At 44.0% G+C, this 288,358-nt stretch overlaps 1 protein-coding gene and 1 pseudogene across 1 annotated transcript; both read right to left on the minus strand.

Moving 5' to 3' along the window:
• Positions 1-110,025: 110,025 nt before the first annotated feature.
• On the minus strand, positions 110,026-223,436 carry HS3ST2 (heparan sulfate-glucosamine 3-sulfotransferase 2). Its single transcript, XM_055409664.2, has 2 exons — positions 222,938-223,436; positions 110,026-111,404 (listed from the first exon to the last, which is right to left on the minus strand). Exons 1-2 carry the CDS (start codon positions 223,420-223,422, stop codon positions 110,786-110,788), a joined length of 1,104 nt encoding a protein of 367 aa, XP_055265639.1. The 5' UTR covers positions 223,423-223,436; the 3' UTR covers positions 110,026-110,785.
• Positions 168,445-169,224, minus strand: LOC148773664 (small nuclear ribonucleoprotein G pseudogene; annotated as a pseudogene).
• Positions 223,437-288,358: the final 64,922 nt, after the last annotated feature.

The raw sequence follows: 288,358 nt of genomic DNA on the forward strand, positions 1-288,358 counted from the left end.
TAGGCAAGACTGAAAAATCCTGTCACCCAGCACTCCCATGTCCATTTCTACTTCTCCAGAAATAGATAAGAAGGGGCCCTGGACTGGGGATCAGGGGTCTGGGAGCCTCCCCTAAGGCTGGCTGCTGATTTGCTGTATGATGCCCTGAGCAAATCACCCAACTAGGTGACTGACTCACTCTGGTTTGCTTGGGACTTCCCCATTTTTAGCATTAGAAATCCTATATCCTGGCAACCTCCATCCCCAGCCCTGCAAAACGTTGCACAGTTAGTTGGTCACCCTACATTCAGCCCTAAAATGTCCATCTGGCTCCGTTATGGACTGTAAAGCACTTTGCAGAAAGGAAGGGGCCAGCATTTTTCTTTTCTTTCTTTAATTATATAAGTCATGCATGATGATTGCTGAAAATAGAGACAACCAAAAAAGTCCTATGCTAAAATGGCTAATAAACATAAGAAAAGATGCTCAATTTCACTCTTAAAGAAATGCAAATCAAAACAAGGTATCATTTTCACCTCTCAGATTGGAAAAGAAAATGAAAACAGTGAGAACACTTAGTTGAAGCTGGAAAGACTGTGGAGGACACGTGCCCTTTCATTTTTTGTGGTGGGAATGCAAATGGACGCATTGAGAAGTCCATTTGGCATATCTAACAGTGTTTGAATGTGTGTACATCCTTCATGCTAGTAAATCCATTTTTAAGAATGTGCCCTACAGAAATACTAGCATGAATCCATGAAGATGTATATATGAGAGGATGTCTGATACAGATTTTTGTTGTTGTCAGAAAAAATTGGAATTAATCCAGGAGTCTACCAACTGGGGCGAACAATAGAGCAATCGCACATCATTTGAATTTGAGGCAGCTTCTTCTTTTGACGCCTGTAGACAAGGGTTCTCAAATGCCAGTGTGCAGCAGAATCCTCTGGAGGGCTTGCTCAAGCAGATTGCTGGACCTTGTCCCCAGAGTGTTGGTGGTCTGGGGTGGAGCTGTAGGATTTGCATTTCAAATAGCTCCCAGGTGATGCTGCAGGTGCCAAAGTGTGGTCACACTTTAGAGAGAAATGAGAAAACCTTCAGGTATGACCTAATCCAGGTCAGGAAGCAGCCCAGAGACAGAGAGGCCTGGGCAGGGGTCCAGGAGCGGGGTGAGGGGTCCCCTCTGATTTCCCCTCCACTGGCCTGAAACCCCCATCTGATCACTCAGAGCATGGGCCAGGTAAAAGGCAGCTGGATTCCTTGGCACTTATGACTGCCAGGACTTCCTACAGAGTGGGTCTTAGCTGTGGGCAGAGGGAGGGAGCAGCATGTGGGTTGGCCTCACCAGCAAAGTTACAGGGCTGGAATGAGGAAGGAGGCCAGCAGGGTGACTTCTGCCAGCTGTGTTTGTTGGTGTCTCTGCTCCTCCCTGGGAAGCTGGCATTCTGATTTCAAGGACAACATCAGATGCTGGGGGAATAGAGGAGCAGGTGTTCTCAGGAACCAAACCTTGCAAATGAATTAACAGGTGTTGATTGCTGCCAGGCAGAGGTGTGTTATGTGTGGATATTGTTTTCTGCCTTCTTCTCCCTTCAATCTCAGGCTAACACCATGACCTCACCCTCCTCAGCTGGAGCTGCTCTTGAACTCTCCCCATGTACATACTCTGACAATTTGGGATTTCTCCCTTAGGTACACAGCTTTGCTCTGTCTTCTTTATCCAGGGCAATGGTTTGTGACATGATGATGAATATGAGAAAGGAGTGGGGAAACACCCCCTTCTTGCCTCCCTCTTGAAAACCCCTCATAATTCCTATCACCACCACCTTTGCTAGGAACCACCCCTAGAGAAGGCCCTGGGTCCTAGGAAAGGTCAATGGAGGGATAGAAAAGGCCAGTAAATCACTGCTACTGCATTGCTCCTCACCCCCCCAGTTGGGCAGTGCTCCATTTCTAGTTTTTGTTTCCCCAGTGGGTGCTCTGTGTTTTGTTGACCCAGCTCCTTTGAAATGGATATTCTCCTGCATATTCTATGCATCTCTTTGAAAGAGCATTCTGGTGCCCACTAGCTATTCATAGTCTTATTCTTGAACCACTTTGATCCATGCATTGCACCTTGCTTTGTTGTGAACATGAGTCTTCTGGGTATTGAATTTGCTGTATATTCTCCCATTTGTTTCTCTTCCTCTTCTTTCAGATTCATACCAACTTGGCTCTTCTAGAAAAATAAATTCTTACTTCTCCACCCAAGCTACACTGTCCTGGATTATCAAGGATAATTCCCATTCCTAGTTCTCCCAAGTAGCCTTTGTCTCAACTTTCCCATTCCAGAAACCCACACCTGCAGGCAGAGCAGTTCTTTTAAAAGACTGGGAATTTCTTTTAAAGGAATCCCTGACCTGAACTAGAGGAGAGAAATACGAACTGGGAAGCAAATGTTTCCCACTGTTGAGAGCCAGAACCACAAGACTCCAGGTCCACACCAAGTCAACAGTACAGCTCACAGTAAGTCTTTGAGCCCTGAGCCGACAGGAAGGGGCCAAAGTGCCAGCTAGCCAATGAACTCCGTGATAACCAGGCAAAAAGCACCTCTGCTGTCCGTGGTGCTGAACCCCTCATTTGCCTCTGGGAGAGAAACAGGTTCAAGAAACCCACATGAAGGAAATTAAAATTGTCCTGAAACCTAAGCCCCCATCAGGAAGGTGAATACCACTAAATTAAGATCTAAGGACTTACCTGGCGGTCCAGTGCTTAAGACACCTTGCTTCCACTGCTGGGGGCATGGGTTCGATCCCTGGTTGGGAAGCTAAGATCCCGCATGTTGCCTGGCCAAAAAATAGAAAGAAGAAAAAAAAAAAATCTAGTTAAACTGTTGTTGTTTAAGGTCATTTGGTTGGGCTTCAGGTCCACTGATCAAGAAGAAAGGAAATAACATTGAACACCTGGACAGGCAATGTGCTTGACACCTTGGGTACATTATTTATCTTAATCTTTAAAATATACAGTGGGGGTAGGCCTTGATATCTTCATTTTACTGATGAGGAACCAGGGGCACAGAGAAATTGCTCACACTTCGGCTAAGCTCATACAGCTATTATTAAGTGATGGAGCCAGGACCCAAGCACAGAGGTGCTTATTCCCAAAGCTGGAACTGATGGCGTTAGACCCTCGTGGACCTAAGGCTAGTGCTGATGGCTCTTTGTTAGGCAGCTGCTGACATTTGGGCAGGTCACCAGATTGCATGTTTTCTCCCCGGGACATTTCAAATTTCAAATCTTCAAGACTCCGAAACCATTTCAAAAACCTTCATTGTCCTCAAAAAAAAAAAATACATACCACATCCACACAAATGAGCAGGCTTCATTTACTTTCTCATTTATGGGAAGAGGATGTGAATATAAGCAAGGCGTTCAAATTAAAATTGACTGTTTCATTTTAATTGACCTTTGATTCCCAGCTCACTATCTCCCTGGCGTCCCCGCTCTGGCCCCTTCCATCCCTTGCTGTGCTCTGTGATTCATCAGGGCCTGAGGCTTAGCAGCTGTAATTGCTTTGTAACTTCCTGGAATGTCAAAGCCAAGATGGAAATTTTACGTATCACTCTACCAATTCCATCCTGGCTTTAATAATAAGTTGGCAGAGGGGAAGGCAGATTTACAGCAGGAGAGAAATGTAATCAAATTTGGAGGTGAAATGCAATAAGTACAAATGCTAGTTTTTATTTGGAAGCTTCTTAGATAAATGTGATCTCACCCAGCTCCCTAGCCAAATCTATTGTTTCTTCTGGAGAAGCCAGGGGCCCCACTGGAGTAGTAGTCCTCAGAGGGAGAGTTTGTATCCAGTATTGTCCATCCCAGTCCCAGGAGTGTGATCCTGGTGGATGGAAAACAATGAAGGGAGAATCATGAAGAGTCAGTTAGGGAGACAAGGCTTAATAGAGACCTCTGATAAACTGCATGTATGTGCTGTGCTAAGTGCCTTCTGTTATATCTGACTCTTTGCGACACTATGGACTGTAGGTCTCCATGCTCCTCTGTCCATGGAATTCTCCAGGCAAGAATACTGGAGTGGGTTGCTCTGCTCTCCTCCAGGGGATCTTCCCAACCCAGAGATCGAACACGCATCTCTTACATCTCCTGCATTGCCAGGCAGGTTCTTTATCACCTGTGCCACCTGATAAACTGCATTCTTGAGGGAAAAACAGAGTTAAGTACTTTCTAGGCACGGTAGTAAGTGCTTTACGTGTCTTCTCTGAGTTTCTTGGCGACTCGGTAGGGAAAGGAATGTTATTCTTCCCATTTTAAGGAGAAATACAGTGAGAACTAGGGAGGAGATTCTCAGCCACAGTAGGGCAAGTTTCTGTTTGACTTTGCAGCTTATTCTATTATTTATTTATTTATGGCTGTGTTAGGTCTTTGTGGCTGCATGAGGGGTTTCTCTAGTTGCAGCAAGTGACCAGGGAAATCCTAGCTTATAATGTTAACCCCTCTCTTGCAAGAACAGTAACAGCTAACATTTCTTGAATCCTTATGTGCCAATCACTCTTCAAGTGCTTCATGAAAATTTTCACAGCATCTCTGTGTGTTAAGTGCTATTGTCGTTATTATCTTCATTTACCAAGTGCAAAGAATTTCTGAAGATGGATCCTGTAAAAGTCAGTGAGGGTCATGCGAAAAGATGTTCACATGATTAGCTGTTAGGGCAATGCAAGTTAAAATCACAATGAGATATCACTATGTATCTATCAGGATGGTTAAAAGTTAAAAAAAATTAGTGATAAAACCACTCTGGTGAGAATGAGAGGACTGGGATCATTCATTCATTGCTGATGGGGATGTAAAATGACACCACCTCTCTCAAAAAAGAACATGGCATTTCTTATGACATTAAATATGTGTTCCCATATAACCCAGCAATTGCACTCTTGGGCATTTGTCCCAGAAAAATGAAGACTTAATGTTCACAGAAAAGCCTATACGTGAATGTTCATAGAAGCTTTATTCATAATAAGCAATAATTGGAAGTAATCCAAATGTCCTACAATGGATGGATGGTTAAACAAACTGTGGAGCATCCATGCTATGAATTACTGGTCAGTAATAAAAAAGAACAAGTTATTGATACATGTAACAACTTGGATGGATCTCAAGGGAATTAGGCTGAGTGGGAAAAAAAAGCCAGTCCCCAAAGAGTACATACTGTACGATTCCATTTAAGTAACATACTTGAAATGACAAAATTATAGAAATGGAGAATCCAGGTTGCCATGGATTTGACAGTAGGGGAGGAAGGCTTGTGATAATAGATCTTGACTGTGGTGGTGGTCACACAGATCTATGCACATGATAAAATTTAACAAAGCTACACACACACCCGGAGAAGGCAATAGCAACACATTCCAGTACTCTTGCCTGGAAAATCCCATGGGTGGAGGAGCCTGGTAGGCTGCAGTTCATGGGGTCGCACAGAGTCGGACACGACTGAAGCGACTTAGCAGCAGCAGCAGCAGCAACACACACACACACACACACACACACATTGTGTGTGATGTTGCACCTAGAATCCAGCCGACTCAGCAATGCCTGGGTCAAATCTCAAGCAACAAGGGTGGCTGTTCTCATCTCCTTTTGGCAGATGAGGAAATTTAGAGTGAGAGTTGCAAACCATGGCATGAGAGAATGACCCAAGAACAGTGGTTCCAGAATCTCAAACGAAGAGAACAGCTGTTACTCTGGCTGGCACTGTCCTCAGAACTTTGATTCTCTTTAACAGCTTAATGAGGTAGATACAAACATTATCTCCATTTTTTGGAGAAGTAAACTGAGGCACACAATGCTAAATAACTTTTCCAAGGTCAAACAGCCGTGAATGGAACAGCCGGAAATTGACTCTGGTGCCCATTCTTTTATCCACAAGAGTTATTTTGATTTCCAGACTTGACTAGGTATTTTTGATGTTTAAACATTTTCAGGTATCTAGTTACTTGCTGCAAGCTTATCTCCAAGGGAGAAGGAAATGGCAACCCACTCCATTTCCTTCTCCAATGTGTGAAAGTAAAAAGTGAAAGTGAAGTCGCCCAGTCGTGTCCGACCCTTAGCGACCCCACGGACTGCAGCCCACCAGGCTCCTCCATCCATGGGATTTTCCAGGCAAGAACACTGGAGTGGGTTGCCATTTCCTTCTCCTACAAAGGCAATATTGCCATCTTGCCAATCGTTTCTACTAGGAGATGCCCCCACCCCCACATTTCTTTTCTATTTTTAAAAACTGTTTATTTATATGAGTGTGCTTGGTCTTAATTGCATCATATGGAATCTTTGATCTTCACTGCAGCATGTGGGATCTAGTTCCTGGACCAAGAATTGAACCCTGGGCCCCCTGCATTGGGAGTGTGAAGTCCTAGCCACTGAACCACCAGGGAAACCCTCATATTTCTTATTAATTCCTTGAATGACTGTTTCTTGGTAGCCATTGTTAGTTTTGTTAAAATGAGGGTTGAACTCTTTAATGTCACTCTTAATGTATTAATATTTATATCACTATTTTCAGTAAAATCTGTAACTGATGATAAAATTATTACAATATAAATATGACTCATCACAGAATAAAAATTGTATACTGTGAAAAAAAAAACAAAAACTTACCTCCAAGGGGATGATGTTGCCCCAAGACTTATAGGCCACAGGAAGATCCTTCTCCCAGGGCAATAATAAATGGTCTTTCCCAGCATGTAGCTCTACCCTGCAGCACTGGACATAGCCATATTGTGTAACCAGGTAGGATACAAGGGCAGGGATGGTGTGCTGTCAGGAGACAAAGGGGAGGTCTGCTTGCTGCTCTGTCTTGGGCAGTTTCCCATCATCTCCTCCTGAACTCTTCATCCCTAGGATTTTTTTTATCTTGAAATATCTGGAGGTTATAGATTTTTTACTAACCAGTGTGGTACTTGAGTCTCCTTCTTTTGACTCCCTGTCTTGATGGGTATCAACACTAAATCCATCCTTCGCAGCAATGAGACATATTTCTCACAGCAGAGTCTGTGGCCAGACTCTACCCTAGAACCACTGCGCCCAGAAATCTGCATTTTACTAAACCATACCCCAGCCGGGTAAAACTTACTCAAAGGAAGGGTTGAGATTGCACTGATAGAGGCTCTAAATTTTAGAGGAAAGTTAAAAGTTAATGGGGGGCTTCCCGGGTGGCTCAGTGGTTAAAGAATCTGCCTGCAATGCAGGAGACATGGGTTTGATCCCTGAGTCAAGAAGATCCCATGGAGGAGGGCATGGCAACACACTCCAGTATTCTTGCCTGTAGCATCCCGTGGACAGAGGAGTCTGGTGGGCTACAGTCCATGGGGTCGCAAAGAGTCGGACATGACTGGAGTGACTGAACATGCACACATATACAAAAGTCAGTGGGAGTTGAGTTTTCCCTAGGCGGCTCCATTTGATAGACAAGGTTTGGCAGCATGGAGAGCTGCAGTGTTTAAGCCTGGGTTTGAAGGCTTTAAGCATGAGAAGTTTATGGTGTTCCCCAGATCACCACTATTACTTCAAAATAAAAATACCATTGAAGCATGAAACCCAAAATGTACCTGTTGAAACAGCTTTCTCCTAGATGTGCTAATTAGCAAATGTTGAGTAAGTTTATTGAAATGCAAACTGTCTTATTTCAGGGCTGCCACTTCTTAAATGGTGTCCTACAGTTGATGTTTGTTCTGCCTCAAGTCATCTGCCTCTGGTAACTTTCATTCATTTGTTGGTTTCTTTCATGCAACAGATATTTACTGAGCTTGGTATAGCAATTAACCAAAAAGCAAATATCTTTGCTTCTCTGAAGCTTGTGTTCTAGTGCTAGGGAGACAGGCAAGAAACAATATCAATATGTAAATCTATGGCATGTTCAGAGTGACAAGTTCTTTGGAGAGAGTAAGATGGGGAAAAGGGAGAAAAGTTCTGGAGGTTAGAGAAGAGGTTTTCAGAGAAGTTTTCTCCGAAGGTGAAGTTTCAAGAAAATCCTGAAACTTCCCTGGTGGTCCAGTGGTGAAGAATCCATCTGCCAATGCAGGGGGCACAGGTTCAATCCCTGATCTGGGAAGGTTCCACATGCTGTGACACAACTACTGAGCCCAAGCCCTAGAGCCTGTGCTTTGCAACAAGAGAAGTCACCTAAATGAGAACCCCATGCATCACAGCTAGAGAGCAGCCCTGCCTGCCTCAACTAGAGAAAGCCGTCGTACAGCAATGAAGACCCAGTGAAGCCAAAAAAAAAAAAAAAGCATCTTGAAAGAAGTGAGGGAGCCATCGCCCTGGAGGAAGAAGGCTCAGGCAGAGGGGACAGAGCTTTGCCTGATTCTGGAGCAGCCAAGAACACAGACCCCTGACCACCACCCCTCCCCGCAGCCGCCCCCCACCGCCCACATAGAGAGCTCTAAATAACCCTCAATTCAGAGAGAAGCCAAGCCAAGCCGTCCCTCCAGTCTCATTGCGGCATGAAGTCTGACCCGCTCCTCATAGCGGTGGCCTTACGGCTGCCATCCAAACCCTTCAAATAGGTACCACCTTCTCCCTTGGGGGGTCAGGTCAGATCTGTTCAGTGAAAACCGGTTAAACCCTGATTCTGTGTCCAGGCCTCTGCTAGGACCCATCAGAGGCTGGCTAGCAAACCTGACACAGAAATGTATTAACAGAATCCAAGGGTGAGGGGTCAGAGAAGAGGGGTGGAGCCAGCCTGTGGGGCGGGGCTTTTTGGATCGCTACCCCCATCACTCCTGGTCCCCAGACACACAGCTGCTTTCAGTTCTTAGACTTAGCGTGTCTGTTCTTGCATCAGGACATTTGCTGTCTCTTTCCCTTGAATTCTCTCTCCCCAGACCTTCCTGGAGTTGGCTGTCACTATTCAGGCTTCAGCCAAGTGCCTCCTCCCCAGAAAGGTCTCCAGGATGGCCCTGCAGCCTGCGTTGGTGTCACTCTGGGTTTCGTCCTTCTTTCCTTCCTCTCGCTGTCCCCACCACCAACTGAGAGGAGTGGTGTCGCGGTCTCCTCTCTCCCCTGCTTCCGAGAAACTGGGACCCAGTTTCTCCCATTTGCCCTTCCATTCCCAGGGCCCCAAAAATAGGAGGCGCTTAATAAATATCAACCAATGAACTTATTTACTGTGTAAGGGACTATCAACGGTTACCTGAATGACCCATGCCATCTGACCAGCTCTTCCCCTGCCCACACCCCTCTGCCTGCTGCCCAGGCCCCTGAAATACATTCTTGGATGCTCCTGCTGACCATGGAGAACTGTTTTCATCTATCCTACAAAACGGAGGGCAAAGTGATGTTAAGAATGTGGTTTGGAGATCCAGATGAGTTTGCTTTGTCCTCTGGCTCTGCCACTTTTAACCTGTGTATCCTAGTCAAGTTAATTAACCTCTCTGAGGCTCAGTTTCCCCACCTGAGCAGAGCTGATATCAGCAAAAAGTAGCCTTTGTTATTCTACCCAAATCACAATGGTTACTAACTCTTGCTGTCTAGAGGGGAGGTTTGTACCACCTTCTTCCTGAGATGAGCACCCTGGCCCTGGCTGGAGCCCCCAGGGACACTTGCAGAGAGAACAACCAAAGGAAAAGTCCAGACTCAGTGATTGTGCCCCTGGGGACCCAGAGTTAATGATCTGGGGACGGTTAATGAGCTTGCTTCTCTGCTCTCTCCCATCACAGGTGGCATGGCAGCCTTCCAGGCCCGGCGGCTGCTCCCTGCACCTGCCCCTCCACATCCAATTTCTTTGCAGTGTCCTAAAAAGCTAACCAAGCTGAAATCGCTGATGCCAAGGCTTTAAAACTTCTGCACCAGAATTTAGTGTTCTCCAAGGCCCCAACCTCGTCTCCGACTCCTAATCCTTTCCATCTGTTGGGAATGGTTGAAGGATTCAGTGATGATCACTGCTGAGATGGTCTCTTCCGCTTGGAGAATGGCTGTCCTGAAGGCTCACTTCTCATGAATTCTTGCAGTGTCCCTTCTTGTGCTTAAGCATCTTCTTGGGTGCCTCCTGAGGAAGCCCCAGGCATTAACATCACAATCGTATTATGATATAATAAATCTGTCGGTGATTACCCTGGAGAGGTGACAGGCCATAGTAACATAGAGCATAGACTGAGAATCAAGTTGTCTGGATTGAATCCAGGCTCCATTTAATAACTGTGTGATCCTGGTTCAGAATAATGCTATCTTTTATATTACAAGCAGCTTACCTGGTGGGAGCCACGCATTGTTCATGAGCCTTCAATTTAATAATAATAATTATAACAACAACTGATATTTATTGAGAACCAGAAATGCTTTGATGAATCCACTTAATCTCTAGAAGACAGCCATGTTAATGGACAACTTTTGTGGTGACTGGGGCTGTTCCTCAGTCAGGATTGGATCCAGAAGCTTGTGCACCTGAGACATTAATTGCATGGGTGGCTTGCCTGAGGGCAAGGAAATCGTGATGAGAAGCCTTTAAGGATTCATTTCTAGGCTCAGAGAAGACAGGATGTCGTGTCCCCAGCCCAGCCCACACCGTATCCCTTGGTGCACATCAGAGTTCAGCGGCAGCCTCTGTGGGCAGTCCTCATGCATTTGGACGGTGTCCTGCCTCAAGTGCCTACATTCTCTCTCTGCTTCTCTACCTTGGTGGACAACAATGCCCCAGGGATAGTCTCAACCAATGAGCTATGGATGGCAGTATATAAATGTCCCAGCCTCCTGTCCTTCAAAGGGACGGTTCTTCCGAGTGTCCACAGTGGGACTGGGTCATAATCAAGTAGTCAAGTCAACAGCTCACCATTTGTTGGTTTTTCCTCCTTCCCTGATTACTCTCCCTGTTTCTTTAGTTCTACTTCTTGGGATTCCCCTCTCAAATCAGCTCAGTTCAGTTCAGCCGCTCAGTTGTGTCCAGCTCATTGTGACCCCATGGACTGCAGCACTCCAGGCCTCCCTGTCCATCACCAACTCCCGGAGCTTGCTCGAATTCATGTCCATCGAGTTGGTGATGCCATCCAACTATCTCAGCCTCTGTCGTCCCCTTCTCCTCCTGCCTTCAATCTTTCCCAGCATCAGGGTCTTTTCCAATGAGTCAGTTCTTTGCATCAGGTGGCCAAGGTATTGGAGTTTCAGCTTCAGCATCAGTCCTTCCAATGAATATCAGGACTGATTTCCCTTAGAATGGACTGGTTGGATCTCCTTGCAGTCCAAGGGACTCTCAAGACTCTTCTCCAGTGCCACAGTTCAAAAGCATCAATTCTTCAGCGCTCAGCTTTCTTTATATACCAACTCTGACATCCATACGTGATTATTGGAAAAACCATAGCTTTGACTTAGATGGATCTTTGTTATCAAAGTAATGTCTCTGCTTTTTAATATGCTGTCTAGGTTGGTCATAACATTTCTTCCAAGGAGCAAGCGTCTTTTAATTTCATGGCTGCAGTCACCATCTGCAGTGATTTTGGAGCCCCCCCAAATAAAGTCTTCCACTGTTTCCATTGTTTCCCCATCTATTTCCCATGAAGTGATGAGATTGCCAAAAGATGGTGGAGTAGAAGGCTAGTAAAAGATGGAGGAGTAGAAGGATGTGCGCTCATCTCCTGCAAGAACTCCAAAATTACCACTCGCTGCTGAAAAACTGTCGACAGGAGAATGTTAGATCCCACCAAAAAAAAAAAGATACCCCACGTCCAAGGGCAAAGGAGAAGCTCCAGCAAGATGCTAGGAGGGGTGGAATCGCATTTAGAATCAAACCCCTTACCCGCCAGACATGCCCAGAGGGCTCACATGAACCTTGTTTGCACCAGTACCCAGAGATCCCACAGAGACTGAGCCGGAGCTGGGTGTGAGCATCCCCTGCAGAGGTGCGGGTCAGCAGTGGTCTGCCTCAGGGGCAGGGGCTCTGGGTGCAGCAGACCTGGGTATGGCAAAAGCCCTCTTCGAGGAGGTCGCCATTAACCCCACCATAGAGCTGCCAGAACTTACACAGGACTGGGGAAACAGACTCTTGGAGGGCACAAAATAAATCTTGTGCCAAGACCCAGGAGAAAGGAGCAGTGTCCCCACAAGAGACCGACCCAGACTTGCCTGTGAGTGTCCAGGAGTCTCTGGTGGAGGCATGGGTCAGTGGTGGCCCACTGCAGGGTCAGAGGCACAGAGTACAGCAGTGCATGCCTGGGATCTTTTGAAGGAGGTCCCCATTATCCTCACTACCTTCACCATAGTTTGGACTCAGGTCAAACAACAGGGAGGGAACACAGCCCTGCCCATCAACAGAAAACTGCAGTAAAGACTTACTGAGCATGGCCCCGCCCATCAGAACAAGATCCAGTTTCTCCCTCAATACCTGCACCCAAATGCTTGCCTCTGGCTCGGCTTGGAGGAATCCCCAACTAAGACAGTGCTGGAAGACGAAGAGGACATCATCTGGTCAGGGCAGTGCTCTTCATGCTGATTCCCAGAGCTCTGATGGAGCAGAGATGGATGACACACAAGGACTGTGATACTCAGGTGGTGTTCAAGTTCGTGTGAAACATATTCCAGGTTTCCCAGCAAGCTTGGAGTGGTGCTGTCCCATGAACTCCTTATGGCTTCCCAGAATGTAATCTTCCCATCTTTCAGCAAAAGGACTCCACAGCTACCTAACGAAGACCACATTTCCCAGCCTCCCTTGCAGGGAGGTACGGCCATGGTCTTGCCAATGGAGTGTGAAAGTAAGTGATGTGTCACTTCCTTAAAAAGACATTGCTTGGCCTCCACTTCTGTTGCTTGGCCTCTTCCCCCTCCTCCTCTTCTCTGGGGACTGGAATGTGGACTTGAGCTCTGACTTGGATGAGAACATCTCAGGTAGAAGGAACCAGGGATCTTAAGCAACAGTGTGGAGTAGAGTCACCCTCCTGCTTAGGACTATCTTTGGGATGTTACATGACAGAGAAATAAACTTCTATTTCGCTTAAGTGTGAAAGTTTCTCAGTTATGTCTGCCTCTTTGTGACCCATGGACTATACAGTCCGTGGAATTATCCAGGCCACAATACTGAAGTGGGTAGCTGTTCCCTTCTCAGATCATCCCAACCCAGGGATCAAACTCAGGTCTCCCTCATTACAAGTGGATTCTTTACCAGTGGAGCCACCAGGGAAGCCCAAGAATACTGGTGTGGGTAGCCTATCCCTTCTCCAGTGGATCTTCCCCACCCAGGAATGAAACCAGGGTCTCCTGCATTGCAGGTGGATTCTTTACCAGCTGAAATAAACTACTATGTATTTGCACCTCTCTGTTTCAGGAACTTATCTTGTGCCTTAACTAATACAGTCAACAGGAAGGGGTCTGAACAAGCAAATTATGAGTATGAATGCTGATGTGACCTCATTTGTGTCCCAAGGCCAGTAATGCCTGGGGCATTCAGGTTATGTGGCTCTCTTGCATGGTGTGCCAAGTGTTACAACTAGAGTAAGACCTCACTGGGAGTGAGGTGAGACCCAGTCTCCTCTCAACTTGTCACAGACCTCAGGGGCCCCCTCCTTGGCGTGTGTCCCCTTGCCTGGCATGCTGTGTACTTCCATGTTCTTTTTTCCAGTAACTCTCCTCCCAGGCTTGGTTGTGAATTGGGGCGCTGTTGCATGTGGCTTCAAAGGGTATATCCAGTCAACCTGGGGACCTGGGCTCCACAATAAGTGGACAGCTAGCTTGTGTCTGCTCATCTTTGTTCTTCAGGTGTGGGCAGCATTTCATCCTTTAATCCATATCTCCTAATCTATTCAACAGAGCCAGGTGGTGATAACTTGTGTCATTAGTTTTCTCTTTCTTTTTTCAATTTAATTTTATTTGATTGAAGTATATGTGTACAGTACAGTGATTCAATTATTCATATATATATTCTTTTTCACATTCTTTTCCCTTATAAGTTATTACAAAATATAGTTTCCTGTGCTGTATAGCAGATCCTTGTTGATTATCTGTTTTATATATGCTGCTGCTGCTGCTGCTAAGTCACTTCAGTCGTGTCCGACTCTGTGAGACCCCATAGACGGCAGTCCACCAGGCTCCCCCGTCCCTGGGATTCTCCAGGCAAGAACACTGGAGTGGGTTGCCATTTCCTTCTCCAATGCATGAAAGTGAAAGTGAAGCTGCTCAGTCGTGTCCGACTCCTAGCAATCCCATGGACTGTAGCCTACCAGGCTCCTCCTTCCATGGGATTTTCCAGGCAAAAGTACTGGAGTGGGTTGCCATTTCCTTCTCCAGTTTTATATATAGTAGTGTGTTAATCCCAACCTCCTAATTTATCCCTTCCCCACCATTTCCCCTTTAGTAATAACCATGAGTTTGTTTTCTATGTCTGTGGGTTTATTTCTTATTTCTGTTTTGTAGATAAATTCATTTGTATCTTTTTTTAGATTCCACATATAAGTGATATCATATGGTGTCTGTCTTTCCCCGTCTGGCTTACTTCACTTAGTATGATAATCGCTAGGTCCATCCACATTGCTACCAATGGCATTATTTCATTCTTTTCAAGGACTAACAGTTCATTATAGTGTATTTTAAACAGCTATTGTAAATAGTGCTGCAGTGAACATTGGGGGTGTATCTCTTCATGGTATTAGTTTTCTGTTGCTGTGTAATTACTACAAACTCAGTGGCTTAAAACAGCTTTTGTTTATTATCTCACAGTTCTGTGGAGTCAAAGAGAACTTAGCTGGATTCTCTGTTTGAGTTCTCCCAAGGCTTAAATCAAGGTGTTAGCCAGGCTAGACTCTCATCTGGAAGCCCTGGGGAAAAAACCACATCCAGGGTCATTTACAGTGTTGGTAGAATTCTGTTCTAGTGGATGTAGGACTGAGGTTCCAGTTTCCTGGCTGGCTCTTGGCCACTCTCAAGTCCTTATATTCGTCCCCTTTATAGTCAAAGTCAATAATGATATGTATCTTTCTCATCTTTTGAATTTCTTGTACTTATTATTCTGCTGTCAATTTGAGAAAAATTCTGAGCTTTTAAAGCTCATATGATTGTATTAGGCTCACTGGATAATCTCCCTTTTGATGAAACTCAAAGTCAACTGATGTTACCTTAATTAAATCTAAAAAGTGCTTTTTGTCACATAAGGCAACATGATCACAGACGTATTTTTGCATCATATTTATAGTCCTGGAGATTTGAGCAGGAAATCATGGGAACATCTTAGAATTCTGCCTACCTCATCTACAACCCCTTGAATTTTAGAATGTTTAGTCTTCACCTTTCCTTGGAGGGGGCAGGAAAGCTGACATCTTGATGCTTGATTTGGAGGAAATCTCTCACTAGGGCAAAGCATCCAAGAATGCTTGAAGGAGGTGAGATTAAGAGTCAGAAGGACGAATAACTAGTCTTGGATAAAAGGATGGACATTTTATTTGCTTATCAAGTCATGTTTATTGAGAATCCCTCAGTGCCCAGGATCCAACAGTGAACAGAAGAGAAATAGTCCTTACCCTTGTGGAGCGGATGGTCTGATGAGTGATGAAGTTTCCCCAAAGAGAAGTATGGGGTTCCGTGAGAGGAGGGAAATAAAGGCTAGCATGTCATCTAAGGGTGATGAGGGCAGGGGCTCAGGTAAATTTTTACAGTTTTTGTGAAGAATGGAAAAGACACCATCTCCTAGGTGAGGTAGATCTCAAACAATTGTAGGCTGGTCTTAAGAACATTAAGCTCTCTAAGGATCTTGAGTTTCCTCTCATGCCCCATGGGTCACCAAGAAACTATCTTGGTTAATTTGCTTAGCCTGGAAGTCACTAACTTGAGCATAGAAATGCCTACTACTGCAGGAACTTAACATAAATAAATGAAACAGCCTGAGTGTGAACAGGAGAATAGGGCATGTATAATGGCAAATGGTGACTGGCCAGTGGCCTCAAAGTCAGAGGGTTAGAGGGAGTGCTGGGGTCCCCACACACTGGAGTATAGACACCTGTCTATGGGGGTCGCACAGAGTTGGACACGACTGAAGTGACTTAGCAGCAGCAGCAGCAGCTATGGGGGCTGCCAAGATCCACTCCAGCTGCTTGTGCCATCAGGGACAAATCATCAGATCTTCAGACTGACAAAATTCAGATGATTTTGTGGAATACCTCAGATTTTAAAAATTTTAAGTAATTTTTTTAAAATATGAGGATCTGCAGATGTTTGTGGCACAGGGCCAGCCCTCAGGCATCTACTTGTGACATTCAATAGAGTTGTCCTCAATGAGTTATGTTTGGATGCTCCATCATCAGCTTTAACTGAGAAGCACAGTTGGCCTCTGTGGCCCAGGGTTCCCATTCTGAAGTTCTGCATCATAAACGCCTTTGTGTTTTCAATAGAGGAATCCTTGTGTCCTTGAGATTTCTCTGCTTTCTCCTCTTCCGTGTGACCATGGGAGCAATTGCATTGCCCTCTCTGCCATGCATGTTTTCACTTCCAATTATTGCTCTTCTGGTGTCCAGTGTCTGCCTTTCCCTCCTCATGGTCTCATTAACTGAGGCAGCTGTCCAAGCTTCTGTTCCATTTCCTAGTAAGCTGCTCTCTGACTCTGGGCTGAGAACCTAACTGTTTTATTTACCTTGGTATCTGCAGTGCCTGGTACATGTCGGGCATGAATCTCTCTGTGAGCATATTTTCCTGGGTAAGCATTCTTAAATTCTCAATAAATATTTGAATGTTGAATGAATGATGTGTTGGCCATTTTTTTGTTGTTGTTGATACAAGAAATGAATGTATGTGAAAATAATGCCATACATTAAGACAGTATCATTGAGAACTCAACCCTCAGTGTCTGTTAAAAAATTAGGATGAACAACCATCCTCATTTGCCCAAGAATGAGGGGGTTCTTGAGATGTAGAACCTTCCGTTTTTAAACTGGGATGGAGGAGTTTCTCAAGACATGAAACTTTCATTGCTGTAACTGTGACTGTCCTGGGAAAACGTTGTTGGTTACCCTCCTCTAAAACAAACAAACAAAAAACCCCAAAACACCACCAAAGGAGTACAAAATTCTCTTGAAGCTCAAAAAATGGGAAAAGACCGTTTCTCCTTCTAAACCAGGATATTTTCTTTTATCTGCTGATGAGAGGTTTGCAAGTCTCATGTTTCCCTCTTTGCCTTGGCCTCTAAGAAGGTCCAAAGGAAGGTCTCTGAATAAGGTCAGTAGCATCTGTCAGTCTAGGCTGTCTGAGATAATTGTTTCATTGCCTCTGCTTCGTTTTTTTTAAATCCTTTTTCTCTTCAAAAGTGTTAACGTGGTATAAATTGCACCCAGAATTACACTAAATAACTGTTGCCAAGCGAACGTGAGGGAAAACCTATGTCTTTTGCTTTTTTGCTTCTCTTCAATTGGCTATTATTTCATTCCATGTGTGTATTATTTCAGGGGTTGGCAAACTATGGCCTGTGGGTCAAATTTGGGACCACTGCATCTTTTTTGTAAATAAACTTTTATTGGGGATAACAGCCATACTTATTAATCTATGTATTGTCCATGGCCGTTTTCAAGTTACCAGGGCAGAGTTGAGTAGTTGTGATGGACACTGTGTGGCCCACAAAGACTAAAATATTTGCTCTCTGTCAAGTTTGTCCCTATCTCCATTATGTCACAAACTGTAAACCCTTTTGAAAATATTGCTATAGAATTTCAAATTATACATATATATGTATAATTTGTTTTCAAATATAGTTTCAAATTTATATATATGTATGTATAAATTTATATATATGTTCTGTTTGCAAAAGTAATACATGCTTATTATAAAAGTGTTAACATCACAAAAGTATGTAATGGCGACAGTAACCATCCTTTTTAAAATAGTTTTATTTGTTTCTCTGTTGGCTGTGCTGGGTCTTCGTTGCTGCACAGGCATTCTCTAGCTGCGGTGAGCGGAGGCTACTTTCTCATTGCAGTGCTCAGGCTTCTCAGTGTGGTGGCTTCTCTTGTAGCTGAGCACAGGCTCTAAGGGGTACGGGCTTCAGCAGTTGCGGTTCCCAGGTTCTAGAGCACAGGCTCAATAACTGTGACACCCAACTTTGTTGCTCCGTGGCATGTGGAATCTTCCTGGACCAGGGATCGAATCCGGGTCTCCTGCATTGGCAGGTGAATTCTTTACCGCTGAACCACCAAGGAAGCCCAGTAACCATCCTTTTAAAACTTCAGTTCCTATTGGTGGCCTCAGTTAGCTAGTTATATAGATTGCTCCTGATTCCTTCTGGTGCATAATCTATCTATATATATTATATATAATCTATATTAAAATAATACTGAAAAAGACATAAGTCTCTCTGTGAGCACATTTTCCCGGGTAAGCTTTCTTAAATTCTCTGTCAGCAGCATTTCCCACCCGTGTCTCCACTGACACATTCGCAGATACTCTCACTCATTGTTCCCAATATCTCCCCTCATTGATCTAGTTTAATCAAAAGCCCTTTCTAACTTGTCTTCAGAACAGCATCATTGCAAATTCTAATGATTCCTGGTACCTCTCATTATGATAATTATTCTTTTTTATCAGTACTAATTACTGTTCCTTTAAAACATCTCTCAGAACCATTGAGGATGTCAGTTGCCTGAAGACTGTCACTTAGCTTCTAAACTGTCAGGCTAAGTATTCGGGACACAGCTTCAGCTGATCATCCACTTGCTTCTGAGATGTTCTCAGGACCAGAGCCCTGACAGCAGGGGCCTGACTGCATCACTCACCCTCAGAACTCCAACTCTTCAAGGGCATCTGCCATCACCCAGCATCATAGACCCACACTGCTTTCTTCCTACTGATTACACCAGCTTCCCTCGTCACTTCCCTCCCCAAACATATCCTCTGAGCTCCCTAGAATCCCCAGTTTGTAACCAGGAGGCATCCCTACCTATATTTTCAAGTTCTCCTCCAAACATTTTCTTTTGTGTCTTGCCCTGCCTTAAGCCAGAGTTCCGCAAGCCTCCTGGGCAGACTTCCCAAGTTAGGTTGTTTTTCTCTCTTAAGTCATGAACCCCAGGGCTCCCCTTTGCCAATCCCCAAACATTTTCCTTTTCCAAAAATTCCCAGAATCTTTCCAGTGAAGCCCTCAGATTATAGTGCCCGCTGCTTCTCCTCAAAGTGGTCATTTGCTTTCTTCTCAATCATTAGAGACTCTAGAGCCTAAAGAGCCACTATCGCTATGCCCACCCTGTTATCATTCTTGGTGATTTCACCATTTACACAGATATCATCCAACCTTTTAATGTCCCCTTTCCTTGGCCTTCCCATCGCCTCGTTGTTGACGGTAACTGTACAGTCTCTTAAATGTGAATTTCAAGTCTCCCCTTTTTTGACCTATATGTCCTCTCCTATTCTAATACCTCCACTTGAAACATTTTTCTAACTCAATGAGACTTTTAGTTCAGCCCTGTCCAACAGAAAACTAATGAAAGCCACATATGTCACTTAAAATTTTCTAGTAGCCACATTAAAGAAATATAAATAGTTAAATTAATTTAAGTATTTTTATTTTACCAAATAGATGCAAAATATGATCATTATATTTTGAGGGACAATAGAAACAGTGACAGACTTTATTTTTTCTTGGGCTCCAAAATCACTGTGGATGGTGACTGCAGCCATGAAATTAAAAGACACCTGCTCCTTGGAAGAAAAACTATGACAAATCTAGATCACATGTTAAAAAGCAGAGACATTATTTTGCCAACAAAGGTCCATATAGTCAAAGATATGGTTTTTCCAGCAGTCATGTATGGATGTGAGAGCTGGACCATAAAGATGGTTAAGCGCTGAAGAATTGATGCTTTGGAACTGTGGTGTTGGGGAAGGCTCTTAAGAGTCCCTTGGACTGCATGGAGATCCAACCAGTCGATCCTAAAGGAAATCAGTGCTGAATATTTATTGGCAGGCCTGATGCTGAAGCTGAAGCTCTAGTACTTTGACCACCTGATGTGACTAGCTGACTCATTAGAAAAGGCCCTGATGCTGGGAAAGATTGAAGGCAGGAGGAGAAGCGGACAACAGAGGATGAGATGGTTGGATGGCATCACTGACTCAATAGACATGAGTTTGAGCAAGCTCCAGGAGATGGTGAAGGACAGTAAGCCTGGTGTGCTGCAGTCCATGGGATCACAAAGAGTCGGACATGACTGAGACAAAAACAACCACAGTTATCGTTATAATTGTAACCAACAGAAACATTATTATTGAGATATTTCACATTCTATTTTTTTCTTCCTTTTAAAAAACTATTTATTTATTTATTGAGTTGTGCTGAGTCTTTGTTGCAACATATGGGATTTTTAGTTTTGGTATTTGGGATCTTTAGTTGCAGTATGTGGGATCTAGTTCCCTGACCAGGCTTCAGACCTGGACCTCCTGCAATGGGAGTGCATAGTCTTAGCCACTGGACCACCAGGGAAGTCCCACATTCTATTTTTCATACTCTTTGAAATATGTGTGTTTATACTTACTGTATATATCAATTTCAACCAGATGCATTTCAAGCATTTGATAGCCACATGTGGCTAGCATATTGGACAAAGCATCTCTAGTCCATTGACCTAAATCCTGTCTCTTGAATGTCCTTCCATTCAAGAGACGCAGATTTCATTTCCCTTTACTATCAGCACACTTTTTCAAACATCCTCCACTGTCCCTTTATCTGTTCATTTAGAAAAAACTCATCATTGGTTGGACCAAACCATCAGTTTGCATATGTGGAGTTGAATACTGCAGGAGAAAAATCACACATCTGGGTTGCCTTCCTTCATGTTAATTTCAGAACCACAGATTTCAAGTGGTCATATAACCTTCCCCAGAAACCTCATCATATGTTCTTTGTGAAAGTGAAAGTCGTTCAGTCATGTCCGAATCTTTTTGACTGCATGGACCATACAGACCATGGCATTCTCCAGGCCAGAATACTGGAGTAGGTAGCCTTTCCCTTCTCCAGGGGATCTTCCCAACCCAGAGATCAAACCCAGATCTCTTGCATTGCAGGTGGATTCTTTACCAGCTGAGCCACAAGGGAAGCCCAAGAATACTGGTGTGGGTAGGCTATCCCTTCTCCAGCAGATCTTCCCAACCCAGGAATCAAACCGGGGTCTCCTACTTTGCAGGAGGATTCTTTACCAACTGAGCTATCAGGGAATCCCCATGTTCTTCGTGGCATTTGTTTAACTACTCTCTGAGACTATCATTTCAAATGTTTTGATCTCTTAACTCCCGTCTTCCTCACCACCTCTCCCTCTCAGCAGATGCCCAGCTTCCTTATCCACTAACAGGCATTCCAAGTGAAATAGGTCCAAAGTGGAACCCCACACGCACTTCAGGTGATGGTGCCATGCTCAAGCCCTGAATCTAGGAATCAGGGTGCTTTCTTCACTTATAATTCACCAACATGTCCTATTGGCCAAAAGTAATCTAAAACCTGTCCCTTTGTCCTTGAGTTTATAACGACCATCTCAATCTGGTCGGCAGCACTTCTTGCCTGGACTTCAGTGACAGCTAACTGGCTTCCTTCTTTTCATTCTTTCAGCTCACAATCCCTTTTCTACTCAGTAGTCAGAGCATCTTTAAGAACATAAACTGGAGAGTATTGCTCCCTTTCTTGCAACTCCTTGTTTCCATGGCTACAAAGGTCCTACACGATGGCCCTTGCTCACTTCTTCAATGAAATCTTTGATTGCTTTTCTCCCCACTCCCCGCTTTATACTCATGCTGGCTTTTGTCTTGATTCTGGAACACGACAAGCTTTTTCTTGCCTTCTGCCTTTGGCAGTGCTGTTCCCTCTGCCCGGAAATATCTTCCCCTAGTGTTTCTTATGATTGACTCCTTTTCTCTTTTGGTTTTTAGAGACATCGTCTCAAAGAAGATTTAAAGCCCCATGTAGAGCCCTCCGCTCTTCTCCCCCATTGGTTATTTTCTTGTCAGTTCTCCTGTTACTTCCCTCATGGAACTTCTGGTCTGAAATTACCTGATTTATCTCCTCATTTACTTCTTTATTAACTGTTTGCCCACTAGAAATAAGCACCATGCTGGTATGGATGTTTTCATGTTTAGTGCTGTGTTCCCTAAGCCTGGTACAGTAGCCAACACATAGCAAACTCAATAAATATTCATTGAATAAATGAATTAACAGTTAAGGAACTGGGTGTTTCAGTATATCCAGGCTCCTCTCATTACTGTGAAATGCACAGAATCACAAGATTGAACTTAACAGCCCCAGCAAGATCATTAACCTCCAATCTGGGTCACCAAGATTGACAAAGAGCCCTTTCCCCTGCCCTTGATAGGGATCATGTCTATAAATACTTCTGGGTGTTTAAGCTCTTTGAATGTGGTAAAATAGCAAGTCTAAATAGGCTGCTTTCCTGACAGTGTTGGGTCTACAGAATATATTATCCCAGAGAGGCAGATGGGGTTGAAGCCTCAGGGCTACATCAGTTCGAGAGCTCAAGTGATGTTCATCACGCAGGCGGTACAAATAGGCTGTGACCTAGTGGTAGTTCTGAGAACTTATCATATATTCACAAATCATGCTGGCTTTTGTGTGGAGGAAGGATTGAAATAAGCAAGAAGTATGGAGTATCCATTAAAAGTCTTTTACTTGCAAGTGACAGAAATTCAACCCAAATTGTTTCCAGCAATAAAAGAACATATTAATTCATGGAAACGAAAATGGCTGGGGGGGTCTTTGGCTTCAGTTGACGAGTTGACTCACTGGAAAAGAGTCTGATGCTGGGAGGGATTGGGGGTGGGAGGAGACGGGGACGACAGAGAATGAGATGGCTGGATGGTATCACTGATTCGATGGACATGAGTTTGAGTGAACTCCGGGGGTTGGTGATGGACAGGGAGGCCTGGCGTGCTGTGATTCATGGGGTCGCAAAGAGTCAGACACGACTGAGCGACTGAACTGAACTGATAGGTGGGTTCAGGGGCTCAAAACTACCACTAGTCAGGATTTGGAGCTTAATTACCTCTTCTCTGGAGCGTGGTCTGGACTTAATTTCATGCTTCTAAAGAACAGAGTATGGACAGGGGAAACTAAACAAGGCAACTTTAAGTGAAAAAGCCTGGGAAACATCATGTTGGCCAAGTGATCAAAGTCAACATGGCCAGTGATAAGTCACTTGGACAATATGTACATCCTGCTGTGCTGTGTTGGGAAGGGCACTTCACTTCTGGGATATTTTCCTTGAAGCCTATTACTCCAGTCTAATCATGAGAAAAACATCAGAGAAACCCAAATTAAGAGAAATTCCACAAAATACCTGACTAGTACTCTGTAAAACTCTCAATGCTGTGAAAAACAAACAAACCAAAAAGACTAAGAAACCATCGCAGACTGGAGGAACCTAGGGCAATGTGACAGCTGAATATACTGTGGTCTCCTGGATGGAATCCTGGAACAGAAAATGTCACCAACTGAAAAGCTGGTGAAATCTGAATGCTCTGGACTTCAGTTAATAGTGATGTACAAATGTTGTTTTCTTAGCTGTGATAAATATAGTTGGTGATGTAAGAAGTTAGCATTAAGGGAAACTGGCTGAAGGGTATATGGCAACTCTTTGTTCTGTCTTTGCAGTTTTTCTGTAAATCTAAAATTGTTCTAAAATAAAAAGTTTGTTAAATCCTTGGTGTTTAGGAAAATAAGTTAAAAACATGTCTTCCCAAAAACTAGCACATGGATGTTTATAGCAGCTTTATTCGTAATTGCCAAAACTTGGAAGCAACCAAGCTGTCCTTCCGTAGGCGAATGGATAAATAAGCAGTGGTCCATCCAGACAATGGGCTATCATTCAGTGCAAATGAAATAAATGACATTTATAAAAATAAATGACATATCAAACCACAAAAAGACACAGAGGAAACTCAATGTATATTGCCAAACGAAAGAGGCCAATCTGAAAAGTCTCCCTAAGGCATGATTCCAGCTGTACAGCATTTTGGATAAGGCAAAGCTTGTTGTGCAGTCCCTCAGCCGTGTGCGACTCTGCAAAGCTATGGCGATGTTAAAAAGGTGAGCGGTTATCAAGTGTTCAGAGGAAGAGAGGAATGGATAGACAGAACACAGAGGGTTTTTAGGGCAGTGAAATTACTCTGTGCAATACTATAATGATGGCTCTATGTCACCTCCACACCCACAGAATGTACAGTATCAAACATGAACCCTAAGTAAACACTATGGACTTTCAGTGATAAATGTGATGTTATAGCCTCATTGATTTTCACAAATGTATCTGGTGTGGGATGTGGATAGTCAGGGCGGCTGTATTTTAATGTGAAGCTGCTGCTGCTAAGTTGCTTCAGTCGTGTCTGACTCTGTGCGACCCTATAGATGGCAGCCCACCAGGTTCCCCCATCCCTGGGATTCTCCAGACAAGAACACTGGAGTGGGTTGCCATTTCCTTCTGTGAAGAGGCAAGGGTTATAAAGGAACTCTGTGTTCTTTTACTCAATTTTACTATGAACTGAAAACTGCTCAAAAAAATCTATTTAAAAAATTCAGTTCAGTTCATTGCTCAATTATCTCTGACTCTTTGTGACCCCATGGACTGCAGCACGCCAGGCTTCCCTGTTCACCACCAACTCCCGGAGCTTGCTCAAACTCATGTCCATCGAGTCGGTGATGCCACCCAACCATCTCATCCTCTGTCATCCCCTTCTCCTCCTGCCTTCAATCTTGCACAGTATCAGGGTCTTTTCCAATGAGTCAGTTCTCTGCATCAGGTGGCCAAAGTATTTTAATAATTCAAAAAAATTATTAAATAGCAAAACCAATCAGTAGGACCCAGTTTCTACTTCTGAGTTTCCTTTTCCTTGCTGTCAGCTCTTCTCATGAATAGAATCACTCCACTTTGACTGGGAAAATCTGAATATTTACCTGTTGTCCAGCATAATTGGGGCTTCCCTGGGGGCTCAGATGGTAAAGAATCCACCTGCAATGCAGGAGATGTGGGTTCGATCCCTTGGTAGGGAAGATCCTCTGGAGGAAGGCATGGCAACCCACTCCAATATTAGTGCCTGGAGCTTTCCTGGATAGAGGAGCCTGGTGGGCTATAGTCCATGGGGTTGCAAAGAGCTAGACACGACTGAAAGACTAAGCACCAGAATAATTATTAACAGCATCTCCTTTTACCTTCAAAAGCGTCCAGATTTGGGTGACAAATTATGTAGTCACCCAACTCTGCGTGGACCCCAGCAGCTCTGGGACTTCATTCTCTCAGCTTGAAGGTCAAGTGACAGGAGAGGTTTTTGTTTCTCAGGGTCCTGGCTGAGGTTCCAGCCCTGAGTCTGACTGGCCCTGCTCGTGTGAGGTGACCATCCCTGAAGCAACAGTCAGGTTTGGGGGGTCTCGTGTGCTCAGTGGCCAAGTCCTGGCCACATGCCCACTGCTGGCACCAGGTCTGGATGCCTCTACCCAGTCTGCCCAAGATAGAGGGAGAGCTCATTCCTCAGGCTGAGTTGGAAGTGCAATGGATAACAGGCAGGTAAAAACATAGATGTCAATCAGGTGGGGAGACAAGAGGTGATCAAACGATTTACTTTATGACTCCCAAAATTAGAGTGACTCTTCTTTTAAACATGTTTTATCTATTTATTTAATTTTTTGGCTGGACCCTGAGGCATGTGGGATCTTAGTTCTCTGACCAGAGATCAAACCTGCAACCATTAGAAGGTGGAGTTTTAACCAGTGTACCTTTGGGAAAGTCCCCCCAAATTCGAGTAGATTTAAGGCTGTACTCATGGCACATTGCTCCCAGCCCCTCTGTACCACAGTTAGTGTGTTAAGACACACATATAGGCAGACTCTCTCATCTTGGCCATAGTTCATTGTGATCGATTGTTGCTGCGATGTTGTTGTCTTAACGGTGATAGTTGGGAATTATTGGACTGCTTGTGAGTCATGATTTATATTTGCTTCCAGTTTCTTTGACACTTCACCAATGTGCAAGGTGGAAATTTTGCTGCATCTGCGGAGGCAGATTGTGAATTCCACTGGTGTGTGTGTCAATGTTGGGGCATGATGAGAACCATCGTGGCAGGGGACAGATGGCCAGTTTCATAACAACAGGTCTCAGGGCCACCCAGTGGGGCTGGCATAGGCCTCAGCACGCTGGGTTCCTGGCAAGTCCCGCCCACTTGGACATTTGATGTAAGACTGGGTAACACTCAGAGGGTCGAGACAGGGAAAAAACCTCAACACTGCTAAAGCTGTGTGGCCTTGGGCAAATTACTCAAACTCTCTGAGACTAATAATTGTACCTCCTCATAGCACTGTTTTAAGAATAAAATAAAACATAGGAAGCACTTAGCAGTGAGCAGCACATAATAAGGGCTCAATGAATATTCACTTTTATTTTTATTATCTTAGTACAACTCCAGAAGCCTGGCTACAAGAAGCCAGTATTTCAGTCCAGGACGCTTTAAGGCAAAGTGTGGTCCACAGCCCTGCAATAGCAACAGCAGCTGGGAGCTTGTTAGAAATACAGACCCGTGGGCCCCATCTCACACTTCTGAACCCAAACCTCTAGGCTTGGGTTTGCAGTTTAACAAGCTCTCCAGTGAGTTACATGCATGGGAAGTGTGAGAACCATCGCTGTGAAGTGCCTTCCCGTTAACAGAGAGGCGGTGCCTCCAAGCCACACCCTGGCCCTTATGGGAGACAAAGAGGATAAAGCAGAAGGGATGAAAAAGTTGGGGGAGGGAGGCTTTGGTCCCTGGGAAACCTCTCTGGCCATGGGGACTTAGGTTCCGCTTGGAGGTCCAGAAGGCTCTTCCCATAAAAGGGAGCAGGCCCCTTTTATCAAATCTGGAGGCCACACTTGTCAGGAAGACTTCTAAATGCAGAGGAGAGCAGGTGGCTAGTTTTTAATGAAGCTTGCACTTTGCAAAAGTCTTTCCTCTTTTGGCTCCCGTGACCCTGAGCTATCTGGAGCTGTTCTGACGTTCTTGACTTGACCCAAAGGCTCCTTTGCTGTCTGCTCCCCAGCCTGCCCACCAACACGGCTCTACAGGACTCCACTCAGCCCCGCCCACAGTGTGTCTGCCTGTGTGATCTCAGCCCCGCCCACAGTGTGTCTGCCTGTGTGATCTCAGCCCCGCCCACAGGAATCGCCGCTACAAGCGTCTGCCTTTACTTCTCGCGGGAACTCCAGCTAAGTACTTCGAGTTGTCATCAGCACTTTCCATCCAGAGGACCACGGACTTAAAATGCCCAGCGCACACTCAATGATCTTTTTTTCTCAAATCTGATTTTCTCTCTGGGTTCTTTATTCAGTTGAATGACTTCTTCCAACCTCTCCTGCCCACCTCCCCCCCAGCACTCTATGTGCCAACCACTTTAGACTCGTTAGATGAGCCACTGGTTCCGGAACGTGTGCTGTGTTGACCTATCTCAACGGCATCAATGTTACCTCCATCCGGAATCCTTTTCGTCTAACCTCTATCCTTAAATTGCCTACTCATCTTTCTTCTTCTTTTTAGTAAATGACGTCACTGTCCATCCAGTTACCAAAGGATCAAATCTGGAAGTCACCCTGACCCTGTAGCTCTTCCTCACATGCCTGGCAAAAGGTCAGCAAGTCCTGCTGTCCGTCCTAAGTGTGGGACCAGGATCTCTCTAATGCTTTCTGTCTCCTCCTTACCTCCTTACCTTACAGGGAAGCCCAAGTCACTGTCACCTCTAACCCACACTGCAGTAAAACTTCCCAGCAGGTCTCCCTGCCTTCTTTACCTAACAACCAGAGCCATCTTCCATCTTCCTAAACTGCAGAAACGACTCCCCACTTTGAAACTGCCAATGCCTTTTCATCTTCCTTAGAGTACAATCCGGCTGCCTGATCTTCAAGGCCTTACATGATCTGGGCCCCACTGTCTTTCTCCTGTGCCCGCTCTCATCTTGTCACATGGGTGGTTTTATTTAGTTAGTTTATTTTTGGGTACACTGAGTCTTTGTTGCTGCATGTGGGCTTTCTCTATCATGGCGGGCAGGGGCTACTCTTCATTGCAGTGCACAGGCTTCTCATTGCCCTTCCTTCCCTTGTTCTGGAGCACAGGCTGTAGGCACACAGGCTTCAGTAGATGCGACTCTTGGGCTCTAGAGCGCAGGCTCAGTAGTCGTGGCACATGGGCTTAGTTGCTCTGTAGCATGTGGGATCTTCCTAGACCAGGGATCGAACCTGTGTCTCCTGCATCAGCAGGCAGATTCTCATCCACTGAGCCACCAGGGAAGTCTATCACGTGGGTCTTCATTTTATTCCTTAGACACACCCAGCTTGTTCCTGTCTCAGGGCCTTTGCACTTGCCATGTCCTTCATCTAGACTTACTTTCCCTGTATCTGACCCTTTGACAGTTTGGGGGAAGGCCACCCTGTCCCAAGGAGCCCTTTCCTATGACTTCTTATTGTATGTTAGCCAACACCACTTTCTTTACTTCTTTGCACTTATCTCTTGCTTGTGAGTGCAGTAACTAGATCTGCCTTGTGAGCTATTGTACCCACAGTGCCTGAAATGGTGCCAGGTCAGAATAGGTACTTAATAACCACTGGATGAATAAATGTCCAAAATGCCTTTCCAGATTTTCTGGTTTGAGAAAATTCCTTTCCCCTTTGTACCCATCATGGCTTGGGTTCTAAGGAAATGGACTCTGAGGCAGAAATTTGCATGTAGGAGAGATAGGGAGCTGGTGAGGCAGGAGTGAGTGGAGGGAGTTAAAAGAGAGACCTTGGCTGATCTGCAGAGATGCCCCCACACCAGCCTGTCACTGCCTGGGGCTGCCCCTCAAAAGAAGGCATTACCACGAGCAAGCCAGATTCCCTCAGCCAAAGGCTGCTCCTGCGGATGGATCCAGCTGTGAGCTGATGGCCACTAAGGCCTGTGGCAGCGGGGGATGAAGTTATCTGGGAAGATCTGGGCAGCCCACGTGGTGTCTGCTACACGCCCCCAGCACAGCATTTAGCAGAGCCTGCTGTAGCTCAACTATTTGTGTATGTTTCTCAATCTATCAGCCCCAGGAGGCAGGAACTAAGATTCCTCCCCCCTTTTTTTCAGCGTTTCCCCATCATGTTCAATAGCATGTGTTTAGCAACTGGTATTTAAATTTAGGTTAGCAGCAAAAAAAAAACTTGTAGCTAAGAATTTCCTTTATGTTTGGGAGATTATTAACGTAGACTCCACAAAAAGAGTTAATGAAAATGCTGTTGGGGTTGGAGAGGGGAGGCTGTAGCCAGGCTCTTAGAAATGTAAGCAGAGAAACTGAGTAAATCCTCCACTTAATAAGCTTTAAAGACTATCAGCCCTTGGGTGTTTTCCTTTACTTGAAAAGCAAAGCACAAAGTGAGCACTAGGCATCATAGATCTGGACCCTGGCCATAAGACTCACATGAGGGAGTGATTTTATGATAGAAATTTGTTGGAAAATTCAGTGTATTTATAAAGCTGCACTCCTTTCAGGTGCAATATCTAGAATACAGAGGCTGGAGGAAGGAACCAGAAGGAAGAGGAATAATTGAGAAAAATAATGGGTTTCAGACTAGAGTTTAACCTTCTTTAGTAAAAAACTTGATGTGTCTTTCTAATGAATGAGTAATTGAGCAGAATGAGATAGGGGATGCCAAACAGAAGGCTCTTGACAAGGATTATCAGTTTAGGGTTGAATCATTTCAGATCTGTCCTCATGCCAGGCTCTCCACCCAGCTGGGATGGCTTATGTCTCTCTCACTCCTCGTTTCTTAGACTCGCAGCTGTTGGGGTTTTACCAGGCCTGTCGCAGCCGGATGAGACCGTGAGCGGTGCCAGGGCAGTGGCGTAAGGGTCCCATTGATTTAGGAATTGGGGGAGCAGCTAGAAAGGAAAGAGGGAACAATCCACTTGGGCTGTGGTGAGATGCTGTGACCGTATCCCTTTAGGCTCTAGGATTAAACACAAAAAAGTCAGAGTCCAGGATGGATTACAATACCTTTGAGGTTTTATTAATGTCATGATGCTTTCTCCACGTGACAGTAAGACTATGCTGTCCCCAGCAAGTTCAAAGGAACTATGTGTATTTGAAGTATTTCATTAGTCACCGACCAATTCAGCCATCCTTCCCATCATCTTAATAACCTGCCTTCTGTACCAAGTGGTAAGGAGGTGCCCTACTCATTAAAAGAGGTAGTTTAAGCGAATTTCACATACATGATGGCTTTGGATGGTTTCTTTCTTCCTTCTTTTTTCCATTTTTGAGATCTTAGTGAATATGACTGGAGAAGGCAATGGCACCCCACTCCAGTACTCTTGCCTGGAAAATCCCATGGATGGAGGAGCCTGGTAGGCTGCAGTCCATGGGGTTGTGGAGAGTCGGACACGACTGAGTGACTTCACTTTCACTTTTCACTTTCATGCATTAGAGAAGGAAATGGCAACCCACTCCAGTGTTCTTGCCTGGAGAATCCCAGAGATGGAGGAGCCTGGTGGGCTGCTGTCTATGGGGTTGCACAGAGTCGGACACGACTGAAGCGACTTAGCAGCAGCAGTGAATATAACACTCAGCATATGCTGACTATAGTGGATGGTTGACCAGAAGCCTCCAGGATCTATTCAGCAGCTTTGTCCCAAGAATCTCACCACTGTTGCTGTTGCCATTTGGTCACTAAGTTGTGTCCGACTCTTTGCAACCCCATGGACTGCAACACGCCAGGCTTTCCTGTCCTTCACTATCTCTTGGAGTTTGTTCAAATTTATGTCCGTTGTGTCAGTGACGCTATCTGAACATCTCATCCTCTGCTGCCCTCTTTTCCTTTTGCCTTCAATCCTTCCCAGCATCAGGCATCAGGTCTACCATGAATTAATCAGACAAATACTCAAACTGGAGTCTGGCAAGATAATGAAGATGGATAACTGAGGGACTTCCCTGGTAGCTCAGTGCGTAAAAAATCTGTCTGCAATGTAGGAAACCCAGGTTTGATATCTGGATGGGGAAGATCCCCTAAAGAAGAAAATGACAACCCACTCTAGTATTCTTGCCTAGAGAATCCCATGGACAGAGGAGCCTGGCAGGCTACAGTCTATGGGGTCGCCAAGAGTCAGACACGACTTAGCGACTAAACCACCACCATCTGGTGATCCAGTGACTAAGACTCTAGGCTCCCAATGCAGGGGACCTGGGTTTGATGCCTGGTTAGGGAACTAGATCCCACATGCCACAAATAAGAATTCACATTGCTGCAACTAAAGTATCTTGCATGCTGCAACTAAGACCTGGTGCAGCCAAAAAATAAATATAAAAAAAAAATTACTGACAATTAGGATGACTGGGCAGGCACTAAGTGCCCAGGTTGGCAGGCTCTGTGGGCCAGAATGTGTGCCCTGGGGTATGTCACATGGAGTCTTGGGTGCAGCCCATTGGGGATAGAGATCTGATGATACATTTGGAAGGCAGATGGGTCTTGCTGGGGAGACTCTCTTTTATGGGCTGAACTGTGTCCCCCTCTAAAAGATATGTTGAAGCTTTAACCCCTCATACTTCAGAATATGACCTTATTTGGAAACGGTCTTTACAGAGGTAATCAAGTTAAAATGAGGTCATCATTGGACCTTAATCCAAAATGACTGGTGTCTTTATAAAAAGGGGAAAATTTGGATGGAGAGACAGACATGCACAGAGGGAAGAAGATGATAAGACACACTGAAAGAGGATGGCCACGTAATTGGAGCGATGCGTCTACAAGTCAAGGAAAGCCATCAAAACAGAGAAGCTAGAAGAGGCCAGGAAGGATTCTCCCCTAGAAAGCATGGCCTAGCTAACACCTTGATCTTGAACTTCTAACCTTCAGAACCATGAGACAATACATTTTGGTTGTTGTAAGCCACCTGGTTGTTGGTACTTTGTTACAACAACCCCAGGAAACAGACACTCTGCAAGAGACATTGTGGCTGAGTTCAGTTCAGTTTGGTCGCTCAGTCATTTCCAATTCTTTGCGACCCCATGGACTGTAGCACACCAGGCTTCCCTCTCCATCACCAACTCCTGGAGCTTGCTCAAACTCATGTGCATTGAATCAGTGATGCCATCCAACCATCTCATCCTCAGTTGTCCCCTTCTCTTGCCTTCAATCTTTTCCAGCATCAAGCTCTTTTCCAATGAGTCAGTTCTTTGCACCAGGTGGCCAAAGTATTGGTGCTTCAGCTTCAGCAGCAGTCCTTCCAATGAATATTCAGGGCTGATTTTCTTTAGGATGGACTGGCTGTGGCTGAGTAAGTGAGAGCAAATACCACATGGTGTGGTGGGGATCAGTCCTTGGATCAGTCCGTGGGGATGAGTCCTTGGTAGTCCTCTGGCAAGCCAAGAGCCACCAGGATGAGACAAGCCCTGTCTATTCTCTCATCATCCTACAGAGTGGTCTGTGCCGAACATGGGGGTGTCCTCCTGGGAAGACCCACTTTTATAGCGCCTTTGCCCACATAACCTTGTGTGTGGGGGAACATAAGGCTCTGTCACATGTCATCTGTCTTTAGATACCAGCTGCATAGGAATCGAGAGGGACCTCCAGCTTCTGGTACTTGCAGGATCCTTGTGGAAGTTGGACATGAGTCGCAGCAGAGCCTCTGAGAGCAGTAGGAATCCTGATCCCTCTAGTCCACTGCCAGAAAGGCTGAGCTTCAAGGGTCACTCACTGGACAGTCCTTTGTCTCTCCAGAGGAAGCATTCCTTGACATGGGCTCTAGGCAGGATTCAGGGATGTGCTTCTATTCCTCAGCTGATGCCAGAACATCAGTCATGGAAGGGAGGAATACTGCAGATAAAAACTATGCAGAGTTACAGCTCAGAGCATCGGATGGTGCCAGAAATTATCCAGTTATCACTGGGTACCAGATTCAGATCAGAGTCACAGAAAAGGAGATGCAATGTAGGGAGACAGTGGGGAGTGAGCTCTGGGGCCTCCAGATCACAGATGTGGCTCTGTGACTAACGCTGCACTCCAAGAGGGGAAGGGGGAGGTGTGTGATGGGAACTGGGGGAAAGAAGCCATGGGTGCTGCTGGAGTTGAGTGCGGGAAAATCCACCCTGCCCTGCATTATAGGAGGGAAGGCTTTTTCAGCATTGCTTCAGGACCTGGGGGAGGTGAGGGAGAATGGGGGGGCAGTGTTGGGGAGAGAGGGAGACAATGACAGCCCACTCTGGGGAGCACGGAAGTGGAAAAGGGGAAGGTGGACAATCTAGAAACTCAATTTCAAATGGAATTCTACTAACAGTGGATGGTTTCACAAGAGAGGCATCCTTTTCCTATTTGCTTAGATTTCCATGAACTCCTCAAGGGCAGAGACCAAGCTTGGTTTATCTTTGTATTCTCCCTCCCTGATTGAGTGCGGCCACAGAATAAGTGCACAAAAAGAAAGTTCATTGTTGCCTGGATCATTATGATGGTTATTGCATGAATAAATTATTTCTGTATTCATGGCCTTGGAGAAGAGAGGGCTTAGTATGATTGCTTCCTTTTCCGTGGGGAGGATGAGCCCCCAGGGACTGCCTGTCTCAGCAGGGGAACTGATACAGTCTTGGAGTGGGGGTTTTGGAACTCAACGGAGGTCAACCTTTGAACAACGCTTCACTTCAGAAATCAACGCTGAACCGGAGGGAGAAAAGGGCAGGAGGGATTTGGATGAGCTGAGTGAGGCCAGTGTTTGCCAACCTATGTGAGCTGACAGAAATACCAGGACTGGGAATTCCCTGATGGTCCAGTGGTTAGGACGTGGTGCTTTCATCGCAGAGGGGAACTAAGATCCCGTAAGCCACACAGTTTGGCTACAGAAAAAAGAAGTACCAGAACTCTCCTCACCTGATTAGTTGATGAGGTTGCCCTAGAGTCATATGGAGAAGGTCAGAGTCCATTGTGGTTTAGAGAATTTCTGCAAATTGTATGGACCTCAGGGTGTCACCTGGCATCGTGGAAATAGGATGTCTAACAGTAAAGGATACAAAGCCCATAAAACTTGTATAAAGCAAACAGTTTTTTTTTCATATAGAAAAATGTACAGTTCTCTCAGTCCATTCTCCATCCTTCCCCACCATCTCCTTACAACCCACATCCCTTGAAAAGTGGTAAGGATGTGATTAGGGGGATAGGAGAAACAAGGCTGCTAGGGAAACCTTCTCAATTTGGAGATATTCCTCCTTCACATCTCATATGGGAAGCTATCACCCTGTGGGCCACAGGAACTCTCTGGAAAGTGGGATGCTGCTCAGTGGGTTAGGCTGATCCGGGCACCCAGGAGATGCCTGGGCTCATATAGTCCCTCCTCTCTGCCTGGCATTTGTGTAAATTGTTTTTGTCTTTTCCCTGCATTTCTTTTGGGATTTTCATGAGTTTCTCATCAAAATCAATGACTTACTTAGAAAATACAGACTTTCATTTGTTTCATGTCAAGGAATGTTTCCCCTCCTGTTCATTTTTCTTTTCGTTAGAGAAGGCCAAAGGAGAGGAAAAATGCTAACGTTTTGAATTTCCAGCCTCCCCCACCAAAAAAAAAAAAAAAAGACAAAAGTTACTAAGTGCTCAAAAAGGGATTTTTCACAGGTTAGAGGGAAAGGATGCTTAAACTCCCCTTCTGAACTTCCTGGTGGTTGGCAAATATTTACATCAAGCAGAACTCTTGATTTAAGGGACGGTGAAAAGAATTTATTGGCTTATGAACTGTAAAGGTCAAGGGTTCAGTTGGCTCCAGACATGGCTGGGTTTGAGGATGTCATCAAGGCTCGTCTCTTGGCCCTGCTGGATTGTCTAGGCTGGCTTCATTCTCAGGCAGACAATTTTCAGATGAGACAAGGATGGCTGCTCCATAGCATGGCTCACATCCATGTAGCTTGCTTATCTAGCGGAAAGCTAAGACCTTTGGCATGATGCTTGTTGGCTCCGACTGGTTCAGTCTGGGCTTCTGCTCACCTCTGAACTCATCACTGTGGCCAAGGATTTGTAGTATCCTCACCGGCTTACTTGCCCATCCCTGGAGCAAGGGAGTGGGATCAACCCCACCTAACTGTCAGAGACTTACAGGCTGATGAGGAAGGGAGGTGGGCAGCAAGCGGAAATGGTTCCACAAATGAAAACCACAGTGCTTTTTACAGAACAGGGGTGATAGTGTGCTGGGTAGAAAAACATGTCCATCACATTTCTACACAAAAGTTCCAACAGGACTAGAATATCCCCTCCCTCGGGCACCTCCCTACCCCCATTCTACCCCTCTAGGTCACCACAGAGCAACAAGCTGAGCTCCTATGCTATACAACAGGTTCCCTCTAGCTATATGCTTTACACATGGTAAATGTCAATCCCAGTCTCCCAATTCATCCCACCCTCTGTTCCCCCAAGGTGTCCACATGTCCCTTCACTCCTGTGAGGTTTGAATGGGGCTGATGACACCCAAAAGGAGTCCAACACGAGTGTCAAAATGAGATAACTGCCGCCTCGCAGCCTGCCCAGAGCAGCCCCTCTTCAGCAGGCGAAGAGACCCAGGTGCCTCCCAGGAATCAAGCCCATTTCCAAGCAGAGATTTTCCTCTGCACTGGCCAATTTTTAGAATGCTCTGTGTCTCTATAACTTCCCTTCAAATAGGTATATCGGTACCATTTTTCTAGATTCCACATGTATGCATTAATGTACAATATTTGTTTTACTCTTTCTGACTTACTTCTCTCTGCATGACAATCTGTAGGTCCATCCATGTCTCTCCAAATGATCAGATTTGGTTACTTTTAACGACTGAGTAATATTCTATTGTGTATATGTACTACATCTTCTTTATCCATTCATCTGTCGATGGGCACTTGGGCATATACCCTGAGAAAATGTGGAATTAAAAAAGACCCATGCACCCTAAGGTTCACTGCAGCACTGCTTACAATAATCAGGATGTGGAAGCAACCAGAAGATGTTTTTGATTATCCTCCTTCCATTTGTTTCTAACCTTCATTACTTTATAACACAAAATGGCCCTACCGCCTCACAGGGCTAAATTTGGAACATGGTTATTATTCTGCTTGGACTTGAAGACTCAGTCTGATCACTGCAACTTCTCCCCACTCCCTTCCCTGGTGGCTCAGACAGTAAAGAATCTGCCTACCAAGCAGGAGACCCAGGTTTGATCCTGGGTTGGAAAGATCTGGAGAAGGGAATGGCTACCCATTTCAGTATTGTTGCCTAGAGAATTCCATGGACTGACAGCAACTAACACTTTGCATCTCTGGGCTTCCCTGGTGGTTCAGACAGTAAAGAATTTGCCTGCAAAGCATGAAATCCTGGTTCGATCCCAGGGTTGGGAAGATCCCTTGGAGAAGGGAATGGCAACCCACTCTAGTATTGTTGCTTGGAGAATTCCATGGACAGAGGAGCTTCGCAGACTACAGTCCATGGGGTTGCAAAGAGTCAGACATGACTGAGCATCTAACACTAACTAACTAACCCTTGTTATTAACACACCCAAGTGGCTTTCCCCCTCATTTTAAAAGGACACATAAAAGGCAGCTTTTGTCCACACGTTGGAGTGTAATGCAGTTTGAGTCTTGGAGGGGCATCGGGAAGACTTTTGGCCCCAGAAGCTTCTGAGATGCTGCAGGATGGAAATAAGTGAGAATAGGAAGTGAGCTCCTGAGATGGTGGTGAGGCGGGAGACCAGAGGAATGGCATCCACCCAGTGGTCACAGAGGCTCTGAGAGCTGGATGGTGCTGTCGCCCAGAGTAGGGGGCAGCTTCTAGACTGAGCCCACAGGGGGATGGCCATTTTAAAAATTGGCCAATGCAGTGGAAAGTCTCTGCTGGAAAATGGGCATGATCCCTGGGAGGTACCTGGGTCTCTTTACCTGCTGAAGAGGGGGTGCCCTGGGCAGGCTGGGGGTCAGCAGAGCGATCTCATTTTGTCCCTACCATTCCGGTCAGACTCCTTTTGGGCTGTCATCAGCCCAGCTCAAACCACACAGAGGAGCGAGGCATGATTTTATCTGCGGAGAGGAGAGGGTCACGGGGGGAGCCTGAGATGTCTACTGGTGCCTGAGCGCACAGGGCTTCTCTGAGGACAGCTGGGTTGTGACCTGACACAGATGCAGAGATAGGATAGCCTTGTGATTGTCAGGGATGGTTCTGGGATGAAGTGTCCATGATTGCATCTGGGTGGAACTGTACCTTGGCTCAGTAAATGGGGTAAGTGAAAGTGAAAGTCCCTCAGTCGTGTCTGACTCTTTGCGACCCCCATGGACAATACAGTCCATGGAATTCTCCAGGCCAGAATACTGGAGTGGGTAGCCTTTCCCTTCTCCACGGGATCTTCCCAACCCAGGGATTGAAGCCAGGTCTCCCGCATTGTAGGCAGATTGTTTACCAGCTGAGCCACCAGGGAAGCCCAAGAATCCTGGAGTGGGTAGGAGGAGGGCATAAGTGGCGGCAGTGTGTAAGGCCATAGCGCCTGCTGGGCATTTGACTCAGCCTCCTGGCGTGCCATCACAACTGATTCTCTCTGCAGCCTTAGAGGGAGACGCTGTTGGCACTGAGAAGTTAACCTAACATGTCCATGTAAGTGGAGAGCTGAGATCTGAGCCCTCAGTTGGTTGTTTGAGAGGAAGGAATCCAGGCGGAAACTGACAACCCAGGGGCTGCACTCCAGGTGTGTGTGCGCATGTGTGTGTGTGTGCGCACGTGTGTGTGTGTGAGGGGTGATGTGTGGAGGCAGGGCCCTCATGCCTAGTGGAAGAAAAAGGGGAGGGGACCTGAGGGCTTCCAGGCATCCACCACTCACCTCAGACCAAGGAAGGAGCTCCTCAGAATGGCGGCAAGTCTCAGCCGGAACCAGGCCGTGACTCTCCAAAGACCCAAAGCAACCTCGCTGGGAGATCCTGGCTTTCAGTTCAGTTCAGTCGCTCAGTCGTGTCTGACTCTTTGCGACCCCATGGACTGTACCAGCCTCTGTGTCCATCACCAGCTGCTGGAGTTTGCTCAGATTCATGTTCATTGAGTCTGTAATGCCATCCAACCATCTCATCCTCTGTCGTCCCCTTCTCCTTCCACCTTCAATCTTTCCCAGCATCAGGGTCTTTTCCAGTGATTCAGTTCCTTGCATCAGGTGGCCAAAATACTGGAGTTTCAGCTTCAGCATCAGTCTTTCCAATGAATATCAGGACTTATTTCCTTTAGGATGGACTGGTTGGATCTCCTTGCTGTCCAAGGAACTCTCAAGAGTCTTCTCCAATATCACAGCTCAAAAGCACCAATTCTTCAGCACTCAGCCTTCTTTATAGTCCAACCCTCACATCCATACATCACTACTGAAAAAACCATAGCTTTATTCTGTCTTTAGGGGGCTTGATTTCTGCTAGGACAGATGAGTGAAGTTTTCTGCAAAGGGTCAGATAGCAAATATTTTCTGCTTTGGAGCTGCAAGGTCTTTGGCGCAGCTCCCCACCTCTGCTCCAGCTTAAAGGAATCAAGGAGGTGATGCGGCTGAATGGGCGTGGCTATATGCCAGCCTAAATAAAACTTCATTTATTGATACAATAACAGGCAGAACAAGTTGTAGTATGCTTTAGGGTCACTGGGAGGGACAGACGGACTGCCAGGACCCAGGCTAGATGGCAGAAAGTGGGGATCTCACCAGAGAATCGGGCTTTCTGGGGAGAACCTCTTCCTCATAAACTCTACCCACCCCAGATCTCTTTGTCCCATCTCAGCAGGAGAGCTGAGGGGCCTTTGAGCTGTCCTCTCTCTGACAAGTGAAAGATGATTGGTCTTCAGCATATGAGATCACGTGCAGGACCTCAGATGGTGACAGAGAAATAGTCCAGCAAGGCCCGACTTCTTTCCCCATGGACAGTTTATGCCAAAGAGACGTGTATCAAGGCACATAGCGAGTGTAGAAGCTATCTTCACTGACACTGCTTTATCAGATGGAAACACTCCTATGACTCCATCTCAGCCCAAGTGAAAGCCAGCGCCCTTTCTGAAGGTCTGCAGGGTCCTGCACAATCTGGGCCCTGGACTCCCCTTGAACAGCATCTTCTACCCCTCTCCCCAGGCTCCCTCCAGTCATAGTGACCTCCTTGTCTGTTTCATGAACATATTAGGCACACTCCCACCCCAAGACCTTTGCACTGGCTGTTCTTTCTATCTTGAACTCTTTCCCCCCTTTTATCTGCATAACTTGCTCACTCATCACCTCCTTCTAGCCTTTGTTCCTATGTCACCCCTTCATAGCCTTCTCTGGCATCTTATTTGAAATTGCCACCTGCTATTCCTCCACCTCCTCACACTCCTTTTTCCTTTTTTACCTACTGTATTGTTCTCCATCACACCTACAGCCACCTGACATTCTATGCATTTATGTGGCTTTTGTCTGTCATGCTCCATTAAAATATATGCTCTGAGAGGGCAGAGATTTTGCTTTATTCATTGCTATCTCTCTAACACCTAGAATAGAACCTGGCACAGAGCATGTATTTAATAAATATCTATTGAATCTTTCTGGTTGGTGTAAATTAATCACAGCTTTTATGAATTCCATTACGTGGATATATCCTCATTTATTTAACTGACTGTCTTTTGATGGACAGCTTCTCCTGGTTCCAATATTTTGTTATTAAAAACAGGGCTGCAAAATCTAGGTTGTGAAAGACTCTACAGACAAATGACCTGGTTTCTTCAGCAAAGAAATTGCAAAGAAAATGAGAGAGAAATGGATGGTGTTGGGGAGAAGGCCTCCAGATGAAAAGAAACTTGAGAGATATTGATATATATCAGGAAATAGCAACATGTGAATGAACCCATAAAAGAATGTTTTTGATATTTGTGATACAATTGGAAATCTGAACACTGGTTACTTAGTAATATTAGGAAAATATTGTTAATTTTGTGGGATGTGATAATGGTGTTGAGACTGAATCAAAATAAATACCTCCTTGCCTTTTGAGATAATCAGTGGAATATTTGCAGATGAAATGATTTGCAGATGAAATAAATGCAGATGAAATGTCTGAGGTGTCTTGCAAATAATGCAGGGGTGGGGACAGTGAGAGGGTGACAGATGAAATAAGGCTGGCCATGTGCTGATACTGCAAGGAGATCCAACCAGTCCATTCTAAAGGAGATCAATCCTGGATGTTCATTGGAAGGACTGATGCTGAAGCTGAAACTGCAATACTTTGGCCACCTCATGCGACGAGTTGACTCACTGGAAAAGACTCTGATGCTGGGAAAGGTTGGGGGCGGGAGGAGAAGGGGATGACGGAGAATGAGATGGCTGGATGGCATCACTGACTCTGTGGACATGAGTTTGAGTGTACTCCGGGAGTTGGTGATGGACAGGGAGGCCTGGCGTGCTGTGATTCATGGGGTTGCGGAGAGTTGGACACAACTGAGCGACTGAACTGAACTGAACTGAACTGATGTGCTGATAACTGTTGAAGCTGGGAAGCAGGATCATGGGGTTTATTGTACTGTTTTGTCTGTATTGGGATATGTTTGACAATTTCCATATTAAAAAATTAAAAAAATACAGAGCTGTATAATCCAGCATTTGGGGTGAGATGAAGTAGGTAGGGTTTTAGATAAAATAAAATGGTCTTCAAGTTGGATAACTGCTAAAACTGGATGCTTAGTACACGAAGGTTTGTTAGATCATTCTATCCACTACTATCTATGCTTGCCATCTTATATAGTGGAAAGTCAATTGTGTTGCAGTGAGTATCCTGTCGTAACCCCCTACTTCAGTTTTTCCTGACCTCAGTCTCCTTAATCCTTGGTGTGATTGCATCCAAAGCTGCTACAAGTGGTGTCTGACCAAATTTTGCTACGCTTTGATATACTCAAGTCATTTAAACAACAAGTTTGTTGAGGTATCATTTATATGTTGTTGTTCAGTGACTAAGTCGTGTCCAACTCTTTGCGACCTCACGGACTGCAGCACTCCAGGCTTCCCTGACATCATTATCTCCTGGACTTTGCTCAAACTCATGTCCATTGAGTCAGTGGTACTATTCAACCATCTCCTCCTCTATCACCCACTTCTCCTCCTGCCTTCAATTTTTCCCTGCATCAGGGTCTTTTCCAATGAGTCAGCTCTTCACATCAAGTGGCCAAAGTATTGGAGCTTCAGCTTCAGCATCAGTTCTTCCAATGAATATTCAGGGTTGATTTCCTTTAGGATTAAGCAGTTTGATCTCCTGGCTGTCTGAGGAGCTGTGAAGAGTCTTCTCCAGCACCGCAATTCGAAAGCATCAGTTCTTTGGTGCTCAGCCTTCTTAACCATATACATATCATGCACAAAACTAATCTATGCAATTTATTGATTTTTAGTAACTGGACAGAGTTGTGCATTCATCACTACAGTGTTAGAAAATTTCATCACCCACTTAAGACTTCTTGATCCCATTTATACTGAATCTCTCTGTCTACCCCCAGACCCAGGCAACTACTACTCTACTTTTTGTCTCCACCAATGTGACTTTTCTGGACCCCCAGACATTGAGGGTCCTCACCTGGAATTTCTGACGTTCTCTTTCTTACTATTTTGTTTCTTACTTAAGGATGCTCCTTGTTCTGTTATCACTGAATCACTTTTTGAGACATATTATCACACTTCTGTTCAGAAATTTAAATGATTCAGTTCCCTACACTTCGGGGATTGTATTGTGTCACAGTGATGGTCTGTGACTTCTATTTTACAAATAAACTAATGGTATGCTATTAATGGTATGGTTAACTTATATGCAGAGTATATCATGTGAAATGCCAGGCTGGATGAATCACAAGTTGGAATCAAGATTACCAGTAGGAACGGTAACAACCTCAGATATGCAGATGTTACCATTCTGTCATCTGAAAATGGCAGAAAATGAAGAGGAGCTAAACAGCCTCTGGATGAAAGAGGAAAATGAAAAAGCTGGCTTAAACTCTACATTCAAAAAATTAAGATCATTGCATCTGGTCCCATCATTTCATGGCAAAAAGATGGGGAAAAGGTGGAAACAGTGGAAGATTTCATTTTCTTGGGCTCTGAAATCATTGTGGACGGTGTCTTCAACCATGACATTAAAAGATACTTGCTCCTTGGAAGAAAAGCTATGAAAAACCTAGACAACATATTAAAAAGCAAAGACATCACTTTGCCAACAAAAATCCGTATAGTCAAAGCTATGGTTTTTCCAGTAGTCATATACAGATGTGAGAGTTGGACCATAAAGAAGGCTGAGCACCAAAGAACTGATGCTTTCAAACTGTGGTGCTGGAGAAGACTCTTGAGAATCCCTTGGACAGCAAGGAGATCAAACCAGTCAATTCTAAAGGAAAACAACCCTAACTATTAATTAGAAGGACTGATGCTGGAGCTGAAGCTCCATTACTTTGGCCAAGTGATGTGAAGAGCTGACTCATTGGAAAAGATACTGATACTGGGAAAGATTGAGGGCAGGAAGCGAAGGGGGCACAGAGGATGAGATGGTTGGATGGCACCCCTGACTCAATGGACATGAGTTTGAGCAAACTCCAGGAGATACTGAAGGACAGGGAAGCCTAGGGTGCTGCAGTCCATGAGGTCGCAGAGATTCAGCCATGACTGAAAGACTCAACAACAACAACAAATGGTATGCTAATAAGCTAGTCATGATCAAGGCTCAGAGAACTTCTTGCAGATTAATGAGTGGCTTGAAGAGCAGACAGACAAATACATATCTAGAAGTCACCAACCCCAGTGAGTAAATTTCTCAGTAAATATCCTCAGGATCATGGTGGTTGATAAGGTCCTAGAGCCCTCGGTATATCTTGCAGTTCCAGGGTTCAATTTTGCATTACTTCCTTATCACAGATTTTTGACCCCAGACTCAATGAAACATCAATATAATCACATTGCTGAGCTGGATCCCTGATTTTGTAGTGTACCACGTCTTTCCAATTCATTAGAAAACATTTACTAAGAGCTTCTTACATTTTGTGAACAAGACTACTCCCAGGATCCAAATTATTGATGGAGGACCTGATTATCTAGTGATTGAATGGACTATATCTATCAAATTTCATCTGTAAATCCAGACCCACGGGGGTCATTCATTCACCAGATGAATACATGTGAACAAGTACCTACCATATACCCAGCTCCTGCTGCTGCTGCTGCTGCTAAGTCACTTCAGTTGTGTCCGACTCTGTGCGACCCCACAGACGGAAGCCCACCAGGCTCCCCCGTCCCCGGGATTCTCCAGGCAAGAACACTGGAGTGGGTTGCCATTTCCTTCTCCAATGTGTAAAAGTGAAAAGTGACAGTGAAGTTGCTCAGTCGTGTCCGACCCCATGGACTGCAGCCTACCAGGCTCCTCCATCCATGGGATTTTCCAGGCAAGAGTACTGGAGTGGCTTGCCATTGCCTTCTCTGACCCAGCTCCTAGAGGTGCAAAAATTAAGTAGCTCTCGAAGAATTGATGCTTTTGAACTGTGGTGCTGGAGAAGACTCTTGAGAGTCCCTTGGACTGCAAGGAGATCCAACCAGTCCATTCTAAAGGAGATCAATCCTGGGTGTTCATTGGAAGGACTTATGCTAAAGCTGAAACTGCAATACTTTGGCCACCTCATGCGAAGAGTTCACTCAATGGAAAAGACTCTGATGCTGGGAGGGATTGGGGACAGGAGGAGAAGGGGACAACAGAGAATGAGATGGCATAGTGTTGCCTTTTCTAGGATGTCACTTAGTTGGAACCATATAGCATGTAGCCTTTTTAGATTGGCCTCTTTCACTTAGTAATATGCATGTAAATTTTCTCCATAGTCTTTGATAACAAAAATATGATACCAAAAGCATAAAAGAACTGACTCATTGGAAAAGACCCTGATGCTGGGAAAGATCGAAGGTGGGAGGAAAAGGGGATGACAGAGGATGAGATGGTTGGATGGCATCACTGACTGAATGGACATGAGTTTGAGTAAACTCTGGGAGTTGGTGATGGACAGGGAGGCCTGGTGTGCTGCCATCCATGAGCACTGCAAAGTGCTCAGACACATCGCAGACAGTCAGACACAACTGAGTGACTGAACTGAACTGAACTGAAAGCTATAAATTAACTTTTGCATGCTACATTGGATGTATCCATACTTTTTGATATAAAGTACTTTTAATGTTGTTTCCCAGATCAATATCCTTTGGGTCAAATCTAATTGTAGGACATAGTTCGAAATTGTCAGCATGGCATAATGCAGTCTTTGAGACCTGACCGTGACTAATTTTTTCAATGTTACATCCTACTCTTCACTGTCAATATTCATAGTTCTTAAATAAGCCATGTTGTTTCTCCACATCATGAATTTGTACATATGACTATTTTTGCTGGACTAGGAATACCTGTCATCCTTCCAAGGACATTTGATATTGACAATCCAGTCTCCCTTAAGTCTGCTAAGTCCAGTTAGCAGCAAAATTTACAGAGATATTCTAAAAAATTAACTTGGTAGATAATCATTTAATGCAGATGGTCCCTGACCTACAGTGTTTCATCTTACTTTTGTTTTTCACTTTGCAATAGTGTGAAGGTGATATGCCTTCAATAGAAGCCACACTTTGAATTTTTACCTTTTCTCCAGCTAGTGATGTGTGGTATGATACTTTCTTGTGATGCTGGGCAGTAGCAGCAAGTCACAGCTCGCTCAGCCACATGACTCATGAGGGTAAATAACCAATACATTTACAACCATTCTGTACCAATACAACTGCTTTTCAGTATGTGTGAAAGTCACTCAGTCGTGTCCAACTCTTTGTGACCTCATGGACTATACAGTCCATGGGATTCTCCAGGCCCAAATACTGGAGTGGGTAGCCTTTCCCTCCTCCAGGGGCTCTTTCCAACCCAGGGATTGAACCCAGGTCTCCCACACTGCAGGCAGATTCTTTACCAGTTTAGCCACAAGGGAAGTCCAAGAATACTGGAGTGGGAAGCCATTTCCTTCTCCACTGGATCTTTCTGACCCAGCAATTGAACTGGTGTCTCCTGCACTGCAGGTGGATTCTTTACCAACTGAGCTATCAGGGAAGCCCAGTTTTCAGTATATAATTCAATAAATCTCCTGAGATCCAACACTTTATTATAAAATAGATTTTGTGTTAGGCGATTTTCCCCAACTGCAAGCTAGTGTAAATGTTCTGAGCACGTTTAAGGTAAGCTAGGCTAAGTTGTGATGTTTGGTAGGTTAGGTGTATTAAATGCATTTTGACTTATGATATTTTCAATTTATGATGGGTTTATTGGCCATAATTCCCATTGTAAGTCAAAGAAGATCTGTATTGATCAAATAAATCTGAGGAATGTTTGCCAAAGACAATAATTTTTAGTTTTATAAGATTGATATTTTTATGATTGCAGTTAAGTACCAGAGTTACTTGTCTCATGAGTTCCATGGTGATAAATCTTGGTTCAGGATAATAAAACCTTGTCCTCAGCACAAGAACATGTACTTCTCTTCCTATTTTCTGTGGTATGATGGCATGGATTCAATTCATAGAGAAGCAATGTATCTGGTTACCAAGGTCTAACTTAGAGGACTTGACTATAATAGAAACTTATTTTTTTTTAAATGAAGATTTTATTTGTTTCCCAACTAGTCTTAAATTTTGGTCCTTGTAGTGAAATAAAGATATAGACCTTTTAGATAACGCCTAAAGATTTATTTCGAATTCCTAGGTCTTGAGAGATTCTAGGCACAGAATCAAGGACCAATGAGCCTTACCTTTTCCTTGACAGATGTATTCATAAGGAAAAGGAAATTTTGTGGTTAATATAAAATAAGTGGCTTAAATATGTTTACTACTTATATGAGGCATCAGGATGATATATTCAGAATTACAGTCAGTTGAGTAGAAAACTGGCATATGGAGAGCTCCAGAAAAACATCTATTTCTGCTTTATTGACTATGCCAAAGCCTTTGACTGTGTGAATCACAAGAAACTGTGGAAAATTCTGAAAGAGATGGGAATACCAGACCACCTGACCTGCATCTTGAGAAACCTGTATGCAGGTCAGGAAGCAACAGTTAGAACTGGATATGGAACAACAGACTGGTTCCAAATAGGAAAAGGAGTATGTCAAGGCTGTATATTGTCACCCTGCTTATTTAACTTATATGCAGAGTACATTATGAGAAATGCTGGACTGGAGGAAGCACAAGCTGGAATCAAGATTGCTGGGAGAAATATCAATAACCTCAGATATACAGATGACACCACCCTTATGGCAGAAAGTGAGGAAGAACTAAACAGCCTCTTGATGAAAGTGAAAGAGGAGAGTGAAAAAGTTGGCTTAAAGCTCAACATTCAGATAACTAAGATCATGACATCTGGTCCCATCACTGCACAGCAAATAGATGGGGAAACAGTGGCTGACTTTATTTTTCTGGGCTCCAAAATCACTGCAGATGGTGATTGCAGCAATGAAATTTAAATACGCTTACTCCTTGGAAGGAAAGTTATGACCAACCTAGACAGAATATTGAAAAGCAGAGACATTACTTTGTCAACAAAGGTCTGTCTAGTCAAGGCCATGGTTTTTCCAATGGTCATGTATGGATGTGAAAGTTAGACTATAAAGAAAGCTGAGCACCGAAGAATTGATGCTTTTGAACTGTGTCACTGGAGAAGACTCTTGAGAGTCCCTTGGACTGCAAGGAGGCACAACCAGTCCATCCTAAAGGAGATCAGTCCTGGGTGTTCATTGGGAGGACTGATGTTGAAGCTGAAACTCCAATACTTTGGCCACCTGATGTGAAGAGCTGACTCATTAGAAAATACCCTGATGCTGGGAAAGATTGAGGGCAGGAGGAGAAGGGGACGACAGAGGATGAGATGGTTGGATGGCATCACCGATTCGATGGACATGGGTTTGGGTGGACTCTGGGAGTTGGTGATGGACAGGGAGGCCTGGCGTGCTGCGGTTCATGGTGTCACAAAGAGTCGGACACGACTGAGTGACTGAACTGAACTGAATTGAACTAGAAGATTAACAGATGTAGTTTTGATGGCAGATAAAGTTGTAGGTTGAGTTCATCCAGAAGGGAGAGTGCCCTGTAGTGTATCCATTAGAAAGGACTTTCTGATGTTTTGGTGGCAAAAGCTTTTTCTGCATCAGTATGTTTCAGAGCTAGAGCTTCTGCACATTATAGCATCTTTAAAAGAAACACCTGGCCATCCTTACTTTCAAACACCATTGAGATACTTTATGCTGTTATGATTCTGGCCAAATTTATATAGGATCTTCAAATCTGCAGATATAATTCTATCCACATTTCTTTGTATATTTTAGACCTATCCTCTGGGATCAACTGTTTTTCTTCCTGAAATACATTCCTTCATTAATTAATTTAATGAAGACACTGTTTTATTTTGTTTGTCTTAAACGGCATTATTTAGTTCTTGTTAGAGACTGATAGTTCAGCTAGGTATACAATTCTGAATTGACAATTTTTCCCCCCACATTTATGTATCATTCTATTGTCTACAGGTTTCCATTGCTGCTATTGAGACATCTTCTACTACCCAAATTTCCATTTTTTATCTTTTATTCCTGACTGCTTTTAAGACTGTTCCTCTTGGTGGTGGGAATGAGTGGAAAAGGGTTTGAATATTCTTCACATTCACTGTGATGTGTGCAGGTGTGGATTTTTAAAAAATAGGATCAGTACACTTTCTGAGTCAGAGGATTAACGTCTTTATCAATTTTGGAAAATTCTCAGTCACTATTTCTTCAAAGATTGCTTTTCTTCATTCTTTTTATTCCTTTCTTTTGTCCCCTCTTTGGAGAGGAAGTCTTAGGATTGCTTCTTGTGTGCCTTCTTTAATCTCACAAAGTCAGGCCAGGTGCTGAGAGCCTATCATTTATTTCCTTAGGGCAGGGCTTTGAAGTGTTCAAGGTCTGTGCCTTGAACCCAGCAGAGTGGAGGCCAATGCTGATGTTTTTGTGCTGTCTGTGGGGGTTTGTTTGCTCCCTCTCTGGGAGTACATGCACATCATTTGTGAAGGCCCACATGCACTATTGTGTATATGTGGAATGCTGGGGACTGCACTGGCCAGCTGGGGATGTGGCAAGTGAGCAGTTTCATAGGATTCATGGGCAAAGCTCTTGGTGGAATCTGAGAGCCAGTTAGTAGGACCCTGTGGCTGGATTTTGAGATCCATGGGGTGGTTGCTATGAGCCTCTGTGACTTTTCCCTGATTGTAGCTCCCCCAGGATTAGCTGTGCTAATGCCCTCAGTGATCTGGATGGAGCAAGATAGGTGAACTTCTTGGGAAACATCTCTCCAGGCTGGAGAAACCAGGCACCCATTCTGTTCTCATTTCCCCCATGGAAGAAATAGCAGGTAAGGGTCTCTCTTGGCACTGAGCAATGCTGCTCTGTGGGGCAGGGAGGACACAGGTAAAGTGAAACTTTTTCTCACTCTCTTCAACGTATTTGTCCTTCGATTTCAAATGGGGTGCATGCTAAGTCGCTTCAGCTGTGTCTGACTCTTTGCAACCCCATAGACTGTAGCCCACCAGGCTCCTCTGTCCGTGGGATTCTCCAGGCAAGAATACTGGAGTGGGTTGCCATTTCCTCCTCTAGGGGTTTTTCCTGACCTAGGGATCAAACCTGCGTTTCCTGTGGCTCCTGCATTACACGTGGATTCTTTCCTGCTTGGGCCACCAAGTAAGCCCTCAAAAAGAAACTCATCCCCTTGCAACTGTAGCAGGACTCAAACCTGCAATCTTCTGATCTGAAGTCAGACATCTTATCCATTAGGTGACACGACCACCTTTGAATGGGGTACTGGCATCTTTTCACTGGATTCCTGGGTTCTCACAGATGTATTTCCATCCATGGGTGGTTGTCAAATTGGTGTTTCTGTCAAGGTAAGGGCTGGAATCTTCATCTTGCTTATATCACCTTGCAGCTGTCTATTTCTTTCCTTGGAACTATGATTGGATATATGTTCTAGAATCACTCTTAATTTTATTTCTCTAAACCACTTACAGTTTTATATCTTTTTATCTCTCCATCCAGTCAGTATTCTGGGTAGCTTTTCTCAGGTCTGTTTGCTCTATCAGTTTCTAATAAGCTGATTATCCATTCACTGACTTTTTCATTTAAATTATTATTTTTTTAAATTTTGAAAATGATATTTGGCTATTTTCACTCTTGCCTCTGCTATTTTGAGTTAGTACTTTTTCTTTCTCCTTTAAAAATACATATTTTAATTCTCTGAATCCGAAATTTCTGTTATGAAGTTCTTGAAACTTCAGCTGTTTCTGTTTATTTTCATCCCTAGTGGCTTACTTGTCTATGTGTGTTTTCGTTTGGGTTAGTGAGCTAATATTTAGTGAGACATTTTTTGTGGGTTTCTGGAAGGCTTGGGTTCAAGGCGAGTAACTTTAGAGGAATTCTTCTGGGCACACTGAAGCACTACTAGCCTGGAATCACTCTATTAATTTTTCACCTTGAGGTTTTCCAAACCATGTAGGGAGTGCAATTTAAATCCCAAATGCACAAGAAGAATTCAATGGTTATGAATTCTCAGGGAATTGTTTCTTTCCATTCTGATTCAAGATCAAATTCAACAGGCTTCCTTACTCTAATCTCTTTGCTGGTGGGTAAATTACTTTTACCAGGGGCATTGACCTTTGAGGGTCCTGGCCTTATATTTCCACCATGGGTAGGTCTAGGATTTTGGTCCTTTGTCCTCACATAACTGTTAAAATCTGTAAAACTGTAAAAGCATCTTGATCACTGAGGTTGGCAAATGTTGCCAAGCTTTTAACAGTCTAAGTGTCAACTTGCCACTCTGATTTTCAGTCCTCACTTTGTATTTTGGCATCTGGGATTTCTGCTATTTGCATCCTAGCTCATCTATTCACTAACCAAAAAGACTTTTACATGTTTTGTGTCAGGGATTTTTTCAGGATGTCAGTCTATTAGATTACTAGAAATGCAAATCCTATGTTGTTTTATTTCATTTTTTCCCCCTTAACGATATAAAATGAACATATTTGGTGCCAGTAAATATTCATTTAAAACATATTTTCTATGAATGAAAGAATTTACCTATTTGTGTATTTCTTTGTACATTTCCATAAGAGATCTTTATTTCATTAAAATAATTTTTACATAGACAAATTTAAACATATGTATTGATTTCTCCATTTTGAAAGCTAGCTTTTTTTTTTTTTTGGTATGGCAAACAGGCAATTACATTCTTATTGTTGCTGCATCTTAATGATAACTTAAAATACTCCCTTGAACTTTAGTCTCAGATTTAAGTTTTTTGTGTATTACTTGTGAAGACATTTAATTCCTCTCCTTGGCTAACTGTCTCAGACGTCATTATCATTATACATGCTTGCCAGTTCTATTTATAAAGGCAAAAAGAATCCAGAATGTTTTGTGGGGGGGGGGGAGGGAGGGGGTTAGAGAGAGGGGATAGATACACAGAGAGACTGAAGATACTCACAGACATATGTACTTACCTGGTATGCAGATGTCTTTATAAGAAAATGAGAAAATACACAGTCATGAGACTGCAGTTTTCTCCCTAGCAAGCTCCCCAAACACCACAATTGCTTAACTGTGCTGCAACTATGATTGTTCTTGCATTTCTTGGGGCTGGCATGGGCTGTGTATTGATTTCAGGGTCACTAATGACCGTGTGGAATAGAAGAAGCTTTTGTGGCCAGACTGAATCCAGGCTGGGAATTGCATGACTAACCATTCTTGAGACATTGTTTGCTGAGATCGTCAAAGTGGGTTTTATTTTTTGATAAAGTTTCTGTCTCCAGTCTTCCTGTGGCTACAGGTGGGGTACACTTGGTAGAGCAGTCTGAACAGAGCTGGGGATCCCCCAAGAGCCTGAATATTTAACAAAATGGTTTATTCCTGGTATAGCAGGTCCTTGGATAAGTATTTGGACCCAACACTCATATGAGTGCAAACTTTCCTCAATGTCACCCAGACAGTGGTCCCTTCAGGACCATTTCATACATACTATATGTGGCATGCATGGTCTCTAGAGCCCTCTGCTGCTGCTGCTGCTAAGTCGCTTCAGTCGTGTCCAACTCTGTGCGACCACATAGACAGCAGCCCACCAGGCTCCCCGTCCCTGGGATTCTCCAGGCAAGAACACTGGAGTGGGTTGCCATTTTCTGTCTCCCAGTCGTGTCCGACTCTTAGCGACCCCATAGACGGCAGCCTACTAGGCTCCTCTGCCCATGGGATTTTCCAGGCAAGAATACTGGAGTGGGTTGCCATTGCCTGCTCTGCTAGAGCCCTCTCAGTTCAGTTGACTCACTGGAAAAGAGCCCTCTAGGGTTATGTAAAAAGTGTTTCAGAAAACCATCTCACTCCACACCCTAGGTCAGCAGATGTCCCACACTCTGAAGATTCTGTGCAGTGTCCAAAGCCCAGTTTTTAGAATGTCTCTCGGTTCAGTTGGGATGACTACAGAGTCTCTAGTTCTGGCTTCCCCTAGGCATCTGATGAGGCTCCTTGGGGCTTCAGGTGTGTCCATATCTTTTTTTAGTTGGGGTGTCTCTGGAATATCCTTTGTTGGGTATTCAGCTCCATGAGTTTTTTTCTAAAATTGACCAATCAGAGCACCATTGTTTGAACAAGGGGAAGTTGGGGAAATCCACTTCCCACCCTTGTCATTTATCCGTCTGTCTACCCATCCATCCATCTATCCATCTCTCCACCCATCCAAGCACCCACACAGTGTCAGGCACTATGCTGGGTACTGAGGCACAGACTGAAACAGCTAGGCCTGGTTCCTAACAGCAGAGTGCTCATGCTCTGTCAGGTCAGATGGACAGCTAGAACACGCGCAGCTGTGGAACAAATTGCACCCAGGTGCTGCACATGGGATGCGTTGATTCCCCTGTGAGCCTCAGTCACCAGACAGAGTTGTTTTTAGACTCCCACTGTTTCTAAATTTCTCTGCTGCAAACCCTGGTCCAAGCCATCATCTCCTGCTTCTAAATGGATGTCTTTTTACTTCTGCACTTTTCCTACTCAGTCCATTCTCCACACTGCAGCCAGAGTGACCCCATAAAGCATAATTTAGAATTGTCACTCGTCTGCTTGAAACTCCCCAATGGCTCCCAAGACCCTCTCCTTCTGGCCCACTCTGTACCTCCTGAACCTCATCCCCAGCCCTTTCCCCTCAGTCACTTGCCGAGCCACACTGGCCTCATTGTAACTCCTGCTACCATGTAAGTAACTCCTGTAAGTCCCCTTTCAGGACTCTGCATTTGACCTTTCCTCCACCTGGGATGTTCCTCTCCGAGATATCCACATGGTTCAATCCCTCCCCACTTTTGAGTCTTCAGCCAAATGCCACCTTCTCATCCCCTGATCTATTATTTCCATAGCACTTATCACTAACACACTGTGATTTACTTATTTTTTGTCCATCTCTCTGCTTTGGAATTCAGGTCCAGGAGATCATGCAAGTTTGTCTTGTTCTCAGCTGTATCTTCAGCACCTAAAACAGTGCCTGGCACATATTTAATGGCACATAAGCAAGAGAGTTCCAGAAAAACATCTGTTTCTGCTTTATTGACTACGCCAAAGCCTTTGACTGTGTGGATCACAACAAACTCTGAAAATTCTGAAAGAGATGGGCATACCAGACCACCTGATCTGCCTCTTGAGAAACCTGTATGCAGGTCAGGAAGCAACAGTTAGAACTGGACATGGAACAATAGACTGGTTCCAAATAGGAAAAGGAGTACATCAAGGATGTATATTGTCACCCTGCTTATTTAACTTATATGCAGAGTACATCATGAGGAACTCTGGGCTGGAAGAAGCACAAGCTGGAATCAAGATTGCTGGGAGAAATATCAATAACCTCAGATATGCAGATGACACCACCCTTATGGCAGAAAGTGAGGAAGAACTAAAGAGCCTCTTGATGAAAGTGAAAGAGAGAGTGAAAAGGTTGGCTTGAAGCTCAACATTCAGAAAACGAAGATCATGGCATCTGGTTCCATCACTTCATGGGAAATAGATGGAGAAACAGTGGAAACAGTATCAAACTTTATTTTTTGGGGCTCCAAAATCACTGCAGACGCTGATTGCAGCCATGAAATTAAAAGACACTTACTCCTTGGAAGGAAAGGTATGACCAACCTAGATAGCATATTAAAAAGCAGAGACATTACTTTGTCAACAAAGGTCCATCTAGTCAAGGCTATGGTTTATCCAGTGGTCATGTATGGATGTGAGAGTTGGACTATGAAGAAAGCTGAGCGCCGAAGAATTGATGCTTTTGAACTGTGGTGTTGGAGAAGACTCTTGAGAGTTCTTTGGACTGCAAGGAGATCCAACCAGTCCATCCTAAAGGAGATCAGTCCTGGGTGTTCATTGGAAGGACTGATGTTGAAGCTAAAACTCCAATACTTCAGCGACCTGATGTGAAGAGCTGACTCATTGGAAAAGACCCTGAAGCTGGGAAAGATTGAGGGCAGGAGGAGAAGGGGATGACAGAGGATGAGATGGTTGGATGGCATCACCGACTCGATGGACATGGATTTGGGTGGACTCTGGAAGTTGGTGGTGGACAGGGAGGCCTGGTGTGCTGCGGTTCATGGGGTCACAAAGAGTCGGACATGACTGAGTGACTGAACTGAACTGAAGTGCTCATTCAATATTTGTTTCAAAGAAAAAGGAAGAATGAATCTTCAGTCTCCATCTCCTTGGGTGATTCTCCCACATCAGGCCATAGTCTTGTCTATCTGTCCTACCTAGGAAACCGAGAAAAAGAGAGTGTGGAGACAGGCCCCATTCACCTGGCCTTGGCCTTTCCCTGCCCACTGCTGGGATGGTGGAAACCAGAAGACATTCTTAAACTCAACTAAACCTCATAGTACTCTTTCTCTCTGAGAGAGGAGTATTTTGCTCTTGCTTGGGTTCTGCTTGGGGTGGAGTGAGAAGCTAGGTGAGGACCATGTCAGAGAAAAGGACCTCAAGGTACATTTCTCGAGGCCCATACAGGGCACTCTTGTAGACCGATTAAAGGCCCTGTTTGATAGTGGTAAGTAGATGCTGCTGCCCTGCTGCGCTCTGGATTTCTTCTGGGCAGGGCAGGGTCAGTTTCTAGGTCTTTTGTTGGAGGGAAAGGGGCCTCTCTAGCTGGTAACATTTCCAAAGAGCTCTTATCCACAGCTGGGGAAGTGCAGCTGGCTTGAGTCATGATGCTGGCTCAGAGCGAAATTAGGGTCCAAACATGCACACAGCATCCAATGTCTAAATAGTTGAGACCAGAACACATTAATCAAACCAGTGCTCAAGCAGCCAGTTGAATAACCATGCACCTGATCAGGGACCTGACTCCAGCTGGCCAGCATCAAAGGAGACTCACCAAACAAGCTGAAAAGTCAAGGTTGTTATGGAGAGTGGACAATGCCTAAGCTACACTGGGTGGCCAGCCACTTCTTTCTGAATTCACTTCCCACTGTCCAACCAGACCTTTCGTCGATCCACCCGTGGGGGCCTTTATTTTTGCCATTCCATCCTCCTATGTCCCGTAGAGACTGCAGTTGCTGTCTTAAACCACCAGGTGGTGACCGTGCTTCGAAAAGTCAAAACCTGTGGTATTATTGGGAGCTAGGCTTGGTGACAGATAAGCACATTACATGCTATCTCATTTAAACTTCAGACAACTCTGAGGAGTAAGTGCTATTATTCTCTCTGTTTTAAAGGATGAAAAACACTGATGGTTAGCAAGTTTTAAGACAGTGTTCTCAGATGAGTGTATACACTGGGAAAAGTCGGTAGTATTTTAGTGCCCATGATGGAGCCCTTCCTATGTCTCAGGGGCCAGAATAATGTTTTACAAGCTCGACTTAATTGGTATCCTCAAACAACCTTACAGATCAGACCCTGTTTTTACCCTCATTGTGTAGATAAGTTTGCTGGGGTTCAGAGAGGTTAAGTGCTGTGTAGGTGTGTCTGAGTATGTGACAGCCCCAAGGCCAAGAGCAGAGGTTGCTTACACTTCAAGTTTTGGGGGGGAACTAAGTGGGGGGGGTTGTCTAGGTTCCTGTTCTCTGGTAGGGAAGTCGGGTCTCAGGAAGGGAGAAACCCCAACCTCCCACAAACAGGATACAGTCAATTTTGTCCTCAGATCCCACCACTGGCTGTGACTCAGGGACATGACCCGCTTTGGGATGTGGCTTGGTTTTCTCATCTACAAAAGAAAGGTTTGGGCTCTGTCTACAGAAAGCTTCTAAACGCAAGTGCTTTGCAGGGTCAGCCAGGTGACAAAAATGAATGACCTGCGTCAGGCAGGGAGTGTGGGAAACTGGTGGACACATGCCCCATTTAAGGGGCAGCTTAGCCAGTTGTCATGCTGGAATGTGGGTTGATTGTTGCAAGATCCCCTGATTTTCCAGGAGAATATAGAAATCTAGAAGTTTAGGGGTTTTTTTTTTTCTGTAAAATCTCTTTAAAAAATGTTGGCAATGAATTCAAAGCTTAAAAAACTGCCAATTAAAACGCACACACACACCATGAATGGGGTTTGGCTGTTAGCCCCTTGAAACTGGGCTTGAAAGTTTCGAGCCTGGGCTTGTAGTTCCTCCAGTTCTGGGCTTCTCTCATTCCTTGAGCTTTAAGAGCCATGGTGCTGGCCAAGTAGAATTGAGGAAGGCGAGAAATAGGAGGAGCACTGTATGGGAGGTTTCCACGGGGTTCCACCTCCTCTCAGTGGGGCTCTTAGTCCAGTAGTTCTACTATGGTCAGTTACTGTATCATCTGGGAGCGTGATGACTCTTACCAAGCCAGGATGGTCCTAAACCTGGACCTCTGAGAGCCTTTGGAGCCCTCCAGGTGGTTCTGACACGCACCTGAGTGAGAATGTTGTCCTGGATCAGTGGTTCTTAGCATAGGCTGTGTGAGAGAATCCCCTGGGGAGCTTTTAGGCCAAGCCCTGCCCAGGGTCAATTAAATCAGATGTTCTGAGTAGGGAGGCTTTGGTCTTTCAAACAGCCCCCAGGGATTCTTATGTGCACCCAGGGATACGACCTGCTGACCTGGATCAATGCTCCCGGTCAATGCTTTTCACACTTTAAAGTGCTGGAGGGTCACCTCTGGGATCTTACTTAAAAGGCAGGTTCTGAGTCAGGTCTGGGGCTGGAACTGAGATTGTGCATTTTAAGGAAGCTCCCAGGTGATGCTTCTGCTGTTCCTCTGGGGACCGCTCTGTGAGTAGCAAGGGTCTGGGATGGTGTTTTCCAGACTTCCCAAACAGTAAGAATCACTTATTCTTAATACATATATACATTCTGTGGAGATAAATGAAGAGCACACAAATGAGAAAAGGCAAAGGCTATTTATTTAGAGCTTGCTCTAGGGAAAGAGTCAGCCACTATCACTTGAGTTTTGGCAGCGACTCAAAGGCAAGTGGAGGAGAAGGAAAGCTTTGTAGTGAAAAAAGGGAAGGCTTCAGGTGTGCCCTGATTGGAGATGATTGGCTTGGAGAAGCCAGGGACTGGGCCAGCTGGAAGTGGTGCATGCTGTGATTGGCTACGGGAGTGTATTTGGCTCTCTCTGGTTGGCCCTAAGGCCTGGTTCTTTTGGGCTAAGGGCTACAGGGTTTGCTGTTTAGTTTCCTGGGCTGGATGCTGAAGACAATGGGTCAGCGTTCTATTTTATGTATAGTCTGGCTATTGTTCATTTGTATATTTAGTCTCTCAATTCCTGGCTTTTCCCTGGACTATCTGATTCAAAAGTTCTGAGTTGGGGCCTGGGAATCTCCAGGTGATTCTTATCATCAGGAAAGGGTGGGGTGGAAATGAAAACCATGTGAATTAGCTGTCCAAACCTTACCCCCCAGAATCTCTGGGCTTGTGGTGAGGAAATCTGTATCTTATTTATTCCGGAGTAAAAAGCATCTCAAAACATAGTGACTTAAAAAAATAATGATTCATTATTTCTCATGTTCTGTGGGTTGACCGGGACCTCCCCAGTTCAAAGACCCTGGAGACCTAAGACAATTGTGGGAGATCTTCCCAGGTCTAAAATGTGTGCTTTTTTAAAAAAACAACAACTATTTTTGGCTGTGTTGGGTTTTCATTGCTGCACGTGGGCTTTCTCTAGTTACAGACAGTGGAGGCTACTCTTTGTTGCGGTGCACAGGCTTCTCATTGCAGCGGCTTCTCTTGTTGTGGAGCAGACTCGAGGCATGTGGGCTTCAGTATTTGCAACTCTTGGGTGCTAGAGCACAGGCTCGGTAGTTGTAACTCACGGGCCTAGTGGCCCTGCAGCATAACATGATCTTTAGGAAGGAAAATTTGTAAGTACTAGGGAGTCACCAGTGAATTAGTTTGAATTAAGCTCTAAACTGTATTTTAGCAGGTATCAAATATCAAAGCGTAGTGATTCCAACCTTGTAAAGCATTTATCCTCCAATTAAAAATAAAATTTTTAAAAAGTGTAATGATTCCAATGAACTCCATGAGGGAGTTTTTTTTTTTTTTTTCAGTACTATGATGCAAGGAGATTCAACCAGTCCATTCTAAAGGAGATCAATCCTGGGTGTTCATTGGAAGGACTGATGTTGAAGCTGAAACTCCAATACTTTGGCCACCTGATGCGAAGTGCTGACTCATTTGAAAAGACCCTGATGCTGGGAAAGATTGAGGGCAGGAGGAGAAGGGGACGACAGAGGATGAGATGGTTGGATGGCATCACCGACTCAATGGACATGGGTTTGGGTGGACTCCGGCAGTCGGTGATGGACAGGGAGGCCTGGCGTGCTGCAGTTCATGGGGTTGCAAAGAGTCGGACACAACTGAGTGACTGACCTGAAGTGACTACAGGTATTTTTTTAACTATAGGTTAATTGTCTGCATGAAGCCTGCTCAGGTGGGAGTGGTGTGAACGTTTGCAGTTTTTGAAAGACAGAGGTTGTGAGAAGACACATTTCAAATAAGTAGTGATAATGATAGCTACTGTTTATTTACTATGTGCCACACACTGTTCTAAACACTTTACGTATTTAATCCTCTTTTGATATTCATGATAACCTTATGAATTAGGCCCTATTTGACAGATAAGGAAACTGAAGCAAGAATGATTTATTTGCCAGAATTCTTATCTGGTGGCTCAGATGGTAAAGAATCCGCTTGCAATGTAGGAGACCCGGCAATGTTCGATCCCTGGCTCAGGAAGATCCCCTGGAGAAGGGAAAGGCTACCCACTCCAGTATCCTTGCCTGGAGAATTACATGGACAGAGGAGCCTGGCAGGCTATAGTCCATGGGGTCACAAAGTGTCAGACACGACTGAGCATAGAGTTAGTAGGTAGAGAAGCCAGGGTTTGAACCCAGGCATTATGATGCTATGCTGTATACACTCAAATATAGTATACACATTGTATACATGCTAATAAGAGGAATTAATGCTGTCTGAAACTCCAGGTGTAACTTCTCTCATTACATACTTCATGGATTATAAGAAAGAGGCTGCTTTCCTATAAGCAGCCTGGCCTTGTTGGATTAGATAGGCAGTTTTGTCAGGCCAGAAAGGACTGATTATGGGTCTCAGTCTCCCAAACAAAATTACCTCTTGTCGTTGTCCAATCGTCAGCCAGAAGGAAGCTGACCCTCTAATTCTCTTTTCCCTGCCCAGTGCCCTGTAATTGTCCAAACACACCTAGGGCCAGCTCAACAATCTAGAGCTGGTAAAAATAAAACTACAGTGAAAAAAGCCACATCACCAGTTGCTATGCCAACCTGTGCTGTACCTAAGTCTATTTTCTGGGGGATGTTGAGGTAGAAAAGGTTCTGGAGGCTAAGCTGTGGGGTGGGGCGTTCAGAATCTCCCTTGATGGATTTTGAGTAGAGTCTGACTGAAATATCCTTCAGAGGCTTACACTGCCTTTAGGATAGTCTCCTGCTTAATGTGGCTGGCAACCCTCCCCTGCCCTCTGGCTTCCTCTCACTCCCTTTCTTCATCATGTTTTCCACTCCCACGGCACTGAACAAATTTTGTTCTTCATTTCCTTGCTCTCCATCACCTCCAAGCCTTTCCACAGATTGATTTCAGCTTGGACTCTGTTTCCTTCCTCTCTCCTCTGCTTGAATCATCCTCTGGCTTCACTTTGTGTCACTCTGAGAACCTGTGAATTTCAGGAACTGTGAGGGGTCTTAAGTTTTGCCATCCTTGCAAGCTAACCTGTGAGCTTGGCTTCACAGCCTTCGGCAGAAGACACAAGAAACCTGGCTCAGAGAGGGGGCACAATTTATCACTCAGAACAATAGCAGAGCCCAGAGTATCATCATTTTGCTCGGTTTCCTGAGCCCCAGTTCCCCCAGGGTGATGGGAAGAGGGCCCAGTGGGCTGCATCACAGGAGAGGAACCTGGAGCTTAGGGAGCCTGATTCTTTTATACTGGGTCCTGTACCAGTCTATACATGGCTCGGGGTGGGGGGGGGGGTGGCTAGTATCTCTACCTTCCAAGGCTGTTTTCTGTATAAATATCCTTGAAAAGCAAGCCCAGAACAAAGGTGATCAGGACCTTTGTATAGAAACACACAAGATCTATGGAGAATTGTGTCCCAGTCACTCTGGGTTTCATATCATTTCCCTGGTTCTCCAAGTTAGTTTCCTCTCAACTGTACTTCCATTGAGGGGGACCTTGCTTTATTCCTCCTTCGCAAGGTCTACACCAGTTCCTTTGTGGTAACTTCTCATAGAACTGGGCTTTTGTCTTTCAGGGCACTTACCTTGGTCTGCAATTATATGCTCATTACTGATATGATTAGATTAACATCAATTTCCCATTATGCTAAATGCTTCAAGAGGGGCAGATCTGTCTATTTTCACAACTCTATCTGTGCTGTCCAACACGATGCTTAGCACACAGTGGGAAGTGAATACATGTTTATTGAGTGAATGGGGCTATTGCAATAAATAGAATAAAATCATGAGGCCCAGAGAGATGAAGTGATCTGCCCAAGGTCCCAGAGTTCACCTCAGGCAGCTGGACTCAGAACGCCCTGCTGGTAACCTATTTCTTTTCATGGACGCTTGGTCAGATTCTATCTTCACACAGTGGTGGGATGCTGACTGGGTGGAGCATTTAGAGGAAGCGGTGACTTACGCATGCGTGAACAATATCTGGTTCTTTTTGGTTGTAAGATTCCTCCTGGCTGTTCTTGCTCTGGGCTCCTTTGAGAGACAGAGTTAGGTTAAGACTATTAGATGTCTAAGAGGTAGTTTAGTTAAGTGTTTCAGAACCAAGAATATTGTAAAAATATCCCCTAATTCTTGCCCTCCTGTGTCCCTGACCTCGGGTAGTCCCCTCCCACACTGACTGTAGGTTGGTCTTGTAACTTGCTCTGGCCAATGGCACAATGGCAAGCAGGACACAAGCTGAAGCTCAAAAAACCCTTGCTTATCCAGATCCTCCCCCTCTCATCCATCTCGGGATCTCTGTGACCATCCACCTCCACATGAATAAGTCAGGGTAGCCTGCTGCATGATGAGTAATACACAGCCAAGTCATCCCCATCGCCCCAGCTGACTTGCATCCAACTACCAGCCATCTGGGTGAAGCTGTCCTAGACCATCCAGCCCAGGTTGAGCTGCCAGCTGACCACAGAGATCAGCTGAGCTGGCCCAACCAGAAGTATCAGCCTGCCAAGTCACAGAACTATGAGAAGTAATAAGTGGGTGCTATTTAAGGCCATTCAGTTCGGGACCATTTGTTACGCAGCAAAATCTAACTGATACAACTGTGGGCATATTTGTTTAGGTTGAAATCCTCATCTTACCATTTAATTGTTTAACCTGAGAAAAATTCCTTAATCTCTCCTGTCATTAATTTCTTCATCTGTAAAAATGAGGATAAAAATAGGTAATACACAGGCTTTGAGGGCATGTGATTTTAAATGTTACATCATTAAATGAATTATTATTTAAAAAATTCTCAGAATGGGGACTGGTACACAGTAAGTGCTAAGATAAGAGGAGCTATTTTATAATTATTAGATTATGGTTTCTACTACTCAACCTATGTGTAATTAAAACAAAAATTAAAATAAATCAATGCCAACGTCTACAAAGTTTGTTTCGAAAGTACTGAACACCTACTGCCATCAGTATTCCAGCCCCCATCCCCCATCCCCCACCCCCACCCCCGCCACACTGTGTGCGCCCTCTGATGCTTTTGCCCTAAGTGTATTCTGGTCTGGGGGAATCCCAGCTGAGAACCCCTGGGTGGAAGGATTCTCCCTCATCTGTAGGCAGACATTAAGAAGGCTGGAGCCGGCTTCCCTCCCCGCAGTGGCTGCTGCATTTCAGCAGCCTTCATCTGTATTCAAGCCAGGGAGTGACAGCACAGAGCAAGAAATTCAAATGCACATTTGAGAACCCATGAAGCCTGTTCTCCAGACTATGCTCTGTAGGGAGGGCAGAGCCCTTCTGGCTGACCTGGGCCTCTGCCCTCCCTCCTCAGGGCCATGCTCATTAGAGGGAGAGCTCAGCTAATGGGGGTGCTCATTGCCCAGCCAGGACCCTGCACATGCTCTGCTTGCACAGCCTCACAGAGGCCCAAAGGGTTACCGAGACCCGGGTCTTTGCCCGTTTCCCCAGCTGCAGAAGCTGATGCAGGTCTATTTCTCTAACAAATTTCCACTGAATGGTATTAAAAGAGAGAGACGGAGCCATCTCCCCAACCCTCGTACTGTGTGATATCATGAAATCATTCCATGGGGCTGTGTCATTGTGAGCAGTAATCTCTCCTTGAGCCCTTCGGTTTACATCCAGCTCACTATCACTTACTTTCCCAGCCCCCAATGTCCTGAAATGCTTAATGGAACAAGATATTAGAGTATAAGAGAAAAGATGCAGTGCTGAAAGAAGCACTATAGATTCTTCTAGCATTTATCAGCCTCTTTTATTTTATATTGTTTTCCTCCTGGGCACACAGACCAGAGCCTAGATAAGAGAGGCAGAGAATGATTTAGAACATAGGCTTTGAGGACAAACAGATCTGTGTCTGGGTCCCACCGGAGTCAGGTACTGGCCTTCTGAGCATGGATGTGCCCTTCACCTTGACACACCTGAGCTTCACCACCAGTACGGTAAGTGTGATGTTCATTCCTATTGGACAGAATTGTTCAAGGATTAAAAGAAATGAAGCAAGTTTCCTTTGCCAGATTTCACATGCTTCTCTAAGATTGTGGAACACTTACTGGGTGCACTCCCCTCCCCCATCTCTGCCTGGTAGAACTACTTCATTTGATGCAGGAAGACAGGAGAAGATCCGAGATAGAAGCAGATCACCCCAGCCATAGTAACAGAACCATTCTTGGTCCCCCAGTCTCCAAGCCCTTGACTTGTTGCTCCATCTGCCCCAGCTATGAGGAACCTCTCCATACCAACATGGGGCTGGCCTTCCTAGTATTGACTGCCCAGGGCTAGACACCTGGTCTGAGGGTGGTTGATCCATCCTTGCTGTCAGGAATTTCATCTGTGACATACAATTTAAGCCAAAGTGATCAAACTTCAGTTAGTGTGGTTATCACATTGAGTAGGGGTCCTCTGAGGGAGGGCTATGTGTCATAAGCTTGGGACAGTTGTGCAGCAAAAGGGATTATAATGTACGGAAAAGAAAAGGAATAGATGATGAAAATACCAGTGGGAAGCACCAAGAGATGCAGACAGCTAGGGGAAAGGCAGATCTCAGGATGCAACCGAGTGAGCCTGGTCCAAGGTGCTCACTTAGAAAGTGTTTATGCAGTGCTGAAGGGGCGAGAAGAAACATTTGCAACTTCTTCAGGTTTTGCTCGCCCCCTGCTTCCCCACTTCACTGAGGCAGACCTAACTATGACTCCTGCTCTAGGATTTCTGGACGACTTGGACCGCTTAAAGCCCCTCAGGGATTCTAAACAAACCTCTGACTTTTCTGGGCTATGCATGACCTCTTTGTGTAGCTTGGGCTACACAGCATGGTGGCTGGGTTCTGAGAAGGGGCATCTCAAGGGTAAGTGTTCATAAGATCTAAGGAGAAGCTGAGATTTCTTATGACCTAGATTCGGAAGACCCAGATCATCATTTTTGCCTCATCTATTGGATTTTAACTATAGTTCAGATGGTAAAGAATCTGCCTGCAATGCAGAAGACCTGGGTTTGATCCCTGGGTCAGAAAGATCTTCTGGAGAAGGGAATGGCAATCCATTCCAGTATTCTTGCCTGGAGAATCCCATGGAGAGAGGAGCCTGGCAGGCCACAGTCCATGGGGTCACAAAGAGTCAGATACAACTGAGCGACTAACACTGCCACTTTCTTTGGTCAAGGAAGTCATTAAGAGCATTCCAGATTCAAGAGCGGGGTAATCAACAGGAGGGAGTGCCAAGGAGTCTGTGCCCATCTTTAATTCATTATAGAAGCCAATCCCAGCAAGTATGAAAATGTCAGCATCTGAGATGACAAGTGTGCATGGATCCTGGGTTGGGTTATTTTTAGGACAGATGGGCCTAAAAGGACAAGGAGAAGGGGAGCATGAAGGTGGGATCCAACGGCTCCTTATTCCTCTGTCATCGTCATTGTCATCAGCTTGTTAATAATTTTAGCTAATACTTATTGACTGCTTCCTCTGTGCTAACTACTCTCCACAACAGTCCAATGGGGTAGTGACTATTATTGTCCCCATTTTAAGGAGACACTGAGCCACAGAGACACTAACGTAATTAAGTAAAGATCATGCAGCATGTAAGCAATAAAGCTGGACTTAGAAAAAAGGAATCTGGTTCTAGAACCCATGTTTTGAGCCACTACCCTACACAACCTCACACTGTTGCCCAAGTAGCCACTACTGAACACCTATATGTCCCCTATTTCAAGTTCTTTGTTATGTTGTGTGCGTGCTCAGTCGCTTCAGTCATGCCATGTTGCTATGCCCTCCTCCAGCGGATCTTCCTGATCCAGGGATTGAACCCATGTCTCCTGCATTGCAGGTGGATTCTTTACCACTGAGCCACCAGGGAAACCCCTGGAAACGAGGAATATGGCTGGAACACAGCTCTGGGATCCCATAGTGATTATAAGTCCCACTTATTTCACTAAATGTGGCCTCCCATGCCATTCATTTCCTATTGCCTGTGCCAGGGGTTTGTCAACAGGGAGGGGGGAGGAGGTGAGTAACCGCGTCACAGTGTGAATATTAAAGGCAGACAAGCCAAGTGAGACCTGTTACTCAGGCCACCAAGGTGAGACATGGGTCAGGGGTTCCCAAGGCACCCATGTGGGCTGAGTGGTGGAATGATCCATGGCCTGTTGACTACAGTTCAACTGGATGGAGTAACACAGCGGTATCATTGTTGAAGGAATTCATGCCTTTTAATAAGAAAGGTCATATGGGCTTATACTGGGGGTAAAGGCTTGCCTCTCTTTGAGTCCCTCAGGCACTGCTTCCATGGTCCACGTGAGCAAATCTTGCCCATAAACAAAGATGTTGGTGTGCTCTTAGTCCCCCAAACTGGGGAGACCTCTTGTCAAAGGGACCAACCTCATCCTCACTCTAGAGTTGAGAATGCCTCTGGACATGATCTGACCTTGCCCCTGTTCACGAATCCCTCTATACCTATGGACACCCCCTTGCTTACTGAGATCCTTGTGCCAAGGACACAGGGATCTGTGAGGGCCTTTGGGGAATGCTACCACCAGGCTCCACTGTCGGGTGGTGACGAATCAATTCCAGAAGCCTTGGAAACTGTCCCCAGGGCAAGCATGGTGGCCTAGCAAATGGAACAGTGGCAACAGCTTCACAGTCCATCGAATCTATTAAAACAGAACCTTGCTGCTGCCTGTGTCTGAGGCAATGGTTGGTTTTACCTTCATTATAGGTTCTCCACATAGGTACAAGCACCAACATCACAGTGAAGCGAAAGACCTGATTCAGTGGGCAATTAAGCCAAAAGATATTTATACTTGACTTCGTTCTTTGGCTGACTCCTTGGCAGGCTGAAGAGTGAAAACGATGGTGGGGATCGGGCACCCCTAGTGACCCTTGTGTGCACTTCTGTGGTGCTTCTCAGCCTCTTGAATGAATTCTGGTGGCAGAGGAGCAGGGAATTGAGAGCCTGGGCGGCAGGCAGTTAGCTGAAAGGAGGGATTGTGAGGTCTAGGCTGGTTAGGGAAGGATTTGAAGCTGGAAGAAGCTCACAGGTGAGGAAAAAGAAACGGACAAGACCCTGGCGATCTCAGTGTTATTGGAGCAGTGGATAGGATAAGACTATAGCTGGAGAACTTCGCATTTATGACACAGGGCACTTCCAGGAGATGCTGAGAAGTTCCAGGTACAACTCAAGTTAGTGCAGGAAAACATCAAAGTTGCAGAGCTCAACAATGGGGCTTTTTTTTTTTTTTTGGACAGGCCATCTCATGGACGCTGAAGTTACCCAAGCTGTGGGAGTGTGTCCAGGATGTCAGTGATGAGACTAGAGGTGGTCTGATGGCATGGCTTCATTTTTGCTGGGAGTTGGAAGAGTTAGTGGGAAGGAGTTCAGGATAATGTAGGATAGGAAAGATCTAGAGGTTGGTTGACCCACACTATTTGTACTTCCTGTGGTGGCCAAGAATGGCAGGGCTGTCTGGTGGCAGGAACTGCCTTCAAAGTTCTGGATCAGACTAATTCTTTTCAAGAGGCTTTGGCTGATTCTGATTTTGCTCAAGGTCTCTCATAGTTTGTGGGTCTTGACACACAATTTGTTCCAGAAGCAAATGAAAGTGGTAGGGAAGCCACCATGGTGGACCCAACTGTTACTTGTAAGACACATAATCACACGTGTCCCCATAGCCTGAGGGAAGAAAGAAGCTGCTTCTTTACCTATGTGGAATTATTTATCCCTCCTCATGTGTATACTTTTATGTTTCTATGGAATTTTGAAATGAATAAAACCACTGATGGCTTCTGAACCCAGAGGAAGCTCCCTCCTAATGGTAATTTCCATGTCTACCTTCTCCTTTAATGATCCACCTTCCGTCATTCCTTCCGGGGCCACTAGCTGTGTCCAACTGTGCTCATGTAACAGATGCTTCCCAAATGGTAAGCATCCTTTTGGATCTTTGACCAACTTCGAATCACTTACCATTTCCCTTTATAACCTTTGCAAGAAAATACTTATTTTAGGTATTAACCCAAGGATTCTCTGACCTTCCTTGTCCATGAAGTCGGTATCTTTTAGTGCTTCTGAGGAGGGATGGTACAGCAGAAGAGCAGGTTCAGTTCAGTTCAGTCGCTCAGTCGTGTCTGACTCTTTGCAGAAGAGCAGGTGAATGTGTGCTATTTGGGGAGAAGGGCTTGGAAATAGCTGGATGACTGCCCAGGGAGACTCTGCCATGAGAATGTGCAAGTCTCAGAAAGTACTCTGAGTGGATTATGGCTGATGACCAAGATAGGAGAGGAGCAGCATAGCTTGAAGGATGCCAGCATGCATAGTGGGCAGTGGCCAAGGACCAGATTTACTCTCTGGCACTTGATCCTTCTGCCCCCAGAATATAAGTGCCCTACTCATCCAGGGGACAAGGGAGGGGGTCTCCCTGATTTGGTGAGATTGTGTTTCTACCACCCAAAGGAAATGTGGCTTGGGATACCAATAAAGATCAGCCTCAGAACTATCCAGAAAACTTAATTTCTGGCAGCCCTAATTTGCGGACTGAAATTCTTACTTTTGGGGTGGAGGGCTGCAGTTCAGCAAGAACTCTAATCAGTTATGTTTTACATTAAATTGCATGTGTACATGCTGTACTGATAGCAAATGTTAGAAATAAAGTCATATTACATATATCCTGGCAAAAATATATTTCAGAAAGATAGGTGCACCCCTGTGTCATAGCAGCACTATTCACAATAGCCAAGACATGGAAACAACCTAGATGTCCACAGACAGATGAGGGGATAAATAAGATGTGGTACATATACACAATGGAGAAGGAAATGGCAGCCCACTCCAGTACTCTTGCCTGGAGAATTCCATGACCGAGGAGCCTTGTGGGCTACAGTCTATGGGGTCACAAAGAGTTGGCTATGACTGAGCAACATATATATACAATAGAATACTAGTCATAAGAAAAGAAGGGAATGACGTCATTTGCAACAACGTGGATGCAACTAGAGATTATCATACTAAGTGAAACAAGTCAGGAAGAAAGACAAATACCTTATGATATCACTTATCTGTGGAATCTAAAATATGACACAAATGAACCTATCTATGAAACAGACCGGTGGTTGCCAAGGGAGGTGGTTGAGGGAGGAATGGAGTGGGACGTTGGACTTAGCAAATGTAAGCTATTATATATAGTGGAGAAGGAAATGGCAACCCACTCCAGTATTCTTGCCTAAGGAACATGGTAGGCTGCAGTTCATGGGGTTGCTAAGAGTCAGGCACGACTAAGCAACTTCACTTTCACTTTTCACTTTCATGCATTGGAGAAGGAAATGGCAACCCACTCCAGTGTTCTTGCCTGGAGAATCCCAGGGACGGGGGAGCCTGGTGGGCTGCCATCTGGGGGTTGCACAGAGTCGGACATGACTAAAGCGACTTAGCAGCAGCATATATACAATGGAAAAACAGCAAGGTCCTACTGTATAGCACAGGGATCTATAATCAACATCATGTGATAAACCATAATAGAACAGAATATAAAAAAGCATGTATATATATGTATAACTGAGGCACTTTGCTGTACAGCAGAAATAAATATGACATTGTAAGTAGACTATACTTCAATTAAAAAATATTAAAATAGCAAAAAAAGAAAGCCACGTTACCTCAAGGCAATGCTGCAGCTCTGAGAGAATTGGTGAGCAGAGGTGAAGTGGTTTCCAGAAGTTACTGCAGAGTTTTAAAAGGATGCTACCTGTGATAAGGATGGAGGAGGAGATAGGCAACTGGGCAGGAGCTGAAGGAAAGAAGAACAGAGTGGGAGGCTAATTTCCATAGATTTCTCTTGAAGGTGGAATTTCTGAGAGAACCAGATCTTTCACTGGGCAAGACAGGGCCAGGCCATCAAGACAGAGAAGATTTTGGTATCAAACCAAACCAGCTTGCTGCTTAGTTCTCCCAAAGGCAAGCTGCTGCATAGATCAGGAGGAAGGATGTCCAGATCCTCTTAAGCACAGGGCTCTCAAGGGTGGAGCTGGTGGTCAGGGCCCTTGGCCTTGGGAGTGTCGCCCTCATTAGCAGTCTCCGGTGCCCCCAAGCGTGGATTGGAATAGTTTAGACATAAATGCCTCGTTCCTGATTGACTTGTTTCCATTGAGTCCATACCTATTAGGGATCTGGTGGTAATTATCCGGCTCCACTTCAGCCCCTGGGGGCCTGTATTCCGCAGCAGTAATGAGTCCGAGCAGCCTCTCTGGCATAATAAACAGCACAGGAACGGGTGCAAGGGCATTGGCTTCCTCTCTCAATAGGGTAACTCAGGCTTCAAGGACGATCAAGACTCACGATCACAGCGAGCTTTAATTGCTTTTGTAAAACTGCAGATGAGTAGCTGGCATTGAGATCCCCCCAGTCTCAGCTGAGAAGTGAGATCTTTATTTGCGTTGCTTGTTTGGAAGGTAGGGGGATCAGTAACAGTAACAACAGCCATCGTTTAGTGAGTATTTATTAGGTGCTAGGCCCTGTGGTAAGTTCTTTCTCTGCATGTGTAAAAATCACCATTGTTGTTTGATTTTTTTTTTTTTCTTTTACTGCACTGGGTCTTTGCTGTGGTTCATGGGCTTCTCTAGTTGTCCTGTGGGGCTCCCTTATTATGGCGCACAGGCTCAGTAGTTGCAGTAGGTGGGCTTAGTTCCCCAAGGCATGTGGGATCTTAGTTCCCCAACCAGGGATCAAGCCCACCTCTCATGTGTTGGCAAGTGGATGCTTAACCATTGGACCACCAGGGAAATCCAGTTCACTACTGTTTGATGAGTGAGGAACTACAACTGTCCCCATTTACAAATGCAGAAAGGGAAGCTCCCATAGACTGATGTGATCTGCCCGGTTGGTAAAGGATGGATCTGGCTGTAAATCTGGAGATACTGGGAAGCAGGCAGGTGTCCTGGACAGGAGAACATGAGGAACCATTTCTTGAGTCTTTTGTCTTTAAGCTTGATGAAGAGGTCGTTATTTAAAGGAGATGGAGGCAAAGCAATATTTTCATATATGAAATCTTTGTCACAGTTCCTTTTTCTGTCTCTCAACAGGAAGGATCTCATAAAATCTAAAAATCTACCTGTCAATCTCCATGTTCATATAAGTTACTATAGGACCCCAAAGTCCACAGCCCCTCAGGAGCAGCAAGAGTTCCTGATAACCACACATACAATAGTTAGGAAATAAAGCAGCTTTTAAAACAAAATAGATAACATATATTTTTAAAGGAAAGAAAAGAAGCAACCATATGCACCAATGATTGGAAAGATGTATATAAGCATTTGAATGGTAGAATTCTGGAGGATTTCCCCCTTCTTTCTGGTTTGTATAATCAACCTATTTTTAATTTAAAATAATTTCAGAAACAGTTATTTTAAAAAGCAGCCATAAAGCTCTCTCCTTAAAACTCAGCTGTGGATATAAACCATTTCAAAGAAAGTGAAAATGAAATGCAACATCTTTGATTTTAGGGGGATCAGCTAAAGCTGAATTCAGGGAAAATAATTGCTTTAAATTCTTTAGTCATTAAACAAGTATGAAGTGAAATGAAATGAGCATTGACCTCAAGAATTAGGAAGATAAAGTCAACAAAATAAACACAAGGAAAGCAAGAGAGAAGACTTAACAAAAAAGAACAATCATAAACTGAACTAGAAATTCCAAGGCTAATAAACAATGATAGCTACATCCAAAACCTGACTCATTAAAATGACTGGTCAGCAAAATTCAGAGTGGAAAGGGAATAAGAAGTGTGAAATTAAAGGATATTTTTAAAAGAATTAGAATGGAACTAACGAGCCTCCTGATGAAAGTGAAAGAGGAGAGTGAAAAAGCTGGCTTGAAACTCGACATTCAAAAAAATAAGATCCCAGCATCTGGTCCCATCACTTCCTGGCAAATAGATGGGGAAACAATGGAAACAGTGACAGACTTTCTTTTGGGGGGCTCCAAAATCACTGCAGATGGTAACTGTAGCCATGAAATTAAAAGACGCTTACTCCTTGGAAGAAAAGCTATGACTAACTTAGATAGCATATCAAAAAGCAGAGACATCATTTTGTCAACAAAGGTCCGTCTAGTCAAAGCTATGGTTTTTCCAGTAGTCATGTATGGATGTGAGACTTGAACCATAAAGAGAGCTGAGCACCAAAGAATTAATGCTTTTGAACTGTGGTATTGGAGAAGACTCTTGGGAGTCCCTTGGACAGCAAGGAGATCAAACCAGTCAATTCTAAAGGAAATCAGTCCTGAATATTCATTGGAAGGACTGATGCTGAAGCTGAAGCTCTAATACTTTGGCCACCTGATGCAAAGAGCCAACTCATTGGAAAAGACCCCAATGCTGGGAAAGTTTGAAGGCAGGAGGAGAAGGGGATGACAGAGGAGGAGATGGTTGGATGGCATCACCAACTCGATGAATGTGAGTTTGAGCAAGCTCTGGAAGTTGGTGATGGATAGGGAAGCCTGGTGTGCTGCAGTCCATGGGGTCGTTAAGATTTGGACATGACTGAGCGACTTAACTGAACTGATATTATAATACAGTGGAAATGAATTTGAAAATCTAGATGAAATGGATTCTTTTGAAGAAAAATACAAATGAATAAAATTAATAAAAATGGGAAGATGTAAATAGACTAGTAACTTTGAAAAAAAACAGTAAAAGTTGTAAATAAACAAAACTCCACTTTCCCAAAAGATGCCATGTTCAGACAATTTTATGGATGAGTTGTGTGTGTGTGTTTTAAACTTTTTATTTTGGAGTATTTAACCAATTAATAATGTTGTGATAGTTTCAGTTGGACAGCAAAGGGTCTCAGCCATCCATATACATGTATCCATTCTCCCCCAAACTCTCCTCCTATATGGATGAGTTCTTTTAAACATACAAATAACAAGTCACTTCCAGACTACTTGAAGAGGCAGAAGAAATAAAAGGAAGAAAACTTTCTCAAGTTGTTTTATGAAGGTAGCGTAGCCGGTAGCAAAATCTGATTTAAAAATCACACAAAAAAAGAATATTACCAACCACAGTTCCTTCTAAACATGGATGCAAAAATCCTAAATAAAATATCAAATCAAATCTAATCAAGTTGACTCTTAACACTATACTAGAAGTACATTAAAGCATAACCCAATGAAGCTTAATCTTGTAATGCAAAGATGGTTTAATATTAAGAAAGTTATAAACACATCTGGTTATGTCAATAAGTACATAGAGGGAAACCAAATGATCAACTCTGTAGATTTTGTTAAAAAAAAATTGAGAGTCTTTAATACTTACTTTTCTTAAAAACTCTAGATAAAATTGGAATAAAGGTGTAGCTCCTTAATATAATGAAGAATTTCTACCTTAAAATACTTCATTAACTTAAAGGAAAAATATTAATACTGGAAATAATCTCATATAGTCAAGGGCAAAAAGAGATCCATTATGGTTTCCATGTCATCAATATTTAACATTGCCTGTTTTTCAAAAATAGTATCTAGTCAAATATGGTCAGACACACGTGGTCTCTTCTGGGCATGTTACAATTTGGTGACTCTTCAAGCCTAATCTTAAAACTTCAACATTTGAATTATAAAAGTTATATGTGCTTGTTGAAATAATTCAAACAATTGATACGATTCAAGCATTAAAGTAAAATCAACAATCTTTTCTTCTTCTATACAGACTAATTATCCCTAATAAACACTATTGAAAATTGGGGGTGGGGGAGGAATGGGTTCGAGTTTGGGATCAGCATTTGCAAACTATTATATATAGGATGTATAAACAACAAGGTCCTACTGTATGGCATAGGGAACTATATTCAGTATCCCGTGATAAGCCACACTGGAAAACAATATGAAAAAGATACATATTTATATATTTCTGTACAGCAGAAATTAATTCAACATTGTAAATCAACTATACTTCAATAATATACATTTTTAAAAAAAAAATTTTTTTTTAAAAATGTATATCTTCCATATTTTCCTTTGCTTTCATAGACATCTAGAAACATATGAATACTTATTTAGTTTTTTTTTTAAACTTTTATTGGAGTATAGCTGCTTTACAATGCTGTTAGTTTCTGCTGTATAGCAAAGTGAATCAGCTATATGTATACATAAATCCCCTCTTTCTTTGGATTTCCTTCCCATTTGGGGCACCACAGTGCATTGAGTAGAGCTCCCTGTGCTACAAAGTAGGTTTTCACTAGTTATCTGTTTTATACATAGTAATATATACAGGTCAACCCCAATCCCCCAATTCATCTGTCCACTTTTAAAAGGGTTTCTTCAAAAAGTGGGGAATACAAAATATATTGCTCTTCAGCATGCAGATTTTCAGTTATCGGCTTATCACATAAATTCTTCCAGTTAATACAAAATACTGTACATGATTAAACTGATATTCAGTCATTATTAAGTGTAGTGGCTGAGTGCTAAGTGGAGGAGTGGGAAAGGAGGACAATTCACATTAGTCTTCAGCCTCTCTCTTTGTTCCCCAGCAATTCAGCTCTGACCCTGAACTTGCATGCCCACTGAGCAAAATAAAATCCCTGCAGTTATTTGGAACTACCCTTCTCAGACAGTGGTTTAATGCCCATCTATAGGTCCTTAATAAGCCTCTTTGAAGTGTTTCACTCCTCCTCTACAAATGGCTTATCAGCATATTCCTTCCAGCCATACATGAACGTCTCCTTGAGAGGAATTTTGATGAATGCAATGTTAAGTAACACTTGAGTCCTTCAGTGATACTTTGATTGATGCCTCAGTTGAGTGTTTAGGTGTCTTGTCCTACAATCTAGTTCTGAATCTACTGTTGGTCAAGGGGTGAGGAAATGAGCCCTCATACACAGTATGTGAAAGTTGGCACAATATTTGGTAGAAGTAGGAGGGGGAGAAGCTGGACTGGGAGAGGGGAAGGCTTGGGATGATGTGAAATAATTTTCAGCCACTAGACACCCCAGAGTCCAGATTAGGCCTGTCTGTTTAGCACAGTGGGTTTTAAACACTGAATTAGCATTAAAAAATTTGGTGATTTTATTTAAAAATCCAAATTTCTAGCTCCCTTTGAAAAACGAAAACCACAGGATTCTGATACCAGGCCTCATATTTCTGTGTGGTTGTTCAGTCGCTAAGTGGTGTCTGATCTTTTGTGATCCTTCACTATCTCCCAGAGTTTGCTGAAACTCATGTCCATTGAGTCATTGATGCCATCCAATCATCTCATCCTCTGTCGTCCCCTTCTCCTCCTGCCCTCAATATTTCCCAGCATCAGTGTCTTTTTAATGAGTAAGCTCTTCACATCAGGTGGCCAAATTATTGGAGTTTCAGCTTCAGCATCAGTTCTTCCAGTGAATATTCAGGGTTGATTTCCTTTAGGATTAACTGGTTTGATCTCCTTGCTGTAGGAGAAGCTCAAGAGTCTTCTCCAGCACCACAGTTCAAAAGCATCAGTTCTTGGGTGCTCAGCCTTCTTTATGGTCCAACTCTCACATCCATACATGACTACTGAAAAGACTACAGCTTAGACTGCTGCTGCTGCTGCTAAGTTGCTTCAGTCGTGTCCGACTCTGTGCGACCCCATAGACGGCAGCCAACCAGGCTCCGCCGTCCCTGGGATTCTCCAGGCAAGAACACTGGAGTGGGTTGCCGTTTCCTTCTCCAATGTGTGAAAGTGAAAAGTGAAAGTGAAGTCGCTCAGTTGTGTCTGACTAGTAGTGAGACGGACCTTTGTCAGCAAAGTGATGTCTCTGCTTTTTAATATGCTGTCTAGGTTTGTCATAGCTTTTCTTCCAAGGAGCAAGTAAGTGTCTTTTTATTTTATGGCTGCAGTCACCATCTGCAATGATTTTGAAACCAAAGAAAATAAAATGTCACTGTTGCCACTTTTTTCCCATCTATTTGCTGTGAATTGATGGGACTGGATGCCATGATCTTAGTTTTTTGAATGTTTAGTTTTAAGCTAGCTTTTTCACTTTTCTCTTTCACCTTCGTCAAGAGGTTCTTTAATTCCTCTTCACTTTCTTCCATTAAAGTGGTATCATCTGCATATATGAGGTTGTGGATATTTCTCCTGGCAATCTTGATTCCAGCTTGTGATTCATCCAGCCTGATATTTCACATGATGTACTCTGCATAGAAGTTAAATGAGCAGGGTGACAATATACAGCCTTGACATACTCCTTTCCCAATTTTGAATGAGTCTGTTCTTCCATGTCCAGTTCTAACTGTTGCTTCTTGGCCTGCAAACAGGTTTCTCAGGAGGCAGGTCAGGTGGTCTGGTATTCCCATCTCTTTCAGAATTTTCCACAGTTTGTTGTGATCCACAGAGTCAAAAGCTTTAGCATAGTCAGTGAAGCAGAAGTAGATGTTTTTCTGGAATTCTCTTGCTTTTTTCAACAATTTTTCAAGTTGTTGGCAATTTGATCTCTAGTTCCTCTGCCTTTTCTAAATCCAGCTTATACATCTGGAAGTTTGGTTCATGTATGATTGAAGCCTAGCTTGAAGGATTGTGAGCATTACCTTATTAGCATGTGAAATGAGCAGAATTGTGTGGTATTTTGAATATTCTTTGGCATTGCCTTTTTTGGGGATTGGAATGAAAACTGACCTTTTCCAGTCCTGTGGCCACTCTTGAATTTCCCAAATTTGCTGACATACTGAGTTCAGCACTTTAACAGCATCATCTTTTTGGATTTTAAATAGCTCAGCTGGAATTCCATCACCTCAACTAGCTTTGTTTGTTGTGTAATGCTTTCTAAGATCCACTTGACTTCACACTTCAAAATGTCTGGGTCTAGGTTTGTGATCACACCATAATGATTATCCAGGTCTGACATTTTGTGTATAGTTCTGTGTATTTTTGCCACCTCTTCATAATCTCTTCTACTTCTGTTAGGTCCTTACTGTTTCTGCACTTTATTGTGCCCATCTTTGCAGGAAATATTCCCTTGATATCTCCAGTTTTGGTATCTCCAGTTTTGTCAAAGAGATCTCTAGTCTTTCCCATTCTGTTGTTTTCCTCTATTTCTTTGCATTGTTCATTTAAGAAGGCTTTCTTATCTCTCCTTGCTATTCTCTGGAACTCTGTATTCAGTTGGGTGTATCTTTCCCTTTCTCCTTTGCCTTTTGCTTCTCTTCTTTTCTCAGCTATTTGTAAGGCCTCCTCAGACAAAGGATGAGGCCTCCTCCTCCTTGCCATCTTGTATTTCTTTTTCTTTGGGATGGTTTTGGTCACCGCCTCCTGTATAATGTCATAACCCTATGTTACGACAATTTTCAGGCGCTGCCCTCATCCTTTAGTTTACCAATTTCCAGGCTCAGGCCTTGCAGAGTTACCAAGAACAACTGCACACATTGTGCACTACACAAGTTCAGAGGGTATCATTCCCATAGACTAATATGAATGGTATACCCTGGAATTGTGTGATGTGGTGATATTAACCCTGTTTTTACTTGCATTTTAGATCTCTGAATTAGGGGTTTTGACATCTAATAGGAGATTTACACAAAAACTATTTAAGAAAATCAAAGATCACTTGCATCTCCATATATTAGCCATGCTTATTTTCGGCTGGTGGCATGATTTAGTTCTATCCTGTTTGTGATTTTTCACATTTTCTTATTTTTCGGCAAGAAACATTATTCGGTCTTTATTCAGAGAACTGGGGAAACAACAACAAATGTTACATTAAGAAAAAAGTAAATGAGGTGTCTTGAGATTCTGGCAGGAAGGAGAGCAGACCCCAGCATTTACTTGCAAGTGAGAGGCTGGAAGCAAGCGATGAGTGGATTTCTAATGAGGCCAGGAGTCCAGGGAATGTGTTAGAAGGGGACTGTGATTACCATCTGAATCTATCAGTCTTCTTTAGAAATTACCAAGTGCACGGTGTCCTGGGAACACCAGGAGATGCGGGACCCAGCACAAGAGCAGGGTACATTGCACTAGGAATGAGGATTGAGGTTTCTTTCCTTTTTTTTTTTCTCTCTTGGTGAAAGGAAGTGAACATAGGCTCTGAGCTTGGGAGAAGCTTGATTAATTGCCAAGTTGTGGCTAGTGAATAAAAGTTCAATTAGAATTGTGCTTGCTAATGAAATCCAAATGCTGGAGCGGGAAACTGGCAGAAGCAGCCCTGTTTTCTGAAAGTACAGACCAGGAAGCTGGAGAGGGTGGTGTTGGAGAGAGCGAAAAGCTGTTCCCCTGGGCTGGAAGTGCTGTGGGCGAGAGTGCTTTCACTATAGCCAGGGCAGAAACAAATTGCATTCAAGCCTGCAAGCTGTAAACCCTTTGGTACTTCCAAGACCTCATCTGTAAAATGAAGGTAAAATACCGTCCTCACAGAGTTATTGTAAGAATGAAGTGCTGTGACATAAAGTTCGTTTGTCTTTCTTTTTTCTCAAGCTAATTCAACATGTCAAGCACTTATAGAGAAAGTACCTGCAAGAAGGCAGGGCATTACATGGGTTCTCTGGGGAGCAGTAGACAGATTGTACAATATAGCACCATGTTCTTCATATGTATGATCTCTTTAACATCACCATGATCCCATGAGATGAATATCTTTTTTAAAAAATTTATTTACTTTAATTGGAGGCTAATTACTTTACAATATTGTATTGGTTTTGCCATACATTGACATGACTCTGCCCCGGGTGTACATGTGTTACCCATCTTGAACCCCCCTCCCACCTCCCTCCCCATCCCATCCCTCTGGGTCATCCCAGGGCACCTGCCCTGAGCATCCTGTCTCATGCATCAAGCCTGGACTGGCGATTCATTTCACATATGATAATGTACATGTTTCAGTGCCATTCTCCCAAATCATCCCACCCTCGCCCTCTCCCACAGAGTCCAAAGACTGTTCTATACATCTGTGTCTCTTTTGCTGTCTCCTATATAGAATTATCGTTACCATCTTTCTAAATTCCATATATATGCATTAGTATACTGTATTGGTATTTTTCTTTCTGGCTTACTTCACTCTGTATAATAGGCTCCAGTTTCATCCACCTCATTAGAACTGATTCAAATGTATTATCTTTAACTGCTGAGTAATACTCCATTGTGTATATGTACCACAGCTTTCTTATCCATTTGTCTGCAGATGGACATCTAGGTTGCTTCCATGTCCTGGCTATTATAAACAGTGCTGCGATGAACATTGCAGTACATGTGTCTCTTTCAATTCTGGTTTCCTCGGTGTGTATGCCCAGGAGTGGGATTGCTGGGTCGTATGGCAGTTCTATTTCCAGTTTTTTAAGGAATCTCCACACTGTTCTCCATAGTGGCTGTACTAGTTTGCATTCCCACCAACAGTGTAAGAGGGTTCCCTTTTCTCCACACCCTCTATCAATCAATGTAATACACCACATTAACAAAATGAAAAATAAAAACCATATGATTATCTCAATAGATGCAGAGACAAAATTTTGTTTGACAAAATTCAACATCCATTTATGATCAAAACCCTCCAGAAGGTGGGAATAGAAGGAACATTCCTCAACATAATAAAAGCTATATATGACAAACCCACAGCAAACATTATCCTCAATGGTGAAAAATTGAAAGCGTTTCCCCTAAGGTCAGGAACAAGACAAGGGTGCCCACTCTCACCACTACTATTCAACATAGTTTTGGAGGTTTTGGCCACAGCAATCAGAGCAGAAAAAGACATAAAAGGAATCTAAATTGGAAAAGAAGAAGTAAAACTCTCACTGTGTGCAGATGACATGATCCTCTACACAGAAAACCCTAAAGACTCTACCAGAAAATTACTAGAGTTAATCAATGAATATAGTAAAGTTGCAGGATATAAAATCAACACACAGAAATCCCTTGCATTCCTATACACTAACAATGAGAAAACAGAAAGAGAAATTAAGGAAACAATTCCATTCACCGTTGCAACGAAAAGAATAAAATACTTAGGAATGTATCTACCTAAAGAAACAAAAGACCTATATATACAAAACTATAAAACACTGGTGAAAGAAATCAAAGAGGACACTATTAGATGGAGAAATATACCATGTTCATGGATTGGAAGAATAAATATTATGAAAATGAGTATATTACCCAAAGTAATTTATAGGTTCAGTGCAATCCCTATCAAGCTACCAACAGTATTTTTCACAGAACTAGAACAAAAAATTTCACAATTTGTATAGAAATACAAAAAACCTCAAATAGCAAAAGCAATCTTGAGAAAGAATGGAACTGGGGGAATAAACCTGCCGGACTTCAGGCTCTACTACAAAGCCACAGTCATCAAGACAGTATGGTACTGGTGTAAAGACAGAAATATAGATCCAGTCCAGTCCAGTTCAGTTGCTCAATCATGTCCGACTCTTTGTGACCCCATGAACCACAGCATGCCAGGCCTCCCTGTCTATCACCAACTCCCACAGTTCACTCAAACTCATGTCCATCGAGTGGGTGATGCCATCCAGCAATCTCATTCTCTGTCATCCCCTTCTCCTCCTGCCCCCAATTCCTCCCAGCATCAGAGTTTTTTCCAGTGAGTCAACTCTTCACATAAAGTGGCCAAAGTATTGGAGTTTCAGCTTTAGCATCAGTCCTACCAATGAACACCCAGGACTGATCTCCTTTAGAATGGACTGGTTGGATCTCCTTGCAGTCCAAGGGACTCTCAAGAGTCTTCTCCAACACCACAGTTCAAAAGCATCAATTCTTCGGCAATCAGCTTTCTTCACAGTCCAACTCTCACATTCATACATGACCATAGGAAAAACCATAGCCTTGACTAGATGGACTTTGTTGGCAAAGTCATGTCTCTGCTTTTTAATATGCTATCTAGGTTGGTCATAACTTTCCTTCCAAGGAGTAAGCGTCTTTTAATTTCCTGGCTGCAATCAGCATCAGCAGTGATTTTGGAGCCCCCCAAAAATAGTCTGACACTGTTTCCACTGTTTCCCCATCTATTTCCCATGAACTGATGGGACCAGATGCCATGATCTTAGTTTTCTGGATGTTGAGCTTTAAGCCAACTTTTTCACTCTCCTCTTTCACTTTCATCAAGAGGCTTTTTAGTTCCTCTTCACTTTCTGCCATAAGGGTGGTGTCATCTGCATATCTGAGGTTATTGATATTTCTCCTGGCAATCTTGATTCCAGCTAGTGCTTCCTCCAGCCCAAGGTTCCTTATGATGTACTCTGCATATAAGTTAAATAAGCAGGGTGACAATATACAGCCTTGACGTACTCCTTTTCCTATTTGGAACCAGTCTGTTGTTCCATGTCCAGTTCTAACTGTTGCTTCCTGACCTGCATACAGGTTTCTCAAGAGACAGGTCAGGTAGTCTGATATTCCCATCTATTTCAGAATTTTCCACAGTTTATTGTGATCCACACAGTCAAAGGCTTTGGCATAGTCAATGAAGCAGAAATAGATGTTTTTCTGGAACTCTCTTGCTTTCTCCATGATCCAGTGGATGTTGGCAATTTGATCTCTGGTGCCTCTGCCTTTCTAAAACCTGCTTGAACATCTGGGAGTTCATGGTTCACATATTGCTGAAGCCTGGCTTGGAGAATTTTGAGCGTGACTTTACTAGAGTGTAAGATGAGTGCAATTGTGCGGTAGTTTGAGCATTCTTTGGCATTGCCTTTCTTTGGGATTGGAATGAAAAATGCCCTTTTGCAGTCCTGTGGCCACTGCTGAGTTTTCCAAATTTGCTGGCATATTGAGTGCAGCTCTTTCACAGCATCATCTTTCAGGATTTGAAAGAGCTCAACTGGAATTCCATCACCCCCACTAGCTTTGTTCGTAGTGATGCTTTCTAAGGCCTACTTGACTTCACATTCCAGAATGTCTGGCTCTAGGTGCGTGATCACACCATCATGATTATCTTGGTCATGAAGATCTTTTTTGTACAGTTCTTCTGTGTATTCTTGCCACCTCTTCTTAATATCTTCTGCTTCTGTTAGGTCCAAATAGAGATCAGTGGAACAAAATAGAAAGCCCAGAGATAAATCCATGCACCTATGGACACCTTATCTTTGACAAAGGAGGCAAGAATATTCAATGGAGTAAAGACAGTCTCTTTAACAAATGGTGCTGGGAAAACTGGTCAACCACTTGTAAAAGAATGAAACTAGAACACTCCCTAACACCATATACAAAAATAAACTCAAAATGGATTAAAGATCTAAATGTAAGACAGAAACTATAAAACTCCTAGAGGAGAACATAGGCAAAACACTCTCAGACATAAATCACAGCAGGATCCTCCGTGACCCACCTCCCAGAATATTGACTATAATAACTTTGTTTTTAACTTTTCATTTGGAAACAATGTTAAATTCATAGAAAGTTGAAAAAAAATAGTGTAGAAAATTCCTATGTACCCTTCATCCAGTTTCGCCTAACATTAACATCCTACATAATCACAGTTTGAGTCTCAAAACCAGGAAATTAACTTCAGTACAGTTCTGTCAAATTTCCCGTAATGTTAGTCAAACTGAAAGTGAAAAGTTCTCAATCGTGTCCAACTCTTTGCAACCCCATGGACTATACAGTCCATGGAATTCTCCAGGCCAGAATACTGGAGTGTTGCCTGCCATTTCCTCCTCTAGAGGTTCTTCCCAACCCAGGAATCGAACCCATGTTTCCTGCTTAGCAGGCAGATTCTTTATCACTGAGCCGCCTGGGAAACCCAGGTGGGATTCCCATTTACCTAAATCCAGTTTGTCTGAAGTCGGGGGTTATGTGCAACCTTCCCTGCAAGAGAGTTATACATGCCTGTTCTTTGAGTTCAGACAAAGCAGTATTTGCTTCTGTCAGTCAAATGTGAGCAGAAGTGACGTATGTTATTCCTCCTGATGTTAGGTACATGGTTTACCACATCTCAGTAATATACCAAGTAGAAGCTGTATTATCAGTCTGGGTCCTGGAATAAAGATAACTTGGAGCAGAGCTTCATTCAACCCCGGTTGAAAATGTGGAGTGAGCAAGAAACACCCTTTGCTGTGTTAAGCCTCTGAGAATTGAGGGTTGTTATTGCAGCAGAACCTAACCCATTCTGATTGGTGGCAACTAATATGAAACTAATTCACCTGGTTGCCTGTACATATCAGGAGATTTCCTTTGATTTGCCTACGGGAATTTTTGATATAATTTTTAATTTCTTTGAAACATTTTCTGAATGTGTATTATTCTCATGAATATCTTTTTTCCTCCTGTCTGCTGAATAACCTTTCTTTAATGTGTATGTTTATCCCAATAAATATTTTCAGAGTTGCATTATTTCATACAGGACTTACCAGATTCATCTCTTTTGATTATTTGTCTCCTTCTTGATTTTTTTTTGTGCTGTGCATGCCTGAGTGTACTCCATGAGCTAAACCAAATTAATATGTAGCCTGCATTCTCTCCTGTTTAAGAAGGCACTGACATTTTGACAGCAGGGATGAAGACACGAGATAGATGGGTTGAGAATTATATTGAATTCCACTCTATTTTATTTTTCAAAATACTTAATTCATAAAGGAATCCTGGGACTCTGAGACACAATGATACATATAACCTTACTTCCAAATGTATGTATTACTAAATTATAAAACTTTGCAGAAAATATCATTAATGGCAAAAAGTCACTAAAGGGTTTGAACATCTATTCCTTTAACAAATATTTATCAAGTGCCTCAAACCTACCAGGGGGTACAGCAGGGAATGATGAGTGGCTGTCCCCATGGAGGGTTCATTAAGTCTAGATGGTTAGAGGCAGGATTTGAGGCCAGTGGTATGACTGAGCCATTTATTTCACCCTCCCTTTCTAGAGCCTCAGTTTTCCATTTGTAAGATGAGGCTGATCATAATTCACACGACTGTGTTAGAAATGGCTGAACTCATGCATGTAAAACGACACAGCTGGCAGACAGCAAAATGCTTAAAGAGGGGTAGTCTTGTTGGCATTAGACACACTGGCTTAGAGTGAGGATATAGGGGCTTTGAACAGAGGTTACTTTTTGCAGAGAAGTGGAGCAGTGAAAAAAGAAAGATGGTGGCGGGAGGGAGAGGGAAAAGTATTGATGATTCAAGAGATGGGACCATCTGTGCAGCTAATTCTTGGAAAATCCAGGCTGGTGTGGAACCCAGGTTATAGGCAGACAAGTTAGATTCAACCCAAGAGGAGGAGCTGCTTCTTCTGAGGACCAATCAATCTAGAACGAGAGAGGGAAGGATTCCGCTAAGGATCACTAAGGGTCCTGAGCGCCAGGCGGAATTTGAGGGCTCTCAGTCGAAGGGCCCCTTGGTCTCTCTGGTGGGAGGACACCCATGTGGCAGCTCAAGGCGTTTGGGGAGAGGTTGGCTGAGTAAGGGCAGCCCTCCCTCGCTTGTCTCCCCTTTCACTATCCGTCTGTCCTGCATAATTGCCTGTTTAAATGTCTGTCTCCCTGCTAGACTGTAAGTACCTGTGTCCCGCGGCCTCCAGCCCAGTTCCGTGTTCCTGGCACAGAACAAAAATCAATAAATGTCTGTGGAAAAACGCACTGAATGAATGAGTAAATTTCTTTTGGTGGCCCCAAAGAAACAGTGACCAACTCCACCTGCAGGTGGCGCCAGCTGAACAGGCAGAGGAGAGTGGGAAGGGCATTAAGGAGCCAACATACCTGAGAGGAAGAGCCTGAAATGCACTGGGGGCGGGGCTGGGGCTGGGGACCGGGTGATTTCAGTGGCTCCCTACCTATGGCCGAAGGTTCTTTCACTTTAGCTGCTGGTAAACCACGTGGTCCTTATGCAGCTGGCTAGAGGCAACGTCTTTAGGTGATTAAGACCATTGGCTTTGGAGGTGGACTATCCGAGTTTAAATCGAGGCTGTGAAATCCTGAGCAAGTCACTTAACTTCCTGGAGCCTCAGTTTTCCCTCTGAGACGTGGGCATGATGATACTGGTACAGACTCCCTCCAGAGCGGCTACAGAGGCGGAAGGGGAAGCAAGGGGCACGGGGCTGCATGTCACAGAGCAGGGCGCAGGCACCTAGTGGTGACCAGAGGGCTAGGGCCGGGCTTTGTGATCTGACTTACAAAGGTCAGTGGGCATCTGCTCTGGTCCTGTCCACTCGGGCGGCGTGCGGGGCGGTTCCCCTGGGGCCCTGCCTCGCAGCTCCTGCAGTCTCTTCCAAAGAAGCGGGAGCAGGCAGAAAAGATTCTGGGGCTTTCCAGAACCTTCACACACACCCCCAACACACACCCTGCCCTGACTGCGGGCTCGAAAGGAGGCTTCAGGGCTTGTGGGTCCTTGGCTTCCGCTGCTTCGCTCCTCCTCCTCCGCGCTGTGGCTCACAAAGTGGCCCTTTAAATGGTTTTTATTGCAGCGTAAAAGCGCCTGTGGGCGGCTGGGCCCCTCCCGTGACCTCGTAGCTGGTGGTAAATTGCCTCTCTTGGCAGAGGCGGCTGCGGGGAGCGCGCCAGGATCAATAGCTGAGCCCTGGGTCTGGGGAGGGGAGCGCTGGCACGCTGGGCCACCAACTCCCTCACTGCCATGATTGAGGGGAGTGGGGAGGGGAGAGGGTTTGGGGGGAGTGAGCCAAGGCAAAGACATGCCCTGGACTGCTGGACTGGACAGGCAGGGCTGAAGCCAGGCATCCTCAAAGCCTGCTTGTCCTCCAGGAAGCTGGGACCCCTGTACCCAGGAACACTGGGGTTGGCAGGATGGAACTTGGCTCTTGGGTCTAAAGGCAGCAGTAGTCAGCATTATGTCCTGTTCCCTGAATGCAGGCAGGGGCTGGTGTCAAGTTAGGAGACTGTCACGATACCACAGTGGTTGCCAGCATCTGCCCTGGACTCAGCAAGCTTAGGTCCAAGCTTTGTCTCTCACTACAGTTTTGGGTAAATGACTCATTTGGGTCTCAGGCTGCTGCTGCTGCTGCTAAGTCACTTCAGTCGTATCTGACTCTGTGTGACCCCATAGATGGCAGCCCACCAGGCTCCGCCATCCCTGGGATTCTCCAGGCAAGAACGCTGGAGTGGGTTGCCATTTCCTTCTCCAATGTGTGAAAGTGAAAAGTGAAAGTGAAGTCGCTCAGTCGTGTCCGACTCTTAGCTACACATCTGCAAAATGAAATTATTAGAGTAAGCTTCCTCAAATTTGACGTGCCCTTGCAGGTTGGGCACATACAGTTCACTCCCAGTCTGCTCTGGTCTGCATACTGTGGCCCACCCTGCTCCCCACCAAATTCATTTGTTGAAACTTAATGCCCAATGTGGTGGTACTGGGAGATGAGACTTTGGGAAGGGTGATTAGGTCATGAGGGTGGAGCCCATGTGACTGGGATAGAAGAGATCCCAGAGAGCTTTCTCACCCCTTCTGCCATCTGAGGACAGAGCAAGAAAAGGACTGTCTGTGAACTGAGAAGATGGTCCTCAGCAGACACGTAATCTGCTGGGTGCCTTGATCATAAACTTTCCAGCCTCCAGAACCATGAGGAATAAATTTCTATTGTTTATAAGTCACTCCCTTTATGGTATTTTTATTATTGCAGCTAAAGGAGCTAAGACAGTGACAGAGGAGCCTGTGAGCTACAGTCCATTGGGTCACAAGAGTCGGAGGAGACTTAGTGACTAAACCACCACCATAGCCATGTAGGCATGATTGCAGCAGTCTATCCTGCTAAGCCTAGATAACCTCGACTATTTTTCCAAGTACTAGCTAATCAATCAAGGTTTGGTGCTCAGGATGAAACCTCCCAGGCTGCCACTGACCTTGGGCCTTGCCAGACCAAGGGCTTCAAGCTCCATCACAATTACACATTGCCTCACTTAAGAATGAATAACCCTGCAGTTATTGCAGATAAACATGTCCCAGGTTTCATTGCACTAGAGAAGTTTGCATCACCCAACACGTTGATAAATAAATGTGCGTATCTTCTCAGTCATTATTTAGAGGAAGATAATGTGTCTTGGAGGCTTTTCATCTGTAGAATTTAGTGAATTAAACATTATCATTGCATGCTCATTTACTCAGTTATGCCCAGATCTTTTAAACTCCATGGACTGTAGCCCGCCAAGCTCCTTTGTCCATAGAATTCTCCAGGCAAGAATACTGGAGTATGTTGTCATGATCTTCTCCAGGGGATCTTCAACCCAGGGACTGAAGCCGGGACTCCTGCACTGCAGGCAGATTCTTTACCATCTGAGCCACCTGGGAAGCCCCAAACATCATCAGATATTTATTTAAATGGAAACTTTGGTGTATCAATTGCCTGTTAGTATCAATTGTGATCATGTAATAGCTCATCAGATCTTTATCTCTTATCAGATGAGATAAATTACTCATCTGATAATTACTCATCTAAGTACTTGGCACAGTACCTAGAACAATGGCATTTGCTCAATAAAACTTAGCTCTCACTAAGATACCAGTGACTGCAGCCCATGCACTATGGAGGTGTATCGTTTGCCTACAGTTAGGTTCTGCTACATAAACAGAAACTACTCTGCCTGATGCCATGCCCACACTCAGACCCTTCCCTTCCCAGGCCCACATTCCTACCTCCCACAGGGTGCTTCTGAGAGCGTCTCTGGTAAATGACTTTCATGTGAATCCTTGTTTCAAGGCCTGCTTCTAGGACACCCAGTCTAGGGCAACCACTATCACTGCAAATCCTGGAACCAGTCAGACTCCAAGCCAGTTCAACCTTAGAACTCAGCAGTGCCCTTCTCCCTCCTGGGCACACTCTCATCAATAATAGCTACACTTGTGCCAGATACTACACCAGCTACTTGATATATATTAACTCAGTCCTCACAGTAACTCTATGAGGTAGACACTCTTACTGGCATTTCCAGATGAAGAAACAGAGAAGAAGAGAGGTCAAGCGACTTGCCCGAGGTCCCACATACAGTAAATAGCAGAATGAATTCAAACTTAGGCAATTTGATCCTTGTGTGTGTGTGTGTGCTTAGTCACTTGGTCATGTCTGACTCTTTGTGACCCCATGGACTGTAGCCCACCAGGCTCCTCTGTCCATGGGGATTCTCCAGGCAAAAATACTGGAGTGGGTTGCCATGCCCTCTTCCAGGGGATCTTCCCAACTCAGGGATCAAACTCAGGTCTCCTGCACTGCAGGTGGATGCTGCTGCTGCTGCTAAGTCACTTCAGTCGTGTCCGACTCTGTGTGACCCCATAGACGGAAGCTCACCAGGCTCCTCCGTCCCTGGGATTCTCCAGGCAAGAACACTGGAGTGAGTTGCCATTTCCTTCTCCAATGTGTGAAAGTGAAAAGTGAAAGTGTAGTTGCTCAGTCGTGTCCGACCCTTAGTGACCCCATGGACTGCAGCCTACCAGGCTCCTCCATCCATGGGATTTTCTAGGCAAGAGTACTGGAGTGGCTTGCCATTGCCTTCTCCATGCAGGTGGATAGTTTGGCTTTTAACAGTACACTAGTAGCCTGTCACTACAAAGCACCTGGGAGAATTCAGTAACTAAAAGGTAGGAGTTATTTATTAAGCAACAAATCAGTTGGAAAGTGAATTATCCATGGCTTATAAAATAATTTGTTTGGAAATCAACCAAAATATCCTTAAGAAGAAATTTTGAATAAGATCAGGCAAAAAATAAAATGCAATGAAACTAAGGGATTTTGAACAGTGAGTTTATGTATAATGTTTTTCTGGGGCCTTGCTGACCCTTGATTGGGGTCATCTCTGCCCTCTGGATATCCTGGCTCTGGGATCCTGGAACCTAAATCAGAAATAATTCCTGTTAGGGCCTCCTGCCTAAAGATCTAGGTGGCAGGTGAGAGGGCAAAGATGTATATGTGTGACATCATCATCATCATCACACACACACACACACACACACCTGGGGGTGTCATCTTTAGAAAACTAAAGGGGTCTGAGCTGTTTCCATGAGGCTCTGTTGTCTGCATTTCTCCTCATAGTGGCTGGGGTCATCTCATCTGGGTGATGGTCAAGAAGGATGGTGTTGTGGAGGTCACTTGAAGCTTGAGCTAAGGTGAGGTGGGCAAAGAATGGGACTGGAATATTCACGATGGCATCTTCATTCACATGTTGATGCTGGGGTGGCTGGAACATCTGGGAAGTGGGCAGCACCCCCCTCTCTCTGATCCTCTCTTTTTCATGTGACCTCTCTTCATGCCAGCTTTGGCTTCCTCACAGCATGGCAAATTCAGAGTAATCTGACTTCTTACATGGTATTCGGCTTTCACACAGGAGTACAAGCAGAGACTGTGCAGCCTCTTTAAAGGTTACACCTTGAACTGGCATAGCATCACTTCTGCCAAATTCCACTGGTCAAGCCAGTCATAAGGGCCAGTTCAGATTTAAATTAAGGGGAAAATTCTCCAGCTGTCAACTGGAGGAGCGACAAAGAATTTACCTTGCCACAATTATGTTGTAAAAAAAGACAGCAAGTTTTATCATTAAGCTACTGCACTGTTAGGGTTGTTTGTTACAGCAGCAGGCTTGTACTGACTAATACACTCTGTCCATAAATAAGGTGTAGGAGCTCACTGACATCTTCCCTCAAAAAGGAGTCCCTTCTCCAAAGATCATCTAGTAAATGAAGCAAAAATGAGAGAAAATGGAAGATACTGCACAAGGAATCATCTCTGATTCTTGTTAAGACATTTATTTTCTAAGTTTCCAACTCTTTGCATTAAGGAAAATGCATTCAAGCGAGAGATGTATAGACTCTTCTATTTGGTTTAAAGATAGTTTTCTTAGGGAAAAAAGTTAGTAGTCAAATTGATCTATAACCAAAATTGACTGTCGTAGAAGTAATAAATTTCTTAGTACCTAGAGGCAATTGAGCAGAAGCTGGTATCACTGGGATGGTGAGTGGGGAATCCAGTCAACACTTCCACCTCCAAGACTGGCTTTACTCAGACCCAGTGAGAATTTGGAGAGTTTGGTGGAATCTGCCTTCCCAAGAGACCTGTTAGTAATCTAAGTTCTAGCTCATCCTGAGAAGACACTTAGGAAGTGTGGGCATTCATCTTTCTAGAAAGTTCCTACACCAGGAAATAGAAATTGGTGTTTGGCATTTGATAGAAATAACGCTAGTCTGCAGTGTGGGGGCTTCATTCTTTGGAGGAGTCTCTGAAATGCAAGAGAGAATGATGTGGGAAACAAACTGCAGGATGAGGTTAGCCTGTGAGGGTCCTGCCCAATTCTGTCTTGAGCTTCCAAAGAATTTACCATCTACCTCCTCCCTGGACCACCTCACACTCCAGCACAGACAACCTAATCCAGCAGGAGTCTGGTGACTCCTGGCGAGTGACTATCTTCAAGTCTTAGTTAAAACAAGCCATCAACCCTCAGAGTGTCTAGGTGTGTTCCTGAAAGGACAGACTGCCTGGGTGGATAGAACATGTAGTCAGAGATTCTTAAAAGTCTTTGGATGTCTTCCCAAGAGGCAGTAGTGGTAAAGAACCTGCCTGCCAATGCAGGAGACATAAGAAATGTGGGTTTGATCCCTGGGTTGGGAAGATCCTCTGGGGGAGGGCATGACAAGCCATTCCAGTATATTTGCCTGGAGGATCCCACAGACAGGAGCCTGGCGGGCTATGGTCCAGAAGGTCGCAAAGAGTCAGACATGACTGAAGTGACTTTACAGGGTTTGGATAATACTGTGGACAAGTATTTGCATTTTCTCCCTTTTCTTTCCTTCCAGGCAGGCAGGTAGCAGATTTGGCATTTGGTTGCCTTGGGAGAGGAATGTGAAAGGGCTGAAGGCCAAAGTATCCCCTGAGATTTCTGCCATTGTTCTGAAAACCTAAACAAGTTAAGGATGGGTTTGTGGGAGGAAGCAGAGCAGTTTGAGAGGCTCAGGAAAGACAGAGGGGGTTTTGCTCAGATTAAGAAAAAAGATATCCCCCAGGCTGGAGTATGAGAGTGGCCAGAGGACCCGTGGAGCAGTGGGAAGACAGAATGACCACAGGGAGAAATGGTTACATAATATGTCCAAGGAAATAAGACCAAAGGGACCTGGGCTCCCAGCCTTGCCAGAGACCCCTGTGTCCTACGCCTGGGGAGAAAGCAGCAGGGAAAACTCCCTGCCGAAGGAATACACAGATGGAACAAGAGATCTCTCAGAGGTGACTGATGATGGAAGATCCTGTGCCCCTGGCCTTGGCACTGTGTCCGACCCCAGATCCTTGATAGCAGAGCCTGGGGTGAGCTGGGGGAGGGCTGAGGATCAGACATAGAAGTCCCTTTCTGAACCATGAAGCTCACAATGGGGAATACAGTTGAGCCTTATTAAGGGTTATTAAACCTTACTAAGGTTTTTTTAATAGGAGAAAATTAAACAAAAGTTTAATAACATGTATACATAGGAGAGATCCAGGAAAATGAATAACTCACCAACATGACTGAAACCCTTACCTTAAATTACTGCCTTCAGCTAAACACAAAAAAGGATGTTGGGGGTAGTAGGTTGGGATTTTAAAGGGGAGGAAGGCAAATCACATGAAGATAAAAAGCAAATGTTTGGTAAACAGATGTTTACTGGGATTTGCAGAGACAATGGAACACAGAGAACTTCTCTGTCTATCCCACCTAGATCACACTATGGTTTTCTATGATGACAGGATCCTTCCTGGAACAGCTCCTTCATCTAAATTCTTTTAGGCAGTTAAAGAAAGGTCAAAGTTTCTTCCTGAGTCATCTTTTGGGCTAAAACAATCAAATGACCCACATGCCAAAGAGACTTTGGGGATGGCAAAGTTTGCTCCCCCTACAGCTTTTTCATGCCCTCCTCATTAATGGATGTTAGTGAGTCTGCAGCCTTCACACAAGAAGCAAACACTAGTTTCTACATTCAAGTGCTCTAAACTGTAAGAGATGTCTACTGCCCAGAGAGTCAGTGCAAAATGAAAATGCCGGACATCTTGTTAAAAAAACTATGAAGAACATCCACAGCTATAGCAGAGTATTAAACCAAGTTTCTTCTGAGCACTGAGCACTGTTGGGACTGTACAGGTAACAAATTGATTACACTAGCCATGCCAGTAAGGCTGGTTATTAAGAATAGAAAGGTGTGACCATTCTTGCAATCCTGACTTTTGATTCAGAGATTCGTATCAACTCTATATTTGTTATTGGTGAGTGGAGAACTTAGTGGGGGGGTGATGATTAAGGGGGTGATGAGGGCATTTCAAGTTGACTCCGGGGCTACTGAGTTTATGCCTGGCTTCCCTGGTGTCCTTGAGGACTTCTAGAGTGGTTGCCTCCCCCGGGCTTCTGTATTCACAGTTAAGGAAGTAATCCATGCCTAATGATGCCATAAGCGCCATCACACCTTCTTTTGTGTAAATAATGTCTGATAAAATGAGGTGTGAGCCTGCTGTTGCAAAGAACAGTTAGCTGTTAAATGCTTTTCTTTCCACTCCATTGACTTTCCCTATTTATAGCTATTCCAGCAGAGCGTTTGTGTCATATTCATTTCCTGCCAGCTGCTGGTTTCCTCATCTTAGTTCTGAAGGGAAACCCACAGGGACCTCCCTCGGACCACCCACTCCCCACGGCACTGATCTCTGCTTGGGTCAGGAATCAAGAGAGAGAATGTTGGGTGAGGTCTCTTCTCTCTTCCTCTCTGGACTTGCCCCTGGCACTTCTTTGCCAACTGAGACAGAAACAATTCCTTGACCTGGGTTTACCTGAAAGGAGAGTATTAAACAGCTTGGGGTGGGAGGAAGTTTTTGTCTTGCAGAGAAGACATAGGGTGAGGGAGTAACAACTGATGGAAAGACTTGGGTGACTTCTAAGGAGGATGGTGACAGACTAATCCTGCCGCTAATATTAACAGTTATAGTAACACTGGCCATTAATCTTTATTGAGTTGTTTGCTATGTACTGAGTACCGTACTGAGCACCTAAATGCATTATCCATTTAACCCCAACCCCACGAGGCTGGTCTTGAGTAGGCAGTATTGATCAGAGGGGAATCTGCTTATAGGAGGAGATAAGATATTGTGGCTGTTGAGTAGAAGTAAAATGAATTATATTTTGTGCATTTGGAGTGCATTTGGGAGAAACCATAGAGGTCAGCTAAGTTCTGTCTGGACAGAGACAAAATCAAGAAAGAAGACATGTGAAACTGGGATGTTTTTTGTTCTTTGACCTCAAGAGTGATTTTAATCAAGTCAAGAGTGTAGGTTTCAGTCAAGACTGAATCCACATGGGCAACACTTCTGGTTGCCCAGGTAATAAGACTCACACATTAGGATATTAACATTATAATGGGGAAAGTGCAAAAGAAATAAGTAGCAATTAGGGAAGGAGCTGTGTGTGGCCCAGTTAGGACCACCTTGGGGGGGAAATAGACAGTAGTTGAGGGCAGCAGGGAAACATTTGTGTATGTACCAAAGTTACCTTGAGAGAACGAGACTTGGAGCATGCTTCTGGCTTCTCCCCCAGACCTTGGTGAAAATGGTCTGGATAGTAAATCATGCACTTGCTTGTCCACATTGACTTCCTTTTTGATCATTGGCATAGCTTTCTGGAGAACCATTTTCTTGGGAAATAGTGAAGGGCTACCCTCCTGATGACCGTGGCTCTGTATTTGGCTCTGGACACTGAGGCCATGGCTGACTTGGGATCTGAGAAGGACAGCATAGAGTCAGTCCTTGCCCCTGTAGGGCAGGCAGGCTCAGGGCCACCACCAGAAGTGATTTTGACAATCTGCTACTTAGATTTTTCTTCCTGTTCTTAGTAACAGGGGGGTGGGGATGCCCCAAAGAGTCAGGGGAATAGACTACGGATCAGCAGTTCTTACTGTTGACATCACTGTGTAGATGAGGAAACTGAGGTTCAGAAAGGCTAATACAAGAGGTAGAACCCAAATGTTTCTGACCCTAGTCCAAGCATATCATTCCTTCTAGTCTCTTATCCACCTTCTCAAAAGCAGAGACTGAAGAAGGGCCAAAAGATATAATGGATTCATTACCAAAAGTGGTCACAGTCCTTCTCTTCTCTGGATTCTTTTCCCTTGCAACATGACTGTGAAGCTCCCCATCTCGAGAGGCAGAGTTTATGTCACTGCTCTGGAAACTGGGCTGGCCTTGTCACTCACTGTGAAGTGATCGTGTGTCAGGTCTGAGCCCAGGCCTCAGGGGCTCCTGTGGGCTTCCATTCATCTCTTGCAAGCCTGCCACTGCCATGTGAAGTAGTCCAGGCTAGCCTTCTAGAGGGTGAGAAACCTCACAGAGCAGAACTGAGGATCCCAGCTGACTGCAGACACATCAGATCACATGTTAGCTGATGACCCAGACGAACGGATGGGCTCAGCCAACCCAGGGACTCATGAGCAACAATAAACGCTTGTTGCCGTACACCCCTGAAGTTCTGTGGTTGTTACGCAGCCGTGCTGTGACATTAGATGTCTAATACAGGAAGCTATGGAGCCTCCACCCTGAAATGATCCACAATAGAAAGCTGGGCAGCAGGATGGTGAAGCAGATTCGGAGAGTCACAAGGACTCTAGGAATCTGAAACCCTCTGAGGATTCTGCACTCTGTAATGGATAGAATGGAAAGAACTTGTCTAGTACTTGCCTCGGAGACTTTGCCCTTGGAGAAAGAAATAGGAAACCAACATTCTATGCCAGGTGGTTTTTAGAGTGATTTTTTCCATTTTTTCCTCATGTTATTTCACAGTAGAGTGAGGGCAAGGGACCTGCTCGCAATCACACAGCTAAGATGTGGCAGAGTAGGGATTCTCATCCAGGTCTGATGGACTCAAAGACCACCTTCTTTTTAATTGACTCCATGTTCCATCCAGTCATTCAGCAAACATGTATTATGCTGGGCCCTCTGCTGAAGTTGGGATTTCCTAGTTGAATGGTGGACAACCTCTGTCCCCAGAGAGTTATGGTGTTGGGGGTCTTTGAGGCAAATCTATTCAGAGTACAATTCCCTCTCAGTAGAGAATTGCTAGGTCAGAGAGCTCTAGATTCAGAAATGTTTAATGGATGATGGTTTCCAATAATACGATGTCTTTGAATCCCCATCTTCTTCCTCATCCAGCCAGGTACTTGGGATCTGGGCCCTAGTTATAGACTTTCAGCAGGACTGAATTCAGGGATACTGTTATGGAGGGTTTGGCAGTGCTGAAGAATGGACTATGGTGAGGGCTCTAGGGTTATACTTGGATTAGATTTTGGTTGTGTCTGAATTGCCCTGGAAATTGTTGGGTCCTCACCTGACTTGGATGTTGGCTAGCCTTGGAACTAAGTTTGTGCTCCATTAGGCTCTGTATTTGAACACGGGGTTCTTGTCTGAGCTGAATCTGAGATGGACAAGGCAGGTGGGCTCAGGGCCACTCCCAGGTAGTGACATCCTGGCCCTCCCCTCTGTGGTTGACCTTTCCTTCTCTTGCTCAACCAGCCCCTAACATCTCTTCTCTTGGGTGGGCTTCCTCATGCTGACTAGAAGAAGGCCATTCTTCCTCCTCACCCAGGAGTTGATATAGAAAAGTCTGTTTTGCATGGTTCCCCAGTCACTTTGCCACTTCCCCAAACAGCTATACCACTTCCCTGACACTTGCTATTGGTGACTCCTGATTAATCTGTGTCCTCGAATCTGGAGCAGGAGAGCTCTAAGGACAGATTCTGATGGCCAAATGCCAAGGCGGTCCATTCCAAGAGCCTGTGCCCCTGGGTTGAAGGAGCCGGGTACTCCTCATGGTTTCCTTTTGGATGGCTAAGGCTGCCAGGCCAAGTACTTTGGGCTTCAGTGTGTGCAAAGCAAGATGAGCAAACCTGAGGACTTGGGATACATTCTTAGATGGGTTTGTTTTTTGTTGGGGGGGATGTTCCCAATCAGAAAAGTTGGCAGCTGCCCTATTTCTGTAGGGTCCAGGCTTTCTACCCATGCTCAGTATAAAGAGACAGATCCAGACACAGGTTTAGCAGAAGGAGGTGTCAAGACTCTGGGCTGGAGAAGACAGCACGGGTGAAGACAGGGCCACAGCTGGAAGCCACATTGAGAGAAGATAGAAGAGCAAGGAGATGGGAAATTTAATAATCACATTAAAAAATTAAACACCAGGCCCTAGTGGTTGTCGCTTTCCATCCGCTGAGATTCACAACACTTGACATCCAATTATAATTGTGGGTTCCTATAAAACAGCCCATTAACTGGAACTATAAATTACTATAGCTTGTGTGGAGTAGGCTGCTGGCTTAGTAGCTGATACTGAGGATTATGGAAATTATTAACAATCAACAGTGTCTCTCGGAGTCCTCCTGCTCTGGGGAAGATGTACAGACCCTGGAGGAATGAAGACAGCTGCTGAGGAGTCTGAAATGTCACGTTCTGGCACAAAGGACAGCTGCCATTGTCTTTGATGGAGGGAGGGCATCTCTCTCTACTGCTCCTTAAGTTGCCATCTTATTCCCTCCTGAGGACCAGGGATGCAAAGACAGGGATGTATACCCCCATACCCACATCCACATCCCCTCCCCATGCACACACACACACACACACACATTGTGTAATTCCTGCCAACAGCTCCTCTTGCTAAAGGAAAAATCAACATACACCGTGGATCCAAAGAAGTACTTTAAAACTCTTCAAGAGCTTATTTCATTCTTTATTAGAGTGGGCATCCTCCCCTGCTTATCCATTCTTCCCTCTCCTCTCGAGCAGCACTACTTTCTGTGATGGGCAGGCCAGCCAAGGCACCTTGGGTGAGCTGTCTGGCCTCACCCACAAAGTGGACAGGATATGCTCAGCCCTGATGGAGTTTTCTGTCAGTCTGTCTGCATCCGTTGACTATCTTGCAGGAACTCCTCAGAGCTTCTTGCCTATTCTTTCTTTTCTAAGGTTACTACTATGATTCTTACTTTTTACCATTTCAGTGGAATTTGGGAAAGGAATAGAGAGATAAACATGTAGGTTAAATCAACCCTCTGGAAACTAGAAGTGGTTCATTGCATTTTAAAATTAGAAAAGTTTTTTTTAAAAAAGAATATGTAATACGAGTGACTGTTTTGCCAGATTCCCTGGTGGCTCAGAGGTTAAAGTTTCTGCCTCCAATGCCGGAGACCCGGGTTCGATCCCTGGGTCGGGAAGATCCCCTGGAGAAGGAAACGGTAACCCACTCCAGTATTCTTGCCTGGAGAATCCCATGGACGGAGAAGCCTGGTAGGCTACAGTCCACGGGGTCGCATAGAGTCGGACACGACTGAGCGACGGAACGGAACGGAATCTTTGACATTAATCTTCCTGAGACTTCTATGAGGTGAGGGCTAACATTAACAGCACTTTTTATAGATGAGGAAACTAAGTCTTTTGGCTAAAACCAGTGTTTCTTTATTACCGTTTTTTTGTTTTGTTTTTTTAAAATAAAATGTAATGCCTTTTACATACAACCTGGGAACGACTGAAGGCGGGAGGAGAAGGGGACGACAGAGGATGAGATGGTTGGATGGCATCACCAACTCAATGGACATGAGTTTGAGTAAACTCTGGGAATTGGTGATGGACAGGGAAGCCTGGTGTGCTGCAGTCCATGGGGTCGCAAAGAGTCAAACATGACTGAGCAACTGAACTGAACCTGCTGCTGCTGCTGCTGCTAAGTCACTTCAGTCGTGTCCGACTCTGTGTGACCCCATAGACAGAAGCCCACCAGGCTCCCCCGTCCCTGGGATTCTCCAGGCAAGAACACTGGAGTGGGTTGCCATTTCCTTCTCCAATGTGTGAAAGTGGAAAGTGAAAAGTGAAAGTGAAGTCGCTCAGCCGTGTCCAACCCTGAGCGACCCCACGGACTGCAGCCTACCAGGCTCCTCCATCCATGGGATTTTCTAGGCAATAGTACTGGAGTGGCTTGCCATTGCCTTCTCCGGAACTGAACCTAGTGAATGCCTTTTAAAATCACAAGAAAATATGAAATAAGAATAATTCTTTATTCTTGGCTTACATCTCTGCTCAATCTTGATTTAAAGTTCCGAATCTCAGTTTTTTTCTTTTCCCCTGTAATTTTGTTCTCCTTACGCATCTGTAGAGAGACAGAGAGATCTTGTCCATCCCTGGGTCTTAAACAAAGTAGATTCTGGCAGTGAGCCCACAAGATCCTTCTTTGATCTGTTTGTCTCAGACAAACGGGAGATGGGGAAGCTTGTATTTTTGTAGTTTTCCTTTGCTGGTTTGGGGCTTTTGTTGCCTGTGGTGAGTAGGAAGTGAATTTCTGGGAGTCAGCATTGCAGGGGAGCAGTTTCCTGCTGGGCAAAGCAGTTTCCTTTCTGAGTTTATTTTGGCAGCTGAAGTTAGTAGAGCACTGCCCTCTCCTCTAAGTGCCCTCATTAGGAGCTCAGTGAGGAAGTGCCTCCAGTGGCTTGGCTTGCTGCCAGGGGACTCAGCTCCCTGGGCCTGTGTCCTGCCCTGCCCCCATCACCCTGAGCTGGGGTTCTATGTAGAAATCCCACATTGTGCTTATTGCTTGGCAAGCTTCCTGTTTCCTGGGACTGACCCCCAACCCCCGCAACCCACTCATTTTTATTTATTTGCCTGTGATGATTTCAATTGAAATTTCTGAAGGAGTTAAAAGCATGTGCTTAACTAATTATAATAAAAAATGCAAATCTTAAATTTCCTTTTGAACAAGAAAGGGAACCGAAAGGATAAAGCCCCCAATGTATATCTGGGTGGTGGAGTTTTGGATGATTTTTATATTTTTCCTTGGCAGTTTTTCTGATCTCAGCTGGGAATTTATTATTTTCACTTAATAGATTTTTAATCTTTCAATTTCAAAATTTCAAACATATAAAAAATAGCATAACAGATATTCATGCACCTTCCATGGAAATTTAACCAATGTTAACATTTGCCCTATTTGCTGTAGATCTTTCTTTTTTACATTTCTTTCTTTTATAATCAAAGGCTTCACTTTGACAATCCGAGAAATTTAACTCAGGCACTCTCTAAAGTTTTTTTGGAAATAACTTTTTCCTTGACAGTGGAGCAGGCAGCAAACACTGTCAATGGGAGGCCTGGTATCTGGCTGTCCAGGGACTCACGTAAGATTCTGGAGCACTGCTGCTGTTGTCAGAGGCCCCAAGAGGGCAGTTGGGGGAGCAGACACAACTTTGATGCCTGGAAAGTTTTCTCCCAGTTCCAGAGTCTAGTGACCTCCATGCCTGCCTTACAGAAAGCCTGACCACTCCACGTGGGTTCTGCAGACTAATATCCCCAGGCGGTGCTTTTGTTGTTGTTATTGTTGTTTTGGGGAGGCAGAAAATCCTTAGTACTGTCTCTCTTTTTTAAAAATTGTTTTTATTGAGATATAACTGTATTTCAAAACCTGCATGTGTTCAATTTACACAATTTGATGAGTTTGGAGATATGCATATACCTGTGGTACCAGTCCCACCACAAGCTGATAAAGATGTTCATCATTACCTCCGAAAGTTTCTTTGTGTCCCTTTGTGATCTGCTATTATATTATTGTGGTATGAACACTTACCATGAGATTTATCCATTTTATAAAATTTGAAGTGCTCAGTACGAGTGTTTACCAAAGGCACTGTTACAGAGCATATCTGTAGGCTTGTTCATCTTGCATAACTCAAACTTCATACCTGAAATAACACCTTATTTCTCCCTTCCCCACTGGGAGAGTTTTAGAAGTGAAGAAATGCACTGTACTTCTTCTCAAATGTTCATGTACATAGGAGTCACCTGAAGATCATGTTAACTGCGGATTCTGACCCAGCAGGTCTGAAGACTCTGCACTTCTGAAAGTTCCCAGGGAATGCTGATGGCTCTGGTCTGCAGAACTCACTCTGGGTAGCAGAGTCTCCAAGAACTTGGTGTAGCCCCCAGACTGAAGGAGGCCATCCTGGTTATACACAGCTGGAATCTATTCTCGTTGGTCACAGCCAGTGTTGTGCAGGTCTTTTTAATCTTTTGACTATCACCCTGCTCCTGAAGAAAACATCTGACCACAAGAATACCTTAGGTTTTGCTCTCAGTTTTGAGTGCCCCAAGTATTACAAATGATTATCATTAACTCTTTGAATTGAATCCATCAAGGTAAATGCAAAGTTAATCTATTCTAGCTAGAAAACCAAGATAAATTTTTATGTCTCAAATCATTGTCCATTATTAGCATATCCCAAAGTGAGACGAATGCCTCATTGTTGGTATGTGAGAGAATTGTAGGTAGCACATTGATAATTTTTTTTAATTTAAAATATTTGTTAGGATTTGAGGGAGCCAATAAAATACAACCCTACTCTTTCCACCTGAATTCTTTTTCATTTTTTAGTTGAAGTATAGTTGGTTTATAATGTTTTGTTAGTCTCAGGTGTATAGCAATGTGATTCAGTGTATATATGTATTCAAAGTGTATATATGTATATATTACTGTCCAGATTCTTTTCCCTTAGAGGTCATTATAAAATATTTAGTATAGTTTCCTTTGTTATACAGTAGGTCCTTGTTGGTTGTCTATTTTATATATTATAATGTGTGTATATTAATCGCAAACTCCTAATTTATCCCTCCCCTCCCTTCCTCTCTGGTAACCCTCAGTTTGTTTTCTATGTCTGTGGGTCAATTTCTGTTTTGTAAATAGGTTCATTTGTATCACTTTTATAGATTCCACATATAAGTGATATCCTATGATATTTGTCTTTCTCTGTCTGGCTTACTTCACTTAGTATAATAATGGATCCATCCATTCACTTGAATTCTGAGCCAACTGAGAAAAAAAGATAAAGCACAAGGCAGATGAGAGATTACAATGACATTTTATTATGACAAAGGCTAAGCTGAAACCTGGTTTTGTTAGCTTCAAGCATCCTTAATAACGCCCTCCCCACTTCGCTGGCACTGTGGGAAGCCCACCTCAGGGAAAGTGAGTCTGAAGAGCAGACCCACCTACCCAGATCACTGCCTGACTCCTGTTTGGGTGGAGAGGGAAAGAGAAAGAGACAAAAACTAGGATTTTTGATAAATTAACTCCACCTACCCGGTTAAGAAATGTGGACTGTCCTTACCCACCAGGGAAATTCTCACCCCTCTGGGCAGAGGAGAAAGGACAGACAAGAATCTAGGAGTGTTTTGTAGAAATTCCTTCTCTTTGAAATCAGAGAAATGGGGAAAAGACAATAATCGCTCATAGTAATGATTGTGCTTTTGTATTTTAATTAGAATTAGTGGAGCTGATTCTCCATGTATGATAGAAACATAAGGTTTCCTTTGAAAATAAATTTAAGTGAACAAAAAGAAGATGATTAAAAGAGAAAGATTAAGATAATAATAGTACAGGTAATATGTGACGATAGAAAAAATTGTATGGATGATGCTCAAATGTCTAAAGTTTGGGAAACATTGATCCAGTGAATATTCCCTGAAATCTCAGTGCCACATTCCATCTTCAAAAACTGCAGATCAGGGTCTCCCCTTCTAATGTTCTCCTAAGGCAGCTTTAACTCAGTTATTTGACCATTGATCACAGTTTGACTCTATTTCACTCAATAGAGAGTGGTTAGAACAAATAAACTAAGACCCTAGATATATTATTGACTTTGATTTCATATATATAAATCATTTATGGGTCAAGTCATATGATCTTAATAGTATTGATCCGAGGCTTTTAATTCTCTCTCTTCCTTCCTCCCTCCTTCTCTTCTCTCTCTTTCGTTTTTTTTCCTAAATTCACTGTGAGATAGAATAGCAAATTCTTATTTTTTTTAATGGCATAAGATGAGACTGTGTCCTTCAATAATTTGATGCAGTTTCTAGGTGAATTAGAAACACGGCCTATGGCCACAGGAAACGAGACCAGTATACTTTCGTCCCCCTAGAGGTCCAGGTCATAGTCACAGGTCCCAGGAGACAAGAGGAAACAGTCAAACCTGTAGGCTAAATGGTAACAGGTAGAATGAGCTAAATGTGAATTATGCCAAAAAGAAAACCTGCATTTGGCAAAAAAAAAAAAAAAAATCTTGACATCCAAATGGGAAATATTAAATTATCCTACTCAAAAGTTTTATTCACTCGGTTACCTGGGGGCCATTCTGCTGCTGAATTTTCCCAGATTAATTGCTATACGTTTGTACTCAAAATTGAAAGTAGTCTCCAAGTATGTTTATATGAGGGGTGACACCTCCTCCCACTAAAAGGTCTCTCTGAGAAAATGGGTCATCTTATATTTGAGTCCTTATTATGTATCCAATTTAAAGGACATTCTCTAAATTACTGTATTTTGAACCATGAGGATACCTGAAGTGAGCTGATTCAGTGCTAATTTAGGACATTGTATAGGCCATTGGAGAAGACTCTTGAGAGTTCCTTGTACTGCAAGGAGATCCAACCAGTCCATTCTAAAGGAGATCAATCCTGGGTGTTCATTGGAAGGACTGATGCTAAAGCTGAAACTGCAATACTTTGGCCACCTCATGCGACGAGTTGACTCACTGGAAAAGACTCTGATGCTAGGAAAGGTTGGGGGCGGGAGGAGAAGGGGATGACAGAGAATGAGATGGCTGGATGGCATCGCCGACTCTGTGGACATGAGTTTGAGTGAACTCCGGGAGTTGGTGATGGACAGGGAGGCCTGGCGTGCTGTTATTCACGGGGTCGTGGAGAGTCGGACACGACTGAGCGACTGAACTGAACTGAACTGATAGGCCATTGGATGGACTCGGTAACAGAAAAGACAAAGAAATTTAACACTGATTCAATCATTATTTCTTGAGATGTGAACTCACAGTGCAAGTGTCAGATGTAAACAAGATTATCTTAAATGAAATGTTGGATGATCTTGATGACAGGATCATGACTCCATGTGTCCTGGGAATGGGTGCATGGGACTGGGAGACCACCATGGCACAGAAGTGTTAGATTAATTCAAATGAGGTCTTGGTGCCAAAAATTAATGAGAAGAATTTAAATAATATCATTTCAGGAAGATACGAGAAGGGGAACAAAGCAGTATGTTGAATCCTTATAACTGTCCAGATAATGTGATTTTAAAAACATCTGAGGAAGTAAAATAATTGAGACATTACAAGTAGATAGCTCACTATTTCCTCTAAATTTCTACAAATCTCTATTCGGTCGAACCATATAAGACTGCTATTTTTGCAGGTGAATGTTGGTATTTTCACATGGTTCAACTTCACAAACTGAAGTTGGTAATACATATGAACACATATTATTGGGAACATGATGGGACCCCCCTAAGCTGTGGGGTCACTTTATATGCAGATGTGTACCCTTCAAGGTGAAAGAGGGACTTTGGAATTTTTTTAACTGAGGAATCTTTAAGGTCAGGGCCATGACAATATTTTGGAGATTTACTGAATTTTAATTAACCGAGGACCATTTAGGAAGACAAACTGTTGGCTTTGTCAGTAGTTATTTCAATAGCACTGCGTTTTTTAGAATAATAGAAATTGTAGTTGTTTTCATTATAAATGATCACTTTTGTTCAGCGTTTGCCCAGTTTCTTTATTAGGCGTCGACTTCACTTGAAGTCATAGAATACTTGTCTTGCGAAGGTTCGCTAGTGACGTCAGTCGTGCCTCATTTGCCTGCAGCCAAAGCCAGAATCAGGTGACTGTTGCTCTAGGAAAAATAAAGTCATAATTTTTCCCTCTCAGGATTCACCAGGCTTTATCCATCTGTTCATTGAGACTAGCTATCATTGGTGTCAATGGAACCTTGATCCCCCACAGAATCCCCTTAATAGACTCATCATTCTTACTGTTTTGTGTTTACATCACTTTATGTAAGAAAGTGGCTTCCCTGGTGGCTCAGAGGGTAAAGAATATGCCTGCAATGTGGGAGACCTGGGTTCGATCCCTGGGTTGGGAAGATGCCCTGGAGAATGAAATGGCAATCCACTCCACTATTCTTTCCTGGAGAATTCCATGGACAGAGGAGCTTGGTGGACTACAGTCCATGGGGTCGCAAAGAGTCAGATAAGACTGAGCAACTAACACATACTATGTAAGGCGAATATTCCAGGAGTTATTATAAAGATAATTATCAAGCATACATTATGTTGACCACTAGCTCTCCCCCAGGAAATTGATTCTCTCTCCCTTGAGCTCACAACATTAGTTCATACAAAGCACATCACCCAGCTGTTGTTCTCTTTGCCTTGACTATTCAGAAACTCAGAGCCATGTTTGAGCTCAATCATCATGGAACATTTATCACAAACATTTCTTGATATGATTCTATCTTTCTCTTGTTAATTTAACTTCTGACCTGGAATTTTATGTTGATCCTTGCAGCAACTCGACTCTCCAAAGTTAGTTTAATTTCCAAGGGAAGGCTTGGGTCAAATCCTAAGTTGCCACAGAAAAAACACCCAGACTTTACGCCAATCTTACCTTCCTTTCTCAGATATTATTTTCCTGCACTTAAAGAATGTTAGCTAAAAGCCACCACATGTCTTTTCTTCATTCCCAGGTCTAACAGCCTTTGTTGATGTCAAGTTCTTCCTAAAAGACGATTTAAATTTTCATATTGCAGCATAAGTCTCTTCCTCACATAGAGGGAATTGGAGTGAGAATTATAGATTTGAGTCTTGGCTGTGAGACCCTAGACAACTAGCTTAAAAAAATCTTTGGGTGTCAATTTCCTCCCTCTGCAAAGCAGAAATACAAATCTTAGTTATTATAAAGAGAAAATTATGTAAAGTATATGAAAGGACTTTGTGCCCTTAAACAAGTTTATAAGTCAGGTTAATATCATTCAAAGGCAGGAGAAAGATGAAGTCCTGTATAAATATCTTTGTTTCCCTGGATATTTTGCCTCTGCCATTTTATCTTCGTGTCTCCGTGTTACCTGGAGTTCTCTTGCTGGACCTCTGCCCAAGGGCTCTGAGTGGCTACAGCCTCTGGAAAGAGGGTTCAAGACTCTGAAGGTGGCATAAGGTGCCTTGACAAGCCACTTGAGGAGCCTAGAATGGACCCCACTGGAACTGGGTTCATCTGGGAGAGTGAACTACAGGGCTTATACTGGGCTTTGACAGAGCCAGATGCCCAGCGTGGAAGGACGGCCAGATCAGGGGCTGAGGAGCTGCTGCAGCCAAGCTGCAAATGCATCCTTTGTTTCAGGCTTAGTGGGGAAAAGAGCCCCTTTCCAGAAGCCCAAGGGCAGGACTGCAGGCAAGATGCCAGTTCCACTGCAGGGCTGAGCCTGCGTCAATCAGACTGGCGCTCCTCAGACAAGCTGAGGTGTGCTGGGTGGGCCGTGCCCACAAAGCATGTGTCAGTTAGTCGTGATCCAATTAGCCATGTGTCATCAATCATGTTGTGGTTAGACGTGGATCAGCCTGACACGTGTCAGTCACACAGGCTCGTCTCCCATCCTTCAAGGGACATAGGAGTGAAATAATGTCAGTCACACACATGCCCACTGGGTGCGCTTCTGCTAAACCCTCTGCAGAGTGAGGGAGGGGCCCCAACCATGTGGCCCCAGCAGGAGGAAGGTGGTTGTAGGAATTAAATAACTGCCGGCAGCTCTCCCATCCTCCCCTGCTTTTCTTTTGCCTCCTTTCACTCATGGCCTTGTCCCTTCTCAGGCAGCCTGAATGTGTGTATGTGTGTGTGTGTGTGTGTGTGTGTGTGTGTGTGTGTGTATGCATGCACGCAGGGGTTGGATGCCAAGTGGGGAAGGCAAGTAAAGGGAGTTGCCTCTTACTCAGAGAGTGGGTTCTAAAGCTAACAAAGGCAGGGAAGCCAAATTGCCTGCAGAAATTTCCCCGGTCTACCATTTTTATCTTCCATCATTGCTATGGATTTGTTTATTTATCCACTTGGACAATTAAGGCAATAGTTGGCTGGTTTTTAGGGACCATGGAGGGTGGGGAGTAAATAATAATCTACATCAGCATCACAATCAGAGGCAAAATGCTCACACGTGGTGATGGGCGTGGAGGGGGAAGGAGGGGACGGAAAATCCCAGCATCCTCTCACGGTCACTGTCATGGAGCAAGATGACAGATAGAATTGCTCACACTGTTTCAATCACCTCTCCTCTTCTCTCTCTGACAGAATATAGTTGAACTTAGGTCAATTAAATACTTGTCTGACGTGACTGCCTCACGTCATCAGATAAAGTGCAATCTGACTTGTTTTAGAGTTGTTGAAAATATCACAGTCCAGTGTCCTGAGCTCAGGTCTCATCCAGGCAGTGCCTCATAACAAGAATCCAGGGCCCCTCATTTATTTTCTCGAGTGCTTCCTGGTTGGGCAGGCAGGGAATGAGATTTTATGGTGGTGATGTGCCAGAGCTAAAGAGGCAGCCTCTGGGGAGACGGTTTAGGACTGCACTGAATGATGTCACATCAGTAGCTTGTAACTGCCTCCAGTGGGTGCATTTACACCACAGAAATTGGCAAATTCTGCAAAGCAGATATTCCCCTCACTGCCCACCGCACTCCCTTCAGAGAATTGATCTACTAGTTGGAGATGCAGGCTGGGAGAAGTTGGTTCTGGAGACATTTGCCTTTAGAGGTCAAGTGCAAGAGACAGGGAGACAAACAGAAGGTCTCAAAGTGGGAGGTACTGGAAGATGGTTGTGGGAGATTTTCAAGACTTGTTGGAACATATCAGTAATCTGCTGCTGCTGCTGCTGCTAAGTCACTTCAGTCGTGTCTGACTCTGTGCGACCCCATAGACGGAAGCCCACCAGGCTCCCCCGTCCCTGGGATTCTCCAGGCAAGAACGCTGGAGTGGGTTGCCATTTCCTTCTCCAATGTGTGAAAATGAAAAGTGAAAGTGAAGTCACTCAGTCGTGTCCGACCCTTAGCGACCCCACGGACTGCAGCCTACCAGGCTCCTCCATCCATGGGATTTTCCAGTAATCTAAGAGACAGATTTTTCAAGTTGTTGGAGGCTATTGTTACAAAGACTGTTAATTGCCTTCTCAGTATCCATTCTCTTATTTTTCCTTAGTGTCAAAATCCTGGGTTGTCAGGGAGGTAATATGTTTAGCTAACAGACTACATTTTCTAGGCTATTTTTCAGCTAACAGTAGTCCATGAGATGTAAGTATAAGTAACTGGATAGAATATCTAGGATATCTCCTCAGATGGGGTTGAATTGATTAGCAAGAGTGTTTTTCTAACTTTCTTTTTCCTTCTCTCTGACTGAAACAGAGATGTGGTGGCTGGAGCACCAGCATCCATCTTGGATCATGAGGATGCAAGCCAATGGACTAAGGGTGATGTATTAGACAGAAGGGATCTGAATTGCTGTTAACAGAGCTGCTGTGCCAGTACTAGACTGTCCAACTCCAGACTTCTTTGAGAAAATAAATCCCTAATTTATTTAAGCTACTGTTGTCAATAAAAAGCAGTCATGCATATAGTTCCTAAATGGCGCAGTCATATTTCCATTTCATTCTAAGCTGCTTTGGAGGCTGAGGTATGTGTTTTCTTTCTTCCTTCCTCCCTCCCTCTCCCTTTCTTTCCTTCCTTCTTTTCTTGTTTCTCCCAAGTGATAAAAGCAGTATGCTTTCCTTATTTATCAGGAAGCCAGTTTTATCAAGAGCCAAATTCATTGTTCAAGTGTGAGAGGCCCCTTGGGGCATCTATTTATCCACCTGAATTAATTCTTTGGCTCTCCAGGGCTGGGCAATGGGAGGTAGAGTGAGAGGAAGAGAGGATGTTTGTCTCCCATAGAAGGCATCTAAGCAGATGAGTGGCTCATCTTATTCTGGAAAAAGAGTGGCTTTGCATTTCTGCCCTTTTTGGGTAGGCAGTATTGGGTAGGCAGGTGTGGGGTCCACTCTGAATTTGTGGGAAAACAGACTAGCCCTTGAACTGGGATGTGGTGTGGATAGACCTAGAGTCCAATCCAGTGACTGGAATTTAGCCCAGTGCCCTTAATCATTGTTTCTGGTTGTCCTGACCTAGAAAAACAGGTTCCTGCAGCATTTCAGACTGGCATATAACATTCTTCTCCAAAGGATGAATTCCTCAGCATTCTTTAAGACATGGCTCCACTGCCACTTCCTCCACAAAAGTCCTCGTCCTCTTCCCTGTGCCCCCATCACATAGTTTCAGCTTATTATATTATAGAGTAATTGCTTATGTGACTCTCATCCTCATTAGTCTGGGAGCTCCGAGAAGAAAACAGGAACAAAAGTTCACACAACTGTGTATCCTCGGTGGCTGCCTAAATCGTTCAGTAAATATTTGCAGAACAAAAGAAATCCCATCGATTCCTACTTTTTCTGTATTTCATCTGGTAGTTTCTTTACCAAATTTGAGGGCCAGACTCCATAATGTCCTTCTTGTTGCTGGGAGATGTAATGTCATTACAGCTGTGGTGTCTAAGAAACGAGCTGAGGTGGTGAGATTTTATAATTGGAGATGGAGCAGGAAGGGGATCCGTGTTCTTTCTCATGAAGTCCTTGCTGACTGTGTTAACGCCACCTTCCTTTAGGCCACCCTCCATTTTGCGTTCTCTCCAGTTACTGCGCCGGACTCACTCGCTCACCCATCTCTCCTGAGAGGAATACCTGGGTTGACTCCTCTACTACTTGTGTGAATTGACTTTCTTCATTTGTTGAGCCTCAGTTTCCTCACCTCAAAGATAGGAATAATGTCAATATCAGTTACCACTTTTTAATGTGACTCTCGAACTTCACATGAATCGACATGTCTAATCCTCATAAAACCACTATGATGTTGGTACTATTATTAGCACCTCTATTTCACAGATGGGGAAGCTGGCATAGTGAGCATCAACTAACTTGCCCAAGATCCCAGAGTAAGGGAGCAGTGAGTTAGAGTCAGAACTCAGACAGTCCCTGCTCTTAATCATCACACCCATCTGTCCAGTATTTACTACACTTTGAAACAAGATTTGCTTTGTAGGGTTGATAAGACATGGAAGGCCCAGCAATCACATGAGATCGTCCCTTCTAGTTAGCCTGCCTCCAGCTTCCCTGAACCAACAACTCGAGCCTTCCCAACGAAGACTCCTTGCTATGGAAGTTTTATATATATATATATATATATATAAAACATTAAAAGAAATTTTTTTAATCGAAGGATAATTGCTTTACAGAATTTTGTGGTTTTTCTGTCCTATACCAATAAGAATCAGCCATAGGTACACCCGTGTCCCCTCCCTCCCGCATCTCCCTCCCAATCCCACCCTTCAGCCTGTCACAGAGCCCCTGTTTGAGTTCCCCGAGTCATACAGCAAATTCCCATTGGCTACCTATTTTACATATGGTATTGTAAATTTCTATGTTACCCTCTCCATACATCTCCCCTTCTCCCTCCTCCCCTCCCCCCATGTCCAGAGGTCTGTTCTGTCTGTCTGTTTCTCCATTGCTGCCCTGAAGATAAATTCGCTATGGTGGGTTTGTGTCAGGAGGCTCTCTGTGTGTTCTCTTTTGGGTGATCTCCAGTGACTTCCACACTCATGTCATGCTAGTGGGATGAGCCATCGTGAACTGGGGGCTCTAGGATGGAAGGAACCTGATTCTCTGGTATTTTGGAACTACTGTGCACCCTGTACTGTTAGTGAGGGGGAAAAACAAGCTTCAAACACACACACACACACACACGTGTGCGCGCGCCTGGAGGAGCCTTTTTCGTTTCAGATTTGAATAGCCAGACTTCATCTATTTAAACCACACTAATTTGGAGCTTGTGCAAGTTTGCCCTCAGGCAGCCTGGGTGAAAGGATATATTTGCACTGGATTAAAAATCAGAGTTTGCTGAACAGACCCATGTATATACCTGACTTCACTTGTTTAAACTAGGATTTTTAAGGTACTTTAGCACCTTTTATTTGCATATGATGATTGATACATTAATTACAATAGATTCTGACCTACTCATTAATACTTAGAGGCTACTTAGTCTGGAAGGTCTGAGAATGCTTGTAATGCAAAGGAATAAAGCTGCATTTGTGCATACAAAATTCAGAAATTTCATCAATTCTAATTCCTGATCAGGATAAACAAGCACATTTCACAGTTTCTTGGGTGTTTCCTCTGGGTCCCAGTGTAATTATGTCTCCTTCTGGCTACAGCCTTGGCCAGGATCACAGGACACCAAATACTTTTGCAGGGGGATGTACAAGGGCAATTCATTAATGTCCATACACAACTCATTCTTCTTCTGGTCTCCAGAGGTTCAGTGCCCAGTCTCTGGATGGTGGTAGCTCCCACTGGCCTCTGTCCCCCTTTTCCATGCCCATGGGGGATGCTTGGAACCACGGATTATTGGTCCCATATTCTCAGTCATTTGATTTTCTCATCATTTCCTAAGATGCTTGCGGTAGAAAAACGTACTAAGACACAGAGCTAATATCTCAGGTTTTTGTAAGTCTTGTAAGTCAGATTCTTATTTTCAGGAGCCTTCCATGATGCCTGACAGAGCAGACAAAGGGCAAAGGGGCCCCTGGAGGTTCAGCAATCCTTCCCAGCTACCTGTGGGTTCTGTGGAGCTATCTGGCAGGTGTCCCAGAAGTCCAGTTCCACAGGACATTCCTGTCCATGTCACCAGACTTCCAACATCCATCCATCCACTTATACGTTCATCCCTCAAACATTTGCTCTGTGCCTACTGCATATCAGCAAGATGCAGTCTTGACTCTCAGGGAGTTCAGGGTCTATGGTCAAGACAGGCATCTATACAAGTAATGATACTCTAATGTGATAAAAGCTAGAACTGAGATGTATACAAACTACCACGGGCAGAAGAGCAAGCAGATAACTCAGCTTGGTTGGGGTAGGCTGCACAAATATCAAGCCAGAGACACTTGAGTGAAGTCTTATGGGAGCAGGGGTTTCCATTAGCTGGAGATGCCTGGGGGCAAGCAAGGCATGGATACAGAAAATGTCAAGAGAAGGCACACAGATTGGAGCAGAGGGTGAGGAGGGAGAAGAAGGTAATCCCAAAGCTGCCATTGGCATTGTCCCAAGCACCATGCTGGAGGATTCAGACTTTATTCTGAGGCCACGGTACATACACAAAGCAGGCCTGTGAACTCAGATGCCTTACAGGAGTCACTGTAAGGCATTACCATGCCTTACATGATGATGAGGGGGTCTAGTTGGGGACTGAAAATTCGAGGAGTGCAGGTGCCATCCGAGGTGGCAGTCATGAAGCACAGGCTTGGTTGGGGTCTCCATGTTGCACTGAGTGAAGTAAATTGGACAGAGAAAGACAAATATCATATGATATTGCTTATATGAATAATCTAAAAAATGAACTTATTTACACAACAGAAATAGAGTCACAGATGTAGAAAACAATCTTATGGTTACTGGGGGAAACGATAGGTGGAGGGATAAATTGTGAGACTGGGATTGACATAGATACACTATTATATGTAAAATAAAGGACCTACTGTATAGTACAGGGAACTCTATTCAAATACTCCGTAATGACCTATATGGGGGGAAAAAAATCTAAAAAAGAGTGGGCATGTATATATATATATATATACATATATATATATACATACCCAGATATATGTGATTCATTTTGTTGTAGAGCAGGAATGAACACAACACTGTAAATCAACTATACTCCAATAAAAAAATTTTTTAAAGAAGCTGGAAATCCATATTTTGTATGAACACTCCCAAGTTTGTAATGTGGGAAATTATTTCAAAATGTCAAGCTGGCCAAGCAAAAACATGTCTGATGTCCTGTCAGCCTCTAGTTTGGCTTCACTTCAGATGTAAAGCTTACACGGAAAGCTGACTCCATCAGACTATGTTTCAGGAAGAGGATGCCCCTACAAGTCTCCCCGAGCCTTTGTCACCAAGAACCTCTTCTCCTTCCCCGACTCCTTTGCTTCTCCTCTCCCTGCCCTCCCACACCATCCCCAGCACAGCCCTACCTTGCTGGGAGGAGCTGGAGGAAATGAGCCACGCCCCAGGCCTGACTCACAAAGAAAGCCCAGCCATAAGGACACGAGAGAGCCATATTTATTTCACATGGACAAGCATGATTCTATTGCATGCTGAACATGAAAGCTCGCGTGAGGAAAGTACCCGTAACAGCAGAATTATGTGCTTTTGTCCACAGGGAGCAGGGAGAATCACAGGGTGGTTTTCAAAGACAGTTCCCCTTCAAGCAGAGTTGAAACCACAGGCTTTGAAATCACTGGTTTATTTCATCAACAAAGGGTCTGTCTCCTAAGAGTGGCCAGGGGGAACACTCCCAGCTCCACAATCTCTGCATGAGCTGCTAAGGTCAGGAGGACGAGGCTGGTCCCCATCCATCACCCAGGGCGGCTCCAGAGAGTTAAGCTCAGAGAGGAGGTACATGCCACTTGGAATTAACAAGCCCACTCCAGGGTGGACAGTGATGGGACAGACTGCTGTGTTCATAGCAACAGAACCATCACCACTTATAATATGTATCTATAATCAGAAGATCTGTGCTTCCTAAAACAATTTCCCAAGGCCTCTTATGGGCTGAAGGGAAACTATTAGGAACTGACCGGACGTGCCAGAAATAGATCAACTTTGAACAGACTGGGGAGAACTAGTGGCAGGGACCCCCCCTGGTCTTTTGGCCTTTAGCTGGGCTTCCCCATTCCAAGAGGATGGAACCCAAGAGGGGAATAGGGACTGGAGCCTGGATTTGCTAAGGGAAGAGGGTCAGAGGCTCTCAGGGCAAACCTCATGGAAGAGACTAGCGGAAGAGCCCTTGAATCTCCGTGGCTCATTCCCATCTGAAGTCCTGCCCAACAGTTTCATAAAATTTAATATTATATGGTCTATAAAATTCCCGGAGTTGGTCTATCACTTCAGGGTCGATCTGTACATGAGTTCTGCCTTTTGATTTGCCCAGGCATCGAGGCAGGAGGCTCGATTCTGTTTTTTTCAAGCAAGGGAATCCTTTGGTCTTGTTGAAGTAGAAGTGCTTGTCCGTGATGAGCCTCTTAATGCCCAGGAAGTCCTGGACACGCCCCATCTCGCCGGCTGGGTCGGTGATGAGCCGCTCGCCGCTGACGAAGTGGATCTGAGCCAACGGGAAGTAACGCAGCCAGCTCTCCAGGTGCAGCGCGTACATGCCGATGCGGATGGCGTTCCAGGACACGTCCACCAGGCCCAGCGTGCGGTTGCGGAACGAGAGGCCCTCGAACGTAGGGATGTCCGGCTTCTTGGAGAGCGTCTGGGTGTAATCCGAGATGGCACGGGTCACGGGGTTCCGTACGACCACGATCAGCTTGGTGTCTCGGGACATGTTGAAGATCCGGCGAGGGGCCTCTTGAGTGACAAAATAGCTGGGGGTCTTTTCCAGTGTGATCTGACTCTCGAGGGTCCGAGGCATGAGGCTCCTGTGGGGCAGAAATGCACCATGATCAGCCAGGGCTGTGTTGGGGGGCCCCGGGAGATCACTTCCCTCCACCCAGCTTCCCAGGGAAGCCCCCCTTCTCCTCTGTGACATTTGAGCCTCCCTGTTCTCATCTGATGAAGCACCTCTTTTAACTCTTGTTGACCCTTTTTTCAAAGTCTTTAACAGTTTAAGACAAGAACCAATCTAAATGTCCATCAGTATGGGTTAGATACATGATGGAATAGCCAATTAATACACTTGGGTATATCTGTGTGTACTGTTATGGAATGATTTCCAAGATTTAGTGCTTAAATGAAAAAAGGCAAGACACAGCTTGTTTATCTGGGGAAAGATACCAAGAAACCAATAAAAGTAATTGCTTCTGGGGAGGGGCCTTGAGTGGGAGCAGAGCAGGGAGGTCAGGGATAAATGAGAATTACTTTTTATTGTGTAATCTTTTACGCTGCTTGAAATTTTTATTGTGTTTATTACATATTCAAAAAATACAAAGGAAGCCACCAAATATTGTTCTGGCAAACGATACCTCTCCAAATATATTAAGGAAGTCTTTTGGGGAGAGGAAAGGCATGTTTTGTAGGAATAGCATGTGTTTTTGAAATGAGTTCTGATGTCTTTTCCTGCTGAAATACATCTGAAATATATCCCTGAGAAGGAAACGGTAACCCACTCCAGTATCCTTGCCTGGAGAATCCCATGGATGGAGAAGCCTGGTAGGCTACAGTCCACGGGGTCGCATAGAGTCGGACACGACTGAGCGACAGAACGGAACAGAACGGAAAAAGACTGAAGTAGCACAGAATATCAGTTTGGGTGGGTGGGGGGAGGGGCTCAGTGAGAAGCCCAGAATGCAAACTCTTGCTGCTGCTGCTGCTAAGTCACTTCAGTCGTGTCCGACTCTGTGTGACCCCATAGTCGGCAGCCCACCAGGCTCCCCTGTCCCTGGGATTCTCCAGGCAAGAACACTGGAGTGGGTTGCCATTTCCTTCTCCAATGCATGAAAGTGAAAAGTGAAAGTGAAGTCGCTCAGTCGTGTCTGACTCTCCACAACCCCATGGACTGCAGCCTACCAGGCTCCTCCGCCCATGGGATTCTCCAGACAAGAGTACTGGAGTGGGTTGCCAGTGCCTTCTCCGATGTAACCTCTTGCTCTCCTCTAATTTCCTGGTTCTGCTGAAGGTTTAAGGGAGGATGGTAGGACAAGCTGATGTCTCCTTCTCAGGTGTATCTCTTCCAGGTCCTCGTGAAGGGGAACACCTCTGGTTTCCAGTTGCTACTTCTTTCTGAAGGTTGTGTTTTACCCTTCATTAGTTTTTCTTATATAGTGAAGGATAGAGGAGCCTGGCATGCTGCAGTTCATGGGGCTGCAAAGAGTCAGACACATGACATAGTGACTGAACAATGACAGCAAAGTTTTTCTTAATCCTGGCTGCACATTAGGTCACCCAAGACATTTTTTTAGAATAAAAAGGAAGATGGTTCTTTTGAGGCACTAGCCTGCCACCTCTCAATCAGTTGGCCCCCAAATACAATCTCTTTCTTGCCTCAGCCCCTCGTCTCTCAGATTCCTTGGCCTGTCATGCAGCGAGCAGAGCAAGCTTGGCCTCACTATCAATTTGGCTTAGGCAGCCAGAAGACTTGCTGCTCATGGCTAGCTGATCCTGATCAAGGAATACTGGGGCAAGACCCTAGCAGCTGCTGGGACCGTTTGTCCTGAGGTTCTTTCCTTCAGGACTCCCTGCAGTGGTCTGACTGCCCCCAGTGCTTGGCAGTTGAGAAAAGGAACAGGCAAACTTCTACTAGTTGACAGACTCGGATTTTGTTTGTAGAGATTCATTAACAACAAACCCAGCCCTGCTGAGATAGGTGTTCTATAATCTCTTCAGAAACCTGATAGCTTCCAACTCAGTTCAAAACTGAGTAAGCAGCCAGGCAGAGAACAAGATGGCAGAGGAGTAGGTGGACATGGAGTACATCTCTCTCCACAGATACATCCGGAATACACCTTCAGACACAGAAGTGCATGCAGAACACCAGCTGAGAGCAGACAGGGGTATCTGACCAGCAGAAAATAATAATATAGACCCATGCAAAACTTGAGATCAAGCCCTGAGCCTTTGGAGTGGGAGCACTGACTCCAAGACCCTAGACTAAGAGAAAACTAACCCTTCAGTTCAGTTCAGTTTAGTCGCTCAGTCGTGTCTGACTCTTTGCGACCCCATGAATCACAGCACACCAGGCCTCCCTGTCCATCACCAACTCCTGGAGTTCACTCAAACTCATGTCTATCGAGTCGGTGACGCCATCCAGCCATCTCATTCTCTGTTGTCCCCTTCTCCTCCCGCCCCCAATCCCTCCCAGCATCAGAGTCTTTTCCAGTGAGTCAACTCTTCACATGAGGTGGCCAAAGTATTGCAGTTTCAGCTTTAGCATCAGTCCTTCCAATGAACACCCAGGACTGATCTCCTTTAGCATGGACTGGTTGGATCTCCTTGCAGTCCAAGGGACTCTCAAGAGTCTTCTCCAACACCACAGTTCAAAAGCATCAATTCTTCGGCGATCAGCTTTCTTCATAGTCCAACTCTCACACCCATACATGACCACTGGAAAAACCACAGCCTTGACTAGACAGACCTTTGTTGGCAAAGTAGTTTGGGGGTATCAAATAATGAGAACTCACACAAAGGAAACCACTGGAATACAAGACCCGGCATCTCCCAACCACCAGTAGCACCCTGTGCAGGATGCTGCATCTAAACAACAAACAAAACAAAAATACAAACCAAATCATCAGCAGACAGGATTACCACCTCACTCAGCCTGGCCCATCAGAGGAAAAACAAACAAACAAAAATTCAGCACAAATCTCACCCTATAGGAAGCTTACACAAACCACTGGACCAACCTTAGGAGGGCAGAAACCAAAAGGAATAAAGAATTCAACCTTGAAACCTGGGGAAAAGAGAACTCAAACACAATAACTTACAAAAAATAATGAAAAGCAGAGAAATGCTACACAAATGAAGGAACAAACTAGTTCAAATAAATGAAGATGAAATAGGCAAACTACCTGAAAAAGAATTCAGAATAACGATAGAAAAGATGATCAAAAACCTTACAACAAAATGGAGAAAATGCAAGAATCAATTAACAAAGACCTAGAAGAATTAAAAAATAAACATGCAGAGACAAACAACACAATTACTGAAATTAAAAATACTCTAGAAGGAATCAATAGCACGATATCTGAGGCAGAAGAACTAATCAGTGAGCTGGAAGATAAAGTGGTGGAAATAACTTCTGAAGAGCAGAATAAAGTAAAAGGAATGAAAAGAACTGAAGACAGTCTCAGAGACCTCTGGGACAATTTCAAACGCACCAACATTTGAATTATATGGGTCCCAGAAGAAGAAGAGAAAAAGAAAGGGTATGAGAAAAATTTTGAAGAGATTATAGTTGAAAATTTACCCAACATGGAAAAGGAAATAGTCAATCAAGTCCAACAGGCACAAAGAATCCCATACAGGATAAACCCCAGGAAAAACACGCCAAGACACATACTAATCAAACAAACAAAGACTAAACACAAAGAAAGAATATTAAAAGCAGCAAGGGAGAAGCAACAAGTAACACACAAGGGAAACCCCATATGCTTAACAGCTGATCTTTCAGCAGAAACTCTGCAGGCCAGAAGGGAATGGCAGGATATATTTAAAGTACTGAAAAAGAAAAATCTACAACCAAGATTACTGTACTCGGCAAGGATCTCATAGAAATACAAGAAACTATTCTTAAGTAATCTTTTAAAACTTTGAACAGAGTTACAGATTTTGCCATTTGTTATAAATTGATATATGTAATTTAACCAGAACCATGAGAAAGTTGATATTGTGGACTTTCTTGAGTTTTACACATTCATAAGTGAATGGTCTGTATCTCGTGCCTTTGTTGGTTTTCTGTGAGCTGTAGTTTCTGGGAAATGAGCAGCTCTCATTCCTGTAACTCTTGTAACCCAGTCATCCGTGTGCCTCCTTCAAGAGGATCCAGTGCGGCTGTGGTGCTGTTATCCCTCTGATAGGAACTCTTACTCAGTGTAAAGCCCCAAAAACCTGTTACTTATTTTTATTTTATATTGTACTATATTTTATTTACAGTGTTGTGTTTGTTTCAGGTGTATAGCAAAGTGATACAGTCATATATATATCTATATATATATATCTCTGTATATATATATGAAATAACAAAAGCAGTTCCCGTCTTTTGATGGGGAGCTTGTGGTTTATAATATAAATGGCATTAAATATTTTTAAAAAATTGATGGAGAAATAAAAAGCTTTTCAGACAACCAAAAGTTAAGAGAATTCAGTACCATCAAACCACCTTTACAACAAATGTTACGGGGACTTATATAGTCAAGAAATACAAGAGAAGAAAAAAGATCTACAAAATCAACCCCAAACAATTAAGAAAATGGCAATAGGAACATATGTATCAATAATTACTTTAAAGATAAATGGATTAAACGCTCCAACCAAAAGACAGACTGGCTGAATGGATACAAAAACAAGACCCATATATATGCTGTCTACAAGAAACCCACTTCAGACCTCAAGACACATATAGACTGAAAGTGAAGGGATGGAAAATATATTCCATGCAAATGGGAAGCAAAGGCAAGCTGGAGTAGCAATCCTCATATCAGATAAAATAGACCTTAAAATAAAGAAGATTACAAGAGATAAGGAAAGACACTACCTAATGATCAAGGGATCAATCCAAGAGGAAGACATAACAACTGTAAATATCTATGCACCCAACATAGGAGCACCTCAATACATAAGACAAACACTAACAGACATATATGGAGAAACTGACAGTAACACAATAATAGTAGGAGGCTTTAACATCCCACTCACACCAATGGACAGATCATCAAGTCAGAAAATTAATAAGGAAACATAAGTCTTCAGTTCAGTTCAATTCAGTTCAGTCGCTCAGTCATGTCTGACTCTTTGCGACCCCATGAATCACAGCACGCCAGGCCTCCCTGTCCGTCACCAACTCCCGGAGTTCACTCAAACGCATGTCCATCGAGTCGGTGATGCCATCCAGCCATCTCACTCTCTGTCATCCCCTTCTCCTCCTGCCTGCAATCCCTCCCAGCATCAGAGTCTTTTCCAGTGAGTCAACCTGTCGCATGAGGTGGCCAAAGTATTGCAGTTTCAGCCTTAGCATCAGTCCTTCCAATGAACACCCAGGACTGATCTCCTTTAGAATGGACTGGTTGGATCTCTTAAATGATACATTAGATGAGACGGATCTCATTGATATCTTCAGGACATTCCATCCAAATGCAGAAGAATACACCTTCTTCTCAAGTGCACATGGAACATTCTCCAGGATAGACCACATCTTGGGTCACAAATCAAACCTCAGTAAACTTAGGAAAATTGAAATTGTATCAAGCATCTTCTCTGACCACAACGCTATGAGACTAGATATCAATTACAAGAAAAAAACACAAACACATGGAGATTAAACAACACATTTCTAAATAACCAACAGGTTACTGAAGACATCAAAAGGTAAATAAAAAAATTTATAGAAACAAATGACAATGAAAACATGACAACTCAAAACCTATGGGACGCAGCAAAAGCAGTCCTAAGAGGGAGGTTTATAGCAATACAATCCTACCTCAAGAAACAAGAAAAACATTGAATAGACAACCTAACTTTACACCTAAAACAACTGGAAAAAGAAGAACAACCCCCACCCCCACCAAAATTAGTAGAAGGAAAGAAATCAGAAAGATCTGAACAGAAATAAATGAAAAAGAAGTGAGAGAAACAATAGTAAAGATTAATAAAACTAAAAGCTGGTTCTTTGAGAAGATAAAAAAAAATGGACAAACCTTTAGCTAGACTCATTAAAAAAAAAGAGAGAGAAGAATCAAATCAACAAAATTAGAAATGAAAAAGGAGAGGTTACAACAGACAAGGCAGAAATACAAAGGATTATAAGAGACTATTATGAACAACTGTATGGCAATAAAATGGATAACCTGAAAGAAACGGACAGATTCTTAGAAAAGTTCAATCTTCCAAGACTGAACTAGAAAGACATAGAAACTATGAACAACCCAATTACAAGCACTGAAATTGAAGCTGTGATCAAAAATCTCCCAAAAACAAAAGCCCAGGAGCAGATGGCTTCACAGGAGAATTCTATCAGACATTTAGAGAAGAGCTAATGCCTATCCTTCTAAAACTCTTCCAGAAAATTGCAAAGGAAGAAATATTTCCAAACTCATTCTGCAAGGCCACCACCACCCTGATACCAAAACCAGACAAAGACCACACAGAAAAGAAACTACAGGCCAGTGTCACTGGTGGACATGGATGCAAAAACCCTCAACAAAATTCTAGCAAACAGAATTCGGCAACACATCAAACAGCTCATACGCCATGATCAAGTTGGGTTTATTCCAGGGATGCAAGGATTCTTCAATATATGCAAATCAATCAATGTGACACACCATATTAACAAATTGAAAGATAAAAACCATATGATAATAATAGATGTAGAAAAAAACTTTTACAAAATTCAGCACCTATTTATGATTAAAACTCCTCAAAAAATGAGCAAAGAAGGAATCTACCTCAACATAGTAAAGGCCATATAGGATAAGCCTACAGCAAGCATTATTCTCAATGGTGAAAAACTGAAAGCATTCCCCCTAAGATCAGGAACAAGACGAGTGTGTCCACTTTCATCACTATTATTCAACATAGCTCTGGAAGTCTTCCGTTCCGTTCCGTTCAGTCGCTCAGTCGTGTCCGACTCTTTGCGATCCCGTGGACTGTAGCCTACCAGGCTTCTCCGTCCATGGGATTCTCCAGGCAAGAATACTGGAGTGGGTTACCATTTCCTTCTCCAGGGGATCTTCCCGACCCAGGGATCGAACCCGGGTCTCCCCCATTGGAGGCAGACGCTTTAACCTCTGAGCCACCAGGGAAGCAGAAGAAAAAGAAATAAAAGAAGAAGTAAATATCTCACTGTTTGCAGATGACATGATACTGTACATAGAAAACCCTAAAGATAGTATCAGAAAATTACTAGAGCTAATCAGTGGATTTAGCAAAGTTGCAGGATACAAAATCAATACACAGAAATCACTTGCATTTCTATTTACTAACAATGAAAAATCAGAAAGAAAAATTAAGGAATCAATCCCATTCACCACTGCAACAAAAAGAATTAAATATCTAAGAATAAAGGTACCTAAGGAGACAAAAGAACTGTACACAGAAAATTATAAAACACTAATGCAAGAAATCAAAGAAGACATGAACAGATGGAGAGATATTCCATGTTCCTGGGTAGGAAGAATCAATATTGTGAAAATGACTATACTACCAAATGCAATCTACAGATTCAATGAGATCCCTATCATATTACCAATGGCATTTTTCACAGACCTAGAACAAAAAATTTCACAGTTCATATGGAAATACAAAAGACCCCAAACAGCCAAAGCAGTCTTGAGAAAGAAGAATAGAGCTGGAGGAATCAACCTTCCTGACTTCAGATTATACTACAAAGCTACAGTCATCAAGACAGTACGGTATAGGCACAAAAACAGAAATATAGACCAATGGAACAAGATAGAAAGCCCAGAAATAAACCCATGCACCTATGGGTACCTTATTTTTGACAAAGGAGGCAGGAATACACAATGGGGCAGAGACAGCCTCTTCAATAAATGGTGCTGGGAAAACTGGACAGCTACGTGTAAAAGAATGAAATTAGAACAATTCCTAACACCATACGCAAAGATAAACTCAAAATGGATTAAAGACCTAAATGTAAGACCAGAAACTATAAAACTCTTAGAGGAAAACATAGAATACTCGATCACATAAATCAAAGCAAGATCCTCTATGACCCACCTCCTCGAGTAATGGAAATAAAAACCAAAATAAACAAGTGGGACCTGATTAAACTTAAAAGCTTTTGCACAGCAAAGGAAACTATAAGCAAGGTGAGAAGACAACCCTCAGAAAGGGAGAAAATAATAGCAAATGAAACTGACGAAGGATTAATTTCCAAAATATACAAGCAGCTCATACAACTCAATGCCAGAAAAACAAACAACCCAATCAAAAAAGGGAAAAGACCTAAACAGACATTTTTCCAAGGAAAACATACAGATGGCTAACAAACACATGAAAAGATGCTCAACGTTGTTCATTATTAGAGAAATACAAATCAAAACCACAATGAAATATCATTTCACACCCATTTGAACGGCCATCACCAAAAGTCTGCAAACAATAAATGCTGGAGAAGGTGTAGACAAAAGGGAATGCTCATGCACCGTTATTGGGAATGTAAATTGATACAGCCACTATGGAAGACTGTATGGAGATTCCTGTTCACTGCAGCACTATTTACAATAGCTAGAACATGGAAGCAACCTAGATGTCCACTGACAAATGAATGGATACAGAAGGTGTGGTACACACACACAATGGAATATTACTCAGACATAAAGAGGAAGGTATTTGAGTCTGTTCTGATGAAGTGGATGAACCTAGAACCTATTATACAGAGTGAAGTCAGTCAGAAAGAGAAAGAAAAATATCATATTCTAATGCACATATTTGGAATCTAGAAAAATGGCACTGAAGACTTAATTTACAGGGCAGCAATAGAGAAGCAGACATAGAAAACAGACTTATGGACATGGGGAGAGAGGAGGAGAGGGTGAGATGTATGGAAAGAGTAACATGGAAACTTTCATCACCATATGTCAAACAGATAGCCATCGGGAATTTGCTGAATGGCTCAGGAAACTCAAACAGGGGCTCTGTATCAACCTAGAGGGGTGGGACGGGAAGGGGGATAGGAGGGAGGTTCAAAAGGGAGGAGATACATGTACACCTATGGCTGATTCATGTTGGGGTTTCACAGAAAACAACAAAATTCTGTAAAGCAATTTTCCTTCAATTAAAAAAATTAAAAAAAAAAGATGTCTGAGCGCCATTCTAGACTGATTAAAAATATTTGGGGGTGGGTTCTTTTCTGAAGCTCCTCAGATGATTTCAATGTGAAAATAAAGGTGAGAACCACCAATACACAACCACCCTTCCCGCACCCTTTATTTACTTGTTAAAAACTGTTTATTTTATTTATTTATCTATTTTTGGTTATGCTGCATGGCATGTGGGATCTCAGTTCCTTAACCAGGCATCAAACCCATGCCCCCTGCATTAGAAGTGCACAGCCTTAACCACTGGACCACCAGGGAAGTGCCACCCTTCACCTGTTCTTAACACTATGGCTTCCCAGACCCCACAGCAGGCAGCTTCACAGTCCTATGGAATAGAGGCACCTGGTGTCTAGTCTTCTCTGGCCCAGTTGCATAGTCATCTCTTTAGTAACCTGGCCTCACAGGTTTTTGGCCAAATATCTCCATTTTCTCTTCCCTTTTAGCAAACTCTTCCTCATGGCCGTATATTAGGTTTTGTCCTTGGAACTGCCCTAATTCTGAAAAGGTTCACCCTGAAATTCTACGCTAGGGCTATGTCGTGGATTGAATGATGATCTTCCAAAAGATGCGTTCAGCCAGAACCTATGAATGGGACTTTATTTGGAAAAAGAGTCTTTGCAGAAGGAAGTAAATTAAGGATCTCGAGATGAGATCATCTTGGATTAGGGTTCCTTGTAAGGAATATCCTTAGAAGAGAAGGAGAGAAGAGACACACAGAGAAGAGGAAATGTGAGGATGAAGGCAGAGCATACAGTGATATGTCTGCAAGCCAAGAAATGACAAGCATTGTTGGCAGCTGGCAGAAGCCAGGAGAGAAGCATGGAGTAGATTCTTCCTCAGGATGAACCAACCCTGCTGACAATTTGCTTTTAAGGATTCTGGCTTCCAAACCTGAAAGAATAAATCTCCATTGTTTTAAGACACCTCCTTTCAGGGCATTTGTCATGGTGGCCACAGGAAAAAGACACAGACCATAACCTTCTTTCTTTCTGTCTTTACCATAGTCTCAGATTCATTGTACCTGATCTTTAAATTCATCTGATTTCACTGTCTTTTTTATTTTACTTTCTTCTAAACCTTCTCTGGACCCAGGAAGCAATCATTTCCATAGCATCATCTTCACATCACCACCACCATCAGTCTCAGAGGACAAATTATACAGGGGCTCACCTGCCCACCTGTGCTCTCAGCTCCCACCCCCATTCCTCCACCCCGACTCCGCTGCTTTCCATACAAACCTCCCATTTTCCCCTTGAATCTTCAAGTTCTTTTTGCAACTGAGAAGCTGATACAACTAATATTTTGCATCTAAGCCCAAAGTCTGTAATAGACCTTGATGGGTTGAAAAATTTAATAGTATTTATTAACACTGAGGATATCATTCTTAGCAAATAATCACAGGTGCACTTAAATAGAATTCTTTGGATTTTTGTAGAAATTTGCCTGTATTATTTTACGATCTTGGAACACATTGTAATGAGGTGTTGGCCTTAATGACAGAGTAGATGAAATTACGTATCTGTGACAGTACATTTAAACTTAGGGACTTTCCAAGCCTTATGGGGGTATAAGGCCTTCAACACACAAAAAGTTGACCTGATAAGCCATTAAACATATTTCTTTGCAATATCCTTTATTGCGCCAATGAATATCCAAGAGAGGAAAACAGGTTGCAGCATTTCCCAAGCTTATCTGGCTAAGGAGCTATGAACTTTTGCCAGGAGCATCAATTAACACCTCTGTCTGCTACTAGTTTGGAAACTTCTGACCTATTCCAGTGATCTTCAGGGTGTCATGCACTCCCCAAGCTGTGCATTAAAGTGAAGTTCCACCCTTCCTAATTGGCATATCAACTACAAAACCAAATTACAGTTACTAAAGAAGACATAAACACCACACTATAAACAATGTACAGATCATCACACCATGAGTCAAACGTGTACCTCACATTTTCCCTATTCCATCAAAGGACACCTTACATATTTATTTCTCACTAGATCACTGGAATAGAGGCCTGTGTGATGGTAACACAGAAGGAGACCCTATGGATACACACCTCTCTGATCTGTGGTAGGAAGGAGGCATTAGTCTTTTCCTTAGGCTCATTTTTCCTCCTGAGGCCATTGTTCAAATTTTGCTGATTTGTTTCCAGCTGCTAACAAACAACTGAACTCTTCTCTCACCCCCATAACCCTTTTAAGCTTCAGTCTTTTGTTTCTGTGTGGCTCTGCAAAAATTACAGAAAGAGTGGTCTAACAACTCACCAATTGGACTTACCGCCCATCTGTTATTTGAACCTGCTCAGCAACAATTTCCACCACATCTGGTAGTGGCCTCCAGATTTCTTTTAAAGGAACCACTCCTACTTTGGATAAACTCTTAGCAGTCCAAGGAGAGGCTGCGTGACTGACAAAAAATATATGATGAAGACGGAAAGTGGACTCAGTCTTTCAGCCAGACATAGGAGCTTGGAGGAACCTCCCAAGCAGTCTCTCTTACCAAATCCCTCAGCTCTGTTGGTTCTTGTCCTTTCCCAGACCTGGTTTGCCCACCTTCCTCTGCAGTTCTGTAAGTTACTGCACATCCTTCTAAGAATTTTTTTTTACTACTTGAAGTTAATCAGAGTCCATTTCTGTTGCTTGGAACCCAAGAATTCTAATGTGCCTTATACAACCTGTTTTCCTCTCTGTGGAAGCTATGCTAAGCTAAGCTCACCCCTACTTGATTGTAAACTGCATGAGGCAGGGCAGATGCACCTTATTTGCATCTCTCTCTCTGCAAAGGCTACCACAGCCATGGCCCAAGTAAAGTCTCCATCAATATTTCTAGGGCTCACATGAAGCCAACAATCTAATCCAGATATGCACTGGCGCCCTCATCCCCTTTCACATTCTCAACTCTCTCCAAATCACTAAGAACCTTCCCAGGAGTCTATTTCCCCTTCCTCTTATTCTGTGTGATCTTCCTGGATGACCCCATTCCTCCCTAACCTTCAGCACCACCTGGGAGCTGTTACTCCCCACAGGTCTCTAACTGCAGTTCCAAGTTTCCCACACCCTGGACTGGACTGTCCAACTGTCTGTGGACTGGATACCTCATCTCGGTAATGAACTTGCCATTTTCCTCCCTTGCTTACTTCTCTCTTTTGCCTGTTTTTGTAGACGGTATCACCACGAATCCACTCACAAAGCATAGAAACCGCACATCCTTCTTACGTCTAATGTCTGTCTTCCTGGTAAGTTCTCAAGTCTCCCCCTGTCTCCTGGCCCCATTCACACACCTCAGGCTCGTGTCATCTGTTCTTTCTGACAACAGATTTCTCTCTGACCTCCACGCTTCTACTTTCTTCTCCCTTTCAATCCGTTCTGAATTCTGTGTCCACCAAGGGAATCATGCTAAAGCAAATCCACACTCTTGTGTAAATGTGACTATTGGGAACCTACTGTATAGTTCAGGGAACCCTGCTCAGCGCTCTCTGGTGACCGAAAGGAGAAGGAAACCCAAAAAAGAGGGGATATATGTATATGTAACAGCTGATTCACTCTGCTGTATAGCAGAAACTAACACAACATTGTAAAGCAACTATACTCCAATAAAAATTTAAAAAATAAAGTGAGTGAATGCGGTCACAGACAGAGATAAAATATTTAGATGAGTCAATACTGAGAGTTGTAAACATCTTTCTCCATAAGAAGATAGGCAAGCATCTGCCAAGAATGTTGGTCTCCACGTTTTTGGTGTTTGCATCTTGATTCATAAAATATCTACTGAGAATACAAAAAAATAAATAAATCCAATCTTGTCAACCATCAGCCATTCTTCTGAATAAAGCCCATATTCCTTGACTTGGTACTCAGGGCTGCCGTCTACCTTTCCAGAATCAATCTCTTGCCGCCTCCCAGAAATCTGATGCTTATAACTATATTGAACACAAAATTCACTCACCAAACACATGCTGTTCTTTCATGCTTTTTTTTTTTAAGACTCTGGACCATCTTTCTGGTCTCTCACCCTGGCATACGTCTACTCACCTTTCCAAATCCAAAGGAAAAGTCACACCCTCTGTGAACACTTTTTATAAATTCATGACACTTCCTGAATCCAGCTATTAAGACCTCATCCCATTGTGTATTACTTACTAAGTACACATCCATTTCTATCAAGAGATCATCAGCATCTTTGGCGTGTTTCTTATTCATTTTTGCCTTCTTAGCACAAACCCAATCCAGTGTTCTTGCCTGGAGAATCCCAGGGACGGGGGAGCCTGGTGGGCTTCCGTCTATGGGGTCACACAGAGTCGGACACGACTGAAGTGACTTAGCAGCAGCAGCAGCAGCACAAACCTGGCACAACATAGGTGCTCAAGAAATTGATCAAAGATCTAGTGTCAAAGGTAGGTGCCTATTGAGAAGTTACTTTCAGTCCTCAGCAGTTACCGGAAATTATGAAGCCTGGTCCTTTCTTGGCATTCTGGACCTGGGCAGAGGAAGGTTCCAGCAGATAATCCTGGGGTGAAGGGATCACTGTGTCATTTAAAAAATTTCATCATGGCCACATGTGCTCAGGTTCATGAGATGAGGGGGAATTCAAGCTCTGCTTCAGCCAAAACTTCCCAATATACAAAGGTAAAATGAGACTGAAAGGAACAGATCTTGTGCCATTTCTGTTTTGCCATCTGCAATGTCCTTTGCCCAGGTTCCCTCTGATGTTGACAGAAGACAGGGCTGTGGCCATCTGTAGTGTGGCTGAGAGGAGGAGGTGGGGAAGTCAAACTAGATGCGATAAGTACCCCCACACGTGCTAATGCGTGCCAAGTCACTTCAGTTGTCTCCGACTCATGCGATCCGCCTGCCAGCCTCTTTTGTCCATTGGATTCTCCAGGCAAGAATACTAGAGTGGGTTGTCATGCCCTCTTTCAGAGGATCTTCCTGATCCAGGGATCAAACCTTCATCTCTCACGTCTTCTGCACTGGCAGGCGGGTTCTTTACCTCTAGTGCCACTTGGGAAGTCCCATACCACCGTATCAGAGTAATTAAATCAGTGTCTCTGGGTGGGTGCAGAGGACCGGTCACCTGCAGCTTTAAAGCTCCCCAACTGATCCCAGGGGGTCCCCAGGGTGAAGAAACATGGTTGAGGACTGCGCGTTCCTTTAGCTGCATAGCTTTCAATTCAGTAGCTCGAAAGTGTTTTCTCCTTAGAGGAAAAGAGTCTCAGTATATTCAGCTTCAGTGGGTTTAGGGTGCAGCCTAGGAGCCTACAACTTTAACAAGCCCCCCGCTCCATGACTCATGATCAGAGAAGCTTGGGAAGCATGGTCTTAATAAAATACATCCTCGTAAGTAACGCGATCACACTCATTGCTACCTAAGACATTAAGTATTTATTTGAAGGATATCTCTGCCCTCCTCCAGCCCAACCATGGACGGGATGTTCCAAGAGCACTGGTGTCTGCCTTTTTCTCAGTTGTACTGGCACTTAGTAGTCAAATATTATAGTCAATATTTGCTGAAGAGAGAAAAAAATAAAGGTAAGGCTTTAGTCTGGTGGAGATCTGTGCCCCAAAGTCCATTTTATGTCTTCTCCCCAAGGAAAAAAATCACAGACTTCTGTGTCCCTTACCAAAAGAAGAAAGAAAAAAAAAAATCCAAATACTGTCTTGTCAGTTTGAGAGTCTCTAGAAATGGCATTTTCTGACCCACTCAGTAGAACAGAGGCAGCTCTTGTGGCCCCGCTGTCCACACGGGGGCGTGGTGTTCGGGGCTGGTTTACCCCAATTATCACTGGAAGGGTTCACTGAAAGATTTCCTTTCCTGCTAAATCTGTACACCCCTTGAGTGTGCTCTAAAAGGCCTGGCTGCCTGGGGTACTTTGGTGATTTATTAGCTCCTGGCTGGGCAACCAGGCTCCTTGGAAAAAAAAAAAAAAATCACTGCCGTCTCCAGAGGGATAATTAGGAGCAGAAGAGGAGGGGAAAGTCTTTCCTGCAAGAAACTGGTTCTTCTAAAACTAAACCTACTAAATCCGCTCACCCTCCATGTCTTGGCCAGTGTAGGCACAGCACTTGTGAGCACAGACCTGCAGCCCCTCTGGCATCTCAGAACCCCCTCCTTCCAAGACCTTGGCTCAAATCCTTACACTGATGTGACTTGGGAGGAAAACACTGAATCCATGCTGAGTCCCAGCTTGAACCCCATCAGTAATTCTTCACCACTCACAGGATAAAGGCCTTAACAGGACTTAGGTGGCACTACTTGATCCAGCCCATGGCCATCTTGGGCTCTGGCCAGACCGGACTATTCAGAGTTCTCCCCTGAAACTGCATTTTTCATGCCAAACGACCTCTGACATGTTGTGGCCTCTGGGGGAAGCCTCTGTAGCCCAGGCAGAACTTCTTCATGCCTTAGCCCTTAGCTCATCATCACCTCCACCAGAGAGCTTTCCCTGACTGTGCCTTTATTATCTCTTCCCAGACGTTAGCTATTTATTATCCCTGTGATTCCATGGGACTCACTACAGACATAACTCATTTTTAACACATAATCTGTCATCACCCTAGAGTGTTAGGTTACACAAGGCAGTGTTGACCACCATCAAGTCTCTGTCGACAATGCCTCTCCTGGGCCTGCTATGCAGTCATGTGCTCATTCATTGGACACACATTTATTGAGCACCTGCTGTATGCCAGGATACAAAGACAGGCATGATCCTCAAGGAGTTGACAGCCTTGTAGACCCGAGGGGTCGGGGGGCTCCCCTTTTCCCAGTGTGAGGGGCTGATGGAACTTGGCTTCCCACTAGGGCTGGTGGCTTCCTCTTTTGCTAGGAGGGGCCAGGTCTGAACGCCATCTCCAACAGTCATCAAGGTCCCCATGGCCTGGGCAGTTGGCATTTCCCGATAACTCATGTAAAGAGCTGGTACCTCAGTCCAGCCTGCCTGGTGTCCTAGTGGTTTGACTGTCTCCAAGCTGACAAGACTGTCCTCACCTCTGCTCTATAAGAATGGAAGCTGATGTAAGTGTCTGAGCACAGTCTCTTCCCTGGAGCATTAACCCCCAAGTAGTTCAGGCTCTGGCATGTTCCCCAGGGTGATGGCGAGAAGACAGGGTAACCCTGCCTGCCTCTTCTACTGCATGTTTCCCCAGTGATAGCTATCCTTTCACCTCTACTTTGTGAATTATTGAATTTGTCTTGAGTCCCGCCAGGTGCCAGATGGAAACCAGAATAGGATCCTCCTTGCCTGATACATCCACATGTAGACGTTCGCAGGGCAGTAGGCTACTTCAGCGGCTGGTTGTGAGTGTGGGATTTGAAATCAGAGAGCTGAGTATGAGTTTTGCCACTTGTTAACCAGAAGAAATGGGCTTGTAGCTTCACTTCACAGAATGTCCTATATGTTCACCCATGTCATCCCAAACGGCAGGTTTTCCTTCTTTTTTTTATGACTGAGTAAAATCAGCCACACACAGAAAGACAGATACTATATGATTTCAATTACAGATGGGATCTCTATGTTGAACTCACAGAACCAGAGAGTAGAATGGTGGTTGCTGGAGGCTGGAGGAGGGGAGAAGGAAATGGGGAGATAAAGGTCAAAGGGTACAAACTTTCAGTTGAAGATAAATAAGATCTGGGGATCTAATGAACAGCCTGGTGAAAGAGTTCACATTCCGGTGTTACATACTTGAAATTTGCTGAGAGAGTAGGTCTTAAGTGTTCTCACTACAAACATACAAAAATGGTGAGTCTGCGAGGTGATGGATGTGTTCATTAACCCAACTGTGATAATCACTTCACAATCACTTAGCATGCATGTGTGCTAAGTTGCTTCAGTTGTGTCTGACTCTTTGCAACCCTATAGACCATAGCCCCTGGAGAAGGCAATGGCAAGCCACTCCAGTACTCTTGCCTAGAAAATCCCATGGACGGAGGAGCCTGGTGGGCTGCAGTCCATGGGGTCACTATGAGTCAGACATGACTGAGCGACTTCACTTTCACTTTTCACTTTCACACAATGGAGAAGGAAATGGCAACCCACTCCAGTGTTCTTGCCTGGAGAGTCCCAGGGACGGGGGAGCCTGGTGGGCTGCCGTCTATGGGGTCACACAGAGTCGGACACGACTGAAGTGACTTAGCAGCAGCAGCAGCAGACCATAGCCCACCAGTCTGCTCTGTCCATGGGATCTTCCAGGCAAGAATACTGGGAAGGGTTGTCATTTCCGCCTCCAGAGGATATTCCCGACCCAGGGATCAAACCCCCATCTCTTCTGTCTCCTGTATTGGCAGGTGGGTTCTTTACCACCAGTGCCATCTGGGTCTACCATGATGATTTATACCAAAATCATTATGTTGTACGCCTTCAAAAAAAAGGGCACCCAGCCTACATCAGCCAATACACACAGTCTGCTATGGACTGGATGCTTGTGTCCCCCGTCATCCTCATCTCAAATTTATATGTTGATGACCTAACTCCCAGTGTGATGGTATTTGGAGGCAGGGCCTATGGTATTTAGTTCACAAGAGAGGAGGCCTTAATGCTCTTATAAGAAGCGACAAGGACCTACTGTATAGCACAGGGAACTCTGCTCAATATTCGGTAACAACCTAATTGGGAAAAGAATAGATACATGTATACATATAAATGAACTACTTTGTTGTATACAAGAAACTAACACAATATTGTCACTCAACTATGAAAGTAAAAGTTGCTCAGTCTCATCCAACTCTTTATGACCCCCTGGACTGTATAGTTCATGGAATTCTCCAGGCCAGAATACTGGAGTGGGTAGCCATTCCCTTTTCCAGGGGATCTTCCCAACCCAGGGATCAAACCCAGGTCTCCCGCACTGCAGGCGGATTCTTTACCAGTTGAACCACAAGGGAAGCCCAAGAATACTGGAGTGGGTAGCCTATCCCTTCTCCAGTGGATCTTCCCGACCCAAGAATTGAACCAGGGTCTCCTGCATTGTAGGTAGATTCTTTACCAGCTGAGCTACTCAACTATATTCCAATGTAAAATAAAAAGTTAAAATAAATTAATTTTTTTTTAAAGGGAGAGATGATCTTTCCCTGTCTGCCATGTGAGGACACAGTAAGAAGATGTCTGACTGTAAACCAGAAGGAGAGTCGTCACCAGGAACCAAATTGGCTGGCACCTTGATCTTGGACTTCCAGCCTCCAGACTGTGAGAAATAGCTTTCTGTTGTGGAAGCTTCTCAGCCTGTGGCATTTTGTGATAGCAGCCCAAGCTGACAGAGATGGGGTCACTGATGCCCTGGACATCATGAACAAGCTAATAGCTAAGATTTCTCATTCAGGGACCAGTGGTCAGATGCGCTACTCTGTGTATGAGCCACCTCCCTTGGTTCTCACATTAACTCCACGAGCCCAGCACTCTCACTATTCCTCTTTATAAGCTGAGGAATCTGGGACATGGAGAACTGAAGTCAGTCACCGAATCAACGCAGCAAGTTGCAAAATCCGGATTCAAGCAAGTGTGACTCTAGCACTAGAAGAAAACGTGAGAATATAAAATTAATCTTGGCACGAGGACAGCCTTTCTAAGCACGAGACAAAACTCATGGAGGAAAAGCCTGCAAAGTTAGATACATAAAAAATGTAAGTCTCTGGGATGGAAAAATACCATAAATAAAATAATGGGAAAATGATTCACTGGAAAAACATTTGCATCATACCAGATAGGGAAACAAAGGATGATTTCATATATTTTTAATATCTACATATGCATTTATATTGGAGAAGGAAATGGCAACCGACTCCAGTATTCTTGCCTAGAGAATCCTGTGGACAGAGGAGCCTGGTGGGCTGCTGTCCATAGGGTCGCACAGAGTCAGACACGACTGAGGTGACTTAGCAGCAGCATGCATTTATATATTTTATATATTTTTCAAAGTCCTTGCAAATTAATAAGAAAAAGAACCAGTTGGTGGAGTAAAGGAACACAGGCTGTGAGAAGTTAATGTCTAAAGAGTTACTAATGGGAAATAAAGTTAAGAAAAGATACTCCATCTCTGTTAAAATTAAAGACACGCAAATTAAAACTAAGATGAGATCATATTACTCACCTGTATGACTGGAAAATATACTTCTTAAAATTATAACAGTTGTTAGGACTTCCCTGGTGGTCCAGTGATTAAGAATATGCCTTGCAATAAAGGGGATGTAGGTTCAATCCCTGGTCAGGGAACTAAGATCCCACATGCTGTGGAGTAGCTCAGCCCGCATGCCACAACTACTGTGCTACAGTGAAAGATCCTGTGTGTCCCCATGAAGACCTGACACAGCCAAATAAATCAATAAATTATAACAAGTATTGCTGGCAAGAGTATGTAGAACAAAGTACTTGCCAATACTTTGAGGGAGTACATCAATACATCTTTAGAAGGATAATTAGATATTATCTGTGCATGCGTGCATGCTAAGTCGCTTCAGTTATTTCCAACTTTTTGCAGCCCCATGGACTGTAGCCCTCAAGGCTCCTCTGTCCACGGCATTCTCCAGGCAAGAATACTGGAGTGGATTGCCACGCCCTTCTCCAGGGGATCTTTCCGACCCACAGAGTACAAACCTGCATCTCTTATGTCTCCTGCATTGGCAGGTGATTTCTTTACTATTAGCGCCACTTGGGAAGCCCTCAATATTATCTACCCAAATGTGAAACACACATACCCTTTAACCCAGCAATTCCACTTGTGGAAATTTAATTGTACAAGTGTGTGAAGACCTGTGTGCAAGAATGTTTGTCGCAGTAGGTGTGGCAGAGATGGGGAGGCATCCACCAAAGATTCCTGCCTCTCATTCCATTGTATAGCTCTGTCTCTAGCGGGTGGTGGCCCAGCCAAGGACTACATCTCCCAGCACCCCCTGGGGTGGGGCCCTGTGGCTGGTTCTAACTCTGTGACCTCCAGGTCCAGGTGTTTACAAAGTAGGTGTGTCCTTTTCACTTTCTTTTACATCTACAAGCTAAATGCCAAGAACTCTGACGCCTTGGAAGGTTTAAAAGGGAGAAGGGGCAGGAAAACCACTTATAATTAGGGAAACGACCCCTTTGGACTATTGTGAGCAAGACACACACTTTTCTCCTGGGGTTTGTTTGTTACAGCAGCTGGCATTGACCTAATAACTGAAGCATTGTTTGTAACAGAAAGAGATCAGAAACAATCTACATGTCCACCGGTAGAAAGCTGGTTAAATAAGCTCTAGTGAAGTCAGACAATAGCTTGCTTTATAGCTGTGAAAAAATAAAGTGGATCTATAGATATTGACGCAGAAAGGAGTCCAAGATGTATTATTAAGTGAACAAGAAGCAAGACGCAGAACAGCGAGTTCAGTGTGTGCCTATTTACCTACAAAATGTACGCACAGATCCCATCATTGACATTCACACACCATCTCTAAAAAGATACACCGTCAACTGTTAACCGTGATTACCTTGGGGGACCCAGATGGCCTGTGGTTTAGAATGGACTTAATTTTCACCTCGATCTCTCTGTACTCATTGGATCTTTTTCCCCTTTGTAGTTTAAAAAACTAGCTAATAAATGTTATGTTAAAAAGTCTCCATTGATCTTATTTAGGGAGAAGATAGCCAGCATAAACCAGTTTTGAGAAGCAAGGGGGAGGAAACATGTCTGGAGAAGCCGTGTCTGGAGGAACCTGGGTGTGGGTCAAAAGTACAGATCTGTCAGGCCGGGAATGCACAGCTCCGCTCTCCAGAATCTGGGCTTGGAAAGGAGGAAGGGTGACCGTGGGTGTTGAATGAATGGATTTTGCTGCTGCGCCTACAACTCCAGTAAGTTTCCAGGCAACTGGACTTCAATTTCTCAGGTGCCATCTGCGGGTTAGCCTGGCCTGACCATGGGGTCACTATCAGAGCACCCGCTGTGGGTAACTCTGAGACTCCCACCTTCTCTCTCAGTCTGGGCTATCTCCTTCTCCACACCTAAGCCAACTTTCCTTTTGCCCTGGGAGTGGATCCCTAGGTCAGCCCTTCCCACACTTGAATGTGCATTTGTATTGCCTTGGGGTCTTGTTGAAATGCAGATTCTGATTCTATAAGTGGAGGGAGGGGGCCAAGATTCTGCTTCCAAAACACTCTGCAGTGAGGCTGATAGGCTGGTCCGTGGCCCACAGTATGAGTATCCAGGTTCTGGCCATCCTGGCACAAGTTACACATAGTTAGTGAATGTTTATGCATTAAATGGGACTGGCTAATAGATATTGGGGGGACTTCCCAGGTGGCGCCAGTGACAAAGAACCTGCCTGCCAATGCAGGAGACATCAGAGGTGCAGGTTTGATCCCTGGATCCGGAAGATCCCCTGGAGGAGGGCACGGCAACCCACTCCAGTATTCTTGCCTGAAGAATCCCATGGACTGAGGAGCCTGGCAGACTATAGTCCATAGGGTCGCAAAGAGTCGGACACAACTTAAGCAACTTAGTACACAGGCAATGGATCATGAACTGTAGATGATGTGAATTCAGAAAACCCAGATTGGAGGCCCAGCTTTCCCATCTCCTGGCCTTGTGACTTTCATAGCAGTTTCCTCAGCTCATATGCAGATGATAATAAGGTGGACTTCCCCTGGCTGTTGTGAGGGCTAAGCTGGATGAACATGGAAGGGGCCCATGTAAACCATAAAGTACTGTACCCACCCATCAAAGGCTTCCTCTTTCTCTAATTTCTCCCCATTAGTTTAAGTCTTTTTTTTGTTCTTTTATTTATTTAGTTATTTTTAAAGTTGAGATATAATTGACATATAATAATATATTAGTTCCAAGTGTGCAACACAATGATTCAACATATGAATGGATATTTTGTGAAATCACCATGATAAGTCTCGTGAACATCCATCAGCAACGCATAATTTTTTTTCTTCTGATGAGACCTTGTTAGAGCTACCTTCTTGTGCTGTGTGAGTGCTCAGTTGCTCTGTCATTTCCAGCTCTTTGTGACCCCATGGACTGTAGTTCGCCATGCTTTTCTGTCCATGGGATTCTCTAGGCAAGTCTGGAGTGGGTTGCCATTTCCTCCTCCAGGGAATCTTTCCGACGACCACGTGGGATGGAATCCACATCTCCTGTGTCTCCTGCACTGGACGGATTTTTTACCACTGAGCCACCTGGGAGCTCTCTCAGCAACTTTCAAATATGCAATACAGTGTTATTAACTATAGCTACTGTGCTGTAAGATTTGTCTTTCTGATTTTCAAAAAGCCAATCATCTGTTTCCTCATGCACTCCCAATACAGCCCTATAGGGCTCCTTTTCTTTCCAAAATTATTGAGAGAAATCTCAACAGCTCCGCTTCCTCCCCTCGTATTCATCCCCAACTTGTCACATCTGCTTTCTGCCTCCTCACCCTCCGAAGCAGCTCTCTCTGAGCAGTTCCATTTGGTCCTGGCCTTGTTTTGCCCTCTGTGGTATCTGAGGCATTAGCCCAATCTCTGCTTCTTGAGGAACATGTTCTTTCGTGGCTTTGAGAACACAATGCCTTGGTTTCCCCTTTACCCCCTCTTACCAGTCCTTCTCCTGACATATTTCAGTTATTTTTCCTCTCCTTACCACTTATCTCTTTATGTCTCATTTAATGGCCCCAACAGCCACTGGTTACCCAGCAACACTCACATCTAAGCTATGGTGGGGATTTAGTTGCTCAGTCATGTCCGACTCTTGCGACCCCATGGACCGTAGCCTGGCAGGCTCCTTTGTCCATGGGATTCTTCACGCAGGAATACTGCAATGGGTTGCCATTTCCTTCTCCAGGGGATCTCCCTGACCCAGGAATTGAACCAGGGTCTCCTGCATTGCAGGCAGATTCTTTACCAACTGAGCTATCAGGGAAGCCCCATCTAATCTATAACTGAATCCAACTGGTAATCTCCATCCAGTCTGTTCTGACATTGGTCCCTGCCAGCTTAGGACCCATCACAGCTTCCTTTTTCACGGTCGGAGCTGCAAGGAGGAGCAGCTCGGCATCTTTCTTTCCGTAGACCCTGCTTGCCAGCATCCATTCTGAGCCAGCTGGCTCCACCAAGTGGCGGGGGTGGTTCCAAGGGGTGGCTTAGGGGACCTTCATCCTCCTTGCAGTCTCTGGAAGTCAATTTAAGTGAACACAGATGGAGGGGAAGAAGGGAAAGTGCTGCTGGAGAATGTTTGAAACCAGCAGGATGGCTCCATTACAAATACCTGATTCCTGACGCTGGGGGCCTCAGCACAGCCAGCAATTCTGCCATGTTCCTCTGGCCAACTCGCTCTGCCATTCTGCAAACAGCTTTTTCAGACCTTTTCCACATTCTGCCAATGATCAAAGCCTGCCCTTTTCTGCCCCTCTCAGCAGATGAGTTCGCACCATACAGAATATAGAAACTGTTAGAATGAAACATCTGCACTATCCTGCTGCCAAAAACATAAGTTTTCCCACACTGACTAGCCCCAGGCGGAGGATGGAGCTAGTCAACCCAGTGACCTTCTGATGCCAACTTCACCGCCCTTCCCGCCCCCCCAGCCTGTGATCTTCACCTTCACCTTCACCTCCACCTCCCAGGGCTCCCTGCCTGCAGCGTCCACGGAGGCCCCATTTTCCACCCGTGCCTGGATCCATGCTAAGGACCTGTCTGCTGTCCCCAGCAGATCTGAAAGCATTCCAGGCATCTACAAATGTCCCAGTCAAAGACTGGATGAGTCAGTGAGTTTATCTGCATTTTTAACACCAGGCCTTACAATCTCACACTCCAGAGCCCCCCTGGGTACTAAAATTTTCAGGGCTGAGTTCTGCAAGCCTGCCCCCACTTCCTGCAGCATAGCAGTGCCCCCTAGTGGGAGGTGATCCAACTGCAGCTTTTGGAAGCAACACCTCCTGCCTGGCCTCAGTTCCCTGCTGTGTCCCTGGGAGAAGTTAGCCACCATCAGGAGTCCTTTCCATTTTGTCTCCTGAAGAGGCAGGTGTTTGAGAATACACGAAGCCCAGTGGTTCCAAGGGTGAGCAGGGGCTGGCTTTCTGATCACTCAGGGAGTAAGGAGAGCAATGTTGCTGTTGTCATTCAGTTGTGTCCAACTATTTTTGATCCCGATGACTGAAGCATGCCAGACCTCCTTGTCCCTTACTATCTCCCAGAGTTTGCCCAAGTTCATGTCCATTGAACTAGTGATGCTATACAACCATCTCATCCTCTGCTGACCTTTTCTCCCCCTGCCCTCAATCTTTTCCAGCATCAGGGTCTTTTCCAGTGAGTCTGCTCTTTGCATCAGGTGGCCAACGTATTGGCGCCTCACCTTCAGCATCAGTCCTTCTAATGAGTATCCAGGGTTGATTTCCTTTAGGATTGACGGGTTTGATCTTCTTGTTGTTCAAGGGACTCTCAAGAGTCTTCTCCAGCACCACAATTTGAAAGTATCAGTTCTTCAGAGCTTAGCCTTTTTTATGGTCCACCTGAAAAAGGTCTTAATAACCTGGATAACCATGATGGTGCGGTCACTCACCTAGAGCCAGACATCCTGGAGTGTGACGTCAAGTGGGCCTTAGGAAGCATCACTGCCATTAAAGCTAGTGGAGGTGATGGAATTCCTTCTTCTTCTTTCTTCTTCTTCTATTCACTTAGCTGTGTCCGACTTTTTGCAGCCCCATGGGCTGTACAGTCCATGGAATTCTCTAGGCCAGAATACTGGAGTGGGTAGCCCATCCCTTCTCCAGGGGATCTTCCCAACCCAGGAATCAGTTGAGCTATTTAAAATCATGAAAGACGAAGCTGTTAAAGTGCTGCATTCAAATGGCAGCAAATTTGGAAAACCCAGCAGTGGCCACAGGACTGGAAAAGTCAGTTTTCATCCCAATTCCAAAGAAGGAGAGCAACGCTCTTGGGCAAAGCCCTGGGGAGTTTTATATCCAATGCTTAGATATCATGCAGGTCAAAGATGCACTTGTATGGTTACTGAGTCAACAATACTTCTGCAGGCCTCGCCCAAACTGTGCACATCTGGATTTGTGTCCAGGCAGTGGTGTATAATGGTCCAGCTCTACATTTCAGTTCTGGAAGGTATTCAGGACACCTCACAGGAAGAGCTAGCTGACATTCTCAAATCCATCAGTCCTACCCTCTCCTGCCTCCAGGCCTTTTCTGCTTTTTCTGCCTAGCACACTTCCCCCTGACTCTTCCATGGCTCAGTCCTTCTCATCCTCAGGTCTCTGTTCAAATGTCACCAATCTCAAATGTCACTCTGTAAACCCCATGGTTCATTTTCTTTATCGCACTGAGCATGATCTGTAATTCTCTCGCATATCTGTTTATCTATTGCCTTTCCTCCCAGTTAGTCTGCACACCCCATCAGGAAGGGATGCTGTTTCCTTGCTGAGTGTGGAGTCTCAGTCCTTATCACTGGGACACGCCACCACAGGCAGCCAAAATGCATATGACGCATGCTTGTCAAATGAATAACAGGGGAAGAAGCAAAGCCTAAAGCAAGAAGACCTGGGCACCGTGAAGAAATGGAGCAGCCCAAGCTCTTTAGAAAGGGTTTCCCAAAGTTCCATCACACATCATCTCTGGTGTGCAAGTGATTTGTGGATGAAAACTGTATTTTTAAAAACACTTTTGTGTTTGTTTTAATGCATTTTAGAAAATTAGAACTAGAACATCTAGAACATTTAAACATCTAGTTTAAACTAGAACTAAAACTTTAATTTTATTACTTAGGATGAGGCTTAAATATGTAGTGAGCATAGAAAAAGTGACTTGATCTGAAGACAAATACTAAGTAAATAATAGTACAATTGGTAAATGAATACTGGGAGGGAAGGTGATACTAACAATGACAGAAGTTTGGGAACCTCTGGCCCAGACAATGTTATTTTGACCAAAGGGAGTCCAAGCCAGAGTAATGTAGACATAGGCTCATTCAACAAATAATTATTAAGTACTCATTTTGCCAGCAATTGTGCCAGGCGCTGGGGCCATGGCTCTAAATAAGATAGATATAGCCCTTGCCCTCATGGAGCCTCTGCTCTGGTGGAGGACATAAGGAACAAATGGGCAAATATATAATTACAATCCGGGGCGGGGGGAAAGAACAGCAAGCATAACAAGGGACTGAGAGGTCAGAGAAACCCCAGAGTGGACATTTGAGCAGAAGATCAACAAGTGAGCATTGGCTTGGATGGAAAGACCACAGGATGAAATGAAAAGACAATAGGGTAAGACAGAAACAGGTATAGATGAGGTCAGATGGTACCGTAGAGAATCTAAAAATGCATTCGCAAACCACACGGACAGCAGTCACGAGGAGGCCTAACAACATAGAAAATAAAAAATCAGAACAAACTTGAGCCTGATCTTGGGCTTCTCAAGTAAAGATCCACAAGACTGAACTGATGAGAGAGGCGACATGGAAGAGGAAAGGTGACAGAGTGGTCGTAAGCAAAGAATAGTTGGGGATGTTGTTGAAGAGGAAACCAGAAACAAATTGAATAGAGCTCCAGGCAAAAGATTTCATTAAAGAGGCATTTTCAGAAGTCAAAGAATGGGCAACGTGGATATATCAAAAGGTCAGCTTAGTCCAAACAAAATAAAACTTACATCTGTGAGTCCATCCATCCATTCATCTATCCATCAATCCACCCTTCATCTGTCTGTACAAACATGCATCAGGGCTGCTGCTGCTGCTGCTGCTAAGTCACTTCAGTCGTGTCCGACTCTGTGTGACCCCACAGACGGAAGCCCACCAGGCTCCCCCGTCCCTGGGATTCTCCAGGCAAGAACACTGGAGTGGGTTGCCATTTCCTTCTCCAATGTGTGAAAGTGAAGTTGCTCAGTCGTGTCCGACCCTTAGCGACCCCACGGACTGCAGCCTACCAGGCTCCTCCATCCATGGGATTTTCTAGGCAAGAGTACTGGAGTGGCTTGCCATTGCCTTCTCCGATGCATCAGGGCAAACATTTAAAATTAAATGGAAAATGCAGAAGTTCTATAAGTGTTATTGATATCCAAGCTAGATAAAGCAAATGAAACAGCTTTTCTACAAATTTAAGCCAAAAAAGGACTTTAAAGCAGCATTAAATGATACAAAACACAGATAATCATCCATAGTTGTTTAAAATATTTATTCACTAATTTATTTATTTGACTGCACCAGGTCTTCGCTGTGGCATGTAGGGCTTTTCTTTTTCAGTTGTGGCATGCAGGCTCTTAGTTGAGGCATGTTGGTTCCAGGTCCCTGAGAGGGACTGAATCCAGGCCTCCTGCATTGGGAGCGTGGAGTCTTAGCCACTGCCCCACCAAGGCAGTCCCATCTATAAAGTTTTGCGGGAAAAAAAAATGTGACTCCAAACACTTAATATTTAGACAATTTACTTGTAAAGGCAAAAGAAAAGCACTATAAGTTTGAAAAGCATTCTACCTCATTCTCCAAAAAGTTTTCTTAAAAATAAAAGCAGTGATCCAAGAGATGGTGTGAAGGAACTGGGAACAGGGAAAGGTGTACATAAAAGGACAGACTAGGGTTGAACAAACTATGGAGTCCAAAGAACTAATACATTTAGCACTCTTTCTTTCTTTTTTGGCCATCCTGTAGGGCATGTGGGATCTCAGTTCCCCAACCAGGTATCAAACCTGTGCTCTCTGAAGTGGAAATGCGGACTCTTAACCAGTGAACCACCAGGGAAGATCCTATTTAGCTCTTAATATCAATATTTTTCTTTAAAAATTAGATGTAAAAAATAATCATCTATACCTCGATAGAGTTGAAAAAATTAATAAATAATTTGATCAATCAAATTCAAAATCCGGGGTTAAATCACCGCAGACTAAGAAATTGGCAACAGAGAAAGAGGGGGAGGGAAGGGGCAGAGAGCCCCCCCCTACCCATTAGCTCTGATAGAGAAACATACAATGAAAAGTTACAAACAGGACATGTATCTTTCAAGACACTGGAAAATAAAAAAGCAAATTAAGTGCAGCTCACATAAGAAAAGAGACAGGAAAGGAAAGCAAGGCGAAAACAGTCAAAATTTCACAGCAGATGACAGAAGTGCAGAAGTAGGACTGATTGTGTTAATATTAAAAATCACTGGAAATAGGCTAAACCCCATAATTTTAAAAAATGACAACAATAAAGATTTCTCATTTCAACATAAAACCTAGTCAGTCATATTTGTGTTTACAAGACCACCCCAGAACACAAGGATGGAAACATTTTGTATGAAAGTGGAGAGGTTCAGATACAGCAGGAGAATGCCAGTCTAAAGAAAGTGAAGTCACGTTATCAACATCAGAAAAAAGTAGAATCCAAGATAGAAGACTTTAAGGGAGACAAGGGGCCGCATGTCATATTGAGAAAAGTTCCCATTCATGGTAGTACTGCCATATGACATGGGAGCTCAAACACAGGGCCATCTCTCCTCCTCTGTCACCGCTAAATCGATCGTGAAGAGATAGAATGTATAAAGTCAAAATATCAAGAGAATGGGTGGAGAGTTGGTGGCAGACAATGAAGGAGGCTCGCTTGTGGAAGAAGGGAGGCTGACTGGTGAGGGGTGTTGGTTTTGGAAGAGAAAGCTGAAACTTCAGTGGCTGTAGGGAGAAGGGGGGATCATTAAGGAGAAGAGAGTGGAATCTTCCCATAGCTCTGGGAATTGGAGGCACCAGGGACCCGGGTGGGGTGATAGGTGTGGGCAGAAGCACAGTCAACGTTAGAACTCTCTAGAAACAGCAACTGGACTTGCAGAGCTTCTCTTCCCCAGCCCTACAGCCAGGTTGGAGCCACTTCTCCAGCAGGGCAGAGATGGAGAGATGATCCTTCTTCTGAAACAGGCAGCCCCCAGACATTGTCAAGGTGAAGCAGAGGGGGGCGAGACACCTCCCAGAATGCTGATGGGTAGATTATCCACCTCAAGCTGACGAGTGGAAGCCCCCGCTTGAGAGAAACTGACCAGTCAAGATTCCAAGTAATATCTACCAAAGCACAATTTATTAAGAGTAAAGCTGCCATATCCTGCTGAGATCCATATCATTACATGTAATACAGAATCATAACTCAGTGCAGAAATAGGTCATATGAAAAAAAAAAAAAAGATCCTCTCAACAGATTCTGAAAAGGCACTTAGTAAATTCAACATCCATCACTAATTAAGAAAAAAATTACCGTAAGAAACCAGGAAGGCTGCATCTTCAACATGAAAAAGGATATACATCTTAAACCCACAGGGACTTGAAGGATTAAATAGTATCAATAGCTAGCTTTTTAAAAGAAGTTTTATTGACGTATAGTTGATTTACAATGTTGTGATTTCTGCTGAACAGCAAAGTTACTCAGTTATACATATACTCCTTTTTCATATTCTTTTTCCATTATGGTTTATCATAAGATATTGAATATAGTCTCTTGTTCTATACCTGCTGTATGCCTGCTGTTGTATGCCTGCTAAGTCGCTTCAGTTGTGTTCAACTCTTTTGCAACCCTTGGATTACAGTAGCCAGGCTCCTCTCTCCATGGGATTGTCCAGGCAAAAATACTGAAGTGGGTTGCCGTGCCCTCCTCCAGGGGATCTTCCTGAACCAGGGATTGAACCCACCTCTCTTATACCTACCTGCATTGGCAGGTGGGTTCTTTACCACTAGCGCCAACCTGGGAAGCCCACTTGTTCTATTCAGTAGGATCAGGACCTTGCTGTTTATTCACCCTATAAATAATAATTTGCATTTGGTACCCAAACCCAATATTTCCCTGCCCTCCCCTTCTCCTCGGCAACCACAAGTCTGTCCTCTTCGATAGCTAACTTTTATTGAGAGCCATGTGGCAGGCATAGTTCTAACTATTTTCATATCTGTTATCTCATTTAAACCTCATCACAGTGTCACTAGATAGGTATTTGTATTAACCTTACAAGGAAAGGAAATTTGAGGAAATTTGGCACAAAAGAATAATCTGTCAAAGATCCAAAGTACTGATCAACTGAAGCCAGGATATAAACCCAAGTGTTTTGACTCTAGTGCCTGTGCTGTAACCTCCGGGCTATGAATCTCATTAAAGTCAGGCAAGACAAAGATGCCTGCTAACACAATTAATATTTAATATTGTTCCATAATTTATAGACAGTTCAATTAAAAGTTTAATAAATGGAGAGATGGAAAATCGTAATATTAGAAAGACATCCATACTTCTCAAATTAATCTATAAATCAAGTGTAATACCAATCCAAATCCCAAGAGGATTTTAAAAATTGAATTTGACATTACAATTATAAAGTTTCTTTTGGACGAATAAATTAAAAATAAGAGCCAATGCATTGTGTTAGAGGAAGAATCATGGGGAGGAAGCTACAGTGTCATACAATATATATTATAAAGCCGCAGTAATTAAAACGGTGTGGTTCTAGCTCAGAAATAGGCAAATGGATTTATAGAACAGAATACAAAACCATAAATAAGCACAGCTATATAAGAAACACATGATAAAGGCAGTATTTCAAATCGGTTGGGAAATTATGCATTACTGGGACTTTGTTAGGACAGAGTCCCAACATAGCTGGAAGCAAAGCTTAATTGATTATTCTGGAAAAAATACAGTCAGATTTCCTTATTTACATGCAGGCAAGAGTACTGGAGTGGGTTGCCTTTTCCTTCTCCAGGGGATCTTCCTGACCCAGGGATCGAACCCAGGTCTCCCGCATTGCAGGCAAATGCAGGCAGACACTTTAACCTCTGAGCCAACAAGGAAGCCCACACCAATATTAATTCAAGATAAATGAAACTTTTCAATGTTGAAAAGAAAACAATGGAGTAAGAGATTAACATTTCAGTAAGAATGTATATATTCTTGAGACTTGGAAAGACTATTACCATGATATCAAAGAAGAAAGAAAAAGTTAAAGTTTTGGGGAATTCCCTGGTGGTAGAGTGGTTAGCACTCAGTGCTCTCACTGCTGGGGCACTGGGTTCGATCCTTGGTTGGGAAATTAAGATCCCACAAGCTTTGAGATGTGACCCCAAAAAATAAGTTAAAGTTTTAGAAGACAAAAAAAGTAACCACAAGGGGAAATAAAATGAAAAAAAAAAAAAGCAAATGACATTCCAAATAGGATAGACAAATATTTAATATATTTAATAAATATAGTTTTTATAAATCAATAAGGAAGACACTCCAACAGAAAACTGAGAAAAAGACAAAGGATTCCCGAAAGAAGGTATAAAACTAATAAAATAGTAAAATACTAGTGGTAAAGAACCTGCCTACTAATGCAGGAGACATAAGAGATGCGGGTTTCATCTCTGGGTCTAGAAGATCCCCTGGAGGAGCAAATGGCAACCCACTCCAGTGTTCTTGCCTGGAGAATTCCATGGACAGAGGAGCCTGGCAGGCTACAATCCATGGGGTCACAGAGTTGGACATGACTGAAGCAACTCAGCACACAAAATAATAAAATTCATTAGATAGCAAAGAAACACAAATTTAATCTAAATAAGATAGCATTTTGAACCTACCACAAAGTTAAGAATTATTTAAAGTTATCCATGGTGCTTTTGAACTGTGGTGTTGGAGAGGACTCTTGAGAGTCCCTTGGACTTCAAGGAGATCCAACCAGTCCATTCTAAAGGAGATCAGTCCTGGGTATTCATTGGAAGGACTGATGCTAAAGCTGAAACTCCAATACTTTGGCCACCTCATGAGAAGAGTTGACTCACTGGAAAAGACTCTGATGCTGGGAGGGATTGGGGGCAGGAGGAGAAGGGGACGACAGAGGATGAGATGGCTGGATGGCATCACCGACTCGATGGACATGAGTTTGGGGTAACGAGAGTTGGTGATAGACAGGGAGGCCTGGCGTGCTGTGATTCATGGGTCGCAAAGGGTCGGACACGACTGAGCGACTGAACTGAACTGAACTGATGGTGCACAGAAATATGTATCCTCATACAATTCTAGCATTTCAAATAACTTTAATGGAAGACACTTGTTAGAACTCAGCCTGTTGAAATGTTAAGATATTTACTGAAAGATTTATATTATAAGCATGCTCAACACATTCTTCTTTAGTTAAAGTGGTAAAATAATGGAAAGAACTTAAATGTACATAATACTATATTGATTAAAAAGTGATGGTATATGCATTTTATGAAATGCTATGCTGCAATTATGAGTAAAGTTTCAGAAAAGGTTTAAGATAATGGGAAAATGCTGGTGTTAAACTGGTAGGCAAAAAAAAATAAGTTAGAAAATATCTTATTACACATGATAACTGGTCTTTGGGTGTTGGTGTGTGGATATCAAAAGGGAAGGCATAGTTAGTTAGATACCCCTGGATAGTCTGGTGTTCTCTAAGTCTTCCAACTATGTAAAAAAATACAATTTGCTGTTCTTAATGATTTTTCCTGAAAGATGTGTAAATAGAATAGCCTGCTCTTCATTTGATATTCATACAAGTTCAGTTCAGTCACTTAGCCGTGTCTGACTCTTTGCGACCCAATGGATCACAGCACACCTGGCTTCCCTGTCCACCACCAACTCCCGGAGCCTGCTCAAACTCATGTCCATTGAGTTGGTGATGCCAACCAACCATCTCATCCTCTGCTGCCCACTTCTCCTCTTGCCCTCAATCTTTCCCAGCATTAAGTTTCCAAGGAGTCAGCTCTTCCCATCAGGTGGCCAAAGTACTGGAGTTTCAGCTTCAGCATCAGTTCTTCCAGTGAATATTCAGGACTGATTTCCCTCGGGATTGACCAGTTTGATCTCCTTGCAGTCCAAGGGGCTCTCAATAGTCTTCTCCAACATCACAATTCAAAAGCATCAATTCTTTGGTGCTCAGCTTTCTTTATAGTCCAACTCTCACATCCATACGTGACTTCTGGAAAAACCATAGCTTTGACTAGATGGACCTTTGTCAGTAAAGTAATGTCTCTGCTTTTTAAGCTGTCTAGGTTTGTCATAGTTTTTCTTCCAAGGAGCAAGCGTCCTTTAATTTCATGACTGCAGCCACCATCTGCAGTGATTTTGGAACCCAAGAAAATCAAGTCTGTCAGTGTTTCCACTGTTTCCCCATCAATTTGCCTTGATGGGACCAGATGCCATAATCTTCATTTTCTGAATGTTGAGTTTTAAGCCAGCTTTTTCACTCTCCTCTTTCACTTTCATCAAAAGGCTCTTTAGTTCTTCACTTTCTGCCATAAGGGTGGTGTCATCTGCATATCTGAGGTTATTGATAGTTCTCTGGGCAATCTTGATACCAGCTTGTGCTTCATCCAGTCTGGATTTTCCATGATGTACTCTGCATGCAAGTTAAATAGGCAAGGTGACAATATACAGCTTTGATGTACTCCTTTCCCAATTTGAAACCAGTCTGTTGTTACATGTCTGGTTCTAACTGTTGCTTCTTGACCTGCATACAGATTTCTCAGGAGGCAGGTGAGGTTATCTGGTATTCCCAGCTCTAAGAATTTTCCAGTTTGTGATGACCCACAGAGTCAAAGTCTTTAGCGTAGTCAATGAAGCAGATGTTTTTCTGGAATTCTCTTGCTTTTCTATGATCCAACGGATGTTGGTGATTTGATCTCTGGTTCTTCTGCCTTTTTTAAATCCCTCTTGAACATCTGTAAATTATTGGTTCACATACTGTTGAAGTCTAGCCTGGAGAACGTGGGGCATTATTTTGGTAGTGTGTGAGATGAGTGCAATTGTGCGGTAGTTTGAACATTCTTTGGCATTGCCTTTCTTTGGGACTGAAATGAAAACTGACCTTTCCAGTCCTATAGCCACTGCTGAGTTTTCCAAATTTGCTGGTGTACTGAGTACAGTACTTTCTTAGCATCATCTTTTAGGATTTGAAATAGCTCAGCTGGAATTCCATCACTTCCATAGCTTTGTTCATAGTGATGCTTCCTAAAGCCCACTTGACTTCACACTCCAGATGTCTAGCTGTAGGTGAGTGATCACATCATTATGGTTATCTGGGTCATTAAGATCTTTTTCTGTATAGTCCTTCTGTGTATTCTTGCCACCTCTTCTTCATATCATCTGCTTCTGTTAGGTCCATACCGTTTCTGTCCTTTATTGTACCCATTTTTGCGTGAAATATTTCCCTGGTATCTCTAATTTTATTGACGAGATCTCTAGTCTTTCTCATTCTATTGTTTTCCTCTTTCTTTGCATTGCTCACTTAGGAAGGCTTTCTTATCTCTCCTTGATATTCTTTGCAACTCTGCATTCAGACAGAGATAATTTTCCTTTTCTCCTTTGCCTCTTGTTTTCTCAGCTATTTGTAAGGCCTCCTCAGACAACCATTTTGCCTTTTTGCAATTCTTCTTGGGGATGGTTTTGATCACTACCTCCTGTACAATGTTAAACTTCCGTCCATAGTTCTTCATGCACTCTGTCTATCAGATCTAATCCCTTGAATCTATTTCTCACTTCCACTGTATATTCGTAAGGTATTTGATTTAGGTCATACCTAAATGGTCTAGTGGTTTTCCCTACTTTCTTCAATTTAAGTCTGAATTTGGCAATAATGAGTTCATGTTTGGAGCCAGTCAACTCCCGGTCTTGTTTTGCTGACTGTGTAGAGCTTCTCCATCTTTGGCTGCAAAGAATATAATCAATCTGATTTTGGTATTGACCATCTGGTGATGTCCATGTGTAGAGTTGTCTCTTGTGTTGTTGGAAGAGGGTGTTTGCTTTGACCAGTGCCTTCTCTTGGCAAAACTCTGTTAGATTTTGCTGTGCTTCATTTTGTATTCCAAGGCCAAACTTGGCTGTTACTCTAGGTATCTCTTGACTTCCTACTTTTGCATTTCAGTCCCCTATGATGAAAAGGGCACCTTTTTTCAGTGTTAATACAAAACCCTTCCCAATTTTGCTCCCAAAGCATTTATAAATTCTAAATAGGAAATTTTAGTACAGACATATGGTCCATTTCAGTGAAACAACTTATAACAGCAATTTCAAAGAAAAAAAAAGTATACATGCATAGGTATACGAGATGATGTGGCAGAGCCTAGGAGGGGGACCTCCGAGAAGGGAAACTGAGGGTGAAGGGCTGGGAGGAAACTCCATTTTAATTACGTATCTTTTGTGTATCCTATGACTTTCTGTCAAGTGTATTTTTTGTTTTGTTTTCAATGGAGAGTGCAGAAGGGGAAAAAATAGGCATTGGAACCAGATATGTCTAAGTCTGAGTCTCTGTTTTCCCACTTACTTGTATATAGCCTTGAGCAAGTCACTGACCTCTCTCTGAGCCTCAGTTTCCCTATTAAAGGGTAGAAAATAAAACTTACTCTGCAAAATTGTAAAAGGAATTGATGGTTATGCATGGAAATTTCCCTGTGTGTTGGCTGGTGCATAGTAGGCGCTTGTTAGCCATGGTTATTGTGATTAATCTTGTATCTGCCTGAGACTGTAGGCAGAGCTGAAGCAGAATTCAATTATCCAGGTTGGAACAAAGCCAGGATACCTGAGTCTTGCAAAACATGCTGTTGAATTGTTCAATCAAGATATGTAAGTACATACAGCCACAGAACATACCCAGTGCTTTCCCCCAGGGTTTGGGAAGTAAAATGCATTTTACCATGGCACATCTGCTCGTTTTTTAAAATTCCACAACTAATTAACCAGAATCCTCATCAGCCATCTCCATGTGGATTAACTAAACATGTCAGCAAACCCTGGCCCTTTCCTGTTAAATACAGGCGATTTCTTCTTCCCACCAGTGCCTCCAGCAAGGTGCTGAGTGCCTGGAAAGTTGAACTGCAAAATCTAATGTTCATTTAACCCACTATAAGGCATTTCTCAAGTGGTGCTAGTGGTAAAGAACCTGCCTGCCAATGCAGGAGATCTAAGAGACACAGGTTCGATCCCTGGGTCAGGAAGATCCCCTGGAGTAGGGCATGGCAACCCACTTCAGTATTCCTGCCTGGAGAATCTCATGGACAGGGGGGCCTGAAAGGCTACAGTCCATAGGGTCCCAAAGAGTCAGACATGACTGAAACCACTTAGCATGCACACAGGCACTTCTCACACAGTAGGTCAGTTTGATAGTTCTTCAACAGTAGGAAGGCATCATATCTTAGTGGTTAAACCCACACAGTCTCTGGAGTTGGTCTGACATAACTTCTAATTCTGCTTGATCACCTCTTAATTGAGAAATCATGGGTAAGTTATTTAACCTCTGTAAACCTCAGTTTTTTCATCTGTTAAGTGGGGCTTATGATGCCTGCCTCTTAGGATTATGGTAATAAATAAGGGTGAGGATAGATGAGCATTAAAGGTATTTCACACAATGTCTGGCACAGCCTCCAAAAAAATTTAAAAAAGGACAAACAAAGATGTATGTGCTTTTGCATTATGAGATTCCAAGGAAGAATCTTGTCCTCACACAAGCAACAGGGGATTCACCCACTGAAGGAAGATGTATGAGGCTGAGTTCTCTGTAAGGAGCCCTGTAATGACCAGAAAAAGCAATCACAAAGAACACGTATATTGTCCATTGTGTTGTTTATAAACAATTTGCTTATCAAATACCCTCAAAGGAAAATGTGAGAAAAACTGTTTAAAAGTATGATCACATTATGGTTGAAAACATTTTCTTGGTTTTCAATGAAAAAGAAATAAAGCAATGTTCCTTTAAGAAGGAAATCCTTTTAGAAAATCCCAAAGTCTGGTTATTACTACGATTATCTAATGTTGTTATTGAGTCACTAGGTCATGTCCATTTCTTTGTGACCCCATGGATTGTAGCCCACCAGCATCTTCTCTCCATGGGATTTCCCAGACATACTGGAGTGGGTTGCCATTTCCTTCTCCAGGAAACTTCTCCACCCAGGGATTGAACCCATGTCTCCTGCTTTGGGAGGAGGGCTCTTTACCACTGAGCCACCAGGGATCTCTCATATGTCAACATTTTTTTAAGGGGTGGGCTGTCATATAAATGTAACTAATTGTTATTTAATTCCAAGCACTTATGTGAAAAGTAATTTTCTGATTAGCAAGGTGGTAAAAGGAGAGATGTTAGAAGTTTTTTTTTTCCTTTCTGATTGTACAGGATTGTTATGGAGAAGACATGGATTTTTCCTGATTATATCAAGAATCTTGACATGGAATCAGGCAGTCATTATTTAACTGCTATCAAACCTAAGAATCAGGGCTTCTCAGGTGGAGCTTGTAGTAAAGAACTGCTGCTACTGCTGCTAAGTCGCTTCAGTCGTGTCCGACTCTGTGCGACCCCATGGTCGGCAGCCCACCAGGCTCCCTCATCCCTGGGATTCTCCAAGCAAGAACATTGGAGTGGGTTGCCATTTCCTTCTCCAAAGGAAATGGAGTAAAGAACTAGTGGAGACATAAGAGACTCAGGTTCGATCCCTGGGTGGGGAAGATTCCCTGGAGGAGGAAATGGCAACCACTCCAGTATTCTTGTCCGGAGAATCCCATGGAGAGAGGAGCCTCGCAGGCTACAGTCCATGGGGTCACACAGAATTGGACACAACTGAAGCTACTTAGCAGAATCTTGACATGGGAGAAGGTAGTCACTATGTAACTGCTATCAAACCTAAGAATCAAAAGAATCAAACCTAAGAAAAGCCATGGCTTCAAAGGCAGCTCTTTAGTCTATTTATAAAGAAATATTTTTCTGTCAGAAGTCCATTATTCCCCAAACCTCAGGTCTCATCCCACCTCCTAGCTGTTTTAAAAACCTGCAGAATGTGTCAAGCATGACCCCACAGGAAACAATTTCAGTGCAATGAAAGTTCAGGCCTGAGTTCTGATCCAGTCTCCATCACCCACAATCAGGGCACATTGAACAAAGCACTCCAACTCCGAGTCACTTTCTACACATAAGGAAGGGAGAAAGTAATATATTTGTAAAACGGATAATTTAAACTGTAACATTAATGTTAAGTGTCAGCTTGACTAGGCTAAGAGATGCCGAGATAGCTGGTAAAATGTAATATCTGGGTGTGTCTGTGAGGGTGTTTCTGGAGGAGATTAGCATTTGAATCAGTGGACTCAGCAAAGAGAGCAAATTGCTCTTTACCGCCAAGGTGCTAGGGCATCATCCCATGCGTTGAGAGTGCAGATGAACAAAACGATGAGGAAGGGCAAATTCATTCTCTTCTTGAGCTGGGACATCCATCTTTTCCTGCCCCTGGAAGTCAGGGCTTCTGGTTCTCAGACCTTTGGGCTCAGACTGGGATTCACACCATCGGCTCCCCTGGTTCTCAGGCCTTCAGACATGGACTGGATTCCACCACCTCTCCCAGACCTCCAGCTTGCAGACAGCAGATGGTGGGACTTTTGAGCCTCTGCAACCATGTGAGACAATTCCTATAATAAAACTCCTTTTATATTTAATCTATAAATATCCTATTGGTTCTGTTTCTCTGGAGAAACCTGGCTGATACAGTCTCTTATGGGGCTTCTGTGAGGGTTAAATAAAATGTATTATAACGTGGCTGCACGGTACCCTACATGTGATCACTGAAGGATTTGAGGGAGCAAGGTCACCAGCCACAGGGCTGGGCAGGGCAGGCAGAAGACTGAAGGTAGAACGAAAAGTTTGAGGTCACCACTGGGGGACAGAGAGAGGGGATCATAAGGCTCACAAACTGCCCGGAAGTGCTCAGGGCTTTCAGGAAGTGTGGGATCCATAATTCAACACTGGCATCAGCACCATAGGAACGTATTTCAAAAGTGAGGAAAAAACCAGCAAAGGAGAGGGAGCAAATGTCTACCTGCCTTCTTGCATGTGTGCTCAGTTGCCTAGTCATGTCCGACTCCTTGCAATCCCCTGGACTGTAGCCCACCAGGTTCCTCTATCCATGGGATTCTTCAGGCAAGAATACTGGAGTGGGTTGCCATTTCCTCCTCCAGGGAATCTTCCCGATCCAGGGGTCAAATCCACGTCTTCTGTGGCTCCTGCATTGGCAGGAGGATTCTTTACCACTGAGCCACCTGGGAAGCCCTTGAATTCCTGAGTTTTTTTTTCTTAAATTTTATGAAGCAGAGATCACATTCTGGGCATAAAAGTGCCTGCATGAGGTCCGTGACCCAAAGTTGTGCAAACTGTCTCTTTCCCCAGGGGTTCCAGTCCAGGGAGAAACAGGGTGGAACCCAGCTGGCACGTTTACTAAGTGTCTCCTGTGCAGCTGGTTGACTGGGAGTGATGCCTGTTTTGCAGGAGGTGGATGGTGACCCTGGGCTTCATACAGGGTGTCCCCTTGACCATGGCTTGGACCAAATGTGGCTCCTCAAAGGCAGGCTATCCAGGCCCCATGTCCAAGGGAGTGATATGAACCCCCTTACCTTATAGCTCCCTTTCCCTGTATTTTCCCAGAAAGGTTTTTGCCTATTAGTATCAGAGGGGGGGCGGGTAGAGAGAGAAGCTCTATTTCAGTTTGTTTATTGCTCTGAAGCATCTGTTACTTTGCTATGTTGTGCAGGGAAACTTGGCATCTCATATTCATAAACTGGGCTGTTTTGGGTTTGTGTAGCTAACTTGAGCTACAAAATGGGATCTGGGGTGGCCTGGGAAGATTTTCAAGGGAGAAGCAAATGAACCTCCAGGGCTACTGTACTTAGAAGATAATCATGTGTTAACTCCACCCCTGTAAGGGACGCATATGTAGCTCTCGATATTGGGTGTGAGGGAGCCTGGGTCCCCATAGGAGCCACGAGAGAACAGCTGATTTCTGATGACCTGACCCTGGAAGTCAGCCAGGCCAGGCCAGAGGTGGTCGATTGAAATCTCCGAGTCCCTGGTTTTTGGCAACCAGACAGGATTGATCCAGTGACTATGGGCCAGACCTTCTTTCTAAAAAATTTCATTTACTTTTGGCTGTGTTGGTCTTTGTTGATGCGCAGGCTTTCCCTAGTTGTGGTGAGTGGGGGCTACTCTCTTGCTGTGGAGCTTGGGCTCTAGGCGCACAGGCTTCAGGAGTTGCAGCTCTCAGGCTCTGGAGCACAGGCTTAGTAGCTGTGGCACACAGGCTTAATTGTTCCGCAGCATGTGCAGTCTTCCTGGACCAGGGATCAACTGCGGCCCAGACCTTCTGCTTGGTGCTGTACACAAGACCTCATTTCTTCCTGACACCACATGACTAGGTTGTTCGGTCGCTCAGTCGTGTCTGATTCTTTGCACCTCCGTGGACTGCAGCTTGCCATGCTTCCCTGTCCTTCACTATCTCCCAGAGTTTGCTCAAACTCGTGTCCACTGAGTCAGTGATGCCATCCAATCATCTCATCGTCTGTCGCCCCCTTCTCCTCCTGCCCTCAATCTTTCCCAGCATCAGGGTCTTTTCCAGTGAGTCAGTTCTTGGCATCAAGTGGGCAGACTATTGAAGCTTCAGGTTCAGCATCAGTCCTTCTAATCAACATTGAGGGTTGATTTCCTTTAGGACTGACTGGTTTAATCTCCTTATGGCTAGGTGAGTGCCATGTTTTAGGGAAGGGTCCCCATTTTATCCCCAGTAGAGGAGCATCTCTGGTAAAAATCTAGAACAAAATGGAATCTAGAGGGATACACAATGAGGCCACTCTGATAAAAAGTGAAATTGGAAGGTAAGAGCCCCAAGTTCAAATGTTCTGTTCTTCGTAGGGTTTTCTTAGGTTTCTCAATTCCCTCTTCACAGACTGTGGACTGAGTTAGTCTCTGAAAAATTTTCTTGTACTTGAGGCTTAGAGGAAAAAGGGTAGGTAGGCTTTCTTCAAGCTATTTCTCACAGACCCTTAAATTAAAGAGCCAAAAAATGGAGAAGCGATTGGTACTGTGTCCTATAAGAGTGAAAAAACACAATTGTCTATGTCTGAAGGTGTATCTAGCAATAAAGAATGACAAGCTAGATGTCAAGATGGATCAAATCCTGCTTAATTTCTCACAAGGGATAAAGCTGATAGTAGATACTCCATTTTACAGATGGAAAAACTGAGGTAAGGGAAGTTACCTGAGGTCATCCAGCTCAAAACTGGCAGAGGTTTGACCTCAGCTCTGTCTGACCCAGTGCCTGCCTTGGAGGGTGAAGCTGCAGGACCTGGGATCCAGGGAGGAGACACGAGATGCGAAGCCCCTTCTACTACAGAGTCCTGGCCAACGGACCAGGGAGACTTCTTGCGTCCTCTTGGAGAAGCATCGTGAGTAAAGCCTCTACATCTCCTTCCGTCTTGGCAGGAGCTTCAGTTTAGTCAGATGAACTTGGATTTGAAGCTCAGCTCAACATTTTACTAGTATGTTCCTAGGCAAGTTACTGACCTCTGTTCCTCAGGTTTCTTATCTATAAAATGGAGATGATAATAGTAATAGCTTAGAGGGTGGTTGTTGCAAGGATTAAATGAGATAATATAATGAGATAGATCACATGAAGCCCTTAAGATGGTCCCTGACATGTAATAAGCGCTTTGTGTTAGATGTCAAGATTAATTAATTACGTGGTGACATTTGGGCCCAACATGGCTCAGCTTCCTTCCTGACCCTGCGTTTCTTCCTCTCCATCTCCGTGATTTTCCCAGAATTGGAGCTCTTCTCCCACCTGGTGCAGGTCCCACCTGTTGCTTCAGGAAACAGGTCTGGAAACCACTCTCTGGCTTTTCTCAAAAGGGGGCAGGTGGATCCAGAACCTCTCTGTGGGGTGCCCCAACTTTTCCTATAGGTTCAAGGACTGGTGGGAACTTTTGGAATGCCTGCTTTTGGTCTTGTGTTCAAGATGCATTTTTTAAACTAGCTTCATCAGGAATACAAATAGAAATTATATTTTCATTTTACCTACATCTATTTTTAAAATTCAGTTTAGAATCAGGAAGTAATGAGGGGTGTGATGAAATCCTAACCTCTAATCTCAACAAAAGGGAAGCATACAATTCAAATATCATCTAATGTTTAATCCTTAAGCCAAAAAAAAGAAAGAAAGGAAAAACCCAGTTAAGTGGTTATTCCAGCCATTTCAGTGACTTCCTGAGATAGCTCACTTCATTATTATTAATATTATTTTTGATGGTGTTAATTATGATGCTTCGAACTTCTCATCTATCATCTATGACACAGGCAGGCCTTCCAGGAACAGCTCTTCTGGAATAGCTTTTCAATTACTTCCTAGACCTCCAGAGAACTCCTGAACCCAGGGAATATTAATGAGTGAGAACTCCCACGAAGGCCCCTGTCTGAATCCAACACCTGGCCCCACACAGCTGCCTTCAGCACCCAGTGCTGGATGCTGCACCCAAACAACAAGCAAGACAGCAACACAAACCCATCAGCAGACAGGCTACCCACGGACACTCCAAAATGCACCAACTCACACAGCCCTGCCCATCAGAGGGAAAAACAATTCACCTCTACCCATCAGAATGCAGGCACAAGTCCTTTCCAACATGAAGCCTACACAAGCCACTGGACCAACTTCACCACCGAGGGCAGAGACCAGAAGCAAGAAGAACTATGTCCCCATAGCCTTGGAAAAGGAGACCTCAAACACAGTAAGTTAGATAAAGTGAAAAGACAGAGGAATACGACGCAGATTAAGAGACAAGCTTAAAAACCCACAAAACCAAATAAACGAAGAGGAAATAGGCAAGCTACCTGAAAAAGAATTCAGAGTAATGACAGTAAAAATGATCCAAACACTTCTATCTTAGAACTCTCGGGTCCAGGTAAAACTGTTCTCTTCCCTCAACCCTTGTCCACTAAGCCAGTTTTTTTAAAGTTTCCTCTGGCCTCTCTGGCATATCTGACTCTCTCTTAGAGGGCATGAAACCGTCTGCCTTGCTGGGCTGATGTTCTGGGCAGCAGCTGCCTGATGCAGGAAGGCTGGGGAGCATCCACCAAGTGTCTTGTGTCACTTTCTCTCAGCCTGTGACTCTCAGGGAAGGAAGCATAAATGGTCAATGTGTTTGGGAACTGGCATCTTTTTGCAGTTTACAATATTCTGCAAATGCTATAAAGTGATCTGAATTTGCCCGAAATGGAGCATATGGTTAGCAGGATTGTTGCTATGGTCTGGGAATCTTAATGCAGCTGAGTTCACCTCCCTCGCTGATCCCTAAGCCTCTCTTTGGAAATCCCACATATGCTATTTTTTAAGTGAAGTCAGAAATAAAGATTTTCATGTGAATGTTCTCAATTATAAAATTTTGGCACGTGTTTTTAAACAACATCAACAGCTACTGAAAACACAAGAAGAACCAAATCAAATGTGTTCCCTGACACTGCAGCCAACTGACGGCCAGTTTATAACCTGTGTACCTTAGGCCACTGGCATGTTCTTGCTTTTACCAGATGTTTATGAAAGACCAATTAAGTGCCAAGAACTTGAGAAGATGTTTCGAGAAAAGAAGCATGCATAAGACCCACAGTTTTTGACACTGCAGATCCTGCAAATAAGAAAATTAAGGCAAGAACCTAAGGCATCATTTCTGAGATGCTATGGAGTGTCTTCAGCTTCACAAGGTCACTGGGAACTTTCTGTCCTCATTTTGCTGAGTGGTTACGATTTTACCATGGAAGTCAGCTGCCCCTATGTAAATGTTTGTTCCTATTCCTGTGGGCTTCCTGCAAGCTCTGCTTTCTCTCAGCTTGGTTTGACTTGATACTTTCCACTCTGACATGGGTGGACATGCATTCTGGTACCCTCTTTAGAGCACAGAGAGGGCTGGTAACTGAGGGACGCAGAGGAAGGGGGTAGAGAGAGTGCAAGGGCAGAGCCTGAGAGCAGGCCTTAGAGCCTGCGGCGTTCATGTGAAGCTGGACATCTGCCCTCCTGACAGCACCCACGTCTGCACTGCCCACCAAGAGCAGAGCACCAGCGAGGGAAGGGACCCAGAATGGCACTGAGCGCCTGTTAAGGTCACAAAATCATCAGGAGTCCTCATGTCTGCTCCTCCCAACAGCCCTACAGAGGACATGCTTTGTTATTCATATTTTGCAGATGAGCACACTGAGCCTAGACGAGGTAACCGACTCTTTGCATCCCCAGGGACTGTATAGTCAGTGGAATTCTCCAGGCCAGAATACTAGAGAGGGCAGCCGTTCCCTTCTCCAGCAGATCTTCCTAACTCAGGGATCAACCCAGGGTCTCCTGAATTGCAGTCGGATTCTTTACCAACTGAGCTATTGGGGAAGCCCAAATTCTTTCCTGAGATCATAGAATTAGCAGATGGCAGAGCTAGGATTGAACTGAGGTCTGTCCCTTGGTTGCAAGTTACAGAAGCTCAGCTCAAACAATAAGGGAACTTATGGCCACAAACACTTTGGAAGTCCAGTGACTCAACAGGTTTTAGGCGCATCCAGATCTAGGGATTACAATGTGTCGTTGGGATTCTGTCTCCATCACTTGGCTCTGTTGTCCGTATGCTGGCCTCATGTTGCAGACCGCTCCATCCATGTGACTGGTACAGATGTCCATTGGCACAGCCTGAGATCCCAGAGGAAGAGAGACTGATTTCTACTGGAGTCCATATATCATATCTTAGGGAGGTTCTGATTGGCTCAGTTTGAGTCACATGCCATCCCTGAACAAACCACAATGGCCAAGGGATAGAGTTGCCTGATTGGCCAGCTGAAGTCATGTGCCCAATCAGCTGACAGGGTCTGATCTACTCATCAGTATCACATGGCACAAGGTGAAATCAAGGTCTCATGCCAGCCAAAGAGGGGAGTGGATGCTGGGTGAGCAAAACCAGTAGAGGTTGTCCATACTTCTCATCACTTCATGGCAAATAAGATGGGGAAACAGTGACAGACTTGATTTTCCTGGGCTCCAAAACCACTGCAGATGGTAACTGCAGCCATGAAATTAAGACACTTGCTCCTTGGAAGAAAAGTTATGACCAACCTAGACAGCATATTAAAAAGCAGAGACATTACTTTGCCAACAAAGGTCCGTCTAGTCAAGGCTATTGTTTTTCCAGTAGTCATGTATGGATGTGAGAGTTGGACTAGAAAGAAAGCTGATTGCCGAAGAATTGATGTTTTTGAACTGTGGTGCTGGAGAAGACTCTTGAGAGTCCCTTGGACTGCAAAGAGATCCAACCAGTCCATCCTAAAGGAAGTCAGTCCTGAATATTCATTGGAAGGACAGATGCTGGAGCTGAAACTCCAATACTTTGGCCACCTGATGAGAAGAATTGACTCATTTGAAAAGACCCCGATGCTGGGAAAGATTGAAGGCAGGAGGAGAAGGGGACGACAGAGGATAAGACGGTTGGATGGCATCACCGACTCAATGGACATGAGTTTGAGTGAACTGTGGGAGTTGGTGATGGACAGGGAGGCCTGGCGTGCTGCAGTCCATGGGGTTGCAAAGAGTTGGACATGACCTAGTGACTGAACTGAACTGAGCTGATACTTCTCAGATGGCAACCCACTCCACCATTCCTCCCGGGGAAATCCCATGGACAGAGGAGTCTGGAGGGCTACAGTCCATGGGGTTGCAAAGAATCAGACACAGCTTAGCAACTAAACAACAGCAACAACAACACTTTCTAACATCAAAGCTTTCCCCACACATTTTTATTGGAAGGAAGACAAATCAAGTTAGGAGACTCAGCGAATCTGAGCCTTTTCTCATTCATGGGATTGCTCTTTAATATCTAGTTTGGCAGAATGTCCTTAAATAGTCCTGTGGGCTGGACTCTATGCTGTATGGAGCTTTGTGGGGGCTTGACAGAGGCTTGTTCTCTCTCACCGTGACCCATCTAGTCCACGGCTGGCAATCAGGAACTGTCTCCCAGACCAACAGCCCCTAAGCCTGTCTGGGATGCTTGGCCCTGGAAGATTCCCCGACCTTGATGGCGGAAGATGTAAGTGGTTACCTTACCCACTCTGGGAGCCCAGAGAAAGATTTCAGACTCAGACATATTTGGAGGAAGGATTCAACACTGGAGCTGCTACCTCCATATTAATTTACACTCTACCGGCCCCCAGAGAGGCTGACAGACTGATGGATGGCGATGCCTGCTGGGTGTGCAGCCGCATTAATGCTGCCACAAACTCAGCTCATTAGCTCTGAGTTCTTCTCCTTTCTCACCACACCTTGGACACAGTTAATCTCACATAAAATGGGGCTGGCTCCTAGGGGCTGTGTGCACTCAACAGTAGATCCCTGGGGTGGATGCCCAGCTCGGCTACCAACACAGCAGAGGGTGCTCAGTGCCCTGCCTCCATCCACCATCTGCTTTCATCCTTCCCAGGGTATGGCGCAGGTCACACAGGACACCTGGCAAGAACACACTCCACACAAGGAACTCAATTACCGCAGAAACAGTTCTGAGGACAAAACTCAACATCACAGTCCTGCCCTGCAGGGGATTAGGCACATAATGGCTCCTAAGTCTACCAGACGCTAAAACTCTTGCTAGATTCTGTTGGAATCCAAAGAAATAATCAGTCAAACTGTTCATTTGCTCAGAAAGCAGAGCCCGAGAGTGTAGGCAGAGCCCAGGTAATCTGCGTCAATAGTGCCAGGACTGTCTACACAGATAACCTTGGTTCTGGCTGAGGAAGGCTGGTGCTCAGCTTGTGAAAACAGAGCACGAAGTGGCCAGCTGGATTTTTCACCTATTCTCCCCGGACTGTGGCAGGAATAGATAGGCAGGGCTTTGGGCAAATGCCAGGAGACCTTCTGCATGCTTCCCCCTCCCTTCTGACTTTCTCTCTCACCATTTCTCCTCTCCTCACTCTGCTCCAGGTTCGCTGGCCATTTTGCAGTGGAACATGCCAGGCACACTCCCACCTCAGGGCCTTTGCATGTGCCGTTCTCTGCATGGAAAGCTCTTTCCTCAGAGCTCTATGCCTCCCTCACCTTCTTCAAGTGTGTACTCAGCACACCTTCTCAGGGAAGACCAGCCTAAGCACAGTTGCAGCACCTTCCCCCAGCACTCCTTTCCGTTCCGTTCCGTCGCTCAGTCGTGTCCGACTCTTTGCGATCCCGTGGACTGTAGCCTACCAGGCTTCTCCATCCATGGGATTCTCCAGGCAAGAATACTGGAGTGGGTTATCGTTTCCTTCTCCAGGGAATCTTCCCGACCCAGGGATCGAACCCGGGTCTCCCGCATTGGAGGCAGACGCTTTAACCTCTGAGCCACCAGGGAAGTCCAGCACTCCTTACCTGCATGTATTTATTTTTCTCTGCCTCTCCACTTTCTAACATACTCTGTAATCTACTTATTTCTGTTGTTTGGATCATGTTCTGCCCCTACTTGATATCCTCCAGCCATTCTCCATGGCTCACGGGTCCCCCAGAGGGTGGGGTGATGCAGGTGGTCTGTGGGCTCAGCATTAACTAACATCGAATTGTAGACCAAAAAGTTCAACTCCTGCCACTCTCCCCTGCTTAGTGAAGGACAGAGTCTCAGTCAATGTCAGCACGTCTCCAACGTGTTCTCCATCTTTAACAGAGAGAGTGCAAGTCTCAGGCTCTGAGCTTTCAGCAGGTGACAGTGTCTAATCAGAATTAAAGAACATCATTTTGTTTTTACTTATTTAACAAATGATACCAGTTTTCCATGCACCAGTGATAAAAAGTTTACTTTCCAAATAAATTTAAGTAGAAAACCCAAGTACCTGATACAAAGAAAATCATGAAGGGGCTACATGACAGAGGTTTAAGAAATTGTAATGTATACAACAGATTTGAAATATCCTTCAACAGTACGCTCAGTCTTCCGTGATCTGGCACTCGGTTCATTTTCAGTCTCTTAGATACTCTCCTCATGGACTTGACTCTGAAAATGCAGGAGTATTCACGATGCCCCTGGCCTTCTGTGCAGTTACACATCTGGATGCTGAATGGGCCTCCCAGCACTGTCTCCTGGGTGAACTCTAGCCATTCAGAAGTCAGCACCAGCATCACCACCTCTGAGAAGCCCCTTGCAATCCCTCTTTGCAAGACAGAAGTTATCCTTCGCTCCACTCCGCTGCCGGCCTAACTTGTATATCTGTACTCTTGCATGAATTACGTGACACTTGTTTAGACAACAGTTCCTTGAGACAGCAGAGACTGCCCTCTTCATATCCACTATGTACAGTGGCCAGTACCCATTGGATGCCAAATAAATGTTGAGTGAAATACCATCTCATGGATACTTCACAGGATAACCTGATTGCCTGGCACTTGGGGTTAGGGATAAGTCCGGAAGGCAATCCAAGCTGATCCTGACCTGCACCCTCCTCGGGGTAAGTCATGACCTTAGGAGTTCCCCAGATTCCACTCCTCTATCCAGGTGAGACTCTCCCAGCCCAGTGCATCCTCCCTGGTACACTGAGTCACCCCAACAGCTGGCTCTGTCAGAGGGACCTCCATTTCCCTGCCCACTAATAACCATGTGCAAAGTCTTCAGTGACAATCACACTCTTGATCTTTCTCCCCACCCTGTAGTCATTCTTCATGTTGACTTAATTAGCTGGCAAGTTTGGAAGAAATAACCAGCCATGGTGTGGTCAGGAACCCTCCCGAGCCCTGCCAGAACCAGCTATCCCCCCTAAAGGCCATTGCCACTCCTCTGGGCCATCAACACCAAGGGACAGTCTCTGGGGGATGCCCAGAGCTACAGTCCCAGCTCAGCAGTGACCAGGCATGAGTCTAAGTCACCAGGACCAGCGGCATGCTCTCGTGACCACACTCTCAGCCACTTCATCAGTGACACAGCTGACCTTCTGATTAGCATCTGTCTGCGTCTCGACTCAGCTGGTTCTGAACTTGGGAAGGGAAGAGAAGAATGCAATATTGTTCTCTTCCCCATCAGTTCAGTTCAGTTGCTCAGTCGTGTCTGACTCTTGGCAACCCCATGGACTGCAGCACGTCAGGCTTCCCTGTCCATCACCAACTCCCAGAGCTTACTCAAACTCATGTCCATCGAGTACCAACTGTCAGTGGGGCAGTAAGTTCTCAGAAGCCAGAAGTCACTGGCTTAGGCAGAAGACATGTGCTTGAGTTGTCTAGGAATCTGGAGCCAGGACCCAACCGGGGGCACTGTTGGATGACTAAAGTGTTTACCTAAACACTCATGCCAAAGCCCCAGAGTCCCAGCCCCTTGGAAGAGATCTGACTCACATGAGAATCCTGCCATGGCAAGAACCCACCCTTCTGGGTTCGCTTGTCCCCCTTTTCTGCTTTCATCCTCTGAGCCCCAATTCCAGCCACTCATGGCCACCTCATCCTCCCTGTCTTTGGCATCCAGGGATAGCAATTAAGGGCATGGGTCCCAGGGTCAGACTGACAGGCGAGGGTTACATCAGCACCAGCAGAGTGACACTATCTCCTGGGGTCTCAGTTTCCCCTTCTTTAAAATAGCGATAACAATGATACTGACCTGCAGGGTACATGCTCAGCAAGGTGCCTGGCACACAGCAAATGCTCTGCCATTGTCAGCTGCTGTTATGATGGTCCCTCTAGGGCATGTTTCTGCAGCCTTGGGCCTCCCTCATTGTTTTTTGTTCATGTTTGGTATTGACCCTCCTACTGCAGCCATAGAGTCCTGCCCACTGCCTCCACCAGCCCTTGGGGAGCCACCCCACACGGTACAAGGATCAGGCAGGTCCCAGACTGTCCAGATACTGGGAAAGTTTTGGGTGTAAACCCTGGTGAGTATCTTTGGAAGACCCGAGGGACTCAGGCCACGGCCCCTTTGGCGCCAGAAGCCTGGGGGTATGGGACCTCGAGATCTGAGGAGAACCAGGAGAGCTGTCATCAGTCCCACTGGCTCAGCTTTCCGGGACCTGTGGGTACAGCAGGTTCCAGTACTTGTCCTGACTGTGACAGCTTCCAGCCCCAGCAGCTGTCTCTTCCAGTTCTCAGCAGTGATGTTCACAGTGAATAATGCCCTTTCCCAGACAGCATATGGCCTTGGCAGAGTCTGGGATTCAAGAGGCACCGACTCACAGCCATATGGGCTCACTGCCCAAACTACTCTGGCCAAGTGAGGTCACCCAGGGCAGCATGGGTTGGGGGACTTGAATGAGTGAACCAGGCTTGAGGGGAGCAGAGTAGGGGCCCCACTGAAAGGCTGGCTGGTGCAGTCATCAAGCAATAAATTCCCCCAAGTCCAAGAACATAGAGACTGGGAGTGAGATAGGAACACTCCCCTTCCAGATTTTTCCACCTACTAGAAGTCAAGGGAGTAGTTTTCCAGGTTGGCTTACAGTCATTGTGAGATTGACTGTTTGCAAAAATGGCTACAGTAGCTCCCCTTCCTGTATGAGCCCCTATGGTAGAGCCCGCCCACAATGACGCTAAACTTAACCACGTGTCTTCCTTTGGCCAATAGGAGAGCAGCAAATGTGAAAGGCAGATACTTGAAAATCACTGGTACGTGGAGGCTTTCCCTCTTGCTGCTTCCAGAGCCCTGGGGCCACCATTCAGGCTCATCTGCTGGAGGATGGAAGACCATGTGGAGATGGGACACCTATCATCTCAGCTGTCCCGGACCAAGACACCAGGCAGCCCGGTCAACCCACTAGTTGACCAAAGATGCATGAGTGAGTCCAGCCAATTTCAGGTGAGCCTGTCCCAGACCAGAAGGACTGTTCAGGTTAGCTCAGGCCAAATCGCCAACCTGCAGAGTCATTGAGCTTAATAAATGGCTGTTGTATAAGTCATGATGCCGTTGTCCGAGATAGCTAGATCACTGTGGCTTAATCCAGCTTGACTCTGGCATTTCTGTTCAGAACAATCCAGAATGACTGTTTAAAACATTCAAAGAACAAAGGCGTGATTACGAATTCAAAATGACCTGTACCAGAAAGAAAAAACCATCTCCCATCGCTCCATCACTCCCAGCCTAGTTTATCTGTCTCCCAAAAGTTTTAGTTGAATGTAAGTTGCAATAAGTAAAAACGGTCCAAGAAACTTGCCATTAAAATAACATAGGCTTTAATGGAGACTGACATGCCTACAATGTGCCAGGCTTTGAACTTGGTGTTTTAAACATTCTCGGTTTCATTTGCTACCCTCCTTCCCTGCCCACTTAATAACCTATGAGACGGATTCTGCTTCTGCAGCCTATGAAGCCCAGGCTCAGAGAAGAGGCATGTTTTCCCTGGGAGTGGAGGAGCCAGGGTTTGAAATCTGCTCTGCCAATTCAAACGTTGAGGGTTTTTCTGATACCACAGAATCCCCATTCCAGTGAACTTTTGTTGACTACTACTTAGGTGCCAGGTCCTTTTCTGAGTGCTTTACATAAACAATGTAATCCTCAACTCTAACCCAATGAGGTAGGGACTACTGTCTCCATCACAGTATAGATGATGAAACTGAGGCATGGAGGGCTTAAGAAACATGCACACGGTTACACATCCGATGAGTGGTCGACCTGACACCAGGTCTCCTGCCTCAATGGCTCATTTTAGCTAGGTTGTTCAGTATTAGTGACTGAAAGTCTGGACATCATTATATAAATAATGCCTTCCAATTTTGCCTCTCAGAAACTAACCAACCCCAGGCAGGGAAGCAGATTGCCTTGCAAGTCCATGTTGTAGATGCTTCGGGATGAAGCCTGGGAGAATCTTATACTCTGGGGTCCAGACCTGCCCCCTCCTCCATCCTCAGCCCCCTGCCCAGTGGGAGGGTGCTAGAGTTGTCCGTTCAGGCACTTCCATGGATCAGGCCAGTAACTGGTGAGTCACTGGGCTGGGTAGGCTGGTGGGGAACCCTTGGCTGCACATCTCAAGTAAAAAGGAAATGAATTTTCCCAGCTGATTGTTAGCAAGCAGGAATATGGGTCCACTGTTCCTTAACTTTCCCATTTTTCAAGACAAGCCAGAGATTTAATTTTTTTTCATATGTTTTCATTTTTTAAGCTGGAACCCAATAAACATTTTTTTTCCTCCCAAAACATGTGAGCCAAACAAAATTTCTCTGAGCCAAATATTGCCCAAGAGTAGCATTTGCTATATTTGGTAGAGGAGATAAAACTCAGGGTAAATGACAATAAAAACCAGAATGAGTTTAAGGGGGAACTTATCTCCTGGAAAATAAGTCTGGAATAATCATTTTTAGGGTCGATAAGTGAAGTGAAGGGTGGATTATTAAATAGTCTTTCACTTGGTTTTATCTCCAGGGCTGCCACTTGACATCCTAATACTCAGCTGACAAATCACAAGACTGTCCCATTTGTGTGCAGAGAGCAGATTTACAAGCCAAATTCTGAAATTTTCATCTCAGAGAGTCTGGTGTGCTACAGGCTCTTTGGGTATCTACAATAGTCTACAGATCTCGTTTCCATCAACAAGAAACACACTGTCTGGAGAAGTACAGGTACTATCTGCAATCATTCCACTGGTGCCCAACAAAATGTCTATATGCCTGGTCAGTTCCCTGCAGGGCTATTCCAGGCCTGTCTGCACCTCCCAGGTGAGCCTAGTCTGGATCTGGAAGTGAATCCTTGTCCCTGCCAGCATCAGAGTCTGAGCCACACAGGTTTCTAGCCCACGAGTATTGCTGATAGTGGCTGCTCTCAATGTAAGAGTCTTGCTGGGGGACTTGCTTCCTTGGAGGACTTTGCCTCCAAAACCCAGGCCCCTGTGCGTGGAAGGATATTGGACTGGGTTCATTTATTCATCAGTTGTTTAGTGAGCACCTACTGTGTGCAGGGCACCGTTCCAGGGTCCAAAGGTAGACTGAACAAGAGACACAAATCCCTGCCTTCACAGAGATTGTATCATGGTGGGGAGGTGGACAATAAACAAAATGAATAAGCAAAACAGCATGTTAGAGAAGGTAAGTGCTAAGGAGAAAAAAATAAAGCAGAGACTTGGATGATGAAGGGTCAGAGAGGTTAACATTTTACAAAGAGTGTCTGGGGATGGCTTTACTCAGGAGAGTTTTAAAGCAAGTGAGGGAGGGGGCATGAGGCTCTTGGAGGAGAAAGCATTCCAGGTGGGGCAAGCACAGGTGCATGATCCCTGAGGTGGCACAGCACCTGGTGTGTGCTAGGAACAGTGAGGAAGCCATGCTGCTGGGACAGAATAGCAGGGGAGGAGGTCAGAGGGACAAAGCAGAAAAGGCTGGGTGTAGGACATGGGAGGTCATGGCAGGACTTTGAGAAGCAGAGCAGTAACCTAACCTGGCTTATGTTCGAGCAGATCTCACAGGCTACAGTGCTAGAAACAGACAGTAGAGAGCAAAGGGCAAAAGCATGAATCAGTTGAGGCTACTGACAGTCATTCACACAAGAGATGATGGTGGCTTGGCAAGAGAGCGTGAGAAGTGGTCAGACTGGAGACATCCAAATCCCCAAATTCTCGACTATTATTGCCATTTCAAGTTTATTGAGCATTCCTGGTGGGCTTTGCTGGACCCCATGGATCCCCTGAAACTGTCTACAGAACGCTGTTCTGTGTATTGTATATATCTAGGAGGGTCAGCACAGGACAGTACATTCCAGGGATTGCAAACTGCAGTCAGATGGTCTGAACCCAAATTCTACATGAGCTCCTTACTCTCTGTAACCCCACACAAGCTTTTAAACCTCAGTATCCTCCCCTGTGGGCTTCCACTGTGGCTCAGCTGGTAAAGAATCCACCTGCAATGCAGGAGACCTGGGTTCGATCCTTGGGTTGGGAAGATCCCCTAGAGAAGGGAAAGGCTATCCACTTCAGTATTCTGGCCTGGAGAATTCCATGGACTGTATAGCCCATGGGGTTGCAAAGAGTCGGACATGACTGAGCGACTTTCACTTCCCTCACCTGTAAACTCAGGGATATTAATAACCATGCCTACCTTGGTTTCAAGAATTGAAGGCTATATTTGTAAAACACTTCATAGTAAGTATTCAATATACATTAGCTAACTTTATCCAATTTTTTTTCAAATGTCAGTAACCCAAATAAGGTTGAGACTAAGGCCCTGCCTTCAACCTGATCCAGACCACATCTGGTATAAAAAGGCTCCTTTTGTTCCTCTGGCTTCAGTTTTAAAAAGGTTGAAGATCTTGGGGTTTTAGCTTGCTGCTGCTGCTGCTAAGTCACTTCAGTCGTGTCCGACTCTGTGTGACCCAATAGATGGAAGCCCACCAGGCTCCCCCGTCCCTGGGATTCTCCAGGCAAGAACACTGGAGTGGGTTGCCATTTCCTTCTCCAATGTGTGAAAGTGGAAAGTGAAAAGTGAAAGTGAAGTCGCTCAGTTGTGTCCGACCCTTAGCGACCCCACGGACTGCAGCCTACCAGGCTCCTCCATCCATGGGATTTTCTAGGCAATAGTACTGGAGTGGCTTGCCATTGCCTTCTCCGGGGTTTTAGCTTAGGCGTGCCTATAATTTTGTATCAGGAAACTGAGTCTTGGGTAGGCTAATTTGCGATAACCTCCCAAGATTACAGAGCTAGAAGGTGGCAGAGCTGGGTTTGAATCCACAGCTCTCCAGTGCCAACCTTTCTTTAGAATACCATGCTGCTTCCTGAATGTGATGAAAACTTTCTGCTCAAAGATTTGTCCAGCAAGGCTGATGAGGGAGGTCTCTGACAGAAGGCAAAGTCAGAACCAGACCTGCCTTAGAGGGCTAGTTCTATGGAGACCCCCTTTCTCCAGCTTCATTGGGCTTCTCTCTGCTCTTACAACAACATGAATCCCAGCTACAGGTCTCGCTGTGTAATACCTGTCAGGAAAATGCTAATTTCACTGTGAATCCCACTGCTGTTCAGATGATCACAAACAGGTCCATCAAAAATCCTCAGGGGACAGCATTTATAAGTGATTCCCCCTGTAGACTGTACCAATGGAGCCTCCTAAAACTGCTGTTTCATTAATGGGCCATCTTCATACTTGTTAATGTCTAATTACTGACACTAATGGGCTCATGTATTTTAAAAATGAAATTATGGGTTTTATTCAATTAGGAAAAGCACCAGATAAACTGCTGAATAAATCTAGCAAGGGACACAAAGGACTGCTAGTTAAATAGGCACCCCCAGCTCATGAGACCTCAGAATGCTAGAGCAGCAAAATTAACGCCAAAAAGAAACAAATCAATGCACAGGATTGTAAGACAGAGCACAGTGTGGATGAATTCATCTTTAGATTAACAACAGTCCAGGGTATGGCCCAGGCTCAGAAATGGATCTGAAGCTTAACTGCTGCTGACTGTAAAATACATCCTGACTTTGCACTGTCTGGCTGATTTACATGGAAATAACACATCAGATGAGTAAGAAGGAAAAAACAAAGATCCTGTAAAATCCCACCATGCAGAAATAAACATTATTAACAATGTGTTACACATTCTTCGGACTTTCTACGTTTCTATTTGAATGATTTTGTGTGTATATTTTCAAAAAGTAAACAGAATTACACTAAATTAATGTGATGTTCCATAACTTTCCAGAACTTATTAATAAATGAAGGACAGGGAAGCCTGGCATGGTGCCATCCATGGGGTCACAAACAGTCAGACACAACTTAGCAACTGAACAACAACAATACAATGAATAATATTCCATGATAATAGCTTACATTTATATACTTCGTTTCTTTGAACAGTTGTATAGTATTCCATACCCAACTCCAATATTGGATATTTGTTTGTTTGCATTTTAAAATATTCAAACAAAACTATATTAAATATCTTTGACGTTAAATATGAATCTACCCTTTATTTCCTTGAATTTGTTTCCTAAAAAGCAGTTTCTGAATGTGACTGAATCTAAGACTTTTCAGCAAATAGCCAAGTTTTCTTCCAGAACAATTAGACCAATTGACAGCCATAATACTACCTCAGGAGGATATTTTCACATTTCCTCATTTCATCAGTGAAAAAGTACTATCACTGTTTTACTTCACTTCTTTCACAAAGTGCTACTGAATTGAACACTTTTCTTTCATTTGTAGATTGTCCATTTGAATTTCTGCTTTGCACATTGTTTTTTCATGCTCACTGCCCAATTTGTTATTAGAGAGTCTGTCTCTTCACTATTTATATGTTATAAAATTTTACAAATTAAGGATAGCTAATGCTTGACTATTTGTGTTGCACATGTCATAATCTACTTTAACTTCTGCTTCACTTTTATAATTTTTTTAGTGTACAAACGCTCTTACATTTTTATATAATCCAGTTTCTTACTACTTTCCCTTATGTTTTCTTTCTTGGTGTCATGCCAAGAAAATTCTGACCACCATTCTATAGCCATAAAGTGGTTTTATTTTTATCATTTAACTCTGTAAGCATGTTGAGACATTTTTATATACGTGAGGGAAGAACTATCTTCCAAATGGCTACCCAGTTATCCCAATACCATTTCTTAAATAAGTCTTTCCCACTGATTCAAGTGTCACATTATTATATAACAAGTTCAAATATTTTATGGATTTTTTATTCTACTCCATTGATCTTTATTATAGCAGTACTATATTTTAATTATTATAAACTTACATTATATTTTAATATAATCTTATTCTCCAATTCAAGATTTTCTCCAGTGTTCTCATCAATCTCCAGATGAACCTTAAAAGTCAAGATTTTTCTTTTTATTGGTGCTTCCATTTAATCAAATGAAAGGGATAGATTAATTTGACAACCAGGTATATGCCATGCCCTCCATCATTCAGGTCTTTGTTTACATTATCTAGTAAAGTTTGATACTTCATACACATTCTTTCCGGAGAAGGCAATGACAAACCACTCCAGTACTCTTGCCTAGAAAATCCCATGGACAGAGGAGCCTGGTGGGCTACAGTCCGTGGGGTCGCTACTAGTCGGACACAACTGAGCACCTTCACTTTCACTTTTCACTTCCATGCACTGGAGAAGGAAATGGCAACCCACTCCAGTGTTCTCGCCTGGAGAATCCCAGGGATGGCGGAGCCTGGTGGGCTGCTGTCTATGGCGTCACACAGAGTCGGACACGACTGAAGTGACTTAGCAGCAGCAGCACACATTCTTTCTGGGTGTTTATTTATTTATTTTTGGCTATCACAAAAGTTTATTTAACAAAAAAGTTCAGTAAGAAAATGTACACAACCCAATTTTTCTGGTAGCAAAATGCGGAGAGGGGACACATGGAAGCAGTTGATTTCTCTGGTGAACACAGCCGTTGTTCATACTGGTTCCAAGGCTTCTAACATGACGACACTATTTCCTCGTATTACCACCAGTCCAATGTTGTTCTGTTGCCCACTAGTTGCCATCTCCACACATTCATCTATCACGAGATTCATAAAGGGATCAAATCCCCGCAATATTCCCTGGACATGTCTGCCACCATTTAACTTCAATGATAACTTCTTGTCCATAAATTTCTTCAACTCGGGAGGCTGTGCTTTGCTCATGATGTCTACTCTACGAGCTCAAAGAAGCCTCCAAACGGAATTCGAGTGGCCCTCACGCTCCAGCGGCAGGCCCGGGCCTTTGCATCTCCGGGTGTTTATTTAAGTACTTAGCATTTTATTTCTGTCATAAACAACTTTCTTCCCTGTGTAATATGTGTAACAATACACAATGTTCTTAACTGGTTAGTGTGTGTGTGTGTGTGTGTGTGTGTGTAGGTATCTTCCCCTCAGCCAAACTCTTTGAAACCTTCTTATTAGTTCCTAGACTGTTGATTGATTCTCTGGTTTTATGGGCAGACAATACCATCATCTGCTAATCATGAAAAAAGTTGACTTCTTTTCAGAATCTGTGTCGTTTCACTTTTCTCTTGTCTTATTGCATTGGCTATGCCTGCCAGAACAATACTAAACAACTGCAGTGGGCTTTAAATGCCAGTTAAACATAATGTAGAAATCTAGTCAGATAAATAAAAAACACTATCCGCTAGTCCTAATTTAGTATTTTGTTTTCAGAAATGACACTGATTTCCACCAAAGCTTAATTTAAAAGTCATCCAGCTGATTGTGAATTTTTCTTTCTTTTTATCCACTAGAGTGTTTTAATTGTATTATGAAGTGTCCTAATAAACCATTCCTGGAATTCTTGGAAGAAATTCTATTTGGCTACAATAAGTACGCCCTGACAAATTCTCTAGGTATATATTTCTTTGTGTTAATTTAGCTGGATATTATTTGTCCTTTTATCATTCAGGTTTTCTGCATTTGTGCTCAGAATTTGGTATCAGGGAAATCCAGTTGCTTGTTAGTAAAATAAACATATTTTTACACATCTAGAATAGCACAAATTTTCAAGTTCCTTGAAGATTTGATTTAATTCATACACGGAATCTCTTTGGTCTAGCAGCTATTGGGGAGACATTATTTTCAAATACATCCCATGGGTATGTTTTCAGTTTTTTTCCATCTTCCTGAGTCAATTTTCTTCCCTAGAAAACCATTTGCTCAAACTAAGTTTTACCTTTTAATAAGTAAAATACATATATTTTAAATACAATATTTTAAAATCTTCTGTTTTGTCTTTCTGATATTGTGCATTCAAGTTTTCTCCCCCTACCCCCAACTGACCTATCCAGAGATATATTTTGCATTTCTTTAAAAAGCAGCACTTGGGTTTACTTATTAAGCATAGTGTCTTGAGGGCTATGCTCCTAGAAGTAGTAGTAAATGTGTTATCTGTATGTACTCAGCCACCAGAATGGATACACCCAGGGCTGTCTGCTCATCTACATCTCCCTTTCTGCAAGCAACCCCTTCACTTACAGCCATGGCCCCTGCAGCCATGTTTGTACTGAATAGCCTGACCTCCTAATCTGGGCTGGACCAGGTACAGAGACACTTGGCTCAAACTACAGCAGTTAAGCAATCCAGAGAACCTGAAACTGAGAATCACACATACTAGTTACTGTCTGCCATTTGCTCAAATAGGTAATTACTGATTAGTTTCTGGCTACAGTTCTTGAGGTCCTGTCATCTTGCCTATATTTGGTTCTATGAAATATCCCTATACCTTTATTATAAGTCACCCTTTTCTGCTTTACCTATTTTGAATGTTTCTACTCTTTTCAACCATATGATACTTGATTCAGATGATCACTGAGTTCAACATCTATCACATCACCACCTCCAGAAATAGAGAAATTATATGTTGGGCATGTTGGTGTGGCCTTGACTGAAGGGACAGTGTGAATCAGATGATGGTCAGTCCCTCTATATCCTTACTTTTGGGGGTAATATTTATTTATTTACTTATTTATTTGGCTGCACAAAGTCTTAGTTCCAGCATGCAGGATCTTCGATCTTTGTTGAGGTGTGCAGGATCTCCAGTTGTGGCATGCAACCTCTTAGATGTAGCATGTGGGACCTAGTTCCTCGAACAGGGATCTAACCTTGGCCCCCTGTATTGGAAACATGGATTCTTAGCCACTGAATAACCAAGGAAGCCCCTTATAATCTTACCTTTTAAGTTTATGGATTATCTTGAGACTTCAACTTCCACCTGATTTACTAAAAGAATGTTTGTGCTATATATTTATAGTCACTCTGGTACTGAGAGGTTAGTTAAGCTACTCCATGGTATTGCTGCCTTGGTTGACATTCATTTTGTTTGGTCAAGTGACCAGTGGGGGGCCTTAATCTGACACTAGACTCCACATACAAGCACGTGTCCTAGATAAAAGCTCATAGAGTCATAAGCAAATGTAAGTTCCTCGTATGACTTCACCAACAGCCCCTCACCCTTCCCAAGGCCTTTTGCTTTTTTGCCCCTTAGATAAGACATATGTGGAACTTTCCAAAATCTCACTTTCTACTTCACACTGACCATCCGGCCTTAGCCTAGGAACCCGAAATTACTCCACACATGGCCCCTAAAAAAGACGCATTTCCCAGGTCCTCTCTCTCTCTGCCTGAATCCTACCTTGACTTTCCCGAGTGGCCCTTGGAGCTGTGTCATGCACTTCCTCCAGGACTGGCGAGTAATTAACTTCTCTTTCAGTTTCTCTCCTGGCCTTTTGTTGACCCTCCTCACCGTCTAGCACCCTGTGTTCCATGTAACAAATGCGTATTTGTTACAAAGTCTTAAAAGCTGGTCACATGAGCTCTGATGAGGGGGGCTTTCTGATGAGTGAGGAACCCTGCCAAGCTCAACAGAAACCAAAACCAAAAGGTTTAAATGAAGAGAGAATTTTTGCCACAAAAGGGAAACACACAGACCCTGCTGGATCTGAGGGTTCGGATGATGTCCCGAGTTTGACCCCTCTCTGCTCCTCCCAGTCACGACTCCCTGACAGTCTTCTCCACGTGCCAGGGCCAAGCATCCTATCAGCCCAGCAAGTTCAGGAGAAAACTGAAGTTGTCCTGATGACTCTGGCAGGAAAGTCCTGCCACAGACACTAATGGTTCAGCTGGTACCCTGCACTAATTGCCACGGGGAAGGGGGCTGGACACGCAAGGATGTGTGAGACCTGGAACTGGACGTGGGGACAGAGAGGCAGAGAGCACACCTGTGGCTGACAAAGCCGGATGGGAGCGCAGAGATCTCGGGATTCCTGTGGTGCGGATGAGTGGTTAATACGTTGCAGAAGGCTTGACACACACCTTCATCTTGAGGGCCCAAAGGCCTTCTGCCAAGTGAGTTGTCACCTGTCAACTTCAAGTTGCTGAGAGTAAGAAGCTTGCACCAGGAAATTCTCAGGATACACTGGTATCGGCAGGTATGTTGAATTTTTTATTTGGCCACCCACATACACTGTTACTTTTGTCCCACTGCATCTTTAAAGGCATCCCAGGACACAGAAATCAGCATCATCTGCTTTCTCTGCTTTTCTTACCAAGCTGATGGGGGAAGTAATCAAACCTAGCTAAATGGGGATACTGTAAATTCAAAAGGAAACACTGTCATTTTAGCCAGGGCCATTTAAAAAATTGTACGTGAGTATTTTCTCAGCATCCACTGTTTTCCAAGCTGTGCTAGGTGCAGAGGATATTAGTATGGAACAAAACAGACCCATTTCCTGCTCTCATGAGCTGCCTCTTGCATCCCCATAGGAGATGTTCCAAGCCTTTACTCTCTTTACTTCTCGGCTGTCAGACTTGCTTAACTCTTTTAAAGATGAAAGCCAGCAGCTGTACCTTGCTATCCCCCGAACCCCAAGCCCAGGAACATCAGAGACACGTGAGAAGACTGTTTCCCCAACCAGCTTCCTGGGAACGGACTCGGATCCATGAGGACAGCTATAAGAAACCAGATTAGGTGTCTTGAGTTCTTTGTCCAAAAGGATCCAACAGTCTAGGGTTCAGTTCAGTTCAGTCGCTCAGTCGTGTCCGACTCTCTGCGACTCCATGAATCACAGCACACCAGGCCTCCCTGTCCATCACCAACTCTCGGAGTTCACTCAAACTCATGTCCACAGAGTTGGTGATGCCATCCAACCATCTCATTCTCTGTTGTCCCCTTCTCCTCCCACCCCCAACCTTTCCCAGCATCAGGGTCTTTTCCAGTGAGTCAACTCGTCGCATGAGGTGGCCAAAGTATTGCAGTTTCAGCTTTAGCATCAGTCCTTCCAATGAACACCCAGGATTGATCTCCCTTAGAATGGCCTGGGTAGGTAAGCTCAAATGCTGCAGGAGCCAGGCAGGTAAGAGAGATGTGTGAGATGGGAAGAGTGTAAGACAATTGGTGCTGAACAGCTGGGATTACAAGAATAACAGGTGCCTGTGTAGTCTGCCTTTAAAACACTGCAGGAGGCCAATCAACCCCCTTCAACAAATCCACAGGCTGCATCTAGCTCCACATCCTACCAGTCTGCAACTGTTGCTGCTGACTCTCTTCAAAGAAACTAAGGAGACTCCTGCCTCATGAATGAGAAACAGCCACACCAGTTACCTTTAGATCCTAAGGCAAGAATGCCTCGTAGGCCTGCTGGTGCATGCATTCATTTATTCATTTGATGAAAGTTTCAGTTCAGTTCAGTCGCTCAGTCGTGTCCGACTCTCCGCGACCCCATGAACTGCAGCACGCCAGGCCTCCCTGTCCATCACCAACTCCCGGAGTTTACCCAAACTCATGTCCATTGAGTTGCCATCCAGCCATCTCACCCTCTGTCGTCTCCTTCTCCTCCTGCCTTCAATCTTTCCCAACATCAGGGTCTTTTCAAATGAGTTGGCTCTTCGCATCTGGTGGCCAAAGTATTGGAGTTTCAGCTTCAACATCAGTCCTACCAATGAACACCCAGGACTGATCTCCTTTAGGATGGACTGCTTGTTTACTGAGGACCAATTAAGTTGAGGGTGCTGTGGTAGGTATTGAAGCTACAGTCATAAATGAACTCCCCCCATCTCCCAGCCCACTCCATAGAGCTCACATTCCCAAGGTAGGGATGGAGAGACAAGTCATGGAAATTAAACTAGTAAGTGAAATATGTCATGAAGAAAACACACAGACAGGAGAGGCTACTTTAGAAAGGTTTCTCCAATGGATATACTGGGCTCTGGTCAGAATGATGGGAGGGAATCAGGACTGGGGAGCAGAGAGCTCACTCTAGGAATCAAGTGCAAAGGCCCTAAGGCAGGAAAGGAGCTCAGGGGGTTCAGGAAACAGAGGGGACCCCTGTGGCTCTAGTGAGGGCTGTGTGAGCCAGGGGCCACAGAAGTCAACAATAACCAAGATCTTGGAGGCCACGGTAGGAGTTTTGTATTTTATTAAGTTCCATTGACCCACGACTCCGGGAAGGAGGCTCCCTCCCCAGCTCTGGACTAAAAACAAACTCGTATTCGGATGATGGTGCAGATATCTATCTACTAACAAGACAGAGGACTAAGGCTGCTCTGAGGATCCCAGTTTCCCTGTCACTTCACCTCCCAGACATTCCAGGGCACAACCCTGGCCCCTCTGAAACAAAAACCACCTGCCCAGCAGGTACAGGTGCCAACATGTTCAGCAGCAGCCCACAAGCTGAGACAAGGGTGAGCAGAAGGGTGCCTGCGAGGCTCACGTCACTGGTGGGGCCCCAGAGTGCACTGGGGTTCTGGGGGCCAGAAAAGCAACATGCACATCCAGAGCCCAGGACAAAACTAGGGCTGTTTCATGCATTCCTTCCACAAATATTTACTGGGAGCCTACAATGTGCCAGGGGTGGTTCTAGGTGCTGAGAACAGCAGTGAACAAAACTGCCTAAAGGGAGAGAGAGAGAGACTCCCCCAGAGTAAATTATATAGTATAAAGTCATAATTGCTATGAAGAAAATAAAGTACGGAAGCAGGATGGGGAGTTCTGATGTGCATAGGGTGGGGGAGACTGTAATTTTAAATAACGTTCAGGGGGAGTCTCGCTCACAGTGAAACAGAGATTTGAGCGAAAGAGGGAAGCAAGTAACGTGGCTAACCGGGCAGAACATTCCAGTACAAACAGCAAGTATGAAGGTCTTGAGGCAGGTGTGCTGGATGTTTAAGGACAAGCCCTGTGGTGGGCTGTCAGGGTGGGGAGGAGGCTGGGAGGATCTGCGGCACATCATCAAAACTCTCTGGGTCTGCAGCCACCTGGAGGCTCACTCTCCATCTGCCCACCCTACCTTTCCAAGGGGTCTTAGGTCAACCACCCCTCCCCCAAGAAACCTTCCGACCAGTGGAAAGTAAGTCTCCTTCCTTGGAAATAAAGCATTTGGTTCCTGCCATTTCACTTGGGACTGCTCAGTTTCTGCCAGAGATTAATGTTGTAGGTTTAATGCAGCCATCAATCACATGCTACAGATCTCTGGAGTTTTCCATCAAGACTGGCAGTGGGAATTTTGAAGGGAAGTAGAGACTTCCTCTAAGTTGGACTAAGCCAATTCTGCAGTTGTAGCAAAGTGGATGAACCTAGAGCCTGTTACACAGACTGAAGTAAGTCAGAAAGAGACAGCAAATATCGTATATTAACGAATATTTACAGAATCTAGAAAGATGGTGCTGCAAGGCAGGAACAGAGACGCAGATGTAGGCAATAGACCTTTGGACATATACATTCCATATGTAAAACAGACTGCTAATGGGAAGTTGCCATATGACACAGGGAGCTCAGCCCGGTGCTCTGTGATGACCTAGAGGGGTGGAGGGTGGGGGAGAGGTTCAGAAGGGAGGGGACATATGTGTACTTATGGCTGATTCACGTTGTTATATGGAAGAGACCAACACAACATTGTAAAACAATTATCCTCCAATTAAAAAAAAAAAAGGAAGTCAGTTTTGACAGGAGAAGACCACTTTGGCCCCAACAAGGAAGTCTTTGAAGCAGGAGGGCAGGCAGCCCGGAAAGGCTGCCAGAAGACCTGGCAGCTGGAATAGCGACCATGAGAATGAGCAGTAAATTACTGATTCAATTACATTTTCAGTAAAGAATCACAGAACATGTACTAAATTCAGTTATCTAGCCTTCTGCAAATTTACGAGTTCCCAGTGTCTTTCCCCACAGATCCCCTTTGTGCTAAGAATTATTAGAGGCAGCCTGCATTGTTTGCAAACAAGAATGTGTACCATGAACCTTACAAAACACTCCATGCTAGGGAGTGTGAAGGGTCAGGAAGGGTCTTCCCTGAGTGTGGGTAATATTTGACTGGGATCATTAGGTGGAGAGGCAAAATCGGAGACCAAGAACAGAGTGGGTTTATCATATTTCTGATCGGCAAGATTTGAAGTTTTCTTTATTGTACTGAAGTAGCCCTTTACAAGCCATCCAACGAATTCATATACATCATCGCAGAGAAGCCCAGCAAGGAGGGCATTTCCCTCATTGTGCAATGCAGAAACAGGCTCAGAGAGGGAAAGGAGCTTGTCTAAGGTCACACAGTACAAAGCAGGGACTTGAACCCTGGTTGTCTGAGGGTAACTTTAAAGCTCTTTAAAGCTACTCTAGCCTCCTCACTAAATTGACTGCCTCCCCAGAACAGCTCACTCCCCCTGAAACAGAAGAAACTGATTCCAAAATAGGCCTCCTTAGAATTATATTTATAATAATACAGTAATCTAATTATCCTATACTTCATAATTTGAGAACAAAGAATTTTGTTGTCTCAGCGGCTGAATTTTCTCGTGGAAAAACAAGCACAGTCCACACCATGAATGCAGGTGCTTACACACCCTTCTTGACAGCCCATGCATGCACGAGGGGGCCCAACGCATGTTATTCTTTTAACTTTGGAGTCTAGCCCCGCACCCAGCATGCTGTAGATGTCAGGAAAGGTTTGTAAAATGAATGAATGAATGACAATGGAAAAACCTATCCTACCTACTTACGAATCGCTCACATCTCTCCTTCAGCTCCCCTCCGATGCACCGAGTGGCTTATTAATTATGGATGGAAATGGAAGCTCTGAAACAGAAACCGACGTGGGTATAATCACACCCTGTGTTTGCATGATCATAAGTAGATTATTAAAAATGGATAAGGCAGCCATAATTGGGCTTCAGCCCACCAGAAATCTTAGAGGAAGCAGATGGAGCATTTGGGCACTTTCTGTGCTTTAATCTAAACCAGCAGAAAAAAAAAATTGATTAGAAGATTGTCTTTCACATTCCATTATTGATGTCCAGGCTATCATTAGCAAATGGGTCGCTGTAAGAGCTTTCCCCAGTGCAGAATCAGAGACATGGGGATTTTATTTAGAGAGAGTTAAACTTTGCTCTGTTTGTCAGGCCCTTTTGAGAGTTTGGGCATCTGGCCAAAGTTGTAAGTGAATTTTTCCCCAAACACATTTTCCTTTCATTTGAAACGGGGCTGGAAAGGAAATGATATTAACGCATTTTCCACTGTTTATGCTTTAAAATCATCTCAAATACTCATCTAGAGGCTCCAGTGGAAATAACAAAAAGGCTTTCTTAAAGGGAAATCATGCAAAGGCTGAGAGAAAGAAAATGGTGGCTGGATAACACACATGCAGAAAGATGCCAGAAATGTGGAACAAGTAGAGTTCCTACTCATTTATGTGAAAAATTACAACTGTGGAAACCCAAGTTAAAAGTAAATAACACGTAAATAATCAAGGAGGAGCAGTTCTTGGGAGCTTACATCATTGCCAAGTGGTCATATCGACTCATTTTATCCTCCTGACCGTGAGGCAAGTGTTACCATCTCCACTTTACAGAAGAGAAAATAAGAGCTGATGTTAAGGAACAAAGGCCAATCTGAATGCAGCTCTGTCTGATCTACGTCTTATGCTCATCCACTTTTGCTGTACAGATGTCAGTCATTAAAATCAATATTATTTTTATCACTATACTCAGGAAATCTCACATAAAGTCACGGATATGAGGGCAAACTGAATTTTTATTATATGAACAGGTGTCATTCAATCTAACTTTCCTCACTTATGAAATGGGGGTGAGGGATTTCCCTTGTGGTCCAGTGGTTAAGAATCTGCCTTGCAATACAGGGGACATGGGTTCGATCCCTGGTCAGGGAACTAGGGTCCCACCTGCTGTGGAGCAGCTGAGCCCATAAGCCACAGCTAGAGAGTCCATGAGCTGCAATGAAAGATCCTGTGTGTGGCAACTAAGACCCGAGGCAGCCAGATAAAGAAGTAGAAGATGGAAGTGACGGTAATATATAAAAAATTATCCTTCTCCGGATGTGGTTAATACTAGGGTATAAAATACCTAGGGCAGTGCCTCATATATAGTATCATTGAATAAAGGGTTGTTATTGAGGCTATGTAGCATCTGTTGACGGAGAAGGCAATGGCAATCCACTCCAGTACTCTTGCCTAGAAAATGGCATGAATGGAGGAGCCTGGTGGGCTGCAGTCCATGGGGTCGCTACTAGTTGGACACAACTGAGCGACTTCACTTTCACACCTTGGAGAAGGAAACGGCAGCCCACTCCAGTGTTCTTGCCTGGAGAATCCCAGGGATGGCGGAGCCTGGTCGGCTGCTGTCTATGGGGTCGCACAGAGTCGGACATGGCTGAAGCGACTTAGCAGCAGCAGCAGCAGCATCTGTTAAAATGTTTCTACTCTTCCATTTGAATGACATCCTGAGGTATCAGCTGAAAGCTGCAAAAACCTTCAGAAATGACCCAGTCCTGCTCCCTCATGTAAAGGCCCAGAGGAGAGACATGACATGCCCAAGGCAGAGAACAATCAGGACTACTGCTTTCTGGGGCACTTTAAGGTCACTACTGACTTGATGACACATCAGCTACCAGATGGAAATAGATATGAACCTCTCCTTTTCTTTCAGAGCCTAATCCACCTACCCCAGAATGGACTTCCCACCACTCTCTACCACCAGAAGAGCTCAACAACTAAGAGGTAAGAAAAGCTTCCCTGGCGGCTCAGATGGTAAAGAATCTGCCTGCAGTGCAGGAGATCTGGGTTCAATCTCTGAATCAGGAAGATCCCCTGGAGAAGGGAATGGCAACCCACTCCAGTATTCTTGCCTCAAGAATCCCATGGACAGAGGAGCCTGGTGGGCTACAGTCCATGGGGGTCACAAAGAGTAGGGCATGACTGAGTGACTGATATATTTTTTTTAAGGGATGGGGAAAGTTTTGATTTCTTAGGGAAAGTGTATGTTTCAGGGCCAGGCAACAAGAATAATCCTTTATCAGCAATGGGATTTCTATTTCTGGAAGTGACACAGGATTGAGGATTTACATACTTAAACATGCAAAAATAAGCTAAAGAAACTGCACCAGGACTAGTAGCTTAAGGAAAGCAATTACAGCTTGTAGAGAGAACCACTGAGTAAACTATACCTCTCGACGCCTACCATTTGATGTCAGCCTGTAAGGTACCTTTGGGCTTCCCAGGTGGCACAGTAGTAAAGAATCTGCCTGCCATTGCAGGAGATGCAGGAGATGTGGGCTTGTTTCCTGGGTTAGGAAGTTCCCTTGGAGTGGGAAATGGCAACCCACTCTAGTATTCTTGCCCCAAGAATCTCATGGGCAGAGGAGCCTGGTGGGCTACAATCCATGGGGTTGTAAAGAGACACAACTGAGCATGCACACCTAACCAATAAGGTATCTTGAATGAGATGGCTAGATGGCATCACTGACTCAATGGACATGAGTTTGAGTGAACTACGGGAGTTGGTGATGGACAGGGAGGCCTGGCGTGCTGTGATTCATGGGGTCGCAAAGAGTTGGACACGACTGAGCGACTGAACTGAACTGAACTGATGCAACAATACTTCTATCTGTTGGGAAACCATAAAAGTTACACAGATCTATAATGTCTATGATATGACTTGGGGTCCTTTAAAGGTGGCATGGTTGTACAGTACATGATCTACCCAATTGTACACATCACCTTCTTGTTGGGACAGTTCACTACTTACCACTCTGAGGTAGGAGTGGTTTCACAAAATTAAGTGGAGAAGTCGTCTACAGTGGGCATCTACTGTTTGTGTCACTACCATTCATTCACTGTTTTTTATAGTAACATTAACCCAACATTTCTTTTGTAGGATTTGCATGGGGCAGATTCCAAACCCTGCTTGAGAAATGGGAATATCCCACCTCTTAGATATGATGAGCCACTTCCCTGGTGGCTCAGACGGTAAAGCGTCTGCCTACAATGAGGGAGACCTGGGTTCAATCCCTGGGTCAGGAAGATCTCCTGGAGAAGGAAATGGTAACCCACTCCAGTATTCTTGCCTGGAAAATCCCATGGATGAAGAAGCCTGGAAGGCTACAGGCCATGGGGTCACAAAGAGTCAGACACGACTGAGCGACTTCACTAGATGTGATGAGTGATTCAAAGGTGAGCCTGTGATCCAACTGAAGCCAATGAATCTACAACCAGACATATCCTGGGAATGCTGGGAGAGAAGAAAATATTCTTTTTGGTGTATTCAGAATCGTGAAGATACGAGGGCTGAAGCTGCGGCAGGCATCCTGCCTCTGCAGGGAGCCTGAGAATGAAGTCAGCCCACAAAACAGAGGAAAGACAGAGGCCTGATTCATTGTTTTCCCTGTACCAGCCAGATCTGAAGCCCAAATGACCCTTGAACTTTTCAGTGATATGAGATAAAAAGTTCTCTTTTGCTCAAGCCAGCCTGAGTCTGTTTTAATGTCACTCGCACACAAAAACGTCCTGAGCCTTATAACCCTCACTGGTTTTGAGAGGTCTGGACATCTGGAGTGTTTGAAGCCTTTGCTGGTGGCCTGGTTAATTGTGGAGAAGTCACAACGCACTGCTAGGACCATCCGTGGCCTCATCTTCCTTCTCTGCCCCTCAGGGTACTCAATCCAGGAACCTGCAAAATCTTCCAGCTCAGGATCCACATGGAGGAAAATCATAAGGAGAAATCACTGGTTTCTACTTGGGAGGAAATGCCAGACCTGGACAGAACTCTCAGGAATTAAAAATGATAAAAAGGGTAAAAGTATGAAGCCCATGAAAACTGCATCATAAACGGACAGAGCACAATTATGCTTTTGAAAGTGATTTACCAAAGGAAATAGAAGTAAATGCCAATAGCATTTACTTTGTACTTTCAATAAAATTGAAGAAAAATGCAGACATCATGAAACAAAAACATAAACAAGGTGAAAATAAAAGATATGAAAATGATTCTGGTGTAGAGGCGGAAAGAAATCAAACCATTTAAAAATGGATTTGATAATTGTCCATTGACAAATGAATGGATAAAGAAGATGTGATACATACACATGATGGAATATTGCTCAGCCATTAAAAAGGATGAGATAATACCATTTGCAGCAACATGGATGGACCTAGCGATTATTGTATTAAGTGAAGTCAGACAAAGACAAATTACATATGATATCACTTATATGTGGAATCCCAAAAAATGATGCAGGCGAACTTGTTTACAGAAGAGAAAAAGACTCAGAGATTTCGAGGTGGGCTTGTGGTTGTCAAAGGGGGGAAGGTGGGGAGGAGGAATGTATTGGGAGTTGCGATTGGTATAGCCACACTGCTGTGTATAAAACAGATAATCAACAAGGACCTACTGTGTAACACAGAGAACTATACTTAATATTCTGTAGTAATCTATATGGGAAAAGAACTTGGAAAAGAATAGATATATGAATATATATATACTTTAAATCACTTTGCTGTACACCTGAAACTGGCTTCCCAGGTGGCACAATGGTAAAGAATCTGCCTGCCAATGCAGGAGATGCAGGAGATGTAGGTTCAATCCCTGGGTCGGGAAGATCCCCTGGAGAAGGAAATGGCAACCCCCTCCAGTATTCTTGCCTGGAGAATCCCATGGATGGAGGAGCCTGGCGGGCTGCAGTCCACGGGGTCACGGAATCAGACATGACTGAGTAACACCTATGCACACCTGAAACTAACACAACACTGTGAATCAACTATATCCCAATATAAAAAGAGTTTAAGTGCATTTATACAGTAAGAGCTAAATGAACAATGCAGAAAACCAACTTAGTGACAATAGGGCAAGTGTGAAAAAGTTGCCAAGGATTCAGACGAAGAGGGTCCAGATGAAAACTGTGAAAGTTGTTAGATATTAAAGACAGGCACAGTGATACAACACCAAGAAAACTCATATTTGTGAGTGAAGTGAAAGTCGCTCAGTCATGTCCGACTCTTTGCGACCCCATGGACTATAGAGTCCATGGAATTCTCCAGGTCAGAATACTGGAGTGGGTAGCCTTTCCCTTCTCCAGGGGATCTTCCCAACCCAGGGATCAAACAAGATGCCAAAGCAAACATAACAGAAGCAGTGTTCAATATAAGAAAACGTTTCTTGAGTCGAAGAAAAACCAAATCTGTGTTTCAAAAGAATGCAAAAATCATATCAGGAAAAAAAAATCATAAAACAGAGAAACCCTGATGTATATTCCAGTAAAGTTCTAACTTTAAGGAAAATGACTTTACAAATATTCAGGAGAAAAGCTTATCTATAAAGGACGAGTCAGCCTGGCCTCAGACTTCACCTCTGCAGCATCAGACAGAAGACAATGTCGAGTTTTGGGGGTTCTGAAAGCCTGCAACCCCAGGTTTCTATAAACACAGCCAAGCTGCTGTCCCCATGTGTGGCAAAAGGGAAGCTATTTTCAGCTATTTAAGGCTGTGAGGGTTCAATGGCCACATTCTATTGAAATAATACTCCAGTCAACCATTGGCTGACTTAAAATACAATTGTGAGACCATGCGCGTCTGTGATTATAAACTGAAGGGTTGGATGCAATGGAAGTTTTTCTAGGGAAAGATAAATTACCAAAATTGACTCAAGAACAGTCAACCTGTTTAGACCAATTAGGGAGCCAGGCTTCTTGCTCGACCAGACAAGAGGCCTTGGAGGTTGCTCTGTCTCGGTGGATTTGTATCCATTTTGACTGCCAGCAGCGGGGAGATGCCCTCTATAGAACTTTGCTGTGCATGGCAGGCTTCCAGTCTTGGAGGAAAGTCAACCACTACATGGGCTTTGGCTTTAGGGATCTCTGCCTGCCCATGGCGTCTTCCCTCCTCTCAGGATGGGGAAAGTGAGGCTGCCTTCCAAGGCACCTTCAGACCAGCTTTATGAGTAACGGATCTGGCAGGAAACCCACGAAGTTTCTACATATAGGTGAAGCTATTCTTAAGATTCCAAAGAATAGCAAGGAGAGACAAGAAAGTCTTCTTCAACTAACAGTGCATAAAACTAGAAGAAAACAACAGAAAGGGAAAGACTGGAGATCTCTTCAGGAAAATCAGAAATATCAAGGGAATATTTCACCCAAAGATGGGCACAATTAAGGACAGAACAGTAGAGACCTACTAGACGCTGAGGAGATCAAGAAGACATGGAAAGGATACATGGAAGAACTGTACAAAAAAGATCTTAATGAACAGGATTATGATGATGGTGTGCTCAGCAAACCAGAGTCAGTAAACCACTCCAGAATTGGAGTGTGAAGTCAAGTGGGCCTCAGGAAGCACTGCCGTTAATAAAGCTGTGGCTGTGATGGATTTCCAGAAGAGCTATTCAAAACTCTAAAGGATGATACTGTCAAAGTGTTGCACTCAATATGTCCGCTAATCTGAAAGACCCAAATGTGGCCACAGGACTGGAAAAGGTCAATCCTCATTACAATTCCCAAGAAGGGTAGTACTAAAGGGTGTTCTAACCATTGGACAATTGCATTCATCTCCCATGCTTAAAATCTTGCATACTAGGCTTCAGCATTATGTGAACTAAGAATTTCTAGATGTCCAAGCTGAGTTTTAAAAAGGCAGAGGAATCAGAGATCAGATTGCCAACATTTGCTGGATCATAGAGAAAGCAAGAAAATTCCAGAAAAACATCTACCTCTGTTTCATTGACTATGCAAAAGCCATTGACTGTGTGGCTCATAAAAAATTGTGGAAAGCTCTTAGAGAGACGGGAATACCCGACCATCTTACCTGTCTCCTAAGATACCCGTATGCGAGTCAAGAAGCACCAGTTAGAACCCCATATGGAACAATACATTGGTTCAAGATTGAGAAAGGAGTCCAAAAGGGCTGTCTGCTGCCACCCTGTTTGTTTAACCTATGCGCTGAGTACATCATGAGAAATGCCAGGCTAGATGCATTACAAGGTGGAATCAAGATAGGTGGGAGAAACATCGACAGCCTCAGATATGTGGATGATACCACTCTAATGGCAGAAAGCAAAGAGGAATTAAAGAGCCTCTTGATGAGGGTGAAGGAGGAGGGTGAAAAAGCCAGCTTAAAACTCAATATTAAAAATAAAACTAAGATCATGGCATCCGGCCCCTTTATTGATGGCAAACAGAAGGGGAAAAGGTGGAAGTAGTGACAGATTTCCTCTTCTTGGGCTCTAAAGTCACTGTGGATGGTGACTGCAGCCATGAAATCAGAAGACGACTACTTCTTGGCAGGAAAGCTATGATAAACCTAGACAGTGTGTTGAAAAGCAGAGACATTACTCTGCTGACAAAGATCCCTATAGTCAAGGCTATGGTCTTCCCAGTGGTCATGTATGGTTATGAAGGCTGGGCTGTAAAGAAGGCAGAATGCCAAAGAATTGATGCCTTCACACTGTGGTGCTGGAGAAGACTCTTGAGAGTCCCTGGACAGCAAGGAAATCAAACCAGTCAATCTTAAGGGAGATCAACCCTGAATACTCACTGGAAGGACTGATGCTGATGCTGAAGCTCCAGTATTTTGGTCATCTGATGAGAACAGACAACTCACTTGAAAAGTCCCTGATGCTGGGAAAGAGTGAGGGCAGAAAGAGAAGAGGGCATCAGAGGATGAGATGGCTGGATGGCATCACCGATGCAATGGACATGGACTTGGGCTTCAGGAGATGGTGAGGGACAAGGAGGCCTGGAGTGCTGCAGTCCACAGGGTCACACAGACTTGGACATGACTGGGTGACTGAACAACAAAATTCTTAATATCTAAAACCAATGCCTTGCCATTAACAGACACACACTACTATATATAAAATAGATTAAAAGGACAGGGAACTATATTCAATATTCTATAACCTATAATGAAAAAAAATAGAAAAGAATATATATACATATATATACATACAACTGAATTACTTTGCTGCACACCTGAAACATAAATCAACTATACATCAATAAAAAATAAAAATTGTAAAGAGATAAAACCAATGCAGATTTCCCTCCTATTGTGTTGATCGTCCTGATAGGCATGGAGAGAAAGAGGACAACTTAAATGTCCATCTTCTTCAAAAGCCCTTAATCTTCTCTTTTACACATTCAAGGACTCCTAAAATAATTGTGGTAGAAATGCTACCAAATCTTTCCTCTTCCCTGTGGATGAAGCTATTTAAAATCCTCTAAGTAATACACTCAACCACATATATGAGCATAAGAATATTATGAACAGAAAGAGGCCAGACACCAGTGAATAAATACTGCATGTCACACTGTATGATTCCACCTATATGAAGTTCAAGAACAGGTAAAATTAATCTTTGATGATAGAAGGCAGAAGAGCCATGACCTCTGTGGGGTAGTGATTGCCTGAACCGGGGCACAAGGGTACTAATATTGTTTTCTCTTTCTCTCTCCCTCTTTTTGCCACACAGCGTGGCATGCAGGATCTTAGTTCCCCGACCAGGGATTGAACCCTAATCCCCTGCAGTGGAAGCGTAGAGTACTAACCACTGGACTTCCAGGGAAGTCCATAGGGGATATTCTGAGGTGACAGAATGTTCTAGATCTTGTTCAGGTAGTGGTTACACTGGTGTATATAGATATAAAAACCGATCAAGCTGTACCCTTCAGATCTGTGCATCTTACTGCATGCAAATTATACATTAATTAAAAAAAAAAACCTTCCAAGTAGATGAGGAAGGTGAACTGGTATAAAACAGAACTGCATGTTCAATGGGTTAAAATGTTTCTATAATTTCTTTTTTTAAATTATATTTATTATTGTACTAGGTCTTCTGTGCATGGGCTTTCTCTAGTTGCAGCCAATGGTGGCTTCTCTTGTTGCAGAGCAAGGTTCTAGGCACGTGGGCTCAGTAGTTGTGGAGCATAGGCTTAGTTGCTCTGAGGCATGTGGAATCTCCCTGGGCCAGGGATCAAACCCGTGTCCCTTGCATTATTAGGGAGATTCTTATCCACTGCGCCACCAGGGAAGTCCATTTCTATAATTTTTTTGGTGCACATTAGTCAGAACCTGATTCTTTTCTCAGTCTGAAAACCAAGATTACATAAAAAGATCCTCAAGGACATAGGGACCAAAAGGAACACTTTTTGTGTTTTCTGAAAAAGTACAGAATGTATTAAGTTCCTTGGGGATACGAGCCACCATTGAATGCACGTATTCATTAGGACTGGAGAGTCTAGCCTGGACTGATGAGAGAAAAGGCAGGTTTTTCTGCAAGAGAAAACAAGCATTAATAACCAGCTGGAGAAAATTCTTCAGACAAATTGAATGTGACAGAGAGGGGAAGGGGCAGGCCTTGTGAGGCAGAGAGTCATTAAGGGCTTCAGGAGGCAAGAAAGAGGATGACATGAAGCTTGAGGGAGGCATCTTAGGGGCCGGAGGTGGTGCCTTCCTTCCCAGGAGGTAAAATTCCAGGCTGATCTGCTGGACTGCCCTTTGTCAGGGCAAATGCCTGGGGATCAGACCCAGCAAGGAGATAACAAAGCCTCGCTGAGAGGAACCGTTCATGAGCTTGCCCCGTAAAACATGCTTTTCTCATTTGCCATCATATCTGTCATTTATTACCTATAATAGAGTAATAGTGTTGCTCAGTCGTGTCCAACTCTTTACCATCCTCTGGACTGTAGCCCGCCAGACTCCACTGTCCATGGAATTTTCCAGGCAAGAATACCTGAGTGGGTTGCCATTTCCTACTCCTGGGAATCTTCCTGACCCAGGGATCGAACCCGCATCTCCTGTGGCTCCTTCATTGGCAGGCAGACTTTTTATCACCACACCACCTGGGAAGCCCTGTAATGCTGTATTAAAAACCTCCTCCTAAACTCAGAGGTTTCAAATAGCAATCACTTATTTTTGCTCACATGTCTACAGATAGGCTAGGAGTCAATGTTTCTCAATCTCAGCACCGCTAACATTCTGGGCCACATAATTTTTTGTCATGGGAGGCTGTCCTAGGCTTTTGCGGAACATTTAGCAGCATCCCTGGCTCCTAGCCACTAAACGCCCATAGCACCTTCCTCTTAGCTGTGTCTCCAGTCATTGCCAAATGTTACCCGAGGGGTGAAATCACTTTTAGTTGAAAACCACTGGTCCAGGTTGAGCTTGGGCTGGACTCACCTGGGCAAGAGTCTAAGTCCAGGTGTAGCACTTTTGGTTATAGAAGCACAAGTGAGTGAGCCCAATGACACAAGCACATTCAAACCTCTGATCATGTTACTGGGTTGGCCATAAAGTTCATTTGGATTTTTTATAACATCTTATGGAGAAACCTAAACAAACTTTTTGGCCAATTCAATACCTCCACTAACATCCTTTTGAGCAAAGCAAGCCACAGGCCACCCAACACTGATGGAGGGGACACAGGAGTGAGGATTTAGGGAATAATAATCCAAACTAATCCAGCCATCAACACCACCATTGGCTGATAATTGTTAGTCTATTAAGTTCTCTGGGCTTTCCTAGTGGTTTCATGGTAAAGAATCCGTCTGTCAAGAAGGAGACTTGGGTTCAGTCCCTGGGTCGGAAAGATTCCCTGGAGAAGGAAATGGATACCCACCCCAGTGTTCTTACCTGGGAAATCCCATGGACAGAGGAGCCTGGCAGGCTACAGTCCATGGGGTTGCAAAGACTCAAATATGACTTAGTGACTCAACAATACCAACAAATAAGTTCTTTATCTTTATCTTAAGTTATCCTAGGGGACACCCAGGGAATGTGATACAAATAAGCAGGGAGTGGAAAATCCTCATGTGTCAAGGGAATATGATTACATCCTCCTTTAGGATGGGTTTTCATTTTTATTCTTCAATCTATGTACAAAGACTATCTTACTCCAAAGAAGAGAGAGCTGGGCTGCAATAGCAAAGAAACTCACTTTGACTTGGAATTGGAAGACCTGAGTTCTAGCCCTTGTTTGTACTTACTAGCTGTTTGATTTGGGGCAAGGGTTTTGACTCTAGTGATACTTCAGTTTGCTCAACTATAAAATGAGGCTATATCAGTTTTTATCCAAAAGGGTCAATATAAGAGTTAAGTTACACAATGTAAGTAAAATGCACATGGTGGATGGCCTCCAAGATGACTCCATCAATTCCTTCCTCCTATGCATATGCTGCTCCTCTAGAGTGAGGTGAGGTCTAATTCCTTTGTGCCCTCGCGTCGAGACCAGCCTCAGTGACATGCTCAACTACCAGAAGCCAGCAAAAGTGAAATTCTAAAACTTCTGAAGCTAAGTTACAGGAAGTCCTGCAGCTTCTGCCTGGACCCCTCGGACTTGCTCTTGAGATCCTTCTTCTCAGAACCCAGCTGTCATGCTGCTAGAAGCCCTAACCAGGTGGAGAGGTCACACATCATCCCTCTGGTTGACGACCCCAGCTGAGCTCATGGCCAACAGCCAGCATCACCTGCCAGCATTGTGAGGGACCCCTCTTGGACATGCATCCAGGAGAACCCGCAGATGGTAATGGCCCCAGCTGACATCTGCCCACAACTGCATGAGAAATGCTGTGTAAGAGCTGCTTGGCTGAGCCCAGTCACTGCATGGAACCATGAGAGACAGTAATACATTATTGGTTTAAGTGACTAAGGGGTTGTTTGTTACCCAGTGTCACGCCATTGTAAGGTATTATTTCAGAGTTATATCACACTATATCACTCCTAGGGGAAACACCACACCCATTCAGCTCAAGCATAGTTATTATGGTGAACAAGAGCTTATGATGCTCAGAAGCCTCTTACTCTGATAATACAGCATCCACTCTTTGCTTTGAAGGAACCACTGGTTTGGGAAGAGGGTTCCCATATGGGGGTGCCAGTTTTAAAAAATAAAATACAGGATATCCAGTTAAATTTGAATTTCAGATAAACAATGAATCATTTTTAAATTTTTTTAGTTTAAGTATGTCTCTTGAAATTGTTGGGATTTACTTATACTAAAACCAAAATTCTGTGTTTACCTGAAATCTATATGTAACTGGGTATCTTATATTTTATTTTATGTGAGCAAAACACTACTCCCAAACCTGGCCCTAAAAGGGGGATGACTACACTAAGCTAATAATGCATTGTATTGCCCTAGCCAGGGTTATCACTTCAGGATGGCTGTATTATTCAATCCAGGACAATCAGAAAGGGACTTTTTAGAGGGTTTGTGGGAACTATTTGAGGGGACCCTGTTTCTTTTGTTGAAATGGGATCTGTGTTGATGTGAAGCCCTGAACTGCCACAATCTGAGGATAGATATAACCCAGAGGAAGCAGGTCCAAAAGACAGAGCATAATGGCCTTATTTGTGCCCTGGATCAAGCCTTTCCTGAAGCTGCTGCCAGGTAGAAATGTTAAGAGCCAGTGCACATTTTTTTGCCACATTCCCTTTCCACTTCTGTGGTGACCCTGGAAGCCCATGTTAAGATGAAGTCTCCATGAGCTGGGTCCCTCAGTGACACTAGGAGTCGGTGTCCTCTGCTGACACTTTAAGGACATGTAGCGTGAGCAAGAAACAAACATTTGTTGTGCAAAGTTTAATGATTGTGTTGGGGTTGTTCGTTATGCAGCACAGCACCTAGCCTATTTAGTCTAAGTCAAGTGAGAATGAGAACTAGACAACAGAATGGTTGGTATTCCCACATACTGAAGCTGAGCTGTAACATTTCCATATGGTAAACATTTTAGTAAAAGGTTTTTTTTTTTTTTCCTCCCTCTTAATTTATGGTCTTAGTATCTGAGTGGGCTGGCTTATTTTAAAGAGACAGAGGACTCAATTATTTCAAAGAGGTAAGTGTATATGTCTGTGAGCTCCTGCTGACTGGTAGTGATGAAATAACACAAACTGGGGAATGATAACTGCCAGAAAGTGAGTATCTCTGCTCAGCCTGCTATTTAGGGCATGTGGCATGGTTCACGTCCCTCTGTGTGCCATGCTGAAGATCATTCCCGTTTTCTAGATGAGAAAAGCAAGGCATAGAACAGTTAAAAAAAGAAATCCACCCAAATCACAGTGAGTCAGTTGCATTGTCCAAAAATCTGCTGGATTTAAAAATGTTCAAAATGTGAAAGCTTTTAAAGACTTTCAGGTTGAATGCAAGATTTTAGAAAGCAGCTGGATAATTTTATAGTGTGTGCAACCTGCTGCTAAGATGAATGCAATCAATCTAAAGGCCTCGGAAAATCACCACAGTCCACAGTAGAGTGTCAGGGTTTTTCGACGCTGTGGCAGGCGTGGGGATAATCATCCGGCCTCATGTTAAGTTATGGTCTCTCTAACAGACAGCAGAGAACAAAAGGGAGAGAGAAATCAACTTGAACACACAGAGTACTTCTCCCCCAGACCAGCGGGGAAGAAGGTGAGTGAGAAGTCACAGAGTCCTCAAGCCTGAAACAGAGCCGGGAAGCGGGATGGCGGAGGCATGTGTGAGAGCAGAGACTTCCCTTCTAAAGGTGCTCAAAGGAGAATATTGCACAACCACACTCAGAAGCAACCAGATGCTTTAAAACAATGCTGTGCAGAAGCTCTGTTTTAGCTACCCCAAAAGCCACTATCTTTTGCTCCAGTCTGTGTGAACATCAGTCCATTTCTATTCCCAAAATCTTGCTAGAACCTCTAGGATGTGTTGGAGACCATAGTAAATATAATCAAGGAGAGGAGGCTAGGATTTACTGAATACCACATTTCTGTACTAGGACAATGGTTCAAATTTCCTTACTTAGTCCTGGTAATAATCCTCAAAGGTCTTTTTGCCCCTGTTTTCCAAATGAGGAGACTGGGGCTCAGAAAGATGACATGACCTTGCCCAAGGTCACACAGTCAAGGGCAGAGGCTCATCTGACCCCTCGGTCCATCCTCTTTCAACTACATCTTGCGGCAGACATGTAACCACAGATGAGACACACCTCCTGCGATTAAAGAGCTTATCAGTGATTTGGAAGGAAAGGACACATATTAAGATATTAATTACAAGATTCCAGAAAGCACACAAGGCTGGCCTGAGCGGGCAAGAATTCAAGGAGAAAATGAGACTCCCAACCGAACAAATGTTTCTTTCTTATTTATTCTTCCGAACATCATGTGTTGAGAGTTAATCACACCCATGCTCTGTGGCTTGTCACCATCACTGGTCTGTGACGGCCCCTTTCTTATGTATTTATTAATTAATGTACTCGCTTTTCTCCTCGTTCCCTTCTCCCAGAAGCAATCCATCCTCATATTATTTCTTGGGCATCTTTTTGCTTCAGTATGTTCTTGCAAAATGTATATTGTTTGGCATGCGGGTTTAAAAGATTTACATAAATGATATTATGCAGAATACTTCATTCCTTTTCCTCACTCCGGGCTCGACTGTTAGGGTGTATCTGCGGAGCTTCATGTCTATCTAATCTGCTGATTCCGAGAGCTGCGGCAGACTCCGGCTGTGCCTCCCTACGCCTGCCCACCCGCTTTCCTGGCGATGGACACTGAGACTGTGCCCAGCTCCCCACCTCTAGGACTACACTGCAGTATCTTTCCTTGTACACGTCTTTTTACGGAGCTTTGTGAGGCTGTCTTTGGTCTATCTGCCCAGGAGTGGAATTCTGGAGTTTGATATGTTTAATTTGACAGTCATGTCAGATTGCTGTTCAGAATTACACCAGTCCGCCTTTCCCATCAGCCTTCCCTGAGAGTTCTTATAACCTCTTATCCACTCTGACACATGGCAATGTATCTAATTTTTCCTAGTTTAATAGGTGTGAAATGACATCTCAAATTGCTTTAATTTTAATATCTCTAATTACAAACGAGTTTATATAAAGCATACAGTCCTTTTTTAACTGCCTACTGTGTGCTTGGCACTGTGGGTGATATGGAACAAGCAGGTCACATGGTCCAGGATCGCACTAAGATTTCACGAGGGTACAAAGTAAGACTGAGCTTATAACAAGGGAGGCGTTCAAGGTGAGAAGACAGAGGGTTTGCAGTGAGACTGAGAACATCACTGTCCAACACTGATGATACATTGGCAAGTGCTGATTGAAACTCTTGGACCAATGCAGCAACACAACTGAAGGACCAATTTACGTCTGACTATCCTGAAATGAAATCAGACAATTAGAATCTTTTGTTAAAGAGAGGAAAACTCAAATTTGAAAAGACTGGAACTTTACCAAAAGGTGAATTTGCTTTATCAAAAAGCCTTATCTTCAGCATCCTACTAAGTTGCTAATTGTGTTGCTAAAGAAATACAGCCATAATCAAAAAGACATCATAAGGCCCCACAGCAAAGTAGCCTGAGTTAACATGGACTCTCCTGTCAATAGAAATTGTAGATAAACTATTACCGTAATAATACATAGTTGAGTTCACAAAAAAGAAAGGGAAATCTCTGAATGTCAGACATGAAGAGAACATTGATGGAATGATGCCACAGTGACCCATAAGAGATAACAAACCATATATAGGCCTTAGCTGATGCAGTTGTTATGCCCCAGAAGACTGAAGTTGTGACCCTAAGCTCATGGGAGGTGGTTACCTGGAATCAAGACCCATGTATAGAGCTGTGAAACTTGCAAGGGTTGTCAGTGTTGGGAAGAAAGATGAGAAATTCTTTCCAATGGCTCAGGGGAACTGTAAAGAACTTTGTCTTTATTCAGGGTCTGGGAAGAAAAACTAAACCCTGAGCTTGTGTCAAGCATGGTGCAGGAGTCCCAAGGCAAGAAATTAACACAAAATTCTGTCTCAGTGCAGCAGAAGTAAATGTAAAGCCACTCAGTAGAAACACTTCCAACCCAGGATACATGGAACTCATACAGCAGAAATAATCCCCACTAAGATGAGCTCAAAACTTTAAAATAAAAAAAACACATCAAGAAATAACCCATCATAAATAATGGAGAGTAAGATGATATGACAAAAAGAGATGATTAAAATGCATTGAGATGACTGAAATGCATCTCTTTGAGAGATGAGAGAAATGCATTACGAGGTGTAACACGTATCTAACAGAAGGACCTAGTGGGAAGAAGAGCGAACAGAGCAATGAAAAGAAAACACTCAGAGATGTTGGCTTGAGAATCTCTCAGAACTGATGGAAAGCATTAATCTTCAGATTTGGGAAACAAAGTATGTTCTGATCAAAAGACAGCAAATCCATACTTTAGATACATTGTAGTTAAATTGCAGAATATCAAAGAGATAGTGAAAAGCAACCGGAGATGAAAGACATACTTGCCTGTAAAGGAGTCACAACTAGATTCAGAGATTTCTCAACAATGCCATGAAAGTTCAGAAGATGCTGGAATTATATTTTATAAGATCTGAGGGTGAATAACTGCCAATCTAGAATTCTGTAGCCAACTAACTATTAATCAAGGATGAAGGCAAATAAAGACATTTTTAGAAAAAAAAGATATTTTTTCCTCTATGTCAATTCTTTAATAAGTCCTACTATTGGTAACATAAGCAAGAACAACATTTTAATTAAACACACACTAATTACACTAGCATAATGCATGTCTGTTACAGAAAGAAGAGTAATAGGGGATATTATGAGATTCAATCAATCACCACTGTAAATAATTCAAATAGTAAAGTTCCAAGCAGAGGAAACCAATAACTAGTAGGTTACTACCAAAGTATAATTTTCAAGGAAATATTTTTAGAAAAATAGTTATTGACAAAATTTACCAGTGAACACTACTGAAGGGCAGGCATACTTGAGTAAATAGCAAGAAAACACAGGAGGAAGAGGATCCTATGGATAGATCTAAAGAGAAGTTTCCTGTGTGAATTTTTTTTTTAAAGGAGGTAATAATGGTAACAGGATGTAGGCTGGTAAAATATTGATAGGTCCTAGATTGTGAAATTAAAATTGTAAGTGTTAGTTACTCAGTCGTGTCTGCCACTGTGACCCCATGGACTGTATCCCGCCAGGCTCCTCTCCCCATGGAATTCTCTAGGCAAGAATACTGGAGTGGGTTTCCATTCCCTTCTCCAGGGGATTTTCCCAACACAGAGATTGTACCCAGGTCTCCTGCATTGCAGGCAGATTCTCTACTGTCTCAGCCACCAGTGGAAGGATAACTTCTAAAAGAATATGTGTTACAGATAACGTCCAAAGTAGTTGAAGGAGAAGAGTCAGCATGGCTGTGAGCTGACTGACAGCCTGGAGCCAAGGAAGAAATGTAAGACGTGCCCCTCATCCACTCCAGAACCACCGACATCTCTCCTAACAGCACGAGGCAGGTTATGAGGGGACTGATAACTGCCCCATTCTCTCTGGCCTGGCAGCTGGACGAACTCATTGCTCTTTTCCCTAGAGAGCCAGAAGCCCGTTTTCACCTCTTATATGCACTCTGACACCATCAAAGAATTCCTATTTTGTGAGCTCCTTTGGGTAATTGCAAAAGCAGGCCACATCTCTGAAATAATAAAGTTTCTTTGCCAAGCAAAGAATATGTAGACCAGGCTAGAGGTGACCTCCCTGACACGAGTACAGAGGAAATGATGCGGGCTGAATGCAACTTAAGGAGCCTTGGGGAAATCTCGTGCTCCTAGACACCAGGCCACTCTCACTGGGCAAAGTGACCCGCAGAATCTATGATTCCACTCGCTTCCACTTACCTTTGTAAGTCAGGTGTCCATCGCCATCAAAACCAAAAGCCGGAATTGATTTAGTGTCAAAGATGGCACGCGCGCCTTGCCCACAGTCTCAGCTGCTTATACCAGCTAAACGCTGGCAGCAGCAGCATTGAGATTTCTTTTTGAGTAAGTGAAAGGCTACTTTTCCATCTTATTTTGCACAGCTCCGAGCATTTTGCTTCTAGAAAGTGATCATTTATTTTACATTAAAAAGCTGAGGCAAAAAGACATAAGCTTTTGTAAGGATCACATTCATAAGTGCGTGGAGTTGAAGGCAGTCACTTTCCACTGCAATAAGATGAATTCTGCAAAACATTGCGTGTACATATTTATAAATTTGAGGGGAATGGGAATACAGTTTTCATCATGCTCTAGAGGCAGTTATGAGCAAAATGAAGTTAGAAGCACCTAAGATATGAATTCTAACTAACAGGAGGGACAGGTGGGGGGCATACTGGGATCTTTGGGTGAAAGGAGGCAAAACTGCGTATCACCTTTTTAAAGCATATTAATATGCTACCTTGAATTGGAGAAAAGAGTGGAATGGCTTCCACCCTGGAAAGAAAATTTCACATAACTCATAAAAGTTACCTATGCAACAGCTTTTGTGCAGAGAAGAAAACAACACAGAGAAATACTGCTCTAAGGTGTGATTTAACTTATCAAATGTGATTGACAGGCCATTCACAATTACAACTCTTCTAAAGCTATAGGCAGAAAGAAATATTGTTCCTTTCCTCCTTACACTTTTGTTCTTTTCAAGAGCTCCTTCCAGGTTTCCTGAGAAGCTTTTCATTCCCTCGTGAGTCAATAGTGCAGTGTGGTTTCAGTGGGCGCCCTGTGAGCGAGGCTGAGTCCTGCCCTGCCCAGGTGGTACAAACACTTGTTGATTCATTCAACAAACAGGTATCCATGTCGTACGGCGCCAGGCCCCATTCCAGGCACAGAGGAGATGGCCAAGGACAAGGTTTGCAGTAACGCACAGGTGTTTAACGACATTAGTGCAATGAGGGAGTGTCACACAGGGTTGCTAAGAGACGCATTGTGACATTACAGTTCAGTGCAGCTCACAGATGGGGTGGCAGGGATGTGTGGGGCCGGGAGTTCCTGGTTGGACAGTGAAGAGCAGCATCACGTGGGGCAGGGCAGTGCTGGGACTGTGTGTGGTGGAAATGGTAGATCAGCATCATCGTGCCTAAGTCCCAGGGTAATGAGACCAGGGCAGGTTCTTATAGGAAGAAAAGCACTTCTTGGACTCCTTCTGAGGCTGCAAATGGTAGTAGGACACACATCCCAGCAGACCCTGTACCACCCACCCCACCACCTGGAACAAGGAAGAACTGGATCTGCAGTGGCCGCCTGCCTGCACACGCCATTGTCCTTTCAACAAATTGTCTCCTCTCTCAATCCTGTTCTTACTCTTCTCGATGACCCTTGCCCTTTCATAAATGCAGCTCCAGGAGCCTCTGCTGCTGGGTTTCAGCAGCCGTGGACACCTAGTCGATAGCTTTTCATAACAATTTTTCTCCCCAGCAAGCCCAAAACTCTTCTGCCACAACACACTTGGACTGAACTAAACAAGGATGTCAAAGCAACCAAAGAGGCAATTTATCGTTTATGATTTTTAAGGATTCATCCCGCAGCTGCCATAAGAGATAGGAGCCTCCGCCAACTGTCAAAAAAGCCTCTTTGATCCAACGTTGCAGAGGCTGGTGCCTGGTAGGTCTGCTGGGAACACATTCCAACAGAATCCAACATGGATCATTCAAAAATCCCCGGCATAGCCTCCCTGGCTACCCAACATACAGGCATGACCTCCCTAAGGGCGGCCATAGATGAAGATTTAGAAAGAATAGAGACCTCTATTAGTCATCTAGAAAAATCTCTCACCTCCCTATCTGAAGTAGTACTCCAAAATAGAAGAGGGCTTGATTTGTTGTTCCTCCAACAAGGGGGGCTATGTGCCGCGTTAGGAGAGGAATGCTGCTTTTATGCTGACCACACGGGAGTAGTAAAAGAATCCATGGCTAAGGTAAGAGAAGGATTAGCCAAGAGAAAAAGGGAAAGAGAGACGCAGGAGAACTGGTTTGAAGCTTGGTTTAACAAGTCTCCCTGGCTCACCACCCTAGTTTCTACCTTAGTTGGCCCAATTGTGTTGTTTCTATTTATTAGAACATTTAGCCCTTGCATTCTGCATAAGCTTATTAAGTTTGTAAAAGATCATGTTAATACTGTCCAACTCATGGTTTTGAGACAACAGTATGAAGGGTTACCCACTTCTGAAGACCCCTACAGCTGCCCTGCAGATGAGGAAGATTCCTCCGTTTGAACAACAGAAAAAGGGGGGGATGTAAGAATAGGTTAGCATAAGAACGGCCATCTTAGAGGCCGGAAAAACCATCTTTACTGAGTTCGTGACTTGAGGGAGGAAGAACTAGATAAAACCTGGGAGACAAGTCAATCTTAAGTATCAGGAAGGCAAGTTAATCTTAAACACCAAGGATGTGGGCGGCTTCAACACTGAAAATTAGGTAAACAGGTCTGATAAACTTATCTCCTTAAGACCCCAGGAGAGAGATAGGCACAGCTGTGTGTGTGTGTAATAAAAATTCCTGTGAGTTAGGTAATTTAGAAATATCATGATTTGAAAATACTATATAACCCCTTGGCTCTGAGTGCTCGGGGTCCTTGTTGAAACCCGCTGCGTCGGGCAGACACTTGGACCCCAGCTAGATGGAAATAAACCTCGCTGTGTGTCTTGCAAAAAAAAAAAAAAAATCCCAGGCCATGGGATGTTGCATCCCGAGTCCCAACTACATGATCGATTTTTGCTCAAAGAGATTCCAGAGCAAGACAAAGGAGCTTCAAGTCCATTTTCTCCAAATTCAGTCATTCACATACAACTCCCACAATCCTGACCATATTCTTGCACTATTGTTTACTTTCTATTTCTCCTTATAATCCAATGTGTTTGCTTACATAAAGATATTTTTTTAGGTTAAAAAATCTTTGTTAGGACCACAAAAGGAAAAATAGTATCTCTTGCCACAAATGGTAGGTAACTGTAAAAATAAGTACAGACAGGAAAAAAAGAATAAACTCTAACTATGTAGTGTTACAATGTTAGAAAGGTGTTAAAGACCTATCAACAGCAAGCAGACCTTTTCCTTGACTTAACTGGAATAAGGAATGGGTGTTGAAAATGGAAAGTTTTTACCATGTGCTTAGATGTGTGTAACGTGAGTACATATCATCTCAAATTACCTCAATGATCACCCCAAACTACCTGGTTATGACTTGTTCTCCATTCAGGTTACACAAACCTAGTCTAACTCTCCGATTCTACAAATGAAAATACGAACCCTAAGGGCACACGAGTCATCCACTCAAGATCAAAGGCAAGTTGATAAACTCAGGGGAAATAGAACATAGGTTTCCTAACCCCAGATCTCAACTCTTCAGGTAACAATACTGGACTAAGCTTTCCTTCCTTCAAGGCGCAGGACCTCTGGGCATCACACACTTCCCTGGGAGAACCAGACTGGTGTCATCAGTCTAGGAAGGCTCAGCTATCCCCTGGCCGCCTGAGGTCAGCACTGCTTGGACACAATGGAACACAGAGCCCTGGCAACAGCTAGCTGACCTGGCACTGAGCCTCAGGGATCCTTCTGGAGGAGAAACCCTGGTCTGAAGGATTCCGAGCAAACAAAGAGACCAATTTGGGGCTGAGAGCTGAAACTTCCATCTAGACCAAGCTCAACCTGAAAGACGGGAAGGATTTGAAGTTCATGACTGAGCTGTTAATACAGAGCAGCAAAGTAGATCCCTGATCCTTGGGGGTTCTCTGTGTCTGCTGCCAGAGAAAGGAGCTTGGAACAGAAAGTGGCTGGAGAGCTTACTCCTTTTTGAGCTCACAGGCAAGAGTGCAATGGTATGTAACAGATACATTCTTAGCCCTGTTTCACTTCCCTTCGCCCACCTTGTATTTCAGCAGCAGCTATGATGGACAGCTCCTCTGAGTCCTGACATTACCCCTGTTCACTTGCCTTTCACCCAGAGTAGTCCAGAAAAAAGGCACAGAGAGGGAAACGCCTCTTGGAGAAACTTTTAGCCAATGACTCTCATCTGGAGAGACAATTCTGAGGCGCTTTCCAGGTAATTCCTTAGAATTCCTCGGATCCCCCAGTAGGCCTGAGCTCAGCCAACCAGCTATTCGCAACTGACTCTTCCCGCTTGCATCTGTGCCTCTGTCCACTGTCGTTCCTGCTTTCAAGAGTCATCTTCAAAACAGGTCACCTGTCTTCTCCTGTGGTGAAAAGAGAAAAGTCACCAGATGCATGAAAGGATAAAGCAGCTCACAAATCAGCATGAGAAATAAGAGTAGACATTAAGAAAGCAAGACAGTTGCTACAAGAAACAAAAGCAATATTAGAAAACCACTGGCTGCATTCTCAAAAAGACTCAAAACACACTACATCTGTTCAACTGTGGAGAGGGAATAATCTGAAGTCAAAAAGGAAAAGAATGGAAAAATGGAAGCAATTGGTAAAATAAAAGCCAAAAAAGGAGATGGGACTCCAGATTCCACATTTCAAGCTACATATCAGTGACTAAAACAATTCAAGAGACATCATAGAATTCAGAGACAAAGGGAAAGTGATAGAGAAAAGTGCTATAGAGGACGAATCTGTGAAGTTTATTAAGAATTTAATAGAAAATCCAGATGAAAGGTATTGATCAGAAAAGAAGTGCTAGTAAGTAGCGGGTTAAAACTCAGATAAATCACACCTAAATATATCCTCATTCAATGTTTTAACTTAAACAACAGAGAAAAATCACAAAGCATTGAGACAGGAAAAAACACCAATCTACCAAAGGGCTCAAATTAAAACACTAACTGAAAAAAAAAAATGACTGATAAAAGTTTTCCAAATGATTGAGAGATAAATAAAAACAAACAACTAGTGAAAGGTATAAATTCATGGAGAAAGGAAGGTGAAGACATGGAACCAGTAAACAGACTTATGCTATGAATGGCAATGAAGCTTATGGACACTATCAAATGTAACATTTGAAATAGGAGGTACATTATATGAGATGATTTAGTAACGATTAGAAGTCCTTGGCAACAGTAGTTGCCACTTATCATTCTGCTCTCACCCTCCATGGCCCCTGGGGATGTTCCTTTCTATAGTTCACAGGTAAGCTTTTTTAGTTGTTACAGTTTAACTCATTTATCAATTATCTATGCTGAACCTAGCACTTCTGTGATTCATCAGCAGACAGAGTTTGGGGGAAATGATACTCACATAAGCTTAGGACATCATGGTGAAAGTTATGTTTAAAGTAATGCTAAAAAGTATCTTTAAGATGCACTAAGAACTCTGGGAGTTGGTGATGGACAGGGAGGCCTGGCGTGCTGTGATTCAAGGGGTCGCAAAGAGTCAGACACAACTGAGCGACTGAACTGAACTTAAGTGCTTTATGGTGCTTCCCAGGTGGCTCAATGGTAAAGAATCTGCCTGCCAATGCAGGAGACATGAGTTTGATCCCTGGGTTAGGAAGATCCCCTAGAGGAAGAAATAACAACCCACTCCAATATTCCTGTTGGGATAATCCCATGGACAGAGGAGCCTGGCGGGCTACAGCTGATGGGGTTGCAAAGAGTTGGATGTGACTGAGCACACAGGTATGCAAGTGTTTTATGAAGATTAAATACAAATTCACTTTTATCTATTTCTTTTTCAGCATTACAAAGATGCTTGAGCCCTGTACAGATTTTCTTAAACCTTCTTTATCTACTCTTTTTTTCATTTCTAGTTTTGCCTATTTGTGCTCTTTTTTGTTCTTGATTAAATAGCATAGATGTTTGTCTATTTTATTGATTTTTTTTAGAGACTAAGTTCTTGGGTTTTTTTGTTTGTTTGTTTAAACCAGTGTTACTGTTTTCCTAGATTCATGTTCTGTTTTTATCTTTCCAAAAGATTTCTTCCTTATTTCTTTACATTTATCATTTTTCTAACCTTAGAAGTGGAATCCTTAGTCAATTCACCTTCTTCATTTCATAAAGAACTTATATACAGGGAAGGAAGAGAGCAAATACAGAGAACAGACTTGTGGACACAGCGGGGGAAGGAGAGGGTGGGACAAATTGAGAAATTCATGTGTAAAATAGAAAGCTAAATGGAAGTAACTCTATACAGCACAGAGAGCCCAGCCTGGTGTTCTGTGATGACCCAGTGGGGTGGGATGGCTGGGGGTTGGCAGAGGGAGGCTCAAGACATATATAATTATGACTGATTCGCGTTGTTGTGTGCCAGAAACCAGCCCAACATTGTAAAGCAATTTTCCTGCAATTAAAAAATAAATTTTTAAAAAAGAAGCTTGGCTGCTGTGGAGTAGGGCTTTGGCTATATCTGACTGGTTTCTGAGTGTACACATTATTATTTTCTACATATTGCACAATTATAGTATTGAAATTCTTCATTTACCTGAGTAATTTAGAGGTGCAGTTTTAACTCCCAAGGTTATCCTTTCGTGATGTACAAGACAAAGCAATAGGAATGTAGTATTTAGTAACACAGAGGGCAAAGACAAGGAATCAACGTCAGGCGCCTCCACAAAGTGGAGGTCGGAACGTGGGGAGTCAGGCAGTGGGCTGCTGTTTTTGTGAGGAGCCTTGTGAGATCATTTAAGTGTTTAGACGAGGCGGACCTATGACTTTGACAAACATTAAAACCACAAAAGTAAGTGCAGTAAAATATAAGGGAATCATAACATGACCAGTTGGGGCAGGGAAGGTGGGCGTCATGGCATTCTAAATTATTCTTTGTTAAGGCTTTGTTTGGTCAGATATAAAGCTATTAAACACAGAATTAGCTTGTATAACTTCCAGCCCGGTGGAGGGAAGAAAAGGAGGAATAAAGAAAGCTCCAGTAATTCAAATAGCAGAGAGTCGGGAGAGGAAGGAAAAAAAAAAACTGAAAATGAACAAAATAAATGACAGTAAAATCCAGAGAGATCAATAATCAGAACACATGTGAAAATGTAAACTTTCTTACTGAGAGATGATTTTAAAAAGGGAGCCCTCCTTCCTTGCTGGTGGGAATGTAAATTAGTGCAGCCATTATGGAAAATAGTACAACGTTTCCTCAAAAAACTAAAAACAGAATTGCCATGTAATCTAGCAATTCCACTTCTGGGTTTGTATCCGAAGAAAACAATAATTCAAAAACGTACATGCACCCCTATGTTCATAGCAGCACTATTCACAATAGCCAAGGCAAGGAAACAACCTAATGTTCATCAACGGAGGAACGGATAAAGATGTGGTACATACAAATAACGGAATACTACTCAGTCATAAAAAGAATGAAATAAGGCCATCTGCAGCCACGTGGATGGACCCAGAGATTATCACACTAAGTGAAGTCAGTCAGAGAAAGACAAACACCACATGATACCACTTATATGTGGAATCTAAAACGACACAAATGAACTTACTCACAAAACAGAAACAGAGTCACAGGCAGAGAACAGACTTGTCGATGCCCAGGTGGGAGAGGGAAGGGGCAGGAGTGGGTCACGCGTTTGGGATGAGCAGACGTGAACTATTACATATAGAATGGATAAACAAGAGTCCTACTGTATAGCATGGGGAACCTGTGACATATATATCCTGTGATAAACCATCATGGAAAAGAGTATGAAAAAGGATGTATATATGTGTAACTGAGGGGCTTCCCCGGTAGCTCAGTGGTAAAAGAATCTGCCTGCCATGCAGGAGCTGCAGGAATGTGGGTTTGATCCCTGGGTCGGGAAGCTCCCCTGGAGGAGGGCATGGCAATCCACTCCAATATCCTTGTCTGGAGAATCCTAGAATCCCATGGACAGAGGAGCCTGGTGGGCTATAGCCTGTGGGGCCTCAAAGAGTCGGACACAACTGAGCTACTAAGCACAGCACAGCAGCATGGATAAATAAATCTCTTTGCTGTACAGCAGAAATTAACAGAACATTGTAAATCAACTACACTTCAATAAAATAGAAAAAAATTTAAAGACAATTATCAAACTAGATGAAAATATAGAAGCTGGCCAGATTCTATTCCCCCACCAGAAACATGTCTGAAATAATATGACACGACAGATATGATCAACCCAGAGTAAGCATCATCAGTCACTTGCATCCTCTTTTCAAAAGAAAAAAAAAAAAAATCCAACAGAAAAAACAGTTAAGAAAATAATTGAGCAAGTAAATACAAATCTATAGTAAGCATTTTAAAATAGATACCAAAGTTTTCAAATTAAAAGGAGATTGTTTTCATCTGACAAAGATCAAACAGATTGTTAATAGGGTTGACAAGATTGTGGGGAAAAACCTTTTTAGTCTCTGCTGCTGCTGCTGCTGCTAAGTCACTTCAGTTGTGTCCGACTCTGTGTGACCCCATAGACGGAAGCCCACCAGGATCCCCCATCCCTGGGATTCTCCAGGCAAGAACACTGGAGTGGGTTGCCATTTCCTTCTCCAATGCATGAAAGTGAAAAGTGAAAGTGAAGTCGCTCAGTCGTGTCTGACTCCCAGCGACCCCACCCACGGACTGCAGCCCACCAGGCTCCTCCATCCATGGGATTTTACAGGCAAGAGTACTGGAGTGGCTTGCCATTGCCTTCTCCGTTAGTCTCTGCTAGTGGAGTATAAATGCCTCACCTATACTGTAATAAGGGTAGAGCAAAGCTGGCAACTTGTATGAAAAACTTTCCCTTTATTAAGCAAGCTTATTCTCAAACCCCAAATTCCTCTGCAAAAGGTTTATCCTGAGGGGGGAAAGATGAACAAATTTTTGCTCCTACCTTTTTTTATTATTAAATACTAAAATGTGGGGACAATCTAAATGTCTATCAATAGATTTAGTTAATAAACAATGGCATATCTATACAGCTAAATGCTATATGAGCATTTATTTTTATTCATGCTGCTGCTGCTGCTGCTGCTAAGTCACTTCAGTCGTGTCCGACTCTGTGTGACCCCACAGACGGAAGCCCATCAGGCTCCCCCATCCCTGGGATTCTCCAGGCAAGATCACTGGAGTGGGTTGCCATTTCCTTCTCCAATGTGTGAAAATGAAAAGTGAAAGTGAAGTCGCTCAGTCGTGTTTTTATTCATACAAGCATTTTAAATGGTTCTATGAATCCACACTTATTGTCATGGAAATATACTCATGTCAAATTGTTAAAGCAATTGGTAAATGTGGTGAAAGGCAAAATTCTAATAGTAGCTATGACCAGCCGTGCAATTTTAGGTGACTTCTTAATTATTTTACGTTTCCTAAGTTTTCCACAATGCACAACTTTTATTTTAATTTTTCAAAGAATGTATTCACATAGCTCAGAAAATAAAAAACAAAAGATGTTCCTCTGTCCCCATCTACCGAATTTCACCCCCAGGAAACCCCCGTTATTAGTTTCAGTGTATTCTTTCAGATTTTATTCATGTATAAATAATAAAATTTGAGTATGTATTATTCCTCTCTTCCTTTTACACAAAAGATAATATATGGTTTTCACCGTGCTATTTTTTAACTGAATAATAATATAGCTTGAGAACTTTGCTTATTAGTTTCATTTTTCTTTCTTTATCTACTATGCTGAATTCTACGACGGGGATGTATCTCTGCTTGCTTACTTATTCACTTACGGATGAATTACAATCAGCAAAAATAAAAGCATTTATATGTGTGGACAGTGAAAACAGGAGCAGATGTCAGATATCTTCATATGTGCCACGATCATCATCATATCTGAAACTGGTTAATATGAATATCCAGAGCTGACCATGGAAACATCCAACAGGCCAATAACCATGGGATCATGGTAAGGCTAGGAAACACAAATCATCTTTTCCTCAGGGGCCAGCACAGAGTAAGAGATGTCGGAGGGGTGGATACCTCAGACATGTCCGCAGCACGCGCCCCCTGCTCCACCGTGATTCATGTACAAACCACCCATCTCTATCGCCCCCCCATCACTGCATCAGTTTACTTCCTGGCCATGCCCCATCTTGCGACTACCCTCTCCAGCTCACAGGTTCCTGAGTTATTGCAGCTACTTCCATGAATTCATACTTTCTAGAATTCACAGGCTGGCAACACTCACATTGTTGCCTCCAGCCCAGGTGGCTTCAGCATAACCGCCCAAGCAAGCAGTGTATTCCTCACCTAATGAAAAGACCCCTGTTCAAACCAACAAGGGAAAACTGGGGTTTGTGAAAGGATGCTGGGGTACACTCAGCCAGGATTTAATGGCTTCTCTCTTTTCTACACATGATCTCTGTGTGCACTTTCAGATGCCGTGTTAAGAGAGAACACGACTGGAGGCCCATCTGTGGCTGGGGAGTGAAGTCTTGTGGGGCTGCTGGGAAGCATGGGTTCTTCCCCAGGTACTGAGAAGAGGGAGCAGTGGACATCTTCAGTCCAGGGCAGGTGCTCTTTCCAGTTCTGGGGGTGCTCTGGTGGGAGAAGCTGCTTTGGGAGCTTTTTGTCCCTGTCGCCTTGGCTCAGGGTGGAGGGAGTGGGGAGCAGGGGTCACTTCTGGCTCCATCCTCAGGCTGTCTGGTGCTTAGGTCAGACCTGCTATTGGTAGATTGTGAACTGTTTTGTGTTGGACGCCTCTCCCTTTGTGGCTTGTGATCCATCTTTGTCCATCCTATATGCCCCTCCAACTCTTCCCAGGACCTCAGTCAGAGCTTCTGATCCTCCAACAGGCACTCTAATTATGAGATGCATTTGCCACTGCTACCTCCTCCATGTCCTGACCTCAGACCTTTAGGTAGAAGCCTTGTTGCACGTCTGTTTTGGCCACCAAGGCTCCAGACCACAGTGGAAACTTCCAAACCTTTGTGTCAGTCTCCAGCATCCTTCAGAAGTGTCGGTGCGGAATGAGGAAGATTTAAAGGATACCCACTTTCTCGATTCTAACTCATAACAAAGATGGAAGTTAGGGAAGTTAGGCTTCCAAACACATGGGAGCAGGTTCTCTTTGATAATTAGGAACTAGGGCTAAAGGATGTCCTTCAGCAGCTAACTTCTACAATCATGGATATTTTTTAAATAAAGTTTTATTTTTAAATTTTGTCTTTCATGCTCCCAGTGCAGGGGGCATGGGTTCGGTCTACAGACAGATGAATGGATAAAGCAGCTCTGGTTCACATAGACAATGGAATATTACCCAGCTATAAGAAGGAACAAATGTGAAATAGTTGAACTGAGGTGGATAAACCTAGAATGAAGTAAGTTGGAAAGAGAAAAAAAAATATCATATATTAACATACATGTAAAGAATCTAGAAAAACGGTCCCGATGAACCTATTTGCAAGGCAGGAATAGAGATGAAGACATATAGAGAATGGACTCGTGGACACAGCGAGGAAAGAAGAGGGTGGGACGAATTGAGAAAGTCACACTGACATATATACACTATCATGTGTAAAACAGGTAGCTAGTGGGAAACTTCTGTATAACACAAGGAGCCTAGCCTGGCACTCTGTGATGACCTAGATGGGTGGGCATGGGAGGGAGGCTCAAGAGGGAGAGGATAGACATATGACTGATTCATGTTGTTGTACAACAGAAACAACACTGTAAAGCAATTATCTTTCAATTTAAAAAATTAACTAATAGAAAATAACATCACACAAAAATAAATTTTATCTTTAAAAATATTACACAGTAAAGCATACCTTCTATCAGTGTTAAGCTCTATGGATTTCAACACATGCATTGATTCACGTGACAACCACCACAATCAGGACACAGAAGGCTTCCATTCCCTGGCCCTGTGCAGTTCCCTTCTCTTCCTCTTTATAATCACACTCTCCCCCTGTCCTAAACCCTGGCAAACACTGATTTGTTCTCCAGCAATTTAGTTTCATCTGTTTAAAAGAGTCATATAAATGGAATCATACAGTCTGTAACCTTTCTTTCAATTGGCATAATGCCTTTGGGCTTTATTCAAGTCACAGCTTTTTTTTTTAAGAACAATAAATAAAGGATTTACATAGGTGATTTAGATTGGAATTGTAAAGAAACTTTGGGGGGCCCTCAGGTAATTGGTCTTATCAAACCCAGGGTCCAGAAAAACAATAAAAAATGATACAAAATTGGTCCAGAGAAAAAGATCTAAAAATACTGCATAGCTGGATCTTTTCCTTCAGTTCTTCACGTCTGCATTTGCTTTTCCCATGATGCCCCATCAATTTGCAATTTAAATTGAAATCACAGCTTTTCAACCACCCAGACTTCGTAATGTCAGCCAGCCCCTCCCAAGCTGTGATGGACCATGACAACCAACTATGATAAAGTAATACAGTGACATCAAAGCAAGAAGGATCCAGGTGGGTAGGAGAGCATTTCCCAAAGTGTGAGATATGTAGCAGCAGTGGCTAAAAAAATATTTTGGTGGCACACAGACATGACTTTAAATGCCACCTAATCACCTCACTACAAAATAATCACCTTTCCTTTTTCATTCTATTCAAATCTTCTGATTACAACATGGAAAAAGTCTTAGGTGCTAAGATGTTGTTAAGACCTCCCGAATAGGTCTTGAACTCTCTCTTTAATAGAAAAAAAGAGGCTGCCACAGGCAGAACGTGGCCCAGGCAATAGAATCCGGCTGGAATCTATGCGCATTGTTTGGCTTTTACTGCATTGGTTTTTATGATCACTTTCTGGCAAGTGATGATTCTCATTTAAGACAGAGATACAAAGTTTCATATTTAAGTAAATGGTTAAAGCAAAAATTATGAGTGGACTTTTAACACCATGTAAAGGATATAAAACTATTTGTATATGGCACCTACGTGACTGAAGATTGGGAAACAACATATCAGATTTGAGACAGAACTTTGCTGACTCTATGACTGGAGAGGCTCCTTGACAGATCACTCCAGAGGTGGGGCAAACCTGGATGACTGATTACACAGCTATTCCATCAATGGTTCATACGCACAGGCTGTCAATACTGATCCTACAACCAATTCCAGTGGAGTTCCCTCCACATCAAAGCTCTGCTTGGCTTTAAAGGGAATTGTGTCAGAGATGATGCAATTCATCCTTCTGAAGGGTGGCTACACTCTCTTCTCCATCATATTCAGCTCCCTCCAGCCTCCTCTGCACCAGTGTTCCAATGTTCTCCTGTTATTCTACAGGTGCCAGCGACTGATCAAGGCTGGAGAGCAGTCCTTCTAGGCTGATCTTTATGGTCCACCCCTGCCCATCCATTAGCTCTCCCCAAAACCAAGACCTCACTCTCCAGGCTGGGCTTCTACCTGCACCAAACCACCCAATCATAGAGGCACTCACCTCCTGTGCAAGCTAGGTCATCTCTAAAACACGAATCTCAGCATCTCCATCCTATCCAGGTACCTAAAAGCCAAAAGAAGTGTGTACAGGAATAGAGAGGTCTGAGCTGTTCTGAGTATGGCACCGTGAGCTGGAGACAGTGACCCAGCTGCAGAAAATGTCTATCCCCTGAAGAAACAGTCTGGAGCAGTGACATCACAGACTCAAAATCCTCAGAGGTTCTGTGGGTGTGTATAAGAATGACATTAAGAAGCAGTGAGGGGACTTCCCTGGTGGTTGAGCGGATGGGAGACCAACTGCCGATGCAGGGGACGTGGTTTGATCCCTGGTCCAGGATAGATCCCACATGCCCTGGAGCAATCAAGACCCTGCACCTGGAGCCCATGCTCCACAACAAGAGAAGCCACCACAATGAGAAACCCTTGTACCACAACTAGAAAGCGTAGCCCCCGCTCACCATGACTAGAGAAAGACTGCAGAGTAACGACGGGCAACCAAGATAAATACATTTAAAAAATACTTAACTTGCAACTTTAAAAAATATTTCAAGAAAAGAAAAGAAGCAGTGGGGGTTGCTGGCTCCCTCCCTGGGGGGTTAGTTCTACAACCAAATGGGTTTCTCCAACCTTGGGTAATCCTGACTCCAGATTCTTCTCCTCCCCATTGGCCCAAGAGATAAGACCCCAGCTTTCCTCGCCTTGACAAAGGTCCACGTTATGCGTTTTGTCTTCCAGTCATGCCCATTGGCTTAGTGGTGATCATACCTCCTCCAAGCAGAATCCGGGAAGGGGGACCCTCAACAGTATGACACATGACAGTGAATCGTGGCAACAACACAGCAGGTAGGAGTGCTTGACATCCTCATCTTATAGGGGAGAAACCAAAGCTCAAAAAGGTAGCAGCTAACCCCACAGCTCATCCATGTCAGAAGAATTGTAAAGTGGTAGAGCCTGCCTCTAAGGCCCACCCTGTCAGGATGGTGAGAGGACAGCTTCTGGGTAACATCCAGCCCACGAATGTATTCTGTTTGTTTCTCAAGGGCTCAATAAAAGTTCTGAATCAGTAAGACACAATTATAAATTGAGAGTTCACATTTTTAAAAAAAACAAATATCACTTTTCATAATAGGTTAGATATTTTTTTAAATATTTATTTATTTGCCTGCATCAGATCTTCATTGCATCATGTGGGATCTTTTGTTTGGGGCATAGACTCTCTAGCAGTGGCATGAAGGCTCCAGTAATTGTAACACATGGCCTTAGCTGCTCCTCAGCATGTGGGATCCCAGTTCTTCAACCAAGGGTTGAACCCATGTCCCCCACATTGCAAGGTGGATTCTTAACCACTGGCCCACCAGAGAAGTCCCTCACATTTTAAAAAAATGCTATATTTCAAGTTTTGGTTTTTTTTTTTCCAAAAAGGAATAAACCTTGAAGACCTGGCAATACTGGGATGGCAAAAAGTCTTCTGGGATGGATTAATTGGACGAATCCTCCCCCACTGCTCCACATACACACTCAGCTATGTCTGACTCTTTGCGATCCCATGGACTATAGCATGTCAGGCTTCTCTGTCCATGAGATTTCCCAGGCAAGAATACTGGAGTAGGTTGCCATTTCCTACTCCAGGAGATCTTCCCCACCCGTGGATAGAACCTGGATCTCTTGCACTGGCAGGCAGATTCTTTACCACTGAGCCACCTGGGAAGCCCATTATCCTTGGTAGCAAAGAACAACTGAATTAAGTCAAGTCCTTTACCTCCTGGCAAAATGACTGCCAGACAGAGATTTGGCCAAGATGACCAAGAATTTCTGGTTAACAGAGATCTTCTTGCTAGAGAAAATAGCCTTAAAGAGGCCTTAAAGTGGGAATTTTGCCACCACAGAGCTTTGCAATGACTTAACTCATTTTTCACAGAATTAATAATTCAGATCCCACACTGTTTCAGCCAGAAGTGGCCATAAACTGCAGAGAGCTTAACCAACCACTTCTAAAAATGGGGATTGATCCTGGGAAATGCTACCTCCACTTTAAGCCATCTCACTTGAGGCAAATGAAAGCTGTTAGATGATTTCATATCTTCATTAAAACCATCAAAGCAGAAACACACTGCATAGAGGTTGCCAAGGCAGAGAACATTTCCCCATGCTCCAGCAGCTTTGGGGAAGTTGGGGAGATACAGATCCCGATTATTTTGCGGGAAGGCATTACGGTGTTCAGTTCTGTTTGAAAGAAACCACACAGAAGCCCCCTAAATCGAGCAACGCCATCAAGGCAGCTCCCTTGCCAGGCATGTTGATGAGGCTGGAACAAGAATGAGAAGCTGGGTGATACCCACACTAAGTGACACGTGCCTTTTCTGGGTTGGAACAAAGATAGTTCAATCTTCAAAACTCTCAAGAGGTTACCTAAGAACACTGCATTTGTAAATAGGGCTTCTAAGACCTCTAGAAAGAGGTACTACCATCTCTCACCAATTTGGGCATGACCCTGCAGCCTCCAAGCTACAGTAGAACATGGCATTCCTTTCTTTGCTTAGTTCAAGGACACCTCCAGGTAGATATTTGACTTGTCAAGCCAGGAGCTGTACTGGGAAGTACTTTAGGTTCAGACCTCAGCCTGCTGTCAGTTTTAAGGGTCTGAAAGACAGCAAACCCTTAAGAGGTGTCATCACCACCGCCATCATCACACTACCATCTTCCCTGACTTCTCTCTCACACCTAGCCTCCATGAATCCATCAGCAAAACCTGCAACTGCACCTTCAGAAGGTATCCAGCACCTGTCCACATCGCACAGCTCCACCGTTACCACAGCAAAAGCCTCTGCTAAACAGCCAAGAGATCTTTTCAAAATGTAAGTCAGATCATAAGACTCCTTCACTCCAAACCCTCCAATATATCTCCCCATTTGCTCGGAGTAGAAGCCAAAATTCTTGCAGTGTTTTGGAGAGCATTTTGGCAGTACATATCTCCAGCCTTCAAAAAAGTTCTTCACTTGGACCTAGTAATTTCGCTTCTAGGACTCTGTGCTAAAGAAAGAATTAGAGACCTAGGCAATGGAGAATTACTTATTAATAAATAGGAAAAAAATTGGGGATCAGCAACTAAAAGTCCGACAAGAGGGGAATGTGTAAATCCTCCATGGGGCCACATGACAGAATGAGACTCATGCTGAAATCAAGGTTTGGAAACATTTAATGGTGTGGGAACATCTTAATGATGGAATGTTAGACAAAGAATGCAGGACTGAAAAGTTGTGTTTATATATCTATGTGTGTTTGAGTGCTAAGTCACTTCAGTCACGTCTGACTCTGCGACGCTATAGACCATAGCCCCCCAGGCTCCTCTGTCCATGGGATTCTCCAGGCAAGAATACTGGAGTGGCTTGCCATTTCCTCCTCCAGCAGACCTTTCTGACCCAGGGATTGAACCCATGTCTCTTACGTTTCTTGCATTGGCAGGCGGGTTCTTTACCACTGCACCACCTGGGAAGCCCTTTATGTATCTGTACTATGGTCTCAGTTTTGTTTGAAACAAACAAAAGTCCCAGTTCTCCTGCTCCTTGGCCGGCCAGTTGGGGTCAAATCTTTGAGTCTCTGAGAATACCAGTTCATTCAGCTCTCAAAGTGAGAGGGGGAACATTTGGATCTTGCAGTTTTCACTGTGCCATGGCACAGCATAATAAAAAAAGGTAATAAATATATCATATCAATAAAAATTTTGTGCAATGCCCTGCAAGGCCCCAAATGGGGGCCTGGCCACCTTTCTGAATTTACTTCCCATCACTCCCCTCCTGGTGCGGCCAGTCCAGCCACTTGGCCCCTAGATTTCCCTTAATCAGACCAGCTCCCTGCTGTCCTCAGAGCCTCTTCATTTCTTGTGCCTCTGCCAAGAGTGCTCTTCGCTCAGATCACAAATGCTTTGCCCTTTAACCTCCTCCAGGTCTCTGCTCCAACATCTCCTTCTCAGTGAGGCCTTTCCGAGCCTCCCTGTCCCAAACCACAGTGTCCCCTCCTGGCCACTGAGAACTCGCCATCCTCCCCTCCTTGAACTGTCCCACAACCCTTATCACCATCAGACAGAGATGCACTTTGCTTATTTCTTTTGCTTAATGAATGATAGTATTTTACTTATTTAATGAATGATAATCATGCTTGTGTTTATTTTTTTTATTAATTTTTATTGGACTACAGATGCTTTACAATGTTTATACCGTACAGCAAAATGAATCAGTCATACATATACACATACCCCTCCGTTTTGGACTTCCTTCCCTTTCAGGTCACCACAGTGCCTTAAGTATAGAGTTCCAGTAAAGAATCTGCCTGTAATGTGGGAGACTTGGGTTCGATCCCTGGGTTGTGAAGATCCCCTGGAGAATGGAATGGCTACCCACTCCAGTATTCTGGCCTGGAGAACTCCATGGACAGAGGATCTTGGCAGGCTGTACCGTCCATGGGGTCGCAAAGAGTCAGACTTTCACACTTCGCTGTGCCACACAGTATGATCTCATCTGTCACTATCTGCTATGTGGTATCAACAGTGTGTATGTGTCAGTCCCCGTCTCCCAGTGCTTCCCTCCTCTTCCCCCCTTGGTGTCCATACACTTGCTCTCTGTTTCTCAATTTCTGCTTTGTAGATAAGATCATTTTTCCAGATTCCGCACACACACATTACTATATGATATTTGTCTTTCTGTCTTCCTTCATTTGGTATGACACTCCCACATGGTACATACATACGGTGGAATATTACTCAGCCATAAAAAGGAACAAAATTGGGTCATTTGGAGAGATATGAATGGACAGTGCACTTCTTTCTTTACTGACCATTTCCCTCTTAACCCCACAGAAAGTAAGCACCACGGGGCAGGGACTTTTGTCTGTTTTTTTCTTTCCACCACTCTCTCCCCAGGGACTGTAATAGTGCCAGGCACTGAGCAGATGCTCACTAAATATCTGTTGAAGAGGTGGCTGAGTTCTCAGCACCATATCCTGTACTCTCTCACCCAGCCTCCCAAGACCCACATGTGAAAAGCCTAATGAAGGGCTGGGACCAGTCTGTGGCCTTGGAACAGGCTCACCCATTCCCAACCACAGTCACTCAACAACTGTTTATTGAGCACCTACTATGTGCCAGGCACCACTCTGGAGACAGAGCCATGCACAAGACAGACAAGATGCCTGCTGTCCTGGAGTTTTGGGTCTGGTGGGGAAGATAGCTAGTAAAAAGGAAAAGGAACAAGACCATTTCAGATTGCAATGCAAAGTAAGAAGTGAATAAAACAAAGTGGGGAAAAGAGATAAAGGTTGATGGGGAAGGTAAGTCAGCTAAGGCTGGGTAACAAAGGAAGGCGTTACTGTCTTGTGACATTTGAGCTGGAACCTGCACGATGAGAAGCAGCCAGATCTAGGATGCTCTGGAGGGAGAGGGATTCAGGTGGAGGAAAGCCAATGCAACTGTCTTAAAGCTTAGGCCTCAGCTCCCCAGAAAGTCTCTGACCCACCCTGAGTGATACCACACGCCAAGACCACTTCCTCTGCCAGCACATCTTGCTATTGGATTTGTCTGCCCCTTGAACTCTTTAAAGGACAATTCTTTCTTCCTTTTTTCTAGGATTTACCACAGTGCCTGGTATGTGTGCATGTGTGTGTCGCTCAGTCATATCCAACTCTTTGTGGCCCCATGGACTGCAGCCAGCCAGGCCCCTCCATCTGGCCATGACTACTGGAGCGGGTTGCCACTTCCTTCTCCAGGACATCTTCTGGACCCAGGCATCGAACCTGTATCTCTTGCATCTCCTGCATTGGCAGGTGGATTCTTTAACGCAAGCGCCACCTAGGAAGCCTGGTATATAGTAGGTAGTCAATAAATGCACATAGAACTAAAGTAGTTTGAAAAAAAAAAACTTTATTTTTTGATTTGACTGTAATCAGAGGTGAAATCATAGGATGAATGTATTTAGAAAGAGCATCTCTACAGGGCCAGCCCCTTTACCTGCTCCCTGCAAAAATCCCATTGGCCCATTGAGATCCAAATAACATACTACCTCCTTCAGAAATCCTTCCAAAATTCCCCCAATTGGATCTTATCTCCTTCCCATGCTATTATAGCTCTGCTTGCATCTCTCTTATGGTTCCTGTCATCAGCTGACTTGTGTAAAAATTTTCCATGAACATTTCATAACTCATCAAACTGGGAGGAGCCCAGTCTTGTCCACCTCTGGGTCCTTAGCACTCAGCTCTGTGAAGGAATGATGAGAAAACCAATGAGAGCCAACACTTGGACCCCTTCCACACGCCAGACATTTTCTGAGCACTTTTCTACATGATGTCACTCATTCAGACCTCCCTGCAACCCCAAGAGTAGACGAGAGGACTGGTTCCTACACGGAGACAGAACCGGGGCCCAGGACCCACTGGTTGGTGGACCCGTACTCAATGGTAGAACTGAGATTCCAATTCAGTCATTCTGATTCAAGAGCCTAAGTTTTTAATCACTGTGCTGGATATGTCTTCTGATTTCCATTGTAAGTTCTTCTCATCCATGTACTCAGGGCTGCCTCTTTCCCTCTTTCCTGTGTGCCACGAGGCACTGCTTCAATGCCAGCTCATTTGTCTACCAGCCTTAGGATGGATCCGGAATTCCTTCACCAGGCCGTAAGCACCAGGACCTGGAAGCCCTGAGTGAGCAGGAAGCCCTCTCCTCGCTAGAGTCGATGACTATCTACCCATCTGAAGGCAAGCTTGGGGAGCCCTGCTATCACAGACACCCTCTAAATGGCTTCTGTTGACAACATATGGGAAGTCCTAGGGACAACTGTCCCCAGTGGAGCTCCGTTTATGCAGCTATAAAAGTATGCAGAAAGACACGACATCGTCTTCCCCTGTTTATTCAGTGAGATCAAACTATCTGAGAAAGGAAGAGTGACACCCTGCCCGACCATCATCTTTAAGTCTCACATCATGCGTCACAGAGGGAGAGAAAAGGAACTTTGCATCCTGAGATTTCAAAAAGACATCCTGTTCCACATGAGCCTCTAAATTGAAGAAACAGAAAAAGCTCTGAACCCCTTTCACATACATTGCCAAGTCCCTAGTGGAAACAGCTTTATCTTTGACTTTTGCAACACTGATGCTGCAGGTATGTAATCACCATGGCGATACGATATTCATGGGGGAGACCACTGATTTTCCACCAGCGAGGGCAGTGACGAAACCAAGAGTAAACTGGTGGGATGTTGTTTTTTCCATTTTAATACACGCTATACCTTTTATTTGCCTGGAGAATCCCAGGGACGGGGGAACCTGGTGGGCTTCCGTCTATGGGGTCACACAGAGTCGGACACGACTGAAGTGACTCAGCAGCAGCAGCAGCATACCTTTTATTCTGGAGAAGGCAATGGCAAGCCACTCCAGTACTCTTGCCTGGAAAATCCCATGGATGGAGGAGCCTGGTGGGCTGCAGTCCGTGGGGTCACTATGGGTCGGACACAACTGAGCAACTTCGCTTTTACTTTTCACTTTCACACATTGGAGAAGGAAATGGCAACCCACTCCAGTGTTCTTGCCTGGAGAATCCCAGGGACGGGGGAGCCTGGTGGGCTTCCGTCTGTGGGGTCACACAGAGTCGGACACGACTCAAGTGACTTAGCAGCAGCAGCATACCTTTTATTCAGGGAATCCTGTTCTTCTGAAGTCTAGACTACTTTGTAAATACTGCAAGCCGCAATACTTTTCTGAATGCTCGTATTTGTTCTGAGTTTTCCTTTGGCTTGTCTCTTTCAATCATTAACACATCAAAGGAATCTGAAAGCTAGATTTACTTACACTGGATTTTCTGCAAACTCTGGCAGCGTTTCCTATGATGTCGGGGCATACCCCATCTCAGTAATTTTAGATACAACATAGACTGACTAAATGTCACTCAATCACATAGTGAGAAAATTTATGATTTTGTCCACTTCATTTTCATTCATTCTGATTACAACAAGGAGAAATGTTTCACATTGATATTAGTATTTCTTTAACTGCTCTTTTTAGTATCCCCATTCTCTTTTAAATAAAGATAAAGCATGCTGCAGGCTTGGAACATTTTAGCCACTTTCACTAGCAAAAATTCAATTAAAAAATAAATAATTTTTTTTAAAAATGAAAAAAAAACTCAGTAGCATTGTTGTTTTCAATCTACATAGTTTTACAATTACTTCCTAATTATGGCAAGTGATGCTGGCTTTCCATTTAAGGTGGTTTTCAAATAAAGTTGTGTTTTTAAAAAAGATGTATTTCAGTTACATTTGCATAATGGATGTTAGGTTTACAAATGCAAGCACCTCTCTTGAAGGATACACAAAAACCAATCTCGTGATTGTTTCTGGGAGGAGGAACTGCGTGGAAGGGGAGACGGGGTACAAAGAAGGAGAATGGTTTTCAGGGAAAATCCACTGTCATTTTTGAAGTCTGTATTATGGGAAGCTATTATCTATTCTACAATGTACACACTGGCAGAAAATAAACCCAGTTCTTTATGAAAAATCAAAAAATTTTAAAGTGCTAACTTTAAAGTATTAAGAAAATAATAGAGGTCATGCCAGGTTTGGGCAACTATGAGGCAGTACAAAAATGCTTGAAGCCTGGAAAATGCTACCCTAAAAGGGCGTGGACTTGATGCTGCCCCTCCAAGGATGTCAATGAGAGGTCCTCAGGCCTTCGCCCAGAGTGGACACCTTGTTTATTTTTACTTGTGGGAGCTAGTGACCACAGACCCTGAGAAGGAACCATGATTAGTGCCGTTGATTTCAAAGCTTGGAAAGCCACTCCCAATGGACTTGTGTCCAGGAAATCCTGTGATCCTCAAGCTTCAGGTAACCCAACCAGTCTATCTAGCCGATCTTTGGAAGCATATGCTCAACAGTAATCCCTTGCCCCCGTCTCTGCACCATTATCCTCTGAGGAAGCTGGGTGAGTATAGCATTGGACCAACAGCCCAGCTGTGTAGCTTGACAGGCAGCAATTACCCCTGAAATGCTAAGTTATTTCCATCACTGGTGGCTTTTACCCACCTCATCAAGCTGCCCATGGACTACAAAGCACTCCAGCCCATCAGTGCAGCCCATTAAGAGAACAAAGTGGCAGCAGAGCTGGCCTACAGCAGCTTGGCACTGATTCCGGCAAATAGTAGACATCTGACAAATAAATGGATTAACCCACCCTGGGGTTAGCTCACAGGACAGAGAGTCTCACAGGTTTAGGTAGACTGCATGACCTTGCAGATCCCTCCACCCTGACTCACTGCCAGCAAGCCTATCTACCTCCCCAACTTTCCACCCCCACTGCTGAGCCCTCGCTTATAGAAACAGCCCCCACTCCAAGCCCACAGAGGATTCTGATCAATGGGGAGCTGTGTGCTTCCGTCCCCGCACCACCCACTCGGTCACCCAATCATTCAGGAGCGAAGCAGTGGAGGTCTAACCGATGAGAAGAAAATTATTCTACTGTCCTGAACACCAGATGCAATGGAATACAGGCAAGTACGCCTGTTGAGCATCAACCCTGACCTGACTCTTTAGGGACTCTTGGGATGTGACTCCAAATATCTGGGCAGAACAGCAGCCAGTGAAGAACATAGCCGCCAAAGCATCTTGTTATCTCCTGGTGGCCATCAACTTGCACTTTCCCTCATTTCAGGATAGGCAGAAGAGAGCATAGGTAGCAATCAAAAATCTAAAATGAGTACAGCTCAGGCATTCCCTGGTGGTCCAGTGGTTAGGACTCCATGTTTCCACTGCCAAGGGCATGGGTTCAATTCCTGGTCGGGTAACTAGATCCCACATGCCACAATTAAGAGTTCACACACTGCGATGAAGATCAAAGATCGAACATGCCCCAACTAAGACCCGGCACAGCCAAATAAAGAAATATTTTAAAAATAAAAAAATCAAGTGGGTACAGCTCCTTCACAAATCAGAAGGCACCCCTGCTGGCTGCAGAGACAAGCAGGTTCTCAGGGGCTCCCTGCTGGGTCGGGCATTTGTCACCTAGTTGCTGGTCCTTTGTAAAGTCCAAGGGATACCAGAGCAGAGGGCACCTCTGGGAGAGTGAGTTTCCATCCAATATGGAAGCATCATATCTCATGGAACCTAGACCCCATCTATCATTAGACTCATCCTAATCTCAGAGGTGTTAAAAGGTGAAAAAGAAAATGTCTTTCTTATGTAATATTTTAATATCCAAAACAGACTTAACAAAGTGTGCCGGTTGAATAGCACTAGGACCTGTCGGAGTCTTTCCCCCTTTAGCCACACACCAAAGGCCACGGGGAAAGCCCAGTTTTCATTCCAAGCTCTTCCACTGTCCCTCCAAGCTCCAGGGGGATGCAAAGCCAGCTCTTCAAAAAGCCTCCTTGAGCGATGACAGTTCTGTTTGCTCAACCTGAATGTTCCTCGGCGCCTGACAAGAACTGTACATGTGCTGGAACTAACTACTATATCTCTGGCTGCAGTGAGGCTGACAGAGAGCTGCAAGGCGGACGAAGGATTTATGAACTCAGCGGGTTCATTTAATCAGCGTGTGTGACATCCTCCTGGACCGAGGCAGGAAAACTCCTTATGAAGACGTGTCTGCACAGACCCTGGAGCTGTGCGTGCGGGTGCCCACCTGAGAACTGTGCATGCACACACATCTGCACACACTGGACACAGGTCATCTGTACCCAGTGTCCATCAGTCTGTTTAAGGTGGTAAAGCCTCCTGTGTTCACTACTTCTCCTGCCTTCTGCCTCTGGTTTTATTTCTTCTTAAAGTTTGCCTTTCTAGAGTTTGGCTTTGCTACTGAAATTTGAGTCCTTGATTCAAATCAGCTAGATAAGGTGATAGACCTGACTCTGGGCTTTTAAATCTCTGTCTCACTTAAACTGTGGCCTCCAGGGCAAATGCCCTGTCTTCTTTGCCTCACACCATCCCCAGAACACCACTGCTGCTGAACAAATAAATAACCAGACTTGTGGAGTCTAAAATTTACAGAACAGGCTCATCTATCACAATTCTGACACCAGAGCACAGAGTCAATTATCACATATTAACTTGCTCTTGTTGGCATTTCAATGCATTTAGAGAAGATTCACTTCCTCTTCAGACTGCCTCTCCCACCCCCATCACTGAAAACTAGCAAAACGAACACTTCATACGAAACGCGGCTTCCCCTAAGGCCATAGAAACTGCTGGACAAGGCACAGCTTATGTCTCTTTATGAAAGATGAAGGCTCTGAATATTTGTGAATTCTGTCTCACGCTCAACCTTTGATGCATTCCCAAACATAATCTTAGATTGAGAGACGCATTTTCACATACATTGTCAGACATCACTCTCTTTTTAAAGGTGAGCAAACTGACACCCAGAAATGAGGAGTGACTTTTTACCAGTGCAGAAGGAAGGAGAGAGGGAAGAAGAAAAGGGCAAAGCAGAGCTAAAAGTCAAACTTAGGGCCAGGACCCTTCCTAGTCTTTCACGGAACTACTTTTCCAGCGATTAATTCCTCAGTCCCAGGCAGTGATAGCGGTAGGGAAAGAAGCTGATAGTTTTAATACTCATAGTACTGAAGATGGTAAAAGGAGCGTTGGTAGTGAAACAGTCAGAATAATAGCGGTGATAGTGATAACATTACTGCCTTATCTTTATATACCAGGGAATTTTCCAGGACACTTTCATATACAATGTTTCATTCATTCTTCAAAACCACCTTCTATGATAATGGTTACAATAGGCATCATCCTATGATGAGGAAGCCAAGATTCAGGAAGATGACTCTGCTTCCAGTTACCCAGGTTAGGGGACCATCTCCCACCTTCTGACAGCAGGTCCTATCCTGGGTCCCTTGTCAGTGTGGTCTCACTCGGCCTCCCTGTCCAAGCAGCTATTTGACCCCACCCAGCTGCTATCTGGAGTTCCTAATTGGGAGGGGGAAGCTGGCCAGGTGCAGAGAGGAGGGAAGCTTCAGGGATGGGATCTCAGCAAAATATCTCAGAGGCGGGATCCCACCACAGAATGCTGGCCTCTCCTAAGGTGGCTGGAATCCAGCTAGTTCCAAGAGGGGGTTCAGGCTGGGGGGCAGGAAGATGCAGATTCTGTCTCCCGGTCTTCGGCTGATGGTGACTCTGGCTGTATCATTCTGTCTTTACTCACTGTTTGTCAGCTCCTGGTTTATCTCCACTTACCCACAGAAAGAAGTCTCTCCTTTGATTTTTCCCCTGTCTGTCTGACTGGGGCCTCCAGACCCTGGAAGTTATCCCCAGGGACTTTGAGGAGATCCACTGCCTGCCACTCTGCAACTCCCTCTTTGGAAAACATGGTACCCCACAACAGGCACAAGGGCTCTTTAGCCATGTCTCCCTAGTGGACGCTGGCTTTATGGTGGCAAGCTGTGCAGAACAGTGGTTAGAGTACTTGGCTGGAATGGCACATACATACACAGTGTAGATGTATAAATTTTTGTGGGACAGTGCATGCCAATGATTTTTGGTCCCAAATTTCATCCGCTTGCTTTGGATCCCCTTCTAGATGCTCTCTTTTCGGGTTGCAGTTTTCCCATCTGTGAAATGATAAAGGCAATGGGCAGAGACAGAAACATCTTATCACCTGCCATCCTAACTCATGGACTTCAGGAATAAAGTGAGAATGTGAGCTTTAAAAGAAACCAGGTATTTCCATCATTTCTGCAATTAATGCATATTACTTGAGTGATAATTAAGAATAGGACACATACAGAGAAATGTTCTGGAAATTACGGAAACAGCATCCAAATGGGGCAGTATGACTTTATATACAGAAATGACAATCCGTACCCGAAACCCTGGACTCTGGAGGTGTGGATTTGCAGCCCCAAGGAGCACAAATCACACAGCCCCTCCTGAAGTTGTAGGCTCCCAGCCTTCCTGGGGAGGTGACAGGGGTGAGGCAGTTAGTACCAGACATGCGGGCTAAATGCTCTTTTAGAAATATAAAGGGGGAAAGGGATGGTAAGAAAGACCCTAGGAAGTGGGGGGAGCAGAGAGAGAAGTGGAGCTGTCAGCATGCTTGATGTTAAATAAAACCTACCAAGACTCAGCTGAGAATTTTAGCAGAATCCAAATGTGCTATATAAAAAAAAAAAAAGGCACAGCTCCCATCTCTAAGGTTCACAGCTAAGCTGGCTTAGAATCACACATGCCAAGGTTAAAAATAAAAAGCAGCCATCCCTGAATGACACGGGCTTGGAGAAGGAAGGTATGGTGTTTGGTGGTGGAGCGCAAGAGAGGGAGTGCAGAGGCTGGGTGCAGGGAATAGGTGTTTACTGGAGGGCTCAACAAAAGCCAGTGCTCAGAATTGTGCTATTTTGCCCTTAAGAGGCACTTCACTTTGGCAAAGGGTTTCATAATGATCCTTAGATTTTCCATCGAGGAAACCCTGCCGTGCAAGAGAGTGTGGCCATGGCTGACCCACGTCACACTCTGCTGTTTGATGCATTTGCCTCTCCGACACTGGGGTCTGGCTCTGATACTGTCCTCATGTACTTTGTACCTCCAGGTGGGATGCCTGGGGGGTCACAGCTTGGAAAGCACCGATGTGCCATTCTGTGCCACTCTATTCCAATGAGCCAACATAGTGCTGGGGCCACCCACAGGCCAGCCGTCCCCCGCTGCACGCCACTGGAGATGGGCTGTGTGTCTGCCTCCTGAGGACTGGGCATGTCCCATCCCTGGGCCCCTAGGGCTCCCAGGCAAAGGGGACAAGTTGGCCCTGCTGCCCCGATTCTTACAAATCCAGGGTTCCATAAGTGAGGCCAGTGGGGTCCTCCTTCTAATGAAGTTGTCTTTTATCCAATATGGTTATGACTTTCTAACCCCTAAAGGGTTTAATTTAACATAATCATCTTAAAGAACAGCCTCAGCTACTGTGTCAGCTACCATGTTACCCTCCCACCCAGTTCCATTACGAGGCAATTTCTAGCAAGTCTTCAAGGGGTCAGGTGAATGGTGAGAATTCTGTAACCCAGGTCTTATGGGGAGCCTATACATTACACCACCCCCAGGGATGCCGTGCTCAGCTCACATGTGGGCCAGCCCTACACCTCAAAACCATACAGGGCTTGGGAAGTTGATGGGCATTTAATAGTGGAGGCTACTACCTTCCAGAAGCTTCAGGCTATCCCCAGATATCACCAGCCTGGGTGACCGTCATCCCTGACAGTGCAGTGGGGGAGTGGACATTCTGCTATGACTGGCTGCCCCCTGTGAACCTAGACAGCTTCCATCTGAGGTGCCCACCAGTATTTCGAATTCTATATCCTGGCTGCTGGCTTAGAAACACCGCCCAGAGCAAAATGTCCCTGTTACATCTTTCAAGCACTTAGAAAGCCCTTGCGAGGCCGAAAGGTCAGGGACCTTTCCTGCTAGCTGCGATGGACCAGAAAATCAAGGCTCAGTGAGTTTTTAGGAATTTACTCCAGCTAAGTGGCAAAGCCAAGACTCACATCCAGGGTCGTTTGCACTATTTGAAAATATGAATTCAGGGTCAGAGCGCCTGGGAGTCTCAGACCAGATCCAGCAGCAAATACCTGGAGCTGAGAAGGAAGCTCCAAAAGGGACCTTTCTCTGGCCGAAACCTCAGGGGCCTCCCTGTCATTCGGCCTGAACTCCGGGGACCTCGCCCAAGCGCAGGGCCCTGCCGCGAGAGGGCGCTGTTCGGACTGTCCCTTCCCTGGGTCGGTCAGATGCCTGGAAAGGGCTGCGTTCAGGCAGCTCCTGTCCTGGCTGCCCCTTCCCCTGGCACCCAGCTTTACCCCAGCGTCTAGACACCGAGGCAGCCCTCCAAACTGGCCCGGAGGTCAGGCCGGCGACCTCCCTTCCCTTCTGACGATTCCAGAGTCAACTGCCCTTTGCGGTTCAGGAAACCAGAGCCGGTCTACACCATCGCTGGGAAGTTCCGGGTAAATCCTCCGGTTCCAGTTCCCCCACGTGTCAGTCGGAACCCACAGAGCCAGCCGAGTGCAGGGGATGCGAAGGCGCAGGAGGTGGCCCGCCGGACGGAGCCCAGGCGCGCGCGGTGGGGCTCCCCTCCTTACCTGTACCAGTCCAGCCCGCGGCCGTAGTTCCTGTCGAAGAAGTGGGGCTCGGTGCCCAAGGCCCGCACGTCCGGATGCACGCGGATAAACTCCAGCACAGCGCGGGTGCCGCCCTTCTTCACGCCCACGATGAGGGCTTGGGGCAGCCGCTTGGTACCCAGCTTCGGAGAGCCGGAGTGGTTGGCCCCAGCGAGGCGCGGGGAGGGCGCGCCGGCGGCGGGCGCGCTGGGAGCGCCGGGCTCGCCGGGCGTCGGGCCCGAGGGATCGCAGGGGCGTGACTCCTGGAGAAGTTTCTGGCCGCCCGCGCCGGGGCCGCGGAGGCAGCGAGGGGCGCCGAGGAGGCGGCTCTGGCCGAGGTCGTCGCAGCAGCACAGGAGGCTGTAACACAGGTAAGTGCAGGAGAGCGAGAGCGTGAAAGCGAAGAGCAGCCTGCGCGCCCTCCGCGGCTGAGCTGGCCCCGCGCGGCCCAGGACCCTATAGGCCATGGCTCCATGGGCCCGCGCCGGGGGTCATGGTTTCCGAGGGGGCGCCGGCGGTGGAGCGGCTGGGGCCCTGCGGCCGCCTAGAGGGCTCGCGCGGCGCGGCCCGGGCCACGCGGGTCGGGCGGAGGGGGCGCCGTCTTCTCCAGGCGCGGCCGGCCCGGGCGCGCACCGTGCCCCGGGAGCCCGGGGGCGGCGGCTCCTCTGGGACCCGGCGGCGGCGCCTCCGACATCCCCGCGTCCAGGGCGACGGGGCTCCGGCCAGCGGGGCGGCTCCCGGCGCTCCTCGACTCTCACGTGCGCCGGGCTCGGAGCGCGCCCCGCGCCGGAAGCCCCATGCCGGCTCCTCCCGGCTCGGCGCCCCGAACGCTCGGCGGCGGTGCGGGCCGGCGCGCGGGCCGGACGGTGGCGCTGGCGCCGGCCGCCTTCCGACTCCTCGAGAAATGCCGAGCGGAGCGCGCTGCCGGCTCTATTTAAGGAGTCGCCTGACGTCAGCCGCGCGGGTCCCCCGAGCCCGCGCCCCGCCCGGGGACCCGGCCCGCCCCCCGCGCCCCTACCCTTTGCCCCTTCCAGGGACACACCACCCCGGGGCCTCCCCACGCAGGCCGCTCCCTACGGAGCCCGGGCCAGCTGGGGTCGTGAGGGTGTCGAGGCGTTTTTGCGCCTCCGGGAGGCTGGACACCCCGGCCACGCGGGCTTCCCGACACCCGGAGGTGGGAGCCCAGGTCGAGATTGCGCCACCATCTAGACCCAAAGAGAGACCCTGGCGCACACGCAGGCACCCCGCGCTGATAAAAGGTCCCACCACACTGACACACGCATGCACGCACGAACACAGGTACATACGTACCTGAGCGGGACACCCCCCCCCCACACACACACCCCGCTCATGGGGCAGGGCGGGAGAAATCTAACCTGGGCATAGAAACACCCACAGGGACACTCCCTCTTCCGCTCACCCCCTTTTCCCCCAGCGGACACCCAGAACCCCGAATCGGACATCGTGTCGGGTGCGCACGCAGGCGCGGGACTGGACACACGCTCTAGACGGGATGGTGGAGGAGCCGAGCGTGAGATTCCGTGACTATTCGGGGAGCTCCTTAGCCCCCCGCGCGCTGACTCACACCAGGCGGCTCGCTCTGTCTCACACCCATGAAGCGTGCATCCCCACCCACTGTCACTCCACCTCCCTCTGGGCCTGGCTGGAGAGCGAGTCCCGAAGGAGCGGACTCCGCGCGGGCGGCGGGCGGGTCCTCTCAGCAGCCGCCCCCTAGCGGCGGGCCGCTCCCCGGGGAAACTGACCAGGCTCCCAGAGCATCCCTGAGATCCAGGACGTCCCCCAGTGGCCCAGGGAGGCCTTTATCCGGGAGCGGTTCCTCTTCCAGTGAGTCCTACGTGACTGCCACAGGACAGTTTTCATGGATTGTGCCCAGAGCAGGCCTGAGTGAGCAACCCCATTACTGCCCTGAATGACCGCACTAATTGGAGCAGAACCGTTCATCAGACAGTCCTCAATGACCATACCCAAGAATGAAGCTAGGCTGTCACTCCACAACAGTGCCGTGTCATCCTGTCCAGGTGTTCCCCGAGTACCCCATGAAATGTATGAGTGACGACCATCACTCCCACTGCACCCCTCTGAACTTTTTTCAGGGTTCATTCTTCAGAAAATAATCTGGTCAAGCTCTGTGGACCTTAGCCCAAGCCAGGGAATATTTTGACCCCAAGCCAGTCCCATCCCTAAAAACCTTAGGCCAATCCCTGCACTACTACCAAGTTTTCTTTAAGCACTGGGCATGTGTTCGCTCATTTAATATTCACCACAACCTACGAGATTGTTACCATTATCCTCACATCATGTCACTTCCTTAATCCTAACATTTATTGAGTGCTTTTTTGTGCCAGTAATATACAAATCACTTGGCATGCACTACCTCATCTATCTTCAGAGATAGGTACTGTTATAATTCCTAATTTACAGACAGTGAGATTAAGGCTTAATGAACACATATTCAGTAATTGACAGAGCTGGGATGAAACCCAGGCAGTCAGATTCCAAGATTTCAGCGCTTAGTTAACAGTGCTTTGCAGTTTCCTAACTTCCTTTGACCCGTTCCCCACATCATTCCATCCTAGATCTGAATTAATTTGTCCATATCACTTCTGAAGTCTGACACCTGGGACTGAATTCCAGGCGTAGATTGAAAAGCTCAACAGACTGAAAAGTTCAACAGGACGCCCCCTCCCTATTGTAAACTCTGTTTCTAGGAGTGCCACCCATGACTCCATTGTCTTTTCCTTGTAGCTGCATCACACTGCTGACAGCTCAAGCTTGCAGCCAAGTAACATCTCTAAGTGTTTCCTACAAGTGCTGCTGATTAAGGCACATCTGCCCCATACCGTGCTTGTACAGTAGACTTTTTTGGACTTAGATCCTTACACATTTGGCCTGATTAAATAGTATCTTGATCTCATCATTTCACTCCTTCATTTTTAAAAAAATGTCTACTTGAATCTTGAATCATGACATTGCTTTCCCTTATTCAAAAAGAAAAAGTAGAAAGAATGCATGCCAACAGCTTTACCCTTGATTCCAAGTATACCTTGGGCAAGTCAGTTGACAGCTCTGAGCCTCAGTTTTCTCAGCTGTAAAACGGGGAGTTATGACAACTTAAAGTTCTTGGGGTTCTGATGTTGTGTAATTCTGATTCCATTATTCAAGGCATGAACTGTTCTATTGACATCATGTCGTCTCTGTGTTTGATTACAATTTAATTAATTCCTCACTCAAATTCTTAATAAAACTGTCAAAACAAATATGTTGAAAGAAGTTCTAATTTGTACTTTCAGCAGTTTTCCACATTGCAAACCTGCTCTTTCAACATTTCATTGTTAAAGTTACAAGGTTAAATGTGGCTTAATCCACTCTGCTGCTGCTGCTGCTAAGTCACTTCAGTCATGTCCAACTCTGTGTGACCCCATAGATGGAAGCTCACCAGACTCCCCTGTCCCTGGGATTCTCCAGGCAAGAACAGTGGAGTGGGTTGCCATTTCCTTCTCCATTGTGTGAAAGTGAAAAGTGAAAGTGAAGTTGCTCAGTCGTGTCCGACTCCTTAGCGACCCCACGGACTGCAGCCTACCAGGCTCCTCCATCCATGGGATTTTCTAGGCAAGAGTACTGGAGTGGCTTGCCATTGCCTTCTCCGACAAGTGTTTTATTTTTTTCCTCCTAGGTGGAAAAAAACATAGATATAGCCATTTCTGATAATTCTGTGCTTGACTCAACTTTCAGAGTAATTTTGTCTTTAATAAAATCAAAAATTTCTGGATATTCAGATTCATCAGAGCCAGACAGATTTCCCTCTTCAGACTTCCAACCAGAGTAATGACCATGACCGAGACAAAACTTTTCAGGGAGTGAGACGATGGACATATCTGTGCTTCATCCCTACCCCTATCTTTCTCCAGAAGCGCCAAGGTTTTCCTCTGGGGAGTTCAGGTAGGATTGTGTTGGGTTCTATGGTTTGTCAAATAGCACTCAGTCACTTTTCACTTTCACACATTGGAGAAGGAAATGGCAACCCACTCCAGTGTTCTTGCCTGGAGAATCCCAGGGACGGGGGAGCCTGGTGGGCTGCCATCTATGGGGTCGCACAGAGTCGGACACGACTGAAGTGACTTAGCAGCAGCAAACAAGATATAAGTTTACTGTCTATCACAGAAAGAAGATGATTCAGGATTGATTTGTCTCCACAGTGTTAGGGACCTAGGCTCCAGCATGAGTTTCCCCCATCCCCAAATCACTACGTATTCAAAAATGACTTATTCGTCTCCAGTCATCCTGTCCATATTCTGGACATAGGAAAAGAAGGACAGATAATCCTGACATATCCCTTTAAGGACATTTCCTGGAAGTGATCTCATCACTTCTACTTGTATTCAGTGGATCTGAACATTGTCGTCCAGCTTTTTAGCTTCAAGAGATCCTTTGAAATGTAATCTTGATTCCAGAAGGTTATATTCTTGGCTAATACGTGAGTGTTTCATGACCCAGAAAGAACCTGAAGAAAACTTATGGAAACTCATAATCTCTACTGATCTTGTAAAGTTTTCCCTCGTTCTGTTCCAATGTGATTTGTGTGAGCTGAGCCTAGTTCAAGGGCAGGCATTATGACCAAGTCAATCACAATTTTCTAATCATAGTTCATTGAAAGCAACTCAGTGCTTTCCAATGAGCATCAACCACAGAACTTTCATTGAAACTATTGGAAACAGAAACTTTTTCTTCTGAGATTATTTTGTTGTTGTTGTAGTCACTCGGTTGTATTTGACTCTTTGCGACCCCATGAACTGTAGCCTGCTAGGCTTCTCTGTCCATGGGATTCTCCAGGCAAGAATACTGAAGTGGGTTGCATTTCCTTCTCCAGGGGATCTTCCTGATGCAGGAGTTGAACCCAGGTCTCCTGCTTGGCAGGCGGCTTCTTTACCACGAAGCCACAATGATAAACTAGTACAAAATACTCCCAAATCTTCCAGTGGCAATCTCTGCCATCAAGAGTGGAGACCCTGGAGAATGAAACAAACAGAAAGGAGAGCAGGACTGAAGGAGAATTGGATTCCTGATAGTATGCAGTCGAGCTGTGCCTGAAGCGTGGTCCCTCGACTTTTTGCTCCAAGTGATTCATTGCCTTTCTGTTACTTGGAATTGAAAGAGTCCTGGTTAATACAAAAATCAGTTGCTACCTCAGTTACAAGGAACAGGGACCATTCTAATTTTGAAGAAGTATGGAAGTGGGATGGAGCTTATTTTAAAGGATATACACAGAATAGGACTGGAATCCTCCAAACTCTGGGCAGTCATAGGATCTAACGACTTTCTCATCTGGTCTAGTCCTCTGTATATCTTGTTTTCTTCTGACTCTTAATTGCTTTGTTTGGCTTTATTTGCAAATCAGTAAGGGTTACTGAATTACAGGCAACAGAAACTGACTCCAGCTAATATAAACAAAAAGCAGAATTTTAAATAGCTCACACAGAAAAAAAAAATACTCCAAGGTAATACACAGATTTAACAAGAAGTCTGGAGAACTGGGCTCATAAAAAGAAACACAACCACAGAACTCATTTCTGTCTCATCCTTTTCTTTCTGAGTCTTTGTTTTCCCTTTTGTATCAGCAGTATCTTGAATCTTCCTTCCCACTCTAATACCCTTCATGTAAGACCTTGAATTTGAAAGTATAAAAAAAAGACATTTTCTTTCCCTTAAGTCTGTGGACCCAATCAAGTCTTATTATTCAGTTTTATTTCAGTGTCATTTTAAAAAATTTTCCCTAGTGCTGAGTTTTGTAAAATGTGAGAAAAATTTTCAGAAGAGGGTGGTTCTGATGAGGCAAAAGACTGTGAAATGAAGTCATATGGTCTGCAGCTTGTGTGAGATGAAAAGTTCACATCTGAGCCAAGAGGATGTGAATGAATATTCTACACTTAAGAAAGAAGCTGGGAGTGACGATGAGAGATTTCACTCATGCTTCCTTCTCTGGATAACATCAGAGGGCAAAAGTTCCAGGGACCAGCTACTGCCTATAGAAGGGAACCAAATCTGGAAGACCAGGAACTGTGATTAATTTTAAGAACTTTGTAAGATTCCAAGCTTTTTGTCACTCTCCATGTTGATTTACTTCTGCCCTTGGCAACGATAATCATAACAATAACAGGCACTCCTTACTGAGCATTTGGGGCTTCCCTGGTGGCTCAGATGGTAAAGGATCTGCCTGCAATGCAGAAGATGTGGTTTCGATCCCTGAGTTGGGAAGATCCCCTGGAAAAGGGAATGGCTATCCACTCCAGTATTCTTGACTGGAGAATTCCATGGACAAAGGAGCCTGGTGAGCTCCATGGGGTCACAAAGACTTGGACTTGACTGAGCAACTCACACACACACACTGAGCATTCACTCAGCAGTAGGCACTGGGCAAAACACTTAGATGCATTACCTAATCTAATCTCCTCGATAAACATGGCACAGATTGTTACCATTCCTATTGTAAAAATGAGGAAACCGTGTCAAGTAGATTGAATTTTCCATGTTCTCAAAGATACTGCAGGGGGAAGAAGGAGCAAACTAGTGCAAAAAAAAGCATAAACCGGGAGATTGGCAATCAGCTTTACCCATCATGTTCCCTTGGGTCAGTGCTATTACACACCCCCACCTTCCCTCCTGCATTATTTAACCCACATTGTCTTATATCCACCCCATCTCACCATCTTGCCTTCCTAAGACTGAATTCCTTGGTGGTGGGGATGAAACAGTTAGTTCCAGCTCAGCCTGATACTTGGAATTTGGGCTGCATTTTCATGTTGGGACTCCCTTGGTTTCATTTTTTTTAAATTTTTCTTAATTTTGGTTTTTGGCTGTGCTGGGTCTTCATTGCTGTGTGTGGGCTTTCTGGGCTTTCTCTAGTTGTGGTGAGTGGGGGCTACTCTCTCCTTGCGGTGTGCAGACTTATTGAAGTGGCCTTTCTTGTTGTGGAGCACAGGCTCTAGGGTGTAAGGGCTCCAGTAGTTGCAACACACAGGCTCTAGCATGTGGGCTCAGTAGTTGTGGCACACAGGCTTATCTGCCCCACGGCATGGGATCTCCCCAGACCAGGGATTGAACCGGTGTCCCCTGCACTGCAGGGCAGATTCTCAACCACTGGACCACCAGAGAAGCCTCTCCCTTGGTTTCTTTATCTCATTTCTCCTTCTTAATGGACCCCTGGGTGTTCATTGGAAGGACTGATGCTAAAGCTGAAACTCCAATACTTTGGCCACTTCATGCGACGAGTTGACTCACTGGAAAAGAGTCTGATGCTGGGAAGGATTGGGGGCAGGAGGAGAAGGGGATGACAGAGAATGAGATGGCTGGATGGCATCACCGACTACATGGACATGAGTTTGAGTGAACTCCGGGAGTTGGTGATGGACAGGGAGGCCTGGCGTGCTGTGATTCATGGGGTCGCAGAGAGTCAGACACGACTAAGCGACTGAACTGAACTGAACTGAAATATTACTCCATTAGGGCTTCCAAAAAAGAACGAATATTTCACTTCAAAATATTTCCAAAGTGAATTATTTATAATGTTAGGGAAGATACTCAGCCTGTTTAGCTGTCAAATAATATGGTAGAGCTGAGCTGTTGATACACCTTCTTTAACCAAGGGAGAACAGATAAGAATGTCCCTACGGGTGTTGCCACACCCAATTTATCAATTTCCTGTGATGCAGGTTTTAGTGGTATAGGAGTAAAAGATCTACCTAGGTACAGAGAACCATTTAGGGAGATATATTTGTCTGCGTATATTGAATTTTTTGTTTTCTTCCAACATTTTTAATTATACAGATAATGCATTCCCTATGTAGAAACAAATGAAAATACTGAGAAGCAAAAAGAAAAAACTCTCCCCAATCATAACATCAGAAATAACTGTCATTAATTTTTTTACATCCTTCCAATTATAAATACATTTGCTTGTTTATTTATGGGCCAGTCCGTAACTACTACTGTTTTTTTTTCTTAACAATATTGTAAATCTGTTTCATGTCATTAAGTACAGACCTATGTAGGTCTAGTACTTTCAGAAAGAAAAAATAACTTTCTTCTGGAAATGCTGGGTGTAAGGATGTTGGAAGCCTGAAGCTACCATGAATGGAGAGAACCTAGCAGACAGGTGAATTAATTCACCACAAAAGAGAGCAGATTGGGAGTGAAAGACTGTGTCCTGGCATAGTGTTTGAATCCCTGGACCCAGCTTTGCCTGAAGCTATCTCTTTAAGAGACAGTAAAGCATCGTGTTAGGAGTACAATGTCTGGAAACACACAACCTGAGTTCAAATCCTGGCTCTGTTAATAAGCTTAAACAAGATTATAAATGTAGTGCACTTAGAACAGGACCTCATTAACAATAAGCCCTCAATAAACATTAGCCATTATTAGGCTGAAAACTTTTCAATTACATCCAGCAATAAATAATTTTTAATTTAAGCTATTTTGATTGATGGGTCTTCCTAGGTAGCTCAGTGGTAAAGAATCCGCCTGCCAAGCAGGAGATGTGAGTTTGACCCCTGGGTCGGGAAGATCTTCTGAAGAAGGAAATGGCAACCCACCCACTCCAGTATTCTTGCCTGGAGAATCCCATGGACAGAAGAGGCTGACGGGCTCCATGGGGTCACAAAAGAACCAGACGTGACTTAGCAACTAAATGACAATTTTGATTGATACAGATATGTACTTTTCAACTAGACATGCATCTTTCAACCTACTTGAAAGTTTTTTGACAAAAAAGTAAAATCAGCCTCTGTTTTCATTAGTCACCTGAGACCCAACCCCTGCTTTGGAACCAACTTATCTCCTTGATATTTTAAATGTTTCTAGGGAAGTAGCCCAACATTCTCTCTGAACAGTTCATGGCAGGCATTCAATAAATGCTTATTGCATAAGTATTAATAGATAGGAGATGGCTGGATGGCATCGCCGACTCAATGGACATGAGTTTGAGTGAACTCCGGGAGTTGGTGATGGACAGGGAGGCCTGGCGTGCTGTGATTCACGGGTCGCAAAGAGTCGGACACAACTGAGCGACTGAACTGAACTGAACTGAACACTCTCAAAGACCCCTTTGCTTGAAGAACAATAATTTTAGCCCTGAGGATGTTGGACAACTTAAAGGAGTGAACTCTGTTTATTGATCACCTCCTTCATATCCACTCTTGCCTTTTCATTCAGTCTGAATTCCATGGAGAAGCATAATAATCACTTTTTTTTTATTATGTCGTCAACTCCCTTGACCCTCTCTCACTGTGCTGTATTTCCTGGTTACAATCAACTCTCTGCCTACTCAGTGCCCTCTGCCTGCACCCAGACAGCCGAACACAGTGAATGCAGAAACACGATGACTAATCTAAATTAAAATTCATCATTTCTAGCCTCAAGTGGACTCTTAACACTTCCTCGCAATCATACTACATTTCCCCAGCCCATTCATTCTCCCATTCCCCTGTGTAACTGTCTATCTAGTTCCTTCTCCTAAACCTCTTATCACCTCTCCTATCCCCGTCAGCTGATGGCCTTGCTTCCTACTTCACTGGTGAATAGAATCAATTGAAAGAAAACATTACCCATTGCCTCCACCCACCTGGCTATAACTGTGTTCATATACTTTATTCACTGTTCTGTTAGTATGATGTTATGGTCTGTTTTTAGGTAAGACCAACCCCTCCACTTGGGTACTATATCCAATCCACTCTTGTCTGTTCAAGGACATGACTCTGGCAGTCCTTCCCTTTTTTTCCCCTGTATTATCAGTTTTCTCCCTCTCTACTGGGTCCTTCCTATCAGCATACAAATAAATGGATGCTTCTTCCATCTTAAAAAGCAAAGAGAGAAGTAGCTTTGTCTTGACCTCATCTTGACCATTTATATTCTTCTCTTTACATCTCAACTTAAGAGAGATCTGTAGCCACGGACTATATTCTCTCCATCCACTCACCCTGGAGCCCATTCCAATCAGGCTTATGCTCCCACCTCTCTTCTAAAGCTGTTCTCATCCACAGTGTTAAACTCAGGTCAATTCTTGGTCTTCATTGAACCCAACCTCTAAGCAGCATTTGATACCACTGACCCTTTTTTCTTCTTGAAAATTTTTGTTCACCAGAATTTCAAGACACCGCATTCTTCTGGTGTTTTTTTTTCCACCTCTCTGCTTCTTGTTCTAAGCTTCCTGTGATAGTTTTTTGTCTCTGTGACCTCAAACTTGAAGTATCCCAGGGATTTGTCCTTGGACACTACCTCTTTTTTATCTACACTTACTCCCTTAGTGAGCTCCTAAGCCTCATGACTTTACCTTCCGCTTATAAACTTACTGTTGTTGTTTAGTCACCAGGTTGTGTCCCACTCTTTGCGACCCCATGGACTGTATCCTGCCAGGCTCCTCTGCCCATAGGATTTCCCAGGCAGGAATACTGGAATGGGTTGCCATTTCCTTCTCCAGGGGATCTTCCTGCCCCAAGGATTGAACCCATGTCTCCTGCTTGACAGGCAGATTCTTTACCACTGAGCCACCTAGAAGCCCAAACTACTACATCTCAAATTCCCATCTCTTTTCTCCTTAACTGTCTATTCAGACATCTCCACCTGGATATCTGATAGGCATCTCTAACCAAACATGTCCCAAACTGAACTCTTGCTAGTTCCCTAAATTTACTTTTATTCTATTCTTAGTCATCTAAGTAAATGACAGCTCTCATCTTCCATTTGCTCAAGTCAAGAATAATCTTGAGCTAGCCTTGACTCCTCTTTTTCTCTCATCCCCCGCATCTGATCTGTGAGCAAATCCTGTTGACTCTCCCCTGAGAATATCTTCTGAATTTGACTCCTCTCCCCACCTCCATAGCTGTCATCTTAGTCCAAGTTTTCATTCTCGCTCACCTAAATTCCTGCCGTAGCCAGTCAGTTATTTCTTTTCTCTCATTTCTGTCCCTACTCTTCCATGCTTTCCTTTGGACTGTAAGATTCTGGAAGCCTGAAAGCCACATTTCCCAGAATCCCTTGCCAGCTAATTTCCAATTAGGTCTGCCCAGTGGGAGTTCTTGGCAGGAGATATGAAAACAAATGGAAGGGAGAAACCGTGCTTTGCTTCTGGAAGTGTCTTACATAGCATTAGCAGCAACAGAACTGTTGGTCAAATGCCGGTTTCTCATTTCTTGTTCATATAGTGTGGAGATTGAAGCGGACGCTCCTAAAGCCTTGTTGTTCAGTCACCAAGTCATGTCTGACTCTTCGCAACCCCATGGACTGCAGCACGCCCGGCTTCCCTGTCCCTCACCATCTCCTGGAGTTTGCCCAAGTTCATGTGTATTGAATCAGTGATGCCATCCAACCATCTCATCTTCTGGCCCCTTTCTCCTCATACCCTCAATCTTTCCCAGCATCAGGGTTCTTTCCAATGAGTCAGCTATTTCACATCAGGTCGCCAAAGTATTGAAGCTTCAGCTTCAGCATCAGTCCTTCCAATGAATATTCAGGGTTGATTTCATTTAAGATTGACTGGTTTGATCTCCTTGCTGTCCAAGGGACTCTCAAGAGTCTTCTCCAGAATCATAGTTCAAAAGCATCAGTTCTTCGGCACTTGGCCTTCTTTATAGTCCAGTTCTCACATCCGTGCATGACTCCTGTAACCTTAGCTGCACACAACTCATGGGTGTTGCAGACCCTCCACCTCTTGGACAATTCGGGGCCCAGGATCCTTCATTGTTAGTGGAAATGTGACCTCTTGGCTTCTTGCAAGGTGGATGTGGCTGTGGTTCCTAAGGCAGCAGCCACAGTAACAGATGCTCCAAGAATCACAATGGTGTTGTAGTCATGGGCTCTGGCAACAACATTTTCCCTTTTGCTCCTGCGGGAGTAGGGATACTTCAATTACTAATTTCTAAGTAAATTTATCCTTCCTTTTTTTCTGCTTCTCCTACCCTTCCATAACGTTTAGAACCAATTTCTTGTATTAAATTCTTTCTATTTAAAATACTTAGAGTATTTTGTTCTCCTGAGCAGACACAGCCCCCAACAGGTCTCCTAAAGTCATCTCATCGATGAGATGGATCCTTCTGTTGAAAACCCTTGTGGTTTCTGATCTCATCCAGAGAGAAGATCTGCCCCAGAGGCAGAAGACAGGGAAGAATCATTTTGAGACCGTAAAACCAAAACAAAATTGCCAACTGCCCAGATTGCTCTCTTCAACCCTGCCCCATGCTATTCTCAAGCAACCAGCAGACTCGAAACTGGCCTCATTCAAACGTGAGAACTAAACAGAAGAATCTGGCAGGGGACCTCTGAATAAATACCATACAGGAGGATGACGTGAGCCTGATGCCCCTTGCGTCATATCAACCCTCCTCCCCTTCTCACCACTCTAAGGTCTCCCTGCCTGAGGTCATCTTAGGCAGTTTTTCTGTAGAATAAGTGGCTAGAGAGGGGGCAGCATGATTCTCCAGTTGTGTGCATGGCTCGGGATACCTCAGGGTGCAGCTGCTCAACCTTGTGCCTCTTTCCTGCTTACTGCAACTCCCAATGACACCAAGGACTCAGCCTTCTGCAGACTCTCTTGCGCAGTATTTCCTACTTCAGGCGTTCAGTGCAACTTTCTCAGCTCTGCTGTACTGGATGCTGTTTTCAATTTTTAATTTTTTACGATAGTTTCTCATTTGCTCTCATGCCCTCTCACTGTCTTTGTCCCTGTAGATTAATACCTTTATTTCATTCCTTTAGACGTAGTGGTACTGTAAGAAATACAGTCTCTGTGTTAGAGGGGTTATGAAAGAATCTTGAACTTCTCCAACAAAACACACTCAGGTGGTGGCTCTCAAGCTAATCTCTATGTGTGGGAGAGGCTTCTCCTCCAGGTCTGAGACTTAAGCTCTGACAGTTCAAATAGGGACCCTGCAGGTGGCAAGCAGCAAGCAAGTAAACAGTTTAAGAAGGTCAGCTGGTGGGTAGGTGGGAAACATAGTTAATTTGTACCATACAAGTAGTACATGAATCCTTCCTTTTGTAAAAATGTAGAAGAGTGCAGTCAAAGATATGGTGCCCTTTGACCATCCCCCAGCAATTTTTGTCCTCTCCCCAAAAGTTACTAACATTATCACAGTTTAGGTAGTACACTTTCAGTCTTTATTCTATGCTTTCATATAGAAAATTATGGAAAAATGGCCAGCGTTCTTTATTGGGTTTTGGGGAGTGGTATAAGGAGATCCAACCAATCCATTCTAAAGGAGATCAGTCCTGAGTGTTCAGTGGAAGTACTGATGCTAAAACTGAAACTCCAATACTTTGGCCACCTCATGAGAAGAGTTGACTCACTGGAAAAGACTCTGATGCTGGGAGGGATTGGGGGCAGGAGGAGAAGGGGACGACAGAGAATGAGATGGCTGGATGGCATCACCGACTACATGGACATGAGTTTGAGTGAACTCCGGGAGTTGGTGATGGACAGGGAGGCCTGGCGTGCTGTTATTCATGGGGTCTCAAAGAGTCGGACACGACTGAGCGACTGAACTGAACTGAACTGATACATGTATCATTATGATATACTGCAACTTGCTATTTTTACTCAACATGTTAATACCTGTAGATTTAACTCAGTCTCTGCAAAGTGTTTCCTAATACATATGATGCCTCAAGTTGTTTCCAGTTTACATTTTTTTTATAGATCAGTGTTGACTTAGCCATTTCCCTTTGAATAGGCCTCCAGTTTTGGATCCACTGTGATTTAACTTGACTGCATATAACTGAGAAACCCCAAGCAACAGCAGTTCGAATAGGATATCAGTCTCATTTAAAGGAAGTCCAGTAGGAGGCAGTCTGTGTCTACCTGGGGGTCCCATGAAATTACCAGGCCCCCAGGCTTCCAACTCTCCATAGCCTTGGATGTGTCCCACTTCCTTGTGGCTGAAGATGGGTGCTGCAATTCCCACAATCTCATCCTCCATAGAGGTGAGTACGTGGCGGAAGAGGAGAAGGGTGCCCGTCCTAACTTAAGATTTCTCAGAAGTCCCATACAAATCACGTGGCCACCTGGCTGCAAGGAAACTTGGGACGTGTATTCCTTTGATGGGCGGTAATATCATTAGGTTCAGTTGTTTTGAAAGAGACGTGGATATTTGGCAGGCAAGTCGCTGTTTCTGCCTCAAGGTATTTCCAATCTGTTGTTCTTAAAACAATGTTTCAATGAATATCTTTTTAACACAAGGATCTCAATCAAATATCCTCAGCCAAATAGAAGAGACCCTGAGCCAGGGCTGGAGGGCAGTATGGAGCTCCCTCTGTGCCTGTCAATTAACTTATTAACTCTTTAGTTGAATCATTACCTGGTGGCTCAGACTGTAAAGAATTTGCCTGCAATGCAGGAGACCTGGGTTTGATCCCTGGGTTGGGAAGATCCCCTGGAGGAGGGAATGGCAACTCACTCCAGTATTCTTGCCTGGAGAATCCCCATGGACAGAGGAGCCTGGTGGACTACAGTCCATAGGGTCACAGAGAGTCGGACACGACTGAAGGACTAAGCACAGCACAGGGACAGTAGGGACAGTATGAGGCTGAGGGGAAAAAGTTAAAGTGACCTGGGGAATGGGGGTCAAGGCCACTTGTAGGAATTGAAGTGGGGCTGTCTATCAACCCAAAGAAAAGTATTTCAGGATTTTAGAAACTAGTAGAGCCCAGCTTTTCCCTGACCTTACTTGTATACTTATGTGTATACTAGTGAATACATGCTAGTATATCTCGGGGGGATTCACTGGGTTATAAGGTGTGCATGTTTTAAATTTTAAGAGATCCTCCCCTGTCTGTGTGAGGATCCTCCAACATGACTGTGTGAATCCATACTCCCCCAGTAATTCCTCCCAACCTCATCAACTCTCCTGTTAAGAAATAATATTTTAAAAATGCTGTTGCCTGTCATATGGAAGAAGAATGGTATCTAATTGTTTTTATTTGCATTTATTTCCCGGATTATCACTGTGTATAAAATTATTTTTATATATTTTTTGGCTTCCCTTGTGAGTCAGCTGGTAAAGAATGCTCCCGAAATGCAGACCTGGGTTCGATTCCTGGGTTGGGAAGATCCCCTGGAGGAGTGCATGGCAACCCACTCCAATATTCTGGTCTGGAGAATTCCATGGTCTACAGTCCATGGGGTCACAAACAGTTGGACACGACTGAGTGACTTTCACTTCACTGGGTTTTAGGATTTCTTGTCTGTAGGTTGACTGTTCACTCTTATTGTTCAGTCGCTAAGTTGTGTCTAACTCTTTGCGACCCCACAAACTGCAGCACACCAGGCATCCCTGTGCTTTACTATCTCTTCAAGATTGCTCAAACTCATGTCCACTGAATCAGTGATGCCATCCAACCAATTTATCCTCTGTCATCCCCTTCTCCTCCTGCCTTCAATCTTTCCCAGCAGTCTTTTCCAATGAGTCAGCTCTTCGCATCAGGTGGCCAAAGTATTAGAGCTTCAGCTTCAGCATCAGTCCTTCCAGTAAATATTCAGGGTTGATTTCTTTTAGGAATGACTGGTTTGATAGACTTGCTAATTTTCCTGTTATTTTTTGGGTTGGTAATCTAAGATAGTATCCTAACGTTTTCCAATTGAATAAGCGTTTACCCAAAACCAATCACTGAATAGTCCTCTCTTTTCTCACAGTTATTAATAATACTACATTTCCCATTCCCAGACTCTCTCTTTGAATTCCTAGACCTATTTGTCAAAAATTTCAAATATTGTTTTAATATGCATTAATCTTGTAATAAGCTTATAAGACTTCTCCAAAATAATATTCAAATGAGAATCATGAAGAATAAGCAGAATGCTTTTGAAACTAAAAATAAGAATGATGTACTTTTTGTGAGATCTTCAGTTCCGTTCAGTTCAGTCGCTCAGTTGTGTCTGGCTCTTTGCGACCCCATGAATCACAGCACGCCAGGCCTCCCTGTCCATCACCAACTCCCGAAGTTCACTCAAACTCATGTCCATGTAGTCGGTGATGCCATCCAGCCATCTCATTCTCTGTCGTCCCCTTCTCCTCTCGCCCCCAATCCCTCCCAGAATCAGAGTCTTTTCCGGTGAGTCAACTCTTGGCATGAGGTGGCCAAAGTATTGGAGTTTCAGCTTTAGCATCAGTCCTTCCAATGAACACCCAGGATTGATCTCCTTTAGAATGGACTGGTTGGATCTCCTTGCAGTCCAAGGGACTCTCAAGAGACTTCTCCAACACCACAGTTCAAAAGCATCAATTCTTCGGTGATCAGATTTCTTCATAGTCCACCTCTCACATCCATACATGACCACTGGAAAAACCATAGCCTTGACTAGACAGACCTTTGTTGCCAAAGTAATGTCTCTGCTTTTTAATATGCTATATAGGTTTGTTATAACTTTCCTTCAGGAGTAAGTGTCTTTTAATTTCACGGCTGCAATCAGCATCTGCAGTGATTTTGGAGCCCAAAAAAACAAAGTCTGACACTGTTTCCACTATTTCCCCATCTATTTCCCATGAAGTGATGGGACCAGATGCCATGGTCTTTTTTTTCTGAATGTTGAGCTTCAAACCAACCTTTTTACTCTCCTCTTTCACTTTCATCAAGAGGCTTTTGAGTTCCTCTTCACTTTTCTGCCATAAGGGTGGTGTCATCTGCATATCTGAGGTTACTGATATTTCTCCCGGCAATCTTGATTCCAGCTTGTGCTTCTTCCAGTCCAGCGTTCCTTGTGATGTACTCTGCATATAAGTTAAATAAGCAGGGTGACAATATACAACCTTGACGTACTCCTTTTCCTATTTGAAACCAGTCTGTTGTTCCATGTCCAGTTCTAACTGTTGCTTCCTGACCTGCATATAGGTTTCTCACGAGGCAGGTCAGGTGGTCTAGTATTCCCATCTCTTTCAGAATTTTCCACAGTTTATTGTGATCCACACAATAAATGCTTTGGCATAGTCAATGAAGCAGAAATAGATGTTTTTCTGGAACTCTCTTGCATTCTCCATGATCCAGCGGATGTTGGCAATTTGATCTCTGCTGCCTCTGCCTTTTCTAAAACCTACTTGAACATCTGGAAGTTCACCATTCACGTATTGCTGAAGCCTGGCTTGGAGAATTTTGAGCATGACTTTACTAGCGTGTGAGATGAGTGCAATTGTGCAGTAGTTTGAGCATTCTTTGGCATTGCCTTTCTTTGGGATTGGAATGAAGACTGACCTTTTCCAGTCCTGTGGCTACTGCTGAGTTTTCCAAATTTGCTGGCATATTGAGTGCAGCTCTTTCACAGCATCATCTTTCAAGATTTGAAATAGCTCAGTTGGAAGTCCATCACCTCCAGTAGCTTTGTTCGTAGTGATGCTAAGGCCCACCTGACTTCACATTCCAAGATGTCTGGCTCCAGGTAAGTGATCATGCCATCGTGATTATCTTGGTCGTGAAGATCTTTTTTGTACAGTTCTTCTGTGTATTCTTGCCACCTCTTCTTAATATCTTCTGCTTCTGTTAGGTCCATACCATTTCTGTCCTTTATCAAGCCCATCTTTGCATGATATGTTCCCTTGGTATCTCTAATTTTCTTGAAGAGATCTCTTGTTTGTGAGATCTTAAAATAAACAATAAAGTTATAGTAGTTAAAACAGTTTGTTAATAGATTAAGACAGAGCAGACAGGTTGATCAATGAATCAAAAAGAAAACTCACAAACAGGCCTCATGTTCAGTATGTGATGGAGCTGGCCTTTGCGTACTGCAGTTAAGGCAATTTGTGAACCAAAACAAATTCCAGATGAGTCGAAGCATTCAACATTAGAAATTAGGTTATAAAAAATTGTAAGACCATTTTGAGATAAAAAGAGAACTTTTAAATCTAAAAGCAGTAAAAGATATCATAAAGGATAAGACTAGTAAATTTGCCTACATAAACAGCTTACACTTGTTTATCTAAATGGTCTCAAATAAAATTAAATCAAATATCACAAAAATGTTGGCAATGTATGACACACAAATTTTAATACCCTTAATATAAAGGTATATATAGAGAGGAATATTAAGAGTTTTATGCCTCTTATATAAGTATATACCTTTTATAAAGGTATAATAAAGAGCATTAAAAATCAGTAAGAAAAGATGAACACCACAATGGAAAAATGGTCAAATTATATGAATAGCCATTTCATGAAAAAATACAAATAACTAATATACAAATGGAAAAATCGAACATTAAAGAAGTACAACATAAAGTAATGTTAAATAGAATTTATTACCAATAAAGTTAGTGAATAATTTTAAATGATAAACTTCAGGCCACCAATATGGAGAAAAGGCACCCTCATGCATTCTCGAGTATATCAGTTTGAACAGATGTTCTAGAAGACAATTTGGCAACGTGTATTACAAACTTCAGAAAGTATTCATACCTTTTTACTCAGGGTGCAAATTTATCCCAAGAAAACAGATGATGGATGCATACACAGGTTTGTGCAGAAGGTTATTGGTTAATTATAGCGTTATTGGTATAAAATTGGAAGCAACCTTAAAACTGCAGTCAATTGATTTTTGCTTAAGTAAGTTATGCCTCTTGCTCTCTCAGAGCCAATCCCTCTTCCCCACCCCAATTCAGAGTGTGGAAAAGGTATGCAGTCACAGGCCAGAGAAATGGTCATACCTTACCTTGGAAAAGGTATGCAGTCACAGGCCAGAGAAGGAACAAGATTGCTATCCTGTACGTGTGTCTGAACTCGGCTGCTAAATGATCTAGGCTAGTGCTTCACAGCCCTGACTGCACATGAGAATCAACTGGAGCGATTTTGAAAAATGCTGATGTCTGAGGTCCTACCTGGGTGAGGTCTAGGACTGGTATTATTTTTAAAGCTCCCCAGATGATTCTAGTGTGCAGCCAGGGTCAAGAACCATTGCTAACAGCACTCCCTTTAAGTTGATTAATTACATAGGTTATTGACCAAAGCTGGAACTAACAGCCTCCAGAAACCCCAGGGAAGCCAAACCATTGCTTGAGCTGCGCCCATCACAAGTGGGCAGCGGCCAACCTCACGCCCCAAGAGACTGGCCTCCCTGGCCTTGCTATAGCCCGGCCAACCAAGTGTCTGTTAGATTTAATACCAAAGAGGTCATGGGTGACCTTGACAAGCACACTTACTGGCAAGGGATTCTTGACTGTTCGTGACAAACTGCCACAACAAAGCTACACACCAGTTCGTGTTTCCATTTTTAGCCTCTTTATTACCTCCATCTGTTGATGGAGATGCGGCAGCAAACACACGGCGTGTGAGCTGCAGTGTTATCTGGTATTGTATAAATAAGGACAGCCAAACTCCTACGGTCTCCCACTTGCAGTGGGGGCTGGTGCTTCCTAAGTGGGTCCCTCCTTCTGTCCGCACATTCCATCCCTGCGCCCTCAATCTCTGCTCGCTTCTCCTCCACCTCAATAACACGTTTGCAGTTTACACTCCATTTCACACAAACAACTTTCTAGCACTTCCTTGCTCACACAGTGATGGCTTGAGGCTTAGCTGCAGACCTTGAAAAAGCTTCTTTAGTTTCATCAGTGACTGCCTCTTCCCTAATCCCTCCCACCACCCTGTCTCTGCCCCCCAGCCACCCCACCCCTATGTAATGATACAGTGAGCAGCAAGGACTCATTTCTGATAATTTATTAACATATTGAAAGAGGTGATGCATTCATGTATAGAATCTGCCTTGTAAGTATAAAATGGAAGAGTAAAAGGGAAGAGGAAGGATGTGAATACTATTTACTGGGGTTCTATAATTTTTGATGCCCTTTCCACCAGGCACAGATTCCCAAGAGAGAGAACACAGGGAATTGGAGATATTCCAAGGCAGTGTTTCCTGAATTTTGGTCATTTGCATGGCACCTTTGTGATTTCTGCCCTACCAACAATGTGATTATGTCTATAAAATTTCTTTATGTCATCTCACCTTTTACACTTAGATTGTCAGTCTGATCATCACTAAAAGTAAAAACCCAGTATTGTTTCCCAGATTGAAGAGAACTTTAAGGATTTATGCATTAAAGACCAAACAGAGTTATTTCATCCCTCAGACATTGTTGCCTGCTAGTTTGAGACTGGTTGTCTCCTTGTTCAAAAGGTGAGTGTACAAGAGGTGTTAAGGACATTTTAGCACCAGACTGAGAAGTCTCCTTGGTGTAGTCAGAAGGATTGGAAGATGTTTGTAAAAGAATCATTTTCTTTGTGAGTTAGTGGCTGTGTGACACCTGAAATTATCTTGGTGCCATCACTCATAAACACTCCACACTGGGAGAAACACTGCTCTAGCCCCGTGCTTACTTTTTACCTCCAGTGGGATCCTCCATCTGCCGGGACACCGTTTTATATCATTTTTTCTTTAAATCAAGCCACCTATCTACGCACCAGGATGACACATGACTCACCTCCCAGTTACTTGCCATCTCTTCTCCATTGCTACTGGGATTCTTTAGTTCTGTCTCTACAATTTCAACCTCTGGTAATCCTTGGTCCTAAAAAAGACTGGTGAGAGAAAAGGGTATCAGGGCAACAGTGGTAAAATATCCTTGAACTCGGCTTGATAGCCTGCCCCAGGGGACACACCTACAGAGCTGCACCCTAATGGGCTTCCTCATTCAGGGTCAGACATTTGTAAGGGGGATATTATTCAGGTTTTCTATAGTCAAGGAAAATAACTACTAGCACACATTTTGATTTGTAGGTTCAAAACCATCTTTACCAGTCTATAGAGGATACCCAGTGTAGTGGTAAACTTTGTAGGCCCTGGAGCCAAGCATACCTGAGTTTAAAGCTCCTCTCTGCTACTAACTGCCCAAGTAACCTTGATTAGGTTATCTAGCCTCTTAATATCAAAGGTTTCTTATCTCTGCTGAAGGTAGCAATAACAAAAGGGACTACAGCTTAGAGGGTGAAATAAGATAAAGTATGTAAGGAAATTTGCATAGTGCCTGACAGAAATGAATACTCAATAAATAATAGCCTCCATCATCGTCATCATTATCACCAGTATGAATCTCTGAGATGGCAATGGATAATATCTGAATGCTAAAGCATCATCATTGTTGTTGTTTAGTCACTAAGGCATGTCCGACTCTTCGTAACCCCATGGACTATAGCCCGCCAGGCCTCTCTAACCATGGGATTTCCCAGGCAAGAATACTGGAGTCAGTTGCTATTTCCTTTTCCTGGTGATCTTCCTGACCCAGGAATCAAACTCGAATCTCCTGCTTACAGGCAGATTCTTTACCACTGAGTGGCTAAAGCATCATAGTAACCATTTGTTCTTTTTTTAGGCTGCCCAGGTCTGAGCATTTTCCTGTGTTTCTGGAATCCCCCATGCTGTGAGAGTTGGTAACTGGAAAACCTGTCCTTGACTAAGAAGCTGGAAGTGTCAGATCTCACTTTCCCGACTCCCTTGCAGCTAAGGAGAGCCAGATTCTGGCCATGTCTCTCCCATGGAACGAGGAGTCCACAGGACTAAGAAGATGTGCTCACCCCTCCTTATGGACCATGTTCCAGGTATCCTGAATCCTGGAATACCTGGTCAAACAGCCTCAACCCATTTCTAAGTCCATACAGACCTTGTCCCTCAGTCTGTCCTTCTGAGAGTGGACTACATCAGCATCCTGAGGCCTAAAGGGTGGTCAGGAAATGACTCTTTACAGGAGAGGATGTGGATGGAGCTCAGATGTTTACATGATCGTGTGAAAGAAGAGCCAGGAGTGGAAAGAGAAGGGAGTGGGTCACAGGTCAAATGAAGAGCTCTGAGGAGTCAGAATTCTAAATCTAAACTTGGCCTTTCCGGATGCTCTGGAGGAATATCTGCCAGGGTTGAATTATAGAATTTATTTAATAGTCTGTAGGTTTGGTTCACAACTTTTAAATGTCTGAGTATATATAGTATGTGGGCCTCCATGTGTGCTCTTCCTCCAGATGCTGAAATTGATGATATTCGCCTGTGCACCTGCTTCAGGCTTTGAGTCAGGAGCAAAGGACACCAGGAAACAGGAACCACAGATATCTCTGTGTGTGTGTGTGCGTTTGCAGCAGTAGTGGCTGCAGCTAGATTGAAGTTCTGGAGACAAGTGGTGGCAGAGAAAGTGGGCCACCCAGTCCATTGCCTGTGATGCTGATGGGCAAGTTACATCTTCGGAGCAGCTCAGGGCAGCCAGAGCTGCCCAGACAGACCCTCTGAAGAGCCCTGGCCAGAGATTCCTGCTGCTCAGCCCCTCCTGGTTCTTCCTCACTTTTCTTTCTCCAGACATCTCAGCGATTCTGTGAACTACTTACTCAACAGCCTTTTATTTTCTTTTAAAAAACATTTTCTTATTTTTCATCCCACTAATTCATGTGTCCATAGGAAAAATAAAACATACTCATAAATAAAAGTTATCCACAAGTCCCTCTGCCAAGAATTCCTTAGTATCACTTCAGCATATATTCTATGTTTTATATCTAACTATTAAAACACAAAATTATCAGAGCAAATTGTTTCTTTATTGTGTTTTTTATCCTACTTTGTAACCTAATTTTTACACAAAACCCTATACTGAAGACATCTTTACATGCCAATGCATTTTTTTAAGTTAAACTTTTAATTTTGAGATAATTATAGATTCACATGCAGTTTTAAGAAATAATACAGAGACATACAGAGAATTCTATACTCATTACCCAGTTTCTCCCAATGGTAACCTCTAGCAAAACTATGGTACCATATCACAATGAGGATATTGACATCAGTACAGGACACTGACCTTATTTAGCCCCAGTTTTAATTGTACTTGAGTATGTGTATTTATCTCTATGCAGTATTATCATGCATTCGTGTATCCACAAGCCCAGTCAACATACAAAATGGTTCCATCATCCCAAGGGTCCTTCATATTGTCTTTCAATAAGTGCACCCACCTCTCCCTGGCAACATACTCCATCCCTAACCCCTAATCTATTCTTCCCTTCTAATATTTTATCTTTTTACATGTTACATAAAAAGAATCACACAGTATGTAACCTTTTGAGGCTGGCTTTTTTCACTCAGCCTAATTCCCTGGAGATCCATCCAGGTTTTTTGTGTATGGTTCATTCCTTTTTATATATTTCTGGGTGGCATGTATGGATGTATCACAGTTTCTTTAATCACTCACCCATCAAAGGACACTTGGGTTGTTTTCCATGTTTGCTTGTTACAAATATAGCCACTGCAAACATTCATGTACAGGTTTTGTGTGGACGTAAGTTTAAGGTTTCATTTCTCTGGGATAGATGCCCAATTCAACTGCAGAATCACATTCGCTAACTATATGTAAGAAACTGCAAACCATCTTTCAAAGTAGCTGCGTCATTTTATTTTTACAATTTAATTATTATTCCATCCATTCCATTCCATTCCATTCCATCGCTCAGTCATGTCCGACTCTTTGCGACCCCATGGACTATAGCCTACTAGGCTTCTCCATCCATGGGATTCTCCAGGCAAGAATACTGGAGTGGGTTACCATTTCCTTCTCCAGGGGATCTTCCTGACCCAGGGATCGAACCCAGGTCTCCTGCATTGGAGGCAGACGCTTTAACCTCTGAGCCATTATTTATTATTTTTTTGGCTGTGCTGTGTCTTTGTTGCTGCGTGCAGGCATTCTCTACTTGCAGTGAGTAGGCTTCTCACTCAGGTGGCTTCTCTCACTGCAGAGCATGGGCTCTAGAGTGCCGGGGCTCAGTAGTTGTGGCATATGGGCTTAGTTGCTCCACAGAATATGTAATCTTCCCAGATCAGGGATCGAACCCGTGTTCCCTGCATTGGCAGACGAATTCTTAACCACTGGGCCACCAGGGAAGTCCTGCATCCAGTTTCTTTACATCCTCATCAGCATTTGGTGTTGCCACTATTTTATTTCAGCTATTCTGATGTGTATGTAGTGACACCCTATTGTGGTTTTAACTTGTTTCCCTGATGGCTAATCATTTAACATCTTTTCATGAACTTATTTTCCGTCTACATATCCTTTTTGGGGAAATGTCTCTCCGTGTCTTTTGCCCACTTTCTATTTTTTTACTGTTGAGTCTTGAGAGTACTTTGTATATTCTAGATAGTAGCCCTTTGTGAAATGTGTAGTTTGCAAATATTTTTTCCCAATCTGCAGCTTGTCTTTTCCTTCTTCAGCAGTTCTTTGGCAGAGCAGAAGTTTTTAATTTTGATGAGATAAAATCTATCAGTTTTTCTTTTTGAAGACTGTACTTCTGGTGTCAAGTCTAAGAATTCTTTGCCTCACCCACGATCGTAAAGGTTTTCCTCTTATGTCCCTTTTCTTTTCTGAAAGCTTCACAGGTTTACATTTTATATTTAAGTTCATAATCCATTTTGAGTTAATTTTTGTGTAAGATGTGAGGGTTAGGTCAAGGTTCAATTTTTTCCAGATCTTGTGTATCACTATTAGTAAAAATATATGCTATTTAAAAAATGAATTGTATCATATCTTATGACTTATTCTATAACCTAATTTTCTCACAGAGTCCTATATTGTGGACATCTTTATACTCCAATACATTTTAATCTGTGTGATAGTTTCTAATGGCTGTATAATAAGTCATCAAATTGATGTATCACACTTTATTAAGGCAAGCATATTTTAAAACCTTCTTACACTGTCCCAATATCCATTTAATGGATTCCTTTTTCGCTGAAAGCAGGCAGCATCAGTATCTGTTGCTTGAAGCTAAGAACTCTGACACAAGCACATAAGCTGCTTTCTGAGAGGTTATTTAAGCAAACATCACATGTCAAGTATATCAGAAAAAAGAACTGGAACCCAGAAAGCAGTTCTTTCCTTGAATCCTTTCCATCTCAGTGTTAAACTGAATTGGAGAATCTCGCAGCTTCGAATTTAACCTCATCTTCATGTGTTAAAATACTCCCCAACCCATGGTGTCATCTTATTTATGCCCCTATTTCAGTATGTATTTGAAGATTTACACAGATTTTCTTTTAAGAACCCGAGTCATTGCCAATATTGAGGTTGGGGCTTGTACCCGAGTCATTGCCAATATTGAGGTTGGGGCTTGTAGAGGTCATCCATCGTGCTCAGTGGTTCTTCCCTAGGAGCACTTAGCAGCAGCATCTGGAGAGATTTTTCAGCCTGTACCTGATCAGCCCTTACCTGACTTTACTAGATTATAATCTTCCAGGGTGGTCCCTGGACCGCTGTACCTGGAGAAACTCCTCGGGTGGATGTCATCCACAGGCAGGGTAAAGAACCTCTGCTCTAGTCCAGTCTCCTTCCCTTTGAAGTATTTCAAAGAAGGGATTTCTTCTTGAAAATTCTATTGATTGATTACCCCCAGAAATGGGGACCTCACTTCTGATGCAGCCCATTTGATTGTTTAAATTCTTTGATTATGACTGTCTACTGGGTATGAGATTATTTGCCTTAGAGCTTCTTCCCATGGGCTGTCACTCCATGATAAAGCTGGGGTTCTTACCCTTGATTACACCTTGAAACCATTTGTGAGCTATAAGAAACACTCCTGCCTGGGACCCATCCCCTGAGGGCTTGATTAGTTGATCTGGGGTGCAGCCTAGGCACTGGGATTTTTTAAACTCTGCAGGTGATCTGAGTGCAAAGCAAAGTTGAGAAACACTGGATTAAATGTCCATGGGTCACAATTTCAAATTCTAATATGTAAAGAGGTGAGGACTGTGGTGAACTAGAAAACTCTGTTCTGTTCTGTTCTGTTCAGTCGCTCAGTCGTGTCCGACTCTCCGCGACCCCATGAATCACAGCACGCCAGGCCTCCCTGTCCATCACCAACTCCCGGAGTACACTCAAACTCATGTCCACAGAGTCGGTGATGCCATCCAGCCATCTCATTCTCCGTCGTCCCCTTCTCCTCCCGCCCCCAACCCTTCCCAGCATCAGAGACTTTTCCAGTGAGTCAACTCGTCGCATGAGGTGGCCAAAGTATTGGAGTTTCAGCTTTAGCATCAGTCCCTCCAATGAACATCCAGGATTGATCTCCTTTAGAATGGACTGGTTGGATCTCCTTGCAGTATAAGGAACTCTCAAGAGTCTTCTCCAACACCACAGTTCAAAAGCATCTATTCTTCGGCGATCAGCTTTCTTCACAGTCCAACTCTCACATCCATACATGATCACGGGAAAAACCATTGCCTTGACTAGACGGACCTTGGTTGGCAAAGTAATGTCTCTGCTTTTTAATATACTATCAAGGTTGGTCATAACTTTCCTTCCAAGGAGCAAGCGTCTTTTAATTTCATGGCTGCAATCAGCATCTGCAGTGATTTTGGAGCCCAAAAAAACAAAGTCTGACACTGTTTTTCCATCTATTTCCCATGAAGTGATGGGACCAGATGCCATGATCTTTGTTTTCTGAATGTTGAGCTTCAAGCCAACCTTTTCACTCTCCTCTTTCACTTTCATCAAGAGGCTTTTGAGTTCCTCTTCACTTTCTGCCATAGATTCATCCAAAAGAGATGTCAGTTACTCAGCAGCTCCAGGCAGTTTTGCTGTGCAGGAAGGTAGATCCAATATAAGGACACTGTGAAAGTGCTGCACTCAATATCTCAGCAAATTTGGAAAACTCAGCAGTGGCCACAGGACTGGAAAAAGTCACTTTTCATTCCAATCCCAAAGAAGGGCAATGCCAAAGAATATTCAAACTACAGTACAATTGTGTTTATGTCACATGCTAGCAAGGTTATGCTCAAAATCCTTCAAACTAGACTTCAGCAGTATGTGAACTGAGAAATTCCAGATGTACACGCTGGGTTTAGAAAAGGCAGAGAAACCATAGATCAAATTCCCAACATTCATCAGATCACAGAGAAAGCAAGAGAATCCCAGGAAAATACCTACTTCTGCTTCACTAACTCCACTAATGCCTTTGACTGTGTGGATCACAACAAACTGAGGAAAATTTTAAACAGATGGGAATACCAGACCACCTTACCTGTATCCTGAAAAACCTGTAGGCAAGTCAAGAAGCAACAGTTAGAACCTTATATGGAACAATGGACTGGTTCAAAATTGGGAAATGTACCACAAGGTACAAGCCTTGAGTACCACAAGGCTATATATTGTCACCCTATTTATTTAACATATGTAGGGCACATCATGTGAAATGCCAGGCTAGATTAATCACAAGCTGGAATCAAGATTGCTGAGAGAAATATCGACAACCTCAGATATGCAGATGATACCATTCTAATGACAGAAGTGATGAGGAACTAAAGAACCTCTTGATGAGGGTGAAAGAGGAGAGTGGAAAAGCTGGCTTAACACCCCACATTAAAAAAAACTGGGCATTCAGTCCCATCACTTACTGCATGGCAAATAGAAGGGGAAAAAGTGGAACAGTGACAGATTTTATTTTCTTGGGCTGCAAAATCACTGCAGATGGTGACTGCAGCCATGAAATTAAGACACTTGCTCCTTGAAAGAAAAGCTATGACAAACCTAGACAGTGTATTAAAAACCAGAGACATCACTTTGCTAACAAAAGTCCTTATAGTCAAAGCTATGGTTTTTCCAGTAGTCATGTACAGATGTGAGAGTGGACCATGAAGAAGTCTGAGTGCTGAAAAATTGTTGCTCAGTCATGTCCGACTCTTTGTGACCCCATGGGCTGCAGCATGCCAGGCTTCCCTGTCCTTCACTATCTCCAAGAGTTTTCTCAAACTCATGTCCATTGATGCCATCCAATCATCTCATCCTCTGTCATCCACTTCTCCTCCCGCCTTCAATCTTTCCCAGCATCAGGGTCTTTTCCAATGAGTCAGCTCTTCACATCAGGTGGCCGAAGTATTGCTTTGGCAATACTTTGGAATTGTATTGCAGATACATTGTAGTCCAAATACAAATTGTATTGCAAATACATTTATTTCAAATACTCATTGGAAAAGACCCTGATACTGGGAAAGACTAAAGGCAAAAGGATAAGAGAGTGGCAGAGAATGAGATAGTTGGATGGCACCACCAACTCAATGGACATGAACTTGAGCAAACTCTGGGAGATAGTGAAGAAGAGGGAAGCCTCTCATGCTGCAGTCCATGGGGTCTCTAATAAGAGTTGGACATCACTTAATGACTGAACAAAAACAATAAGAATTTTTTTTTTAAATGAAGATTGAAATTCAGATCTTTTTGTGAAATTGGCAAGGGACAACAAAAGAAAAGCTCTGCAGGTCAGATTCAGCCAGGGGGGCTCTGGCCTCTGTTCTTTAGCATTTTAGTGTAGGAATTCCTTCTAAAGCAGGTTTCTCAGGCTCAGCACTATTAACATTCTAGTTTGGGGACTTCCCTGGTGGTCCTGTGGTTAAACTCTACTCTCTAATGCTAGGGGTGTGGGTTCAATTCCTGGGCAGGGAGCTAAGACCCCACATGCCTTCTGGCCAGAAAAACAAAACATTAAACAGAAACAATATTGTAACAAATTGCATAAATACATAAAATGGTCCACATTAAAAAAATATCTTTAAAAAATTGTGGACTGGATAATTCTTTGTTCTGGGGGTTATCCCGTATTTTAGGGGATTTAGAAGTATATTAGTAGAGATCAACAATATCTCTATCTCCTGGGTTGAGGGGACTAGGATTGCTCCTGAGAACCACTGTTCTCAAACAACTCTAATTACTTAACTCCAGTTATGAGAAACTCGCTCCTGCAGGTGCCCATCCTATTGTCAGGTAGGTCAATGATAAGGAAGTTGTTTATTTCTCTAGAGATAACTTACCCTATCCATAACATCCATCCATGAGCTCCATTTTCTAACGCCACATGAAAGCAACTCTTTCAAGTTTTAAAGTTGCTACCTGTGTCCCCCTCTAGTCTTCTCCTCTACCTACTATGTTCCCCGAATTCTTCCGTGCTTTCCAGGGAAGAATTTCCAGACCGTTCACCCTCCGCCAAACACCCTCCAGCTCTTGGCTACCCCTCTGAAACTGCGGAACCTAGCCGAACACAACATTCCAGGTGCAGCCGACCCAGAAAGGCCAGCAAAGGAGCTATTTCCTGCCTCGTTTCGAACATTGTGCTTCTGTTAATGTACCTTTGAATTACATTACTTGTTTTTCTGGCAACCACATCCCACCGTTGACTCAGACTGAGCTTGTGGTCAATTAAAACCCACAACTCTTGGTCAGGCTGCTCTTAGGCAGTTCTCCTCCATCCTGTTCTGGGTGTGTGTGTGGGTGTGGGTGTGTGTGGGTGTGTGGGTGGGTGTGTCCGCACATATGCCCTCTAACCTAATTTTAGTATCTTACATTTACTGTTGTTAATTTTCATCTCCTTGGTTTCAGTTTATCGTTATAATATACTAAAGATTTTGAATCTGTATTCATCACTGAGCAGAAGAGCTGTTTTGCCCAACTTTGTGTCATTCACAAGGTATTAGCTTGGCAGCCCTCCTTTGTCCTCATTTAGGTCATTGTTAGAAGTGCTGTCCTGGACAGTCTGGGTGAGAGGATTGTGGAGCTTCCCCCAAGTGACACAGACTCTGAAATGTCCCCACATCCATCCTGCAGTCCCCATTCCTGCTGATTATCCACAGGACATTTGGGAGAAAATTTGTCTTGTTAAAATTCAGGTACACCCTATCACTTAGTTTTTAAAAGGGAGGAAATTCTGATACGTAGGACAACATGGATGAACCTTGAGGATGTTATGCTTAGTGAAATCAGGCAGTGACAAAAGGACAGATGTCATATGAGTCCGCTCACATGAGGTCCTTACAACAGTCAAATTCAGAGAATTTTTTTATTTGCTGCATAACAGTGTGAGTTGTACTTAATGCCACTGAGATGTACACTTAAAATAGTTAAAACTGTAAGTTGTATGTTATATATATTTTACCGCAGTACAAAAAAGATACATTATAAAATGTACATTATTAAAAAATTGAGATACACAACTTCTGTGTCATGTATATCCCTGAGACTGATCCCCTCAGAATCAGGAAATTAAGTCAATTTCATACAATTTTCTTTGTGACCAGGTTATTCTTTTCCAACTGCTCACAAAGCTAAAATGTAAGGATTCACTTAGGGTTTTGCTGCTTAACTCTCTTATGCATCTTGAAATTTACCTTTATTTTTTTGGAAACAGAGGTTGGATTTTCTTCCCGTAAAATCCCTGGCTGCTTATTGTCCCAGGTTATAGAGATTAATGAGACTCAGTTTCTGCCCCTCAGGAAGTCAAATTGGAATTCCATTTTCATATGTTTTAGAACTATTATATTTCAAAGTAGGTCAGGAAGGACAGAATTCACAGCAATACATAGTAGTTAGCCTAGATAGACTATGATCTAGAATAGACTTTTCTAGAAAGAAGACATGGAAAGCAGGTGGGGAGGCTGATCCCCCAGGTTGAATCAGTCCAAGGAGTGTGACCGTCTGTGGTCATGGTTTGAGTGAGTGGTTGGTTGACACAATGGCTGTTAGGAGTGATGGTGGGGGAGAAGCCCCAGAAGAGGAGTGCTCAGAAGCCCAGGCAGACCGAAAGGCGGTATCTGAGAAGTTTCCTCATGGGAAAGTCCCAGCCCCCAGCTGGAGAGAGGACAGTGTCCTCTTGGGAAACGGAAGGCATAAACTGAAAGAATCAGAACAAAGAGCCTAAATCAGAATGGAAGCCATGCCTCTGAACTGGGGATGGGTCCATACTGGGGAACAGAGTTGGATTCCAAAGGTTAGATGACCACATGGAAGCCCAGTGACCAGTCAGAGTAAAACAGTCAAGATCAGTCCATCAGGGAGCCAATGGGTAAAGTCTGAGTTTGGCCTCTGAAAAGGAGAGATCAAGAAAAGCATGATAGGGACAGATCAGTGGATAAAGGGGCAGCAGGTTCTAGAAGAAAGAATTTATAAGTGAATTAAAGCATATTGAGGTGTGTGTGAGCCATTCCTTAATTCCAGGGGGTCGATCACATGCAAGCAATAATCAAATGTTGAAAAATACTTTCCACTAGTGGCAATATAAAGAATGGGAAAAGGGGACAGTAAGAGATCTGGAGGCAGAGTTAGGGTGTGAAGCAAATGGTTACATTTGCTGTATTGTATTAGGCCAGAATGATGACCTAGGGTGGTGAATATTGCTATCCAACTGGACTGATGCCAGGATATCCCTTTGAATTATATGGTCAGCAGTTGTTATTTAGGACATCTCTCCAACAACCTGCCCAGGGTTTTGTGCATCTCAGAAACATTTTTTGGGGCTCCCAGAAGAGAAGGTAAAGTCTGATGAGCTGTTCTTGAAGTGTTTAATGGGAAGCTGGAAAATCCAAAAGTATGCCTCTGTTGTCCTTACTAGTAGCAGGGTAGCAATAGCCCTTATAAACCCCAAACTCTCCTACCTCTGGTGGAGGAGATGCTTGGCTCTAATTAAACCTAGTTCACTGTCATCAGAAGACACCTCTCCTTGACTTCCCTAGTAAAGAAATATACTTGTGCACATACAACCAAGCACGTGGGTGCCTACCTGTTCAGCCCCTTCTAGTCTGGTCTTGGATAAAAGAGACTCCTCTACCCACCTGATACAGCTTCTAAGTCATCGCTTTCATCGGACTGAGATGTGATGGAAATATGCCCAGAACTAGATGGATAACCTTATTGCCAAGCGTGGGGGGGAGTAGAAAAGACCCATAAAATGAAGTGGGGGATTGGGTTGACAATTACATTGGAGGCTTAACCTAATTTAATGAAGCGGAATTCTGTCTCTTGCTGTATCTCTGTGGCTCTTTAAATCTCTTTTTTAAGGATTTCTTATTTCTAATCTAAAGACCATTTTCTTTGTTGGAAACAAACTAAGACCTGAGTTCTACTTTTAATCTGTCATCTGTTGGCACAATCCTGTCATTTATCTTCTTGCCTCAGATGTGCCCCCAAATCAATTTTTCTCATCCTTAATGTTTTTGCAAACCTTAGCTTTTTTTTTGGCCACAGCCTCCCTGAAACCATTCTTGTCTCTATTTAACATTCTTTTGTATTCACCTTTGGTTTTGTGCTCGTCTTTCCATCTTTATATACTGATCGTTTTAAGATCACAAAGTGCCAAAGAATTCCCTGTGAGGAGGAAATGGCAGCCCACTCCAGTATTCTTGCCTGGGAATTCCCATGGACAGAGGAGCCTGGTGGGCTACAGTCCAGGGGGTCATAAAAGAATTGGACACAACTTACTAACTAAACAACCATAAAAACTGGTCACAGTATATGAGTTCCAGAGAGTCAATGGGAAGGTTTGGGAGAATGATAAAGGGGAGGCAGGGAGGTGTGGAGCTGAGAACATCTTTCATGACTTGCTTCTCCAGTTGCTTGCTTGGCCACACCACTTGAAAGTCATGAGCACTCAAACTTAATGGGTTCCAAACCATTCCATTGATTTTTCAACCCTAAATATGTGCCTCCACCACTTCAGTAAGTGGCAACTGTCTTCCCAGTGCTCAGATCTGAAACCTGGAAGCCTTCCTTGAGGCTTCCTCTTATCCACCTCATGGCTACCTATCCCCAAGCCATGACTTCATCCTCCTGTACAAGAGATCTGAAATCCAAGTACCTGTTCTCCCCCCTCCCAATGCCAACTATCATGTGCCAGTCCAGGCCTTCATCACTTCTTGCCCAGCATGGGCAAAAAGCTCCTCACCCATATGCCCACTGCACTCGTAGCCCCCTGGTCTGTTCTGTACACAGCAGGCTAGATTAAAATTTTTTAGAAAACATTCATCAAACCACATGGCTCCTTTGCTCAGAACCCTTAGAAAAAGTCCAAACCCTTCCTGTTTCAAAGCTCTACACACCAAGGTCTTTTCACTTGCAGATCTTTGCAGCGTGGTTCCCTCTGCCAGGATCTATGCTTTCTATTCTCATCCCTGAATATCAGCATGGATGCGTGTGGCGTCTTCTTTGCTCAAAGTGGTGCAGGCACCACTCGAGTCTATCATGGCATGTATTGCTGAGGCGGAAAAGTCTGAAGCACCCGGCATCCTTTCTTTAATATATATTTTGTTTTCTTTGCTTTTGTGTTTGTGTTGTTTCTGAAGATCTTTTTTTTTTCCCTACTTAGATGCTCACTGCACAATTTCTTTATCTTCAAAATGTAAAAGATGTTTTTAGATTGTGTCTAGTGACAGGTCTCCTTTCATTAACTTCTTCCCTCTGAAAACATAATGAAGTTTTCCACTTAAGAACAGGAAAGCTTTTGCTAGTTCTGTCTTTTCCCATTCTGTATTTCCCTGCCCTCATTTATATTTTACTTCCACTAGTTATGGTTTTGCCACAGTGAGGAAGAACACGTAAATCTTGTAAACTGAGAGCCTTGGCCAGACCAGTGGCTGCCTCCCTCCACAATCACGAGACCGCTTTTGAGCACCAAGCGTGACTTCTCTTACAGGGTTATTCTAGCAGAAGCGTGACTGGTCCATTTGGAGATGCATACAGCCCCATCCTCAAGGAGCAGAGGGTCCAAGGGAATACAGTCTGGAAATAACAAATAAGATTAGAGGCAATATTCTGGCCTTGATGTCTTCGTCAGATTCTGAGTAGAACAGATCAAAGTTTGTCTTTATTTTCACAGCCCAAAGAAAAAAAAAGGCCTCAGGCCAAAAAATGTCACTGCTAATTCAATTTTCTTTCTCTAATGTGTATGTCACTCAGCACCTTTTGATTTTGTAGCCATCCACCCGCTCCTATATTTTTTAATCCTGTTAGAACTGAACTTCATGACCAGTTGTTTTGGTCTTAGAGAGGCACAGATGAGACCCTTTGGACCGCCCTCTCCCTAGCTGGGATTTCAGTTATGAATTTTGGAATTACTGGTCTCCTATAAACCTAGGAGAGAAAGACAGTCATTTGCTATAGTCTCTCCCAAGGGCCTGCCTTTTCCCTTTTCCACATGTGGTTTTTTTTTTTTTTTAATAAAACAAGGAATTGGGGAAGGGGTTGGAAGAAATGACGTCTCAAGTGTTTCTTAAATGCAGAAGTTAATTCCACAGGGCAAAATCAGTTAATTCCACAGTGCCCAAAATTTAGGCACAGCCACGTTTGAAATAGTGCAGAGCCCTTTAAGATCGGCAAAAAATCATTAGACATATTAAGCTTCCAGAATTTGTAATCCAAATCTGTAAACAGATTTCCATACACTGATGTAGAGAAAACGCAATTATCATTCATCACGGGTCTGTGGTTGTCAGAGCATCTGAGCTGAGGCCAGTCCAGCAGCTGAATTCAGGCTTCTCCATTGAATCCCAACTGAAGCCCGAGCAATGGAGCTGTGAGACAGACACTGAATAATTCAGGCCCCAAGTCACCCCCTCCAGTACCCTGTATGTGGATATTGTCTTAGATCAGGGTGGTTTTGTGCACATCTATGGGTGTGAATCAGGAAATTACCTCTATTGATTTTGTCGGATTGTGTGATGCAAATTTACATTTTCTCCCTGCCTCCCTAGTTAAATACCAGCAAGCATCTTCTTCCAAACAGCCCAGGGCACCGGCCTTTTAGCTGGTCCTGTGATTTGGGAGACTCTGTTGGGTAAGTGATGCTCTGAAGTTATCTTTATTGTGATCACTTTAATTTTTAAATATCCATTTATGAACTATGTCAGACACACAGTAAATAACAGACATCAGTGTACCTGGCACCAAAATTATACAGGCATTCACATTTTCCTATACTTGCTTCAGATGTGTTTACATGTAGAATGTCACAGATAAAGCAAAAGACTGTCCTTCCCTGTGTTCACACTCTGAATCCCCACCCAACCGTCCTCTTCCGGGGAAAACACATCCCAAAGCCGGTATGTATACTTTGCATGAATATTTCAGGACTTTATGTAGGCATGTTTAGTAATTTGGAGAAATGATGCCATGTTCTCCATATTTTCAACATTATGATTTTTGAGATTTTTCAATGTTGGAAAATGTAGACCTATTAAATAATTGTAGACCTATTAAATAATAAATGTAGATTATATTTTATTTAACTGCAGGACAGTGTTCCACTAAGTAGATAAATACAACTGTTTTCATTGCACTTCAGTCTGATTTCAATTTTTGCTATTACAAAAAACACCTCATGGAACACTCTCATCTCTACTTTCTCGTGTACAAAAGTGAATTTCTTTAGGGCATCATCTGTTAATTTTTTTTTTTTTTACCATGACTAACCCCTAGAAAACATGTTTACATTGCCACCAACACATACACACAATGTTTATAAAACCAAGACCTAATATTACCATGTATATTGCACCGTGTGTGTGTGCCCAGTTGTGTCTGACTCTTTGTGACCCCTTGGACTGTAGCTACCAGGCTCCTCTGTCCATGGGACTTTCCAGGCAAGACTACTGGAGCAGGTTGCCATTTCCTACTCCAGGGAATCTTCCCAACCCAGGGATCAAACCTACAACTCTTGCACTGGCAGGCAGATTCTTTACCACTAACACCACCTGGGAAGACCTTTACATTGCACCTTGTGTTTGCTTCGTTATTCAGTCATGTCTAACTCTTTACTACCCCATGGACTGTAGCCCGCCAGGCTCCTCTTTTCATGGGGATTCTCCAGGCAAGAATACTGGAGTGGGTTGCCATGCCCTCCTCCAGGGGATCTTCCCAACTCAGGGATCAAATCCAGGTCTCCTACTTTGCAGGCGGTTTCTTTACAGACGCCAGGGAAGTCCACATTGCGCCTTAGTATTTTCCTTTTCTTCTTTTACTCTGACAGCTGTTTAGGACCATTTTGACTTCACAACCCACTAATGGGTGGTGGCTAGTCCAGGGCATATGCATAGAGAATTCTGAGTTGGAGGATGTGCGGGGTCTAGTTTCTTGATGCTTCAGAACTGCTCTAGCATTTACACCACTAGCAGTGGTGTTGAGGTTTCCATCATGTCATATCCTTGCCAGTGCTTGTCATCATCAGACTTTTTCAAACTTTTTGACAGACTGAGAGGTGTAAAAGAATCTCACTGCTATTTCACTTTGCATTTCTCCCATTTCTATTGAACTTGAACTTTTGCTCTTCCATATGAATTTTCAGAGTCAGTATCTGCAATGTTTTAATAGGAAGTGTCTTTCATTATTGTTAATGTCTAAATATCTCTTAATTTCCATCAGATTTCTTCTTTGACATATGAACTGTTTAAAAGTATAGTAGTTTCCCACTGGGGGCTTCCCTGGTAGCTCAGATTGTAAAGAACCTGCCTGCAATACAGGAGATCCAGATTTGATCCCTGGGTCAGGAAGATCCCCTGGGGAAGGGAATGGCAACCCACTCCAGTATTCTTGCCTGGAGAATTCCATGGACAGGTGAGTCTGGTGGGCTACAGTATATAAAGAGTTGCAAAGTCCATAAAGGTCACAAGGAGTCAGACATGACTGAGTGACTAACCGTTACTTTCCCACTGGAATGAAGAGAGGGTTGGACTGCCTTTCTGCCCTTTTCCCCCCAGGTTTGCTGCATTGTCAAGGAAGTGGTCTACTTAATATTGATTCTTTGGTATTTTTTGAGACGAGCCTTGTAGCCTTGGAAATTTTTGATAGCTATTCTATGGGTGCTTTAACAAGATTATATTCAAAATTTTAGGTTTTATATCCTAAACAGGCTCATTAAACCAAGCTTATGAGTTGTGATGTTCAGAACAGCAAATCCTTCTTTTTCATTTCCTCTGTATGTCAGTTTCTGAGAAACGTTTATTAAAATTTCTCTCCGTGACTATTGTTGATGATTATTCAGTTGTGTCCACCACTTTGTAACCCCATGGACTGCGGCTCATCAGGCTTCCCTGTCCTTCACTATCTCCTGGAGTTTGCTCAAACTCATGTCCATTGAGTCGATATCCTTGTAATTATATCACATTTGCTTTATATATTTTGAAGTTATATTATTAGTTGAATATGGGTTTGGGTATTTGTATTTTACTGGTGAATTTTCTCTCTAGTAATTATATAACAGTAATTTTTATCCATAAATTAAACTTTATTGTATTAAATAATTTCATTATTTTATCTGATTCTACTATTGATACACCAGACTTCTTTTCATTAATATTTTACCTGGGATATCTTCTTCCATCCCATTACTTCAAAAAATCTCTCTTTAGGTATATCTCAAGTAGTATTTGGATATATTTTTTATCCAATGCAAGAATCCTTGTGTGTTAATTGATGACAATGATATATTTATATTTATTATAACTATACATTTGGATTTATTTTGACCATCTTAATTTGTGATTTTGTCTAACTTTTTATATAGTTTCTATTCCTTCTTTTATATTGAATTAGATATTCTTTCCTGTCTACTGTTTTGGAAATTATACATTTCATTTCTATTCTTTTAGTAGTTTGTCTTACGTTTTTAAAATACATACTTCTTCTCTGTAGTTCATCACTCTTTGTACTCTCCTCCAAAATAATACAAAGACCTTAGAAAGCTTTAACTCTCATCACTTTCCTTTCCTCTGATTCATTTTTTTATCTAGTTTGTTTCCACCTTGCTTTTACACTCTCCCCCAATGTTAGTTACTGTTTTTAGGAGAAATTTTTTATTTCCTCACAGATGTCGTCAGTTTGTCTGCTCAGTAATGCTTCTGGTACCCTGCTCCTTCATTCTGTGTTCAATATATTTTTCACTGCAGTACATCCCTGGAAGCACTGAACTCTTTTAATCTTTTCTACATAGAGATGTCTTTTGTATTACCTTCACTATTTGTATTTTAACTGGGTGTGGAATTCTAGATTGACAGCTTTCCTTTTCAGAATTTTGAAGGGACTGTTCCATTGTTCTGGGTTTTTGCTGTGGCTATATCTGTTTTTCATTTTGTAGATAGTTTCGTTGTCTTGATTATTTTCTTTGTCTTTGTTATTTTTCAGTTCCAACTTGATGTGTCTAGATGTGGATATATGTTTATTTATCCTGTTCAGAGCTCATTGTGCTTCCCAAATTCCAAAAATTTTCATTGAATAATGCCTATTTCTTATTCTATTTTTTCCTTTCTAGAACTCTTCTCATATTCTGTGCTCCATAACTTAAATCTTGTTCATCTCTTCTTCTCTGTGATCTTTATTCTAGGTAGTATTCTCAGCTCTGTCTTATATGTCAACAATTCTCTTTTCAGTTCAGTTCAGTTCAGTCGCTCAGTCGTGTCCAACTCTTTGCGACCCCATGAATCACAGCACGCCAGGCCTCCCTGTCCATCACCAACTCCCGGAGTCCACCCAAATCCATGTCCATTGAGTCAGTGATGCCACCCAACCATCTCATCCTCTGTTGTCCCCTTCTCCTCCTGCCCTCAATCTTTCCCAGCATCACAGTCTTTTCAAACGAGTCAGCTCTTTGAATCAGTACTGGAGTTTCAGCTTCAACATCAGTCCTTCCAATGAACACCCAGGACTGATCTCCTTTAGGATGGACTGGTTGGATCTCCTTGCAGTCCAAGGGACTCTCAAGAGTCTTCTCCAACAGCACAGCTCAAAAGCATCAATTCTTCGGTGCTCAGTTTTCTTTATAGTCCAACTCTCACATCCACACATGACCACTGGAAAAACCATAGCCTTAGTGGTATTTAATCTGTTAACATATATATTGAGACTTTATTTTCTGTGACCAAGTTTTTTGTTGGCAGACATTCTGTTTGATTCTCTTTCAAATCTACTTGTTATTATTTTCATAGTATTCTGTTCCTTCAGGTTGATTTCCATTTTTTAATCTCTTTAAAAATTTAAATGGATTTATTGTGTCTTCCAGTCCATTCTAAGGGAGATCGATCCTGGGTGTTCATTGGAAGAACTGATGCTAAAGCTGAAACTGCAATACTTTGGCCACCTCATGCGACGAGTTGACTCACTGGTAAAGACTCTGATGCTGGGAAAGGTTGGGGGCGGGAGGAGAAGGGGACGACCGAGAATGAGATGGCTGGATGGCATCACTGACTCTGTGGACATGGGTTTGAGTGTACTCCAGGAGTTGGTGATGGACAGGGAGGCCTGGTGTGCTGTGATTCATGGGGTCGCGGAGAGTCGGACACGACTGAGCGACTGAACTGAACTGAACTGAACTGATTGTGTCTTTCAGATTACTGTTCTGCTTGCCATTCCTGGGGTTGCTAATTTTATTGTTTGTAGTGTCTGCTGACTCTTCCTCATGGTTGACAGTTTCTTCCTATAATTTATAATTTTTTAATGACAGTGAAATCCTGGTGTGGATTGTTTATATCATAGGAATCCCATGAAACCTAAGGTTATGGTAATGTTATTACAGAGTAATTTTGCATTTGTATCTGCAGGGAACCTTGGGGATTTTACCAGTAGAGAACAAGCTTTTAAGGTGAATTTCTCGTTAGAAATCCAGGAATCAGTAGTGTAAATTTGATTTTTAACACTACATGAGGTGCAGACTCGGCATTTCAGTTTCTCATGGATGAAGTGATTTTGTAATTTTCCAACCCAGAGCCCTGCTAAGTGACAAATTCCCCAATTTGTTTCCCAGGGCTGATGGGTATAATTTTTCTAAACCACCTTTTACTGAGGCAGTAACTCTATCAGGGTTCTTGCTTTATTTACCTAGACCTCAACTTTCAGCATCTCCCACCATCCTGGTAGGGACAGTGAGTAGAACAATCCAAATAGATAAGTAAGGGTTTGCCTTTCAGTGACCAGCCATGCTGTCTTGGGTACAGGCAAGTTCTCTCCACTAGCCAAATGCTGGCCACTGTCTCTGCACTGGCCTTCCCCAAGGCCAATTCTTTTTCTATTCATCATAGGTACACATTTCAAACTTTAAACTCAGATGTGTAATCAATATTCCTTCTTTATTTTCAGTTTGCCTTTATCTGACTGCCTGCTCTCTATCCTTCTGATCTATAGAAAAATTTTAACTTCACTCCTTGCTGGGGTCAGTCACACCTTGTCTTTTACGTCCAGAGTGGCTGCATTTGATGCTCAGTGATGGGTCTACACATAGGTGGCCACCGATACATCCATTGTCCCTGTCCACATGACCCCTTTTCTTTTTTTTTTTTAATTTATTTTATCGGAGGCAAATTACCTTACATTAATATATTGGTTGGTTTTGCCATACATTGACATGAGTCCGCCCCGGGTGTACATGTGTTCTCTTTCTTGAACCCCCCTCCCACCTCCCTCTTCCCCTTATCCTCCCTCCATGTCATCCCCGTGCACCAGCCCCAAGCATCCTGTATCATGCGTCGAACCTGGACTGGTCACTTATGATAATATACATGCTACAAAGCCATTCTTCCCAATCATCCCACCTTCACCCTCTCCCACAGAGTCCCAAAGACTGTTCTATATGCCTATGTCTCTTTTGCAGTCTCGTATACAGGGTTCAGGTTACCATCTTTCTAAATTCCATATATATGCGTTAGTATACTGTATTGATGTTTTTCTTTCTGGCTTACTTAACTCTGTATAATTGGCTCCAATTTCATCCACCTCATTAAAACTGATTCAAATGCATTCTTTTTGATGGCTGAAAAATACTCCATTGTGTATATGTACCAAAGCTTTCTTATCCATTCGTCTGCAGATGGACATCTAGGTTGCTTCCATGTCCTGGCTATTATAAACAGTGCTGCAATGAACATTGGAGTACATGTGTCTCTTTCAATTCTGGTTTCCTCGGTGTGTATGCCCAGGAGTGCAATTGCTGGATCATATGGCAGTTCTATTTCAAGTTTTTTGAGGAATCTCCACACTGTTCTCCATAGTGGCTGTACTAGTTTGCATTCCCACCAACAGTGTAAGAGGGTTCCCTTTTCTCCACACCCTCTCCGGCATCTATTGCATGTAGACTTTTGGATAGCAGCCATTCTGACTGGTGTGAAATGGTATCTCATTGTGGTTTTGATTTGCATTTCTCTGATTATGAGGGATGTTGAGCATTTTTTCATGTGTTTGTTAGCCATCTTTATGTCTTCTTTGGAGAAATGTCTGTTTAGTTCTTTGGCCCATTTTTTGATTGGGTCACTTAGTTTTCTGGAATTGAGCTGCAGGAGCTGCTTGTATATTTTGGAGATTAATCCTTTATCAGTTGCTTCATTTGCTATTATTTTCTCCCATTCTGAAGGCTGTCTTTTCACCTTGCTTAGAGTTTCTTTTGCTGTGCAGAAGCTTTTGATTTTAATTAGGTCCCATTTGTTTATTTTTGCTTTTATTTCCAATATTCTGGGAGGTGGGTCTTGGAGGATCCTGCTGTGATTTATGTCGGAGAGTGTTTTGCCTACGTTCTCCTCTAGGAGTTTTATAGTATCTGGTCTTACATTTAGCTCTCTAATCCATTTTGAGTTTATTTTGGTGTATGGTGTTAGGAAGTGTTCTAATTTCATTCTTTTACAAGTGGCTGACCAGTTTTCCCAGCACCACTTGTTAAAGAGACTGTCTTTTGTCCATTTTATATTCTTGCCTCCTTTGTCGAAGATGAGGTGTCCATAGGTGCGTGGGTTTATCTCTGGGCTTTCTATGTTGTTCCATTGATCTATATTTCTGTCTTTATGCCAGTACCATACTGTCTTGATGACTGTGGCTTTGTAGTAGAGCCTGAAGTCCGGCAGGTTAATTCCTCCAGTTCCATTTTTCTTCTTCAAGATTGCTTTGGCTATTCGAGGTTTTTTGTAATTCCATACAAATTGTGAGATTATTTGTTCTAGTTCTGTGAAAAATATCGTTGGTAGCTTGATAGGGATTGCATTGAATGTATAAATTACTTTGGGTAGTATACTCATTTTCACAATATTTATTCTTCCAATCCACGAACACCACATGACCCCTTTTCATCCACTCCCTCTCCATCCTTCTTTGTAATGCTTGGAAAGTAAGAGTCCTGTGGTCCCATCTTCCTAGCAGCATCACACAGTCTTTCTTCCCTGGGATTTTGTGATTTCTCCCAGTGGTGCTACCGGGAAATAAGGTTCATCTCTGCTGCTCCAGGATCAAAAATCTGTTCTCTCCCTCTCTCCTTTCCCTGCCTTGCTGTTCATATTCTCCTTCCTTCTCCAGGGTACCAAATCCTAAATCAAATGAAACAAATGACATCTTTCCATTTTTTTCAAGTCATTGTCTCTGGTCTTAAATCTCTTTTCACTAACAAAAGGTTTAGGCTTTGAGAGAAAAGCCCAAAATGAATCTCTCTTCTGGTTCCACTCCTCTTCAAATGTCCCATGAGGAAAGTGTACCGATTGCTCCCTGCTTGAATAGAAGGAAAGGAACGGGAGAAGGGGAAGGGAAATCTGTGGGGAGAGAAATAAGCATTAATATCTCAGGATGTTTTCCTTGAGTTGTGGTTAATGTTCTTCAGTTTTGGAGTCTGACATATTCAATTTTAAATTCTGACCATGCCACTGCTAGTAATGTGATTTGGGGCTAGTTATGTAATATGTTTCCTCATTTTAATTGGGGGATAATAAGATTGCCTACCCTGTAGGTTTGTTATGAGCAGTAAATGAGACAGGGCATGTAAAGCATTTATTTCACTACCTAGCATATGGTAATTTAATTAATAGCTGGTAGTTGTTTTTATGAACACATAGTAGTTGTTGGGATTCACTTTTTGCTTAGAACTAGATAATCTTGGATGAATTATTTAAGCTCTTGATCCCTCAGTTCCCTCACGTGTCATAAATGGTAGGGGCCTCCTTTTTAATGAGGGTACTCAGAAGCCCACAGCTTATGCTCTCGGTTCCCCGCCATGCCCCCTTGACAGTGCTCAGCTCCTGATCTTGACTCTACAGCCTAATACTTACATTTCTCTTGAAGTCAGTGGGATCCCCCCTGCCTGGAGACGCTTCAGAGATTATGATGCTCCTGCCTAGGGCCACCTGCAGCCAATAGCTGAGTGATGTGAGACCAGAAGGCAGCCCCCTTTTTTCAAGACAATACTGACTCTGGTGCAGCTCTGGAGCTCTCGAGAGGATTGCACTGAAGCCAGACTGAGACTGCAGAAACCACCACATCTTTTTCTAGCTACTTACTCTGCTTTATCCTGCCTCCCTCACTTTCTTACAAGTTTCTCCTGAGACTAGTTTCATCACTTGCACAGGAAGCCTCTTCACAGGATCTTCTTCTGGAAACAGAGTCCAGATTCATAGCAAGGCTTCGAACACAAATATTTCTAATACTAAAGAATGGACTTAACTTCTATATTGCACTGTCTTTCAAAGTTGCTGTATAGATACATGCACAAATGCCTAACATGAGATAAGCACACAAGACATAATGGATTCATTCACTCAAAAATTAAGTATTTAGGACTTTTTGTGTCAGACAATGGTGTAAACCCTGAAAATTAGGCAAAAATCATGTTTATTTTTTAAAAATTGGATTTTGTAATGTTATCATAATTATAATTACAGTCTATTATATACTATATATATTATATCTAATACAACATGCAAAGCTGACATGATTTTTGCCTTGTTTTGTCTTAAAGCAAATAAGATCCTAAAAGGTCAAATAACTTGTCCAAGGTCAAGTATCTAGGAAGTAGTGGAGGCAGGATTCATATTGAGCCCTCTCTGCAATACACACTCTTTTAATAAGACTTTACGGCTTGTTTTATCACCCAGAAATTCACTTATCTATTTAAATGTCTGCATCTGCCCCCCGCAACCTGAGTTAATGGCAAGACAAGATGCTTTTCATTTTAATATCTCTGCTGCTGCTAAGTCGCTTCAGTCGTGTCCAACTCTGTGCGACCCCAGAGACGGCAGCCCACCAGGCTCCCCCGTTCCTGGGATTCTCCAAGCAAGAACAGGAAAATGCTTGACATAATAGGAAAATGCTTGTTGAATGGATGAATGAGTGAATAAATGACAATGAATGGCCAGGATTAGGGGGAGGGCACTTGATTTGTTTCCAGAACTGATGGTGCACACCCTGTTCCCTGCAGAACTCCAGTTTGCTTTTGATTTTCCATTCCAGGAAAGGCTGATAAGAGGAAACACAATCTAGCTTGGAGTAATCTATTTTCATTTAATTCCGCAAACAGTTTCTATGGGTCTCACATGGGGAGGCTCCTTGTCAGGCCCAGCCAACAGTCAGGCTTGGCTGAGTGATCAGCCTCAGCTGTGTTTATCATCATAAAGCCCAAGCGTGGAGCCCAAGGCTCTGGATGTTGAGAACCATCCAAGGGAAGAGCAACGGGGAGCAACAGAGTAGCCAGATAAGGGCAACCAAGACCACCCAAACTCCTGGGCATATTGTGGTATCTAGAAAGAGATGGTGTGTCCAGGTATTTCTGCAGAAGTCTGGGGTGATTTGGGACATTTAAGGGAGGTTTCAGGAATGGTTGGAATTTATCAGGAAGTGTCAAGTTGAGAGAGAGTCTACCGAGCTGTGAGGCAAGTAGATGCTTTTTCTGAAGGTTAGACAAGGCAATCATCTGATATGAGCATCTATTAGATGATTTACCTGCCCCAGTGTCTCTGAGAATCACCCATTTTGCAAAGCCACAGCTCATGTTTCTACTGCATGACACTTCTCCCAGACATTGATGACTGGATGGCGAGCAGATACTTAACCCAAGCTTCTGCAATTGGATCCTCTCTCCTGGACCCTGAATCCGGGAGCTGGAAGATGTGTCAGGCCACCACATAACTGTAGAGGGACCGTGATAAAGTCCAGTCACTGAGGTCCCCACTGCTGCCCTGGTTCCTGCGATTCCTTGAGTTGTTAATTCATCTTTCCCTTGGATTCCAAGAACTCCTATATCCTTCCAAAATGTGTTCTTTCTCACTTAAACTTGCAAGACTAGATTTCTGTTACCTGCAATCAAAAGACCCTTAACTAAAACATTGCCGGATAAAGGTGGAGGAGAGCCTCAGTGCAGTTGCCTTTTATCTGTATTTATCTTTCTTTTGGTGTATTTTCCCCTGACTTTTAAGAGGGAAATAGAGGAGGATTCTGACACTTATAGTCTAGAGGGAGAGACAGACGTACACAAATCATTTCAATAGTGTGCTAAGTGCTGTAATAGAGGGATGATGAGCCTGTTGTCGGAGCCGAGAGGAAGATTCCTCTAACTCTGCTTGGGGTAGGGGTGGGGGGGCTTCCCACAGAACTGATCTCTCAAGATGGGTGGGAGTTCTGATATACTTATGTATTATCAGAAGCATCAGAAGTGTTAGCAGCTTTTATATTTCTTAAAAGGATAAGAGATGAAAGAGGGAATAGAGTAAGGTATAATTTGCTTCTGTCTTTTAAGAGGTGTTTTATTCAAGATAGTCTAGGTTTTGCTGTGGTAACATATTAACTCTGGAATCTCAGTAGCCTCACACTTTATATTTCCTTCTCACTGTACATACACAGCAAGGTCAGTGAGGGCTGTGATCCTTCTAGTCACTTGGGGGTCCAGAATGATGGAGGCTCTGGCATCTTGTTTCGCACCCTCTACAGCATGAAGCCTCCTTTGTCATCATAGCAGGGGAGAGAGAGGAGTGGGCTCATCATGGAAATTAAATGCATTGGCCTAGAAGTGATACATGTCACTTCCATTCCTCTCCATGGTGCAGAACTAACCACATGACCCTGCCCAACTTCATGGAAGTAGGGCTGTGCCATCCTCTGGTATGCCCAGGAGAAGAGAAGGACCAGATAAGGCTAAGACAAGTCTTAGTGACTGAACAACAACAACAAAAGGATAATTCAGCCCTTCAGCTGTACCCATTCATGCAACACCTATTTACTGGGCATGTACTCATCATGTTTAGCAACACTAATATCAGGATGAACAAGACAGGGTCCCAGCCAACAAGGTACACACATTTTACGGTGTGATACATTAGTGAATGATACAAAAGAGATGTGAACTGAATGTGGCCATACCTTCTCCCACATCCTTCTTAAGAAAAGTCTACTCTGGCACATGATCCAGATTTAGGAGAATCAATAGTAGCACTTAGCAGTCCTATATAATAATAGTAAAATTACTGTAGACAGAGATGGGATCAAACTGAGAAGGAACGTAACTGTTAAGACTCCAGATCCAAAGGGAATCTTCATTACTTCTCGTTCACTACAGTACAGTTCAGTTCAGTTCAGTTCAGTCGCTCAGTCGTGTCTGACTCTCTGCGACCCCATGAATCACAACACACCAGGCCTCCCTGTCCATCACCAACTCCCGGAGTTCACTCAAACTCATGTCTATCGAGTTGGTGATGCCATCCAGCCATCTCATTCTCTGTCGTCCCCTTCTCCTCCTGCCCCCAACCTTTCCCAGCATCAGAGTCTTTTCCAGTGAGTCAACTCGTCGCATGAGGTGGTCAAAGTATTGCAGTTTCAGCTTTAGCATCAGTCCTTCCAATGAACACCCAGGATCGATCTCCCTTAGAATGGACTGGTTGGATCTCCTTGCGGTACAAGGGACTCTCAAGAGTCTTCTCCAACACCACAGTTCAAAAGCATCAATTCTTCGGCGATCAGCTTTCTTCACAGTCCAACTCTCACATCCATACATGACCACGGGAAAAACCATAGACTTAACTAGACGGACCTTTGTTGGCAAAGTAATGTCTCTGCTTTTTAATATATTATCAAGGTTGGTCATAACTTTCCTTCCAAGGAGCAAGCGTCTTTTAATTTCATGACTGCAATCAGCATCTGCAGTGATTTTGGAGCCCAAAAAAATAAAGTCTGCCACTGTTTCCACTGTTTCCCCATCTATTTCCCATGAAGTGATGGGACCAGATGCCATGATCTTTGTTTGCTGAATGTTGAGCTTCAAGCCAACCTTTTTACTCTCCTCTTTCACTTTCATCAAGAGGCTTTTGAGTTCCTCTTCACTTTCTGCCATAAGGGTAGTGTCATCAGCATATCTGAGATTATTGATATTTCTCCCAGCAATCTTGATTCCAGCTTGTGCTTCTTCCAGCCCAGCGTTCCTCATGATGTACTCTGCATATAAGTTAAATAAGCAAGGTGACAATATACAGCCTTGACGCACTCCTTTTCCTATTTGGAACCAGTCTGTTGTTCCATGTCCAGTTCTGACTGTTGCTTCCTGACCTGCATACAGGTTTCTCAAGAGGCAGGTCAGGTGGTCTGGTATTCCCATCTCTTTCAGAATGTTCCACAGTTTATTGTGATCCACACAGTCAAAGGCTTTGGCGTAGTCAATGAAGCAGAAATAGATGCTCTTCTGGAACTCTCTTGCATTCTCCATGATCCAGCAGATGTTGGCAATTTGATCTCTGGTTCCTCTGCCTTTTCTAAAAAACCTGCTTGAACATCTGGGAGTTCACGGTTCACATATTGCTGAAGCCTGGCTTGGAGAATTTTGAGCATGACTTTACTATCGTGTGAGATGAGTGCAATTATGCGGTAGTTTGAGCATTCTTTGGCATTGCCTTTCTTTGGGATTGGAATGAAGACTGACATTTTCCAGTCCTGTGGCCACTGCTGAGTTTTCCAAATTTGCTGTCATATTGAGTGCAGCACTTTCACAGCATCATCTTTCAAGATTTGAAATAGCTCAACTGGAATTCCATCACCACCACTAGCTTTGTTCGTAGTGATGCTTTCTAAGGCTCACTTGACTTCACATTCCAAGATGTCTGGCTCTAGGTCAGTGATCACGTTATCGTGACTATCTTGGTCGTGAAGATCTTTTTGTACAGTTCTTCTGTGTATTCTTGGCACCTCTTCTTAATATCTTCTGCTTCTGTTAGGTCCATACCATTTCTGTCCTTTATCGAGCCCATCTTTGCATGAAATGTTCCCTTGGAATCTCTAATTTTCTTGAAGAGATCTCTTGTTTTTCCTTTTCTGTTGTTTTCCTCTATTTCTTTGCGTTGATCACTGAGGAAGGCTTTCTTATCTCTCCTTGCTATTCTTTGGAACTCTGCATTCAGATGCTTATATGTTTCCTTTTCTCCTTTGCTTTTCGCTTCTCTTCTTTTCCCAGCTATTTGTAAGGCCTCCTCAGACAGCCATTTTGCTTTTTTGCATTTCTTTTCCATGGGGATGGTCTTGGTCCCTGTCTCCTGTACAATGTCACGAACCTCCGTCCAGAGTTCATGAGGCACTCTATCTATCAGATCTAGTCTCTTAAATCTATTCCTCACTTCCACTGTATAATCATAAGGGATTTGATTTAGGTCATATCTGAATGGTCTAGTGGTTTTCCCTAATTTCTTCAATTTAAGTCTGAATTTGGCAATAAGGAGTTCATGATCTGAGCCACTGTCAGCTCCTGGTCTTGTTTTTGCTAACTGTAGACAGCTTCTCCATCTTTGGCTGCAAAGAATATAATCAGTCTGATTTCGGTGTTGACCATCTGGTGATGTCCATGTGTAGAGTCTTCTCTTTTGTTGTTGGAAGAGGGTGTTTGCTATGACCAGTGCATTCTCTTGACAAAACTCTATTAGCCTTTGCCCTGCTTCATTCCGTGCTCCAAGGCCAAATTTGCCTGTTACTCCAGGGGTTTCTTGTCTTCCTACTTTTGCATTCCAATCCCCTATAATGAAAAGGACATCTTTTTTGGGTGTTAGTTCTAAAAGGTCTTGTAGGTCTTCATAGAACCGTTCAACTTCGGCTTCTTCAGCATTACTGGTTGGGGCATAGGCCTGGATTACTGTAATATTGAATGGTTTGCCTTGGAGACGAACAGAAATCATTCTGTCATTTTTAAGATTGCATCCAAGTACTGCATTTCAGACTCTTTTGTTGACCATGATGGCTACTCCATTTCTTCTAAGGGATTCCTGCCCACAGTAGTAGATATAATGGTCATCTGAGTTAAATTCACCCATTCCAGTCCATTTTAGTTCACTGATTCCTAGAATGTCTATGTTCACTCTTGCCATCTCCTGTTTGACCACTTCCAATTTGCCTTGATTCATAGACCTAACATTCCAGGTTCCTATGCAATATTGCTCTTTACAGCACTGGACCTTGCTTCTATCACCGGTCACATCCACGACTGGGTATTGGTTTTGCTTTTGCTCCATCCCTTTATTCCTTCTAGAGTTACTTCTCCACTGATCTCCAATAGCATACTGGGCACCTACCGACCTGGGGAATTCAGTATCCTATCATTTTGCCCTTTGATACTGTTCATGGGGTTCTCAAGGCAAGTATACTGAAGTGGTTTGCCATTCCCTTCTCCAGTGGACTACATTTGGCTGTGGTCCATGCGATCAGATCAACTAGTTTCCTGTGATTATGATTTCAGTGTGTCTGCCCTCTGATGCCCCCTCGCAATACCTACCATCTTATTTGGGTTTCTCTTAACCTTGGTCGTGGAAAATCTCTTCACAGCCGCTACAGCAAAGTGCAGCCGCTGTTCCTTACCTTGGACGAGGGGTATCTCCTCAAGGCCGCCCCTCCTGACCTTGAACGTGGAGTAGCTCCTCTCGGCCCTCCTGCACCCGCGCATCCACCGCCTGTTGGACGTGGGGCAGCTCCTCTCGGCCGCTGGCCCTGGCCTCAGGCGTGGGGTAGCTCCTCTCGGCCGCCCCTCTTTGCCTGGTTGGTTGCGCCAGGGCCGGCGTCTGTCGCTTCTGCTGTGCCGGGGCCGGCGTCTATCGCGTCTGCGCCGCCGGGAGCAAACAATAAAATGACTCGTGGTTAATTGAGTTTCTCAAAATTTCCATGGCTCAGGAGTTTGGGTTTAGCTGTGTCTTCTGCTTGAGGGTCTCTCAAGGCTACAATCAAGATGTCAGCCAGGCCTGTGATTTCATGTGAGGACTCAGCTGGGGTAGAATAGACCTCCAAGCCCATGTGGTTATTGGCAGAATTTGGGCTGCCAATAATCTTATGGGCTGTCAGGCTCAGGGCCTGTTTCTTCCCGGCCATTGGCCAGAAGTCACCCTCGAGTTCCCAGCTGCTTGTTGGCCATCAGCCGCTCTCAGATCCTTGCATATGGGCCTCCCCAGCTAGGCCACTTGCTCCATCAAAGCCAGCAAAGGAAGGCTGTCTGTTAGCAAGACAGATGCTCCAGTCTTATGTAATGTAACCACAGGCCTGACATCCTGTCACCTTGGCTGTGTTCTGTTGGTTAGCAGTAAGTTGCAGGTTAAGAGGAGAGAATTATACAGTAACAGGTGTATCAGGACATGGGGATAATTTGGGACCATCTAAGTCTGTCCATCACCAGGTGTAAGAAACATTAGTCACTGAAGTTGAGTCACAGGGGCAGCCAAACCAGAACACCAATGTGGGTTAGAGGGAAAGAATTCTCCCAACGCAGCCCAGTAGAGTAGACTTGGCCTCACTTGTCTACCAAATGATCCCCAGATTTGCAAAACGGTCCATCCATGGTGTTTCAATCTGGGAAAGATTGAGGGCAGGAGGAGAAGGGGACGACAGAAGATGAGATGGTTGGATGGCATCACTGACTCAATGGACGTGAGTTTGAGCAAGCTCCAGGAGTAGGTGATGGACAGGGAAGCCTGGCGTGCTGCAGTCCAGGGGGTCACAAAGTGTCGGACACGAATGAGCGACTGAATTGAACTGAACTGATGGTCTTTCTAAGCATGAGTGTGGTTCATCTGGGGAAGAAACTCAAATACTCACAAGGGCCAGGCAGATAGCCATTCCCTTCTCCAGGGGATCTTCCTGACCCAGGCATCAAACCTTGGTCTCCTACATTGCAGGAGGATTCTTTACTGTCTAAGCCAAAAGGGAAGCCCTAGCAAGATACACACACTGAAAGGTTACAGGGAAAGGTGTGAATTGTGGCAAATGAGCTCACACAGCTCAAGGGGATTGTCAGCTCTGCTGGGATGCTGGGCTGCCACTTTCAGAGTTTCTGATTTCATGAGGAAGCCCCCAAAGCACATTTGTACATGAAATTTCCCCCAATTTAAAATTATATGTGGATTCCACAAAACACATCTACAAGTTAGAGCCAACCCACAGGACCCCAATTTTGGATCTCAACCTGACACCTCAGTGCCTCTTCTGGGGATACAGAGCGAGGCCACCTGCTCAATTTCAAGCTAATGTTTTCCACTCTGCTAGCTCCTGGCTCTTACTAACTCGTTCTTTTTTCTTTTGAGCTTCTGATTGTGTGAACTCCTCACATTCAAAGCAGACCAGCCTGCTGATTAGTTTTAAATTTCAGGAGCTTTAAAGTCTCCAAATTTGGAGGTAAGCAGTCTCTCATTAAGAAGTCATTTGATAAAAATTAATCCCTCCAGGAATATCTTGGACTCAGAAGAAAGCCCAGGCTCTCTCATTAGCTGCTTGTAAGTACTCTGTCCACCTTGGAGGCCCCAATCCTCCCTGGGTTTGACTCCAAGGCTCTAAACAGCTGCCATGGAGTCTGGGGACCAGATGCCAGTGATTCTAAAATCACAGGAAAGGATGCAACATGACTTCAAACTCAAAGGCTACAGCCAGATTCCTGCCCCCTGAGCCCGACTCCTCAGATTTAATCATTTCCACTTGAGCCTGAGAATGAAGGGACAGATTTTTATCTTACTGAGTAGATTTCAGAGCTTACCTCCCCTAATCCTTGCAGATCTGTCACTGACCCAGCAAAGAGAAAAGCTAAATGGATGTGTGGGGTTTCGACAGAGGGGCTTCGAGGAGGGTTTCTCCACTCAAGCTTGAGAGGAGATGCCGTCTGATCTCATCCAGGCTCAGGACGGTGAGCTGAGCCCAAGCCCCAGATGGTTGTCGGCTGCTATGCTGGCGGCCTTGCCCTCCGGGTGAAGGCAACGTGTCCCCGGGGGGCCCATGATCCTGGCCAGAACAGGCCTCGACTTTAATCTCTAGCTAACCCACTTATAAAAGCTTTTATATAAGTCAGTGGTTGTTTTTGAAGCAAGGTGGCTATTTTCTTTTCTTTATTTAAGTGTCTCTATTTGTATGCTTTGAAAAGATAATATACATACGTGGTTAAAAACAATTGCAAACAGAACAAAAGGGACTCCCGTGTAAATAAGCCCCCTCCACCCACTCCCCAAGCTCCCATTCTCTACCACCCCATCCAGGGCAATGGCTGTAATAGGTTTCTTCGGGAAGAAAGATGACTGTTTTTAAATTTCTAATTTGGTCTCAAAAATAGCCAACGGCCAAATAGAGCCCACAATAATGTAATTAAAATGAGTGATGGAGTTATACACATACCATGTCATGGGAGACAAAGATCACAGATGCAAATTCACACCCACAGGAAAGAATCTGTGTGTGTGTGTGTAGACTGTGTCTATGTGAGTAGAGAGGGTAAGTGTTTGTGTGTGGAGGGTGTGTAGGTGTAATGTCTGTGTATGTGTGTATCTGTGTGTGGATAACGTGTGTATCAGTTTGTGTGTGTGTCTGTTTAGTCTCCCATCTTTCTGAAAACTCCAGTCAATTCCATAAACATTTATTGTGTGCTATGTGCCAGGCCCTGTTCCCAATGCCATGGGTTATACCAAGATAAATCATGCAAGGTCCCTGGCTTTGGGGAGCTTACAATAAGAATAACTCACATTTGATTGGCCCCTTTCCCTTTACAGGGGAGTTTTCAGGTGAATTATGTCATAACTCAGGCTGGCTGAAGCCTGAGGCATGCTGGGACTTCAGCAGCCTGGCTGGCTGAAGGGGGAGAGGGATGGGGGATGGGATGGAGAACACAGCCAGCAGCAGAGGCGGGTCTGGGAGAACTGCTGAGGACCGGGGGCTGGGACCAGAGGCTCCAGCCTCTTGGGGAAGTCCAGGGAGGCTCCCACATCAGAGAGGCCGGATGTGAGCTGCTTTGGCCTGGCAGTTCCATCATCAGACAACCCTGCTTCAAAGCCCAGCTCTGTCACTAATTACAAGTATGATCCTGGGCAAATTACTTAACTCCAGTGCACCTCAGGCTCTTCAACAGAGAGAAATGATAGTCCTCCTCCCGCAGCTGATATAAGGATTAGTGAGATAAGGCAAGTAAATACAAAGCATAGCATTACATAGTGAACACTCAGCAGCATTACTACTATTATTATATTGTTACTAATTCAATAGCATGAAAGCCTGAATCTCTTTGATTTAGCACAAGAAGGCGAATCCCCTGGTTAAGAGGGATGTCTGATCAAGGGCACTTGAGTTTATCCTCCTAAATTTCACTTTCCATTTCCATCTCCTCATTCTGATTGTGACCCTTGCTGCTTCCCCTTTTAAACTCTGGCCCCAACCTAGAATAGGGAAATAGGGCAAAGTTTTCCAAAAGTCTGAGCTCAACTTGAAGGGAAGTCAGCACACCATATAAAAAACATCTCACTAACCCCATCTAGCCAGCTCACCTGGCATTCAGGCCCATCTCTTTCCACCTGGAACCCCAAGGAAAGAGGCAGAAGTGAGTCTTGGCAGGTGTCTAAGCTTTGAAAGTATATTCCAGACATCCTAACTTGGGTGGAGGGTCAGGAAATTTCCCCAGAGGAAGCAACACTGGTACAGAAACCTGAAGAATGAGCTGGAGTGTCTGAACATGGGGTGAGAGGAGAGGTCAGGGAATCAGAGAACACAGTCCAGGCAGAGGTAAGAGCATGTGCAAAGGTCCTGGGGCAGAAAGGTGAATTTGAGAGACTGAAAGAAAAAACAATGTGCCTGAGAAGTAGACAGTAAGGAACTAGACAGGTAGCCAGATTGCAAAGAATGTGGTGGCCATGAGTGGGAGACACTGTGCTACACCACTCAAGCCCCCTGTCAAGGAAGAGTTTGATACCTTGGATGCTGGGCATGCTGTCAACAGCCAGCCTTCAGCTATCAGGCCCTTCAAGGATTGACCTAATTGCTGAGAGCTGCCTCACCCATGTCATACCCTTCACAGGACAACTGACATCCATTGAGGGTATATATACTTGGCCATCTTGGCTCAACTCAGGACCACTTGGATGGACCACTTGAACTCAGAAGTTCCCCATGTGATCAACTTGCAGCTGTCACTGGGCCCACATCTTGGCTTGACCCTTTCTGCCCACTCATGTTTCCATCCCCTCTTCCAGGTGTTAATCTCAAGTGTATTAGTCACTCAGTCATGTCTGACTTTTTGTGATCCCATGGACTTCAGGCTCCTCTGTCCACAGTATTCTCCAGGCAAGAATACTGGAGTAGGTTGTCATCCCTTCTCCAGGTCCAACCGAGGATCCAACCGAGGGATCGAATCCAGGTCTCCTGCATTGCAGACAGATTCTTTACCATCTGAGCCACCAGGGAAGCCCCTTTAATCCCAAATAAGCAAGGTTCATGCTAAACTCCATCTTAGAATTTACTTTCTGCGGATGCAACTTGTAGTACCATGTTAAGCATCTTTAATTTTATCTCAACAGCCATGGGGAGTCATTGAAGTGTTTACACAGGGCAGTGTCATGATCTGTGTCTCAGTTTAGAAATTCAGTTGGCTTCATTGTAGATAAAAGTTAAAAGATGATGCTTCCAAATTGGTTGGTGATGGGTTGGGGGATGGTTCTATAACCGTCTAAATGACTGATCCACTCAATTCTAAAAGATGGGTCCTTCCCTAAATAACAGTCACTAGGCCTTTCCCTTCCAGGAACACTCACCCATGCACAGTGTAATGCCAACTCAATACAACACCACAACCACTGCAATACATCAGGAGTTAATGTAAGGTAACACCCTCAATAATGGTCACAGAATTGGAATGGAGGGCTATGTAAGAAGTTACTTGAGTAATGTCAGACTAGAGATTGTAGTCCTAGAGATTTCACAAAATCCTTTTGAAGCGATTCTCAGCAATATAGGTGCATGGCACCTCTATTTTGTATGCCTCTTACCCTCACTTCTCAGTGGTCTGAAGCCCACACCTTGGAGCCCACGCTTAAACACATTGCAATGGAGCAATCGCTCTATCATGGAACAAGTCTAACATTAATATTTGTATAAATGCTATAGCTCAATGGTTCTCAAAGTGTGGTCCCTAGACCAGTGTGTTCCACTGGAGAAGGGAATGGCAAACTACTTCAGTATTCTTGCCTCAAGAATCCCATGAACAATATGAGTATCACCTGCTGCTGCTGCTGCTGCTAAGTTTCTTCAGTGTGTCCAACTCTCTGTGACCCCATAGATGGCTGCCTCTGTCCCTGGGATTTGCCAGGCAAGAATACTGGAGTGGGTTGCCATTTCCTTCTCCAGAGTATCACCTGGGAACCTGTTAAAATGCAAACCATCAGGCCCATACAACTGAATCAGAAACTCGGGGGAGTGGGGTGAGGGGATGGGAATCCAGCTAGCTGTCCCAGTGGCTCTGTTAAATGCTCAAGTTTGAAACTCACTTCTACTAGGACATGGTGAATGTTGATACACTGGGTCAAGTCTATGCCCAGGTGTTTAAACAAGTAGGCTCTCACCTGAAAAGTAAGACTAATAATTTAAAAAGGACAACTGCCTGCAAAATAGGTATCCAGCCCTGACTGTGTGTTAGAATTACCTGTAGGACTACATTTAGTTTTCTTTGATACAGGTGACCAATATCGAACACAGATATTCAGTTCGGTCTGTATTTTAGGTTCCACACGTGATTCTGATACACAGCCAAGATCAAAATCCCCACTAACTCAGAATTCTACACGAACTGTAGAATGGGTCAAGACTAAGAAGGAATTCCTAAGCACTGGTTACTGACTCCAACTATACATTAAAATGACCTGGAGGAGCTTTTACAAATGCCAAAGCCTGAGCTAAATCCCTTGAACAATTACATAAGAGCACCTCAGGTGGTCCCAGAAGAGCATCTTGCACTTGGAAACTGGCTAGAAGTGAGAGAAGAGGGAAACTCTGACACTGTTATAAAACTGTAATAGTTACTTTGTAAAAAAAAAAAAAATTTAAGCATATCTTTAAAATTTTTTGATGTAAAACTGTATCTTTAAGTTTTTTTTAATCCTTTGGAGCTGGAGCAGTGATTCTTAATCTGGGGGTGTCTTATGGCGTGCTCACCATCAACTCGAGAGCCATCTATGTACAGTGCATCTATTCCATGGGGGTGTGTGTGTGAGTTATCTGTTATTACTTATTTCTGAATCTGCCTGCAATGCAGGAGACCTGGGTTCGATCCCTGGGTCAGGAAGATCCCCTCGAGAAGGAAATGGCAACCCACTCCAGTATTCTTGCCCGGAGAATCCCATGGACAGAGGAGCCTGGCTGGCTACAGTTCATGGGTCTGCAAGAGTTGGACACGACTTAGCGACTAAACTACAACCATCACTTATTTCTGAAAGATGCCCACGCCCCACATCTGGCCCAGTGAATCAGAATTTCTTGGGATGGAGTGCTAGGCAGGTTTATAATGAAAAGCCTCCACTGTTTGTGCTCATGCTCACCTGTTAGGAATTGTTAATTTAGAGAAATAAAAGCACGAGAATAAATAAAAATTAGGGAAAGTGAAAAAGCTGGCTTAAAACAAAGCATTCAAAAAATGAAGATCATGGCATCCAGTCCCATCATGTCATGGCAAACAGGTAAAAAGTGGAAACAGTGACAGATTTTATTTTCTTGGGAAATCACTGAGGACGACAGCCACAAAATTAAAAGATTCTTGCTCCTTGAAAGAAAAGCTATGACGAACCTTAGACAGAGTATTAAAAAGCAGAGACATCACTTGGCCAACAAAGGTCCGTATGGTCAAACCTATGGTTTTTCCATAGTCAGTTCAGATGTGAGAGTTGAACCATACAGAAGGCTGAGAGCTGAAGAATTGATGCTTTCGAAACTGTAGTGCTGGATAAGATTCTTGATAGTCCCTCGGACTGCAAAGAGATCAAGCCAGTCAATCTGAAAGGAAATCAACCCTGAATATTCACTGGAAGGATTGATGCTGAAGTTGAAGCTCCAGTACTTTGGCCACCTGATGCAAAGAGCCGACTCATTGGAAAAGACCCTGATGCTGGGATAGATTGAGGGCAGGAGGAGAAGGGGGCGACAGAGGATGAGATGGTTGGATGCTGTCACTGACTCAATGGACATAGTTTGAGCAAACTCAGAGAGATAGTGAAGGACAGGGAAGTCTGGTGTGCTGCAGTCCACAGAGTTGCAAAGTCAGACATGACTTAGTGACTGAAGAACAGCAACTAAAAATTTTAAGAAGAGAGAACAGCTGTTAGAGTAGATAGGAAACTACATTATGAAGACAATGACTAAAATTCTAATGGAGCTCAGACAGATTAATGGAACAGAATAACATTTCCAGAAACTGGTATAAATATACAGAAGGCAATGTGCATGTGTGTACGTGCATGCTCAGTTGTGTCCAACTTTTTGCCACTCCATGAACTTCAGCCCACCAGGCTCCTCCATCCATTGATTCTCCAGGCAAGAATACTGGCGTGGTTTGCATGCCCTCCTCCAGGGATCTTCCAGACCCAGGGATTGAACCTGCATCTCGTGCGTCTCCTGTATTGCAAGAGAATTATTTACCGCTGAGCCACTGGCGAAAGCCATCCCTACCTCATATCATATGTCAGAATTAATTCCTTTTAAAAGTTTTATGTTTAAAAAAAAAAACCCAAGGTGCTTGAAAATATGTGGGGCGGATAATTTTAGAATTTGGGATAAGGGAAGATTGAATTTCTAAGTATGGCATAAAGGCAGAAAAAATAAAGGACGAGGGAGATGAATTTTATTACAAAAAAAATAAAAATCTACCTATGACAATAAACATCAGGAGTAAAATTGAAGGGCAAATGGTGCACAGCACAATATATTTGCTAGATAAAAAACATCCTTAATATTGAAGCAAGTCTTTCAACTCAGAAAAGATGAACACCCCAAACGAGTAAAGGACACAGGACCTGAAAATGTAATTCATGAAAGAAAAATTACAAATTTACCCATGTACATAAAAAGCGTATTTCTCATCAGTAGGAATCAAAGAAATATAAATTAAGACAATATCAAAATGTCACCTTTCTCCAATGTAATTGTTAAAAATAATGGGAATTATAATAACCCAGTGTTGGCTAGGATGTAGTTTCACTATTCCTAAGACTTTACCCCGAGAGAATGATGGGTGTATACAAAGTTACAGTTCAATAATGATATTCTTCATAATGTTTTTCAACAATGGTGAAAAATAAATAAAGATTCCCTGTTAGGAGAATTTGGATATGTAAGTAATGTTTTTTTCTTTTAAAAATGACAGAGCAAATGTAACAAAATATTAACAGTTGTTAATTGTACATGGTGGGAGTGTAGATGTCTATTATGCTATTCTTTGTACTTTTCTGTAACTTTAAATTCTTTCCAAATCATGGTCAAAGAAGTTGTTATAAGGTAATTGTTGGCATGGAGAAACAGTCAAAATATATTTTTCCTGAAAATAAATTCAGATTATAAGAGTATTTGAGTGCAACTCTAATTTTATTTCAAACACATGATGCAAAGAAAAAAACTGGCATACCAAGTTATTTCCATATGAGTAGTTACATACTTCTTATTTTCTTCTCTGTGCTTTTCTATATTCTCCAAAGTGAACATGTATTACTTTTGTGTGTGGGGGGGGTGTTAATATTTATTTATTTAATTTCGTGGCTGCCACATGCTGGATCTTTATTGCATCACGTGGTTTCCTTTGTTGTGGCACAGGAACTCTCTAGTTGCGGCACACGGGCTTAGTTGCTCCCTGATATATAGGATATTAGTTCCCCCATCCAGGATCAAACCCATGTCCCCTGCATTGCAAGGCAGATTCTTAACCACTGGGAAGAGCCAACATGTGTTATCTTTGAAGCAAACTAAATTCAGTATCTAAACATATTTAGAGGGCATGACTTACTTCCTATATTTCATGACTCTGAATACACAAAAAATTCCTTTTTAAAGCTGCAAAGGTCAATATGAAGAGCCAGTAGATAACACAGTAGGTGTCATATTGAACCTCCTGATGTGAGCAATAGAAACAAAGTGAATGGAATTCAGATCTCTTAAGGTTCCTACCAGCAGAAAGTTCTGATGATGTTATCTATTCAATAAATCTTCACTGAGCACCATGTTAATCAGAACTGTTGGGCTATATGTGACAGAATCCTAAATCAAAATGACTACTTTTTTGAGAAAATGATGATCCCACAAAGCTGATAGTCTAGGGGTAGGTAGACCAGACTCTGCTAAGTCCCTCAATGTAGGCCAACAGTCTCCTCAGTGCTGGCTTCATGCTCAAGCAGATTCTCTCTCACATGGCAAAGATGGCCACTGGTAGTTGCAGACTTTTAAACTGTACTTCATCATATTCTATCCATCAAATAAAAACATGTTTCTTCCTCAGAGACACAGGCAACGTCCAGAGGATGGCTCTCATTAGCGCTTCACAGTCAGGGGTTTATGTCTGAACCAATCAGTGTGACCAGGAAAAATAAACATACTGATTGACCAGACCTGGGTCATATGTGCACCATGGAGTGTGAGGGAGGTCAGCCCCATCCAAAGCAAGGGACAGGAGAAAGGGAGAAGAATGGTTCCCCAAGGGAAAACCAGGATGTAGTTACAGATATAAAGAGGATTGGGGACTTCCCTGGCCGTCCAGTGGTTAAGACTCAGTGCTTCCACTGCAGGGGTCACTGGTTTGATCACTGGTCAGGAAACTAAGATCCCACATGCTATAGTATCGGCAAAAAAAAGAGAGAGAAAGAAAGATGGATGACTGACGCTACACAGGCAAAAATAACAGATTCCCTCTTCAAGTACATTTGCATGCCCTGAATGACTGCATCAGTGGGTAACTGCCTGCCACTGAGTTGCCCCAGTTGCTACAGTACAATAAGCCTTGGGAGGTTTCTAAGGTACTATTGCATTTTTTTTAAAAATTTCATGCTAAGGAGGGCTTCCCTGGTGGCTCAGTGGTAAAGAATCTGCCTGCAATGTAGGAGACCTGGGTTCAATCCTTGGGTTGAAAAGATCCCCTGGAAAAGGAAATGGCAACCCACTCCAGTATTTTTGTCTGGAGAATCCCATGGACAGAGGAGTCTGGTGGGCTGCAGTCCATGGGATCGCAAAGGATAGGACATGACTGATACACACTTGCTAGGGAAGGACTGCTGGAACCTGAGGCCCTGATTCCACCCTCCTAAATTCCCTGTCAAATTGCTTACCCTTCAGCACTCCCTCAGAGAAGGCAATGGCAACCCACTCCAGAACTCTTGTCTGGAAAATCCCATGAACAGAGGAGCACAGTAGGTTGCAGTCCATGGGGTCGCTAAGAGTCAGACACGACTGAGCAACTTCACTTTCACTTTTCACTTTCATGCATTGGAGAAGGAAATGGCAACCCACTCCAGTGTTCTTGCCTGGAGAATCCCAGGGACGGGGGAGCCTGGTGGGCTGCCGTCTATGGGGCCACACAGAGTCGGACACCACTGAAGCGACTTAGCAGCAGCAACAGCACTCCCTAGTCCCCTTTCCTGATTTACGTGTCCAAAGAGCTTATCAGCAATTGATACACTGTGTGTTTTATTTGTTTATCACTTGTCTTTTGCCCTTAGGAAGTAAGATCCTTTAGGGCATTTTCTGTCTGGTTCCTTATTATATCTCCGTGCCTAGCACAGTGCCTGGCACATAAAAGGTACTAAGTAAATGTTTGTTGGATGGATAGATAGATAAAATGATGTATAAACAGATGGCTGAATGCAAGAATGAATAGCTTAATAAATGGATGGATGAATGAAGCATGAATTAATGAATTTCACCTCTAACCAAAAGAAACGTGTGTGGGCTAAGTCGCTTCAGTCGTGTCCGAATCTTTGCAACCCTATGGACCGTAGCCTGCCAGGTTCCTTTGTCCACAGGATTCTCCAGGCAAGAATACTGGAGTGAGTTGCCATTCCCTTCTCCAGGGGCTCTTCCTGACCCAGGGATTAAACCCACGTCTCCTGCATTGTAGGCAGTCTCCTGTATTGCAGGCGGATTCTTTATCACTGAGCCACCAAGGACTCCCCCAGCCCCCAAAGGCTGATGCAAATTAGACTCTCCTTGCAGTATGTTCCATTTCCCACCCCCACCCCACCCCACCCCAAGGAGTGTCCTGTTGACATACTTACAATTCAGAGCGAGAGTTCCTGAGCTCAGCCCTGAGTGACCCTTCCATTTCTCCCCTGGTTCCTTCTGGTCTGCAAGACTCACCTTTTTCCTGAGCAAGTAGAACAAGAAAAACCCTGTAACTAGACCCCTTGATTACAGAAAGGGTGTTTTGTCTCCCACCAAGGTTCAGCACTATAATAATGTCAATTCCATGCAGCAACTACTCCTATAAAACACCTACACAAAGAGCAAGGAGAAGTAATTGTTTCCTTAGAGCATCAAAACATAGTTTCAGAGACTACAGAATTTAAGGTCAGTCCACATTTGCTGACCTCCTGTTCAGAAGGATTTTGCCAACTCTTCCCTGATGTATAAAGCAGAGACTAACAAGAAGTGGACCTTAGAGGTCTTTGGGAACGTTTCAGGAAAGCAAATCCAGGAACAAACTGAACTTTCTTCCCATCTTGGCGAATGGTGCTTGGGGTTATTCTGTAGCAAAAGACCATTTGGGGGCGCTCACTGCGCGCTGGGCACTGAGTTACTCACTTTACGTACTGAAAGCCATTGAATTCACCTATTGTTATGCCCATTAGAGAAGGAGGAAGCTAAATCACGGAGATTAAGTCATCTACCCAAAGTAAGCCAGTTAGTTAATGCCAGGAACAGTATTGAACCCAGGCCCTTGAACTGCAGCCTCTGCAGTCCTAACTTCCACACCTTGTATGCTGCTGCTGCTAAGTCTCTTCAGTCGTGTCCGACTCTGTGCGACCCCATAGACGGAAGCCCACCAGGCTCCCCCATCCCTGGGATTCTCCAGGCAAGAACACTGGAGTGGGTTGCCATCTCCTTCTCCAATTCATGAAAGTGAAAATTGAAAGTGAAGGTGCTCAGTCGTGTCCGACTCTTCGCAACCCCATGGACTGCAGCCTACCAGGCTCCTCCATCCCTGGGACTCTCCAGGCAGTGGAGTGGGCTGCCATTGCCTTCTCCGCCACACCTTGTATGGCCTCCTGTTATTTCCTTTGGACATAAAAGGAAATGAGTTCTTATTTTTGGAGTCTCAGGCTGGCGGCTGAGGTGAGAGTAGGGTGACATCTAGGCTCTATGTGCAGCCCATATTGTCTCATCCCACCATCCTGGCATCAGTATTTCTCACCCGTATAGCTCCCTGGACATCAGCATTGCGCTGGGCAGAGCCTGATGCCTCCATCTCTAAGTTTCTGCCCCAGAAAAGATGCAACTGGGGAGCTTATTATGGGACACCACTCCCACTCCCTGGACTTGCCATCGTCCCTGTTATCAAAGCTGTCTCTTGGCAATAGAGCATTTCTGTATCAGAGAGATGGGATTCACCCACTACTGCATAGCACTTAACCCAAGTGACCCCAGGCAATCAATTCTAGAAAATTCATAAACACTCTGTACTAGTCAGCTTGGACTGCCGTAACAAAATATCACAAAACTCGATGGCTTAAACAACAGAATTTATCTGGAGCTGGAAATCTGAGATCAGGCTGCTAGCATGATCAGGTTCTCGTGAGTTCTCTCTTCCTGGCTTGTAGATAGTCACTGCCCTCTCACATGGCAGGCGGGAGAGAGAGAGAGAAAGAAAGGGAATGCAAACTCTCTTTTCTCCCTTCTCTTCTTCTAAGGGTATGTGCCCAGTTGCTCAGTCGTGTCTGACTGCTTGTGACCCCATGGACTGTAACCTACCAGGCTCCTCTGTCCATGGGATTGTCCAGGCGAGAACAGTGGAATGGGCTGCTATTTCCTCCTCGAGGGCATCTTCCTGACCCAGGGATCTAACCGATTTTCTCCTACGCCTCCTGTACTGCACGTGGATTATTTACCTCTGAGCCATCGTGGAAGCCCAAAGGTAAAAATGGGGCGATATAAATGAAGGTTTATATATGAAGTAAGATTAGATCAATTCCTTATCGATTTTAGTTATCCTCTGTAGTCTCTAACTTTTCTAAAATTGGCCTAGCCCTTTTTCTGAAGTCTCTGTTTCAGGACGTTTACCGTTCAGGGGTGGGGCAATGAGAATATGTGGGTGAAAATGGACTCATTCTAAAATCCACCTAGCTCATCTTAGCCTAATTCAGTCCTCATTCATTTATTTTCTCTCTCATCCTGAGCTCTCATTTGATGCCTTTAAGACAGATTTACCTAAAGATTGCTTCTGAAACAACCAATGCATACTTGAGGTTTGGAACAAAGATAAGTAAAGTAGGCAGGGGATTCAATAGTAAAAAGGAGGAATTGTCTTAATTTCTTCAAAGAAACTTGATCATATCCTGCCCCCCGCCGCCTGGCTTAGCTGTTATTTTCCCAATTTTTACTAAACACAAAGAATAGAAAAATGTTATTTCTCTCTTAACTCTATGGAAAGACAAGACAACAGCAAATGCTAGGCAACGTGCAACCTCAGTATCAAGATGGTTATAGAGAGTGGTAGAGACGGAGGCAAATAGGAAATTACATTCTGCTCCATATCCTATGTTCAGTGGACAGCTACCACTTAGCTAATGTAGAACCACAGGTCTAGTATTGCCAGAAATTCTAACTTCTCAAGAGAAGCTGACCATTTAGTTGTTATGTGAATTACCCTGATTTTTCAGTGATGGCAACTGTTCTTCCAAATATAAGAGCATACAAGGGCCAACATGGTGAAGGCTCAAGAAGACGCATCTGTGAGCCAGAAGTGGCCTGGGGGACTGAGCTTGCAACCTTGATTTTAGCTTCTGCAGAGAGAAAAAAGTGGGGAGAGGGTGTGTACCAATCAGGTCCTGCTCAGAAATCAGATGGCACGTTCAGATTCGGACAACCGGAGAAAGACATACTAAGAAAGAAATGGATTGCTAAAGTGTGAGTAGGATTACGGGGAGCCTCAGGGACTCCCCGTAGGATCTCGGGGAGATCTTGCACCTCCCCAGCGCAGGATCTGGGACTGGCAGTGGAGTTGTCACCACCCACAACTGAAGGGATCAGGGGAAGGAGAGTTGTCTAGAGCACACCTCTCTGAGAGGTACCTTCTGCTGAGGGACCTAGCCAACCCGAGCTTATCTCTCAGAAAGAGAGGGACCCAGAGAAATAAAAGACTTCCTTCTGTTGTTTTTTGCCTCCCATTGGCCAAACCCAACTGGAAGCAAGAGGACATGGAGGCTTGTGGATGTAATACATATAGCCCAGCATCTGGGGCAGCTTTGCAGGGTGGAGGGTGGGGAGGGGAGATATGGGAGGGACAAGAGGAGACTTCTGGCATGGGGAATGGAAGCAACAGATGTTGGAGGATTTCTGAGGCTTCTTTGAGGACAGGATTCTGTTGGGTCAGGTCCAAAGTCTCAGAGCAGCTGTTCACACAGTCAAGTCACTAACCCCACCCACATCTTAACTAAGGACGAGGGGAGCCTGGGAAGAAGGTATCACTGGGGGCAGCCCAGAGGAAGGCTGCAGAGGAATTTGGCTGGATGGGCAGTTCAGACCCATAGAGAGGCTCCATCCTCTGCTAAAGGGACAGAATTGAGAGTGCAGGAAGCTTATTGGTAGCTCCACAAAGACTTGATGTTTCTCAAGCAAACTCAAGTAGTGCCTGGCGTACAGTAGGTGCTCAATAAATCCCTGCTGAAGGGACGAGATGTTTGGGCGAAGTGTAGCAGTCTGATTATATTCTCAATATAGAAGCATCCTGTTGCATTTTTCAGCATCTAGACCTCCCAGGGCTGTTGAGGTGTTCCTCATCTTTTTCATAATGGCTCTTGGAGGATCCCCCAACACCAGAAGGGTCCAAATGGGGAAACCACAGCCTAGTATTACTCTGGGATTTCCTGGATCAGAGAACAAAACCTAAAGCCTGTTCCACAGCTGCTTCCTTCTCACCAGCTGGAAATAACTCTGGGAACAAGAGGCTTGCGTCACTGCATATTTCTCACTTGGCAAATCAACAAGCAGTTGGATTAGAGGATTAGGCACAAAATGAATGGCTAATGGTTTCTGTGAGATACTATACAGAGAACATGAAGCCGGTGGCAGAGAGCGAGCTGACCTATAGTTTCCTGAGGCAGGTCTCAGACCATGGTCCTGAAGCAGTACTAAGAATCAGGGTGAGATACATCTAGTCCTCTTCTTTCTTAAGGCCCATCTTGGCTCCTGCCCTGTGGATTGCTAAATCAAATCAAAGGACTCATTCTGTCACTAATACATGTTAAACATTTACCACACGCCAGGCAAGTGCCAGGCACTGAAGTCAGAGCCGTGGATAACACTGGCAAGCTTCCTACCCTCACCTGAACTTATAGTTGAGAGTATATAAGTCACAACCACATGGAATTTGCAGTAATGCAGATTCTGGGGCCATATGCCGAGATGTTCCGAAATAGGAGATCTGGAGTGGAGA

The sequence above is a fragment of the Moschus berezovskii genome, chromosome 27 (assembly GCF_049115385.1).
Source record: "Moschus berezovskii isolate FMDL1 chromosome 27, NW_MosBer_1.0, whole genome shotgun sequence".
NCBI lineage: Eukaryota > Metazoa > Chordata > Mammalia > Artiodactyla > Moschidae > Moschus > Moschus berezovskii.

Coding starts and splice junctions, on each gene's coding strand:
- HS3ST2 (XM_055409664.2), bottom strand. CDS start 223,422: ATGGCCTATAGGGTCCTGGGCCGCGCGGGGCCAGCTCAGCCGCGGAGG. Junction 111,405..222,937: donor CGCGGGCTGGACTGGTACAG/GTAAGGAGGGGA, acceptor TCTGCCCCACAG/GAGCCTCATGCCTCGGACCC.